We start from the raw sequence: 287379 nt of genomic DNA on the forward strand, positions 1-287379 counted from the left end.
CAACAAAAAAACAGATTCTGGTATGGGCACAGCCAAGTACATCAAAACGTTCAACAAAAAAAACACAGGCTCAAAGCCATTCAAAAATGAACTAATAATTCCAGGTCTTTTTAACTACTTTAGAAAACCAACACAAATACCAATAACTATACAGCTCTAATATTACCAAGAACACAAAGGCTATTCAAACCGACAAGCGTTATACAAGCACTACACTGACAATAAGGTTTGAGGAGAAAGTCACAACACCGAGGTGAACCGACCATTGGCAAGGCACAGCTCACCCCGCGTGTCGGAAATCCTGGGCCTTAAATATAGGAAATGCTGAGGTGTAGTCAGCTGATTGGACAGGATGTTCCTAATTTTGGCAATGTTGTGCAGGTGAAAGAATGCAGTTCTAGAGATTTGTTTTATGTGTGAGTTAAAGGACATGTCCTGGTCAAAAATAACTCCAAGGTTTTTCACAGTGGTGCTGGAGGCCGGGGCTATGCCATCTAGAGTAGCTATAATTTTAGAAAAGTTACTTTGAGATTTTTTGGCCCAAATACAATGACTTCTGTTTTCTCTAAGTTTAAAAGTAAGAAGTTACTGACCCAATCACATCTTTTAACAACTCCCCTTTTGGGTTCTGTGTGAGCGTGCAGCGTCAGTGTGTATCTGTCAAAATATGTAATATATATAAGTATGTAGTGGGTTGGTCTGGGCCAAAATGCCAGGACCGATTTTTTTGTCCTGTCCTGTCTGGGAATTGTTCTCTTACAAAAATGAAGTTTATACAAGTATGCTATTAATATACTTCTTTTAAGTTTAAAATAAGATAGAATAGTTTACTTTATAGGTACTTATCAGAAATGTGCTAAACAAAATCTACCCAACTATAATTAGCTTACATAGCAAAGTATACAAAAAAATGTAAGTATATTCGGCCTGTACTTGGCTTATAGTGACAAGCAGGGGTGGTTCTAGACCCTTTTCAGTGGGGCCTGTGTCATTTCAGCCCCCCTAAAACGATCACCTATCAAAATTTATTGAAAGCATAATTTTTACTTAAAATAAAAATGACAATAACTAAGAAATGCAGGAAATATCGATTAAAAAAAAGTTTTTTTTAAAAATTATTTTTAATTTTGCTTTTTGCTATGCTTCGCATGCAGGATAGCCCTTCCTTAGAAGTTTAAGAGCTTGTGTTGTATGTCAGCCAGAGGTGGGAGATGATGAGACGTCTTGAGACGCGTAGGTGGTTTGGTGGTTGAAATCCTAGAACCGCCCCTGGTGACAAGTCTAAAGAAGTATCTAAGTGTACTTGGTCTATACCTGCGCTTAATTTTTTGATTGAAAGCATTCTTGCGTTATACATTTAAGTATTTGTTTTGTAGTTTCAAGTGGAATAGCGAAGGTCTAACTAGTACAGTACCTGTAAATTTAATTAAGCCAGCCTTAGGGGGTTGGACTGGTGAAATTTCGCAACAATAGTGGCAAACTGTGATTGACCACTATTTTTCTTTGAGTTTACATTTGGTCATGTTCCTTTTGTTGTGTGTTTGTAGAAGTCTGTGCTTATTTCATCCCATGTTGTAGGTAATTAGTCTTGTCCAGTTATTTTTACCTGCACCCAAAGTGTAAACACTGTTGCGATACATGTCCTGCACTTTTGAGCTTACTATGGCCTTTTCAAAATAAAAGGAAGCTATTGAAAGGATAAAGTTGTCACGCCTGTATGGGATATAGTAGTTGCATTGCAAAGTCCAACTTAGAGGACAATTAGCTGTGTACTCAAAAGTTGACTATTCTTATAGTGAAAGAAGTATACTGAAAGTATACATTTATAAGCTAAACAGGGAATGAGTTATGTAACTAGCAACCTAACTATATACATGTTTATTTGCAGTATATATACAATATACTTTCAGAAACAAAAAAGTAGACACAAGCATATAATTAGTACCAACAAGTTCAATACATAAAGTTGCAGTAAATTATTTAACTGTGTACTTAAAGTTTACTTTTACTACACATAACTCAAGTTTTGAGGTAGTACACTTAGGAGTGTACTACTACTAAGATATTAGAATACTTATATATAAAATATAATTGGGAACTATACTTAAGTTCACTAAATAAATGTTAAACATATTTATTGTTTAGTAAGGGTTGTCATATATGGTTACCAAGGACAACAAGCATCAATCATTGTAAGGGATGGCATGCATGCTGCCTGTCTGTTGTGTGTTTTCACATTGGCATTGCATCTCATGAATTGCTGCTATGTCTTTCTACTCAATTTGCCAGATAATGGCTAACTCATTTGGCCATCTAGTATGATTGCCCACCCTTTTCTTTACATAAGTGGTAATTGTCTACCCTTTTCTTTTTAACACTTTAAATTACTATTAACTTTCAGTCTCCACAATGCCCAATGCTCTCATGAGAGGAATTAGCATAATATGGGACAGTGGCATTACTTCCGGGTTAGTTGAAAATTGCATAAATACACATATGTGACTTCTGCTGAAAATGTTAACATTACAAATACACACAATTGCATTTTAGAATTCAAAGATATTAATACTAATCCAACATTTAGACTAAAAACCTCACATACACAGGGAGTAAATTCCTTTTCCTGCCATAGTTTAATATGAAGTGTCCCTTTTATCCCTGTTGTGCATCTATGCAGTTGTAACTGGATAATAAAGTAAAACTATTGCAATATTATGGAAACAAAACAACAAAAGATGTGAGTTGTTGTACTATAACATGTACAGGACATCATCAAGTACTTACAGTGACAGTTTAAGTATAATTTGGTTTTGTGAAACACCATTTTAGACACTGCATTAAACAATTTAAAAGATAAAAAAGATAAATGTAGCATTTTACACAGAGATCCACAAGTATGAACTTGATACTTCCGTTATATACAATTTTACCAGAGAAAAAGACCATGTCACACTTCACATTAAAACACACATTGGTATTGTAACATGCAGTAATTCTGTATTAACTTTACTGGTTTATTATAATTATATACAATATCTTCTGTACAAAAACAGGCTGACATTGTGATTCCTCAAACACTGAAGAAAACACACAAGATCAACTGGATCATGAGATCATGCAGGTTATGTCTAACCAACCAATATCAATAAGATTAGGCCCACTTAATAATTTCCTATCACTTGGACGGTTGTCTCTGATCATTTGCAAAAGAAAGCATCTCAGTTCAAAGAAACCAAACCAGTAGTACAAACTGGCTATACTTTATTGTCAGTACTTCTAGCTATTATTATGAGCATGGTTATACTATGGTTACAATAGGCCTTAACATTTCTTTCACTATCATAGGCATGAAGTAGCTACAGAAATTTAGTGTTGTGGGGCTCTAAATAAAATAAAGCCCCTCAAAATAAAGTCAAATAAGCCAATATGATTAATAACAATCAAACCAGACTCCACCCAAAATATGAAAAAAAATTAAATAAAATATTTTCTATATATAGCCACCTTAAGGATGCAAAGGGAACTCTGTTTAACAAGCTACTGTTTTAATCTTTAATTTCAAAACACAGCATCTGAAATTTTATCAATAAACCTGTAATAATAATAATAATAAAGACTGTTTAGTAATGGTGTCCTTTAGTTGTTTGTAGCCATCTTTGCTTTAATGTGGTTGATTTTGACCGGGAGCAGCCCAACCATCTCCTTACTCAGCTCCAGCTCTGCCTCCACTGCAGTTGCTGCCTCAGGATGGACCTCACAATACTCCACCACGTATCTAGACAACAGATGAGGGAAAGTGAGCAACACAGTAGTTGAAAACATGTAGAGTATGTCCTCATTTCCATTCTGTCATCAACCAAATGTTTTCTGCTCAACCAACTGCATTTGTCTCTCATTCTATTTTTACCATGCTCTTTAGGGAGATCAACCTGTAGAGGTCATCCTATGGAATACTCCTGTTCAGGGCAAGACCTTTAATATGCTAGGCTGCAACAATTCCTCAAGGAAATCAAGGAATTTGATTACAAAAAATCCTCAAAGCAAATTCTTCGCCTTAAGGATTTGTTTAATTTCTATCACTTGTGTTATCAGACCTGCTCCACCTAGGGATCACTGTTCCACACAGACCACAGTCACTGTCACACAATGCATTTCAGTATCGAAAGTTGGCGCTCTAGCAGAGAGCAACACTGTCTGTAAAAGGCAGAAAATGTCCAAAGTTTGGGATCATTACAAACTTAAAAAAGATGACAAGGTGCAATGCGTGTATTGTATAGTAGAGACCTACAGGTTGAGTCATGGCAACTGGACTTCTAGTTTTTAGGACGAAACGTTTCACCACTCATCCGAGTGGCTTCCTCAGTCTTAGAGAAAGCTAGTATGGAACTTCCTTTATCTTTGTAAAGTATAATTGGCGTACCACAAACAGCACCTTGTCAATGCTTCAACATCTGAACAGAAAGCATTCAGTTGTGAACCAGAACGGCTCACCCAGTGGAACCAACACAACACATTTCAAGGTAACCTGTCGTTTCTGTCATGCATTACACAATAGTATTATTGTTTAAAAATGCAAGTCTGTTTTATCTGATTATTGGAGTAATCGCTGAAATATTCAGTAGAATACTCAAATAATCAATAGCTGCAGCTGCAGCCCTACCATAAATTAACATATATTAAAGCACCATACTTGTAGTTTTCCAGAGATTTGCTGAGGTTTTCCAGCTGAGCTAAGGGTGAAAAAGTGATCAGCCGGCTGTGTAACCGGCCCACTCTAAAGTGGGCCACCAAAGCTGGTCTGAGCACCTCCTCCTCAAGGTGCTCTGGAAACTTCCCCTCTGGGAAACACAGGGAGTCCAGGAACATCTGGAAGTACCTGAAAAAGAGAAGATTTCAAATCATCCAGAGCGAATCGTGAGATGTGCAGACCAATACATAAATACTCCAAACATAAATGTATACTCACTTGGCAGAGGCAGAGCAGAGATAGTTAAATTTCTTAATTGTGTGGTTATCTAGAGACTGTGTATCTGTTTGTCTGTTGGCCAGTGCCAGTTTTAGATCTGTCATTTCCATGAAGGTCTCAGCCAATTCAAACATCAACTGTCTGCGGATCAGTAGGTAGTACTTGGCATTCAAATCTTTAAAGAAACAAAATGAGACAAGGTCAGATTTTATAACCTTACATGGACAGTTATTTTATTTCAACATTTTTTATTGCACTAAATCTAATGAAAATATAAAAGAAAATTGCAACTCAAGAACAAATTTAATTCGGTACCATTACAGATTGGCTCTATCATGTCAACTCTTCTTTTGTGCATTTTGCAGCGTCGCTCCAGATCCTCTTCAAAGAAAGCAAGGGTCTTGAACAGGGCACTGTGATCCTGCAAGATCTCTATGTGGTCTGTCACATATCCATCTATCTGAAAGTACTCCTTGGCCTAAAAGGATGAGTGAGAATAAAAGATTCACTACAGACATTATCTGTTAATAGTACTGCAGCCTCTCTGCATACAACACTCAATACTGTGGCCCCTCTGAAATAGAAGGTAGTGAACCAGAGGAGGGTAACTCCATGGTACAATTCATACATCTCCACCTTAAAGCAGGCATCATGAAAGCTGGAAAGGAAGTGGCGTTCCACAAACTCACAAGAATTTTATCTAGCTTGGAAAAACAGGCTAATAACATATAACAGAACAAAATAAGAACAATCCCAGGTTTCCTTTCAGCACAGTAGGCACGCTGAGAAAGTCACAGCTCTGTTGAGCCTAGTAGCTCTCAGCAGTGATGACTGAGCGTCTTTAAAAATAAAATAAATGTGTGATGTGATAAAATTCACCAGATCCTTCTTGCAGCTGCCACAAATGAATCTTCTACTACAGCAGCTCTTGAATCATTTCTAAGACCGCAGTTATGTTTAGACTGCTTCTTTCCCATAGATGTCCGAACTACCCTCTACAGCCGCTTCCTCTAAATCATCAACATGTCTGTTAGACCCAAAGACGACCTGCATTAATCAACTCATCTTTATTAAACCTTCATCAATTCATCTCTAGTAACAGGGTATGTAAGATTGTAGTAATCATACTATCAAGCTATAACTCAAACAGCCTAGTCTGAATTCAGGAGTCTTAGCTAATTATAGACCAGTATCCAACCTTCTGTTTATTTCTAAAATCCTTCAAAAAGCTGTTCCAAAGCAGCTATGTGAACCACTTACACAGGAATTAACTATTTGAAGATTTTCAATCAGGATTTAGAGCACATCATAATATGCAAACAGCACTATTAAAAAAAACAAACATCTTATCGCCAAACATCTTAGCCTCAGGCAATGGACTTGTCTGTGTACTTGTCCTGCTAGATCTTAGTCTCCAATTTGAAACTTTCATGCACAAAAAAGTGCTATTTAGTTCCACAGGTTTCTGTGCTAGGACTGATTCTCTTAAACATGCTTCCCTTAAGCACTGTTATTACGAAGAAGTGTATTAATTACTTTTGCTATGCGGATGACACTTGGATATATGAAACCTGATGAAACCAAACAGTTACAGAGTCTTCAAGAACACCTAAAATGCCTGGACAACCAGTGACTTTCTAATTTCAGAAAAAAAATAAGTTACTGTATTTGGGACTGAAAACCTCAGAAACGTACTTGGGATGCATAGGCCCTTTTCTATTCTGGTTACTTAGCCAGTTACTTTTTTGTCTTAAGGAATGTAGCCTCAATGGCTTTTCTGTTGTTTGGTAAAGAAGCTAGATCACCAACCCAGAGATATCTAGCATGTGGTTCCTAACAGTGACCATTCCTCACCATTTCCAGCTCTCTTCTTTCAGCGGGAGTCATTTCCTTTCCCCCTAGTTGTCAGTTTCCACAGCAGCAACCTCCACATTTGGGCACACACGGACAAGCACCAATACTGTCCCATTTCCACCTCTCCAGGAAGTCTCTGTTCACGTGCTGGACTCCCAGAACTGTACATCAGCTTATTCAGGAGTTTGAGACAGAGAAGGATTCTTACAGGTGAGCTCCTCTTACTTCACTGTTGCAGTCCTCATTGAGTGAGCAAAGTGAGTCCTGGACATATGGACAGGTAAAGTAACGTCTTCAAAGAGATCAGGAGCTGAAAGTCTTTTATAGTGAATTACAAAATGCATCCAGGCACTGTTGAGCTAACTCGGGTGAAAGTTTATTGAAGAACTCCTCTTGAGCTTCTGCCCCCACCTCACACTGAACCAGGTTCAGTCCTTTTCTGGGGCATGCTGCTTTTATCTCCAGCATTTGGACCCAGATAATAGTGGTGTTCTTGGACCGGCTGGTCCCACATTCTACATTTCTGCTCAGGTAAGTAGCTTTGCAGAGAGCGCTATCATCATGGATCTCAAGGTGCACCCAGCCTCTTTACAACATAATTTCTCTCTGCAGGTTTTAATGCTTTAAATTTCTTACAGAAATACAGCTTACTTTTATGTTTGTTATCCCCACAGACGACACAACTTGCTGGGCAACTGTGACTACTGCTGGATTTAGTAGCTCTGGTTCAGGTGGGCCTTGGTTTAGATCTAATTTTGTTTCTGATGGGTTCATCCTCCCTTAATTGTTCCAGCTACTCATTTATAATGTCCTGTCCTTTCAGGAATCCAAGGGATCCAAGGAGTTTATCAAAGTGGTTCTATGATTCCATCTCATTCCTCTTATTAGTAGCGTAAACCAGCCATTACTTTAATGCCTCAGGGAGTTTACTTTCAATTGACTTCATCGAAATTCATATCACCAAGGTCATTTAAATCCTGGAAGGCTTTTTTAATTAGGGCTGTACAATTAATTGAAATTTGATTTTAATTTAGATTTCGTGTGTCAATGATCACAAAAACTATGTAATCGAGAAAAAACGATTATTATGTTTCTCAAGTTATTTGGCCTGCGTTCTCAATGACACGCATGTGCACTTTTGCCCCTTCGGACGCCTGAACTCTCAGCCTATACTTTCGGCGAAACAAGTCGATATGTCATATCTGGTGGCATTTAAAAATCAGTGGAAGATGGCGGAAAGAGAACAGCCACAGAAGTCTTTGGTCAACAAAAGAGGTAGAAGCAATTCGGTTGTTTGGAAACAGTTTGGATTCGAAGAAGCGGACGTGGATCAAAAACATTATGTGCAAGATTTGCTAGGGAGAATTCATTGTTTTGTTCAATAAGTGCAACATATTTCCAAAGTCAATGAGTAATCGTGATTTCAATAATGACCAAAATAATCATGATTAGGATGTTTTCCATAATTGAGCAGCCCTATTTTTAATTGCTTGAATCAATTCCAAAATCTTTTGTTGGCTGATGACTTCTAACAGGTGGCATCTTCTGTAACTCTTCCACAATTTCAAGAGCAATAGCGGCTTGGTTGCCAAAGCGATTCTCCAAAACTGATTATTTCCTCTGATGTATTGTAAGTAGCCAGATGAAGGTCTCATTGTCCTATCAGGGTTATCCAGCAGCTTCTTGCCTCTGGAGAAGTTCACCACTTGATTAATTTAATTGTTGGCATCATATAGCTGCTGGTTGCCACGGTTACTCTCTCAGCATCTTCTTTTATTTTTGCCTGAATCGAAGCAGCTTTCTGTAGCAAATATAAATGTATACATGTATTGAACATGAATGTGTTTTTTATGCCCGGTTTATGAATTATGAATTCCATAAAACATCTTAATAATTTCAGGGCAACAGATCCTTTGATGGCGGATCATACATGATTGTGTTTTTGAGAAAACAGCGTTTATGCATGGTTAGTAAAAAACTACAATTTTTAAGTCACTGAAATAAGGCCATAAAACACATACACAACATTGGTTCACAAGACCTTTGAGAACTGGGTCTTGTGGCCTAGAGTTTTTGCTTCAAAACGATATGAAAATCATCTTGCTCATTCACAGAAAACAATATAATGATTTCAATTTTTTAAGACATTTTTTTTGTAGAAAGGGCATATGCAAGAAGGTGTGCCCCTGATCATGAATAACCATGTGATTCACCTGAGAAGACAAAGGTCCGCATAATGAGCTGCATAAATGAGCCTTTCAGTCAGGAATGTGGCTGAGAGGGAATTACTCCAATGCACTGCAATGCAGATGCAAACGTTCGTCTGAGTCGAGCTGAGTCGCGTTCCATCCAAAATGCTTCTTTACCCACGTAGCGTGTCATCATCCAAACGCAAGCAAATTCTATGATGACGCTTGACATTTTATGCCATTTCTTGGGGGCGTGTACATAATTACCTGGCTCACCTCATATTATTTACATACAGTACCCATAAGGGGTCTAAACATCAATCAGTATTAAACCAAGGGTTAGAATGTGAACATATTTAAACGTTACATCAACACCTCATGACTATAAAAGATGCTAAGTAAAACCAACTAATGTTCCAGAACGTCATCAGACGCACGGTTACTATAGGCACATGCTATAAGAAATAGTGCTGCTAAGGTTAACCTCAACAAATAGTAGAGACAAAGTCCGCCATTAAAAGTTAGTGGAGGCCAAGAACTCATCGGCTGCCCCTTCAGAGATTGCGAGTATCCGATTCTGCACATTGAACTACATGGGAGTTTAGTTCAAAATATTCAAGCCTGTAGCATTTATTCCCAGCTAGCACTGTGACAAGTGCTGTAGTGTCAGCTTCCGGTACTGAAACAATACTAAGTCCGGTGCACCATTTTAACAGCCATGGGCGTGATCAACTGATTGCTCATGAGTTCCACCTGACAGACACAATGGGTAGCTTGCCACAACAGTATGTGCATTGTACATACCTGTGTGACATAATTCTGTCCCACCAAAAATACAGCTCTGGCCTCAGTGAAGTCCAATGGGAACGAACAGCACACCTAAAAACATAAAGCAGTTTGATTTATCCTAACATTACATATTTGAAGAAGACATCCTCTGATGGTATAGTAATCTTAGTTCTTAATTTTTTGCCAGATTTGTCCTTATTAGGCTTTTGATATATGATCTTTTTACACTAAAAATGGCATTAGAATGCACTCTTATGATGCATTGTGAATTAAATCCTTCTACTAGGAGATGGTGGTGATTTTAATTACAATTAAAATTATAATTAACAATTAGCAATAAAACATAACAATGAGATAATAATTAATATGGTAAATGAACTTGTAATTATATAGTGCTTTTCTATGGACTCAAGCACACTCAAAGCACTTTACAGTATTTGCCCATTCAAAGACACACACAAGAGCAATGCAACAAGCAGCACAAGTAGTGTTAAATAGTATATATACACCTTCTCTTCCAGGCTAGCAATGGCATCAAAGGTGTCCTCAGAGCCAAACATAAGAGTGCTCTTCTTACATTTCTCTTCCTCCTCCTCATTATGTGTTCTCGCTCTCTTCAGCTCTTCTTGACGATCAGTATCCAGTTCCCCAATGTTGTCCTGGTCACAAACAGGTACAAGCACTTTTTAAAACACAAGATAATTATGCACATCTAAGCTCAGATACACACAAGCACATAGAAATGTACACAAAACTTAGCTAGTTAAAAACACATAAAAACAACACAAATATGTTGAGCAAACATGCACATGATTTAAGCACCATCTTTGGTGCAAGTTCTTTTTTTTCCTTTGGTTGTTGACATTTTTTAGGTGGTGCTCTTTCCAGTAAGTCACTTTTCATATGAATCAAAAGCAAGTCATAAGTTCAAATATTTTTAAAAAACAGCCACAGGCATACATGCACAACCATGTACTACCTCTAGGAGCTTCTTAGCATCCTGCAGAAGGTTGAGACAATACTTAATCCAGCATCTTGCAATCTCTGCTCCCTTTTGTCTGAGCTGTTCCCAGTGCTCATTCTCTGTCTCACCTGGGTCACAGAGAAGAAGAAAAATATGTTAAAATATGCAATGGGGGGGACTTCCGGTTGGCCACCGAATAGAGTAGACGGTGATTCGGGTGCTCCGATGCACAAGATACCTACACTCAACTTTACCACGCAGGATTCGTAAACCCATTTCAGTTTGTTAATCATAACATATTTTCAATCGCAGACTCTTTCTCTCTGCGCTTAAAATGGCTTTAAGAAGTACTAAATCTACCAAGAAGGACGACGCCGCACCCGGGCCTACAGTCGAGGCCATCTCTCAATTGTTAAGAAAGTCACTGCGAGGCTCTGGTGGCTGAATTTAAGTCGTCATTCAGTCTTTTAGAGTCAAAACTTGACCAAATACAGTCTAAAGTGGAGGATCATGGTCAATGCTTGCCTTTGAACCACACTGCTGAACAGAAAGAAAAAGTGGCTTCGGTCCGTAGAAGACGTGCGGAAATTCATCAACGCCTTACCGAAGAATGTGGAGTGAACAACATTCGCTTTTGTCAGGAAAGTACTCTTGCTAACTTTGAAATGCAATATTGCACTTTACTAGCACCGGCGAAGAGCATCGTATGCTGAGCGCACATTGTTCCACCTGTTCTTTTACTCTATATCTATTTCTGTTGTACCTAACAACAGCGCTAGCCCCTTAAGCTATTACAACGTTGTTATTACATTAAAGACTAACCGCGTCCGCGGAGGGTTTGACCTAACTCTACCTGATTGTACAGTATCCCTGCACCGAGTATAGGTAGTGTTTACTGTATATATTTCACAAATTATCTGCATCGGAACTGAAGGTGGTGAATGGACAGGAAGACTTTGTTTGGGGTTTATGTTGGTGTGGAAGAGCTTGCTGCTGTGTTCTCTATGCAGCTTTCTTGATGGGACAAAGGGTTGGGGGGAAGGGGAGGGTGGTGTTTTCTCTGTAGCAAGCGCTGGGTTAGATTTTTGTTCTCAAACTTTATTGACAATGCACATCTTCTTTCTCTTTTTTTATTTTTTCAGTAGGGCTGACACTTGGCATTATAAAATCATACATACACTAATTTTCAGGGAGGATGGCTAATCGCCTTAACTTTATAAGCTGGAATGTCAAGGGACTAAACCATCCTGTGAAAAGGAGGAAGGTATTTTTGCATATTAAACAGTTAAAATTCTCAATAGCATTTCTACAAGAAACACACATCTGAAGCTCTGATAACTCGCTTTTTATTACACTGGGGTGGACAACAATACCATTCTACAATTCAGGCAAAAGCCAGGGGGGGTCTCAATCATCATACTCTCTCATATTAGGAGGAGATTTCAATTGTTGTATGGATCCATCACTTGACAGATCCTCTCCATACCCAGCTAATATGAGCAAATCTGCCATGCTAATCCAGTCCTATCTCTCCACTTACTTACTAAGGACAGAGTATTCTTTTTTTCATCTGTCCATCATACTTTTTCTAGGATTGATCGTTTTTCCATAGATAAACTGCTGATCCCATTTGATTCCTCCTGTGAATATCAGAGTATTGTTTTATCAGACCACGCCCCACTTGTTCTTTCTATTTCTATAGCCCCTCCCGATCTCCCTCAGACAAGTAAACATCGGCAATTTAATTCTACCCTTCTAGCTGATGAGGGATTTATCAACTTTATGGAGGAGCAGATAGCTTTATTTATTTTATATAAAAGATGTGTAGAGTTGCAAACCAAATTTGATCTAATTTCAACACGTAGTCGAACATCAGTTGTTGAGGTGCAGCAGCCAATTTTATATTCATGGTGACAAATCTGGGAAACTACTAGCGAATCAATTAAGACGTTTTAGAGCGCAGCAACACATAACCAACATTAAAATGGAGGATGGTACTATCACAACAGGTTTCTCAAACATAAATGACGTATTTAGAAATTACTTTTCCCAGCTCTACATCTCCGAATATCTAGAGGATGATGGCTTTGTTGAGGATTTTCTAGCCAAAATTGATATTCCAGCACTTATCCGATTTTAGATTAAGATTAGAAGCACCCATCTCACAAGAAGAAATAATATTAGCCATCTCATCTCTGCAAACTGGAAAATCCCCAGGCCCTGACGGGTTCCCCACAGAATTCTTTAAATCATTCTCTTCGCTCCTTGCACCCCAACTTGCTCTGGTTCTGACTGACTCCTTTGAGCAGGGAAAACTTCCCATATCTTTTAATGAGGCTCACATTACTCTTTTAGCTAAGAAGGATAAAGATCCAACAGAGTGTTCCTCATACAGACCAATCTCTCTTTTGAATGTGGATACAAAAATCCTTGCTAAGGTATTGGTGGGTAGGTTAGAGAATGTCATACCCTCAATTATATCAGAGGACCAAACAGGCTTTCTTAAAAATCGTCATTCTTACTTTAATATCAGATGTCTTATGAATATCATGTACCCATCATCGGAGGATGCCCCAGAGTGCATTCTTTCTCTGGACGCAGAAAGGGCCTTCGATCGTGTTGAATGGAAATACCTTTTTAAAATCCTAGAAAAATTTAATTTTGGACCAAATTTTATTACTTGGGTGAAACTATTATATTCTAATCCTATCGCTTCAATTTTGACTAACTCCCAGCAGTCTCAACCGTTCAGCCTCAATCGGGGAACCTGTCAAGGGTGCCCTCTCAGCCCACTGTTCTTTAATCTTGCCCTAGAGCCTCTAGCAATTGCATTCCGTAGTTCTAGGGATAAATCGGGGATCTGGAGACAGGGAACAGAACACAAGTCTCTCTCTATGCAGATGATCTTTTACTTTTCGTATCTAATCCAACCACCTCTATACCTCCCTTACTGTCTTTGCTTAGTAAATTCAGCTATTTCTCAGGTTACAAACTGAACTTGCATAAAAGCGAATTTCTTCCACTAGGCAGGGAGATGCCAGATATTCACAACCTCCCTTTCAAATTAGTGAGAAAACAGATCACTTATCTTGGTATCACAGTTACAAAGGGTCATAAACACCTTTTTTAAAGAAAATTTTATTCGATTACTGAACCATACAAAAAAGGATCTTGAGAGATGGTCATCTTTATCCATGCCATTGGTGGGCAGAATCAATGCCATTAAAATGAACATTCTCCCCAGGTTGCTATACCTCTTTCAGGCTATACCTGTTTTTATTCCAAAATCCTTTTTCAATACACTAGACTCAACCACATCATCATACCTCTGGAAAGGTAAACGCCCTCAATTGAGCAAGGACTTCTTCAAAGATCTAAAAAAGATGGCAGAATGGCTCTACCCAATTTCAGACTATACTTCTGGGCAGCAAACTTTCACGCTCTCATTTTTAGGCTTATTTTCATAAACGACCAGCCTGACCATCTTGGGTTGCTATGGAGATAAACCCTGTTAACACTCTCTCTGTCTCTGCACTTTTTGGATCCTCACTTCACTTCCCTTCCCTTCACCTTACTAGAAGCAATCAACAATCCAGTTGTCAAACACACCCTGAGAGTGTGGGCTCAGTTCAGGATATGCTGCGGTCTCCTGGGCTTTTGTCTTTCTTCTCCAATTGTCTTTAACCCTATTTTTCCACCCTCTTTGCATGATAGTGCATTTCAAGGGTGGCACAACAAAGGTATAAACTTATGTAAAGACCTTTTTGTTGATGGTAAGTTTGTATTCTTTTAAGCAGCTTCCGAAAGTTTTAACCTGACAAATACACTTTTTCAGATATCTCTGAATAAGACATTTTATCAGTTCTTCAATACCAGCTTTCCCTGAGGCATCTGACACAACCATCATTGATACCCTCCTCGGCCTGTCCCCCAAGGGTAAAGGTTTAATATCCACTATATATGAGAAGTTAATGAGCACAAACCCAATCAGCCTCATCAAGATCAAAACGGCTTGGTAAGGGGATTTAAATGTGACGCTCTCAGATGATTCATGGAATGAAATCCTCAAACCTGTCAACTCCACCTCTTTGTGTGCACTCCTTAATGCAATTTAAAGTTGTACACAGGGCCCACTATTTAAAAGTTAAGCTCTCACAGTTTTATCCGGAGGTCGATCCCACGTGTGATAAATGTAAATGTGGAGAAGTCTCTCTTATCCACATGTAATGGGGTCCTGCCCTGAGCCTTAGAAATTTTGGGGATGATTTGATTTGAGGGATGTCTTCCAAACTCTCTCACATATTTTAAACTACACACTTGAGCCAAACCCATTGACTGCAATTTTTGGCATTATTGGAACGGAAGATAATTGTTCATCATCAGCCAAGCATTCATTTGTGTCTTTTAAAAATATTTGGAATTAAAAAATATGCAATGAGAACCGGAAGGAACGATACACACAAAAAATTAAATGAGGACAAGGAAGGAGTCAAAAAGTAAGGGAAGACATAACTAAGGATGGGAAGCAGCACAACTACAGCAATAAATTGTGCTCTCTCTAGTTAGTGTGCTTATTTTGAAATGGATAAAAGCTTTAATTTGCAATTCAATTTAATTAAATTCAATTTATTTGCCTAATACCAAATCACAATACAATCATCTCAAGGCACTTTACAAAAAGAACAAAAGCCAAATCCCTTATGAGCAACCACTTGGGAACAGTGGAGGAAAAACCTCCAGCAGAATCTGGCTCAATTTGGGCAGCCATTTGCCTCGACAGATACTTACTTTCCTGTGCTGCTGGCTCACAAGGTACCTCTCCTGCCAAGCCTGATATGACAGTAGCTGCTGAGAGGCAATGTCTACCTTCCATATATCGGCCCTAAAAATTACACACACCCCTTATTATTTATGCAGAAAACAAGTGAACACCAAGACCAGATCTTCAAATATAAATGATTATTACAAATAAAATGTTTGACCTGTTGTTAAAATTGAGTACAAATAAACTTAAATTTACAAGTATTAAAAAAAAAAACTTGTTTCCTGTAAGTCAAAATAGATTTAAAATATTGGGTAATAATAATCATAATCATTAGACATTTAGTTTTTAATCTCTCTAAATGAATTTCATCCCCACCTTAGTGATGTAATACTGTGACAGTGTTGCAGCATTCAGGGCCCACTCCATTGGACTGAACTGATTTAACTGTAACTGTCTCTGCAGGGTACAGTGACAGTAGGTGGCAGCACGCTCAGTTTGACCTGGAAGACAGAATACCAGTTACTAATAGTATAATGATCATGAAATGAAGTGTATTAATGTAACACAGTTTCAGTATATTCACCTAGATAAACATGAATCCAATTCAGAAGCATATTTTATAAATCTGCTGCAAAAATCAGCAAATAATGATGAAACATTCATATTACTCCATGTTATAAAAAAGTGACCGTTAATAGAATGAAAATTGATATATAGGTGCAAAGAAGTAATGGCACTGTTTCCAGTTTCCTGGTTCTGTATCCTTCTCCTCATAAAATAGTCCTGAAATGTGACCTGATATTCACCAAAGTCACAAATATAAACAAAAAAATTCAGTTTATTTGTGTAGCACCAAATAACACAATCATCTCAAGGCACTTTACATAGAAACCAAACTAATCCCTAATGAGCAAGCACTTACAGACTGTGGAGAATAAAAAGAACAGCAACAAACACTGTACAGGTTGGTAGGACCAATAACCACACATTAGCACCAGGGACATATATGATAATGGAGCTATATATTGCTGATGTGAGCTTGGATAAATGTGTGATAGATGTGAGGGGGGAGGAGAAGAGAGCAGAGAGAGGAGCTTGCGGAATGGTGAGAAGTCTTTATGGCGTTCAAGCCTTTAGCAGCCGGGATTCTAACCTTAAAAGTAGAAATGGTGTTTGCCTTTTGAACCCTCTGCTTCCCATTCTTCCTTTGGAAACTCTAAAAACCACAAGTACACCTGCATTCCGACAGCAAGGTGCTCTATTTGGATAGTGTGGTACTATGATGTTTTTAAGGTATGTAGCAGCCTGATCATGAGGGTTTGTTATTTTAGGAGAATTAATTTAAAGTCCATTATGGATTTCTGTGTGAGCCAATGAATAGAAGCTAATGTAGGAAAAATATGATCTTTCTTGCTAGTTCCTGTCAAAACTCTGACTGCAGCAAATGGACACTTTTAATGGAGTTACTGGAACATCTTAATAATGAGTTACAGTAAGCTAGCCTTGAAGTAAATGCATGGACTAGTTTTTCTGCATCATTTTCAGACAAGATGTTCCATTTTGGCAATATTGCACAACTGAAAGAAGACGGTTCTAGAGATTTGATTTATGTGTAAATGCAACCAATATAACTATATAATAATAATAATAATAATCCTTCTCATAATAATAAAGATCCTTCTGACTTTTTGGGTTTTAAGCAGGAGGTGTCAGAAACGTTAACACAGGGATAACTGGCTTGTGGCGGCCAAGCATGCGTCGTCGCTTTTTGATCTTTCGATGTTGGCTCTTCCTATCATTGTGAAGCAGAATTCACCAAGTGTTGGATTGTTCACCCACTAATAGGGAACGTGAGCTGGGTTTAAACCATCGTGAGACAGGTTAGTTTTACCCTAGTGATGATGTGCTGTTGCAATAGTAATCCTAGTAAAAATCGGTGGGTCAACACCGACTATACTTGCTGTTATATACTGACAACCAAAATATTGTAACACATTTTTATCTGAATTCTCTGCATTTTTAACCTCTCTCTATACACTCTCTCCTAACGTTATCTTACTTGGTGATTTTAACATTCATGTGAATGACACTGTAAATCAGCTCTCAAAGGACTTAATGTCATGCCTTGATGGCTTTGGCTTACAACAATTCATTAATTTTCCGACTCACTCAAAGGGCCACAACCTGGATCTTGTCTGTTGCTCAGGTGTTACACCTTCTCACTGTGTTGCATCTGAGTTGCCTATATCAGACCATAAATTAATCTCATTCATTAATGTTCCACTATCTCCTCGGCAGCACTCAATTTCCTTTAGGAACATAAATCCACATCCACCCATGATGACCTGGTATCTTACTACAACTCTGAGCTACAGACCCTCCTGGATATTATTGCACCTCTAAAAACCCAAACTGTCTCCTTTGTTCACTCTGCACCCTGGTTTACCCCAGAGCTTCATCAGCTCAAATGCGGAGGCCGTCGCCTGGAGCGCCCATACAAAAGAACTGGACTTACTGTACACAGAGAAATGCACAACGTGCATGTGCTCCTCTGTAAAATCGCATTGACTTCAGCTAAAGCTGCTCACTATAATAACCTGCTTGCATCTGGCGAAGGGAACAAAAAAGTCTTGTTCTCCACTATGAACAGTTTTCCGAAACCATCTGACACACTTCCACCCCACCTGTGTTGCACTGCTCATTGTGATGCTTTAATGTCAAAATCAATAAAATTCATCAACAGCTAGCCTATTCATCAAATAACCCATGCAGCTCGCCTCAGTCTATCTGCTGGCCAGTCTCGTAATCTTTTCTCCTCTTTTAAACTCGTCACCGAATCTGAAATTTCAGAATTTATTAACCCTCTGGGGTCTGAGGGGGTTTTGGGGGCCCTGGACAAATTTCGACATGTCCTGACATTTGTGCTTTTTTCAGTGTCTTTTAAACATATTAATGTCTAAAGTCTGATAACACTGTAATCAGCACAAAATTGGCTACAATAATATGTGAGCAGCAAGTTTATACATTATTGTGTTTTTGAGAAAACACTGTTTATCCATGGTTAGTGCAAAACTACAATTTTTTACTCACTGAAATAAGACCATAAAACACATACAGAACATTGGTTCACAAGACTTTGGAGACCTGCATGTTGTAGGCTAAAGTGTTTACTTCAGAGTGCTGTGAATGTCATCTTGTTCACACATTCACAGAAAACAATACACTGATTTAAATTTTCTAAGACACTTTTTGTCGAGAAAGGCCATATGAAAGAAGGTGTGTCTTAGGATTAATAGTCATGTGATTTACCTGAGAAGACAAAAGACGCACTCAACGACCAGACAAAGACGCGCATAATGAGCCTTTCAGTCAATGTAGATGGGAGGGGATTAGTGCAGCACAATACAAAGCAATGAGGAGCCAAACGATCCTCATTTGAGTTAAAATCAGTGTTTTTACTCTGAGGACAAACTAAACTATTTGTCTCTGTGTGGAATATAAGAAGCGCTTCTTCACGTCCGTAACGCGCCATCATCCAAACGCGCAGAAAAAGTGAGTAAATTCTATGATGAAGTTTGACATTTTATGTCATTTCTCGGGGGTGTGCACACATTTACCTGGTTCACCTGAGATTATTTACATGCAACATATACAGTGGGTACGGAAAGTATTCAGACCCCTTTAAATTTTTCACTCTTTGTGTCATTGCAGCTATTTGCCAAAATCAAAAAAGTTCATTTTATTTCTCATTAATGTACACTCAGCACCCCATCTTGACAGAAAAAAACAGAAATGTAGAAATTTTTGCAAATTTATTAAAAAAGAAAAACTGAAATATCACATGGTCATAAGTATTCAGACCCTGTGCTCAGTATTGAGTAGAAGCACCATTTTGAGCTAGTACAGCCATGAGTCTTCTTGGGAATGATGCAACAAGTGTTTCACACCTGGATTTGGGATCCTCTGCCATTCTTCCTTGCAGATCCTCTCCAGTTCTGTCAGGTTGGATGGTGAACGTTGGTGGACAGCCATTTTCAGGTCTCTCCAGAGATGCTCAATTGGGTTTAGGTCAGGGCTCTGGCTGGGCCAGTCAAGAACGGTCACAGAGTTGTTCCGAAGCCACTCCTTTGTTATTTTAGCTGTGTGCTTAGGGTCATTGTCCTGTTGAAAGGTGAACCTTCGGCCCAGTCTGAGGTCCTGAGCACTCTGGAAGAGGTTTTCTTCCAGGATATCTCTGTACTTGGCCACATTCATCTTTCCTTCAGTTGCAACCAGTCGTCCTGTCCCTGAAGCTGAAAAACACCCCCACAACATGATGCTCCCACCACCATGTTTCACTGTAGGGATTGTATTGGGCAGGTGATGAGCAGTGCCTGGTTTTCTCCACACATACCGCTTAGAATTAACGCCAAAAAGTTCAATCTTGGTCTCATCAGACCAGAGATCAGACTTATTTCTCATAGTCTGGGAGTCCTTCATGTGTTTTTTGGCAAACTCTATGCAGGCTTTCATGTGTCTTGCACTGAGGAGAGGCTTCCGTCGGGCCACTCTGCCATAACTCCCCGACTGGTGGAGGGCTGCAGTGATAGTTGACTTTGTGGAACTTTCTCCCATCTCCCTACTGCATCTCTGGAGCTCAGCCACAGTGATCTTTGGGTTCTTCTTTACCTCTCTCACCAAGGCTCTTCCCCCACGATTGCTCAGTTTGGCTGGACGGCCAGGTCTGGGAAGAGTTCAGGTCGTCCCAAACTTTCTCCATTTGAGGATTATGGAGGCCACTGTGCTCTTAGGAACCTTGAGTGCTGCAGAAATTCTTTTGTAACCTTGGCCAGATCTGTGCCTTGCCACAATTCTGTCTCTGAGCTCCTTGGGCAGTTCCTTCGACCTCATGACTCTCATTTGCTCTGACATGCACTGTGAGTTGTAAGGTCTTATATAGACAGGTGTGTGCCTTTCCTAATCCTAGTCCAATCAGTTTAATTAAACAGAGCTGGACTCCAATGAAGGAGCAGAACCATCTCAAGGAGAATCAGAAGAAATGGACAGCATGTGAGTTAAATATGAGTGTCACTGCAAAGGGTCTGAATACTTATGACCATGTGATATTTTAGTTTTTCTTTTTTAATAAATTTGCAAAAATTTCTACATTTCTGGTTTTTTCTGTCAAGATGGGGGTCTGAATACTTTCCATACCCACTGTACATGCTCTGGTCACCTCCCGTATTGATTACTGCAATTCTCTTCTAACTGGCCTACCACAAAAACTCCTACATAAACTCCAACTTATTCAGAACTTGGCTGCCCGTATCATAACCCAAATTCCCTTAATGCACCACATTACCCCCACCCTCCAACAACTTCACTGGCTCCCTATTAAATACCGTATAGAGTTTAAAATTCTCCTCCTCACATTTAAAGCACTTCATAATCTCGCTCCCCCTTACCTATTGGATCTCGTTCAGTTCTACACCCCCTCACGCAATTTTCCCGCTTGACCACCATGAGTTCTAGAGCCTTCGGATGTATTGCTCCACATCGCTGGAATTCTCTCCCGGAAATAATCCGTAACATAGATTCTCCAACTAAATTCACATCTCACCTTAAGACTAATTATTTAGAACCGCTTATCCCACATGATGTAAGGCTGCACTGAAATCTCCACTCAAGTTATCAGGTATCTTAAATTATGACTCAGTTTTTGTTTTATTAATATTGCTCAATGTTATCTTTATAAAAGTTATTTTGTTTTATCTTTTATCTGGAAGGCAACCTTGGGTGACCAGAAAGGAGCCTATATAAATAAAATGCATTATTATTATTATTTTTATTTGGCGCTATACAAATAGAACCAAATGGAACTGAATTGAATTGAAAGCATTACCTCAACCTCTCAGTTCTGCAGCACAATGAGATGAGCCTCCCACTGCAGCTGCTACTGTGTTTAGTTATTGTCCATTATAACAAGCATATCTGCTGCTCCACTGTAGTTCTTAAGAGTGTCCAGCCCCCTGCCTAGCACAAAACTGGCCTTTTCACCAGTTTGTCCAGTCGCTTACAGTTCCTGTTTGTAATGCCATTCCCCCAACAGACAGCAGCATAGAACAGTGTACATTACATGACAGTGTGGTAGAACATGCACAGCATGTCACTGCAGACATTGTAGGAACCAAGCTGTCTCAAAAAGAGGAGGCGCTCTGCCCTGGCAGATCACTCCAGTTTTTCATCCAATACCACCCCAAGGTACTTGAAGGTCTGCACAGTCAATCTCCAGTCTGACTTGCATGGTGCTTTTGATCTCCTAAAATCAACCACCACGTCGTTAGTCTTGGTGGTGTTCAGAAGATAGCTCTTTTTGTTCCAGACAGTGAAGGTCTCCACTAGGTCCCTGTACTCCCCCTCCTGACCACTGCACACACATGCCACAACAGCCGTATCATCAGAATATTTCTGTATGTGGCAGGACTCTGAGTCAGAAGGTCTTTAATGCCACTGGTGATTGATGGTTTATTGTTAGGATAGCACCATACTGTCTTAACTGGGAGTACTGTCTCTCTACAGAAATTACTGTAGTCAGTGATAATGTTGACTCTCCAGTCCAAGTCATTGTTCATTTCCTGCCCCTCCAGCAGTACATCCGTTTGTGCACTTAAAGGAGTCTCTCAGTGAATCCCTTGCCTCTAGTGACTATTTCCTGAAAGAACTGGTGGTAACAGGAACCTTCTGCTTAGCTTCTGGTGGAAGAGGTACAGCCCTGTAAGCTTCTTTCACATTAGCATAGAACAGATCTAAATGTCCTTTTTCCATGTGTTGGACAGTCCACATACTGTACAAAGTCAGTCAGACAGGAGGACAGAGAGACAAATGAATGAATGCCTCAGGGTGCTGGGTCTGTATCCTAGCAATGGCATCATGGATGACATCACACACTGTTGCAGGCACTGCCTTCAGTGGAATGTAAACAATGGCAACTATGTTTGAAATCTCCCTTGGTGCGTAGTATGGGCGGACACCAACTGAGATCCTTTCAATTTCTGGACAACAGACCCTCTTTTCACAGTCACATTTTGGGGGTTAACCCATTTGTGGTTGAAAAACAGGATAATTCCCCCACCTTTCGTCCTTCCGCTGGTCCTTGAGTCCTGTCCTGATATACCTGAAACCATGTATATCCACACGAGTCTGGTATGTGTCATTCAACCAGGACTCAGAAAGACATAAAAAAATAATTGTTTTTCCATGCAACTCACTAGGATAATGTCTAGCAATTTTATGCACGTCACTTAATAAGGCTTAATACACCACTTACTTTTGCTTTAAATGTGAAGTGACTTTTCCAATGTAATAAAAATGTAATATCTGTACAAATGTGATTACACATAAAAATTTCCATATTCTTTTGTAAAAATCTGACTAATCAAAACCATAATTATTCAAATACAGTGCCTAGCACTTCATTGGATGTTTTATCCTTAATTGATTTTATGAATAAATCATGGTCAATGTAATATATTAAAAAAAAAAGAATACCAAAAGAACCTCATGACAAATGGCAAAGTGAAAACAGTTTTCTACAGAATAATGCCACTCAAGAATATGTAATGAGAAATAAGTGATGGGGGCAGCACAGTTAGTGCAGTTACCTCACAGCAAGAAGGTTCCTGGTTTAAAACCCAGCAACATGTGGAGTTTTCATGTTCTCCCTGTTCTCTCATAAATATTCAAGTCAGTAATTTTGTAGATGAACTTTTGGCTGCAATTACAGCACTGAGTCTATGTCGATAGGTCTCAATCAAGCAATTCTCTCACTGCAATTTTAGTCTATTCTTCTTTGCAAAATTGCTCAATCTCTGTCAGGTTGCACTGGGATCAGATGTGAACAGCCCTTTTCAAGTCCAGCTACAGATTCTCTATTAGGCCAAGGTCTTGGCTTTGACTCTGTCACTCCAAAACATTCAAGTTGTTGTTTATAAACAATTTCTGTGTAGCTTTTGCTGTATGCTTTGGGTCATTGTCTTGCTGGAAAATAAATCTTCTCCAAAGCTGTGGTTATCTTGCAGACTGAATAAGATTACTCTTCAGGATTTTCCTGTATTTTGTCACATTCATTTTACCCTCTACCTTTACAAGCCTTCCAAGGTCGGCTGCCGATAAACACCCCCACAGCATATGTTTGTGTCCGCCAAACATAGCGTCTTGTCTCATGGCCAAAAAACACCATTTTTGTCTCATCAGACCAAAGAACTGTCTTCTTCCGACATGCCTTTTGATGAGCTCTAGTTGAGATTTAATATGAATTTTCTTCAACAGTGGATTTCTCTTTGCCACTCTACCCGAAAGCTTTGACTGGTGAAGAAAGTGGGCAACAGTTGTTGCATGCAGTATCTCCCATTTCAGCTGCAAAAGCTGTACAGTAGTAGCCATTAAAAGTGTTGCTCTGTTGTGGGAAGTTACCACTTTCACCAAGACTGTTCGTCATTTGATCGCAGCAAGTTACGTATATGTCATGAAAGCATGATTTACACATGACTGACTCTGTTGTGTAAACTGAAATGACTGAGGTAGGTATAAAAGACTGCTGTTACCTATGTCCTGGGTCAATCGGTACTGGCCCGTTCTGCAGAACGAATGCTCTGCTTGTGACTCTGCTGCTTTGTTTATCAAACTTGCCATCCTATAGCCTAAGTTATGCCTCCTAGTTATTTTTTGCCACGACAGTGCGCACTACAAATAGCGATTCCTCCCTGCGGGTTCAGAAGCTTTCATCCTAAGGAGCCCGGCTACTGATCCGGCCCAGGAAACAAAAGTACAGACAAATTGTACAACGACGAAGCAGCAGAAACACAGACAGACCTGTAATGTTACGGTAAGAAAGAGCTCTAACTCCATATGTGGTTGAGTAGTTGACGAGACGTCGTCTTAGTAGAGACCATTGTGTTATTGATTACTGTTGTATGCAGCGCAATGAAATAGCCTGAGTCATATGAGGAAAGACAGCACCAGAGAACAGATATTAGAGTATGGGTTTAGTACTGGGTACTAAGAGAGAAGTAAATGCCTAGCAAGGGCCCAATCTACCAACTCAATTGTCATCGTTATGTGAAGAAATGAGAAAAAAGTACAATGGAAGCTGTTAAAAACTGACTGTATGGTGGGAGCTGTAATTTCCTGTGGAGGGTAGTCTGAGTAGTCGACAATTAGTGCAAGATAAACTTGAAAACAAGGAAAAAGAGAGTGCAAAGAGACATGTCTTTGTCCAAAAGAGATAGAAAGTAACACAAAGTGATCCAAGCTCACTGGAAAGTGTATTGCATGTGGAAAGAAGAATGTCATGTGAGGGAGAGTAAAATGATTAAAAGACAGCAGTATGCTGAAGTATGAAAGACAGTGGTATGTAGAAATATGAAAGACAGCAGTAAGTTGAAGTATGAAAGACAGCAGCATGTTGAAATATGAAAAACAGTGGTAGGTAGAAAATAAGGAAATGGAAGTAATACATATGACATGTCTATTGGACAAAGACTGCTGCTGTTGCCTCAGTTTTACTCTCCCCTACCCAGAAAGAACTATTTACAGGAGATACTCCACATATCGCACTGGCAAAGCCTTCTGACTAGTGTTGGAAAGACCTGAGCCACTGGTTGCAAAGCTTGCTGTTCCTCAAGGATTTTCAACCAACAGCATCAGATTCTAGGACAGAAGGAAGGGTGATGTACATCATATACAATTTTACATCAGTTGTACAAGTTTGTCGAACAGTTGAGCTCATTAATAGCCATAACACTGCAGCCTTTACCATCACAGAAACTAGTTTACCACCAGAGCTTGAGCAAATTCCAAAATCTCTCTGGAAAGCCCACACACATGATGTAGGCCTTGTGAAAAATGCAGAGCCTCTGATTTTACAACAGGAAGCCATTGATGGTATAAAGCCTGTTTTTAATTTTTGTTAAAAGCTGCCATAATAATTCCATGCAAGAATTCTCCAGTGCGCACTCCCATTTTTCTAGTTAAAAAGGTGAGAGACCAAGATCAACCAACTGAAGGGCGCTTTATACAAGAATAGAATGTACAAAGCAGTGAATGCAGCCCCCGAACGCCAGAAGTAAATAATACTCAAACCATCTTTTATCTGGTACCACCAATTTGACTCAGCTCATTTTTCAGAAGTAGATTTGGCCAATGCTTTCTTTTCTGTGCCTGCAGACATGGACACCCAGTACTGGTTTACCTTTTCATTCGAAGGAAAAATTTACGCCTGGGCCAGATGTCCCCAAGGTCACTATGAAAGTTTTAGTTTCTTTCATCAGACTCTCATTAGAAACCTTCAAGGCCTTTATTTACCTGCCGGATCAGCACTGCTACAGTATGTAGATGATTTGCTGATTTGTAGTCCATCTGAAGAAGCATATGAAATTGATACAGTGCACCTGTTAAAACATCTTGCAGAAAATGATAGCTTTATGTCTTTCCAAATTGCAGTTTGTACAACAAAACGTGATATATCTGGGTCACATCATCACCCCAGTTGCCCATTGCTGAATTCGAGATGTTCCTAATCCAATTACTAAAAAAAACAAATGAGTTTTCTTGGCATGACATAATTTTGCCGGCAGTGGATTCCAAATTACTCGCTGCGTGAAACTCCCATCTGCTATGATGCATGGTAAACAACTCTCTGCACATGACAAAATCATATGGACTCATGAAGGAGGAAATGCCTTTCTTGATCTAAAAGCAGCACTCTCTGTAGCTCCCCCACTGGGTCTGCCTAATCCTAACCTAGGGTAAACTATGACCTGTTGCTTAATTTTCGTCAAAGCTGGATCCAATTGCAACAGGCCTTCCTCTGTGTCTGAGAGCTGCTGCTGCAGCAGAGAAAGCCATTCTAGCATTATGCAATTTTGTAATTCTGATCTGACATTGATGTTTCCCATGCTGTTGCACACATATTGAACACACAGAAAACTGCACACCTGTCAACACTAGTGATGTCCCGAGCTAAGTGCAAAGATCGTGATCAGAACCGATCAGCACATTTTTAAGCTTTATGCTGATCCTTTACGTCAGCTGTCACGGATGTTGGAAAAGAAGAGCGTGTGTTGTGGTTGAAATAAGATGATAAAATACCTGCAGTATGGCAGTATTTCAAATTGGAAGATGACAGCAGTCATTTTATTTATTTTGGTTTTATGTTCAAGTTAAACTGCTACACCACTTTTAAGTGGAATTGAGATTCTGTTGTTCATGTTTAGCACAAGGCTCTAATTTTACCAGAAAGCTCAATTGCTATGTTGTTAAAGTAATAAGGAAAAAATAAAATATACAGTATCTCACAGAAGTGAGTACACTCCTCACATTTTTGCAAATAATTTATTATATCTTTTCATGTGACAAAACTGAAGAAATGACACATTGCTACAATGTGAAGTAGTGAGTGTACAGCTTGTATAACAGTGTTATAAGAGTGTCACTGTACTCACTTTTGTTGCCAGCGGTTCAGACATTAATGGCTGTGTGTTGAGTTATTTTGAGGGGACAGCAAATTTATACTGTTATACAAGCTGTACACTCACTACTTTACATTTGTTAAGTTATGTTTTAACAGGAGGGGCAAACACTTTTTCACACAGGGCCATGTAGTTTTGGATTTTGCTTTCCTTAATAATAAAAACCTTCATTTAAAAACTGCATGTGTTTACTTGTGTTATCTTTGACTAACATTTAAATTTGTTTGATGATCTGAAACATTAAAGTGTGACAAACATGCAAAAAAAAATAAGAAATCAGGGACGGGGCCATCACTTTTTCACAGCACTGTATGTTAATACCCACTGGTACACCAGGGGTTTTTCAAAATATGCAGCTGAGCACTGCAGAAGATGCATAATCTGTGCAGCACATAATGCCTCCATTAAAATGCCAATGCAAATCCACCCCCCACCTGATGGCCCTTTTCAACTCTGTCTTTGGACAAAGCAGCTCTGTCTAGCCCTGCAGATACCACACTGCATGATCTCAAACCAGGTGACTACGTGCTCATCAAGGACCACGGCAGGAAACGCTGGAAGCAGAGACGATTCACCGGACCACATCAGATGCTACTGAATTTGAATATGGCAGTAAAAGTGGAGGGACATGCTTTGTGGGTCAAGCCACTGTAAGAGGATTCCAACACCGGACAACAACCCCCACCCACCCAGACGTACCCCAACTGGACAAGGAAACAGCTGCTATGGAAGACGATCAACAAGGCACAGACAATCAAATTTCTCACCTGAATTGTTCACCTCGGTGAGGGGGGAGAATCGCTGATTGAGCAGGGCCCGCACTTCAAGCTCCAATAAATGTCAAGAAAGGTGAATACATAAAGGTGACAAAGGCGATATCTGGTGGGTACTTCCTTCTTCTGAACAGTGCAGATGCTTTTCTGCTTGCTCCTGCTTCTGCCAGCTTTACTTTGCTTGTATCCCTTTTAATTTTTATCCAATGATTTTATAAGACATGTTTTAACATTATTTTACCCTCTTTTAACTGGACTTGAAATTTTACTGAGGATTTTACCTTTGCTTTTAACAACTAATCTGACCTATTGAGCGACTACAGCCATGGATCGTTTAGATCGTGAGACTCGAACCTGATCAACCTCGTCAACATTGTGCCAAAACTGCTGTATATATCTTCAGGAAATCACAAATGAAGATTCTTGCTCTGGAATCTGAAAAAAGATTCACGACATGCTCCTGTTCAGACTCAGCGGTAAGAAGGCAAAACCTACTAATCAATAATAAGTGCTATGTTGCCCAAAATGCTACTCTGAACCTGGACGATACAGTGTCTTTCCAAAAACTTTCAAAAGTGGGAATTGATCAAAATGAAGCCACCTGGCATAAACTTGGTGCCAAGCCAAAGCATCAAAGAATTAGAATGAAGAATGCTGGCATATGGAGCATATTTAGCATCATCAAACATACAGCTCAGTAACAGGTTTCAACCACTGTCTGATCTCAACTCTATTGAGCAAGAAATGTTTGCTGTGACTGCGAAACAAGCACAAAAAAGTAATGACTTTAAAAATGGGAGCCATAGAACTAGTCAGAGACAAAAAATCTGTACCACAGGTGACGGACAGAGATATCCTGCTGCTTGGAGATGTTGCTATCAGTGACATAAACAGCAGAATTATTACATGCAGCTACCCAAGTGCCATGGTCACTGATATAGTAGCACTACAGTGGACCATGTGATCCTGATATAAATTTTATAGAACTGGATAGGCATCTCTGGTACTGCCCTTAACCCTCTGGGGTCGACGAACATGCCGGCGCGTTTTGACGCATCTTCTGATAACACCGAAACAAACTTAAATTACTCCGTCAATTCTGATCGTACAGATAAAAGAAATATATCATTCAAATCTGTAAAGGGTCTAGTTTTAGTCATAATAACAACAAAACGCTGTGCTTCTATTAAATAAAGAAAGCCGACAGGGTGCGCTCTCGGTCTTTTCTGTCTCTGTCATTTCTCTTCACAGACACGTAGTCAAGTCAAAAACAAATCATCACTTTTTATTTAATACGTATGTTTTCTCCTGTCTCACCTCATTACAGGTAATGCCATCCCCACCTTGTACTCTGTTCACTGTTCACATGTAAATAATCTCAGGTGAACCAGGTAAATATGTGTACGCCCCCGTGAAATGACATAAAACGTCAAACTTCATCAAAGAATTTACTCACTTTTTCTGCGCGTTTGGATGATGGCACGTTACACACGTGAAGAAGCACTTCTTATATTCCACACAGAGACAAATAGTTTAGTTTGTCCTCAGAGTAAAAACACTGATTTTAACTCAAATGACGAACGTTTGGCTCCGCATTGTTTTGTATTGTGCTGCACTAATCCCCTCTCAGCTACATTGACTGAAAGGCTCATTATGCGCGCCTTTGTCTGGTCGTTCAGTGCGTCTTTTGTCTTCTCAGGTAAATCACATGACTATTCATCCTGAGACACCCTTCTTGCATATGGCCTTTATGGACAAAAAGTGTCTTAGAAAATTTAAAACAGTGTATTGTTTACTGTGAATGAATGAACAAGATGACTTTCACATCATTGTGAAGTAAACACTTTTGGCAACAACATGCAGGTCTCCAAAGTCTTGTGAACCAATGTTCTGTATGTGTTTTATGGTCTTATTTCTGTGACTAAAAAATTTTAGTTTTTCACTAACCATGCATAAACAGTGTTTTCTCAAAAACACAACCATGTATAAACTTGCTGCTCACAATTATTGTAGCCCATTTTGAGCTGATTACAGTGTTATCAGACTTTAGCAATTAATTTTTTTAAAAGACAAATGTCAGGGCATGTCAAAATTTGTCCAGGGCCCCTTAGACGCCAGAGGGTTATCAATTGGGTTTTTTGTTTATGCTTTTTTTTTTGTTTGTTTATCCCAAGTTTAGATTTTCTTAATTCATTCTCAGATTCTTCTGTTGGCTTTTTTGCATTGATTATTTCAAGTTGTTTTATTTTTTATTCCAGTTCTGTCTCCTTTTGAGATTCTATTTTCTTTTTGTACATTGTGAGATTAACCAGCCTTTCCTGTTTCCCAGTGCAGGGAGGGAGATGACTTTGGAGAATCATTGAATTCTAGAAAGGTCCTCAAGATCACAGTTTTCACTGTCTACATGTTTTTCACTGAAAACTACACAATAGTATAATCATAGAAGCAAGTGCAAATAAGGTTCAACATATTAGGCTATTGGTTATAATGATATAACTGATTAGCATACACTTCTATCAATTTGATTCAAACAACATCAGACTCACCAAGGTTTCTATAGACCTGAGCCAGGTAATACATGGTATGGGTGTAGGCCAACTCAAACCTAGTAGGTACAGAAAAAAGGGAAACGGAAGAAGTCATACATAGAGAGCCCAAAAATAGACTTAAAACAACTTTAACACAAACAAGTAAATCTGCATATGTAAATGTATGGGCCATGTTAGAATTTATATACCTCTTGGTCCTTTCCTGGTGTGTCAGCAGGTTCTCCTCAGTAGTAAAGTACTCTGTCATATCAGTAGGGGGAGTCCCATCCTGAAAAAAGGAGCAACAACCCTGGGTGCTGATGAAAAGAATTTCAGGACTCACAAAAAGTCACTAGCCCGACGTCCTGGGGATGTTGTGTCTTCTACTCTGGCTACCAAAATTTATCCCCACGCTGCCCATCGGACTATCAGATAGCCATTCGAGCTACCAGATTTTGGCCCAACTAATTTCTGATCTCAGACATGTTGGATCCACAGTGTTATAATCCTGCTGCAAAAAAAAATTTCTCCTCAGTTTTATTTTTGAGTTCTGGTGTTGACATATTTACAGCAAGACACACACACCCTTCTGCATATAAAATTGCTGCCTTCTGTTTGTCACATGAAAATAGAAATCCAAATATAATGTAGCAAGTGGCTAGTTTCAAGTTAACAGCCATAGAGAAGACCATCCTTACCTCCTTCATATAACATTGGTAGATGGATTCTGCTGTTTCCAGGAATTCCTGAGCAGTCTCGGTCTCATCCCGCCCTGCCCAAAGGATGCCCAACTGGTTCTGATTACACAAACACCCATTACATTAGCAGTATTAAGCAATCAGTATGGTTATGGGTATGAGGGTATGTTGGCGTAAGTAGACCATCTAAGAAAGTCATTCACACAATTTCAGTACATTCTGATATTGAATTTTAAAATAAAGGTAGATGTATGTAAAGTACAGTATAGACTGTCTGTAAGAAAACATATACAGCGGTAACCTAAATAATTTAGTATTAATAAATATCCCTGCATTAATTTTATTCTACACAGCCAAAGCATGTACACAAATGTTAGAATGTAAAACAGAAAAACACAGATACACTGAACACACAGCACAATACTGTACAACACAGTAACTCTTGTATTGTTGTAGCTTTTGTGTCTTGTTTTTGTTTTCAGGACAGAATCAGTCATCTTGCAAGTGTCAGTAAAAATGGTCTTAGTAGCAATAATTCTGAATTCATCAATGATCAGTTTGCTATGTTCAAGGAAGCAGTTTTAAGCAGCCTGTTATTACAAAAAAATCTTTTAACAGATTCCCCACTACAGCATTGTTTTATCAGCATTAACAGTGTCATTCCTTGTTTAATGATCTTTATTGCGTATTCACGCACAGCACGAGATTACCCCCGTTCCTTCAAATTCTGCTTCAAAGAACAACGCAACTGAGAGAGTAGCTATTATGTTACATATAGTAGCGTGTTTATTTTGTAGCTTATTTTTTTCGCCATAACCTCTGTCTGCAGACTAAAAAAAATATGGCAATGGTCATTTTCTGTAGAGCACTATATAAACCCATATCCCAGCTTACACCATTTCTACTTAACTTGTGACATGGGTTGTAGAGTAAATCACAGTACAGGGTAAATCAAGATTTATGTCACTAACCACGTCGGCATACGGAAATAAGAGAAATGAAAATTTAAGTGAAAAATATTAAACTACTACATAAAATGTATTGATATCCTAAAAAACATTAATTAAACACCGAAAATACTGTGTGCGCCACCACCAAGTTTTGTTTGCATATACCGTTTCTACGCTTGGCGGTGCTCGCGTTTGGTGTCACTCAGAGGGCTAAGTTTACGTTATGCATTATTTTGTTTTTTTGGAATCAGTGCAAAACAAACATACTAACATACGTCACCTTATGGATCCAATTTATGACGTAAGCCAGGGTATGGCTGTAGTTTCATCATGCATCAAATATGATTGTGCAATGTAATACAATTTCTAAGCACAATTTGGATATGTGTTAATGCTTATGCACTATATAAGTATATTTTTTCATTTTATTTGTATTATGCATATTCTAATTACCTGGGTTCTTTCTTTTTTCTTTTTACCCATTATGCATCAACCTCCTCTCTGTAGCAAAGTTACTAAATACCTTGGAAAAACCACTGTGTGTAAAGTGTGAAAGCAGATATTTAATAATTAAGTTACATATTGCGTGTGCGATATGTGTACTGCTGTCATTTGTGACTCTTCATCACTGTTTCTGTTCTGTTGCCTGTAAAAATAATGAAGAGAGAATAAAACTTAAAAATTAACCCCAGCTGTACTGGCCAAGCAAGATTTGGGCTGGAATCAAACTTGTGCTGTTGATGTGACAGTACTACGCTCAGTACCTCCACCATCCTCTAAAGTAGGCTATAAAATAGTAATTTGGGAGAGTCGATTTAAAATAATACAAATGATCAAATGACGAGCTTTTTGGCATACAGGCCATACTGGGGAAAAAGAGATTAAGTTCCGTGCTAACATTAGTTTCAAATAAGATATATTGGCTCACTGAGCTGAAATGAGCTTCCTTTCACAGGGTGGCCGGGCTCTCTCTTATAGATAGGTTAAGGAGCTTAGCCACCTGGGAGGAGCTCGGAATAGAGCCACTGCTCCTCCACATCAAGAGGAGCCAGCTGAGGTGGCTCGGGCATCTGTTCTGGATGCCTGCTGGGTACCTCCCTGGGCTTGACTCTGTCTTTCAAATTAACTGCTCCTCTGTGTCAAGGCATGCTGGAGTTTAACAATGTATTAATTAGAGATGCTGAACCGATATTCATATCGGGTATCGGCTTTATTGAAGAGTAGAATTCTAGATCAGGTATTGGTGACAAAGGGTCCAATCCCTGGAGCGATATTTCACAATAGTTATGTGGACTGCACAGCATTTGACATCACGCACGATCAACATGCTCTGCCTCTGACACAAGCTACTACTCCTACTACTGCCTCTACTCCACAGCTGCTGCTGTAACGAGCAGCTAACAGCATGGAACGAGCCAAAGGATCATCTATTTGGAAATATTTTACAACAGCTTTGCCAACAAGCTCAACAGCCAGTTTTAATATCTGTCAAGTAAAAGCTCCACGGGGTGGTCATAAAAATTCTAATTATAACACAACATCTTCAGCATCTCCAAAGATGTCACTCCAAAGATCATGTGGAGTTCCTCAAGCTGAAAAAACAAAAAGTAGATAGTACGAAGCAGCTACCTTTAGCAGAGACGATAAAAGAAGTGAGAAATTTTCCACCAGACGACAAAAGCGGTGAACAGGTAATGAAATTCATTGTTTTGGAAGGGTAATCGCTGCCTGTCATTAGTGACAAGGGCTTCTGACTCCTAATGAAACTGCAGGAACCACAACCCGAAATCGTAAAACAAAAGTATTTATCCGACTCGACTCTGCCTGAACTGAACAGGAAAACGTGCAAACACATATCAGAAGAGATAAAAGATCTAAAAGCGACGAATATCTGGGGCTCCGACATGTCGCTTTTAACAGTACACTGGTTAGACATGAATTATGCGCCATACCGTACGATGGTAAAGGCAATAAACTTCAGTGGGGTTATACTGCTGACAATGACCTGCCTAGAACACTCACAGCAAACCAGTGGGCGTTGCTTGAGAAAACGATTACCTATCCTGAAGCATTTGAGGAGTTTACTAGGAAGGTGAGCTTGGCCAACTTCTCTGCAGCTGAGTGTCACTGTAATTAAAAGTCTGCTCTTTTTTAATTTAGTACTGGATCGGTATTCGGTATCTACCGATATTAAATCCCACATATCGGAATCGGGTATCGAAGGGGGAAAAGGCGGATCGGAGCATCCTGGGATAGCTGAGTTGCAACTGCACTTTAGTCATAATCTATTACATATTTGAAAACTATTTTCACTGCACTTCACTTTATCTTAATGTTAGGTATAGCAAAATTCCTGTTTGTAAATATACAGACAAACAAAAAAGTGGAAGTGTAAACTGACAGCTATCTTATTAGGGTCAAGCTAACGGACAGTAGCCTTGGCATTAAGCTAACGTTACCCTGACATGGATAAACAGCGACACATTCTCAGGCGAGACCCTGCATCTTTCCAGCAGTTTAATGCAGTTCATCAGATGCTCCTGTCCGGCTGACAGCTCTTCCGTGTCGATGTGGTTCACTCCCAGATAGTACTCCACAGCCCCGAGTTTAGCGGCCTGCAGCCCAGCAGGCGAGTCGCCACTGAAGCCCTGACTAAACCCATCCTCTCTCTGCCCGTCTATCGCCTGCTCTGTCGGTCGCTGGTCGCCGCTCTCTCCGCCATTTTCCTCTTCGGTAGCTTCAAAATTCTTAAGAGAGCAGTAAATCTCTTTGAGGAGCTCCCTTGCCTTGTATCTAGAGCGGAATGGGTCACTTTCAGGGTCTTTTCGTGACTCTATTTCTACCAGATTTTGGGCGTTGATAAATTTTTCACAAATAGCTCTCCACTCATCACTGCACACGATCGCCATATTGATAGTCTACTTCGTCGTTCAGCTGTACAGCCGGCCTCTTTTGTTGACTACTGCCATCTGCTGGAGGTCATTAGTCGCCTCTTTCAATGACAACCTCTGACATTTTTGTCCTAAACAGACATTGGGTTTTTGTTCTTGAAAAATAAATGAGTATTTAGTATTTTAGTATTTAAACCCAAATCTAATTGAAGAAGAATCTATGATGATAAGTGGACGAATCTGTTTTGTGGGGTCATTCCCCATCTCCCATATGGATGAACTGCACTGGCATTCGACCCCCTGTCAGGCAGACACCATCTGTCATTTTTATGGCTTATATTTCTAACACTTCTAAATTTTGGTTAAGAGTGAACAATCCCAGATTTCAATAGTATACAACTGTTTTAGAAGTGACCCTTTCTAAATGTTAATGTAAATCGAGAGGATTAAGTTATGACTAGAAATGTCCAAACTAAGTAAAACATTAACTTTACTCATATTTCGTATGCGTTTGTCTCTGGATACAGACCTGGTTCTTCCAGGTCTTGCTCTCTCTCCATCCTCCTCTTTCCCTCTTTGCACTGACAATCACATGCAAACATATTATAATCAAGTAGAAAATACTCTTTAAATAAATAAAGCAAACACAGTTGGCCTATTTATTGGTTAAATAAATACAAGAAGTTGAGGAGAAATTATATTTAAAAACACACTGTTTATGTAATGTTAGTAGCCTACTTCTTTCACAATACCTCAAAATATCAGTCAGCTGCAATAAATTTGGGCAAGTAGGGTGCTTATGGCATTAGTAACTACATGTTTCTATCTATCATCCAAAAAGGATGACAGCATAGGGATGACATGCACTAGGGTTATATTAGCCTACTATAGGCTGTCTTAATGGCTCACCTGAACCTGTTTTCTTCTAAATAAATACATAAATAAATAAACGTATGTCCATCTGTGGGGAGAAAAGAAATTTCGAATGGGTCTGAGTATGTTTTTACAATATTTCAATACACTATCCATACATGTAGGTTACTGTTTATAGACTAATACTGTCAAAATAACATGGTGAAGCCAATTGAGTTCTTTCACTCGCTCTTTTTTTTCTTTGCTTCCTTGTACAAAACTCTCTTTGGTTTCTTCGCCGACTCTGCCATGGAGTTGGTTTTGAGAATTCCATATTAGATCGTTCCCTCTTAGTCGCATTCTTCCGCTGACAGCAAGATGGTGGTGGTGGTGATGGTGAGGGGTGTGGGAGGACTGAGTGATCCTACCTGATCACAAAAGTTACAAAGTGCTGTGCTGTGCTGCGAACCCGCTCACGTTGCAGCGGCGGTAGAATTCGTCCGGTTGAGTTGTTCTACCAGTGAAATAATTTTAGGCACAGTACTTTAAGGTCGAAAATCTAAATAGTGTTCCTTTAATCTATAGACAAACGAAATGGCAATACTTACAAACCATGTGCTCATATTTCAGATACATGAAATTGGATGAGCATCAAATATTACTAACATTATCAGCAATATAGCCCACCTTAAAACTCGATGTAGGCTAACAATAGTCAGTAAACTACTGTAACCCAGTCTGCAAAAATAGACTAGGCTATTAATCAATAAACCATTTACATGTCCACATTTGTACTTCCTTTACATTTCAGTTATTATGCCTACCTTCACATTTTATTGATGAAAAATCATCATCAGCCCTCAGTTCCAATTCTTTCAAATTTACTCAGTTACAAGCACAGACTGAAAATTTCAATTTTGAACAGTCACGTGCTCCAACATCCACCAACACACATCCAACTCCTGGATGTAATCTAATCTATTTCATTGGTCCATTTGAACCTAAAATAGTTTATTCTATCTCTAAAAAACAAGTCCACATTATCTAAGGTTTTATGACTACACGACTTCACAAAATCATGATAACCACTTTATCTTTTAGGGGTGCTGGCTGAGATTTAGGGGAGCTTTAGCCTAATGTTAGAGAAATTCAAATGTTTACCCTCTTGTAACCTGATCCACCTTGCTTTAGTATAACTGAAACACTGAATAGGGCCTATTGTGTATTGTGGAAATATAATTGTTGCTCTCAGTGAGCACAGTTTGCTCTAACCTTGATAAGAGCCCAAATGTCTTTCTGTGAGAAATCACCTCCCTTTTGTGTTACCATGAAAACTGATGTGTTGGGCTGCAAGCAGCCAGTGACCCTCATGCTGTACCAAGGTGCTGTGTGACTGTTACTCCTTGCAAGTAAAACTTCTATATAATCTCACCGAAGTTCATCCTCTGAGTCTATTTGTTAAAGAATTTACCTAACACCTAACCAGCCTAAACTCACCACTCTATGATTGGCAACATCATGCTGCTGGGGTGTTTTTCAGCGGCAGGGACTGGGAGACTGGTCAGGGTTGAGGGAAAGCTTAATAGAGCAAAGTACAGATATCCTCAATGAAAACCTGTTCCCCAGCACTCAGGACCTCAGACTGGGCCGAAGGTTCACCTTCCAACAACCCTAAGCACACAGTAAAGATAACACAGGAGTGGCTTAGGAACAACTCTGTGAATATCCTAGAATGGCTCAGCCAGAGCCCTGACTTGAACCCTGTTGAACATCTCTGGAAAGATCCTAAAATTCCTATCCACCAATATTCTCTATCCAACCTGACCAAGCTTGAGAGGATTTGTAAAGGAGAATGGCAGAAAATTCCCCAGTGCAGGTGTGCAGAGACTGGAGGCTGTAATTGCTGCCAACAGTACTTCAACTAAGTACTGAGTAAAGGGTGTGAATAGTTATGTAAATATGATATTTAAGTTATTCCTTTTAAAAAAATCTTCCTGAACTGTGTACAAGTTGGTTATAGCCAATGTATTTTAACAAACCCAGAGAATCAAATAATCAGGGGAAAAATAAAGTGAATCATATAATGACAATGAATCTAATATCGAATTTGACATAAAAACACACAGCGTCTTTGGTCAGCACCGACAGAAACAGACTGTCTCGGCCTACTTACACAGATTTACAATGTGGGTAGCTTCATCAAATACAAAGATCTATGCATTTATTATGTATGATTTAAACATTTCCTTGAATAATAACTTTTATATAATATCCTGTTTCAGTGCACAACACATGGAAAGTTCAGCTATCTCTGCAATAAGGTAAATGAATGTATGCATATTTAGCCAGTAATAATTTGCAAAAATTGACCTCAGGCTTTGTTCTCTATAAAATATCATTAATATTTAAATTACTGAGCAGGATAGAAAGTAATACAAATATTAATACTAAAGATCTAACATAAGATGATGATGGTGAATAATAAAGATTAAGTCTCATCAAACACTGGATTCAGTTTACACAGCCTCTAACTTGCAGGTTCGTTATTTAATTGTACATTCAGCCACATTATATTTTTGTGTCATGATGAATGTGGAACTAAAAGAGCAGTTGACCTTACTTCTTACAGTAAAGCATTTATTTTTTTGTTTTTTCAGTTGATGCATTAAAAAGTGATTAAAACTTGATGAGGATGATCAAGTTATAAATTGCCCAAGTGCCAGTTTCTCAATAACTAGATAAATTATTAAAAGTTGTGAGGTCCAGGTTTAGGGGTTCAGTTAGCAAAGCAGCATGGCACCACTCTGCAGGAAACGTTCAGCCTCTGTTTCACTCTGCTACTAAGATCCCATCTTCTTCTCCATGCTTAAATGAAAGATAAATAGAATTAAATGCCTGATCTAGAGTGAAGCGATAATTTTCAGTTATTTTCAGCCTGGCTCTTAGTTTCCTAAATTTCACCTTGATGTTCCTTGCTAAGCGTGGATCACTTTAATTTTCATTCCCATGTCCAAAATGTATCTGGGAGCAAATTCAACAGTGATTGGTGGCAAAATAAGAGACAGGCTTAAAATAACTGAGAACACACATTATGTTTGGAGAACATTTGTTGAGATCACAAATGACAGAGAATATGCAAGAATGGAAGTAAATCACATATAAATCTACTTTAAACACAATCTTCACAATAAAGCAAATGGTGTAAATATTAGCATAATAGGACAGCTAACATTAGTGACTTGCAAGGAAATCAGGCAGTGTAATAACAAACTGGATAAAATTTGATAAAAAAGACTACACAATTGCTTACTTGTATTTGATGAGACGACTTCCCTGAATTAGCTGTGCTGTCTCATTAGTCAGATGGCAAGCAAACAGTAGCCAATTGCGTGGCTGCACTTTATAGGCGAACCTCATGAAGAGCAGAGAATAGCAGCACAGAGCTGTAAGTTATGAGGAAACACAGACAATAGTTATGTTTTTTATTACTTACTCTCACAGCAGTCTTCTTTTAGACTATTTAATTATGACACTTGTTACTACTGTTCAGAAGGTAAATATAACAGTGTTTTCTTTAGGATACAAAAATAAAGCTTCTGAATAGGAGGTTTTACTTTCTTATTCCACACAGAAATGATAGGGGTACTGTGTGTCATGCATTGGTACATCTGTGTTTGTCAGTATATGTGTGACTTACCAAAGGTCATCCGACCACTGATAATCTCAGGGCTCTTCTTCATATCAGTGATGGCAGCTATGGGTAGACCCCAGTTTGCTACAGGACCCCAGAAATGCTGTACAGACAGAGACAAACTGACAAGTATAGTTTGGACCACAGAGATTTGAAAATGATGCAACTACATAAATATCAGTACACCTAGTATTGGGTTAATCAGTATGATCAGAAAGAAAAAATAAAACAGCAGACAAAATGAGAAGAGATAAAGGTATGTTCTGACTGAGGATGAGGACTTACAGTGCTGTCGAAGTTTTTTTCAGTTATTTTCAGGGCCACATAGGAGAGAAAAAAAAATACAGATATGAGCCAACTACAACCTAAAATAGGTCACAGGCCATTTTCAGAAAATTCATACATGACAAAAGGAAAAAGTAAAATTTAAAGAATTCAGAACCCAAGATGAGTATTTCAGATTGCTTTGTCTCCACTTCACTACATAATGAATTACATATGATTTTAGACTCCAGATGAAAATGTTAAACTGTCAACCATAACACTCATCAGAAGTAGCTATAAAACGTGACTACACTGTGGTGAGTATACAAAGACCATCAGGGCACATGGACACATTAACCAGACTGACTACAGTTTCAAACCACAATCCAGTTCAATACTGGTGTCAGGGAAAAAACAATTAATACTGTTTAATTATAGGGTATTTCTATGGCAAACGTCAATATAAGCCCTCCCAAATAGTTCACCTAGTTAGAAAACATACAAATAAGTACATCAAGAGTGTGCTGCATTTACAGTAAACCTCCTATACTGGAATAACAAGTCCAGTAGGACTACAAACGCACAAAGCACAACTGTCCTTGAAAACTAGCAAGACAATTGTGCTAAAGCTGAAGACAATAATACACAGATTGCAGAAAATAGTAACATAACTTTGTTAAAACGTTATCTAGATCATGACAGCAAGTTCAGCTAAAAAATTAGCTTATTATCTAACGTTAGATATCAGCTAAACTGAAGCTAGTCACTTGACAGCCAACTAGCTAGATTCATATGCCTGCTAACAGAGAAATCTAGGTTAGTAATTTCCAATACATACCTCATCAAATAATCTCTGAATTCTTTACTCTTCAAGTGGTCAATAGCTTTCCGAGCAATTGTCCCTGCCATGATTTAATGTTGGGCTGGTGCCTGTTTTAGAACACTCTCGGTGTCTCAAAGGGTGACACAAAACCCAGCTCAGAGGACGACTGTCTTCTTCTTCGTCGTCGTCGTCTATTACGTTTATTGGCGGTTGGCAAACTAAGTTAAGGTGCATTACCGCCAACTACCGGGCTGGAGTGTGGAGTATGGCCTGAGGGAATACTTAAGTGGAGTGAATAATTACATACATACCGACGTACACATCTGTACTGCATGAATAAATATAGACACTAATTAAATTCGAGTGAAAAACCCTGTGTCTTTGAGATATTCCTTAGGAATTTCCCTTACATCCCACATTTTATTAAACAAGTCCAATCTTTTATATCGTGACAGAGCTAAAAATTGAGTTTTTGGATTTTTGGATAGTTACTTTTCTACTTACGCAATGTTCTGATGATAAGTTGTATTTGTGCAAACAACTTCACCAATAAGTCTGACTCTGCCTTATCTTTATCATTAACTGCATAGTGTCATTAGTGTCAGGAATTCTGTTATTTATACAGTGGGTACGGAAAGTATTCAGACCCCTTTAAATTTTTCACTCTTTGTGTCATTGCAGCCATTTGCCAAAATCAAAAAAGTTCATTTTATTTCTCATTAATGTACACTCAGCACCCCATCTTGACAGAAAAAAACAGAAATGTAGAAATTTTTGCAAATTTATTAAAAAAGAAAAACTGAAATATCACATGGTCATAAGTATTCAGACCCTTTGCAGTGACACTCATATTTAACTCACATGCTGTCCATTTCTTCTGATCCTCCTTTTGATGGTTCTGCTCCTTCATTGGAGTCCAGCTGTGTTTAATTAGTTTTTAATTAAACTGATTGGACTTGATTAGGAAAGGCACACACCTGTCTATATAAGACCTTACAGCTCACAGTGCATGTCAGAGCAAATGAGAATCATGAGGTCGAAGGAACTGCCCAATGAGCTCAGAGACAGAATTGTGGCAAGGCACAGATATGGCCAAGGTTACAAAAGAATTTCTGCAGCACTCAAGGTTCCTTAGAGCACAGTGGCCTCCATAATCCTCAAATGGAAAAAGTTTGGGACACCAGAACTCTTCCTAGACCTGGCCGTCCAGCCAAACTGAGCAATCGTGGGAGAAGAGCCTTGATGAGAGAGGTAAAGAAGAACCCAAAGATCACTGTGGCTAAGCTCCTGAGATGCAGTAGGGAGATGGGAGAAAGTTCCACAAAGTCAACTATCACTGCAGCCCTCCACCAGTCGGGGCTTTATAGCAGAGTGGCCCGATGGAAGCTTCTCCTCAGTGCAAGACACATGAAAACCCTCATAGAGTTTGCCAAAAAACACATGAAGGACTCCCAGACCATGAGAAATAAGATTCTCTGGTCTGATGAGACCAAGATTGAACTTTTTGGCGTTAATTCTAAGCGGTATGTGTGGAGAAAACCAGGCACTGCTCATCACCTGCCCAATACAATCCCTACAGTGAAACATGGTGGTGGGAGCATCATGTTGTGGGGGTGTTTTTCAGCTTCAGGGACAGGACGACTGGTTGCAATTGAAGTAAAGATGAATGTGGCCAAGTACAGAGATATCCTGGAAGAAAACCTCTTCCAGAGTGCTCAGGACCTCAGACTGGGCCGAAGGTTCACCTTTCAACAGGACAATGACCCTAAGCACACAGCTAAAATAACAAAGGAGTGGTTTCGGAACAACTCTGTGACCGTTCTTGACTGGCCCAGCCAGAGCCCTGACCTAAACCCAATTGAGCATCTCTGGAGAGACCTGAAAATGGCTGTCCACCAACGTTCACCATCCAACCTGACAGAACTGGAGAGGATCTGCAAGGAAGAATGGCAGAGGATCCCCAAATCCAGGTGTGAAAAACTTGTTGCATCATTCCCAAGAAGACTCATGGCTGTACTAGCTCAAAAGGGTGCTTCTACTCAATACTGAGCACAGGGTCTGAATACTTATGACCATGTGATATTTCAGTTTTTCTTTTTTAATAAATTTGCAAAAATTTCTACATTTCTGTTTTTTTTCTGTCAAGATGGGGTGCTGAGTGTACATTGAGAAATAAAATGAACTTTTTTGATTTTGGCAAATGGCTGCAATGACACAAAGAGTGAAAAATTTAAAGGGGTCTGAATACTTTCCGTACCCACTGTACATGTTTGCATTTTATTGAGTAAGTGTATTAAATGGTCTGTTGATCTTTTTAACATTTAGATGTAATAAGTATTGTAATCTTGGGGAAATTCATTTGTCTCTGTTCTTTTTCCCTGCCTTGTGTGTCATTCTAAGAAATTGGATTGTAGCTGGCTTTGTTGTGAACTCTTAACTAGTAAAACTTAAATCACAGCTAAGTTGTGGGCCTTTTCCATGGCTCGGCCACATTCTGGCATTGTTGGCAGGATTCTGGCACACACTGGCAGGTTAATTTGAGTTTGAGAGTAGGGACATCGGGGGGATTCACTGGACTTGAACTCTCCCTTGCTTCAGCCATGGCTAATGAGCTTCAGAAGTTGAGGGATTTGGTTCAGCAGCTGCAGGCCGAAAAGGAAGAGTTGCTTCAGTGACAAGCAGCAACAAACCTTCCTGTTGTGGACACAGGAGCAGGTTTTGACAGTCTGGTTGGTTCTCAGCACCCTGCCCCTAATAATTTTCCTTCTGTTGAAAGCTTGTTGTATATCCTCAAAGTGTCCGACTTTAAGGGAAACATCAAGGATTTCTGTAGAAGACTGGGTTGAAGAAATAAGGGTGACACTGAGAACAAGACATCGGAAACCTGTTGAACAAGCTTATTTTATTTATGATCCTTTGGAGGGGGAAGTCAAAGATGAAATTAGGTCTAGATCTAGAGCAGAAAGAGATAGATTCTAAGAAAATTCTAGACATCTTGCATGAGCTGTATTGTTGTTCAAGATCCTATATTTCCTCTTTTTTTTCCTAGAAAACAACAAGAAAAGTAATTGCAAGAATTTTCCAATGCTTTATGTTGTCTGAAGTGAATGATGACACACAAGTTTCCGTGAGTACTTGCTGGGTCCACACTGTACGGTATGGACAGATAACAATCCCCTGACTCACTTGAGTACAACCAAACTAGGACCCACAGAATAGCACTGGGTGGCTGAGCTGTCAGTTTTTGATTACACAGTTCAGGACAGGCCTGGACGCAGTAACCAAAATGCAGATGCAATGTCGAGGCAACATCCACTCTGGGACACACCTGAAGTGGGATCGATTTGCCCAGAGACGTCAGTGCTGGGTACTGTGAAACAAGCTGCTACTGTCGGTCCAGTATCTCAGCTTGGTACTTTCTGTTCCACCTACCAATTCCAATCTGTTTTCATTTAATTTATTACAAGGATTATAGAAATGAATAACTCTCACATTAGTGTTTTCAATCCAAATTTAAAATTCAAACTACTATGGCACCATATTTATCATTAATATCAACAATGCCATAATTTAATCCCTTTTAAATAAATGTAGCAACTCCACCACCATTTCTCATGTCTCTGTCACTCCTAATTATTGCACATCCTGCATAACCACATCTCCTGAACACATATAATCAATCATTTTTACTACATTGATGGCTTCAGCATAGGTCAAACCTCAGTTTTAATACACTGTACTTCTGCAGCTTTCAAACTACCATCACAGCCTTTGAAAGCTGAAATATGTTCCTCTTTACAGTTGCAACACCTGCAGCTACATGTCCAACTCTTTCATATCTGAAGCACCTTAGTGGTGGGGGGATGAACCTCATAATTAAAGTGTCCTAGAAAGGCCATCATCACTCAAATGTGAATGCGTCATGTAACAAAATTTATATGCGCAATTTGGATACAATATTTACATGTACTATAGTATATATTTTTTATTTTATTTGTATTTTGTATATTCCAATTACCTTGGCTGTTACTTTTTTTTTACCCATTATATGTCAGCCTCCTTTCTGTAACAAAGTAATTTAATGCAGATATTTAACAATAATGACTTTTTCTGTTCTGTTGTCTGTGTAACAACAATTCATGAAGTATGTAAGATGTAATGAAAGTAAAAGCACCACTCCATGATAGCAATATTTTACTGCAAAAAAAAAAGCAAGTTGTGCTCAGGGGGTCAACAATACTACAGGCATTGTATGGTGTAAATGCACAGCATTGCTTTTTAATGGGTTTTTTCTTAGGAATGTGTAGTACCACCTTCTTACAGTTTGTGATCACATTAATGCTGCACATGTGTTTTTGCATCTAAACATTTTACAAACACATGCACACTTAAACGAAACTCATATATACCTAATATTTCTTTTACAAGTTATAGTACGTGTGCCTGTTTTTGTTCATTTCTAGCTAGCATTCACTGATTCTGGCTGGTCTTGTTTTAGTGTTGGAGATATTCAATAATGATATTACACCATTGTGCTAAACACGAATGGCTGCCATGTGGCTATGTGACTGTTAAGAGACAAATAAGACTTACTGCCAGGACAAAATTCAGACTGCAATCAAACATAAACTAGGGTTATCAAACATAAACTATGGTTTTCATGATGCTACGCTTTGTACCCTCACTATTTCATTTCAATTCAATTCAATTCAATTTTATTTGTATAGCGCCAAATCACAATACAAATCATCTCAAGGCACTTTACAAAAACAAAAAAACCCAACAAATCCCTTATGAGCAAGCACTTGGTGATAGTGGAGAGGAAAAACTCCCTTTAATGTAAGAAAAAACCTCCAGAAAAACTGGGCTCAGTTTGGGCAGCCATCTGCCTCAACAGGTTGGGATGAGTGGATAGAGGAGAGAGAAAAGAACAGCAACAATTAACAACAAATAGACACTGCAGGTTGATGGGGCCAGTAACTGCACATCAGTGATATACAACTCCAGGACCGGGGACACCTACAGAGTGGTACAGAGAGAGGGAGAGAGGAGAGCTTGGTTATATGTATTTGTGTGTGTGTGTGTGTGTGTGTGTGTGTGTGTATGTCCAGTTCAGCTCAGTTCTCTGTTGAGAAGCCTGATTGCCTGAGGGAAGAAACTGTTTAACAGTCTGGTTGTGCGGGTCCGAATTCTTCGGTACCTCTTTCCGAGTGGCAGAAGGGTGAAGAGTGTGTGTGAGGGGTGTGTGGGATCACCCACAATGCTGTTAGCTTTGCGGATGCAGTGTGTGGAGTAAATGTCTGTGATAGAGGGAAGAGAGACGCCGATGATATTCTCTGCTGTCCTCACTATACGCTGAAGGGTCTTGCGGTCTGAGATGGTGCAATTCCCAAACTAGGCAGTGATGCAGCTGCTCATGATGCTCTCAATGGTCCCTCTGTAGAAGATGGACAGGATGGGAGGTGGAAGATGAGCCTTCCTCAGCCTTCACAGGAAGTAGAGACTCTGCTGGGCTTTCCTGGTGATGGAGCTGGTGTTGAGTGACCAGGTCAGATCCTCCGCCAAGTGAACACCAAGGAATTTGGTGCTCTAGACGATCTCCACAATAAACCCATCGATGTTCAGTGGAGAATGGTCACTCTTTGCTCTTCTGAAGTCAACAACCATCTCTTTGGTCTTGTCAATGTTCAGAGACAGGTTATTGACTTTACACCTGGCTGCTAGTTGTTGCACCTTGTCTCTATACGCTGACTTGTCATTCTTGCTCATGAGGGGCCCCCCATGTTCGTGTCATCGGTGAACTTGATGATATGATTAGAGCTGTGCATTGCTACACAGTCATGAGTCAGCAGAGTGAACAGCAGTGGACTGAGCACACAGCCCTGAGGAGCTCCAGTGTTCAATGTGGTGGTGCTGGAGATGCTGTTCCCGATCCGGACTGACTGGGGTCTTCCAGTCAGGAAATCCAGGATCCAATTGCAGTGGGAGGTGTCGATGCCTAGCAGACTCAGCTTCTTGATCAGGTGCTGAGGAATGATCGTGTTGAATGCTGAACTGAAGTTAATGAACAGCATTCGTAGGTAAGTGTCTTTATTGTCCAGGTGTGTGAGGGCCAGATGGAGGGTTGTGCTGATCGTCTGTGGAGTGATTTGGACGATACGCAAACTGCACGGGGTCAAGTGAAGGTGGCAGCAGGTTCTTAATGTGCCTCATGACGAGCCTCTCAAAGCACTTCATGATGATGAGTGTGAGTGCGACGGGACGGTAGTCATTGAGTCAGGACACTGGAGACTTCTTCTGCATGGGGATGATGGTGGTTGACTTTAGGCACGTTGGGACGACGGCGCTGCTCAAGGAGATGTTGAAGATGTCTGTGAAGACATCTGCTAGCTGTTCTGCACACTCCCTGAGCACTCTGCCAGGAATGTTGTCTGGTCCAGCAGCTTTCCGTGGGTTAACTCTGCATAGTGTTTTCCTCACGTCAGCCGTGGTGATACAGAGCACCTCGTCCTCTGAAGAAAGGATGGTCTTCCTCGCTGTCACGTTGTTACGTGCCTCAAACCAGGCATAGAAGCTGTTCAGCACATCTGGAAGGGAGGCATCACTGTCACAGGCAGGTGGTGCCGGCCTATAGTTGATGATGGACTGCATGCTTTGCCACATGTGCCGAGTGTCGCCGCTGCTCTGGAAGTAGCTGTGGATTTTCTGGGAGTGTGCGCGCTTTGCCTCTACAATGGCTCGAGACAGTTTAGCCTGTGATATTCTTAGGGAGTCCTTATCTCCAGCTGTGAAGGCAGAGTCTCTGGATCTTAGCAGCGCACACACCTTTGCAGTCATCCACGGCTTGGTTGGAGCGTATGGTGATGGACTTGGAGACGGTCACATCAACAATGCACTTCCCAATGTAGCCGGACACTGATGCCGTGTACTCCACCAAGTCAACAGAGTTGCCGTTGGTTGCAGCCTCCCTAAACATGTCCCAGTCAGTGCATTCAAAATAGTCCTGAAGAGCAGACATGGCTCCTGCTGGCCAGGTTTTAGCCTGTTTCAGAACCGGTTTAGAGCGTCTGACAAGTGGTCTGTATGCTGGAATCAACATAACAGAGATGTGGTCTGAGTAGCCGAGGTGGCGGCGGGGCTCTGCATGTTTGTGTAAACAACATCCAGGATTCTGCAGCTCGCAAATAGCTCTGTACAGCTCACACAGAGCCTCCTTAGCATTAGCACTAGGTGGAATGTACACTCCAACAGTGAAAGTGGTGGTGAATTCCTGGGCTAAATAAAAAGGTCTGCATCTAACAGACACAAACTCCACTAGCGATGAACAGTAACTAGAAACAAACACAGAGTCCTTACACCATTCCGTGTTGATGTAAACACACACACCACCACTGCGAGTCTTTCCGCACAGAGCTACATTTCTGTGCATTTTATACGCTTGTGCTCCACATTTGGCACACTGGTTCCCAGCCGTTCTATTCAATTCAATTTCAATTCAATTTTATTTGTATAGCGCCAAATCACAATACAAATCATCTCAAGGCACTTTACAAAAACTAAAACTAAAAACCCAACAATTCCCTTATGAGCAAGCATTTGGCGACAGTGGAGAGGAAAAACTCCCTTTAACGGAAGAAAAAACCTCCAGCAGAACCAAGAGCACAAGGTTAGTAACATTCAATGGTGGAATATACATGAGGTGGGAGGAGAGAAGAGAGGGGAGGGGAAGGGGAAGGGGGGGTTAGGGTAGGGGAGCTCAGTGCACCGATGGTCCTCGGGCAGTCTAGGCCTATAGAGCTGGTTCCATAGGAGAGGAGCTTGATAACTACAGGCTCTGCCTCCCATTCTGCTTTTGGAAACTCTGGGAACCACAAGTAGACCTGCACTCTGAGAGCGAAGTGGTTTATTGGGATAATATGGTACTATGAGGTTTTTGAGGTATGAAGGAGCTTGATTATGAAGGGATTTGTATGTGAGAAGAAGGATTTTAAATTCTATTCTATATTTTACAGGGAGCCAATGAAGAGAAGCCAATATAGGAGAAATATGATCTCTGCTGCTAGTTCCTGTCAGGACTCTGGCTGCGGCATTCTGGATTAATTGGAGGCTTTTTATGGAGATATTGGGACATCCAGATAGTAATGAGTTACAGTAATCTAGCCTAGAGGTAACAAATGCATGGTGCTGTGGGCACAAGACACAGTGCCTCTGCTTTCTGGAGTGCCCTGGCTGTGGTTCCTCCTTCTCTTCATCCTCCTCCTGACCAAGCCTGACCCTAGGCTTGTAGGACCAGGCCGCCTGCAGTCGGTCTTCTGGGCAAATGATGACAGCTCTGTCAACCTGCTCCAAGTCACCACCTAAAGCAGTAGGCACTCAGCTGGGGTCCACAGAGGTGAACAGGACATAGGCATTATAGTATGATATGTCCATCATGTGGTAGAGCAGGCACATGGGCCACTTGTGTGTCTGCTGACGGCAGGAGTAGGTGCCACAAACCTATAAAAGAAAAAGGAATGATTAGATGACATGAATACACTTATACACATCCTTCTTATTATTTTGATAAATACAAAAATACAGAATAAAATTAAGCAAATAGTCTGTGGGTATATCAGACAATCATAAATAATGGTTAACAGTAAATAAATTGGCAAATAATTGATGTATAATTGTGCTTACCTTGTTTAGGTGGTCCACAGCCCCTTTGCAAGAACCTCCTCTGTTTTCAGGCTTCTCTTCATGGCTGTCTGCTGGACAAATGGCCAACCAGACAAGGCTACAAAGTATTATTTCAGATTTCAAAGATGCCCCTGCATAAACATGCTATACCACACACCCAATAGGAGAGAGGAGGATCTTTTATAAACAGAGTCCAGTTGGCTGTTGATGACTCGAATTTCACACACACATACAGTGGGTACGGAAAGTATTCAGACCCCTTTAAATTTTTCACTCTTTGTGTCATTGCAGCCATTTGCCAAAATCAAAAAAGTTCATTTTATTTCTCATTAATGTACACTCAGCACCCCATCTTGACAGAAAAAAAACTGAAATGTAGAAATTTTTGCAAATTTATTAAAAAAGAAAAACTGAAATATCACATGGTCATAAGTATTCAGACCCTTTGCAGTGACACTCATATTTAACTCACATGCTGTCCATTTCTTCTGATCCTCCTTGAGATGGTTCTGCTCCTTCATTGGAGTCCAGCTGTGTTTAATTAAACTGATTGGACTTGATTAGGAAAGGCACACACCTGTCTATATAAGACCTTACAGCTCACAGTGCATGTCAGAGCAAATGAGAATCATGAGGTCGAAGGAACTGCCCAAGGAGCTCAGAGACAGAATTGTGGCAAGGCACAGATCTGGCCAAGGTTACAAAAGAATTTCTGCAGCACTCAAGGTTCCTAAGAGCACAGTGGCCTCCATAATACTCAATGGAAAAAGTTTGGGACTACCAGAACTCTTCCTAGACCTGGCTGTCCAGCCAAACTGAGCAATAGTGGGAGAAGAGCCTTGGTGAGAGAGGTAAAGAAGAACCCAAAGATCACTGTGGCTGAGCTCCAGAGATGCAGTAGGGAGATGGGAGAAAGTTCCACAAAGTCAACTATCACTGCAGCCCTCCACCAGTCGGGGCTTTATGGCAGAGTGGCCCGATGGAAGCCTCTCCTCAGTGCAAGACACATGAAAGCCCGCATAGAGTTTGCCAAAAAACACATGAAGGACTCCCAGACTATGAGAAATAAGATTCTCTGGTCTGATGAGACCAAGATTGAACTCTTTGGCGTTAATTCTAAGCGGTATGTGTGGAGAAAACCAGGCACTGCTCATCACTTGCCCAATACAATCCCTACAGTGAAACATGGTGGTGGGAGCGTCATGTTGTGGGGGTGTTTTTCAGCTGCAGGGACAGGACGACTGGTTGCAATTGAAGTAAAGATGAATGTGGCCAAGTACAGAGATATCCTGGAAGAAAACCTCTTCCAGAGTGCTCAGGACCTCAGACTGGGCCGAAGGTTCACCTTTCAACAGGACAATGACCCTAAGCACACAGCTAAAATAACAAAGGAGTGGTTTCGGAACAACTCTGTGACCGTTCTTGACTGGCCCAGCCAGAGCCCTGACCTAAACCCAATTGAGCATCTCTGGAGAGACCTGAAAATGGCTGTCCACCAACGTTCACCATCCAACCTGACAGAACTGGAGAGGATCTGCAAGGAAGAATGGCAGAGGATCCCCAAATCCAGGTGTGAAAAACTTGTTGCATCATTCCCAAGAAGACTCATGGCTGTACTAGCTCAAAAGGGTGCTTCTACTCAATACTGAGCACAGGGTCTGAATACTTATGACCATGTGATATTTCAGTTTTTCTTTTTTAATAAATTTGCAAAAATTTCTACATTTCGATTTTTTTCTGTCAAGATGGGGTGCTGAGTGTACATTAATGAGAAATAAAATGAACTTTTTTTGATTTTGGCAAATGGCTGCAATGACACAAAGAGTGAAAAATTTAAAGGGGTCTGAATACTTTCCGTACCCACTGTACACACATACACAGGCAAAATATATTCTCAACCACATTCTCACCATTTTTTTTTTCATTTTTTTATGTCATGCATTGTCATGCATTTTGGAAAGTAAGAGAACCAGGCCTCCATTAAAACATTATGTGATGAAGGCTCTGCTGCCCCTGGTGGCTTGTGGGGGTCCTTACCCCTAAAACCTGTTTTTCCAGTATTTTGAAGGTAGAGGCTTAGATTTATTAGGTATCCATGGGGAAAGCAATATTATATGTCAGGATTACAGCATATCAAAAATATGTGGTTATAATGGGAGTCAATGGGACCAAATCGGTCACGAGGGTAAAGAATGTAGGCATATGCAAATCTCCTATTCTATACACCTTACAATAGAGGGAGTAATGAAACTTAAAAAAATGATAAAAAACAAATCCTGGCCAAGTTTCATACAATTAGCCTTTGAACTGACCGATATATTGAGAATTTAAAAAAAATTAAAAGCGAAATGTACACGTTTGGTTCCCAAGATGCCTCGAGGGCTAAGTACATTTCAGACCCTGGATTTTCTTACTTTTACTCGAGTAAAAGAGTTGAGTCAGTAGCCTACTTCTACTTGTCTTTTTCTTTCAAGTATCTGTACTTCTACTTATGTAGCCTATAGAATGTGAGTACTTTTGCCACCTCTATGTAAATGGTCTTACTTGCTTTACTTGTAAAGCGCTTTATGAAAGCGCTTTTACACACAACAGCCACCAGAGGCAACTTTAGGACGGGTGTTTTGCCCAAGGACACTTGGACTAGTGAAGATAGTGATCAAACCACCAACGCTTTGGTTCAGGGCCGAACTGCGCTACCTCCTAAACCACAGCCGCCCTGCCCCATAGAAACTGTTTCACATGTAATTATGAAATATAAGATATATAATCAACAAAGACTACAGTAAGAATTTAGGAAGGCAGGGGTTCATTAACTTAATTCAAATTCAGTACTGGTAATACCAAGCGGTTTGGGCTCGAACAGGATTAATGGGAAGATTCTGAATCACACCCCGAAGCAGAAGGAGGCGGTAATGCTGTTAAATTCCTGCATGCCGGTTGCCAACGGTCGTTGAAGAAGAAGGAGAACGAAGAAGAAGAAGTGTACTGGTGATTCATGTGTTTTGTTGTGACAGATTTGATAAACTCTTCCTGTGCAGTTAAAAACGCAGCCTATTTATCTGATAAACAGATACGCTCCGCTCATATGTCCATTGGTAAACACATGTCTTCAATGAAGGTCGTGCTGGGTTTCCTGGAGGAGGCGGAGCCGTGGCGGCTTCGGTCCCCGCAGTTCCCTAGTAAAGTCGGGGGGAAGCCGGCGTGGCTCAGCCAGAGAGGCCTGCCCTCCCTGCCCGGGCTGGAGTGTGAGAAATGCCGCCTTCCAATGGCTTTTTTGCTGCAGGTTAGTCAACGAAACGCAGGTTCTCTCTCTCTCTCTTTATTTACATTGCCCCTGTGGGGGGTCTTTTTCTCATTCAAGTCATCTATCAGAGGCCTGGGAGGTTGAGGGTCCTGTACAGTATCTTAGCTGTTCCTAGCACTGCACACTTCTGGACATGTCACATGTTGTTCCTGGGATCTGATGGAGCCACTCTTCCAGTTTGGGGGTCACGGCCCCAAGTGAAGACCACGGGGACTACTGTTGCCTTCACCTTCCATATCTTTTCTAGACTTTTACCTCTGTGGCCCCCCACCCAACGCAAAACTTTGTTTGTACTTCGTTTGTGCTGGTTTGTGCCGAGGAAAGTTTCGTTTGTGCTGCTTCGGTTTTTAAAATATTAGATATTACATTTTAGGCGATGCCGCCACCAGCCCCCCTATTTTTTTCCCTAATTCTTGAATGAATAAATGAATCAAAAGGGGGAAAGCATGTGAAAACACTGTGTAATATAGCTAGTATTGTGGTCCGTGCCACTCAGACCACAGAACAGTGCCTCTCATGTATCTATTGCTAATTTACATGTTAAACTTACATAATAAAATGCATTTATCCAATACTTTCTGACGTGCTCGTGAATAAACACGGATACCTAAGTAAGACTCGATCTGATTATCTCTTGCATTTGGGGTATCTGCTTACTTCTGTGAGCTAAAGAGCTACACTGTTCCATATAGAACATTCTCTCTCCTTGTGGTTCACATACAACGCGTCAGGAATTGGAATAAATAAATAGATTAAGATTAAAAAAAAAACATAAAGACTTTCCGAACATATAGACTTGAATGCATGCTATATTTTATTTTTGGACTGTCCGCAAAATACTGCTTAGTGTGACATCGTATTGTGATTTTAATACAATGACATGCATTTATATAGATGCCACAAACCACCAGGACCACAAATAGCATGGCACGGACCTCAAATCCTTGAGAGCGACCAGACCCTTGGTAGACACGGACCAGACAGGCCATACTGCTGCCACTCAGACCACAAAACAGCGCCCCTAGAGATGGTCTCTGTAATGGTCCGTGCCACCGACAGGACAGACCACACTTTTGGCTACAACCCCCTGCTGTCGTTTGTGCTGGTCAAAGTTTCGTTTGTGCAGCTTTTTATTTTGCTTTTATTTAGCATTTTATTTTGGGTTACTCACTTATTCACTTTCTTACCAAATTGTTTGATTGTAGTGATGTTTTAATAGAACAACTCTTTATCAATGTTTTTTGTAGTCGTTGTGGTGTTTATTAAAAGCAGCTCAATATTCTTCTGTCGGCCTCACTGTTGCCAACTCGTCAGTGAGGAAAGTAGCTATTGGCTATCCTAAAAGTCGCCAGGAGTCGTTAAATGACGTCATCTCATAATTTGCATAATGTCCATGGCACATGCATGTAATTGTGATGGAAGCTTTTGCCAACTTCAGAAATGGAAAGTAAGAGACAATTGTGATTCTTTATAAGAAATAAGGGACACTCAAAATATTTGTACTGTGCCATATACTGTAGGATGACCTGCAGTTAATAGGTTCTCAGAAATAATTACATTTGTCTTCCTTAACCTATTTATCTACATACTCTAAAAAAAACAGGTGCACATGAAGTTGGGTCACAGTCGGGACGCAGAGTCCTGCTGTGACTGCAGCTGGGAGGGATTGCTGCGAGAGGACTGGGACTGTGAGTGATTTGGGACAGGGGAGGGGCCGGCGGTTGCACCTAATGCGGCAAGTTGAGAAGTGTAAGAACATAGACACATCAGTGTCTCCAAAAGTCCCCAGTAACACCAGAAAAAGTCACCAGATTTGTCGCTAGTCATTTTTTTAAAAATGTGTCGCTAGAGGGGTCTGAATACTCGCTAAATATAGCGACAAAGTCGCTAAGTTGGAAACACTCACTTTGTCTCACTTAAAATGGTTTTGTGCGAGAGCGCTGTCAAGTCGTAGCTTTATGTAACTTAAGCGCTTTTGTTCCCACCTGATTGACCTTATTTACCAGGAGTTTCATCTAATACCCTTCACTCCCACCACGAGGTGACACTTCTCTTCAAGATGCTCTTGTGAAAATTGAGTTAGTAGAGGAAAAGTAGTTCCACCCATCCATCCATCTTCTTCCGCTTATCCGTGGCCGGGTCGCGGGGGCAGTAGCCGAATCAGGGATACCCAGACTTCCTTCTCCCTGGAAACTTCCTCCAGCTCTTCCGGGAGGACACCGAGGCGTTCCCAGGCCAGCCGGGAGACATAGTCCCTCCAGCGTGTCCTGGGTCTTCCCCGGGGCCTCCTCCCTGTGGGACATGCCCAGAACACCTCCCCAGGGAGGCGCCCAGGAGGCATCCGAAACGGATGCCCGAGCCACCTCAACTGACTCCTCTCGATGTGGAGGAGCAGCGGCTCTACTCCGAGCTCCTCCCGGGTGACCGAGCTCCTCACCCTATCACTAAGGGAGCGCCCGGCCACCCTGCGGAGGAAGCTTATTTCAGCCGCTTGTATCCGCGATCTTGTCCTTTCGGTCATGACCCAAAGCTCATGACCATAGGTTAGGGTAGGAATGTAGATTGACCTGTAAATCGAGAGCTTCGCCTTCGGCTTAGCTCCTTCTTCACCACTTGATAAAGTTATAAACTCAAATTTCTGGCCAATGTGAGTACAATGTTTTAACAGTGTCAGTTCACAATTTAAACCATGATAACCATAAATTAATTGCGTTTTTTGTAGTAAAACTGTTGTACAAATGGTAATGAATATGCCAAATAATAAAAACGATACTTGGTTACTACACTTACTATACTAAAACAGTGGTTAATTTTTGTAAGGGTAACTTCAAGAACAACGTTACAGTATTCAAGTGAGCTAAGATTGCCAATGTTTACTGAACAAAAAACACACTGCTAATACTTATATCACTAAACTCATTGCTAATACTTACAGTATCTCACAGAAGTGAGTACACCCGTCACATTTTTGTAAATAATTTATATCTTTTCATGTGACAACACTGAAGAAATGACACTTTGCTACAATGTAAAGTAGTGAGTGTACAGCTTGTATAACAGTATAAATTTGCTGTCCCCTCAAAATAACTCAACACATAGCCATTAATGTCTAAACCGCTGGCAACAAAAGTGATTACACCCCTAAGTGAAAATGTCCAAATTGGGCCCAAAGTGTCAATATTTTGTGTCAGCACCATTATTTTCCAGCACTGCCATAACCCTCTTGGGCATGGAGTTCACCAGAGCTTCACAGGTTGCCACTGGAATCCTCTTCCACTCCTCCATGAAGACATCACAGAGCTGGTGGGTGTTAGAGACCTTGCACTCCTGCACCTTCCGTTTGAGCATACCCCACAGATGCTCAATAGGGTTTAGGTCTGGAGACATGCTTGCCCAGTCCATCACCTTTACCCACAGCTTCTTTAGCAAGGCAGTGGTCATCTTGGAGGTGTGTTTGGGGTCATTATCATGCTGGAATACTGCCCTGTGGCTCAGTCTCCGAAGGGAGGGGATCATGCTCTGCTTCAGTATGTCACAGTACATGTTTGCATTCATGGTTCCCTTAATGAACTGTAGCTCCCCAGTGCCGGCAGCACTCATGCAGCCCCAGACCATGACACTCCCACCACCATGCTTGACTGTAGGTAAGACACACTTTTCTTTGTACTCCTCAACTGGTTGCCGCCAGACACGCTTGACACCATCTGAACCAAATAAGTTTATCTCAGTTTCATCAGACCACAGGACATTCCAGTAATCTATGTCTTTAGTCTGCTTGTCTTCAGCAAACTGTTTGCGGGCTTTCTTGTGCATCATCTTTAGAGGAGGCTTCCTTCTGGGACGACAGCCATGCAGACCAATTTGATGCAGTGTGCGGCGTATGGTCTGAGCACTGATAGGCTGACCCCCCCACCCCTTGAACCTCTGCAGCAATGCTGATAGCACTCATACATCTATTTCCCAAAGACAACCTCTGGATATGACGCTGAGCACGTGCACTCAACTTCTTTGGTCGACCATGGCGAGGCCTGTTCTGAGTGGAACCTGTCCTGTTAAACTGCTGTATGGTCTTGGCCACCGTGCTGCAACTCAGTTTCTGGATCTTGGCAATCTTCTTATAGCCTAGGCCATCTTTATGTAGAGTAACAATTCTTTTTTTCACATCCTCTGAGAGTTCTTTGCCATGAGGTGCCATGTTGAACTTCCAGTGACCAGTATGAGAAAGCAATAACAAACAATTTACAAAAATGTGAGGGGTGTACTCACTTCTGTGAGATACTGTATATCACTAGCAATTAAATGCTAATTACAGTTGCACATATGACCCATGTTAGTCTTTAGAATAATGTTGTGCATTTAGGGATCAACATTACTGTATTGTTAGTAATATAAGATATAACATATTATTACTATATTGTCCTTATATTTGGATCAATACAGTAATACAGGTTTATGCTATAAATGACATTTTTGGAGTCAGGATTTTTTTAAGTGGGTAATTATGTTTTGCTTATGCCAGATGCCCAAGAAACCAGCAGTCAACAGTGATTCCGTTTTCACAGTCCTATGTTCATCAAACGAGGCCATTGTCAAAAATGGCAACATAGTTACTCCTAATCAAAACATCTGGACAGAGCTTAGTAAGCAACTAGAGAACAAGATCACCGCAAAGGCTCTATACACCTTTGTTAAATTAAACAGACATAACATCTGGACTGCTTTAGGGTTTACTCATGAAACTGATAAAAGTTTTGAAACAAGTGGCAGTAGTGATGACACTGATTTTGAGCCAGGGTCCCTTTCTCCCAGACCAAAAAATTGCTGGACTTTTGATCTTGAAGTTCCATTTCAGAAATGGATTGAATTTATGCCTGAAACAGTTAAATAAAAAAAGATCTCTAAAACACAAAAAAGGAATACACAATTTTTAAGCCTGGCATCTGGGTGCATGTGATAAATCATCATTTGGCAAGAAGTGAAAAGCCCCTGCACATTTGCCTTTAAAAGAGCCAAGGTCTATCCATCAGCCACAGAGAGATACATAGAAATCAAAGGCAAGTGTAAGGAGTGTCATGGCCACATTCACATAAAATGTGACAGAGAGCCTGAAATGAACAGCACAATGGTGCTAAAGTGTTTCATGAAAAACACAGATGACTCCCTGCACACTGGCTGTTCCAGGCGTCTGATATCTGGTAACTTTCATGTGCAGATATCCAAAGAACTGTGTGAGGGTAGAATGGAACCCCATATATGGAGGGCAAGTAACAAGGAAAATACCATTTGTTTGTACTTCTCTTGCTGTACTGCAGGCTTCTGGCATTGCTCAACTTCAGACCACAGTGGCCTTAACCTTACGGAGTCCCCCTGCCTCTGTCCAACCCAAAGTCCATCACAGTGTCCCTCTGCATTCAAGACAGACTCTACATCAGGAGAATAGCTCTCACAGTTTACGGTCTGGGAGAACTTCTGTGAATTGACACTGACCTAGGAAGTAACTCCATAGAATTTCTGTTGAGTGAATTTCCCTCCAATCTGATGCTCCAGGGACAGAGATTTACTTTAAGGGCAGTCATCGCTTTCAAAAGAGGCTTAACCCAGGCTAGTCTTGGACATTATGTAGCCTACTGCAGGAGGTTTCCATGTGTATGGGAGATGTTGAGTGATGAGTGACAGGAGTGTCCGGAAAAAAAAACAAAATATGCCCACATGCAGTGTTATACACAAAAGATTGATTGCACTGTTTAAATTTAATCTCACAAGTATTTTGTTGTAAGCCACACACCCTTGTTTTCCTTCTCTTGTTTGGAGAAGTTGTTTCTGCTCTTCTGGAAGTCAGGCTTGATGGAGTTTGCGCTTAAGTCTATTATTCTGTGTGGCACTTTTGGTTTGAAGGCTTGTCAGTGTTTTTAAGTTTAAGTTTTTAAAGGTCCGTTATTTGTGTTAATGGATGTTCGATAGTACACTCTAATTCAGTTTCACAAGTAAAATAGTTTTGGCTTAATTCATTGAGCCATGAGTTTCTACGTACAAACATGCATATAATACACATACAAAGCGACTTCGCGGCGGTCTTTTCTAGCTCTTATTTTAGCCCTTGGTGTTTGTCCAATTTCTCATGTTCCTTCTTTCTGATGTTGGCGTCACTTGGGATTACTACATCTACTGTTCTCTTGTTTGTCCACCACTACTATGTCCGGTCAGTTAGCCATGCCTCCCTTTTGCCTGTGGGTTTCCAAGGTACTTGTTGCTGTCCTCAACATCCACTATGTTGCCTTCTCGTAGTACAATCTCCTTCTGTCTCCCGTTATCTGTCAGTGGTCATAATGTTATGGCTGATCATTGTGTATATATACTAGGACTGTCAAAATTAACATGTTAATAACTCATTAACGCAAACTCATTTTAACAGCACTAATTTTATTAACGCGTGATTAACACAGCGCGCATTTCCCGTGGCCTAGGCTGTAATAGGAGAAAACAAAAATGCAGCTATAGACAGTAAGGAGTGCAGCAGCAAACAGAAATGGAGAAAGAAAAAAGGTCTTCTAAGCTGTAAACTCATTTACAAAACGATGTCTGTTGGTTCTGTCGACAAGACAAAAGTTGTCCGCGTTTATTGTCAGTGTGAATTAAGTTGGCTCGTCTGTTTGAGCAGCTGTCTCAGTGCAACGAAAGAGAAATAATAGGAACTTGTGTTTTTTCTATGTTCTTTTTTCCATGTGTTTAATAGACATGAACAAGTTCTTTGAAAAACATTTCTACCATCTTTGAAACATGTCTATGTTCTTTATGCTGTATGTTTAGGCTGGTTTCATACATTTGCATAAAGCATCCATGTTTGTCCATGCCCATGTTGATTAGAGTATTAAAAACCTGAAAAGTATTAATTTAAGGTACATTAAGAACAAAAAAAATGTTCAATTAAGTTGCGATTAATCACGAGTTAAGTCATGACAATCATGCGATTAATTGTGATTAAATATTTTAATCGATCGACAGCCCTAAGTTAGTAATGTTACAGTTTTTTGGGTTGTGTGAAGACCAGTTCAGACCAAATCACACCTAAAGCATTGCTAAAGGATAATACATTTTTACGTTTTATGTTTCTTTTACATACATTTCTAAAGAACTTTTGGACCAATGTGAACATTCATGTAAGAACAGAGATTTCATCGTCTGACTCTTTATGGAGTCTAGAGATTATTAGGTAAAACTCTGCCATGAAATAATAAGTTAACCCCTAAAAGTGCACTCATTTATTGTTACACTGAATTTAATACAGCCTTGAACACATTGAGTTAACTTGTTTATACTCATCTACAAGCCCAGCCTTATGCTCATCTAAATTGCTCCAGATTAGTTCTAGAGTAGAGTGTCTAATTACCTTTTCCATCTCTGTTTCAGGTGTATGCACCAATATCTACTCAGGACACATGTTTCCACAGAACACTTTTTCTGTTCTGCTGCAAAACACCTGAGTGCTACACATGCAACGACAGCCGCTGTATGAAAGGTACTAATTGTTGCTTTTTCATTTGTCATCTTTGTTGTTACATGTAAGTAGAATAAAATGTTCAGGCTTCATTAAATTGCAACAGAATTTTTTCTGTATTATTTGACAAGTTGCAGACCAAACATAGTGTGTTACAGTTAATATTGCTAGCGGATTACTTAATATATAATTGTTTTCTTTAGACAAGATTCAATAAATTTTTGTCAAGTTTATGACATTTTTTTTCTTTTCCTTTCAGTTTTCAGAAGTCAGCTTCCCAGGAGGAATGATTTTTATCTTTATGATCCTCCATCAGGTTTGTGCATTAGCCAGGATGTCAGAATAAAAAATTGTAGCTCATTATCACCTCACAGTGTGAAATGTTGAAGATGCAAATGTTTTTCCCCTCTGAACAGAAGTAGTATAGTGCTGAGAACTTTCTGCTACACATGCTGCACTCCACCATATGGTAGCTTTGAACCTATTAACAAATGTTACTACATGTTTGACCTCCATATATATGTGGGAATGACAAAATTTACCAAATACTTTTGGGTTTTTTTTTCATTTGTATATTTGTTTTTGTCAGTTGTGATGTTATGTTATTGGTATTTTACAATGCACTTGCATTACTTGACCCAGTTCATGGGTTAAGAAATGTCTGTTACAGCAGAGTTTCATTCTGGGAGCACATGTTTTTGTTTTGTTTTTTTTTTTCAAAAGATGAACTCCCCACCATACCTGAACAGGACTCAAGTGTGTTGCCCGTCTCTAAAGTTAAACTATGTTGGGTGTGTGGTTGCCCTGGTAACAAAACCTGCTCTCGCTGTCACACTGTGACCTACTGTGGAAAACATCACCAGACCCTCCACTGGAAATACACACACAAGAAGGAATGTTGCAGCCAAGGTGTGTGTTTGTGTCTTTCACTTGATAAAAAATGAATGGGGACATATCCCTTCCCTACTGTGGAGCATTCAAGTCAAGGGTGGACACTGAGTCCTTGCTTGTTTTCCAACTATTCCTGCCCTACCACTTTTGATTACCTGGAAGATACTATCTTGAATGAGGGTGGAGTTAGGGAAGACAAACTGAATTGGTACCTTCTGGCTTCTGATTGGCTGAACATACTCAGGTATCAGCTGTGGATAGGGCAGGCATAGTTGGAATAAATGCAGGACAGTGGCCCTCAAGGAACATGGGTTTCTCACCCCTGGTTTAGGAACTCTGACTGGGGTTGCAGAATATGCACCAATTAAGATTTCAGTTTTGGTAGTTACTGCCACAACAAAGATGTAATTTCACTTTTATTTGATTAATTTCCCTCTTTATAGAAGCATCCATTGTCACCTCTCCCTTCCTCTTCCCTGAGTTTGAGTTGGTCACTGAACCTGAGGAGGAAGAGGAGAACAGGGAAGACAAAAGGGAGGCTGACAAAAGAGAGGGAGACAGCACACAAAAGGGTGTAGATTATCCCTCCTTAACAGACAGTAAGTTTTAAATTATGACATGCACAACACTCATAAAATAATTTTTAGTATTATAAAGAAACATAAAATGAGCCCGGTTCTTCTGGAGGTTTTTTCTTCCGTTAAAGGGAGTTTTTCCTCTCCACTGTCGCCAAGTGTTTGCTCATAAGGGAATTGTTGGGTTTTTAGTTTTAGTTTTTGTAAAGTGCCTTGAGATGATTTGTATTGTGATTTGACGCTATACAAATAAAATTGAATTGAAATTGAATTGAATAAAATATGCAAGATTTACTTGCCAGCTGTTTATCTGTTCTGTTCACGTGTGCATCAGTCGTGTAGTACTCTGTCATTGGTTAAGTATTCTTTCATCACTGTGTCTTTCAAAATCATTTCTGTTCCTTATTCAGCCCTGGCAGAGACGGACCTGGAGGAGATGGCACTGCATGAGACGGAAGACAACAAATTGTTCCAGTGGTTTAAAAAGAAGATTGCACCAGAACCACACCAGGTTTAAAAAAACCTTTAATCACAGTTATGTTTTGTTCCTTAAAAAAAAAAACAACACTGAATCACAAAGATCTACATCGATGTTTTCTGTGTGCTCATCTCAACAAAATTTGTTAGGTGGTGCGTTACAGCCGAGGCGGCTCTCCCTTGTGGGTCTCTTCTCAGCACATCCCTTCAGATAAGGGCATCCCCCCATGTAACTGTGGTGCCAAAAGGACTTTTGAGTTTCAGGTTAGTCACTATTTGGTAAATGCTGAGGAATCTGAAGAGATTTGCTTTATTTTTGTCTTTTATGTTTAGATGTTTTCTTTTTCTTCTTCTTCCAACTTCTTTAATCCCCACCTTTTACTGAAGTGTAGGCACGTTCCATTCTATGACAAACCAAAAGCTGCAGGTGTGCATTATCAGACAGTTTTGAATTTAAACACTAGACCAGCGTTTTGGTAAGGTGTAAGGGAATCAACACTTTTAGCCAAATCTGTTTGTGGCTGTTTTGTTTTGTGTTGTGATTGTGTGCCTCCACACACAGGTAATAGTCCAGCTGTTGAATGGTGAGATTATCTGCTGCAGCCCAATACATGTAATAACCATGTGTCTCTGTAGGTGATGCCCCAGCTGTTAAACAGTTTATGCGTGGACTCGACAGGAGCCAGTATTGACTGGGGGACGCTGGCTGTCTATACCTGTGCTGCTAGCTGTAACTATGATGACCATTACAGCCCTGAGTTCATCTGGAAACAAGACTTCAGTTCAGATAAACAAACACACTGAACATTCACATCTGCCTGATGCACATCTGACAACTCAGGCTGAGCAGTCGGAAAACTGGTTTTATTCTGAAGGGAGAAATAACTCGTTTTTATATGCAACATTGATGTAAAAAACACTGTTAATCAAGTTCATCAAGGCAAATGAAAATGTTTTTCGATTTCAGATATTTACTGCCTGGATTTCAAGCAGATTTATTTTTTTAATGTATTATTTTGTATATGTGTGATCTGTGATTTCATTAAAAGTTCTGATATTCAAACAGGATTTCACACTTAGGGGTTTAGGTTTTCTACCACTTTTGAAATAATAATAAATTGAAACAATATGTTTTGGGTGTGCAGTTACAAGAAAAAGTAATGACACGGTTTGTAATTTCATGTTTTCGTATATAAATTGGTCATGAAGCGTATTGGTATGAAATCTGATCTTCACCAAAGTCACAAATATCTACAAATATTTCTATTCTGGTTAAATACAAATAGTTATTTTCTTTCATGTCTTCATTCAACAAACCTATTAAACACACAAAGTGATGGTAGAAAAATTAATGGTCTATACCAGGGGTATTCAACTAAAATTTAAAGAGGTCCAGTTAGAGAACATTTCTTGAAGCAAAGGTCCGGAAGATTATAATGTCTAACTAGTTAGAGTGATATGTATTTAAGTAGCCTAGTAGTTTTATCAACATCTGCATGTAATCAATATCTGACTGTCAAATCAAATGAATTCAGTACAATTCAAAAACTTTCTGACAATATTTATTGTCATGTAACGCACAACTGAACATATCTGTATGGCTGTAGATATGTATAATGTTCTCTCATTAACTAAGTTCTCTCTCTTTCTCCGTTTCATTTTACAGTTTCTCTCCTTTTGTTTTCTACATGTATCGCTCTTTCTTTTTCTTTGTACTGTCTTTTCATGCAGTGTTGCCAACTCGTCAGTAAGGAAAGTAGCTATTGGTTGTCCTAAAAGTCGCTAGAAGTCGCTGAATGACGTCATCGCGTAATTTGCATAATGTCCATGGCTCATGCTGTAATTGTGATGGACGCCTTTGCCAACTTCAGAAATGGAAAGTAAGAGACAATTGTGATTCTTTATAAGAAATAAGGGACAGAATAAGGGACACTCAAAATATTTGTACTGTGCCATATAACGTAGCATGACGGCCTGCAGTTAATAAGTTCTCAGAAATAAATACATTTGCCTTGCTGTAAATGACTGAGGCTGTTTGAGTCAAATGCAGTGATTTATTTTAGACAAAGAACATTTTACTTTTTTTAATATAATTTTTTTATTATGCCATGCATCAGTGCAGATCACGCACATACATGATCGCACGCAGTCGGGACGCGGGGGCGTGAACATTTCCTGCTGTGACTGCAGCTGGGAGGGAGGGACTGCTGCGAGATTGACTGGGCCGTCTGTGAACGCTTTGGGATGGGGGAGGGGCCCGCGGCTGCAGCTGATTTGCCGTCTTACTGCGGCAAATTGAGAAGTGTAAGAACGGTGCAGTACAGACACATCAGTCTCCAAATGTCTCCAGTAACACCAGAAAAAGTCGCCAGATTTGTCGCTAGTCGCTTTTTAAAAAAAAATGTGTCGCTAGAGGGGTCTGAATACTCGCTAAATATAGCGACAAAGTCGCTAAGTTGGCAACACTGTTTTCATGTGTAACTTGCCTCTAGCGCTGTTTACACTGTAGAGTCGTAATGTTTACTGCCTGGGATGCACAGACTTGATTGGCTGAGTCGTATCACGTGGAATGGCTCAACTCGCATGCAATTGGTCTGTGCGTTTCCACTACTGTAAAGTCTAAAAAAGCTGCGCCGGTGGAAATAGAAGCGCCCCGTTAGGTTTTAAATCACAATCTTCTGTTTTGGCTGTAGGTCCGGGTCCGTATGGGGCGGCTTCTGGGTCCGCACCCGGACCGCGGTCCGCCTGTTAGTGACCTATGGTCTATACACACCAGATGTTAGGAACTTTGGAGTCCAATCAATGAAATCCAGAATAGAGGTGTGGTTTGGAACTACCTTGACTTATGAAAACCCTCAAACAGTGTCAGTGTGCTATTTAAAAGCAGCATTAGCTGATGTGAGCCATGCCTCACAAAAAAGAGATCTCAAAAGACCTATGATCACGAGTTGTTGATTTGCATGTAGCTGGAAAGGATTGCAGAGTAATCTCAAAGACTTCAGATATTAATCAGACCACAGTTGGACATATTGTCTGTAAATAGAGACAATTTGGTCCTGTGGCTTCTCTCCATAGAAGTGGGCACACAGCCATGATCCCTATAAAGGCACAACACAGAATGCTAAATGAGGTAAACAAAGAACCCTACAGCAACAGCTAAAGACTTACAGGATTCATTGGAGATGGTAAACATATATGTTCATAGGACAACCCTACACAAAACACTGAATGGACATGGTACCCATGGCAGGACACCACAGAGAAAGCCATTGTTCTCTCAATAAAAACATAGCAGCACATCTGACGTTTGCCAAAGACCACCTTGACACTCCGCACTACTGGGAAAATATCTTGTGGACAGACTAAATGAAGGCAGAACAGTTTGGGAAGGTCACTACGTATGGAGTATAAAGAGAACCATGTACCAACATAAAAACATCCAACAGTGAAGTACAGTGGAGGGAGCATCATGATTTGAGGTTGTTTTGCTGCCTCTGGACTTGAAGGGGAACATTAATCCTCAAGTTTATCAAGATATCCCACAGAATAATGTCAGGATGGCTGTCCACAAACTGAAGCTCAAGAAGCTGGGTGATGCAGCAGGACAATGACCCTAAATATCAAAATATTATCTACTACAAAATGGCCTCATTGATACAATATCCACCTTTTGGAGTGGCCTAGTGAGAGCCCAGACCTCAACCCAACAGAGATGCTGTGGAATGACCTCAAAGAGTTGTTCACAGCAGACGTCCTAAGAAAGTGGTTGAGCTGATGCGGTTCTGTAAGAATGGTCCAAAATGTTGTGCAGGTCTTAACAATCATTTCTTGATAGTGCAACCAGCTGGTAAAAGATTTAGTACATTTTCTATCATCACTTTATATGTTTATTGGGTGTGTTGAATAAAGACATAAAAAATGACTATTATAGCAGCTTAGAAATAATCTGTTGATATTTGTGACTTTGATCAAGATCAGATCACATTTCATAACCAATTCGAAAAAAAAACAGGAAATTGCAAACAGTGCCATTATTTTTTCTTGCAACTGTACTTTTGACCTATGAGGTTGTGTAATATTAATTTTCAGTGCTACTGCTACTACTGTTCAAAGTTGGGCCTGGTCATCATCAAAAATAAGTATGAGCTTGTGCCTTACTACAGTACTAGGTAGAATTTTTATGTTTTCCCGGTATCAGCGTGGTGAAAGCTTAATTGGTGGAAATGTGAAGGCTGCCACTAATTTAGCAAAATGTCACTTAAAGAGAGTGCAAATTTTTTTTAAACAGCAAAACACATGACACTGATAAACACTATGGCAAAACGTAAAAGTAGCATGTACAGTAGCAAGTATTGAACAGTTCTCAGCCAGTAAAATTGACCAAATGTTAGGTACAGCACATTCTATATTTTCAACCATAACCAGTAGCTTGCCTATGCTGCATGTCCTTTTTAAACAGTTGTGTACTGAGTATCAGTTATCTCACTGTGTTCATTGAACAACAAAGTCAATATGTACACATTTATTAATGCACACTGCAGAACATTTACAATTTCAGATGAAGCAAAATTGCATTCAGATGTGATGGGGCATCCTGGTCTTCTGCCTGGCTGAATCCCTTACCTCTTAGCCTTTTTCTACCATTTTGATGTTCATTATAGATACACAGATAATGAAAATGACTATAATAAAATGTTAACCAAATGAACTGTTAATACAAGATTTCAAATTCGTAATTCGTTAATTTTAGTGTCTCAGATATATGCAGCTGAACTCATCTGACACAAACAGAAGTGCATATAATTTAAACATCAAATATGTGTCAAATGAATAAAAAGCAGAGACAAGACAAATTTGCCTACTGCCCAAAATAATCCCTCTGGACAAAAAAAACAAAAAAACATGGCCTTATATTTTCTTTTAGTGCCACTGAATTTAAGCTGCAGAACTTTTCAAGGTTGGACTCACTGATTACAGTGGAAATACAAAATATATATGTATATATAAATTCAACCATTAAAACACTTCTTCCTGTTTGTAGAGAAAATTATTTTTAGACTGACTCCAACAGTACAAATATGTCAGGCCTGTAATTCAAGTAACACAAACACTGAAAACCTAAAAAAAATTCAGTGATTTTAGCTTTTGTCAAAATTTAAATTTAAGAACATCCAAAATCACTTACTCCTTAGATGGGCCTATACACATGTAATGTCACACTTAAGCTGAACACTGATCTAACTGTTTTAAATATAAAAGATAAAACTCTGAAAAAGCAGACTGATTCAGTTTGGGGTTTCCACTTTCTTGCACTGAAAATTTCAGCAAATTAATTTGGGTTTGACAGACCCAAACATATCTTTATACAACCTGGAGACTGAGCAGAGAATTAATTAAAAAAAGCAACATACAAAACAAATTAAAACTGCTTAAAATAAAAACAGCAACAGTCCCAGTGAAACTGTCTCTCTAATAACCTGCAATTTTTACATTTTCTTACAGTCTTATGTACAATCAGGGATGTGACCAGGACAACAAAAGCCAAACCCAGGAAGTCTCAGGAAGCCAGACCCCGGAGGATAAACTAAGTGAAGTGACTAAACCACATCCCAGAGCAACAACCCCAGCTCTTACAACAGTCTACTTGCAAAGGTTTCTTCTTGATTAAAAAAATCTGAGTAAAAAGAGATGGGGATAGCATGAAAGAATGAACCACAGGTTCTACGTGGTTTTGCGGAAGCCTTTCAGGATAGGGTAGATGTTTTCAAATGCTTCGTAGATTTCTGCTCTCACCTTGGCACCTTAAAACAAACATAAATATCAATTACATTGAGTTCCAATGTAAAAAGACCAGTGAAGAAGTGCGTTAATCAACTCAGACTTCAGGGTTAAGTTCAGAGTTTGTTGAACTGCTCTCTACTCTAAAAAGTTTATCATCTTAGGAGCACCCTAAGGTCTAAGATGCTTTGTGAATAATGTATCTTTAACAGATTTAGTCTTTACTGTAAGGGAAATTCTTAGAAAACATGATTTTAAGAATTTTATTTGAATGTTGTTACTAGGAGAAACTATTCTGACTAAAAACTTTCTGAATACAGCTCCAGATTTTTATTTCTTTTATTTTAGCTGATCAACTCAAGCAAAAATCTGGACACCAATTTCTTAGATTTGTTTTTTTAAGGCACTGCAACCAAAACATACTGAGTGGGTCATTTGTTGAAAGTAAATTACACTTTCTAAAGCACTTCAAACCCAGATGGGCATTATAGCATTGCGACTCTTGTTACTTATCAGCTGACATATTCAACACTAGTACTATACTTCCATAAACTTATCCTGCTGCTTCTAGTACAGTAAATAATGAGTGAACTAGAGAGATGAGAGCTAGCAGAGAGGAGCTAGTCTTACCTGTGAGTACAACTTTCCCAGAAACGAAGATGAGCAAGACAATTCTGGGTTTGATCATTCTGTAAATCAGTCCTGGAAACAGCTCTGGCTCATAGCTGCAACAGACAAGTCACTTTATTTTAGTCATTAACAGAACTAGAACTAGTTTAATTAATGAAAAAGGATGTCAAGTTTAGAAACACCAAGCAAGTCTTCCTGATTTACATTTGCATATTGTCTGTACAGAATATCTACAGGTACAAAAAGTTATAAATAAGACCTTTATGACCTTTTTAATATGACTTCAAATGAAATTTAAGAGCCAACTTTCCAAGTAAACACACCGACATCAGTTCAAAATAGTAAAGTAGGGTAAGTAAGGTAGGATTTAGAACATTGTCTTTAATGTGAAAAGAAAACAAAAATATTACTATTATATTAAGTCATAAATGAATATTTCAATAATCTTAGGAACTGTTGTTTTCAAAGAAAAAGTCAAAACAAATATAGAATTTGTTGAATCTAGGGCTGCAACAAACAACCATTTTAATAATTGATGAATTCCTCGATTATGTTTTTGATTAATCAGATTTTTACAAAAGAATAGAGTATGTTTTCAAAGTTTTATTGTCAAAACCTTAACTTTAAATGAGATTGCTACATATCTAAAAAGTTAAAGCAACATTGAATTATATTTTATGTGTGACGAAATTTTAAAAAAAAAAAAAACCTGCTTGTCCACCAACAACATCTGCAAACAAAATAAAAGAGTGGCCTGGGACAGAGTCAGCTCTGGTGTGAACTCAACTGTGTCAGCCATAAACTCTACAAATCAACTGGATTTTCTCCCCAGACTGGACTGTAGATTTCCTTTTCCTCTGAGCTCTTTGTAAACACAGCACTTTAAATGCAACAGTGAACACATGCCCAGTATAGACACAAACTCAAATCTGGTACGTGCATCAAATGAATATTAACCAAACACATATCACGTGCCTGACGAATGAGGTTGAAAACACTAGCCGTGTATCCAAAGGGTTATTTTAACCGAAGCAGCAAATATTTTGGCTGGACCAGCTACCAGCCATGTGCTGGTAGCTATTAAAAAGCAGAAATCACCATAGCTTTTAGCTGCATGGGACATAAACAGAATTTACCTGCTAAACTGTTGATGTGTAAGGACTAATCCCTCCAGCCGAATAGGGAACTTCACATCACAGCTGCCCACCATGTTCTGAATCTTGAAGTCCAGAAATTTGGCAGGAAAGCCAAGCTTCTGTACCACACGAGCATACTTTCTGGCTGCTAGCCTCGATTGCTCCTCACTGAATGAAGGTGAGTCGATGGCAGCCAGATTACATGCAAAAATGAAGAAAATTGGACAAAGAGGATAGGTTAGGATAGCAGATGTCTTTTATCCTATACTACTGGCAAAATTTACTGTTCCCATTAAACATACTGATGTGAAAATGTGACTTTTCACTATAATATGATATCCTGACCTCTTGGCTCCGGTGCAGACCATCTTCCCAGAGCTGAAAATGAGGGCGGTGGTCCTGGGTTCTCGTATTCTCATGATGACTGCAGCAAAACGCTACCAGAAAATACAAGAACATGGATGATTATCATTAAAGCAGTGCTCCCCAATAATTGTAGCAATATGGGTTGGCCAGCCTCAAAATTTGTATTTGGGCCTAAAAAACCTCAGAAATAGCTTTTCTAACAACATAGCTACTTTAGATGGCATAGCCCTGGCCTCCAGCACTACTGTGAAAAACCTTGGAGTTATTTTTGACCAGGACATGTCCTTTAACTCACACATGAAACAAATCTCTAGAACTGCCTTCTATCACTTGCGCAACATTGCCAAAATTAAGAACATCTTGTCTCAAAATGATGCAGAAAAACTAGTCCATGCATTTGTTACTTCAAGGCTAGATTACTATAATTCATTACTATCTGGATGTCCCAGTAACTCCATAAAAAGCCTCCAGTTAATCCAGAATGCTACAGCCAGAGTCCTGACAGGAACTAGCAAGAGAGATCATATTTCTCCTATATTAGCTTCTTTTCATTGGCTCCCTGTAAAGTCCAGAATAGAATTTAAGCTCAGATGAATGATTCACCTGCAATGGAGAAAAAAGGTCTATATTCTTCACACAAATGGAATTAGAAACTCGTATGAGAAACAACAACAAAAAAAAACTTGAACTTTTCAATTTTTTGTTTTTCCATCAGATAGAAATGGATAGAAATTTCAAACCTGTTGAGATAAAAAAAAATGTTTTACATTGCTCTATAACAAATGCTGAAAAGTAATTACAATTTTTTAAAATCTAATCTTCCAATTTGTTACATTGAAAAAAAAAAAAAATTAACTGATACACAGACCTTATGTGGTCCTGAACACATGAACACATTTTTTGGAAGAAAAGCAACACAGCTGCAACCAAAAAGGAGACGGAATTGGTGCTCGAGAAAATTCCTGCTCAAGTTCAAAAACACAATTACAATCATGCATAGTCCATTCATTTAACATTTACCCTACTTTGTTTCTCTTAACAGTAGGCTACAGATTAAGTGGTGGGATGAAGGGGCGTCTCCTCATCTCTCAGGTTGTATGAATGAGACACTCATGCCAAACTTTGTTTCAGCTGCATTATCATTTCATACTTTATTAACTACACTTTGAAGTCTGCAGTATAGCTCTTTCTTTTGGGTGGCATTTTCACTTGTGTTATATTATACTAAGAGTTGTAGTTTAACATGAGCATAAGCATTGTTACTTTTTTGACACTACAATATTATCTTTGAATGACTCAAGAGTGCCATCTAACGCTAGTGACTACTCACCAAAATTACTGTAAATATACACATATACGTCGCTTCACTATGTAAGTCACACTACAAGCCAGAGGAGTAAAAAAAAAAGAAAAAGTGTAAATTATACTAATAAGGTAACTGATATTTTGTTTTTATTCTCGACATTTCAACTGCACAGCCTATAGATTTTATTCAGAACTGAGGAAAAATCCACACTGTACATGTAAGGAGAGATCTCTATCCTGACACTGACTGACTGATCATAAAACAGTCATATTCAAATTCTAGAATTTGAACACTGAGCCAACCCTTAGTTATGGTGCTTTAGGCTTAGACTGCCTGAGGACTTCACATCATGCACCAAGCTCCTGTCTCCTCTCCTCACATATATATGCCACTTAACTTTGTGTCTTGTCTCTCCCCTAGTTTGTATCCTATCTCTCTCGGTACCTTGTGCAGGTATCCCATGTCCTGTAGCTGTATATTGCTGATGTGCAGTTACTGGCCCCACCAACCTGCACTGTGATTTTGTTGTTTATTGTTCATGTTCTTTATCTCTCCTCTATCAACTCACCACATTCGGTCGAGGCAGATGGCTGCCCAAACTGACCCTGGTGTGGCGTTTCTGCTGGAGGTTACTTCTGTTAAAGGGAGTTTTTCAACTAAACAGTCGCTAAGGGCTCATAAGGTATTTGTTGGGTTTCTATGCAAATTGCCATGACATAGAAGTCATAGTCACTTGTATGTTTAAGGCCCACCAGTAAGCAGCATAAAAAATAATCACACTGCTAAGCAACAAAGAACTAGTACACATTATTGTGTGGCTGCCTCACCTTTGGGTTGTATTCTGCGTTCCTGGCCCTCAGGGCAATCGTCTTCAGGTCCAGTTTACAGCCCAAGTTAACAGTAGACACAATGTTTCTGAGAGTAGAGGGAATTAAAAAGAAAACTGAGTAAAATGGAAAACTTTTTTTTTTGGTAGGTTCTATTTCGAAGGGAAACAAATTGGCAATGCAGTTCATTTTTGCACACCCAAAAAAACACAAAAAACAAATTCAGAGCAGAACCAACACCCAGGCAACCTGATGTAGACTCTGAAATGTCAGTTATATTTATGCTTTAGGGTGGAGGAGTGGTCAGCAGTGTCACCACACAACAAGAAGGTTCTGGGTTTGAATTGACCCTGGCACCTTTCTGTGTGGAGCTTGCATGTTCTCCCTGGCTTTCAACTTACAGTCCAAAGATATGCAGAGTGGGGTTAGGATAGCTCTAAATTCCCATAGGTGTGAATGTGGGTGGTTGATTGTCTCCGTGTTATTCCTGTGATGGACTGTCAATATTTTTGAGAATGTCAAAAGAGGCCATAAAAAACAGGAGCAAATTATGTTAGTCACATTGGTAAGTTAATAGTTAAAAAGATCATGTCATAAAAGATCAAGTTCAATTAGATCCCCATAATTTCCTTGTCAACTCAGATGATAAAAAAAAAGTTTGCTTGTCTCAAAATAAATCACACTCTTTTGACTTGTTGTAGTTATGTTCTTTATCCCATTCGCTAATACCTAACCCCTCGCTCTTTATATAATTTACACAATTCCACACACCTGTCAGTGAGGTGCTTGACCAAGTTGGACGTGTTGGCTCTGTTTGTATAGATTTGAAACAGGAGACAGGATTTGCATGTCCATGGACTTGCCTGGCTGTTAACTACATAAGCAAAATAATGCCAAATTTAACTTTGTGTGTCTGTTTTGGGAATTTGCAGCCATTCCTCATTTTTACAGTGAAAGCTCCCTGTAACTTACAACGAGGAGCATGAGAATAATAATCAAAAAAGTTAACACAGTTAACACACCCACTCTGACTGGAGCGATGTAGAGCGTTGCCCACACACAGCTATACCTGCTGTCGGAGAGCAATGTAACAATATAGGGCTTTTATTAAAACGGTCATTCAAGTACTGATACTTATAAAATGAGGTATAGTGCTGCTTTAAATGGAAGGGCATTGCAAAACCTTTCTAGTATTGGTATACCATGCAACAGAAACAGGCACCATAGGCAGAAATGTAGCTGCAGAGTTTGTTTGTTGTAGTTTTTTTTACTTTTTGAACAAAGGTTTTTTAGTTTTTGTAAAGTGCCTTGAGATGATTTGTATTGTGATTTGGCACTATACAAATAAAATTGAATTGAATTGAACACTACCTACAATCCTAAATGATAAGAAGTAAATGATGGATGGGTGGATTCATGTTTTAGTTCATCTTGAATGCTATTTTGGAACTTGGAATACCTAGCAGCAAAGTAAACTTAAATAGTAACTGGTAACTGTGTATTAGCTGGACAATCTTCAAGAGCGGAAGACACAATAGGCCTAAAATGATACTCTGGCAATTATTTTCACTGGATATGAAACATACTGAAGCTGTGGTACTATTCCAGAGCTCTCTGAGGCTGGTGTAGCTGGTGTGATAGGGGTCATGGGAGTCAGCGGGGTGTTGTAGAGTGGCGTGTTCCCTGGTAGTGCTGTGGTGGTTGAGCCTGTTACTGTCTGGGAATGGAAAAGCTGAGGTGTTTGTCCCGATGTCCCTGGAAGGCCTGAAGAGCAAATAAAGTTTTTTTTTTCTTATAAAATGAACTGTTGATAAATGTCTGCTATATTTAAGATGTGAAAGATAAATATTTAATTTAATTTACCAGAATAAATTAGTAAAATGATGAGATTATTATTTAACATGGTTGGGAAAGTAAGAGATGGAATATGACAGTAGTTTGTGATGTACCTGTGTTTGTCTGCTGTGTCTGTTGTTGCTGCTGTTGTCTCTGCTGTTCTTCCAGTATAGACAGACTGTTGGTGTTCTGGACTGGCTGGGGTGTCAGGCCTGAGCCATATGGCATCATGGGACTGAAGATTGGCATGCCTGGGGTCATGGCACCCTGGACAAGAAGACACTCTCAGAAAACATAACACTGGGATCAAGCAGTATAGGGTCCTGACTAAAAGGTTAATTAAAATTTTCAAATCTCTAGGTACAATCCCAGAATTAGTTTTTAGTAGCAATGCAATAACCTGGTGCAAACTGTATAGTCACTGGAACTTCAGAACACCTTGCCATCAAGGCATGGAGCCATGTCTTGGTTATATTTGCACTTCACCTCAAAGATGGGTGCCATGCTGGAGAGTGGGTGAGTTTATTTTCAAATGCCCTTATCTTAAGTTCCTAAAAGCTCCCTTACCTGAGGAGAAGCTAGTCCTTGAAAGGCGGGTATACTGTTGTTCTGATCCATATTTTCAGTTCTGTAAGTACTGCACTGTAGTTCACTGCCACGCAAGAGGAGACAGTAACAATGGCTAGATAACTTTGCACAGCAGATGCCTCAAAGCTGTGCCCAGGGTCAATACTGCAGCCGAAAACACAAACCACAGTGGAAGCACTCTTCTAGACAGTTCTCTTTAAGGCAGCGCCTGAAAATAACAGAACCACGGTTTACTTTAACAAACACCGTATTATTTAATTATTTAATACCCTGTTGCACGAATAACCTCAAGCCTCGAGTTAAGCTGTGGTGGCGCGAACACAATCACAACTTACAAATCAGCACATTTAATGTTAGCTTTAATTGCAGAGCTATGTAACGTTAGTTTATCTCGTTAGCTTTACCTTATTCTATCCCCAGTTCATTGTCTGTTATTTAAAAGATTAAGAACACAGTGCACGTGTGACAGACGTAACTATACCTTTTGGTCTTCCAGCAGAATATGAACTACCGCTGAACGAGCAGCAACGCACCAGCTAGCTGAAGCTGCAAAGCTAACGTTAGCTACGCTGGTTAACATGGATTCGCTTTGTAGCCACAGTGAAAGCGGTTGTTGACATGCTAAAAAGTTAAAATAACATAAAATTATTCAAAATCAAATGACACTTGCCAGCGTACCACAGCAGATTACTGCTCAAGTCACAATATCAAGGTTCAGCACAGCACACAATCCAAACTATTCAAATTCAGATTCGTAACATCCTCGGTAGCCTACAGCGCATGCTCCCGGAAGTAGAGCCTCCATTTCCTGCTGCGTCACAATTCACCGCGGATAGAAGAAAGATGGCGTCGCTGAGTGACAAATCAGTTTGGGACGAAGTGGAGGATGGAATCGGTGAAGAAGTGTTAAAAATGTCCACGGAGGAGATAGTTCAACGAACTCGCCTCCTCGACAGCGAGATAAAGATCATGAAGAGTGAAGTGCTGAGGGTCACCCACGAGCTGCAGGCTATGAAGGATAAAATCAAAGAAAACACGGAAAAGATAAAGGTGAACAAAACCCTGCCGTATCTGGTGTCTAACGTGATAGAGCTGCTGGATGTGGACCCGAACGACCAGGAGGAGGATGGGGCTAATGTGGACCTGGATTCTCAGAGAAAAGGAAAGTGCGCCGTCATTAAGACCTCCACTCGACAGACCTACTTCCTGCCGGTGATCGGACTGGTGGACGCCGAGAAGCTGAAGCCTGGAGACCTGGTGGGTGTCAACAAAGATTCTTACTTGATCCTGGAGACCTTACCCACTGAGTACGACTCCAGAGTCAAGGCCATGGAGGTGGATGAGCGCCCCACAGAGCAATACAGTGACATAGGAGGCCTGGATAAGCAGATCCAAGAGCTGGTAGAGGCTATAGTACTGCCTATGAACCACAAGGAGAAGTTTGAAAATCTGGGCATCCAGCCACCAAAAGGGGTCCTGATGTATGGACCACCTGGCACTGGGAAGACCCTCCTGGCGAGGGCCTGTGCTGCTCAGACCAAGGCCACCTTTCTGAAGCTGGCAGGTCCACAACTGGTCCAGATGTTTATTGGAGATGGAGCCAAACTGGTGAGAGACGCCTTTGCCCTGGCCAAAGAGAAAGCCCCATCAATCATCTTCATCGATGAGCTGGACGCCATCGGAACAAAAAGGTTTGACAGTGAGAAAGCAGGAGACAGAGAGGTACAGAGGACCATGCTGGAGCTGCTCAACCAACTGGATGGGTTTCAGCCGAACATGCAGGTCAAGGTAAAGATGACGCTGACAAAACTATTTCACATGGTATATGCACACAGGTTATATAAAGTACAGATTATGTACTCTGGTTGTCTAGTTGCTGTTCATCATAATCAGACGGCATTATCAGTATATCAGAAATAATACTACCAAGATCATTTTCCAATTTGTGCATAACTATAATGCAATATAAAGAACCATTAAAAGAAAATGTATTACATATACTAGGACATATCAATGACCAAACAATCAAAAAATATGTAATCTGTTACAATATCTTTTAATATATAATCCTGTTGTGATAAACAAGTGATGATTTTTCCTAAGTTTAACTTTACCATAACATCAGAATTGGACACATGATTGTACAGAATTCAGAGGGGGAGGAATTCTCAGTTTTTCCATACTATATATGAAATTGTAAAGTGGTATTTAAGTAGATATATAACCTTAATATATTTACTCTCTTAAAAGAAGTTAATCCATTGACTTTCAAATCTTCTTTCCCATCTTCTAATTATTCAAAATGGCATCTGCCATTATGTTACAGTGTAATGACAATTTAACTACAGTACAGTATATCTTTTAGGTGATTGCTGCCACCAACAGAGTGGACATCCTGGACCCTGCACTGCTGCGTTCAGGTCGTCTTGACAGGAAGATTGAGTTCCCCATGCCAAATGAAGAGGCCAGAGCTCGCATCATGCAGATTCATTCCCGCAAGATGAATGTGAGTCCGGATGTCAACTACGAGGAGCTGGCCCGCTGCACAGACGACTTCAATGGAGCCCAGTGCAAAGCTGTGTGTGTGGAGGCAGGTATGATTGCACTGCGTCGTGGAGCCACAGAGCTGAACCATGAGGATTACATGGAGGGAATCCTGGAGGTCCAAGCCAAAAAGAAGGCTAACCTTCAATATTACGCCTGAGGACATGGCCTGTGTCTGTGTGTAAAAGAATCTTTGATTATTAAAACAGTTTTTGGCTAAATGCTTGTAATGGCTGCAGATTAACTTGTGTTAATAAAAACAAAGAAACTGTCATAATGAGGTGTTGCTTCCTCCTGCTGAACACTTAGGGTGGCGTATATGTTTGAACATATTTTCCTGGTTTCAGCTGATGCAGATTCTTATAGCTGCTATGAATTTACTTATTTTAAAAGGTAAAATAAGATATCCAAACATACACTTACAAGTATCTTAATTATATATAAAAAAAAACACAACAAAATTCTTGGTACCCTTCTATTAAGGAAAGAAAAGCCCGCAATGGTCACTGAAATAACTTGAAACTGACAAAAGTAATAATAAATAACTAATGATACTGGCCTGAACAAATATGATGGTACACCGAGAAAAGATTGAAATAATTTGACCAGAGGGACATGTTAAACTAAAGTGTGTCCTGTAATTAGTATCACAGGTGTCTTCAAATTTGTAATCAGCCAATCTGCTACCCTATTAAAGGGTGAAAGGTAGTCACTGTGCTGTTTGGTAGTGATTGGCAAGTGAAGCCTCATGAAGCACTGAGGCTTTCCTGACAATTGTGCCGAAAAAGATTCAAAGCTTCGAGACTTCAGCGACGGTGACATCTGGTGGACAACTGAAGCCATAGCAACCTCTAAAGAGCACGACTGAAGCATTGGCACTGTTTCAATCCCTGACAGCAATAAAAGTTCAGACCTCTTGAAATCAAAATGATCCCAAACTTTAGAACGTCGCTTATTGGTGGGACTCGCCATGAAACTAGCCAAAATACTCTCACTCTCCCTCTCCAAATCCTGAAGCAGAATGATGCATCTTATATAGCTGGTATGGCACCAAACCACTCAAATCTGTCAAACCTGTCAAGCTGTCATTGCCTCAGAATGCATTGAAACGCCATGAGCCAATGACACATACTGAAAGACTATGAGCCAATGAAAAGCTTTGAAACATTTTGAAGCTTCGAACGTCATCAGTCACGTGACACTGGTGTTTTGATACAAGCTCCGACACAATGTTTCGGATCACTCCGCTTCAGGAAGAGTGACACAAGCTCCGAAGCCTCGGTATCATTTGCCCATCACTACTGTTTGGTATCATGGTGCATATGGACCACAGAAAGCTAAGGAGAGTTGTCTCAGGAGATTAAAAAGAAAATTATAGAGAAGCATAGTAAAGGTAAAGCCTATAAGACCATCTCCAAGCAGCTTGATGTTTCTCAGAATACAGTTGTACTTATTATTCAGCAGTTTAAGGTCTGCACGACTGTAGCCAATCTCCCTGGATGTGGCTGCAAGAGGAAAAATGATGAGAAATTGAAGTGACAGATAATATAAATGGTAACCAAAGAGCTCAGAACAACTTCCAAAGTGAGATTAAAGGTGAACTCCAAGGTCAAGGTACATCAGTGTCAGACTGTACCATCTGTCACTGTTTGAGTCAAAGTGGCCTTAATGGAAGATGACTGAGGAGGACTCCACTGTTGAAAGCAAATCATAAAAAAGCAAGACTGGAATTTGCCAAAGTGCACATTAACACCCACAGAGCTCCTGGGAGACTGTCCTTTAGACAGATGAGACAAAACTAGTGCTTTTTGGCAAGTCATATCAGCTCTATGTTCACAGATGCAAATGTGATGCCTAGATTTTTACTTCCATAAGCAACTGATTTTCCATTTTTGAACAAAAGGAACTTAATATTGACTTAGATACTTACTATCTAGTTTTTTAAATGTCTATAGCAGGGGTATTCAACTAAAAATTAAAGAGGTCCAGTTAGAGAAAATTTCTTGAAGCAAAGGTCCAGAAGATCATAATGTCTAACTAGTTAGTGTGATATGTATTTAAGTAGCCTAGTAGTTTTATCAACATCTGCATGTAATCAATATCTGACTGTCAAATCAAATGAATTCAGTACAATTCAAAAACTTTCTGACAATATTTATTGTCATGTAACGCACAACTGAACATGTCTGTATGGCTGTAGATATGTATAATGTTCTCTCATTAACTAAGTTCTCTCTCTTTCTCCGTTTCATTTTACAGTTTCTCTCCCTTTGTTTTCTACATGTATCGCTGTCGTTTTTTTTCTTTGTACTGTCTTTTCATGCAGTGTTGCCAACTCGTCAGTAAGGAAAGTAGCTATTGGCTGTCCTAAAAGTCGCTAGAAGTCGCTGAAAGATGTCATCGCGTAATTTGCATAATGTCCATGGCACATGCTGTAATTGTGATGGACGCCTTTGCCAACTTCAGAAATGGAAAGTAAGAGACAATTGTGATTCTTTATAAGAAATAAGGGACAGAATAAGGGACACTCAAAATATTTGTACTGTGCCATATAATGTAGCATGACGGCCTGCAGTTAATAAGTTCTCAGAAATAAATACATTTGCCTTGCTGTAAATGACTGAGGCTGTTTGAGTCAAATGCAGTGATTTATTTTAGACAAAGAACATTTTACTTTTTTTAATATAATTTTTTTATTATGCCATGCATCAGTGCAGATCACGCACATACATGATCGCACGCAGTCGGGACGCGGAGGCGTGAGCATTTCCTGCTGTGACTGCAGCTGGGAGGGAGGGACTGCTGCGAGATTGACTGGGCCGTCTGTGAAGGCTTTGGGACGGGGGAGGGGCCCGCGGCTGCAGCTGATTTGCCGTCTTACTGCGGCAAATTGAGAAGTGTAAGAACGGTGCAGTACAGACACATCAGAGTCTCCAAATGTCTCCAGTAACACCAGAAAAAGTCGCCAGATTTGTCGCTAGTCGCTTCTTTAAAAAAAAAAGTGTCGCTAGAGGGGTCTGAATACTCGCTAAATATAGCGACAAAGTCGCTAAGTTGGCAACACTGTTTTCATGTGTAACTTGCCTCTAGCGCTGTTTACACTGTAGAGTCGTAATGTTTACTGCCTGGGATGCACAGACTTGATTGGCTGAGTGGTATCACGTGGAATGGCTCAACTCGCATGCAATTGGTCTGTGCGTTTCCACTACTGTAAAGTCTAAAAAAGCTGCGCCGGTGGAAATAGAAGCGCCCCGTTAGGTTTTAAATCACAATCTTCTGTTTTGGCTGTAGGTCCGGGTCCGTATGGGGCGGCTTCTGGGTCCGCACCCGGACCGCGGTCCGCCTGTTAGTGAATTATGGTCTATAGTCTCTATAACTAACCACAAAAGATTTTGCTCTTTCAATATATTTTTATGTATTTTAAATGTTTTTATATTTTAACAGATGCCACTTTGCAACAAGGAAAGGTGTGCATGTTTCTGTGCAAAGATATGGGCAGATCCTGCTGCTAGAGAGGAGAAACTAGAGAAGAGAACAGAAATTTACCATTGTGACAGTCCTCACCATCTTGACCATTTCAACACCTCACTACATTAGCCATCTCAACACTCCTTACAGCAGTGTTCTTCTTCAACATCTGATAAGGCTTCAAGCCTTGATTTGCAAGATTTAAATTTTATCTCTAAATCAGTACAATTTTATAAACACTTTTTTGAAGTTTGACCGAATAACACCCAAATCTGTGACACACGATACCACGTATGGAAAAGGTGAAATTAACTTAAGTTGAGGAGAATGTTTTAAACTTACCTCCAACTTGAGTGGTCTTTAGGGACTTCTGATTAATGTGATCACATGTCACATACAGTATCTAAACCAATGAGACTATAGCTCAAAATGGCCTTTGTTATGTTAGATACTGTTGATGTTTTTAAAAGGTCTATCATGTAAATACTTTTACAGGCTTATCTCAAGACTGTAAAAAATATGCGAAAGAAAAAACTGAATGAGTTTTAATAATCTTTATCATTTTATCAGCAGTTGTCTTCACTGACTTTAAGTGAGGACTGTTTTACTTAAGGACTGAATCTAAACTTATAAGTATAATCATTTTGTTTTGTAAGATGGAGGTCAATGTTATAAAATTGTTAGCAAATGTTATAAAGTGAATAAAAGGTTGACATTTTTGTATCTTTTGTGTTGTTCAGAATTATATTCATTCAATATCAGATTTATGTATATTTATGTTATTGATAGATTTATGTAGTGCATATTGCAATTGCACTACATCATTTGGTAAAACAGTGTCATACAGTGAAAAGTAAAACATTGAAATTTCTGGAAAATGTATAAAATATTGCATTTATTGACATAATGAAAATAAAGAAGGAAACCTAAGACATTCTGAAGTTTTATATGATTTCAAAGCATTTTTCAAAGGTTTGGAACAAATATTGACAGATGACGTTGATTAACCTTAAAAGCCAAAATATTCACTATTTGTAGTTAAAGTGTGGAAATTCTGCAAGTGGCTATAAATTACTTGTAAATCAACACTTGTATTTTACATTATTTACAATTGTATAATTGACATTAAATTTAGTATCATATGGAAAATAGCTCTGTTTTGCCAAATGACATTTTCAAGAAATGCATACCATTAAATGCATTAAAATGCCTATTATTTTATATTTTTATACTGAAATGAAAAATATACATGTGGATGTACACAGGAAATGATGAAACTGACTTGCTGTTTCATTTGTATTTTTTTGCCATTTTGAAATTCTAAAATGTCACTGACCCAAAAATGAAGCATACAAAGAAAAGAACACTGCACATACTGTGAAACATGGAGTAAAACATAGAGGAGGCTCGGTTATGTTCTGGGGCTTCTTTGCATTATCTGGCACATGGTGTCTTGAATCTGTGCAGGGAACAATTAAATGAAACACGTAGTCCACTGAAGGCACCCTTCAAAACCTGAGACAGCTGTGACCCAGTCAGCAGTTTGCTCACAAGGAGTGGGCCAAAATACCTGTCAACAGGTGCAGAAGTCTCAATGAGAGTTACAGAAATTGCTTCAAATGGTTGTGCAACAAAATATTAAGGGTGCCATAAATTTCATCCAGGCCAGTTACATTAGTTTGTTTTTTAAAATACTTCTGTTGAACCTCAATTCAAAAGCAATGTCCGATTTTCATTAGTTAATTTTCAGTAATTTTTTCTTTATTACTTTTGTTTCAAGTTATTTCAGTGACCACTGTAGATTTTACCCCCCCCCAAATAAATAGTTAATTACTTAATTACTTTATGAATTACTATTAATCAATACAATTTAAATAATCTCAAATTTAATAACTGCTGTAGCAACTGAATTTCCCCTTGGCGATTAATAAAGTACTTCTTCTTATTCTTCTTCTAAAGTAGTTGATATTTTGAGTTAAATTTCAGAAAGGAAGTATATTATCACTGAAATTCAGAGTAAGTTTACCTTTAAAATGTAACTATAATGTAAATGGCAACATGAAAATCAGACTCACCTCTTACCATCTCCCAAGAATCACCAGCCAGAAAAGATGTCAGTCATAGGGTGGGCTACAAATGACAACATAATTCAAACTATATTTACATAATAAACCTACTAAATAAACCAAATTTCTTGCCCCGGTCCCAGGCCTGGGATCAAAATTGTATTTCCAGATTTATTAAAAAAGATCGAATTATCACAGCGACAACAGTTTCTTAATGTTTAACAAGAGTACAAATATTGGAAAAACACTAGTTCTTACCTTTACTGTCGTGTTACATCATACATGTACTGAAACATCATAGTGCATCCATGTTTTAGTCCGAAAGACATATTATCCCTGAGTAAATCCATAAAACCATCGTCCTCCTCATAAAAAGTTTTAATCCGGTTCGTTTTACGGTTGATTTCGTCGTTTATTCAATAAAGATTGACATGGCAAGCTTCTGTGAAGCACATAATCCCTCAATCATATTTGGTCGATACGTTTTACAGGGTAAGTAAACATGAAACCAATAGGAATCAACACTGAGAGCAAATCCCAGGCAGGGGGAGAGGACAACTTCTAATGAACAAATATTTCATATTTTACAGCGTGAAATAATAAACTGGGAAGCTTTTCCTTTAAACGACACCAAGGTCATCAATATAACCCTTAAAATGTAAAGACAACAGCTAGTTTAATTTGGGTCTGCATTGTTCGGCCTTGTCCAGAAAAAGGGGCGGGGTAACTAACAAAAACCACAAGACAACTCAATCCACCCTGCCTGATTTTATCCGGAGGCTTCTCCTTAAATCTGTCTAGTTCTAGTCATAATGATGTAACCCATCCATGACTGTAGTTATGTTAAATACATGAGGAATATTTAAAAAAAAAAAAAAACAGTACCTCAAAACTAAACAGCAATGCTGCAATTTGCTAATTCAACGTGTATCTTGTGCATTTTACTATATTATTACAATGCCACCCGGTCTATTTTAATGAACCCAAAAACTAACTCATTTGACGTCGGAAATAATGTTCAGTTTCTTTCCTCTTTGCTTATAAGGGTAAAGTGAATTGTGCCATATGCCACACGCAGCAGACATAGGTTTAGCTGAAATGGATTGTACAATAAACACAAGCGGCAGACTTTTCAGTTCTTTGCATTTATTAAGAATGTAAAAGTATAGCATAATGATGAGTCCAAACAGAGGCAGAATTTAGGCAAAACATTTTCCTATATTAGGAGCGTCGATCTAGAACCAAAAAATGAAGGGAGCAATTGTGGAAACCAGAAGAGCATACACTTGAAATGAATGTCAAGAATGATACATCTTAAAAAGATTTTGCTTCCTAGTAAAACCCTGATTTAAGGGAACTGTACGTATAAGGGCCAAACCAGTGATGCAAATGTGAAAAGAAAAGAAAAAGAAGAATGCAAAGGCAAATGGAAACATCATTTCTCTTCAGTCCTTCCTCAGTGGTATAGTCTCCTCTTTAATGCCCTCTTTTGTGATGACACAGATTCGAAGGGCATCTCCAGTATAGACATCTCTCTCTGCAGCTGAGATGAAGACATCTTTGACCAGCTGAACTGCCTTGTCCTGAGTCAGAGGGACATGTTGCACACCCTCCATATTCTTAAAACCAATCTGGTGGTGGAATATGTTGAAAACTGAGTTAGACATGAATTTAACATATCCACCATAAAGAAACTTGACAGCAACATTGCACATTTGTTGCATGCAAATTATCTACCTGGTTGTCAAGTAGTGGCTGTAGCATGGCACTTGCTGATCCTCCAGCCTTGTAGGTGTCTCTCTGGTAGGAACCCACTGGGTCAAAGCTGTACACTGCTCCCTTGCCTACATTATAAATATTAATAATAAAAAACGTCCAATTATTTGAAAATTATGCAAGGCCCACACCACCCACAAACACCTGATGCACTGACAAAGCATAAGGCTATTCACTTGCGCTGCAACTACGCAGCTCACATGCATTATCATCATACAGTCTATTTAGAAGTCCTGTGACCGTTTTTCATCATGGGACTGTATACTCCAGCTGAACAAATGCCATCAAACTTTCAAAACCCTTCCCCTATATGAAGTTTATGGGTACTATATCTTTTGCCAACATCTTTGAGATGAGGGCCATTGTTTGCTTTGCACAGTGATGACCAAACTTACTTCAGGTGTCAGTGCTCACGAAGTGACTGCAGATCGCATCCAGCTATATGACGGATGCCTCTCCTTCAAATGGCTGTGCAGAACTGTTGCGATATAACTTAACCTGGCCTTAGGTTTTTTACTTGTTTCTGCTGTTTGTATTTGGTGCTGTAGTAAAATGCTATACTGACGCTGTTAATGTGTTATTTCCAGTTACTGGTAAAAGCAAATAAAGCAAAACTGTGGCTCTTTGTTTTTAAAGCCAAAATCATAGTTGCATGAACCATTATTTTTTTAAATTTAATGATTATTCAAATATTCAAACATCATTGCCCATCCCTACATTCTAAATTCTATATGACACACAACAGACTAGGTTCTCAAAGTGTAATTATGTGCTAAACACACACAGGCCAATCAAAACGATCAAGAAGGAAAATAAATAAATCACAACACATTAGTTTTATCTTAGTAGGTGAACATACCGTCCTCATCGAGTCCTCCAATAATGTTGTAGACGTAGTAGGGAAAGAATCTCCTGCTGTATAGGATGGTGGACAACATGGCAGCAATGGCTCCACTGGTCATCGTCTTATTGTTTGAGTGTTTGTACATCTGAGAGAGCAAACAGATCATTAGCTAAACTGTTAGTAACAATAAAGTGACTTGTCACATCAACTTTAGGTCTTAGATGGGTGCAGAATGGAAGTCAGTACACCTAAAGAGAAGTAACTAAGATCACATCGTTGTTAATTATCTAGTGCTTGTGCAAGAGCAACGAGACCTCACAGAAAAATATCTGTTATGTATAGATAATGGACACAGCATAATTCAAACTGAAAAAGAAAAATGCAACTGTTAAGACTGTTTGACGTCTGTTGCTCCCTGGAGACTGTTTCCGGGTAAGTGAATCACGTCCTATTGCAAGCGTGTTGTGATGTATAGTTCATCTACAGAGTAGCAACAGACTAGCTTTTGTCTGACACACCTAAAAATTAACTAAACTCTAAACAATTCATTAACCGCTACAATTCAATTCAATTTTATTTGTATAGCGCCAAATCACAACACAAATCATCTCAAGGCACTTTATAAAAACTAAAAACCCAACAAATCCCTTATGAGCAAGCACTTGGCGACAGTGGAGAGGAAAAACTCCCTTTAACGGAAGAAAAAACCTCCAGCAGAACCGGGCTCAGTTTGGGCGGCCATCTGCCTCGACCGGTTGGGGTGAGTGGATAGAGGAGAGAGAAAAGAACAGCAACAATAAACAACAAATAGATACTCCAGGCTGACAAAAAGTCACAGCTCTGTTGAGCCCAGTGTTCCCTTAGCTCTCAGCAGTGATGACTTTATGAGTTTCTTTACAAATAAAATCACAACTATTACATAAAATTCAGCAGATGCTTCCTATACCTGCTATAAATTAATCTTCTACTACAGTAGCTCTTGAATCATCTGTAAGACCTCAGTTATGCTGAGACTGCTTCTCTCCCATAGATCTCTCTGAATTTACATCAGTAGTTGCTTCATCTAAATCATTGTCTCTCTTAGATCCCATCTCAACTAGACTACTTATAGACACCCTCCCATTAATTAACTCATCTTTATTAGACTTGGTAAATGTATCTCTAGTATCAGGCTATGTACCACAGTCCTTTAAGACTGCAGTAATCAAACCCTTATTTCAAAAAGCCTAGTCTTGATCCAGGAGTCTTGGCTAATTATAGACCAATACCCAACCTACCATTTATTTCTAAAATCCTAGAAAAAGCTGTTGCTAAGCAAACTATTAGACCACTTACACAGGAATGAACTATTTGAAGATTTTCAATCAGGATTTAGAGCACATCAAAGTACAGCAACAGCACTGTTAAAAGTCACTAACGATCTTCTCTTAGCCTCAGTGAATGGACTTGTTTCTGTACTTGTCCTCCTAGACCTTAGTGCTGCATTCGACACTATTGACCACAACATCTTATTACAGAGATTGGAGCAAGTGACTGGTATCAGAGGAACAGCATTAAAATGTTTCCAATCCTATTTATCAGACAGATTCCAGTTCATCCAGATCCATGATGAACTGTCCACACACACAAAAGTTAGTTATGGAGTTCCACGGGGTTCTGTGCTAGGACCAATTCTGTTCACCTTGTACATGCTTCCTTTAGGTCATTGTCATGTCAATGTCATTAGGAAGCACTCTATTAATTACTACTGCTATGCAGATGGCACTCAGCTGTATCTATCTATGAAACCTGTTAACACAAACCAGTTAACCAGACTTCAAGCGTGTAACTGGCATAAAGGCCTGGATGACCAGTAACTTTCTACTTTTAAATTCAGAGAAAACAGAAGTTACTGTATTTGAACCTAAAAACCTCAGAAATAGCTTTTCTAACAATGTAGCTACTTTAGATGGCATAGCCCTGGCCTCCAGGACTACCGTGAAAAACCTTGGAGTTATTCTTGACCAGGACATGTCCTTTAACTCACACATAAAACAAATCTCTAGAACTGTAACTGCCTCCAGTTAATCCAGAATGCTGCAGCCAGAGTCCTGACAGGAACTAGCAAGAGAGATCATATTTCTCCTATATTAGCTTCTCTTCATTGGCTGCCTGTAAAGTCCAGAATACAATTTAAAATCCTTCTTCTCACATACAAATCCCTTCATCATCAAGCTCTGTCATACCTTAAAGAGCTCATAGTACCATATTATCCTAATAGAGCAGGTAACCCTGAACCATCCCCCCCCCCCCCCACATGTATATTCCACCACTGAATGTCACTAACTTTGTGCTCTCCCTCTCTCTCTGTACCTAATGCTCATTGGCTCCCTGTAAAATATAGAATAGAATTTAAAATCCTTCTCACATACAAATCCCTTCATGATCAAGCTCCTTCATACCTTAAAGACCTCATAGTACCATATTATCCCAATAGACCACTTCGCTCACAGAGTGCAGGTCTACCTGTGGTTCCCAGAGATTCCAAAAGCAGAATGGGACTCAGACAACATAAGTGTGTCTTGGATCAACAGACTCCACTGGAGTACAAGCAGGGACAGGACAGTAAGCAGAGTCAGAACTGGAAAATGTTTTTACGATGAGACTAAACACAGTGAAACCAAAAGGCAGCAAAAGCCCACCTTTAGTCTGGCATCAATGATTTTAGTCAGTGTCAGGCAGTCACCATGAAAACCGCTGCATCCAATGACAGTTGTGTCTGTCCTGAAAGGGAAAGACAAAGCACAACTACTAGTGAGTCAGAGCAGCTAGTCTAGATGTATGTAATAATCAAATTTATTTTATCTCCCGATACCTGAGGACCAGGAAATATTAAAACTTCGCTAATCATAGAAAATCAATTCCCATCCAATGACGATTACTTTTAATATAGTTTAATGCAACTTTTCATCAAACTACCACTGGACTAGTTCATTAATATGGGTAAGAGAACTCTTTAAAAAAGACTAAGAGATGATGAGATCGTGTCTTACTGCTGTTCATCGACACCACAGGTAAATGACTGCACACTTACAGCTTGTAGCATTTCGGCGAGTCCCGGCTGTGGATTGAATAGCCCTCACTGAGCCTGGTGTCTGAGGCTACGATGGCGAAATCTTCCCCGGCAACAGCTAATACAGTCCTGAATAAATTACACAAAAACTCTTCATCTTTTAAACCACCGCACGAAACATGAAAACGGTGCTAACAGAAGCTAAGCCTCGAAACTGAAACTACCTAAATTACTCTTTCGTTTTAATTTTGTGGTATATAATACTTATTTGTACATGAATGTACAACAAGGGTATCTTTGACAAACTCTTCATTCAGTAATATTTATTAGCTTTCAGTTCGCATAACGTTGTTAGAGTTAAGTTGGTTAGCTCCTTAGCATAGTTCAGCGTAGTAGGCTGTAAACGTTAACTCGCTAGCAAACTACTTTTGACACTACTAGCTAAGTAGTGTCAAAAGGTGGTTGGAAATAACACTTACCCTCCATTGAAAGCGTATGGTGAGAATCGGTGCTCTACTGGACCCATATAATGATATTCTTTCATCTTCCCAGTGTCTGCAAAGGTCGGAGCTGAAAGCATCTTTGCTACAGAAAGCTAACGTTTAAGATTCAATCAGGTAAACTCGCTGTATCACCGCAATATGGCAGGCTCTTCTTCTACTATCACTTCTCCTGCATGTTCCTATGATATCTGTAAAAGCGCCCCCCAGTGGATAAACTTTATATGGAGAACCCAATGAGTTCTAAAGTCTTAATACTTGCTCCTAGTTTTCTATTATAATACACTAATCATTTTGGGGATTTTGTTTTGACTCTTGATCTGACAATACGTTCATCAGTACATTTAATGACCAATAAAGGCTCAGATGTAGCCAGTCTAAAAATGACATGCAGGCAGTATGCTGGTACATTTTCAGTGCACTTCGTTTTTGCTCCTTTATGAGAACAGTTTCAGATCTTCAAACAATAAATTATCATTTGAAAGATCATTGACTTAAACGTACTTTATACATTTATAAACAATTAAATGTCAGCAACCCATTAATGCATCCTATCAGTTTTACATAAGAAAATTGACTTTTTTGACTCAATGTAAAATTGTCACGTAACTTTTCTTGCTCCTGCTGCCTATCACAAGTGTATAAAAATATTATTAGAATAAACACATATAATACATTATTAAAATAATTTGGCTTCCTTTTAACATGGCACTCAAATTACAGGCAAATGTAATTTTTTTTAAAGTAACTTTTATTTAAAAAAAAAACATTCATTACAAATTCAGTGATTATGACATAATCAACAAAATCTTAATCAATCTGCAATACAAAATAGACAAAAATAATATAAAACAAAACAAACAAACAAAAAAAACGTTTTTAAGCAGATGGCTGGAAATTCGAGTTTTTACAGTTTCATTATGAGAGGTTCCATGGGAGAGAGGTCTACTACAGCCAATGTCTATTACATTTCATTACACAGGATCATAAGCAACATGTGTCATTATTTAAGACAGGACTATCTGCTCTTTAAATAAAAGCGTATTAAAATACAAATTGTAGTTTATAAGATACAAAAAGTTCGGAATTATTTTGAAAGAAGCTGAATTACACCAGTTCTTGTTCACCCTGCTTGTTTAAGTATCACAGGATCTAAAGCACCATTTGTTCAACTGGACAAGCTTGTCAGCCAAAACCTGCAGAAACATTATGAAACTACATGATTCACTGGTATAATGAAATAGAAACAAATTAATATTGATGATTATCAATTTGCAGGTCACAGGATCTAGTGTAGTATATTTAGATGCATTTGATTTTCCATTTAATTGTTCACATAAGTCATAATTCATTTAGTTAATTCAGTTTTTAAGATGAGAGAATAGAGCTGCCATGCTACAACTAAAACCTAAACTGGATTTGTGAGCTAATACATGATTTAAATTTCACTTAAAAAGGAAAATAAAAACACAAAAATAATGTTTCTCAACTGGTTAGGTTTGCCTAAGTGAAGCCATCAAAACTCACAGAGGAAATAGTAACACATTTCTTCTCAGGTGTTTGCCTGTGCATATTAAGACCTGTCAATAAAGACTGAGTAGATATTATTACTGTATTCAATGAAGGATAAACCTTTTAGTTTTAAATCCCTTTTTGGGAACGCATCTGCGATAAATGATCTGGCCACATTTTTAGAGCTTCAGCAAATGACATATTACATTTGACAGTGGATTTGCTATTGATCATTTTTGAGCTGATTTGGATTTCTTAGGTGTTTTGTTTCCTCCTTTTTTCTTGAAGGTGGTGAAATCCTTATCACATACTTCACATACCCAAAGGCCTGAGGAGTCAGAGAGTGAATTAATAATGATGAGAGACAAAATCATACAAAGCTAACTGTGAAAAAGCAGGCAAACTAAAATAACTGTAATGACACTTTTGTATTTACAAGTCTGGTTTTCTTTCTTTTGTTGTGTTATTTAGTCACCAATTGATGCCAATCACAAGTGTAACTGACATCAAGCTACTGGTTGTGTATCTGTTGGTATGTATATCCAGTCACTCACCATTAGGTATGGTTTCCATGCCAATGCAGAATGTGTGGTATCCTCTGTCGCATTTGTCACAGAACATCATCTCATCCTCGTGGTGGGGCTGCTGGCAGACAGTGCATGTTTTACATTCCATGCACTGCCAACGGTATGTCTGGATCACACGCACAAGTTCCTCGCTCATGTCCAAGCAAGATGGGTGGCCTAAAATTTATGGACATGGAGGGACATGCACAGAAGCGAGTGAGACAAAGGACAGATGCAATACATGCACACAGACACAAACAAAACACAAAGACACAGAAAAGACATAATGTGAACAGGCCTGCCTATATGCCCACCTATCTATATGCATGCACACATAAATACATTGTCATGGTATTTCACTAAGGGATTTATACACCATAGCTTTTCTTAGTATGTTTATGGAATTTACCATGTACAAAAGTTTCAATATATTCTTTGACTGGCTAGCATTTGCTGTATGCTTTGTTTCTATTTGGTTATTATTATTTCAAGTTATATTAGGAATTATGCACATTACCAGAAATCACACAAGTTTTACTGTTTAAATGTAAACACAATACAATACTAGAAACACTTGCTTTGAAAATATAAAGTGCTGTGCTCATAAACAATGAAATGATTCTGAGTGGTGGCAGAGTAGATGGATAAATATTTCCTTTGACCAGCAATAGAGATAATTTGTCAGACACTGAAGATGTGGGATTAGTTAAAGTTGTATAAAGGATTCAACATTTCCATCATCAGAGGTAAACACAAATTTCGATTGCAACTATACAATTGCACAAAAATAAAAACAAATAGCAATAGCAGTGATTAGGTTCTGCCACAAAACTGTCACAAATATTGGAGATTGTTGAAGTACAAGGATAACAATAAGTCAAACTGTCCTTTAAAATTAAGTGTATGAACTTACCACTGTTATCACATTGGGAGCAGTGAATGAGAGCCTCTGGTTTGCCTTTCTTGTTGGCCTCTTTACCCTTCTGGCAAATGCCACATATAGCATTGGGAATGACCTTAGGCTGCAAGGGCAGAATAATGCTATAAAACCAATTACACATGGGTATTTGTAGTCATGGAGAACAGTGGTTCAACAGATTTTTAATACTTAGAGACCTCTAACAGAACCAATTGCAAGCATGTAGTATCTGAAAACTAGAGCAAAATTATTATAACTGGTCAAGACATGGGTAGAACAGAATGATTTTAAGGATCCTGCAGTGGTGTTTTTTTAAGCAAAAACCCTATATCTTCCGTTAATTATCATGCAAAAACACTATTTAAACATCTCTCAATTGTAAACTTGAATCAATGTGCTGCCAAACATAAGCACCACTTCTGCCTCCTACATGAGTTTGCAAACCTTGTTTACACTCTTGAACTGTGCTATATAAATATGGGCATCTGTTTAACATACTGTAACCCCGAGTTTAAAAAAAAAAGACAGGACAGAATAACAGCAAGAGCAGGATAAGGAGGCTTGGGGACATTTAAATCTGGATGTCACGTGAACAAGAACAATTATTTACTTTTCATGCCTTGATACAAAGCAATTGTATTAAAGAAAACAGAATTAGGTCACCAACCAAAATATATATTAATTTCAAACTTATGTATAGAAAAACAGACACAGTTATAACAGTGTAACTAAAATTACTATGATTAAAAAAGATCTGTGCAGCAGTATTTATATGGAAGACAATGAAATATACATTAAAATGAGTTTTTCAGTGTTATTTATAGGCATTTGCAAAGCAAATGTTTTCTGATTAATGTGCATTATGCTCAGTGCCTCAAAATATAGTAAGACACCTTTCATTTAATTGTCCTCGTGACAGGAAGTTGACTGATTGGACTAATTAGCCAAAGGTTAAAATATAGGTCAATAGAGGACACAGTTTGACAATACTGACTAGAGAGACTAGAAACAAAGCACAAACTAAACTAAAACAGCAACAGGAGAGCTATGGAAAATAAGGAAAGATCTGCATGTTTGTGCACACTTTCATTCACTTACTGTATGTTCATGCATTTCACCAAAAGTTCTCTTTTTTCATTCAAGATTATTGTAGTCATTAGTAAAACGTGTTGTGGGCATATAAAATGCTTCCATTGCTAGCAGTGTCCAACTAATAGGTCAGTCCAATAAATCTGCTTAATGCTAAATCTTATTCCAAACATCTACAAAAAAAAAAAAAAGTAATTCATGAATCCAGCAACCTTATATATGTTTTATTCTAAATACCTAAATATTGACAAAAATACTGTATACTTTCAAGCATGTTTGCTTTTACATAATCTGGCAGCTTTTATGGCATTATACTGTTTTAAATGTTGTATATAGTTTTGCACACAGAGGCAACCACACAGAGGGACAACTGGAAACTTTAACCTTAATCACTACCTGATCTCCTCTTACCTTAGATTCTTGGCTTTACTACTAGCATCCAGGATTCAAGGATTCATTGGCAAAAATTAATGACAGTATTTATAATAATATATAATAACTATTATTATTATCATTATTAATAGTGCAGTATAGATCTAAATGTATTAAAAATGTAACATGTATCACATCTGAACAAAACACTGCTTGTAGAGGCAATCAGTTATTCAATCTAATTTCAACTTTGGTATCCATAATTAATTTTTATTCTTTTTGTGAAATACCACACTATTCAAGCTTTAGAGAGTTTTCAGCCATAACCACTGTCAATGGTAGCCAGATCAGAGCGAAGTAACGTTAATCAGCTAGCAATTTGCAATGACTATAAGTTTTGCTGTCATAGGTAGTGTCTTTTGCAGAGACATAGAAGTTATTAGAATTCATCTGTTGGGATTTTAACTTAAGGGGCAAAAGTATATGAAAGATCTACCACTGGAAAGGGGACTAGCATATTTCGTCTCCACTGGCTCCGCTGATTTACCAGAGTTACAAACATATGGATCATACTTTACTTCTATTTAGTGCACCTGAATGTCATCACACCCACCCTTCCTTTTGTGCTGATCCCAAAATTATACAGTACAGGGATATTACATTACTTATTATATTAAATTAAATTATTAAATTCTGGCTACCAACATGCCCTGTCTGTATGTTCAAACACAAAAGCAAAGTGATCTGACGAATAAAGGTCAACTCAAAGTTAGGATAAATCAAAGACACTGGTAAATGATAAACAGATAAACACTAGAAAAGGACCATGTCCACACCACAAAACTGAGCTGAACTAAAATGGACTTACCCATGTCCCTAATAGTCTCAATAATGCTAATATACCAGCATATATTAGGTCTGTTTTTGCAAGGTTTGTGTGAGGACTGCAAAAATGTACAAATACTAAAGCTCATAGCATAGTGTTATAGGGGTAGTATTGTGAAATAATACAATTTATATAGGGCCTTGAAAAATTAGAAGAAATTCAAAACATTTGTTTAAAATTACTGAGTTAAAGATCAGTATGTACTTATGTGGAGCTTGTCCTGTACCATTCACATCCAGGCAGACAGCATGAAGACCACTTTAGCTTAGCCCAGCAACAGTGTGAACAAGGTCAGTTAGTCCTCATGTCTCCAAGATGACAGTATAAGGACAGGTAATGTCCATGTCTGACACTTATTAACAGTACATCACATGGTTTATAAACAGTATACTATTATACCAATACAGACTTTAAACATTAGGGTTAAGTGCATTCTTCACTTCATATATAAATGTTAAAATTCTCTAATGTTATACACTTACTACTTTAAAAGCAACCACAAAATGTATGTGGTTTATATTTTCTCTACTTTCCTATATCAGAGAGAAAGAACTCAAAAATGAAAAAGGAAAACGAGCAGCCAAAACATCCACTTACTTGTCCTAGAAGTATCTTTTTTGACAAGTGAAGAGAGAAGAGGTATATTGAAGACATTTTATATTAAAATTTTTTGAAAGTTCAAAACTGTCTTCTGTTAAAAAAAAACAAAACACAAAAAATATTGAAAGTGCAATGAAAAATAAAGAAGTGTACTGTTGCTTTAAAGTGTTCTTATTGCTCAGTCTGACATGAAGAGAAAAAGTAACAAGTTTCAATCATAAAAACAAAAACTGAAGACAGGGCCCCCAGTCTGTGTCTGTATGTGTGTCTATATGGGCCAGGTTGTCCCAGCTTAAATGCTTGACAAACTGTCGAAGCCGGACAACAAAAGTAAAGAAAGGGAGGGTGGTGGGATGGATGGGGAAAGGGAGTTGTGGTAGTAGTAGAAATAGAAGGAGGGGGAAGAAAAGTGTTGCTGCTGCTGTTGAAGAAGAGTTCAGGTGGTTTTGTCCTCTACCTTGTACCCTGGGGTGGCTTTGTGGGAGGCTGAATGCCGCTGGCTGCCATCTTTGCCTGGCATGGATGTCCTATCTTTGGCCTTGGACTTGTGACCTGGTCCACCTTCCTGGCTGTCCACGTCTGATGTATTGCCTGAAGAACTGTCCTGTGAAGTCACAGAAGAGGAAGGGAGAAGGATTGCAAGACAGAGGTTTTAAGAATTATGAAGACCACTGTATTTCCATGAAGAAATATAATACTCCTTCATTTAACATCTGCACTACTAATACAGCATTATCTTATACAGATTCCAATGGCTACTATAGTAGTTGTGCACAGCATAATGTCTTACAGATGAATTCTTGTTCTTTTTGTCATCCTTGCCATCCTCTGCGTCATCTGAGTCAGGCTCTGAGTCCAATCCAGGAAGCTCTGGATCCAGTGGAGGCTCAAACAAAGCTGTGTTCAGTGGCAGGTATCTCAGCTCATTGGGAGAGTACCTGTTATGTACAACAAAAAAATCTTTCAAGGAAACAAGTAATAAAGCCTGAGAGCCTATTCAGAAGACACATGGCCATACCTTTTGACTTACAAAATGGTAATCATAAGATGTTAGGAGTTGATTACCTTAAACTGTAGGGCAAAGCATTGTTCTAGGTGTGTAACATACCTTTTATAGTAGTCTTGGAACTGTCCTGGTATAAGAGCCACAGGGTAGGGACCTGTCCTGGTCAGCTCTGGGGCCAGCACCTTGAATCTGCCTTGAGGGACCTGAATAATCTGGGAAAACATATGAACCACAACACAATTCAGACATTTGGAATCTCTTATCAAGCATTATCAATGCTACATCATGAGCTCTTCAACAGATAGGGCTGGTCATTTTGATTTTTTCTTTGTGTACTTTGTTAGCTTTTTGCTCTGTGCTGGAGACCACTATTGTGCAAAAACCATTAAAACAGACTCAGTTCAATTTATGTTTATTTATAGCAACAAATCAAAATAAAAAAAATCATCTCAAGGCACTTTGCACAAAAACCCAAGAAAGAGAGAGGACAGACAGAACAACTACAGGACAGAGAAGGTACAAGAGAGAAGGAAGTTAGTGACATTAAATGGTGGAATTCAAATGTGATGGGAAGGGGAGGGGAGGGGCGGGGAGAAGAGAGGGGAGAAGAGAAGAGGAGAGAAGAGAAGAGGAGAGAGGAGAAGAGAAGAGAAGAGATTGAGTGAGACAAAGTGCTCACCTGGTGACATATTTCTTCCTCACAAGATATGTGGACCCTTAGAATTTACAGTTCTGGTTGTTCAGTACCCCATGCTTTCTGTGATAAAGAAATATGTCACCTGGTGCAGCAGTGTGGCTCACTGCTGTGTTTTTAATAGTTTTGTAGACCAGTAAGTGAAACCACATTCTGGATTCACAAACATTATGATGACTACACCACATTCACTGTTTGTAGTCTCTAGGCGTGATTTGTAAATTAATTAAAACATAGACAATCACTGCCTTTGGCAAAACCCATTAACTGTATCCCAGATTGGACTTACATGTGTCTGAAGGTCAAAATAAGCTCTCCTCTCTTCCATACGCTCCCTGTTGAAATTACTGTTGAATTCTGCAGCTTTTTTTGCTGCCTTCTTAATATACTCAGGAACCTTACTGGCTTCCACCTTCTGAGGGTTCTGCTGCTGCATTTGCTATGATAGGACAGACAATGTGATATAGGTATATATGTGCTGAATTGTCATTTAAGGAATTACTGTAAAATATAATCAAACCTTTTACACTGGTTAATGCAATAAAAAGTTGTTTAGAGATGACTGATGGTTGATGTCATTAAGACACAACAAAAGTGAACACAAAAAAATCTATTTCTAGTTGGCAGAAGAAATATATTTAAAAAAACAAAAACAAACAGAATATATGTAATTACCAAAAAAATAGATTTAAGTTTGTTTGAGCTGCTCTAAGATCCTTAGGCAGATTATTCCAATGGCTTGGGGTATTAAAACTAAAGCTTACATCACCAAAAGTGTTTGTCCTGCACTCCTGAACTTGTGCCAGATGACCTGGGAGATGTGCCAGTTCATAGATTGAAAAAACAAAAATGGCAGTACAAGTAGGCTGGTGCAAAACTATTTAGTGCTTTAAAAATGAGCAAAATAATTGTAAAATCAACAAGGAAACCATCAGGAAACCAATGTAATGATATTATATCAGCCTCACGTTTTATAGGATATTTCTGATGTTTTTGTACTTACAGAGTATTCTTTGGCTATTCTCTGCCGCTCTCTCTCCTGCAGTATGACTGAATACTCAGAGTGTTTGGTGGGATACTCCTTAATCATCAGATCTATCACCTCATCACTCCGCAGAGCTGTGAGACCTGAAAGGCACTTACACAATCAGATTCTACTCAAAGCACGTAACTCGAACAAAGTTCCTGACAAAATGAAATGACTGGTTCCTACCCAGAGTGCACTGTGTCTCAGTGATGACATTTTGTTCACGCAGGTATAGTTTCTCTTTGTGGGACAAGTCTCTCCTCTCCATATCTACAGAGAAACAAAAAAAAAATTCATTACTGGTCTGGGAACGTCTTCTGATCAGTCTTTTTATTAATGTCAAAGAGTGTGTTATGAGAAGAATATAATTACAGCAGTATGACAGCAGATGAAACATGACTACAGAGGCATAGCTACTAATAATGAGACCAATCCACCCTTTCAAAATGGCTGTACTTAAATACTAATAATAAATGACCAAGATTATTAATAGAATGGACGTTGGTAAATCTACACAGTACAAAGTAAGATTTACATATTAAATAGGAATATATCATAGTGTTAAAATATGCAACAATTTATGTCAATATCATACACAGTCTACAGCTATTAAATAAAATGATAATTTGGAATCATCAGATAGGGCACTGTGTGGACAGCTGTCACGAGTTCTTACCAGGGTACTTCCTCTTGAAGGATGTGACTCCCAGATACTCGCTGACCTGCTCCTGCAGCATGTAATACTCTCCTGTGTCGTCTGGTGGCCACTTGTATTCTGTCAGGTTCTCTGCTGGGAAATATGTCGGGCTAGAAGAGGAGGGAGGAGATAGAAAATGGGAGAGGGCAGGGGGGCAACTTAGCTTTAATCGAAGTTCATACTACTAATACTGTCCATTAACATTATACTAAACCACTTGCATTGTAATTCAGTTAAGTTCAGTTCAATATTGTCAGTATTTAATATTTGTATGCAGTGTTCATTGCTGGAAAATGTTTGACATCGCCACACATTGTTTCATGCCAAGCACCAATCCAACCCACCCAAGCTCTTGACTGGAAGTGTCACAGCTTCGAGAGCTGTCCCCTGAACCCATTCTTCGTCGTTTTGGAGGCTGGCTGCCATCATTGGACTCCTCTTCTATTGCATCCTCCTGCAGAGAAACAAAAAAGTCAACTTATATTTCTAATAATGATTTAATGGGGCAGCACAGTGGATTAGTACTCTGCACTGTTTCCTCACAGCAAGAAGGTCCTGGGTTCATAAAAGTTCTTTCTGTGTGGAGTTTGCATATTCTCCCCATGCTTGTGTGGGTTTTCTCTGAGTACTCTGGTTTCCTCCCACAGTCCAAAAACATGCATGTTAGGTTGATTGGGGACTCTAAATTGCCCATAGGAGTGAATGTGAGTGTGTGATGGCCCTGTGATGGACTGGTGACCTATCCAGAGTGTACCCCTGCTTTTCACCTGCTCCAGCAGATCCCAGCAGATGAATGAATGAATGAATGATATAGCACATAAAAAAAAAACTGCATACATGCTGGCATTTCTAGTTTTTTCATTTGAAAATATGATGGATTGTCTATCAAAATACTATTGCAGTTCTCCATGATTAGATAAAGGAGAGAAAAGAACAGCAACAATAAACAAACAGCCTGACAGCTCCTTTAACCAAAAATCTTCAGGCCAAAAGAAAAGCAATGTCATGTCAACAACATACATTTATTCGATCCTTCAAGTTACCGCATCTGTTGTTTGAATGGTGTGATTAGTTACAGATTACCTAGTTAGCTAAATACAGAGCAGAACAGAAGGCACGCTAAAAATGCATTTCTTCCTCATTATAAAATTGAATCACAATGTTTCTGTTCTGTTTCTGACTTATGAATATTTCAAAAACCACCCAGGCCCCTACTTTTAAACGCAACAGGGAAATGCAAAACAGCTCTAACAGGCTAACTAATCAGGTATAACAAAGAAAAAAATGCTAATGTGGTCAACAACCGTAATTGGCGTTAATTCATGGAGGGAGTTAACGTTAGTCGTTAGACAACCAGCTAACACCAGCTGTTAAACAAGCAAACAACCCCTCAACGCCTTGGTTTTGGTTTGTACGTTAATTTAACAAATGTCACCTTTAAGGATTGTGCTCCAGGTGTAGCAGGGTTGCTATCGCAGGACGGTCTGACAGGGACCACAGCAGCCATTTTTTTCGCTACATAAAGCCTGACACTATACTAGCGTTAGCTCACTAGCCGTTTCTTCGTTTTCTTTTAACGTCCGCTTTTACATAACCGCCATCTTCTGGGCTGGAGTATAGCTGGGTAGTGACGTATGGGCCAGGCTCCGCCATAGCTAGGTGCCGTTACAGGGTCCGCCATGTTGGTGGGCAAGTTGAGCTTCCGAATCATCTAGGTCATATGTATGAGGGCAAGAGAAAAATCATCATAACAGGCGATTTTCTAGCTGTTTGGTTTATTATTTAGCCCGGAGATGTCCTGGAAATAAAAGATGTTTAAGATACATTACAATTTTGGATCTTTATTTAAAAACACGAAGGACTAACCATTTGTAGATTGAAACTATAGATTTCTTTAACGTTGTAACGTCCCTCAAAGAACAGGCTACGACGGTAAATCAGTTTATCAACCGCTTTAATGGCGAATAGTACACATGCTACAGTGGGCCGTAGTCAACGCAAAAAAAAAACAAAACAGAAAAGTAGCATGATTGTTACAGGCTGCCAAATCAAAGAGCTCTCCCGCTCTAACTGCGGTAACTACAAACAAAAACAAAACAAAATATAGCCGCAAGCGGCGATGATCGGCCCTCGCCTCGAGCGGACCGCCTCCCCCGGCGCGGCGCCCCCGCGAGCGAACCGCGTCCCCCAGCGAGCCGCGTCCACGAAGGAACCGCCTCCCCCAGCGAACGGCCTCCCCGAACGAAACGCCTCCCCCGGCCCGCCGCCCCCGCGAGCGACCCGCGGCCGAAGCCGAGCTCAAACCGCGCAGCCGACCTGAAACAGCAGCAGTTGAAAGCACAGTTGCACATTTCCAGACGTACCGAGACACAGAGGTGAGGTGTGTGGGATTTTAACCGCTGCAGAGGTCACATCAGTGATACAGGCACATACAAACACACATTCAAACTTGATTGCCCTTACAAAGGCAGCCTATTGTGACTTTGATCGGTCACGTGGGTTCAGGCCTGCGGGGAGTGTAATTGATTCAAATGTGACAACACAGCATCAGAGCCCGTCTCCTGAGCCTGGGTTTGTCAGAGGTTTTCTTCCGTTAAAGGGAGTTTTTCCTCTACTTTGCCAAGAGGTTTTCTTCCGTTAAAGGGAGTTTTTCCTCTACTTTGCCAAGAGGTTTTCTTCCGTTAAAGGGAGTTTTTCCTGTACTTTGTCAGAGGTTTTCTTCCATTAAAGGGAGTTTTTCCTCTACACCAATAGTCAGTGCTCAAGGAATGAATTGGTTACTTTAGTTTCTGTATTTTGTACATAATGAAGTTGACTTAATGAAATAGTTGAAATTGTTGTGGACTCTGTCATTTACAGTGTTTTTCTTTGTCTTGTTGAGGCATATAGTGCCCATCTCCTGAGCCTGGGTTTCTCAGAGATCTTCTTCTGTAAAAGGGAGTTTTTCCTCTACACCAGTAGTCTCTGCTGAAGGAATAAATGAGTTACTTTTGTTTCTGTATTTTGTACATAATAAAGTTGAGTTAGTGAAACAGTTGAACTTGTTGTGGAGTCTGTCATTTTTAACATGAAATCATTTTGATATTTTACAATGTTGCATATTGGCCGTATTGCCTTCTACTGTGTCACTTTAAGTCACAGGATGCAGAGGCCACAGTTCAGATGAAAAAGTGAAATTTTTCACCTCATCACAGTGAAAAGAGTCTTGTCTCTTATAAAACCACAAGATTTATTTAATACCAAGACCAAACTGTGATTCTGAGTGGCCAATGGCTGATTTCAGAAGGCATGGGTCCGATTGGCTTTTATGATTAGGATGCCCTAAAGGATGTCTGTGCCAAATTTGGTCCATTTCTGACAAAGTAAGTGGAAGTACACAACATGTGCATCTTTTGGTTTAAAACTCCCTTTGCTTTTATGATTAGGATGCCCTAAAGGATGTCTGTGCCAAATTTGGTCCATTTCTGACAAAGTAAGTGGAAGTACACAACATGTGCATCTTTTGGTTTAAAACTCCCTTTGCTTTTATGATTAGGATGCCCTAAAGGATGTCTGTGCCAAATTTGGTCCATTTCTGACAAAGTAAGTGGAAGTACACAACATGTGCATCTTTTGGTTTAAAACTCCCTTTGCTTTTATGATTAGGATGCCCTAAAGGATGTCTGTGCCAAATTTGGTCCATTTCTGACAAAGTAAGTGGAAGTACACAACATGTGCATCTTTTGGTTTAAAACTCCCTTTGAAAAGCAATGCTGGATGTCACAGAAAGAATGTGGTACATAGAGCTCTGCTGCCATCTTTTGGCAAAACCGAGGACGTGCTCCCAAACAACACTCAAGTCAAAAGTCTGTTGTTCAAAACAGTGAAACCGCTGCACAGAAACTTACAGTTAAACAGTTGTAAACACACACTTCCAGATGTCCTGAGACACAAAAACACACTGACACACATATTAAGACATTAACAGAATAATCCCAAGGCCACAGTACAAATGAAAAGCTCACATGTCACAACATCACAGTGAAAAGAGTATTGTCTCTCAGAAAACACAAGATTTATTCAATGCCAAGGTCAAACTGTGGATCCAGTCACCTCACTGGGAGCCTTTTAAGTGAGAGGACAATTTGCACCCGGAAAGGTGAGGTGTGTGGGATTTTAACCACTTCAGAGGTCACGTCTCTGCGGCCACAGTGATACAGGCACATACAGACACACATACAGACACACAGAAATGCAGGACGGCAGCAGTCTCCTGGAAAGGTGAGGTGTGTGTGGGATTTTCACTGCTGCAAAGGTCACATCTCTGTGGCCACAGTGATACAGGCACATACAGACACACATTCAAACTTGAAGGCCCTTACAAAGGCAGCGCCACTGCCGCTGTGACTTTGATCGGTCATGTGGGTTCAGGCCTGCGGGGAGTGTAATTGAGTCAAATGTGACAACACAGCAGCTGCAGATCTTGCTGCAGTATTTGCATCTTTAAGTGTAAAACACCCTTAGGAAATGAATGGTGGGTGTGTGTCATCTCCAAGGCAAGAGCGTGGAAAATAGAGCATGGCTCTCATTGGCTTTTTTGCTCAGAATGGCCTAAAGGATTTGTGTGCAAACTGTGGTCCATTTTTGACAAACTAAATGTGTATTTCTCAATACAAATTTCTGCAAATATTCACATTGTTATATAGGGGGCGCTATAGGGCCTACAGTGATTTTGTTCAATCACCTGGACTCAGGCCCCCGGGGTCTACAATTCATCAATTGGTCCGATTCCAATCCGACCATGCGTGTGAGAGTTATTACAAGTTGAAGAACTGGTGGCGAGCCAAAAACCTGGGCCAACTTGCAGCGCCCGCCAAAGGAAAACCGTAATACTTATTCAAAGAATTTGGATAACTTTTGCAGCCCCATGGGTCTAGGTGACGCCGGCCAAAGATGAGCTCGATCGGTCAAACGCCCAAGGAGGAGTTCGAAAGAATACGAGGTGAGCAAAATCATCGAACTCAATGACCTCCAGATAAACCCCCAGCTGGTGGACTTCCTGTCGGTCACACGACCTGGACACAATAAGCTTTTTTGCTTGGCCTTACATGAGGAAGAGATCTGCCAAAGCTGGTGACTGTACGATGAAAAAAGTGTCACATGACCTCCCATAGGCCCAATGTATTTTGACCTTTGTCGGGGGCGGTGAAGAGCCATTCTTTTGAGTCTGTTTATGAAACCCATAAAATATCAAATTTTTACACGATTCTGAGGGGCCTGCAAATTTTGGTGAGTTTTCACACACGTTCAGGGGGTCAAATTTGAGGGAGTTGCGGAACGTGAAGAATAATAACGAACAAAAAAAAAAAAAAAAAAAAGAAAAATCCTAACAATTTCCAGGCCCACGGCCACCTGCCAATCATAACATATACATTTTCTGAAAGGTCTAACGCCCAGTAACGTCATGGTGGGGTGTGGGGAGACGGTAGATGAAGCCAGAAACCGCCACCCCTGCTTATTCGTCCCTTGCCTGTCGAGCGATTATAATAGTCCCTGCGCTGGGACCTCGGTCCTTGCTCGGGCCTAAATATAGCTGCAAGGGGCGATGAACGGCCCTTGCCTCGAGCGATTAGCCGCCGGCCCCGAGTTCGAACCGCGTCGCTGGCCGCTTCACCGGGAGCCCTTCCAATGACAGCAGGATTCCGAGCCGGGAAGCTGAGGTGGGGGGATTTTTTCAGGTTAATGTGCGTTTAAGAGACAGACAGTGAAACATTTTAGATTTCCATGGTAACCAGAGCAGTAGTTGTAAACACAGACGCACATTTACAGATGAAATGAGAGACAAAAACACACTGACACACATATTAAGACATTAACAAACATTGGCGCAATGTATTTTCACTTTTGTCGGGGTCGCTGAAGAGTCATTCTTTTGAGGTCGTTTATGAAACTAAAATTTTCACACATTCTGACACATTATTTTATCTGGGCAACTTTTTGGTGAGTTTTCACATGTTCAGGGGGTCACATTTGAGGTCATTTCGGTGAAAAATAATAATGCGGGGGGGGTGAGAATTATCCTAATGATTTCCAGGCCCACGCCCACCTGGCAACCACATCACATACATTTCCCGAAAGGTCTCATGCATCGCCACATCACGGTGGGGTGTGGGTCAACGCTAGACGCTGCCTGAAGCCGCCTCACCCTGCTTATTCTTCCCTTGCACATTGAGCAATTGTAATAGTACCTGAGCCTTCACCTTCGGTGGGTGCTCGGGCCTAAATATTCCCATAGCATGTTCATGGACATTATGGAAAACTTACTACTGTAACAGTCGGATTAATTAACTCGACTATAATTACTTGCAATACTGTCATTCTCCAACTACCGAAGAATTTCTGTCCCTGGTAGAAATAACACAAACAAAAACACATTTTTCATTTATTTTTGACACACCTGTTTGACTGGTGTCAAGTAGATGTGAACAGAGATGAACATACAAAAATTAAATGATAGATCAGGTATTTTTATTATATAAATATGGTTTTGTATTTTTACTAGATTTCCTTTGTCCCTGGGCCAGATTTTGGACATTCAGTCCCTCATAATATTGAGTTCAGTTTTGATCTAATAGTAACTTTATGGGCAAATTCCTTATTTTAATGAAATGTGTAATCTGTTTGTATGATATTTTAGTATTTTATGTATTTTTCATAAAAAGAACACCTGTCCCTTGGGTCACTGTCATTTCCGCAACACACCACAAAATGCAACTTTAGGGGTTTTTTTTAAAACGTTAACTTACAACCACAGCAACTGTTATGTGACAGGAGAGCACATAGCAAGAGAGCAGTTTCCCTTCCTCCAAGGGAAACAAAAATACCATGGTAAATTTTTTGCAAAACGAGAGTAGGTTTATTGGTCGTCATTTTCAAACAGCTCATATTTCCTTTGAATGTACAAATAAATAGAAAAACAGCATTTCATATTGTGCATTTTGAATATATTTAATGCTAACTCTAAAACAGAGATTAGCATGCTAATATATCATGAGATTTAAAAAAAAATGTTACACACGCATTTCCACAACAGTCATTTCCATCACTTTGTTTGTGATGGAAAAGATGTGTTGTGATGGAAATGACAAAGCCACTGTTATAAATGTATTTCATTTGGATTATATCATTTAAAATACTGTGTATTCACTTAAATAGTTATACAACACACTTCATCAACAAATTCATATTGTGTATACACTTAAACAACAAGAATAGAATGGATACTTAAATGTGGACCATCTGTTCTTTTGATGGCATGCAAAACCATGGCCAAGAGATCAAGAGCTTTCAGAGAAAGGATTAAATCAGATCCACTTAAATACCAAGTGTTTCTCAGAAAGTACCCGAAAAAAAGAAAAAGGTGTCAAATCTGTAGCAGAATTGTCACACAGTGAGAAAAGAAAAGTTAGAAGATAATGGCAAACTTATCAACAAAACATGCAACTACTGTGAAGCTTGAAGATGCTTTACGGAAGGTGGAAAAATACAAGCAAGGATGTGACTGACAAGAAGAAAATGGAAATGGCCAGATTTCCCCAGAGCTCAAAACCAAATAAATGATGAAGCAAAGAACAAAAGAATTAAGGAGAACTCTCCTGTTTCAGAACACAATTATTTCACAATACATATAATCTCAACGCACTTTACAAAAACAAATAATATAAAATAATTTAAATAATATGTCATTTAGTCATTTTAGTCCAACATTCAGAGCAAAGCATAATTTCCATCACACCCCAAAATAAGGTGTTTTTCAAATAAAATTAGCTACTAACATAACCCATGTTTTCAAAACATTTAATGAAATTTCACACGTTTTGTCCACCATTCTCCTCTCTGCCACAGCCTCCAGACTGTCCAGTTCCAGTCCAACAACAGATTTTGCCTTCCTGATCAACTTGTTTAGTCTGTTGGCCTCACCAGCCTTGATGCCACCTCCCCAGCACACAACTGCAAATAACAGTGCATTCGCTACTACAGACTGATAGAACACCTTTAATAGCTAGTTGCACACGCCCAGTCTACTGAGGAAGAACAGTCTGCCCTGTCCTTTCTTGAAGAGTACATCTGTATTGTTTGACCAGTCCAGTTTGTTGTTAATTTGGACTCCAAGGTATCTGTAGGAGTCCACAATCTCTACTTTGTCTCCAAGGATGGAGACAGGGACTGGGTCTTCCTGCCAAGTCCACCACCAGTTCTCTGGTTTTCTTGATATTGAGCAGTATGTTGTTACACCAATCAACAAAGCTTTTTATCAAGTGTCTGTATTCCTCATCATTATCATTATTGATGCATCCAATGATTGAAGAGTCATCAGAGAACTTCTGGAGGTGACAGGTTCCTGAGTTATAGTGGAAGTCTGAGGTGTAGAGTGTAAACAGGAATGGTGCCAGTACAGTTCCTTGGGGTGCACCGGTGCCGCTCATCACCACATCAGATATGCAGCCATCTAGGCGAACAAACTGTGGCCGCCCAGTGAGGTAGTCTTTGATCCACTCCACCATGTCTGCAGGAACTTCCATATCCTGCATCTTTGCACTTAGCAGGTGGGGCTGAATAGTGCTGAAAGCACTTGAAAAGTCAAAAAACATGACTCTCACAGTGTTGCCCTGCCTCTCCAGATGGGAGTATGCTCTGTGCATTAATTCAATTTCAATTTCAATTTTATTTGTATAGCACCAAATCACAATACAAATCATCTCAAGGCACTTTACAAAAACTAAAACTAAAAACCCAACAATTCCCTTATGAGCAAGCACTTGGCGACAGTGGAGAGGAAAAAACTCCCTTTAACGGAAGAAAAAACCTCCAGCAGAACCGGGCTCAGTTTGGGCGGCCATCTGCCTCGACCGGTTGGGGTGAGTCGATAGAGGAAAGAGAAAAGAACAGCAACAATAAACAACAAATAGACACTGAAGGTTGGTGTGGCCAGTAACTGCACCTCAGCGATATATAGCTCCAGGACCAGGGACAACTGCAGAAGGTTTTAAGTCTAGCCTTAAAAGTATAGAGAGTGTCTGCCTCCTGAACCCAGGCTGGGAGCTGGTTCCATAGGAGAGGAGCTTGATAACTAAAGGCTCTGCCTCCCATTCTGCTTTTGGAAACTCTGGGAACCACAAGTAGACCTGCACTCTGAGAGCGAAGTGGTCGATTGGGATAATATGGTACTATGAGGTCTTTAAGGTATGAAGGAGCTTGATTATGAAGGGATTTGTATGTGAGAAGAAGGATTTTAAATTCTATTCTATATTTTACAGGGAGCCAATGAAGAGAAGCCAATATAGGAGAAATATGATCTCTCCTGCTAGTTCCTGTCAGGACTCTGGCTGCGGCATTCTGGATTAATTGGAGGCTTTTTATGGAGATATTGGGACATCCAGATAGTAATGAGTTACAGTAATCTAGCCTTGAGGTACCAAATGCATGGACTAGTTTTTCTGCATCATTTAGAGACAGGATGTTCCTAATTTTGGAAATGTTGCGCAGGTGAAAGAATGCAGTTCTAGAGATTTGTTTTATGTGTGAGTTAAAGGACATGTCCTGGTCAAAAATAACTCCAAGGTTTTTTACAGTAGTGCTAGAGGCCAGGGTTATGCCATCTAGAGTAGCTATTATTTGAGAAAAGTTATTTCTGAGATTTTTTGGCCCAAATATAATGACTTCTGTTTTCTCCGAGTTTAAAAGTAAAAAGTTACTGGTCATCCAGGCCTTTATGTCAGTTAGACAGGCTTGAAGTCTGGTTAACTGGTTTGTGTTAACAGGTTTAATAGATAGATATAACTGAGTGTCATCTGCATAGCAGTGGTAATTAATAGAGTGCTTCCTAATGACATATCCTAAAGGAAGCATGTACAGGGTGAACAGAATCGGTCCTAGCATGGAGCCTTGTGGAACTCCATAACTAACTTTTGTTCGTGTGGAAGGTTCATCATGGACATGAACAAACTGGAATCTGTCCGATAAATAGGATTGGAACCACTTTAACGCTGTTCCTCTGATACCAATCGCATGCTCCAGTCTCTGTAATAAGATGTTGTGGTCAATGGTGTCGAATGCTGCACTAAGGTCTAGGAGGACAAGTATTGAAACAAGTCCATTATCTGAGGCTAAGAGAAGATCGTTGGTAACTTTCAACAGTGCTGTTTCTGTACTATGATGTGCTCTAAATCCTGATTGAAAATCTTCAAATAGTTCATTCCTGTGTAAGTGGTCTGATAGCTGCTTAACAACAGCTTTTTCTAGGATTTTAGAAATAAATGGCGGGTTGGATATTGGTCTATAATTAGCCAAGACTCCTGGATCAAGACTAGGCTTTTTGAGTAAAGGTTTGAAGCAACTACTGATGTAAATTCAGAGAGATCTATGGGAGAGAAGCAGTCTCAGCATAACTGAGGTCTTACAGATGATTCAAGAGCTACTGAAGTAGAAGATTCATTTATTGCAGGTATAGGAAGCATCTGCTGAATTTTATCTCTAATAGTTGTGATTTTATTTGTAAAGAAACTCATAAATTCATCACTGCTGAGAGCTAAGGGAACACTGGGCTCAACAGAGCTGTGACTTAAGAAGATGATGGCATCTTCCACTCCGATGTGTTCCTGATATGCAAACTGCAGGGGGTCCAGAAATTCAGACATTTGAGACCGCAGGTGTTGCAGGACCAGTCTCTCAAACACTTTCATGACATGAGATGTTAGCGCTACTGGTCTGAAGTCACTAAGGGTACTGGGACGGCCTCTTTTTGGTAATGGGACAATACAGGAAGTTTTCCATAACTTAGGCACCTTTTTGAGCCTCAGAGAGAGGTTGAAGAGTTTCTGAAAAACCTCTGCAAGCTGTCCAGCACACACCTTAAGTACTCGGTACTGTACTGAAGTACTGATCTCATCTGGTCCTTTTGCTTTGTTGGTCTTTAGTTTAGCTAGTTCCTTCCTCACCTGTTCTGTGGCAAAGGCTGGGCCTGTGTATTGTGTTGTTGAGTCAGATGGTGAGGGCAGGGGAGGAGGTATTGGAGGTGAGGTATACTTCAATGTTGTATGGCTGCTGATAGAGGAGATGGCATCAGTGGGCAATGGGGAGGCAGCATTGGCAGAGGGATGGTGTGTGAGGACACTGGGTCAGAGTAAGAAGCAGAGGTGGTGTCAAATCTATTAAAGAACAGGTTAAGTTCATTACCAAACTTTGAGTCTCCTTCCACAGCAGTGTGTGACTTCTTATGGCCAGTCATTATTTTCATCCCATTCCACACATCTTTGATATTATTCTGTCTCAACTTGTGTCTCAACTACTCTGTCTCTATAGAGCTGCTTTGCCTCCCTCAGCTTCCTCTTGAGTTCCTTCTGCGCAGCTCGGCGTTCTTCCTTGTCTCTTGCCATGAACACACTCTTCTTCTTGTTGAGGAGGCCTTTAATGTCCTTATTTATCCATGGCTTATTATTGGGGAAACAACAAACTTTTGGATGGAACAACATTGTCCTCACAGAATGTAATCTGTGATGCAGTGAGAGATGCCTTCGATGTTCTCACCATGAGCATCCATGAAAAGGTCCCAGTTTGTAACCCTGAAGCACTCCTGCAGGGCCTGCTCAACATCCTTTGACCAAACCCTCACATACCTCTTGGTAGCAGACTGTTTTCTTACTACGGGCTTGTATGTTGGTACTAGATATATTAAGTTGTGGTCTGATCCACCAAGTGGGGGGAGGGCTGAAGAGCTGTATGCCTCCTTCACATTGGCATAAAGGAGATCAAGAATCTTATTTTCTCGTGTTGTACAGTCAACATACTGTTTGAAGTTGGTCAGAGTTCCTGAAATACTGACATGGTTAAAATCCCCATTAATTAGTATAAGGGCCGGTCTGGAGACCAGCGACAACTGTGTGGATAATGTCATATGCACTCTGTGCTGCAGCTGATGGAGGAATGTAAACAGTCACAACAATGTTGTGTGAAAACTCACGGGGCAGGGAGTATGGCCTCAGTCCAACCACCAACAGCTCAATGTCTGGAGTGCAGTCCTTCACTGTTACATGTCCAGGGTTGCACCATTTGGCGTTAACAAAAACAGCAAGACCACCTCCTCTTTTCTTGCCACTCTGTTTGCCTCTGTCCGCTCGCACTAGTGAGAACCCAGGCAGTTCAAGCGAGCTGTCCGGCATATTTTTATTCAGCCAGGTCTTGGTGAAGCAAAGTGTTAGAGAAATTAAAATGTTTACCCTCCTGTGACCTGATCCACCTTACTTTAGTATAACTGAAACACTTCTGAATAGGGCCTATTGTGTATTGTGGAAATATAATTGTTGCTCTCCGTGAGCACAGTTTGCTCTAACCTTGACTATTTGATAAGGGCCCAGATGTCTTTCTGTGAGAAATCCCCTCCCTTTTGTATTTCCATGAAAACTGATGTGTTAGGCTGCAAGCAACCAGTGATCCTCCTGCTGTACCAAGGTGCTGTGTGACTGTTACTCCTTGCAAGTAAAACTTCTATATAATCTTACCGAAGTTCGTCCTCTGAGTCTATTTGTTAAAGAATTTACCTAACACAAAGCAAGCTACACTCTCTGTACTCTCGCTGGCTGCTAGCTAAAGCAGAAAGTTCATCCACTTTGTTGCAGAGTGACCTCATATTTCCCATAATTTTTGATGAGTGATAGTGATACTTGCAATAAGTGCAAGGTTCTGCTAGCTTTGGAGGTGAGGATCACTGATTTGGAATCGGGGCGCCACACCTTTGAACAAAAGCCAGCTAGCCTAGCCCATTAGCAGGTGTGGAGCCACCGACCTCTGGGTCTGTTTGCTGTCCGAGAGCTGCTCTTAATCTCACCATAACTTTCACCATATTTTAGCAAATGGAATGATTTTTGGTGACAAACCTTAATTTGACATAAATTTTGGAAATATGATTTAGACTTAGCCTGGGTGGCGGTCCGACGGAAACATACTCCTAAGCAGAAGCCCACGGCTCATCACCTGCCTGTCTCTAACCGATTTTCCCCACTCAGCGACACACCTGCTGACTTACCGACTGATTACTGGCAATTCCATAGTCAGAAATGTGAAGCTAGAGACACCAGCAACCATGGTCAAATGCATTCCTGGGGCCAGAGCGGGTGACATAGAGTCAAATTTGAAGCTGCTGGCTAAGGCTACTCGTAAATATAAAATTGTTATTCACGTCGGCAGCAATGACACCCGATTACGCCATTGGAGATCAACAAAATTAATGTTGAGTCAATGTGTAATTTTGCCGAAACAATGTTGGACGCTGTAGTTTTCTGTGGACCCCTCCCCAGTCCAGCGCTGACCAGCAATGACATGTTTAGCTGCATGTCGTCGTTCTGCCGCTGGCTGTCTAGGTGGTGTCCAGCAAACGATGTGGGTTTCATAGACAATTGGGCCACTTTCTGGGGAAACCCCAGTTTGGTAGCGAGGGACATCATCCATCCCACTTTGGGACAAAAATTAAGACTACTCCTCTTACTGAACAGAAAACAGTAAATGATGTGATAACATCATCAAATTGACTTACTCTGTCTCACTGAAAACTGGCTGCAGGAGGATGAATATGTCAGTCTGAATGAATCAACCCCCCTCAAAAATTGTCATGTTCCTCGAAGCACAGGTTGAGGTGGAGGAGTAGCGGCAATCTTCCACTCAAATTTATTATTAAACTAATCTTCGGAACAATTATAACTCATTTGAGAGCCTCACTCTTACCCTCTCACATCCAAACTGGAAAACACAACCACCAGTCCTACTTGTTATTGTGTACCTTACACTTACTCAGAGTTTTTAACTGATTTTCCAGACTTCCTGTCTGATTTAGTGCTTAGTTGAGATAAAGTCACTAGTGGGAGATGTTAACATTCATGTAGATGTTGAAAATAAAATATTGGTCTCAGCACTGCATTTAATTCAAGTGGGGCTGTAGCCTCACTGTGTGAAACCCTTTATACTGTGGCCCCTCTGAAAAAGAAGTTCAGAGGGGCCACAGAAGAGGAGATTAGCTCAATGATACAGTTCACGTATCTGTACCTTAAAGCAGACATCACAAAGGCTGGAATGGAAGTGGCGAAGAATTTTATCTAGCCTGGAAAAACATAAAGAGCTCTCCATGAAGCCAGAACTGCATATTCATCAGTAATAGTGCAAAAATAAGAACAATCCCAGGTTTCTTTTCAGCACTGTAGCTAGGCAGACAAAAAAGTCACATCTCTGTTGAGTCCAGTGTTCTCTTAGCAGTGGTGACTTTATAACTTTCTTTACAAATAAAATCCTAATTATTAGAGATAAAATTCAGATGCTTCCTATAGGTGCCATAAATGAATGTTCTACTACAGTAGTTCTTGAATCAACTGTAAGACCTCAGTTATGCTTAGACGGCTTCTCTCCTAGACTACTTAAAGACACCCTGACATTAGTTGGCTCATCTCTATTAGACTTGGTAAATTTATCTCTAGTATCAGGCTATGTACTACAGGCTTTTAAGACTGCAGTAATTGAACCCCTACTGCAAAAAGCCTAGTTTTGATCCAGGAGTCTTGGCTAATTATAGACCAATAGCCAACCTACCATTTATTTCTAAAATCATTGAAAAAGCTGTTGCTATTAGACCACTTACACAGAGATGAACTATTTGAAGATTTCCAATCAGGATTTAGAGCACATCATAGTACAGAAACGGCACTGTTGAAAGTTACCAACGATCTTCTCTTAGCCTCAGATAATGGACTTGTCCTTCTAGGCCTTAGTGCTGCATTTGACACTATTGACCACAGCATCTTATTACAGAGAATGGGGCATGTGATTGGTATCAGGAACAGCATTAAAATGTTTCCAAAAACCTCAGAAATAGCTTTTCTAAAATTGTAGCTACTTTAGATTGCATAGCCCTGGCCTCTAGTACTACTGTGAAAAACCATGGAGTTATTTTTGAGTAGGACATGTCTTTTAACTCACACATAAAACAAATCTCTAGAACTGCCTTCTTTCACTTGTGCAACACTGCCAAAATTAGGAACATCCTGTCTCAAAATGATGCAGAAAAACTAGTCCATGCATTTGTTACCTCAAGGCTAAATTACTGTAATTCATTACTATCTGGATGTCCCAGTATCTCCATAAAAAGCCTCCTGTCAGGATTCGGGAAACTATGGCATAAAGTTCGGACCAACAGATGCGCCCACACTGGTACTTGATACGAGGCTTTATTTACAAAAACCAAAACTACAAATTAGGAGGGAAACGGTCTAGGTCGGAAGCACAAGGACATGAGACATAAACATGACATCAGGAACCAGGGCACGAGGTATACATGAAAACATGAACAGAGGACAAGGGCACAAGGAGACACAGTCGGAGGGATCCGGGTCACACACACTTATTAAGGGAGACGCACCAGATCAACACACACCGACACAAGAACATGAAAGATTAGGAAGGGAGCATGAAGGGTCTAGACCACAAGACACAAGGACATGAACAGGGAGTCAAGGCTTGAGGGAATCTGGGTCACACACACACACAAATTGGGGAGACGCACCAGATCACACAAACACTTGCACATGAGAGACAAGGAACGGGGCATGAAGGTCTAAACCACAGGGGACATCGACATGAGCAGGGAATCAAGACTAGAGAGGATCTGGGTCACACACACACATTTGGGAGACGCACCAGATCACACAAACATTAGAACAAGAGAGACGGGGGTCGGAACATGAAACACAGGGACAAGAAACATGACCGGAGGCAGAACACACATAAAGAGGAGACAGGAGGAGGAATCAGGACATAGACCAAAAGAGACAAATACTTAACTTAATTCCGAGAAACAAAAGGCAGTCCATAAACCAAACAAGACTAACGAGAACTCAAACACTGTCTCGGCAGTACATGAAATCATACGTAGCAGTTCGTTGCAGATCCTATTGCAGGTTCTATGGCCGCTGCTATGGCAGGTTCTAGGGCAGCTTCTCTGGCAGCTTGTAAAGCAGCTGGTAAGGCAGACAACCCGGCAATAAGACAAGGGACAAAACAAGGTATATAAAGCCGGGGAGCAAAACTAGGCACAGGTGAAAACACTCAAGCAAATTAGACTACATAAAGAAACAGAATTCATCCACAACCAGTTCCTGTCAGGATCCTTTCAAAATAAAACACAGGAAGTACATAGAACATGGATCCTGACACCTCCAGTTAATCCAGAATGCTGCAGCCAGAGTCCTGACAGGAACTAGCAAGAGAGATCATATTTCTCCTATATTAGCTTCTCTTCATTGGCTGCCTGTAAAGTCCAGAATACAATTTAAAATCCTTCTTCTCACATACAAATCCCTTCATCATCAAGCTCCTTCATACCTTAAAGACCTCATAGTACCATATTATCCTAATAGAGCAGGTAACCCTGAACCATCCCTTAGTTATGCTGCTATAGGCCTAGACTGCCTGAAGACTCTCCATCGATGCACTCAGCTCCCCTACTCTACCCTAACTCTTTCCTCCTCTCCCTTCCCTTCCCTTCCTTTCCCCTCCTCTCCTCCCCCCTCACATGTATATTCCACCACTGAATGTCACTAACTTTGTGCTCTCTCTCTCTCTCCCCCAGTTTGTGTTCTGTCCCTCTCTCTCTCTGTACCTAATGCTCTCTGTACCTGGTACTGGAGCTGTATATCGCTGAGGTGCAATTACTGGCCACACCAACCTGCAGTGTCTATTTGTTGTTTAATGTTGCTGTTCTTTTCTCTCTCCTCTATCCACTCATCCCAACCGGCCGAGGCAGTGGCCACCCAAACTGAGCCTGGTTCTGCTGGAATTTTCTTCTGTTAAAGGGACTTTTCCTCTCCACTGTCGCCAAGTGCTTGCTCATAAGGGAATTGTTGGGTTTTTAGTTTTAGTTTTTGTAAAGTGCCTTGAGATGATTTGTATTGTGATTTGGTGCTATACAAATAAAATTGAAATTGAAATTGAATTAATGCACAGAGCATACTCCCATCTGGAGAGGCAGGGCAACACTGTGAGAGTCATGTTTTTTGACTTTTCAAGTGCTTTCAGCACTATTCAGCCCCACCTGCTAAGTGCAAAGATGCAGGATATGGAAGTTCCTGCAGACATGGTGGAGTGGATCAAAGACTACCTCACTGGGCGGCCACAGTTTGTTCGCCTAGATGGCTGCATATCTGATGTGGTGATGAGCGGCACCGGTGCACCCCAAGGAACTGTACTGGCACCATTCCTGTTTACACTCTATACCTCAGACTTCCACTATAACTCAGGAACCTGTCACCTCCAGAAGTTCTCTGATGACTCTTCAATCATTGGATGCATCAATAATGATAATGATGAGGAATACAGACACTTGATAAAAAGCTTTGTTGATTGGTGTAACAACATACTGCTCAATATCAAGAAAACCAGAGAACTGGTGGTGGACTTGGCAGGAAGACCCAGTCCCTGTCTCCATCCTTGGAGACAAAGTAGAGATTGTGGACTCCTACAGATACCTTGGAGTCCAAATTAACAACAAACTGGACTGGTCAAACAATACAGATGTACTCTTCAAGAAAGGACAGGGCAGACTGTTCTTCCTCAGTAGACTGGGCGTGTGCAACTAGCTATTAAAGGTGTTCTATCAGTCTGTAGTAGCGAATGCACTGTTATTTGCAGTTGTGTGCTGGGGAGGTGGCATCAAGGCTGGTGAGGCCAACAGACTAAACAAGTTGATCAGGAAGGCAAAATCTGTTGTTGGACTGGAACTGGACAGTCTGGAGGCTGTGGCAGAGAGGAGAATGGTGGACAAAACGTGTGAAATTTCATTAAATGTTTTGAAAACATGGGTTATGTTAGTAGCTAATTTTATTTGAAAAACACCTTATTTTGGGGTGTGATGGAAATTATGCTTTGCTCTGAATGTTGGACTAAAATGACTAAATGACATATTATTTAAATTATTTTATATTATTTAAATTATTTCATTTCAACCACCAACCGAAAGTATTTTTACATATGATGTTTCATATGGTTAAATGTTTGGTTTGTGAAACTGCCTGTAACCATTAAAACAGGCTTCCACAGAAAGAAATCGACATATGTCACAGGTAAATGTTGCAGATAATCAGACTGACCTCCATCTACAAGCTACGACTGAAGAATGCACACCCTACTTTGGCCGCTATTATGATTATTCAGTTTCCATTTCCTCAAAAATGCAAATTTTACAAATACATACCTTTGTACTACTACAGGTACGCATGCAGTGTCTATTTTCTAACTGGAGCATTACATTTAACAGGCTGAGTGCTCCCGCTGGCCATTATCAGTCTCCAGGCAGACACACTCTTCAGCACAACAGCCCTGACAACTGTAGCTGGCCAGTAAAAATAAAGTGCATTAACAGTCACTCAAAAATTACCGGCCAATGAAGACACAGTCCTGTAACACCCGCCCCCATGAGGCTTTTGTGCCAGAACTGAAACTGAAAAAATGGAAAATTGAAACTAAAAAATAGAAAATTGAAACTGAAAAAATGAGATTTGAAACTCAAAAAAATACTTATTTATTTTTCAGTGTCCTCATTTCTGTTCAGTTCTTATGTCTCATTCCATAGATGTAGTATGTCCGAATTCCATTCATACTACCCTTATTCATACTATATTGAATATACTTTTTTAAGGGTCCAGAAGTATGTACTAACTCATATGTAGCGCCTATTAGAAAGTATGCAATTTTGGATACATCCATTAACTTCTATTGAAAAATCAGCACAAAGTACTAAATCGCTGTTGCCACAGTAATCGCTGTAACGTCATCGTCTTAGTTTTAAAACACTCTTACTATTCCTAATTATTTTTATGTTGATATTTGCCCAGTAACATAAGATATTAAGGTAAATAAAAAATGGCGACTGAATTGGCTTCATTCTCACGGTGTGTAGCGCTATTGGTGACACTAGCACACTGTATAGGTCCACTCCCTAACACCATCAATAGTGAAGAACGTAGACCTTTTTTCCCCCATTGCCATGGTCAATCGTTTTATCTGTTCTCCATTGATGATGACTTTTTATAGTCCTTGTGCATGTCATTAACCAATTCAGAGATTACTTAATTATCTCCTTTTTTTTTTAACCACAACAGAAGAACTGCTGCTGGAGGCTATGTCATATTCTCATCCACTTTGGACAACTTTAAATCTCTTTGCCTTCCCTTAACTTGATACAACTAATCAACAGCCTAATCAACAGCCCAACTTGCCCAAATCTTGAGAATTATATATATATATATATACATGTATATATATATATATATATCTCTTGAGAATTCTTCTCTTTTGGATTTATTTTTAACAAATACTCCTCACAAATATTCAGATATTGGTAATTTTTCTAATGACATGAGTGACTACTGTGTCATTGCAACAGTCAGACAAGCCAAACTCCCTAAGCCAAGACCAAGGCTGTTGAATTAGCTTGATGCTTTCATAACTATTATAAATAAGCATGCTCCTTTTCTTAAATTTAGCGTGAAAGGTCGGAACAATCCTTAGTTTTTGCCTGGAGCTTTCCAGTCTGCAGAAAGACACAGATGTTGCCTGGGCTAAGGCCAGAAAATCTAAGTCTCAAGTGGATTGGCTGACTTTTAGACCGCTCTCAAATTGTTTTTCTTCTAAGCCAAGTCTGACTTTGATTTATCCAAAATCACTAATAATCTAAATGATCCTAAGAAATTTTGGAAAACATTTAAGCCTTCATATGGGGATTCAATTATGAATGAGCTGTCAGCCAGCATCGTGGAAGAAGTATAACTGATAAATTAATGATTCTTAGTTGTTTTATTGAACATTTTATTTCTTCAGGTTCTCTGTTTCATCAAGTCTCACATCAAACAAAAGAGTATGAGCCCTATTTGTCTTCAATAATTACAGGCTGATTTCTAAATTATGTATCCTAGCTAAAGGTCTCAAGAGGTTTCTGAATAACTCAGACTTTCTAGATGCGAATGGTATTCTGTCACATCATCAGTCTGGCTTTAGAAAGCAACATAGTACAATAACTGCCACTATTAAGCTTGTAGATGACATTATTAAGGCACGTGACTGCAAAAAACATTGTGCAGCTCTATTTATACTTTTTTATTTATGACTTTTCAAAAGCCTTTTACAGTTGACCATGTTATTTTGTTGAATAAACTTTTTAATGTTGGCTTATCCAACCATGCTGTCAGTTGATTTTCTAATTACTTGACAGCTAGAACTCAGTGTGTCCACTTTGCAGGGGTTTTTTTCCATCCGTTCTTCCTATATCAAAAGGTGTCTCCTAGGGTTCTATACTAGGGCCGCTACGTTTCTTTATATATGTAAACAATATGTGCAACAATCTTCCAAATGCTGCTTTTCATTTTTACCATTTCAAGGTGAACCCATTCTTTTCCAGGATTCCCTGAAGCACTTACAACTTGCAAATTTCCTACACTTTCTTTCTACACTATCTTTGACTAATATTTAAATTTCTTTGATGATCTGAAACAAAGTGTGACAAACATGCAAAAAAATAAGAAATTAGGAAGGGGGCCAACACTTTTTCACACCACTGTAGGTGTGGTTTGTACATTTTGCACATCTTTGATGTGTTCCCACAGGTTTTTTAGGGGCACTTAGTACAGCTTTGCAATCTGGACATGGGAAACAGTCACTTCTGGACTTAAATTTGGTTGTGGTGTCATCAGCAACATCATCATCTGCTTTAAGTTCCGGAGCATCTGTTTCTGTAAAAAGAAGTAAATATTACTACATATAATTAAAAATATTTTAGATAGATTTAATTTAATTTAAATGTTGCAGATTTCCATATGAATATAATTTTAAATCAACAATATACAATTTAGGACATAATTTCACAAATAAAGGGATTGTCTAAAATGGCATACTACAGGGAAAGTATGTATCCTACACCTATACAGTTGCCTTACTGCAGATTCAATTGTAGATTGATATCATATACATTAAATACACAGCACATATACAGTGCTTTCAGAAAGTATTCAAACCCCCTTAACTTTTTCAATTATTATGTTGCAGATAAATGAGATTGAGAATTAGATGATTTTAAACAATTGTGTCAGGCTGCAACATAAAACTGAAAAAAGTTACGAGGGTCTGAATACTTGCTGGATGCACTGTATCCAAAAAAAAAAAAAAAAAAAGTACAACGAACACAAGTAGTACCATACATATTTTTTTTGTGCTATTTTTACCTCTGTTAGGCCGTAATTCAATTCAGTCTGTGCTACGTTTCAATAAAACTAAAAATATATATTATACACAACTTCATGAGTATCAAAGTGGAGTCATAGCTAGACTCATGTACTAAGTATTATTACCATATAGGTTTAAATATGAGTAGGGGAGACCAGGGATGACAGTAACACTTTTTGTTTGAGTGTCAGTAATTTAGTGGCTGTTCATGCTAGATCTCTCAAGCATCTTTTGTCTACTACAAATAAAACTCACTTGAACTATACAATCACAGATTATGTGAGTTAAAGAGTTTCGTTGTTACTCCCTAGCCCACTACTGGGGTGAGTTGTAACACTAACTGGGGATAGATGTAACAGGGAAATTTATACGTTGACAGACAAATGTCTACTACCTCCCTTTTGTGTCCTATGTTCATTCAATAAAGACTTTTAGCACTGCTTTGTAGTCACAAGGAAGCAGATGAAAAGTCAGGGAGACACTAATTATATTATGTATGCCATCCTGCCAGCATGATTTACATGTGAGTGACTGATGTGTAAATTAATGCTGTTCAACTGATACAAGAGCTGATCATTTTCTGTGCTCGTGGTCAATCGGTGTTGACCCGTCCTGCAGGCCGTATGTTCTGTTGTGATTCTGCTGCTTTGCCCGTTGCCTTGTCTCTTAAATTTGCCATCCTTTGACCTGAGATTTGCCTCCAAGTATTTTTTCCACGACAGTAACAAAATTGTGTGTGTAGTGTATTTCCTTTGGAACTTTAAACTATGTGTGTCAGTGTGTGTGTCTGTATAGTATATTCATTTTGGAACTTTAAACTTAATACTAATATTTCTGTGTGTGTCAGTGTGTGTGTGTGTGTGTGGGTGTATTTATGTTGGAAATTTAATCTTAACACTAACAACTAAAATTTGCCGGGTTGGGAGATCTGAAGGTGCGTTTTCCATTTATTACTTAACACTTGGCCGTCATCTTTTACAACACTGTACTTTTATAATACTGTAAAACATGACGGCCAAGTGTTTAAAAAATAATAAATGTAAAACGTACTGTAATGCCCTGCTAAATTCACAGCCAGCAGACGTTCTTTTGTCACTTTGCTTTATTAATTTTTTAGTCAGAACAGGTAACAGGCTACTGTTTCAGCCGTAGCCACGCTAACTCCTCTCACCGAACAGCTCTCTCTCACCCTCCCTCTCTTCCCTCCACACACACTTCTCTCCTCTAGCGCACCCTACCGACTCCCCAAAGAACACCCTGAACAAGACAACAACCTATAGCAGGGGTATTCAACTAAAATTTAAAGAGGTCCAGTTAGAGAAAATTTCTTGAAGCAAAGGTCCGGAAGATCATAATGTCTAACTAGTTAGTGTGATATGTATTTAAGTAGCCTAGTAGTTTTATCAACATCTGCATGTAATCAATATCTGACTGTCAAATCAAATGAATTCAGTACAATTCAAAAACTTTCTGACAATATTTATTGTCATGTAACGCACAACTGAACATGTCTGTATGGCTGTAGATATGTATAATGTTCTCTCATTAACTAAGTTCTCTCTCTTTCTCCGTTTCATTTTACAGTTTCTCTCCCTTTGTTTTCTACATGTATCGCTGTCTTTCTTTTTCTTTGTACTGTCTTTTCATGCAGTGTTGCCAACTCGTCAGTAAGGAAAGTAGCTATTGGTTGTCCTAAAAGTCGCTAGAAGTCGCTGAAAGATGTCATCACGTAATTTGCATAATGTCCATGGCACATGCTGTAATTGTGATGGACGCCTTTGCCAACTTCAGAAATGGAAAGTAAGAGACAATTGTGATTCTTTATAAGAAATAAGGGACAGAATAAGGGACACTCAAAATATTTGTACTGTGCCATATAATGTAGCATGACGGCCTGCAGTTAATAAGTTCTCAGAAATAAATACATTTGCCTTGCTGTAAATGACTGAGGCTGTTTGAGTCAAATGCAGTGATTTATTTTAGGCAAAGAACATTTTACTTTTTTTTAATTTAATTTTTTTATTATGCCATGCATCAGTGCAGATCACGCACATACATGATCGCACGCAGTCGGGACGCGGAGGCGTGAGCATTTCCTGCTGTGACTGCAGCTGGGAGGGAGGGACTGCTGCGAGATTGACTGGGCCGTCTGTGAAGGCTTTGGGACGGGGGAGGGGCCCGCGGCTGCAGCTGATTTGCCGTCTTACTGCGGCAAATTGAGAAGTGTAAGAACGGTGCAGTACAGACACATCAGAGTCTCCAAATGTCTCCAGTAACACCAGAAAAAGTCGCCAGATTTGTCGCTAGTCGCTTCTTTAAAAAAAAAAAGTGTCGCTAGAGGGGTCTGAATACTCGCTAAATATAGCGACAAAGTCGCTAAGTTGGCAACACTGTTTTCATGTGTAACTTGCCTCTAGCGCTGTTTACACTGTAGAGTCGTAATGTTTACTGCCTGGGATGCACAGACTTGATTGGCTGAGTGGTATCACGTGGAATGGCTCAACTCGCATGCAATTGGTCTGTGCGTTTCCACTACTGTAAAGTCTAAAAAAGCTGCGCCGGTGGAAATAGAAGCGCCCCGTTAGGTTTTAAAATCGCAATCTTCTGTTTTGGCTGTAGGTCCGGGTCCGTATGGGGCGGCTTCTGGGTCCGCACCCGGACCGCGGTCCGCCTGTTAGTGACCTATGATTTAAAGGCTCAGGAAACCTTTGTAGGTGTTTTGAGTTCATTGTTAATTGTTTTGAGTGTGACATCATGTCTCCAATATTGAACTTTTCCACAATATTCTAATTTTGTGAGATACAGAATTTGGGGTTTTCAACCACTGTAAGTTAAAAGAATCAAAATGAAAAGAAATAAATACTTGAAATATATCAGTATGAGTGTAATGAATATATAATATATGAGTTTCACTTTTTGAATTGAATTACTGACATAAATCAACTTTTTGATGATATTCTAATTTATTGAGATGCACCTGTATAGCTGTCGTAAGAGCGTCAAAACACTGTTATCTGTTAAACAGCGGCACCTGCGGGAGATTTAAGACGTCATTATTCTCGGCCCGTTGGTGTGGCTTTTATTTTGAAATTGCAAACCACGTACGGGAAGTCGGAGGAAAAATCAGTTGGAATCCGCGGAAATCGCCATCAGGACTATTTTTCTTTTACTAGCCACCCAGTTGCTAGTTTCTATTTCTGTCTTCCTTTTTTTTAGCTATCGAAACGCCACACTGGCGATGTCGGAGTCATACGGTAAGGAAGTTGTTTGGACAAGCAGCCATAATTAGCATTTTACCGTAGTCAGTGGGATGAGGCAGGTGTTCAGAGAGAGCTTTTCTCGTCGATAATAGATGTCTGACAGGCTAACTGAGCCGTTGGTAAAGGCTGCTGACCTTAAACATTTCATGTCATCGTAAATAAATCAACTGAGCTTATACGGCAGGCTTTATCGTGACCATGCAGACCAGATGTGTCGATTTTATAAGCTCACAAAGCCACACAGAGGTTAGCAGAATAGACATGAAGCTGTGACCTGTGGGTGATGGCGTTAGCATGGATATGTAACTCAGCGGTATCATTTAGACACAATACAAGGAACGAAGGGGACACCCAATAAAGTGCTAACCTTAACAGGTCTGTGAGTGACTTCTTGTAGGTTTCAGTTTCTCGGATTCCTACTGTACAGTATCACCACCAGCCAAATATGTGTTTGATTTCAGAGCTGGAAGCATTCGAATCCTTTACTTGAGCAAAGGAAGCACTTATATATTGTGGAAATACTCATACATATTGCATTCAAATCCTGCTTAAGCAAAAATGTCAGTAAATGCACTTAAAGTATCAAACCTAAAAGTACTTTTTATGGAGACAATTGTGCAGCTGAATGTTAAAAATCATATGGAATTACCTGCTTTAATATGTATGTTGAACTTTATTACTGTATTTGTTTAATACTTGACCAACTTGAAATGCTTTATAGACTGTTGATCAATTAATATGTAGCATTGCTTCATTCTACACAATCTCATATGTTTGAAGTTTTCACTGGAGAGGAAGGGGAAGAAAATTGTAACATGAAAAGTAACTGGCACTTACAGCTGTCACACATTACTTAACTTTATCATAGCGACACTCTTTCTACAATATATATTGATATCAGTGCCAGTGTGATAATGCTGTCCAGTGCCTGTATTGGGCTGGCTGTAGTTTTGCCTAACCTCTCTGTGTTGGGTGTATACACCAATATTTCTGTGTTCTCACCTCAGATTTCCTTTTTAAATTCCTGGTGATTGGGAATGCTGGAACAGGAAAATCATGTCTTCTGCACCAGTTCATAGAGAAGAGATGTAAGTCAGAGACTTTGAAAACATCACTTATTATTTAGTGTTAACAGACAGTTGTGCTGACCTCTAATGTGTGTGTGATGTTGTCTAAGGTCATAGGATACATAAAACTACTCCAAATTAGTATAGTTCATCAAACACACATTCAAATTGTGTCATAATTCATACTGTGTTGTAGTTGTGTGAAGTAAGACAACAGTGTATCTGATAATAATATGATATTAATGATAAAAGAATTCATGTTCTTAATTTATTTTCCAGTTAAAGATGAATCCAACCACACAATTGGAGTGGAGTTTGGCTCTAAGATCATCGGTGTGGTCAACAAAATGGTCAAACTGCAGATTTGGGACACTGCAGGGCAAGAAAGGTTCAGGTAGAGGATATCCCCAACATAAATATACAATTTGAATTTCCAGTTGTCAAACATAGGCCTTAATGCTCATCATGAACTTGGAATGGAAGCTAAACAAATCTCTTTCCCCAAAGTTGTCTGCTATATTTTGGGGCTACCTTCATGGTTGTATTTTATAGGCACATGAAGATTTGCTGCATATTATGTTGGTTATTTCAGTGGTTGCAGACTGAGGAGTGGACATCTTTCAGGGAATACACTGGCGATGGGGGGTGAAAGTGTTTTGTGGGGCCAACGATAGGAAAAGATTGGAAACTGCTGGGTTAATCCAACTCGTATGCCCTCAGGTGACAGTAAAGTATCAAATAATGCCTATGATACTATTTATCTGTGTGCGTGGCAGGTCTGTGACCAGAAGTTACTACAGAGGAGCAGCAGGAGCCCTGCTGGTCTATGATATCACCAGGTAAAACATATGACATTGATTCCCCTCTTTTTACACCAATAGTAAATTCTCGCATTTCTCAAACATCTTTGTCTCTGTACACGCAAGTCGAGAGACATATAACGCCTTGACCACATGGTTAAGTGATGCGAGGATGCTGGCCAGTCAAAACATAGTCATCATCCTGTGTGGAAACAAGAAGGACTTGGACAGTGACAGAGAAGTTACATTCCTGGAGGCTTCTCGCTTCGCTCAGGAGAATGGTAGGTCATTTTGAGAGCAAGTATGACTGATTGTTTTTCTCTTCACAAACCTTAATGCATTGATTTCACCTAGACCTATTGTTAGCGAAAGGACATCATTTATTTTGGAATGTGATTAGCAATTTCAATTTTCAATTTCAGAAGGGAGGGAGAATAGGAAAGAGGAACTCAGTGTATGATTGGAAGTCCTCAGACAATCTAAACCTATAGCAGCATAACTAAGAGATCGTTCAGGGTCACCTGAGCTAGCCCTGACTATAAACTTTGTCCAAAAGGAATGTTTTAAGTCTAGCCTTAAAAATAGAGAGGTTGTCTGGCTCCTGAACCCAAACTGTGAGCTGGTTCCACAGGAATGGAGCTTGATAGCTAAAGGATCTGCCTCCCCTTCTACTTTTGGAAACTCTGTTATGGCATTACATCAATGTCATAATTAGAGTGCGCAAAAACACAGGGTGAAAAATACAGACCTGTACTTTTTAACAGTTTGAGTGAGTGCAAATATTGCACTTGCCAGTGCAGATATGAAGCTTGCAAACACAAATGTGAAATTCATGCACACAGAAAGAAGAGCTTCCCGTACTTTTATCATAATATCATGCTCAAACTGTGTTTTTCGCTTTTTCCCTTGCCATTTGATAGTTGCCTTTGCCAGCTAAGTGGATTTCCCTCGGCTGTTCTGTGTGCTTGGCTGACATTTTTATGTGCAACAAAACATGAAGGGCAGTTTTGACAATTTGAGGGTGGGATCATGGATGTTTCTGTAAGTAAATGCTATTGGTTGTTTTTTTGTTGACTGTGCATGCAATGATTGACAACTTCTCCAGAAGTCCAAGATGGCAGACAAGGACGAATGAATGTAGGTCTAATATGCTCTGTACTTTATCTATATTATGGTGAAGTTATTTATTAGCCAAACAGTATTTCTTCTACAGGTGTGTAAGATATGGCAATTTTATATGATAATGATAATGTTTTCACCACCTCTGATGTAGACATTAGCTAATGATGTGACATTTGATTAGCTAAACTGGATAAAAAGTTGTTGACAGGCAAATTATAATATGTACATGATGCTGAAAATATAACAATCACATAGTAGTTAATGACACTGTGCAGTTGAGCGCAAACTTTAATCAGAAAAGCTCAAGGGCAACTATTAAATGGAGATAGGTTTAAAAAAAAACATTTGAGGAGGAAAAAACAGTTTGAGCATGATATTACAGGGTGTCCGCGGATCCTTAAAAAGTCTTAAATTCCATATTATAAAACTAAGGCCTTAATTAGCATTAAAATGTCTTAAATTCGCGTTTCAAAGGTCTTAAAATGAAATCTAACCGACCCCATAAAGAAGATTTTATTTTCATCTTGAAATCAATTTGAAAGCCTTTCGCGTATTTGTTACGCAGAACGAAATAGGCGGAACCAACTAAAATACGCGTTTGAGGGGAGTTCATTTAACACATGCTTTCCGGCAGCTGCGTGAACTGCGGGAAAGTTTCAGCATTAGTCTTTTGCCATGGGTAAATGTAAATTTAATGACAATTGGTTACAAAACCCTAATTTTGCGCCGTGGTTAAGTCCAGTTAGTGGCAACGTGTTCGAGGTCCGGTGCAGGCTGTGCAAAAAAATGTAAAACTCGGAACAATGGGTATGAAAGCTTTGGAGACCCACATGCGGTGTGAATAAGACAAAGCGGCTGCGGAAACCTGTCGGAAACACCTGGCATTTTATTTTTGTTTTACGCAATAAATCCAAAGGTGTGTAAACAGTTTATATCAATAAACAGTGTGTTATGGTAATTGGTTGTATTGTGGGATGTTGTATTTTATTTCTACAAAATTGGTCTTAAATTTCATTCAGCGTGGTATTAAAAAGGTCTTAAAAAGTCTTAAATCTAGCTCTTAGAAACCTGCAGATACCCGGTATTATGATAAACATGCAAACAGTTCTTCTTTGTGTGCAAATTTCACATCTGTGCTTGCAAGCTTCACATTTGTGCTCGCAAGTGGGAGATTTGTGCTTGCGTAGGTCTATATTTTCCCACCCTGTGTTTTTGCGGGCTCTAGCTTTGACATTGATGTAACCCCATACTTTGAACTACAAGTAGACCTGCACTCTGAGAGCAAAGTGCTCTGTTGCTTACTATGAGGTCTTTAAAGTATGAAGGAGCTAGCTTGATCATGAAGTATGTGAGGAGAAGGATTTTAAATTCTAGATTTTACAGGGAGCGAATGAATAGAAGCTAATATAAGAGAAATATGTTCTCTCTTGCTAGTTCCTGTCAGAACTCTGGCTAACATCTTTATCCAGGCCAGTTTTTTTTTTAAATGCTTCTGTTGAACCACAATTCAAAAACAATGTCTGATTTTCATTAGTTAATTTTCAGTAATTTTTTTATTTATAATGACTTTTGTCAGTTTCAAGTTATTTCAGTGACCATTGTGGGTTTTTTTTAATGGAAGGCTACCAACAGTTTTGTCCATGTGTGTATATTATTAAATAACCTATTTCTGAGTTTTTAGGTCCAAATACTATAACTTCAGTTTACTCTGAATTTAGAAGTAGAAAATTATTGCTTGGTAATTGCTTTTAAAGTGTAGCATACATGTGTTTGGTGTTCTAATAATCCAGATGTGGCTAAAAGTGGTGGTACCCTTCTGTTCCATGTTCAGGGAGATTGGCAATAGCTCATTGGACCTTCAACTTCTTAATGATCTCAGCGGCTGTGGTTCCAGAGTATAAAGCTTTGTGGAGATGATCCATTTATTACTTTCACTTATATCCTCAGACAACTCTTCTTTTCTTGTGTCCATATTCACTGAGGGATAATACCTAATAATAATACCAGAACAGCACAGTGAAGACTTTTCTCCATTTAACCATGCAGAATGACTGATTATAAGACTGAAGACACCTATCATACAAATTGAAAACAACAATGTCCTTGAAATATCACTACTGTCCAATTACTTGTCACCACTCCTTGGGCTACCAATTATTCTTTTTGGGCCACTTCAGAGAATTATTGTAGAATAAGTAAGAATTTAGCTTTTTTTCACAGCTCTTATGTTTTATTCTATGACAAGCCAGAGGCTACAGGTATTCAGTGCCACTTTTATTTTAATTCTTTGAGGAATGAACAAAGCATTGTTTCAATAAAATAGATAATATAAACATATGTGATATGAAACCATTAATGTGCGTGTTGCAGAGCTAATGTTTCTGGAGACCAGTGCCCTAACTGGGGAGAACGTTGAGGAGGCTTTTGTCCAGTGTGCTCGAAAAATCCTTAACAAGATAGAATCAGGTAAGCTCTCTGACCTTTGCCCATATAGTAATTGTAAGCCCTGACTCTAAATCCCTCCTTATACTAACAAGATCAACAAGGCAGGGGTAAGCATGACTCCAGCAGTTAAAAATCAGAAAGAAAGCATATCACCATCACCTACAAGCCCCAAACCCCAATCTTCATCTAGCTAGCTAGGATTGTTCCAGCAACGCCTCAACAAGACTAACAGCAATACTATGATTTAAAGAGAGTAGAAACTGGTGGCAGACCACATAAGTTCACTAGTGTAGGGTTACAAAGGATATGCAGTAGGGGGAAGATGGGGTGTAGCTGTAATTTATTTTTACTTATAAATTTATAGTTTTCCAGTTATTTTTGGTTTAATTATATGTTTTTATACCATGATATGACTAGCTATTAGAGTGCTATACTGCAGTTAAGTGTGTTATTAATAACTTCTGTCTCTTCACTGATATCACTGATTGTTTTTTTTTTTGTTTTTGTTTTTTTTGTTTCAGGAGAGCTGGATCCTGAGAGGATGGGATCAGGAATCCAGTATGGTGACGCTGCATTAAGACAGCTCCGTTCTCCTCGTCGTACTCAGCCACAAGGCACCCAAGAGTGTGGTTGCTAGTGGGCATGCCCTGTAACGTACACAGAAATGTGAACTGTGTGCGCGCACGTGCGTGTGCGCATGCGCGCTCACACGCCTTACAAGATTACTTTCACAAACCTTTGCAGTCTGAATTCAGATTTAGAGCAGGTTTTAGAGAACATTTTTTATGTCATAAATACGTTAATTATTTTACTGTGCTCTTAAATGATATGGCTGATGATATTTTATACTGCAGATGTTAACAAATCCGTTTAAAGTGTTTGTTTTTAATTTTTAACAAATACTGATCAATTACGTGATAAATAGTCAGTTTTATGGGTTAGTTTCGGCTGTTGTTTTGGCTCGCTTGTGAATATTTAATACGACGGTACAGTGATTGTGCAACAGACCACAAATCAGCTGTGTCCATGTTTATAATGAAGAAATGTTTAACTTAGTATAGTACTGTGGTTCACTGATATATTTAGTACTTTTTGGACACCAATGAAGGTGTATGGCACCGAGCAATATCAGGCTTTGGCTACACATTTTCTCTTTCTCTGGCTGCACACAATCCCAAAGCAGTACATTTCCAGCCACATTAACAGTAGCAAAGGAAGGGTTTACTAATTCTTTGCAGCCTTCAAATCTGTTGGAAACTTCAAACACTTTGGAACCTTCAGAACCATTGGAAACTTAAGACCTCTTCAGATCTTGAGACACATAGACCCTTTAGAACATTTGGAACCTTCCAAATCTTCAGACCCTTTGGAACTGTCCAAACCTTCAGATGCATGAGAATCTTCAGACCCTTTGGAAGCTTCAAATCCTTTCAAACCATCTGCACCTTCAGACCCTTTGGAACCTTTAGGCTTTTTGGAACCATCCTCATCTTCAGACCCTTATAACCTTAAGACCCTTTGGAACATCCACACATCTTCAGAATCCCTTCATACTTTCAGATCCTTGTGTGTGGTGCATGTTGTCATGGGTGCATCTCCAGAGAAAAGACATTGCAGCCACACCCCTTGCTGAACAAATCCCAGACACCAACCATCTCCAGCAACCTGCTCCACTATTGGACCAAACCCTCCTCAGCCTTCCAAGCAGGATGTGAAGTACTGTCATGTAACTTCACTCTCTCTCCTACCTCTCTACTCATTTACCCTCACACCTGCTTACCTTGCAATTTAGTTCTTTTTGTCTTCTCACTATTTCCATCCACCTGCCATCATCACTGCTTAAGGGATTAGTTGATATTTTATGAGATTAGCTTTTTTGAGATATAACCTGTTAATTGTTTAGTTTTTATTTTGGCAGAGACTAACTTTAAATTTCTAAATTTTAGAGTGAACCAAGCTAACATTGCCATACTTTGCACGCACACAGAGTAAAGATTTTCTCATCGAATTCTTCGGAAAACACATTTCCTAAATTTTTGACCTGCTTATTTATCTGTATATGTATTTAACCAGTACTTCTACTGTTTCTCTTTCTTCAGCCACTGGTTCTGACTGCCTGTTAATTTCCTCATCATACATTTTTGCATTCCCTATTTACCTATTTCACTCCTTTCACTCCATATAACCTTTCTCTTGCAGTAAAGTGCCCCCTGGTGACACAGCTAACAAATTACACTTAATTGCTTTACTCACCCTCATGCCCTCCACCCTCAGGTCTCTTGCATTGTTTGCATCCCATCATCCCTCTTTTACCTTCCTACGCTCTTGCTTTCTTCTCTTTACACAACTCTATATGCTTTCTGTTCTTGTATACTCTCCAGCATGTTACAGACTGTACAGTGTATATAGAGACACATGCATGTTTTTGCACCAGAATATCAGAGTATTTCAATATGAAGTGATATTACATGTATATTACAACAGATATCATATCCAGCAACTCTTTCATGCTCCACTGTATTACTGTCATGTTAAGTTTGTAAACATTTGTAAACAGTATACATGAGCAGGACTATTTGCATTTATGTGTATTTGTAAATGGGGAAAGGTTGGTGTGAGTTACATTATGAGCTAATTGAGCTTATTGATGTGGAAATATAGTGTTTTATCATTGTTTAAGCTCAAAGATTAGAAAAGAGAACAAATACAGACTGAAATGTTCTCATGTTACAGTTCTTACCACAGAGAATTATCCGCCCTGTCTTCTAAGCAATTTGGAATGCAAAACTTACATCATTTAATTCACAGTTGGCCTTTTAACGTTCAGTGTTGAAAGGATTCTAGTTATACTAAATGATTGATGTCTTTCAGTAATACAGTCAGTTAGATGTTATATGTTGCCTTTTTACATGGATACTTAGCTACAGCTGTGGGGCAATACTAACTGAATGCATTTCAGATTTTAGCAATGCTATAAAAGAAAACAAATCTGATTTATGCTTGATCCCCCCACACCCCACCCCAAAGATACTTTATCTGTCTTGTTTTAAACTTTAGAAAGGTTCAGCGACATAAGCTTTTCTACAATTTGGGGTTTTGATTTAGAGGGATGTGCTGCATAGGTGTATTGAGGTGTATTTATTTTTACATTTTTGACCCTCAACAATTCTGCATTAAACTTTACAATTCAGCACACTTCAAACTCTAGCAATATCTCACATTAGAATACAAAATGTTTCATGTGATGGTTACCATCTTCTGTTTGTTAGCAATTCCATATTTATATTTCTTTTGTCATAATGAATATCATGGATTTTTAATTTATTGTGTATGATAAAAGCATATGTTTTTAAAATTAAAAACTACTACAAATCTTTGAAAGGTAGATTTTTTTTTTCTTGCCATCACCAGATGAGAAAATGTCAAAGCAGAAATTGAGTTTAAGACACATTTGTGAAAATGACTATTACTAATGCTAAATATTTGTTCTTTAAAGAGACTTGATTTAAAGTTCTGAACATAATGTGGTACAAACAAGACAGGAAAGACAGACAGGTGGAAGTTTTTAATTAAAAGCTTTTGCACCACCACCTCAACAGATGTCTTCTAAATCAAATTGTGAGCATACATTGTTTATTGTAAACAGGAAATTATACAGGATTATACAATTTTACTATATTGTAGTTGTTAATCCTTTATATCATCAGTAAATTAAATGGATAACATTGTACTAGTTATGTGTCGTGGGGACAATCAGAAGCTCGTGAATTTATGAATTTATTAATTCTGAGGTCTTTTTTTCACTAAAACCAGGCTTCACTTTGAAAGTTGTGGTGATTTTTTTGGTTATCTCTTTTTGATTATCCCTGATTTTGGAGTGTGATTATCATCTAGGATGACACTATCATGGTCTAAAGAAATATTTAGGCTTGGTGGATCAACTATAAAATTTGGTCTCTTTAAAAAATGAAATAAATTAGAACTTACCAGTCTTCTTGGTCCTACTTTTAGATTGTCAAACTCACCACATGTAAAAAAAAAACACCAGCTCAAATGCAGTTATTCAAAATAACAATATTGCACAAAATATATCTGTTCTCTGACCTACACTGAAGCATAGTTTAAAGCACTACAAACAGTCATTATAAAAGAAAATCAAGTACTACAATACTGAAATAAGAGTTGCAACAGAAAAACAAAAAATGTTTTAAATGTTAAATGCCTGAATGTACAATTCACAAAGACAACCAAATACTGTATACAGAAATTCAGAAGATGAAAGCCTAAACGTTTGCAATGTATTCTGTACACAAATTATTTAGGAAAGATGATAATCAAAATGCTGTTTGTTTTGGTCATATTTCAGAGTGGTTTTAACTGGTAATTGGTGAACTAGCTATATGTATTCTTTATTAAGAGCAATGATAATCAGAGGTCATTTATGCCATTATGCCCATTTGTATTTTGATTTTATCTACATTCTATAACAATGATGACAAAGAAACTCAGCTAGGTCTGTTGATTATTATGTGGTATAAAGAACCTAAAGTAGCTGTCACTTTTTATGTTACATTTTTCTTGTCTAAAATAATCACACAACAAATGTATGTAAGACTGCAGTATCCACAGGACCACAGACGGACTGTTCAGAGTCATCCCAATGGCATTAAATCACAAACATCTATTTTCATTCTGTGTTAGCACCAGGTTAATTGATAGCTGTGCACACACCTTAACACAACTACAGAACAAACCACTAAAAAATAAAAAATTCTAACTGATGCACTTGCCTTCTCTTTGTGCAGCCCAGCTGCACACTATCAACAAAAGATCTCAATGACAGCATGCTGACATGACATGTGACCATGAGTGTGAGTGTGTGTGGTTGTTTGTCTTTGTGTGTCTATATGTGGCCCTGTGATGGACTGGTGACCTGTCCAGGGTCACCAGTCCATCACAGGGGCCAAGAGAGCTGGGATATGCTCCAGCAGATCCCCGTGACTCTGGTTAAGGAACAAACAGGTATAGATAATGGATGCATGGATGGATGTTCTGAATGTGGTTCAGAATCATGGCTTCCCTGCAGTTACAGTTAAATCCACCTAAATAAATCCACCTTTAGCACCCCCTAGTGGCAAATGTAAATGAGACTTTTCATGCCTGCTCAAAGTGACTTCCTGAATAAACTCAGAATAAGTGGTATCATAGTATTGTATTGTATCAAGCTTGATCAAGTGTAGATGAAATATGGATAATAGAGAGTTTTTTTAAAAGTGTTTGGAAAACTTGTGAAAAATCATACTGTACAGTCATACTGTAGTGGACCATAACAATTGGAAAATGTTTCATAATTTAAAAAAAAGCCAAGGAAAAAAGATTTTTGTTCCATGCCTTATAGTTCATAAATTATTAACCAAAATGCAAATTAAAAAATATCTGTAAACTTGCCACATGATGGCACTGTGAAGGAAATGTTTCTGTGGTGTGTGGGGAGTGCCAAAGGGAAGACTTCGATATCTTTAACAGGTTTTGAGATATTTTAAAAAACTAATTTCAAAATATTCTTCCATGATTTGTATAGGATCTGTACACCAGATCCAAAAGTCATAGCACACCATTTCCAGCACGAAATGCAGGTAACAAGCTTGAATTTGGTGCATGTGGGTTAAAAACTGTGGGAGTAGTAGCACTAAAATTTTGTGAAAAAATAATAAAGTCATAGTATAACAATATAGAAAATGCAGCTGCCAGATCACAGAGAAGTAAGAGTGACTCATAATCTATCTAAACCAGTTTGGATCAATACAGAACCTTAACACAATTTACAGAAACTGATAATTCTACAATAACCACATCTTTTTTTAAAAATCAATAGGTGTTAACATCCTTCATAGATATATTTTTTGTATCTATGTTGCTATTTTGATCAGCGTTCTCAGCACAAGAAAATACTGATCCACACAGAAAGCTATATAAATTTGATTTGATTAAACAAATCAACAATTTTTGTACATTAGTATATAATATGTGATGTATTGTCCAATCATATTTCACATTTTTTATGTTTTTTTTAAAGTAGGAACATGATTGAATGTATACCCCTATGTGAGTCCATGTATAAAAATATGGACAGAATATGGTATTATATACAGTAGCTGTGTTTAAAGGGACCACATCAAAGTATGGCTAAAAAGACTATTTTAGACATACAAATGAATTATAGATTTATACTACCTTAAAATAATTGAATTCAATAGTCTCATTATAGTATACAATAATATACAGTGTGTGTCTTATCGTGATCGTGCAGAGAAGCAGCGCATGTACTCAGTAAGCCAAGGGTTAAACTCAGGTTGAAGCAGCTTCCTTGCCTTGTCCAGAACAGCAGACTTGGCTCTCTGCTGTTTGGTTTTCTGGGTCTGGATGTGACGCTCCACCTCCCGCCTGGTCTTAGCACGTAGAGCCGACTCATGGATCTACCAGGAAAAAAACCCCAACTGTTAGCTCCTGTTGACATATGTGCTCAGTCACAACACAGATTGCTGGACATAAATTTACAGAACAACACACATGGCAAAATTACCTCATTAGTTGAAGAAGCAGGGCCTACATTATGTGTTTTTCTTCCAGCAATGTCTGCATCCCTCTCTCCTGAACCATACAGGGCAAAGGGATGTCTGCTCTCCTTATCCTCCTTGGGCTGCCGTGATGATAAAGGCCTTACTCGCTGGGAACGCCAAGCTTGTTTTGAGGATTTGGAGGGTTTACTCTGCTGTGGTTGTGGTCCTCCAGTGTTTATCTCTAGACATAGAAAGGACAACAGTTTAAAGAAGCACCAACATACTAAGAATGGCTCAAAGGCTGTTTTAACTCTTCAAGAATGAATTTTCCCTGATAATTAGTAAAAATTAGTAAATTATCATTTGATATACAGTGAGTATATCATCTGCAAGAAACCGTGTTGTGTCAATGTGTATGAATCATTATATGACATTCTGAACATATATGAAGGTAGAAAAAAATTAAATGACTGAAAACAGTATTTGTATGCATTGAATGAACAGAGCAATTTGTTTTTATCATATTTTAACTACAATCCTATATAGTAAGAAAGCAGTTTGTCAAACTTTTGCAAGTCCTACCCTAAAATGTTCTCTGTTAGTGCTAAATATTGTGGTACTGAAAAAAATATTTGAGTTCTGATTTGTCAATACCTAGTAGGGATATAAACAAAAATTTAGCTGGCAAATCACTGTTTGAAAAACAACCATGAACAGGGAACATCCAAAGACTGAATAAATTCTCCCAAAAAATATTATGTTGAAGTCAAATATGACATTTAAACTCTGACTTCATAAGGTAATATTGAACAACACAATATTTTTCTACTGTGACTCACTTTGGTCTTGTTCTGTGTAAGGAATTGTTGACCATTTACTGGGCTGGCTGCTGCTGGCTTGCTGTTCCTCTCTCTTTACCTCTGGTACACTGGTCAGTCTGACAGTATTAAGCTGTATGCCTGGGGAGTACAGTAGAGTAATATGCAAATATCAATGTGTTGTAAAGTATTTTCTTTCATAAAATACAGCTCATGATTACCATGATCTGTTGACTTCTGAAGAGACGCTTTCTCCTCCTTCTCCTCCTCCCCTTGAAAGGGAACCTTGTGTACAGATCCATCGGTTCTGGTCTGCTGCTCCTGCTGTGTGTCCATTCTCACTCCCTCACACTCCTCTAGCTCAGCCTCAGACCGTTGTTTCCTACCGGTAGGTGTGGTACTTCTTCCTCCAGAATCTGAGTCAGAGTCAGAGCCACTCCAAAACCAGGGTTTGTGTGTGTGCTCCAGCATCCTGCGGGTCAGCCTGTACTTCAGCATCTCCTCGTAACACTTATTGTAAGTCTCCCACTTGGGGTCTGTGAATTTCTTCATGTACTCCGACCGGATCCTCTTTGTCACCATCTCGCTCTTTTCAAAACTGTTATAATTGCGCCAATAATCCAATCTAAAATTGGCATCAGAAGTCAGTAAACACACGCATAAGAGGTCTATGATATGTGTATCGCAAAAATATTCTGTTAAAAGCCCAAAACAAACATCCAAACTAACCCACACTAGCTACCCAGCTCTTTGAGTTGGTCAACACACATTTAAACCATATCGTGAAGCTTCTCCCAAGCTAAAAAACCGCTCAGTTTCCCCTCTGCCCGGATAGGTTCGCCTCCCCGGAATGCGATAGAACATGGAAGCGTATCTCGACAAAAGAAATAATTTTAATTATGTAAATTCAATTTTGTAAAAAAAAAGCGAAAATCAGTTCGCCTGGTGAAATGCTAACGAAAATTTTTGAACGTGATGACGTCAGACGCTAACTAGAAACGTGATTACATAACTACAATCGTCTCCTCTAATTGGCTCCACAGATTTAAAGGACTTGAATACTTCAAATGAAAGGTCAGCCTCAGTCTACGTATGAAAACACCGCAGGACTTACAGCCTGTACACTTACAAATTATTACAGTATCATTTATGTATTCTTATTAAAAAGCGCGTTTGACCTTTCAAAGCTTTGAAGTTAGCTTATATAGGATTGCCAATTTGAACTGAATCATATAAACTGTTACACAGTAAACGAGTATCTGTGTGGTTGATAAGACTGATCCTTATTACCCCCGCAAGGGGGTAATCTGTTATTTCTAGATGTTTGTCACATGGTCCCACTGAGCATCGATAATAGTCTGTCAGCGCGCACCGTCCACTGAAACAAAATTCTCATTGACAATAGACCTACAGCGAGAAATTCTGGTCTTAAGAATCTAATTTTGTGCACAGTAAATATATTTACACTGGGGTAAGGTTTCACGGAAGCAGTGCAGAACAGATGGCGTTCACATATGCTGCATCTCTTAGCTCCGCCTGCGTGAGGACGTTTTTAAAACGTTCAGACCGGTATGTCACGCATGCAGTGAGAGCTGTTATTAAATATTTGGCTGCTAATTTCGATAAGATGGAAAAGCAAAATAAAAGCTCTGCTCTCTTCTCTTCTCTTCTCTTTTCACTTACTGGGTGGCCTATGACTTTTAAATTAGGGTTTAATTGCGCCCAAGTTTATAAACTGTTAACATATTCTGGTACACCTTGCTATGTGTGGGCCTACCTGTAGGGGAGAGACTAATAAAATACATGTTTATTACAGGTGACGTAACAGGCCAATTATGTGACAAGCGCATAGCTTGTGCGCTCCTTTGTGGTTTTAGCAGAGTCTAGCCAATAGGTTACCCGTTTAACCCGTTGAGCTTCTTTGGTAGTGCCCACTGCCACGGTTTTGTCTAAAGATGGTCTGAGGGATGGGGCGGCAACGCCTATGGGCGTTCATGGCAAGCAGCTCAACGGGATTCAGAGCCAGGTGTCGGGTGTCCCACGGTTAATGATACCTTCAGTCTAAAGCGGATCTGCTGCTGTGTAGGCACATTCCTGGCAAGTCAAACTCTGACTCTTGGAGCTTTAAAGCGTCGCCTTTCAGCACCCCTGTCACCTCGCAGTCCTCAGCCAGAATGGACTGATGGGACAGAGAGAGATACATTTTCTTTCCCCAATTCAGCCATATACGGGGAGCCATGCCAACAACGTTGCAGTGACGTATTAAGATTTATTATGTATTATGATGTAATTATCTTATAATAGCCTACATCCTTGCACCGCGGCCCCAAACTTCCCCTTGCTCCTGATCAACTGATTGAACTCATTAGTGAGTCAGTTAAACTTCTCCCCGTTTTAATTGATGGTTTATTTATTTATGTTTCCCCAGTTCTTGCTGGAATTCTAATTTTAAAATAAGAATGTAGCCTATTTGCAAATGAAGGGAAATTGAAGGTTGAATGACATCTTTCGAATGCTAGAAATAACCAAAGGGTTTTTATCCTCTCTTACTCCTGTCACTCTAATGGAAAAACAAGGTCAGGGTCAAAAATACCAAATAATGGACTTTAATAAATTATTAATATGTATATACACTTACATTCACATGTGTTGGGCAACATGTTGTTATTTTTATTAGGGTGGATGCATGGTTCAATGGTGGTATTTTCACAGCCTTTCTCCGGGCAACACACACAACAGACAGCTATAAAATATGCACATTTTAAAAGGATAAAAAAATGCATATGAATGTCAACAGCGCAGATAGACAGTCCACTGACAGCAGTGTTGTTGTGCCGCAGAAGTTTCTCCTCCTCGCCTGATCTCCAGATAGCTGGTGGTGAAATTGATGGAGAAGGTGGAGAAGTTGGAGAATTTAGAAGCACTTCCTGTGGACAATGCTGGGTCCAGCCTCGTCGTACTCCTGCTTGGAGATCCACATCTGCTGGAAGGTGGACAGAGAAGCCAGGATAGAGCCACCGATCCAGACGGAGTACTTCCTCTCGGGGGGAGCAATAATCTGGAGGAGGAGAAAGTAGATTCCTTAAGTGCCAGTGATCAATACTGACTATTACATTACATTTGTTTAATGTTTGTCTGAATTTGTTAATTTATACATAAAACATTTAAATTTTGACATAAGATTGTAATTTCTAATAATAGAGTAAATTTAAGTACCTTGATCTTCATGGTGCTGGGGGCCAGGGCAGTGATCTCTTTCTGCATACGGTCAGCAATACCAGGGTACATGGTGGTACCACCAGAAAGCACATTGTTGGCGTACAGATCCTTACGGATATCAATGTCGCACTTCATGATGCTGTTGTAGGCGGTCTCGTGAATACCAGCAGACTCCATACCTGGTCAGGTGATAGGGGCAATTAGTAAAAGTGTAGTCGGTATTGCCAACATGCCTCCAAATTTCAAATGTTGGCAGTTTAAGGAGAAATATAAAATTAGGTAGCTACCAATGAAGGAAGGCTGGAAGAGGGTCTCAGGGCAACGGAACCTCTCGTTACCAATGGTGATGACCTGACCGTCGGGAAGCTCGTAGCTCTTCTCCAGGGAGGAGGAGGAGGCAGCGGTGGCCATCTCGTTCTCGAAGTCCAGAGCCACATAGCACAGCTTCTCCTTGATGTCACGCACGATCTCACGCTCGGCTGTAGGGGGCAAGTCGACAAATTACCCTTCAGAGTGCCAACGGAAGGACTGACATGTCTGAACCTGAGAAATCTAGAGTTTGCTTTACTTAACCACACTGCTACATCCATTTGGACCTACGATTAAGCATTTACAAAGCTATGTCTAATTTTCAGTCAGGCATAGCGGACACAAGCTGTTATGATTATAATTTGCTCAAAATTCTAATGTAGGCTATTGTCTCCTGCTCAAATTAGCTATGTCTGCCTAAAAAATGGTCTTTGAGTGTTTATTTCTTTTTGGGTAGGGGATTATTGGAGCAGACCTATATAGTTCCTTACCGGTGGTCACAAACGAGTAGCCACGCTCAGTCAGGATTTTCATCAGGTAGTCGGTCAGATCGCGACCAGCCAAGTCCAGACGCATGATGGCGTGGGGCAGGGCGTAACCCTCATAGACTGGCACGTTGTGGGTCACACCATCACCAGCATCCAGCACAATACCTAGAGCGAATCAAAAATACAATTAGTTAAAATCAACAGGTTTGTGCATAAAACTGTGGCTAAAGTAGGTGTTTTAAGGGGAATTCACTAGCAGAAAATATTCCCACAATGTCTGGTCAACACGTCTAAAAAGGTTTGTGTAAAAAGGCTTCAGTGAGAAAATCCTATTGATCGCTGAGTATTCGTCGCCTTTGTTTTATGAATTATGTGAATTTTATGAATACGGTTTGCCAAATGCATGTTTTTCTTCAATAAGCAAGACTGTCTCCGCATGTTATGTCTGTTAAAAGCTTTGACTGTCTTGAATGGCAGCTGCTTGCTGTCAGTCTTACCGGTGGTACGGCCGGAAGCGTACAGGGACAGCACAGCCTGGATGGCCACATACATGGCGGGGACATTGAAGGTCTCAAACATGATCTGGGTCATCTTTTCTCTGTTGGCCTTGGGGTTGAGGGGAGCCTCGGTGAGCAGGGTTGGGTGCTCCTCGGGGGCCACTCTCAGCTCGTTGTAGAAGGTGTGGTGCCAGATTTTCTCCATATCGTCCCAGTTGGTGATGATGCCGTGCTCAATGGGGTACTTCAGAGTCAGAATACCCCTCTTGCTCTGGGCCTCGTCGCCAACATAGGAATCCTTCTGACCCATACCGACCATGACACCCTAAAGGGAGGAGAGAGGGCAGGATATTGGAAAGTTTAGCCGGGGACCTCAAATAATCCACAGAGGATTATGTGCTTCTTTTAGTTACTTTGAAGTCTTTGGAAAGGCATGATGAACATCGAGCCAAGTGCGCTGCCAACAGAGGCAGACGGACTACAATTTTGTGACTAATTTAGTTTCAAAGAGCTAAGGGCCACATTGCTTCAGGTAGAATATGCCAAAATTACCTGGCTAAAACTGATTAAGCCATTCAACAATAAATTCTCCTGAGCGTTGCAGAAATACTAAATTCTCCCTTTAAAAAAACCTAAAATTTCAATAGGCCTATTGGCAGATTAATGTATCTAGCCTACCTGTAAAATGTTAAAGTTATTGCTTTAAAATGACTCCAAATATAATGTCTCTATATTAGACAATCAACTGGCTGAGCGCTAACGATTACCGTAATGGCCACTTAATGTTTCCTTTTAGATATTTTTGTTCACCGTTTACCTGATGACGGGGGCGGCCGACGATGGAGGGGAACACGGCCCTGGGGGCATCGTCTCCGGCGAAGCCAGCCTTTACCAGGCCGGAGCCGTTGTCGCACACAAGAGCGGTAGTCTCATCGTCGTCACACATGTTGGCTTCTGTTAGAGAGGGGGGGGGGGGGGGAAGCAGCTCGGTTCACCAAACATAATCCACATAATGATGGAGACTGAATGGGTCAAAAATAACTGGTTCACCCTTGTGTGTCTTGTAAGCCCACACTATAGGGTTTTACCTAGAGACTAAAAGTAATTGCAACATTTACTCTAGCATGCACACGATCAGGTCTATAACTTGCTCTTAACGTATCCATGCCTACGTATGGCGTAAAAATGCTATAAAATTATAAAAATCACATACCATAAGTGAATCATATGTGACATAATAGTTTTTCTTTGGGCTGAAATTTTACAAGCCTCTACCAAGATCTATTTTTATATCATTCTAGGTTGGCGAGAATAAAACTATGCAATTTCTTGAGCTTAATAAAGGATCTAAAATGTACTAAAATTTATTTGGCAATTGGTCATTGCAGCGTCACTTTGATTATTTGTTACACATCTAAAGACTGTGAATCAGATGAGTCTATCAGCCGATCTACTGTAGACTATTTGCTTTGTCTGTTTATCTATCCACAATATCCTGAGCTGATACTTCAAATAAGAGATGCTCCTGTCCTGTCCTCCACTGTACTTCTATGACCACAGTCAGTCCGCTGTCTTTTCTCAGGTCACAGTTGTCAACAGACTTTTTCTACAGCTTAGTAGTCTACTGTGGATCTGCCGGTATGTACGTGTTCAAGCCTAACCTCTGCTCTAGTGGAGTTCTAGTACATCTAGTCTGGTGTACGAGTCTGGATGAGTGGCTTCAGGGTTTGCAAGATCTTACCTTAGGAGTGTGTCTGCGGCTCGGAGAGAACGACCCAACCAGTGCTGCTGCTGAACCAGCTACGGTCCTTCCTGCTGCCCCTTCACTTTATATACCCGTCCTCCACCATTCACAAACCTCAGCATTGGCCCACATCCCGGCCTTCTGCCATATTAGGTTGCTGACAGGCTGTGGATGAGGAGTGGGTGAGGGGGTACAGCAAAGAGGCGCGCCTCCCGCATTGAAGGAAGGAACTCCATCCATCGTATTTCAGAAGGGTATCAGAAGTGACATTGCGCGCCGCCGATGAGGAGAGAGCGCGCGCCATATATGGATCTGTGGCTTTGACCTCCCATCGAGGCTCACGGTCCCACCTCGAGGGCCGTAAAAGGATCGCCAGGGCCACTGGGGGTTTCTAGGGGAGACAACAGTTGCTACCAAGCAGGGTTATAGATTTGCTGCTGGTACATCTTATCCAGCCTTAAAATGGGAAAATGCTGCTCTCATCTGAACAGATTTAGGCTGCAGTGAGAGCCTAAACTGCTGCCAACCAGGACCAGTGTTGCAGCTCTGACAGTGCCGATTAAAATTTCATTCACATCATGTTGATCAATTACTTATAACACAGTAATTTCATAAGAGCAGAGGAGGAACAGTTTGTGTCTAAATAATAATTTGTCCTTCACAATTCAAGTCATGTCAATAATAATAATGAATAAATTAAGAAAATATATAGACCATTTATAACTAACTGCATTAGCAAAACTTAAGCCTGAGTGATTGCAGTCTGGACAAAGTTCAGCCTGACATAAAGTCAAGACCCCTAGAAATATTTTTACATTTTCACATTGGAAGTGTATATTCCGCTCTTCAGCCTTCTACGCATGTACACCATGTTATAATAAAGATTTTCCAAGATTGATGAGAACTCAAAATTACAGGTTGTCTGTCAGTGTTAAGCAATTATCTTTCTTAAATATGTTACAGTTACATTAGAATTGAAAATCTGCCTCTGCAGACCACATGGTCTAATATCTACAGTACAATATCTAATAACTGTCATATTGAATAAATAAGGAGAGAACCACAGAAACAGCCAAGAGCTGAAATCTTATCTGTAGGGGTTACTCTGCTCTGCCACTGGAGCCACTGGATTAATTATAACTCTAATGGAGGAGGGGAGCTGGCTTATGTGTGCATGTGACAAATGGAGAAAGAAATACAGTACATGCACACTGAGACCAGAGGGAGTGGAAAGTGAGGTACCAAGGAGTTTGTAATAAACTCAAATGAAGACAAGAAGAGCAGAGGAACAGAGACATGTGTAAAGGTGGTACAAAAAATGAGAGATAGACACAATTATTATGCATAGTTATCTTGTAATGAGACACAATTCTCTATGGAATTATGCATTTGTAAAGACACCTGGGAACACATTTCTGAAAACTGCAAAAATACTGCAAATATACTGAAAAAAACCCCAAGAAAACACACACACACACACACAAAAAGAAAGACAAACATGAACTGGCATTTGTAAATTCATGAAACACATACATGATCACAAATATTCATTCTGAAAACATAGAATGGGTTATGTATTTGCATTTGACTACAAAGTGTTAAAGTGTCTACAATAAAGCAGATTAAAATGATCAGAAAAAAGTTAACACATCCTTGACTGTCATTATAGGAGCATCGGAAAGCTTCAGATATGTATATCAGATTCATGGAAAGTGACTTTTGGAAGAGAAAAATTAAAGTTTTGTTGCACTGGAAACAATTTTAAGACAAGACTTTTTTAATCCCTGAGCAGAAATTAAGTTGTTACAGCAGCAGTACAAAATAGTGCAACAAAGGCCATCCAGAAAAATATTCAGGATATATATATATGTATAAGGCATAGGACATGTACAGTTGTGCAAACTACTACAATATGAAATTATAAATATCATATTTAACAGCATTCCTTAATACATCTAGAAAACAAGAAGAAGAGGGAGGGAAATCTTGACAAGTGCAAATGGGTAAAGTGTCTTTGGGTGCAGACAGAAACTAGTGAAAGTGTGCATGAAGGAGTGTGTGTGTGTGTTTGTGGGAGGAGGGTAGGGAGTGCAGAGGCTGCAGAGCAAAGTTGAGTTTTATGCACTTGTGAGCCATTTTGGATCTGAGGGCCTGTAAAATGCCTAAAATGAAAATGGGGTGGCAGATGTTGGGGAGTGAAAGAAGGAGGGAGGAGGTGAGAGGAGGTCAGAGGGGCTGAGAGTCAAGAAAATCTCCTGAAGAGTCCACTCGTCGTAGAGGGAGCAAGAAACAGTAAGGTGGAGGAGAATGTGTAGCAGGTGGAAGAAAAGATAAGTTTAGTGTGTCAGAAGATATTTAAGTAAGCCAGTTGAAGGAGAGACAGATACCTGTGTACTTTGCTACCCATTTACTTAGATTTCTTTTTCAGTCAGCACTGTCAGTCAGAACTTTCATGAGAACAGCACAGAGGGTGAGAGTGTTAGAGAAAGTATAAGAATAGCACAAGCGTTGGCATTCAATAGCTGGAACCAATTCTGCAGCTGAGGGTCCTACCTTTTAAATTTGGCATTGCGCTCAGTGACTGGGGGTTCTGGGGTGCATGTACAGTAGATGTATTTAAAAGAAAAAACAGACTAGAGTCTTGTTGGAAATTGTAATTAGTTTTCTACCTCAACTGTTACAGAGAAAGTCTGAGGATATTGTAAATGGGCAGGTAAAATACTAAAAGGACTCTTACCTTTTCTCAGGTGTTTTCAAAAAGAATCAGAAATTTATATGTACACTGAAACTGTTTCTGCTGAAAGAGACTTGTAAAACTGTTAATGTAATATTTAATAAGTAGCACCAATTTTGTGATTTGTTCTCTCAGGTTTGTAGGATACATTCTTTATCACGTTTAGTCTATTTTGTTGCTTCCTGTGCTGCTTTCTAATGCTCCTCTAGAGGATAAACAGGATGCACTGGAAGGTGTTAGACAAGTATGTCCAGGGCTGCACACATCTTGTCTAAAGACAACCCAAACATCTTTTTAATTAAGTTGTAATATAAAGTTTTTTCTGTTTGATGACTGGCAGGAAGTATAAGGGGTGGACAGTGTTGACCTACAGCAAGCTGGGGCCATGGCCACAGATCAGCACGAATATTGGGGAAATTTATTTTTTAAAGTGTTGGCATGTTCAATATTATCCAATTTCAACCACAAGGGACTGAAGACAATGTCCTTTAGTATTTCCAAACTTGGAAATATGACAGGTTGCTTATCATGATATCGACCTTTCTTTCATATAGGCTGATAAGCAAACAGATCATCTTGCTGTGGAAGGTCAAAATGGATAAAGACCCTCTTTTCTTGTAGTTCCTCAAATTGCCCAGGGCCGATACAAAGAAAAGCGAGGGGAGTTGCAGCACGTGGAGCTGAAATTGGAAACGCATGTTGGGTTGGGTAGCACCTGGTCAACTGCTTGAGCCAGCTGAGCTGTCCTCTGCAGGACACCAGCACGACTGTCTGTCTCTGCTGAAGGGGGCAACCCAGCACAAATTTTAAGAAGAATGTCACTTTATTGAAGAATTAAAAAATGATTGGGAAAATGACCTCAACTCAACCCCCTAAACCCTTACAGAATCTGTTTTCAGAATGTCAGTTTGTTTCATTTCAGTAGTGTTCCTGTGCTATTTTGAAATGACTTTTCTGTCATATCAAATATACAACTGAATATGATTTTAAACACCTAGTAGATGTACATTTTATTAAACCCTTATCCTGTCCCTCACAATCACTGTGCACTTATAAGGGAGGGCAAATCAATTAATTGAATTCATTTACTGAATTGTGCAGAGTCTCTTTAGACAAGTTAACCACACAGTCACCGCAACGTATGGACAGCTGAGTACACATTGCTCTAAGATTTATTTTGGTATCATGGCTTGCACAGTGCATTAACACTTCTGAGCCTGGATGTAATATGAAGCTACAGCACCACCTACTGGCAGCCTGACACCACATGGAAACAGGAGTGAGTGAAGCTTTTTGTTTGTGCACATGCGGTTATTCACTCGCCCACCTGTTTTAGTAGCTAATTTAAAAGTGACAGCATAATCACTCTTTTAAAAATGAAATAAAATGTTATATTATTCTATTGAAATTACCCTGTAGATTTTACATCGATTTTGGTTATCCAGCCCTGAAACAGTTTCTTAAAAAACAAAAACAACAAAAAGAACCCATATTTTATGACATCTAAATATATTCAGATTTACAACAAGTGTACAGCATGTCTCTGAAAAGACTAAACATCCACATAAAAACTATTCTTATTTCACTTATTGATAACTATATATCTATATCTACATATTGTCTAATTATTTTCACATAGAGTAGCAATCTCGCTGACACAAACATTAAAATTCTAGCATACACCAGTACTCAATGCAGGAGATAAAACAATGAAGCCCCCAGTGGTTTTTTGTGATTCGTAATTAGGCCCTGTATGAACTGACAATCTTTCAGCAGCTGTTACAGCGCGGCACATTGGCAAATGTCATTAACTAAAACTTTTCAGTTTAATGGAAAAAGCTTGGTACTATTACCAGTATCTCTGCACTGTAGACTACATACACATCTGTAAGTGTGATGTTTAAGGCATCATTTGAAGTAAAATGTACTTAAAAAATGAAGATGTGAAATAAAACAATAAAAATAAAGAAAATAAAAGAAAATTATCCATAGTCATCTTGTAATGAAAATGTTAACTGGTATGCAGTCTACACACTGTAACAAATATATCCATCCATCCATTATCTATACCTGCTTATTCCTATAATTAGGGTCATGGGGATCTGCTGGAGCCTATCCCAGCTCTCTTTGTATGAAAGGCAGGGTTACACCCTGGACAGGTCACCAGTCCATCACAGGGCATAACAAATATATAAAAACCTAATTTAAATTAATAGAACCATTCGCAGTTTTAGAACAACAAATCTAATCTAAAATCAGTTAAAGGTTAAATCTTAAGGTATCTGCACAAAAACAACAAAAGGAATCCTCTGATTTACTCAAAATGCTTTAGACTGTCCCTGAGCAGTGAAGTGGACATTTACAAGTCAAATATTTGGTGCTGCTCTTCAAGTGAGCTGTAATATTTAGCTGGCTCAATGTTAAACATGTAGCTGTTTACATTAAATTATGCTGACCAAGTGAACATTCTGTAGACACCGACTAGTGAGCAGAACATGGTGGCAACAACATGTCACACGCTGACAGACAGTGAAAAACTGTTGTAAACATGCTTAAATGACACTATTTTGCCAGAATTGATAGATTAGAGATTCAGTAAAATTATGATCTGATTGCTTTTTGAAGACAAAAAAAGATAAAGGAACAAGGGATCTCAGATTGACAAAGGTGAACACAGACCACCTCTATTGTCTTATGTCTCCTTCCTCTACATGTGCAACAGAACATCTACTAGGAAAGAGCCAGTTCACAAGGCCTTAATCAACTTTACAATGCAGTTTTCCTTTAGTTTGACATATAAAGGTGATCATGTTTTAGAGTTAAGGGTATGTCAGTTAAATCCTAAACCTAAATTTCATCTTAAGAGGTGTAGCACCACAGGTTTGACTTTGACTATCAGTAATATTTTCCACAACAAATGTGCAGGCATTAATCAAAATATGAAGTGTTCAGTCCTATTTTTCAGCAGCTTTATGAAGCTGCTTCAATTGGCTTAAAAATGCTCTGCATGTTTGTAGTAACACAGATAAATACAGGAACAAATACATATTCTGCAGTGCTTTATACATCACACTGGGCTGGTTTAGGTTACTTATAAAAATCATAAAGTGATTAAAAAATAGTGTGATGTAGATTTGGGATCACATGTTGGCCTTGAGCCTCCACTGTCAAGAGTGTCTGTCCTCATACCATCTATTTTTTTCTCTTAGGCTGTCATTCTGTCTTCCTTCTTGAGGTAGGATTAGATTGAAAAAAAAAAACAAAACAAAACAAAAATAAAAAAAAACACATAAGCATCTCCAGTAATTCAATGATCCACGTGTCAAAACAGCTATTCCAGTGAGGCTACATACTTTTTTCAGTAGTTAGACAGAAAAAAGGTCACAGCTTTTATGTTTCTCAGTGACTTTCCCATCTCTTCTCTAGCCACTGTGCATTTTTAGTCCTCCCTTGAAATTTCTTTAACTTTTATCAAGCTCTCCTCCATTCCAGGTAAATTCTATTCATATTTCCCCTCCCCCTCTGTCCTCTTAACATAAGGGGATATTCCAATGCATTCTGGAGCCAAGAGTTTTATTTTCCCAGCCCCTGACCTCATCTCCAGAATATCATCCACTCATCTTCACCCCTGCTCTCTCAGCTCAGGGCCCGTTTCTGTTCTTCCTGTAGAAATGCTTGTTTCTCCATCAGTTTCCTGAACAGTCCTTTCCTGTTGCTCAGCAGCTCTGTGTGTTGACCACATTCAGCTACATGACGCTGATCCAGAACAGCCACAGCGTTTGCATTCTGGATGGTGGACAGACGATGAGCAATGATTATAACGGTCCTCCCTGTTGATTAGATTATGGGCAGGGCAGAATAAGGACAAAAGAGTAAAAAAACAAAAACAAACAAAAAAAACCCCCCAGCAAACTACACCAAAGTATATTTGGATCATCCATGAAAGACAGAGAGATCTACCTTCCATCAAACGCTCTAGTGCCTCCTGGACCAGGAACTCATTCTCAGTGTCCAGTGCGCTGAAGAGAAATGGTTGCTTAGGAATTTTTAAAGATTTGTCTCTAACCAGCACAATGAAGACCAGGTTAAACAAGCAGGGCCAAAAGTCTAAATTTTGAACAGATTTACACAGTTGCGCCAAGCAGGAAAGTCCCTTTAAAAATAAAGTGTCAAAAGTAAAAGTACTGTAGGTAAAGACCTCTTACTAAGTGATTCTTTTGAAATTCTTTATAATCAAATACATTCTCTCTCACCTGGTAGCCTCATCTAAAAGCAGGATTTTAGGATTCTGTGGAGAGAAAACACTAATAGGATTATTTACACACAAACAGGTTTCACAAGAAAATGAGTACAGACCCAGGTTCCACTTGTCATTTAAAAGGTGCATTAACTAAAACATACTCTGCCTGATAAATAGCACAGGATAGAATGTTTCTGTGCTGCTCTACCCCTCTCCGTGGCACTTATTCACGGGCCTATTGTTGTTATTCAAGCTTTTCTACCCTTTATTTGAAAAAAGACCATAAATCAGCCCTGCATGCCAGCTAGTGAAAGTTGTAAGACTTTAGAACTGTGAGCAGTCTATTCCAACAGGTAGCTATGGAGGATCTCTCTGCAGCTAAAATCCTGAAACTGTGATTGCAAGAAAAAAATAGGTTCGATACATTCCTTTGTGTAGGCTGTCTTTTGTACAGCTATCCATAATTCCATTGTAGTTAGAAAGCAGGATGGGATAGCAAAAGGCAAAGACAGTGTTTTTGTGAGTTTGAGTCTCATTAAGCCCTGCAGTAGTTTAAAAGAAATTCTTTAAAGTTAGTTTTGTGCTTCATTAAATTATTAGAGAACGAGAACCAATAACGTGAACACTCAGTTGACTCACTGTGTGACCAGTTTAATGGAAATCAAATGTTATATGGGTCAGTAGTACTGGCGTACTTACCTTGAGCAGAGCTCTGGCTATGGCTATCCTCTGCTTCTGACCACCTGAGAAACACACAAACACACAACCTAACGTCATTATATTTACATGCACACACTGCACGCAAGGACTACTGTGCATGTCTACTGTTTCTATGGATGCTTAGTGTGTATTTTACAGCATAACCAGGTACAAAAAGACATACTGCATTCAAGTTTAAATTTTGTAATAAATAATACAATAAAAATAATTACATTTATATATTGTATAACAATGACTGTAAAGTAAAACCTTTGTGAAATACACCAAACACGAATTGCAGATGAACTAGTAAACAAAAAACTACTGTAGAACCGAACAGTTAATAAGATATTGTGTTTTGTGTTGTGTTTATAATCCTGTGTTCCTCACCTGACAGCAACACTCCTTTCTCCCCCACAATGGTGTCAAAGCCCTCAGGAAAAGCCTGGATAAAATCGTAGGCGTTGGCCACTGTGGCAGCCCTGTAGATGTCCTCTGTGGTCACAGTGTCTGGGTCCACTGCACCATATGCTATATTATCTCTTATAGAGCATGAAAACAACACAGGCTCCTGGGAGAGAGGACAGGGTGAGTGAAAAAAAAGACAGATATAATTAATTTTTTTTTAAGTACCTGCAATAAATAGAAAGGCACATCATGTATTTTCTGCCTTATCTGTGGTATCATAAACAAGATAAGCATGAATATCTTACCTGGCTGACAGTTCCAATGTGACTCCTGAGCCAGTAGGGATTTAGGTCCCTGATGTCATGACCATCTATAGTGATGACACCTGGCAAGGGAACATAAAAAACAATTACGATCTCATACTTTCTAGTTTCTGGTCGTCAGATTTTTTAGTCTAATGACTGAACAGTTTTTAACGTATCTGCTTAAAAGAGACAAAAAGGACAAGCTTACCATTATCAGGGTCATACAGCCTGAGCAACAGTGAGACCAGGGTGGACTTTCCAGATCCGCTGGATCCTACCACAGCCATGACAGTGCCAGCCGGGACTAGCAGACTGAGGTTCTGGAAAATATTAACTTCCTTACGGGTCGGGTAGGCAAAAGAGACATCACAGAACTCTAGCTGGCCCTTAATCTGGTCTGGTTGAAGCACTAGGCCTTCTGTAGAGAGGCAGAGCAAGCAGGACAGAACAATAGAGGATTTTTTTCTTTACTGTGGATTAATTTTAATATTTACTAATATTAACAATTGTTAACACAAATTTGAAAGAAGACGGCTTACTAATGACTTCAATTTGGCAATGCCATATAAAATCTTCTCAATTTTAGAGAAAGCAGTGAATCCAAGATTCTGATGGCAAATATGCATCCAGTAGGGGTGGCTGTGACTCAGGAGGTAGAGCAGGTTGACCATGAGCTAGAGGGTTGGTGGTTTGATCGTCCACAAGTCGAAGTGTCCTTGGGCAAAACAATAAACCCCAAAGTCCCCCCAGTGGCTGTTCTGGGCAGTATGAATGTGTGAGCGAGAATGGACAAATGTAGTGTAAAAGCGCTTTGAGTACACTTGAGTGTAGAAAAGCGCTATATAAATATAAGACCATTTACCAGTTACACAGAGGCAAAGTTAAGACAATACATGTGGACTCCCCACTGTCCACTTTTCAATTTTATAAATATTTTTACAATTCTATTTCAAATATTGTTTTCTCGAAAGATAAACAGGTCTAAGATGTTAACAATGAGCTTAAAAGACAAATCTCTTCTCCTCTAGTTTGTGCTCTCTCCCTCTCACTCTGTTCTCTCTCTGTATCTTCTGCAGGTGTCCCTGGTCCTGGAGCTGTATATCGCTGATGTGCAGTTACTGGTCCCACCAACCTTCAGTGTCTATTTGTTGTTTATTGTTGCTATTCTTTTCTCTCTCCTCTATCCACTCACCCTAACCGGTTGAGGCAGATGGCCACCCAAACTGAGCCTGGTTCTGCTGGAGGTTTTTTCTTCCGTTAAAGGGAGTTTTTCCTCTCCACTGTCGCCAAGTGCTTTGCTCATAAGGGATTTGTTGGGTTTTTTGTTTTTGTAAAGTGCCTTGAGATTATATGTATTGTGATTTGGCACGATGCAAATAAAATTGAATCAAACTGAATTGAATTAAAATCTGGTTGGTCTCTGATGTGACTGTGCATGTGTGTGTACTGACCATTTAGGGGAAGCTCAGGCTTTCTATCCAGCAATTCCCACAGCCTGGCTCCTGCTCCAAAACCCTTCATAAGCTCAGAATAGAATGAACTCAGACCTATGCATAAAACAGAAAAACACCATGCTATTAGCAATCCCACAGATACGGCATGGTACGAGATTTATGTAACAGAAATGTGCACATGCAGGCATGTTACCTGCAACACTGATGCCCACCCAGAAGGTGTACATGAGGAATGATGAGAGCTCTCCCACTGTCATGTGCTGGCTGGCCATCAGAAGACCTCCCTTGTAGAGCACTGACAGGATCATGATGTTACCACTAAGCCCAGTCTGAAACACCCACACACACTCTAAGTTATTTGATTAGTACAACATCTGGCACTTCTAGTCCTTGACATAACACTGATGACAGCAATTACAGCCTGGACAGCTGCTGAATACTGTTGATCCTTGCAACCAGTCTCTCTTAAAAGCGTGCACTTACAGCTCCAAAGAAACCAGCTCTTAGAACAGCTTCCTTCTTGGCCAGGCTGAGGACCTTGTCTGACTTCTGTGTGTATGTGTTGACCTCTGACAGCTCTTTACCAAAGGACCTTACTGTCCGCATGTTGCTGATACGTTCCTCTGCCAACTAAACACACACAGTTTTATTAGTACCTTATCTACTGGAAATTATAAGATCAACATAGCAAATTTACTTGTTCCACAAATTTGACCACCACCAAGTTACCATGGGCAGATACACACAAAACTACAGTATAGAGAGAAACACTAATATAAACTGCTATTTACCACAATATTTACCTCATAAAATGTTTTTTATTTCCTGCACCAAAATATGATTATAAAAATATTTAGATATAAAAATAGATATGATACACAAAGTTGAAATCATTTAACTCCTACACATATTTCAAATAACTCACAAACTAATTCTGAACTATTTGATCTATGCATTTCTATACCTGTGTGGCTTCTGCAAGTGCATCTTGTGTGTGTTTGGAGTTGGAGCGAAGGTATCTGCCATAGATTACAGCAAGACCGGCCACAGGAGGAACAATCAGCAAAACAAAGCTCGCCAAACTGGGAGAAACATAGAACTAGAAGAGGAAAAAAGGAAATAACAAAAAACAGTGACTCATCAAAATGAAAAATCAGAAAAGAAAGGGAGGACAGATACAGGATACAGGTCACACCAAATGGCTGTATTAAGTAATTACAGTAATTATTTCCATTCATTTCTTCTAATGTATAATACATCAAGAATTAATGTTACTTCCTCCCACGGAAAACAAATTTTCATGAGCATTTGCACTTTTATATTTTGAAGAATGTGATATGTGTCACAGAGACCAAAAAGTGGATGTTGCTGTTAAAATTCAGAAGGTCTTACAGGCCCACAACAAGAATAGATCAGTCAGAAAAAGACAAAAACTACATCAAACACATTCTGAAACAGAAGACCTGGAATTGGTCAACAGTTATGCTACTTTTTTTGACTCTTACTACAAAGATTAATACCTAAAAGAGAGGCTATAGCAACTGGGCTCAGTTGTTCAAAAAGTGTACCTTGGATCCGAATGACTCCAATTTTTAATCCCATATTTTGCCTTTCAGGATTAGGTAATCTGTATCACTGTTGTGCCAGTTTTTTAAAGCAACATTGGATAGGATCAGCCTTCCAAATAACCAGAGCTCAAAATTGAACAACAATTCTCATTGGATGCAACTATGTATGTAAAGAACAATACATAGTTACTTGTATCATTAGCTCAGGCCAGTAAATGTGAGTGCTGACCTTGACTCCTGTACAGATGTGCCAGGGGGATACATGTTATGATTCATTCATTGCTTTTAAAAGTCAGGTCAGTGCCACAAAAACATAATATTGGGTTTGATCAAAGTAACAGACAGATTTTGGAGGAGCTCACTATTTCTGTGGGCAAAAGGGCATTGAATGTGTCCTTAATTTGCAATACTTTCTGAAAATATTTGATCTCACATTATAAATGATGTCCATTGATTCTTCATTCAACTTGTCTTGGCAAACCACAGAAGAACAAGCTGTGGGACATACTCACCATCATACTGACACCAGCAACTGCCTGGGCAACAGCTCTCAGCCCATCTGACAGATTGTCCGTGACTGAACGGCCAACCACCGCTGTGTCGTTGGAGAGGCGGTTAACAAGCTCACCAGTCCTGTTCCTGTCAAAAAAGGCCACATCTTGTCTAAGGATGGAGATGAAAACTGAGACACGGAGATTACGAACAATCTGTTGACCTGAAGAAGGAAGACATTAGAGAAAAAAAAGATAGTGTTGATACATCAATCATCAAAAAATTCATAATCCAGTGTTTATTTTTGTCTAATTCCCTCCTTGTCTCACCTGAGGTCTGCATGAGGTAGACTCTGGCAGCATTGGCTGCTCCACCACACAGAAACACTCCGGTCAGCATGACACACAATGATGACAGGGAGGCTGTCATCGTCTCTATGTCTGTTCCAGTGGTGTAAATTGTGTCAATCACTTTACCCAAAAGGAATGGAGCTGACATGGTTACTGCACTGGAGACAGTTAGGAAGCCTACAGCAGCTGGAATCCATAAAGAAACAGGCACATAAAACACATGAAACAAAGCAAAAGATAAACTGAAAAAATGATTGGGGAAAGTAAAACCCAGAGTGACATTTTACAGAAGAATGTCTTTAATTTCAATGAAGGAAGGTGTCATACAGCAAGCCCTGATGAACTGAGACTGTATTTCAAACCTGAAAATTACTTTAACAGAGTTCTCCAAATAAACACCAAAAAGAACTGAGCGCAACTGAGCAGTCTTAGCCAGGTATTGAATAGAAATTGACTAAATGTAGGAATATTGCAGTCTGGGAAAACCTGGCTCCAAACCTGTCTCCATTCGAAGCAAATTATACTGGAATTCACAAACACTGAGGGAACAAAAGGAAAGTAATCTTTAAAGCACTACAGTATCCACATATGTCGGGATGTATACAATAAAATGGCCTTTTGCGAATGATGAAATGGCTTCACACAAAATCCACAAAATTACAAACTAACCAAATGGGAGACCCATTCCTATTATTACCAGTATGTAAAATCCAATATCACAGATTGTTTACTGTCTTGGGAAACACCTAAAGGCTGGTTCAACAAGTGTGGATGGGCAGGTCTGTTGTTAATGACAACACTATGATGATGCAAGGGACCTCAATGTCCCGTAGAAAACAGACAGAGTTTACCTGCCAGTCTCCATCTCTCCGGGTAAGCAAGTTGCAGAATCCTTTTAACATCCTCTGGAGGGACCGAGGTCGTTGTTTGGCCTCTCGCCTTGTCTGTCTGGGTCTTCAGGGATCCGGCAGACTCAGGTGAAGAGCTGGCAAAAGCAACAGGTGTGTGCGTGACTGTCCAGCTGGAGGTGTGTGACCCAAACATAGAGAGCCCTCTCAGTAGGCTGCAGTGCGTGACCGAGCTGAAGGGCCTCGGTGAGGAGGGAAGGAAGGCAGGGTGGACTGACAATTTGACGCCGGTCGATTGTTCTTTTCTCCGGGGCACAGCTGACAGGAGCAGCCGCCGCCGCTCCAACCATAACATCCTGAGCTGTGCTGGCTTGAGCTTGGACAAATGCACTGCGGGAGTGCACTTTGACATGCGAATTAAAAACCTCATCGTTCCCAGTTGTCACTTAACGTAGACCAGATACTAGCTAACGGTAAACCTGACAAAAAGTAAAAGACAGAATCACTGTTTCTTTAAGTCAGAGAAACATTCCGCCTCCAGCCGTTGAGTCAACATGCCGTCTCCGTCAGATGTGGAGCTTCTTGTCCCTTAATTGTGGGATTTTGACCGTTACTGGTAGTTTTATCTGCGCCTGACAGTCGCTCTCACCCAGTTTATCTTATCACTGAGCAGCTACCAACACCCCGCCTGTCACTGTCATATGTCGCCAAATGTCTGGACTGCAGGTAGGCTATCACCAAACCCACCGTGAGAAATACACCCGATTTTCATGTAAAGCGATTAAAAAGAATAAAACAGTAAAGATGACCCCTACTTTGGTTCTCATGTAGCTACTCAACACTACTCTCTTTCCTTCTGCTCGACACCGGGGACTTCAACGCAATGGCTGCTGGTCATACAAGGAAACATCTCCAGGCATAACCAAGCAAACACAAATGCTTTGTGGATAACGTTTAAATATTCAAAAATAAAATATATAATCAATCTTGTACACAAAGAACTAAAGGTTAATGTTTTTTTATTTTAGTTCAAACCACACGCAGCTATGGTCACATTAGGTACTACACACATTTTTTTCGATAGTGACGTTTTCTTATTTATAATTGTTTTTGAATTAGTTACATTAACATTAATCATATGAAAGGCTACTTTAAATGGCATTTATATTTGCGTTGTAATGAGTGAAGGCGACATTTTTGACTACTCGTGGAGTCAACCGGTGGCAGATCCTTAAGATCAACTCTTGATTGCTTCGGACTATTCCACAGGGTGAAAGTTGAAAGTTCGTTGAAATCTGAAAACAGGAGACACGTGCAGGTTGAAAACTTGTAAGTTTAATGTGAGCTTTACAAAATTGCATGTAACTATCATTGAATGACTACAACTGAATATCAGTGACATTTTTCCATTAAGACGAGTAGCAGCCCGAGTATTAACGTTAACTAGCTTATTTTGACGTTAGCAGCAACGTGTTTTCCAGCTAGTCGTCGTTAGCTTAAGTTAACGTTAAAGCATACCAGTTTTAACTTCGTGTATACACATAGGAGCATGAGCAACGCTTAAAAGTCAGAAGTTCATTACATATACGTGATGTTAACTGTTACTGCTGTGAACCTGGTATGGGAAGTAACATTAACAGTTCAGCAGTAATGTTAACATTAGTAGAGGATGATCTGAGTTAATTTACATATATGTCCATATCTTAATAACGCAGTTTTCCTTGATTCGTAAGAATCATTTTTTATTCAAAGACACTTCCTTGTGATAAACCACTGTTAAAGTAAGGTAATATTTATCACCACTCCCTTTAAAGAATATTTAGATTTCCTGTGTGATCTTATCACGTTTTCTCAGCTGCAGCGATGGCTGCCATCTACTCTGGCATCCATCTGAAGCTGAAAAGTCCTCAGACTCCGTGGGAGGATAAGTTGAAACTGGCACGTTTTGCCTGGATCTCTTCTCACTGCCTGCTGCCCAACAAAGAACAGGTAGCAGCTGATGTTGTGTTACACTCTGCTTGTATCATAAAATGATGACAATATGTTTTATGTGCTGTACCATGGGTGTATGCTTCTGTTGTAACAAGACTTGTGTAGTTGTTCAGTGTAGCAGATGGCTACACTACCTCTTCTTTTGTGGTGAATAAGATTAATTTTAAAACCTAATCCAAGAATGTATAGTCTGTGAATATAATGGCTATTTGAATTGTGCTAATTCATAAAGTGTCATCTTTTTTACTTGTTAATAAGTCCTGTGGTTGCTTTCCTTCTGCCCTTCATTTTAGTGTATGAAATATTCAGTATCTGTTCTGGCACAGTTCAGGAAACTGTTTCTCTAAAAAGGAACATATTAATCTTTTTGTATATCTTTCCTGACTCCTTGCCACTACAGGTGCTGTTAGACTGGTGCACCCATGCTCTGACAGGATGGTACAGTCAGAAGGTGGAGTTTTCTCACAGTGTGTTGGAAGGCCTGTGGTGCTACATTGATGATATGCTTCACAGCCAGAAGCTGCACTCACTTTCCAAGCAGGGCAAGAGCATCAGCCTGAGGCTCAGCATGGCCCAGGTACATCAAAAATACCAAAATCAGGCTAGAATAAAAGTCATGTAAAAAATGTGTTTTTTCTGTGATTGTCCACTTCAACTATGCACATCCATAGTTTAAAAAGAGGGTGTATTGCTTGATACATAACCTTTATGCACTTCACTGATGGCATGTTTTTCTGCCTCTAGCTGCTACTTGACTGTATCCAGGAGTGTGCACATGGCTCTATGTCACTGGTGTGTGGACCCACCATACTCAGTGTGTGTGAGGGGATTCTTTCTTCTCCTGTGCTCTCAACTGTCTTCACCACCAAGTATGAGCTCATGGCTGATCTGCTAGCCAAGCTCTGCTCTCTGACCTGTTGTCATCTACAGCAGCTGTCGCTTACGGAAGTCCTAATGACAGACTCTGTCACATGTCTAGATGAGGTCACATCTAAGTGTCTTCAAACTGAACCTGCTGCCAGTTTGGATCCTTTGCACACCCCACCAGGTCATCCAGAGATGGATATTAATAAGTCCCCTTTTAGACCAAAGGAAAACCCTCATTCATCTAATTTGTTTGAAGTTTTGCTTCAGGTGTTGTCATGCTATTTGTCTGTTCAGCGACAGCAAGCCAACCCAAACAGAGTCTTTACTGTAGTAACCAACCAACTCATCCAGCCATTAGTACTGCTTAGGCAAATGCTAACATCTGGAGAATTTGTAATATCTCACACACATCTGCGTCTCAATCAGCATATGTGCGGAGACATCCGCATCAAGATAGACTCCATCCTTCAGTCAGCTCTCTTCCCACCGGAGCACCTGATCTCTTACAAAGAGGAACTCCTCCCATCTAAAGAGGATTCTGGGAAATGTGGCCCTGGACAGGCAAAGGGTCCCTTGAAGCCAGTCAGTGCCATACTTTCCAGATTGAGCACTGAGGATTATTGTGAACTTCCCCTACGCTACTCTGTGAAGTCCAACACATTGTCTTTGCTGTTTAATTTTTTTTTGGAAAGTTATCGAAAAAGAAGAGGAGATAGTGAGGAAGATCTTAGGATGCTGTGTTTCTGTTTTCTCATCAGATTGGTCCCAGCTTTGGATCTAGGTGTTGATGGACACTCACTCTCCTCTGTTAAAGCAGACCAACCAGTTTCAGTGTCCCCTGGGCAAAGGTTTCCCGCAGCTTCTCTTTGTTCCCCAGAGAACTGGAGTCTAGCCCTGCTGGCATTGGAGTCCCTGCTTAGCCAGGCTCTGTTAGCTGATATTTATAATGTAGCAACAGACAGGCTAGTCCACCAAGAAGTCCAACTACACTTTTACAGAACCCTGGGGCAAATGCTGTTTAACCAGGCCCAGCCGAGGTAACAAACCACTGCTCTTGATGTGCTTCTCATTGTCTGTTAAAATCTTTACATCTACATGATTTTTTTTTTATTAACAGCCGTTAACAGTTGTTAATGTTAAAACTTTTGTTTTTCAGCATCCCAGCCTGGTACCAGTGTTTGACTGTATTGTTGAGTCTCAACCATCTGATTCTTGAACCAGACCTGGGCCTACTTTTATCTTCAGCCTGGGTTAATTCTAAATGCATGGAAGCAGAAGTGCAGCAGTCCAGACAGGTCTTGACTTTATCAGTCTATCTGAACTTTTACTGTGTATAGCTTAAGCTAAGTTTTTTTTCTTTTTTAAATATATATAATTGTCTTTAAAAGAGGTAATGTTAACCCAGAGATGTTTTATTCTAACAGCTCATGGTATGCAGCCTGCTCCAGACTTATACTAAAGTCCGTCAGCTCCCTCGCCTCTTCTCTGAGCTAGTGTCTGTGACCTGTCAGTCATCTCTGGATGAACTCCAACCTCCTCTGCTGTCTGAAGGGGTCACTGCCTCTCTAAGGTCTTGTCTTCTGGAAGCACCCCCATCGCAGGGCCTAGAAATCTGCTCATTAGTGTTGCAGAGCGTCAGGAGATACATAATGTCCAACCTAGTAGAGGATGAAAGAGAGCCAGAGGTGATGGAGATTGATGGAGGAGGGGATGATGAAAAACAGAAAGAAGAAGCTAAGGTTGACCAGAAAAGAGAAGATGCATCTCTGAAGCTTTTCTCCATCAGCCATCTCCTTCATGCTGTTTTATTCAGTCTGAAGACCCTGGACAATGCGTCTCCTCTTCCCTTGATCAGGCAGAGTCGAGGCTTAATGGAGGAGATGCAACAGTTAGTCAAGGAGTTATTGCAGCTGTTGTCAGCAGAAAAGAGTATAAAAACCTCCAAAACGGGCAAAAAGAATTTGGACCACAGGGAGTCAGAGAAGGTCTCAGAGACTACAATGGGAGCACTGTGGGTACAGAAGATTCAGGAGGCTGCTCTTCTTCTCATGTACACCTGGGTTGAAGTAGACACATGTTTTGATATCAACTGTAGTAAATACAAATCTCATGATTCAGCCCACATAAGAGCTGCAAGTGAGGCTGAAGATGAAGACATATCTAATGCTGCAGTCCTAACCCACATAGAGAAAATTTTATTTGGTGACATTTCAACAGCACACCTTTGTCCCACACCCTACTGCAGTCCCATGAGCCGTTTGCTGCTAAAACTCCTCACTTTGCAACAGATGAAGAAAGTTTTGTTATGCACCACCTTACTCAGTGAATCCAGTGATGCAGTGCAATTAAAAAGGGCAGCACAGTTTATTTTAGCTAAATGTGAGCTTGAGGTGCCTCTAGATGATGAGCAGATGTGGGATGGGCAGATAGGCAACGTGGGTGCCAACTCCTACTTTGTAGCACACTGGCATCTTGTTTTAACCAATTTACCTTTGATTGCTCCCTACCTGAACAGAGAAGATGTGGATTGCATAGCAAATGTTCTTGTCAGTTCACTCCTCAGCAGACAGACAAATGGAGGAAAGGACAAGCGACCCAGCTGTCTGTCTGTCTCCCTCATATCTTTACAGCTTCTTCAAAGCCCAATTCTTACTGAGTTGCCTTCACTTTTCTCTGGCACAGTTTGTTCCCTCACAAATCGGATTAAGAGGTGTCTTGTTGCAGCACATCCACCCAGTGTTGGTCCTATGCTTCTGAAGCTTCAGGAGAAACGACCTGGTCCCAGTCAGTCCTTGCTCACACAGGAGGATGACAAGACTCTAGTGGAGCATATACTGGCATCCTCTAAGACTGGAGAAGTGTTTGTGGTGCTCACTAATACACAGAACAAGGAACTAGTGAACCTACTCCAAGTCTTAACAAACCTAAACCCAGATGCAATGAGTTCTGATGATCTTGCCTCCATTTTCCTCCTCCTCCTCTTTACACTGACTTCCACCTCCAGTCAGTCAGAGCAGGTGGTCGTGGCTTGTCCTGATTCAGGGAGTGATGCTGTATTGGTGCTTAAACTACTCAAGATTTTGACATGTCTGCTGGAAGGTAAAAACTTCCAAAGTGTTTTGAAGCTTATTCATGGTGGCACTCTACTACAGGCTGCCATGTCCTCTCTCCTCTGGCATAGCAGCAATGGGAGATTTGGAGCCAAGTGCTGTCCTGATTGGTTGGATGTAATCAAAGCCATGCAGGGCTTCATCACGTCTTTGGTTCAGTTAATTATAATCAGAAAAAGTAGTGTTCGACTCAACCTGGACCAGTTTTGTTCCTTTCTTACCAGTAAGGAAATAAGAAACAAATCCAGGAGTAAATCAGATCCAGGTGCATCCATTTTGTCTGTTCATCTTGTACTGGCTTCACTGACTGCTTTTGCCCAGGCGATAACCTCTAATCTGGGTAGGAGTAAAGCCATGGATCAAACCTTGACACAAATGCTCACAAGAGTGACTGCTTCCCTGGGACCAGCTGTTGAGTCTGTTCTAAAGCCACAGACTCTCAGTGAGGTGGTCATCCAACCAGCTAGCATGCTTGGTCAAGCCTTTTTGGTAGAAGTTGTTCGTGTCATGCTGCGGTGTGAACTGTCCTCACTGTCAATAGAGGGTGAGAAGAAGCACACTCTGAACCACATGACCCTCTATCAGGGTTTCTACCGGCAGATCCTCAGAGAAATTAACTTTACTGGCAGGCCCATGGACTTCCTGTTGTCATCTCTCCATTTCCTGTCTGCTTTCTACAAAGCAGTAGAGAGGACAAGAGCAGAGATGGAGAGTGAGTCAGGAGAGAAGAGAGGAAAGGAGTTGGATGAGCTGTACATGCAGATACTTCAAAATGTGCACAGACTTCTAACAGGTACATATTAAAGACAAACATATCCACTGAGCAAGCATTGAATGTTATCCTCTTGTTAATTGCATCTGCAATTACGTATTAGATTGATCTTAAATTTGACATCGGGTCAGGTTTATATGTATAAATAATGACAAAACAAAATTATAAACATTACATTAAAGGCCAGAAATTTGTACTGCATTATACTTTGATGTTGTTCTAAACGTATACTTTGCCTTCAGCTCCTTGGCTGTCTCCAAATGATATTAGTAAGCTGGAGTCTGCTGTGCAGGAGCTGCTGTGCCAGCTCCTGGAAAAAAGTACTACAGGTCGGTTCAGCCTGTTGCTTCTAATGATCAGACAAGGCCTGGACAGAGCAAAGCTGAGGGTTGGAAACTACAGGGTGAGGGTCAGATCATTTTTTATAACATATAGAATTATGCTGAAGATCCAAGAAGCTCTGTCGTGTAGAGGTGTCTGATTATTACAATGTTTTATATTCTTCTTTGTTTTTCATAGCAAGTAATTTACTTTAATATAAAATATCTGGCAAACCAACTGTTATCTCTCTTTGCCTCTTGTTTTGTTCTCCAGGAGGAGCTGTCTGCAGTAACCATCATCAAGCTACTATCCTGTTGTCAGTTGCCTGAGCCCTGCTCTAAAGTCCTATGGCTCATTGCACCACAGATTATATCTGCTATGGTGGTAAGGAAAACACTCACTCAAATTCAAACACAGGTGCTGGTGTGTGATTTTGATTTGTCCAGAACACCCTAACAAAGAAATAAAATATGTAGTTCAAAATGACTGAATAGTAGGGGTGGATGTATTCGTCCTGAACCGTCACGGTACAGGCATCACAGTCCGGTTCATGTACTCCGACGACAAATACAGTCAGTCACAGGCGCTCAGAAGGGGGCATGCGTGATAATACAACGCTAACTGGAACGCCAACAGGAAAAAGCAAAAGAAGAGCTCTGCTACACACCAATCCAAAATAAGAATGGCAGGTTCAGACAGCGCACAAGAGCTCGAAGACCCGCCTGCTTGTTTTAAATCCGTATTGTGGGAAAGTTTCGGGTTTCCTGTGAAGTACGGCAGTAAAGGAGAGCGAGTTGTAGATAGGACGATGACGGTGTGATGGCGTTGTAATGGAGCTGTACGGTACGTGAGTAGAAATGCGACCAATATGCTAACAGATATCAGACAACATCATTCTTATTTATTTTGAAGCATTTTCATTAAAAGAGATTTCGGTTTTAAAGTTTATTGAATCTTAAATTTAATCCACATATGTTTTTCTGTTATTTTAGGAGAGGGTTGGGCTTAATGTTTAAAAGTTTAATGTATAATCAACTAATTAAAAAAAGTTTTATTTTTCATTATTCTATTTGTTTTGTACTTTGATACATTGACTTCCGTGCACAGTTCCAAAAGGACAAATAAGTTGCAATGTTGTGGGATGGTACCATGCTGGGAGTATTTTACATTATGTTCAGAAATAATTGCGGAGCAGACAGAGGCCACAGTAATCTGACAGAGGCCACAGCAATCTGTTTAACCATACTATGTATACACACACACAATGGATTTTAATATCCTAACCCTATTATTACTTACACACGCACTGCCCATATGCCATCTGTCTGGTCTGTTGATTTTGTATTTCTTCCCCCTTTTCCTTTTAGGGCTGACTCTTTTGAAAGACTTCAGTCATCAAAATGTAATTGTTGTAAAATATAAAAGTACTAGAAATTATCTATAGATAATTTTTTTTTCAGAAAGAGGTAGCGCTTGATACATATTTGGGCAAAATCCAAGAAACGGTTTATTATAATTAGGCTTTTCACAGAAAACGTTTTTGACTTGTCACAGGTGGAAATAGTAAAATGAAGGATGGCTGACTTCCATTTAGTGGCATCAATTTCAGGCCCCTGATATTGTTCATGCTGGATCACTGTCTTACTGATCACACAGGACTAGACCAGAGTCATCCATTGTCAGTAACACCTGTGACTTTCCCATTATGACAGTTCAAAAAGTCTGCTGTGCAAAAGTCCTTTGGTTATGACAGTTTTCTCACATTCCTATTTCATTTTGTATAAAATCCTTTTAAAAACTTTAATAACACTTGAAGAAAATCCCTAACATGCCTTGTGTGTCTGCATTTGCAGCTGTATTCTTTCATTGGTGTGTCTAAATGTATAGTGGTGTGAAAAAGTGTTGACCCCCTTCCTGATTTCATATTTTTTTGCATGTTTGTCACACTTTGTTTCAGATTATCAAACAAATTTAAATATTAGTCAAAGATAACACAAGCAAACACATCATGCAGTTTTTAAATGAAGGTTTTTTATTAAGGGAAAACAAAATCCAAAACTACATGGTCCTGTGTGAAAAAGTGTTTGCCTCCCCCCTGTTAAAACATAACTGGTTTATCACACCTGAGTTCAATTCCTCTAGCCACACCCAGGCCTGATTACTACCACACCTGTTCGCAATCAAGAAATCACTTAAATAGGACCTGCCTGACAAAGTGAAGTAGACCAAAAGATCCTCAAAAGTTAGACATCATGCTGAGATCCAGAGAAATTCAAAAACAAATGAGAAAGAAAGTAATTGAGATCTATCAGTCTGGAAAATATATAAAGCCATTTCTAAAGCTTTGGGACTGCAGCGAACTACAGTGAGAGCCATTATCTACAAATGGCGAAAACATGGAACAGTGGAGAACCTTCCCAGGAGTAGCCGGCCGACCAAAATGGTTTGCGTAGCAGCTGCTGAGCAAATAGAACATAATGGTTCGTCTCAGTTTTGCCAGAAAACATCTTGATGATTCTCAGCACTGCAAAAATGAGTGGGCCAAAATTCCTCCACAGCGCTGTAACAGACTCATTGCAAGTTATCACAAATGCTTGATTGCAGTTGTTGCTGCTAAGGGTGGCCCAACCAGTTATTAGGGTTAGGGGGCAAACACTCTTTCACACAGGGCCATGTAGTTTTGGATTTTGTTTTCCCTTGATAATAAAAACCTTCATTTAAAAACTGCATGATGTGTTTACTTGTTATCTTTGACTAATATTTAAATTAGTTTGATGATTGAAATGATGATTATGACTGAAACAAAGTGTGACAAACATGCAATAAAATCAGGAACTCTGTATTTGTCTCCCTAACTTTGTGTGTGTTGTCTTTCTCTGTGTTACAGTTCTTGGTACGATCATCCAGTCAGGACACCTCTCTGACCCTTCCCTTTACTGTCCCTACAGTGATGGCAATCACCTCACTGTTGCGCCAGGGAGAGGGGCTCATCACCAATCCTCATCATGTTATCTTGGTCCTTGGAGCGCTGCAGGAGGTGCCCCTTGACCACTTGTCTCAAATTGTTTACGAGTCAGCGTTCCTGTGTGTTCATGAGACACTGTTTGCCATCATCCAGTGTTATCCTCAGGTAGGTGGAGTCAGAGCTGTGGATGTTGGAGCAGTAAGATAAATATTGTCCAATTGATTGGTCTAGTAGAGAGATTTAAGATAATGTTTAATCCCAAAATTTGGGAGTGGTCTGTGAAGTCTGTTTTCCTATAGATATGTTTTCCCTTACCTTATCCTGACCCTAACCTTTGCATACTCCTGAGTTGTGATGTTTACCTATTTAATAAATTTGATTAGAAAATAATCAAATCAAAAAAAAAGAAAGGAAGGAAAATAAAAACCACAAATATAAATAGTATACAGTGGTGTGAAAAAGTGTTGGCCCCCTTCCTGATTTCTTATTTTTTTGCATGTTTGTCACACTTTGTTTCAGATCATCAAACTAATTTAAATATTAGTCAAAGATAACACAAGTAAACACATGCAGTTTTTATTATTAAGGGAAAACAAAATCCAAAACTACATGGCCCTGTGTGAAAAAGTTTTTGCCCCCTAACCATAATAACTGGTTGGGCCACCCTTAGCAGCAACAACTGCAATTAAGCGTTTGCGATAACTTGCAATGAGTCTGTTACAGTGCTGAAAATAAGAAATCAGGAAGGGGGCCAACACTTTATCACTCCACTGTATATGCAAACATTATGTGTGTGAAATAAATTCTAACCCCAAGGAGTAAAAAAAGTGAGGGAGTGTATTACAGTGTGTAAGATTTACAGAGGACAAAGAATTAAGGTGTATTGTACATTGTGAGATACACATTATATATGCAAACATGTTCTTGTATGTCAAACGTGCTCAGAAACATTAAGTTCTTTCTTGTATAAATGATATTAATTTTTATCTTATCTAGATCTGGTCTGGTACAATTAATTGAAGTAGCTGTGTTTAAATGCCTTTATCTGTAATAAAGAACCCAAGATAAGGATCATATAAGATTACAAATAAGCAGTGATATTCACTCAGCTAGAACAGTCTTTTAAGAAAGTTGTACACATAAATGAATAATACATAAATCTAGTTTTTAATATATCAGGAAAGCAAAAATGTAATTGACAATATGGTTTTAATAGTGGAAATCATAATAACTAATTTTATCATAACTTTTGATACTGGACTGGATGATATAAATGATGGAAGTAACATTCCTTTTATATCCAGTTTTTTTTTTTTTTGTTGTTGAGTTTTTGTTTCCACACTCTCCCACTTATGAAGCCAAACCTATGCTCTCAGGTAATGGTTATTGTTTGTAGGTCAAATCTGATGGTTTGTATCCATGTACGTTAAACTCTGCTGCTGATCCCACAGGATACCCCAGAGGAATGCTTTAAACCAAAGGATATCACAGCTGACCAGGGTTGTGGTGCAGCTGCATAAAAACCTTACAATGTCTTAATTTTCAGCTTTTATTAAAAGCATTTGCATTACACCCAGACATTTAGAGAAGAACATCAACTTACACTGGCATGCAGTGTAAGTTGGCATGGAGTCGGTTTAAATTGATTGAAACCAACCACAGATGGTGACATTACCCATCTCTCTATCTTCATCCCTCTCTCTGTCCACGGAAGACCTTGAGCAGAGATGGAGTTATATACAGAAATGCAAACATAGCCCATTTTCACCTCAGTCCTTTACTGAACTGTGAGTTTATGGCTCAAGCAATGATGTACTGTGAAGACAACTATAGTCTGCAGTGTTATGACAGTCAAACATTATGTATTTTTTTCAGTTTACTTACATAGTACCAAATCACAATCCAATAATCTCAAGGTACTTTACATAGAAACCCAACAAATCCCTTGTGAGCAAGCACTTGGCGACAGTAGAGAGGAAAAGCTCCCTGTAAACGAAGAAACCTTCACTAGAAACTGACTCAGATTGCAATATGCAGCTCCAGGACCAGGGGTACCTGTAAAAGGTATAGCCAGAGAGAGAGCCAAAGTACAGGAGAGAGAAGGCATAAAGTTTATGACATTCAGTGGTGGCTTACACATGTAAGGGGAGAGGAGAGGCGAGAGAGAAGAGGACAGAGGAGCTTAGTGCGTGATAGGAAGTCCTCAGGCAGTCTAGGCCTACAGTCTATAACTAAGGGGTGGTTCAGGGTAACCTGAGCCAGCCCTAAATATAAATTTTGTCAAAAAGTAAAGTTTTAAGTCTAACCTTAAAAGTATAAAGGGTGTCTGTCTCCTGAACCTAGACTGGGAGCTGGTTCCATAGGAGAAGAGCTTGATAGCTAAAGGCTCTTCCTCCCATTCTACTTTTGGAAACTCTGGGAACCACAAGTAGACCTGCACTCTGAGAGTGAAGTGCTGTTTTGGGATGATATAGTACTATGAAGTCCTCAAGGTATGAAGGTGCTTGATCATGAAGGGTTTTGTATGTGAGGCAGAAGGATTTTAAATTCTATTCAATATTTTATGGGGAGCCAATGAAGAGAAGCTAATATAGGAGAAATATGATCTCTCTTGCTAGTTCCTGTCAGAACTCTGGCTGCAACATTCTGGATTAACTGGAGGTATTTTATGGCATTACTGGCATATTCTGGTAATAATGACTTACAGTAATCTAGCCTTGAAGTAACAAATGCCTGGACTAGTTTTTCTGCATCATTAACTTGTAAGGTTTTATCTGCCTCATGATCTGATAAATGCACATGTTGTATGGCATATGCTCTGTGTTTCTTCAGGTGACACTAAAGGCAGCTCCATCGTTCTTAAATGTCTTCTACCGTCTGGTGGCATCTCTAATGCAGGAGGGTCAGCAGAGAGGAGTCAGTAATACAGGTAACATATATAAGCTTGGACAAGTGGACTTGATGATATTAGAAATTTGTAAAAATTTATATTGGTTTGGAGAGAGACATTTTAATTTTGTCTGTTAGTAATTGGTTAACTCTTTGTGGTATAAGGGGGTTTTGGGGCCCTGGACAAATTTTGACATGCCCTGACATTTGTGCTTTTTTTCAGTATCTTTTAAACATATTAATGGCTAAAGTCTGATAACACTGTAATCAGCACAAACTGGGCTACAATAATATGTGAGCAGCAAGTTTATACATGATTGTGTTTTTGAGAAAACAGTGTTTATGCATGGTTAGTGAAAAACTACAATTTTTTACTCACTGAAATAACACCATAAAACAAACACAGAACATTGGTTCACAAGACTTTGGGGAACTGGATGTTGTTGCCAAAAGTGTTTACTTCACAATGATGTGAAAGTCATCTTGTTCACTCATTTACAGTAAACAATACACTGATTTAAGTTTTCTAAGACACTTTTTGTCCAGAAAGGCCATATGCAAGAAGGTGTCACAGGATGAATAGTCATGTGATTTATCTGAGAAGACAAAAGATGCACTCAACGACCAGACAAAGACACGCCTAATGAGCCTTTCAGTCAATGTAGCTGAGAGGGGATTAGTGCAGCACAATACAAAACAATGAGGAGCCAAACGTTCGTCATTTGAGTTAAAATCAGTGTTTTTACTCTGAGGACAAACTAAACTGTTTGTCTCTGTATAAGGAGTGCTTCTTTGCGTGCATAACACGCCATCATCCAAATGCGCAGAAAAAGTGAGTAAATTCTGTGATGAAGTTTGACGTTTTATGTCATTTCTCGGGGGCGTGCACATAATTACCTGGTTCACCTGAGATTATTTACATGTGAACAGAGTACAAGGTGGGATCGCATTACCTGTAATGAGGAGAGACAGGAGGAAGCATTCTTCTCCTTACATTCATACGGATTAAATAAAAAGTGATGATTTGTTTTCGACTTGAATTGTTTCATTTAAAAGAAATCATTTCAAGCTTTTTAGTCATATGTTTCTTATTTTTATGAGGCAAGTATTTGCTGAGATTCTGGTTGTTTTATTTACATGTCTGTGAAGAGAAAAGAAAGACAGCGCACCCTGTCGGCTTTCTTTATTTAATAAAAACACAGCGTTTTGTTGTTATTATGATGGTATACAACTAAAACTAGACCCTTGACAGATTTGAATGATATATTGCTTTATCTGTACGATCAGAATTGACGCATAGGTGAGAGTAGTAATGTAGATTGACCGGTAAATCAAGAGCTTTGCCTTTCGGCTCAGCTCCTTCTTCACCTCAACGGACCGGTACATCGACCGCATTGCTGCTGCTGTGGATGCACCGATCCATCTGTCAATCTCACGCTCTGCCCTTCCCTCACTTGTGAATAAGTTCCCAAGATACTTAAACTCCTCCCCCTGAGGCAGGATCTCTCCCCTGACCTGGAGATGGCAAGCCACCTTTTTCTGGCTGAGGACCATGGCCTCGGACTTGGAGGTGCCGATTCTCATCCCGGCCGCTTCACACATGGTTGAAAACCGCCCAAGTGCACGCTGAAGGTCCTGGCTCGATGGAGCCAAAAGGACATCATCATCTGCAAAAAGCAGAGATGAAATCCTCTCATCCCCAAACTGGACTACCCCTGGCCCCTAGCTGCACCTAGAAATTGTCCATAAAAATAATGAACAAAACCGATGACAAAGGGCAGCCCTGCCAGAGTCCAGCATGCACTGAGAACAGGTCTGACTTACTACCGACAACGTGAACCAAGCTCCTGCTCTGTTTGTACAGAGACTGGATAGCCCTTAGCAAAGGGCCCTGGACCCCATACTCCTGGAGCACCTCCCATAGGATGTTACGAGGGACATGGTTGAATGCCTTCTCCAAGTCCATAAAACACGTGAACTGGTTGGGAAACTTCCATGAACCCTCGAGCACCCTGAAGAGGGTATAGAGCTGGTCCAGTGTTCCACGACCGGGATGAAAACCGCCAGATTCTTCTCTGCAGCACTTTGGTATAGATTTTCCCAGGGAGGCTAAAGAGTGTGAGCCCTCTATAGTTAGAACACACCCTCTGGTCCCCCCTTCTTAAAAAGAGGGACCACCACCCTGGTCTGCCAATCCAGGGGTACTGTCCCCAATCACCACGCAGTGTTGCAGAGGCATGTCAGCCATGACAGCCCAACAACATCTAGAGACTTGAGATACTCAGGGTGGAGCTCGTCCACCCCCTGTGCCTTGCCACTGAGGAGCTGCCGAACTACCTTGCTGACTTCATCTTGGGTGATGGGTGGATCAGCCTCCCACTCCTCAGCCTTTACTTCCTCTATGGAAGGTGTGTTGGCGGGGTTGAGGAGATCCTCGAAGTATTCCTTCCACCGTCCAACAATATCCCCAGTCAAGGTCAGCAGCTCCCCACCTCCACTGTAAACAGTGTTGGCAGAGCACTGCTTCCCCCTCCTGCGGCGCTGGACGGTTTACCAGAATTTGATTGAGGCCAACCGATAGTCCTCCTCTATGGCCTCACTAAACTCCTCCATACCTGAGTTTTTGCCTCAGCCTTCAGCTTGAGGGCATCCGTTACCTCCGGTGTTCACCACTGGGTTCGGGGATTGCCCCCACGACAGGCACCAGAGACCTTACAACCACTGGTTCCAGCTGCTGCGTCAATAACGAAGGTGGAGAACATGGTCCATTTGGACTCAATGCCAAACTTTCTTGGGATCTGGTTGAAGCTCTCTTGGAGGTGTGATTTGAAGACCTCTCTGACAGAGTGTTTGGCCAAACATTCCCAACAGACCCTCACAATACGTTTAGGTCTGCCGAGTCTGTCATGCTTCATCCTCCGCCAGCGGATCCAACTCACCACCATGTGGTGATCAGTTGACAGCTCGGTTTAACCCCTTTGGGGAAAGCAGGTGTTTGGGGATTTTTATTCAAAATACCGTGTAAAAAGCTGTGGGTTGAGGAAGCAACAAGTACAGTGAACCCTATTCATCTGTTATTCCAAACATTTTAAAGAGAATTGTCAGTAAATTACATGCATATTCAATTGTCATGAAATGTAACAAAAAGTAAAACAGTTTAGTAACAAAGTGTACTGTGCCAATTTGCCGTGCTATATTAAAATTTAAAGTGAAAATTTAATTATCCAATCCCTTGCCTGCCACCGGGCTAGGCAATACCCCAATGATATAAAAGCACTGTTAGCTATTTCTGATATTTCCTTGACAATAGTACCCTCTCAAAAATAGAAAATTGTTTTGAAAGGAAGTGTCATTAACATGAATTCGTTCTTTAGTGTACATCTACTATTATCTGCTGACATCTGTGCAGAAATGTTTACTTATAAACCATAAAAGCTATTATTCAAATGCCAGTCACACTGCTGTATAAACATGTTATACAAATATTTATGATTTTTGATGTGTTTATTCTTTGCTGCATTTAAATTTTATTCTTTGTTATTCTTCTAACCAAATTCATGGCTGTTTTTAAGGTACGGACAGTGATGTGTATCTTCAGTGTGCCAGGTTGATAGAGAGAATGTACTCTCACATTGCTGCCACAGCTGAGAGCTTCACCACACTGTCAGCCTTCATGGTGGCTCAGTATGTCACAGAGCTGCAGAAGGTAAACGCATGCACACACACACACATTTTGAATGCTCACTGTTTCGTTTTTTTGCCAGTACTAGCATTGAAAAATTATTCTTTCTGGCCATTATACAAATTTGGGTATGCCAGCATACACACAGCCACATGCAGTCACACTAGCATGCAAAGTCAACAAAGTTCCTCATCCAAACCCAGCTGTTATCCCTTGTGATTTTCTACAGCTATGAATCACACACTTAGACAAAATTATACACGAGTCAGTAGGGTCTCAACTGATACTCTGATCCAGCCTATTTTGTCTGGTGGCACATGTTGAGCTGATGAGACTCCTCAGAGAAATTGAGATACTAATGCTCAGATGCAGAGATGGGAAGCGCTTCCATCGGCCAGATTGTAAATGTTTCCAAATCTAAGCAAACAAGTCCAGGATTACTGTAACTCCATGAGCTGGAATGAAGCTTTAGGCTGGATGTTCCCTCAGAGCAGTGAGTCATGTCTGGTTTGTGAATGGTGCTCCTCTTTGCTGCCAGACTGTATTTAACTTGACTCAGCCATTTCCAGTACAGCAAGAGGAACAAATGAGTGTACCTTCGCATCCAGACATAGACAAAGAGAGACAGATAAATGGACAGATGAAGATAGACACAGGCCACAAATAATAGTGTGGAAGAGCAATTCTTTGAGATCTTTGAGTTCTAAAATTGGATTTATATTGTGTTTTTGGATTGTGAGGTTTTCAAAGAGATGGCCATCGTTGTAAGTCAGATGTAATTTACAGTGCATTCAGTATTCAGATGCACTTTGGTTTTTTCCATTTTGTTATGTTGCAGCCTGATATTAGTGAGTCCTTCTTATGCTTTTTTGCAAACGCCAAGCGGGTGTTTTGCACTGAGGAGAGGATTCTGTCTAGCCTCTCTGCCATAAAACCCAGATCGGTGGAGGGCTGTAGTGATGGTTGTCCTCCTGGAAATCCTCCTGGTCCCATCTCCACACAGGATCTCTGGAGCTCAGTCAGAGTGACTGTTGGGTTCTTGGTCACCTCTCTTACTAAGGCCCTTCTCCAATGATTGCTCAGTTTGGCTGGGTGACCAGCTCTTGGAAGAGTCCTTGTTGTACCAGACATCTTCAATTTGAGTGTTATGGGGGCCACTCTGTTACGGGGAACCTTTGTTTGAAGCCTTCCACAGCTCTGTGCCTATCAACAAGCCTGTTTCTGAGCTCTGCAGGCATTTCCTTTGACCTCATGGCATGGTTTTTGCTCTGATATGCATTGCCAGCTGTGAGGCCTTCTATAGAGGTGCGTGCCTTTCTACATCATCAATTTAATTTACCACAGTTGGACTCCAATCAAGGTGTAGAAATATCTCAACAATGATCAAGAGAAATGGGAGATATAATACTTATGTAAATGTGATATTTGTTTTTCCTTTTTAATAAATTTATAGAATTTCCAAAATTCTGTTTTTACTTTGTCATTATGTGGCACTGAGTGTAGATTGAGAAAAAAATATTTAAACAATTGTAGTATCAGGCTGCAACATAACAAAATTGAAAAAGTGATGAGCATCTGAATACTGTCTGAATGCACTGTTGGTGTGTGTCAAAACTATCACGAAAGGCTTCCAGTCTAGACTGAAATCTGCATCAGCCAGGCGTTATTAGAGAAGTTTTTTTTTAGGCACTTAACAGTACTACTTCCATAGTCCACCTAACAAAACTATTCAGGCTAGGGTTAAACTGAAACCAACCTGGAGGAAAACCAGTTTCCCGTTAGACTGAAGAAGCCACTGGGATGAGTGGTGAAACGTTTCGAGTCCAGTTACCATGACGCAGTTTCTAGAGAGCCAGCCATGGGAAAAGCTCTCAGCAGTTACAAATGGGAAACAGTGGCTGCCAGAGCGAAGAGGTGGTGTTCTTTTACACACAGAGAGTAGGAAAAGTAGGAGCAAAAACCAGGATTAACATGGGTTTGGCTATTTGAAACAGAGAGCTTTAATAGCAGCTGAAATACATTTCTTTCAGATGTGTCATTTTTTCCTTCTGGATGTGTCAATATCTTCAAGCTGAAGTTTTTGTCTTGTGATGGTGTTCACCAATTGTTTTTTGTGGGTGTGCATGAGTGTGGCTTGTAGTATTGCCTAGCTGTCTAAATACACCTCTTTGCTTCGGCTGTACAGGTCTATCAGATCAGAGTCCGATCTGGGTCCAGATTTGGGATTGTTTCAGATCTGAACCTAGGCACAGTTTAAAATGATTCTGTCTCTTTAATTGCAATTTATTTCAGTGCAACAGGAGAAAAACAAGATGACTAAGCTATAAAATATTTTGTATGCTAAATACAATGTCAAACCAATAGATTGAGAGTGAAGTAGAATGCTCGCATTATATCACATACAGAAAGCTAAAAGTAGAGACAAAAATATGTTTTAATGTATTATAATTTGTGTTTTTTCAGGATAGATTATGTTACCTGTTCTGCTAAGAAAGATCAAATGATCAGGTAAAAGTGCATGTGTGGAAAGGGAAAAGGAGAGCTGACTGGTAGTTGAAAGTATAATCACATTGAGAGAACAAAGATATGGTCTATGAAAAAGATATGAACATAGACCTCAAATTCATCTACTTTGCTTTTTGCCATATTTTGTATTCCTGTCTTTTCTCCTATTTTTTCCTTTTTCATAGCTACCCTGTTATTTGCCTCTGCAGGTTACTCTACGACCAGATGTGAAGCTGCATCTAACTGAAGGGATCTATCAGATTCTGGATCTGTGCATGGAGCAGGATATCAAATTTCTGATGGCTAGACTGCAGATAGGAGTTAGAGAAGTGTTTGATGAACTGTACAGCAGCTACACCCACTACCACAAAGCGCAGAGGCAAGGAGAGGACAAGTACACTGTTTGAACCATCACAACTACTCCTGGAGAGATTCACAATTTTAGATTCACAAATGATTAAATTCACATGCATTTTTCTTAGTATAGAATATCTATGGTTTATGTGTCATTTCTGCCTTTGAATACAGTGCAACAGCTTATGGATACCAGGAGTGTAAAAATAATTCTTACAGTAGAAGTAACTCACAGAAGAACTGACTTTGCTCCTCAGACAGACATCACAGGCGTTAAAAACAAAATTGCAATGTATGATATTACTGTTTAATATTTGTTGTCTGCACCCTAACCTAACATCTGGAAGAACAGTAGCTGTTCACATACAGCCACTGTGATGGGTAATGTTAGGGGCTGATCACTGAACTGCTTCCTAATCAGAATTACATTTCACTATAACCACAGCAAATCACGTGAAATTGTGTGTCTATAATTTAAAGAAACTCATTAAATCATCACTTTACTAAATTTTTGAATAATTGTACTTAGTGTGAATGTATGAATTGTACTTTATATTTTTATTACTGTCAACCAAAACCAGTGAACCATAACATAGATTATTTAACACAGTGATTTAAATGGTTACTGCATGAAATAAATAAGTTTTGATTTGTTGAAACTAAAAACTAGAAGTCTTCTAACATTTATATAATATTTAGTACTACTAATCTTTAGAAGCATTTTGTACGCTTAATTGTGGGCTGTAGAGAAATCAGAGAAATACAATGTAAAACTATTAAAATAAATAACATGGACTGGTGGCCATTAATTCTGCATGAACAATACATCCTTTCTCATATCATGGCAATAATGGATATGATTAGACTAGCAGATAATGTCTGCAGAAAACTGGTTTATCTCAAGAGCTTAGTAAGATTATTGCTTACTGCTGACTAATCATGGTCAGTGTGACACTTGCATGACTGAACAATTCAAGCTCTCTGAATTGAAATATTTGCACTGAAATATTTCATATTTTAGACTCATCAGTCCACATTCCACCACAGTAGTTATTTCAATGTAATATGCTAACTAAATATACACATGTATGCTGTATATGCTTGTACATGTTACTTTAGCGTGTATCTGAAATTAACAACTGTATAGATTTATGCTACTTTAAGGGCCCTGGAGACATTTTCTGCACCAGCTTATCATAAACAACAGGCTTCTACATAAATGTATTTTTTTAAATAAATGCAGTTTGGCTTATTACATATGAGATTTTTTTCTGCATTTTTTGTTTTGTTTATGGTTGAGAAGAAGGTAGTATAGTTCTGTGCACAAATTCTGATTTAACATCTATATATTGTATATTCACAAGTATCAATACAATCTGATCAAACTACACCCACACAGTCATGATGAAGCAGATTAATGGAGTTTTCAACTGTTAGACCTTAAATAAATATAATTGAACAATACTTTTTTTCTGAAAACTTTGATTGTTGCATTTGTAGTAATGACTTGATGTAGAAATATTCAAAGACAATCCATAACCTAAATCCAGGAATTCAAAAAGAACGTCAATGTAGGCTAATGTTCAAAACAGTAAATTAAAAATTAACAGAAATTAGCAATGACTGCAATGTCCACGTTCTAGACAAATATATTTAAGTGGAAGGGTCCCTGTTTTCCACACATATGAGACAGTTTTAGATTTTCTACCAGCATGGCAGTATATGTATGTCATAATTTGCCATTCATAGCTAAAGACATGAATCTAAACTAAAGACAGACCCAGATGCAACTGTGGTTTTACCTAACATGGAGAACATGAAGTGGTGTAGTCAGTTATAACTGTCATTATAGTCCATCCATTCATCCATCCATCCATCCATCCATACCTGCTTATCACTATTTTAGTGTCACAGGGATCTGCTGGAGCCTATCCCAGCTCTCTTCAGGTGAAAGGCAGGAGTACACCCTGAACAGGTCACCAGTCCATCACAGGGCCACATAGAGACAAACAACCTCACACACTCACATTCACTACTATGGGCAATTTAGAATCACCAATCAACCTGACAGATGGGTTTTTGGACTGTGGGAGGAACCCAGAGTACCCTGAGAAAACCTGCATAAGCAGGGGGAGAACATGGAAACTGCACAGAAAGGCCCCTGTTGGGTTTCAAAACCAGGAACCTTCTTGCTGTGAGGCAATGGCGCCACACGCTAATCCACTGTGCTTCCCATCAATACAGTCGTTATTGATTAATAGTTTATTTTCCATAATTTTCTTGATTAATAATTTAAACTATGATAATCTAACCCACCAGTACTGCAGAAATTCCTCCTTTGTAAAATAATAATGTTCAGTTTGTGTTTTAAAACTGTTTCAGAACTAGTGATTCAATTGCTTGATCATTTTGGGGGCTGCAGTTTCTGTAGCTGTTGAAATGTAGGCTACTGTGTTACCCTTAATGGTGTTTTTGTAATTTAGCCTACTCTCATTAATATAAATTGCGTGACCAAATTAATAAATTCCAGTTGGTATAAAACAATACAGTTAAAAAGCAGCACAACCTACAGCCGCTAAAATGGCCTTACAGTTAAATCATTTCCTCTACAAAACATGATCACCTTCGCTAGACAACTGTAGGACTATTCGATTAGACTGCATTTCTTTCAACTAGGTGCACCAAATAAATTGTGAACTGATTGTAGATCAGTTGAAAAAATAAAATGCAACACGTCAAACTATGTGAGGGACAGAACGAGAAATTCTTGCACTTATATTATTGTCTCAGGTGTTTTCACTAGAATAAGGGTGCAACATGGACCACATGACTGTGATCGAGGAAAACAGGGAAAAGGAAAAAGAAACAAGGAAATGAAGGGAAAGGAAAATTAGTTACAGGAAATGAATGAAAAAGAAAAGAAAGGAAAAGAAAAGAAAAGGAAGGGGGAATTAAGGTAAGTGGAAGGAAATCGAAGGGACATTAAACTAAATATATTCTAGGCCCTACACGTTGTGTGTGGTTTTTTGTGTTGGTTCACGTCATGTTAGAGCAGAACCAAAGAAAATAATTCTACTTTTTTTCTCCTTTCACCCGGATTACAGCGTCATTGGCGCCCCTACCGTCCCTTCGAAACAATTGCAGCGCTACAGAGCTACAAATAACACGGTGAGATCCTGCGTCCGGTCCTACAGCCACATACCTAAAATATTACAACAATCAGTTCCTGCAGGGATCGTTTTAACACCCCTCATTTCGGCTGTAGCACGGACCTGCACAGCACTACACGGCACGGTTCGACTCGCTTCTGCCGCCACGGCCCTCCTCCTCCTCTAGGGCTTTGTGAGCCGGTGTTTGATTGGATTAGAGTCGGCTCGCCTTTGCCCTTTCACCCCGCTGATGTTGGCTGGTGCTTCCTGCTCCCTTAGCTCCCCTGACCGACTGACGAAGCCTGCCGAATCCGTAGAGCGAAGCGCCCAGCACGGACACAGCAGACCGGCACGAGCCGCTTAAAGCCAGAGCCGAACCGACCCACGAAGCCTCGAGGCAGGCGGACGTAAAAAAGAGGCAGCCATGCGGAGAAAATCGAGGATATTGTTGTGTTTTGCGGTGCTTTGGGTGCTGGGGATAGCCTACTACTTCTACTCGGGGACGGCGTTGAGTCGAAAGGTAGGATTTCCGTTCCTCGACTGCTTTTTCTGGCTACACGGTGCATCTCCTTCTCCGTGTCCGTGTGGATGTCCGGTCCCCGTGCAGATGAAGCCGTGTGGTTTGACTCTGTTGTTGTGCTTTTCTTCCGTTCGGGGGCTCTGTTTACAGCTGTACCGATGCTATGAGGAATCTGATGAAGGGCCTGCTAGTGTCAGTGGGCAGGCATTAATTTGGTGGTGATGAGTGGGGGTATGGGCAGCATGGTGGCCGGTTCGAGGGCACAGACCTCCCGCTGCGCCGGCGATTGCCTTTCCGTGATAGTGGTAGCCAAGCACGGCCACACCGTGCAGTTTGTCAACTTGTTAATATGAACGCAAGCTCAAGAAAAAAGCGTGCAGTGCGAATATTTTGAATATCAGGCTGCTGGCCTGGCTCAAAGAGCCGGGGGGTTTAGCCCATAGAGCACGTCAGCATAAGCTGATGCAGCAGCCATCAGCAAGTATAACACCGGGGCATGTGATGTCATGCTGTCAGTTGTGGGTTTAAAAGATGGCTTTAAACGTTTTCTGCTGTGACAGCAACCTTCAGCTTAGCTTCGCTGACCACATTGCCTGCTGTTTGAAAGTTTCTTAGGTCATGTTATACACACAATTTGCGGCTTTTCCTTTCAATAAATAATGAAACGTTATTATTTGGCCTGATTGCACATAAGAAGATGTCACATGACTCTAAGAAATTGATGGATCAATCAATAATGAAAATAATTAACTGAAGCCGTAACACCTGTAGTGCAGCACAGCTGCACAAACTGCAGTGTTGAAAATACATTGACTCATACAGTGATACAGTTGAATCAAGAGCTCTCTGAAACACTGAACAAAAACTGATCATCACCTTCATAAAATAGGCTCCACTGCAGTGGTATATTGTTTTTATTTTAGCTTTAATGTACAAAATAACCTGGGAACTATGTGTCATTTCTTTGACAAAACAACACTAATATGTGTTAGAGTTCCTGTTGTGTGTCATGTAATGTACAGCAGCGCATTAAACTAACAGGTCTTCATGGCCACACTACATTGAGGTGCTCGACCCATGCTCCTTACTTGTTTTCCAGCTATCTCTGCCCTACCCACAGGTGGTTACCTGGATCAGATAGGTTCAGCTAATTAGAAGCTGGAGGGGCAGGGATAGTTTGAAAAACATGCTGGACAGTGGGCATCTAGGACTGGTGTTAGTTACCCCAGCACTACTGGATACTAGGAGCATCAGTAATAGTAGCAGAAGTAGCAGTATAGCAATAATGGCAGCAGAGGGTAAGAGGTGAAAATGAAATACCAGGCCTGTAATGCAGTAGTATGCTATGTACGAAATGTAAGTAAAACATAGTACCTTTATACATGTCTATATTTTGTGTGTGTGTTTGTGTCTGAGCTAATCCAGGCCAGTATATCTTGCTGTTTACATGCATGAAATGCTCTGCGTGAGTGTTTGAGCACACAGTACACTCTATTACCTGTTTAGTGTTTGTGTGTGTGAATGCCCTGTGTGTGTTCCACCTGTCTTTTGTCCTGTCTCTTTGTGTTTGCTTTGCACCAGTCAGAGCGGTCATTTACTTTTCCATTTAGATGATAGCTCTGTGTAGGGGTGGGGGTGTTAGAGGTTGAAAGTGCCTCTCCAATTAAACCAACTTTCTCTAGAGATAGATTTTGGTCATCATTAATATGGAGCCTGGATGAGCAGCTGCACCTGCCTGGTGTCTCTACACACAGGGCAACTGAATCTGTTTAAGCAAAGGGTGATGCTGCACAGGTAGAGGGTTGTTTGGCATCACGCCTTCATCCACTTTGGAAGACCCGAGGCATTTAATAATTTCTTTCTGTTATACCAAAACAGAATTTATCAATGGAGCTTACGCTTTAATCTTGAATTTATTAGGGCTGCAGATAACAATTATGTGCAGCTAATCAGAATAAAATATTAAAATGAATAACTTAGTCTATAAAATGCAAAGAATGAAGTTCAGAGTGATGTCTTCATACTGATAGTTTTATTTGACACATTTCACAGGCAATATCAAATGTTGGAGGAAAAAAGCAAATCTTCATATTTGAGAACCAGAGATTATGTGGAAGATTGTCATAGACAGTTTGTTAGTGTTTCCCTAGTGTTCCTTTTTTACTTTCCATATATTTTCCTGTCTTGGCAACAGAGAGGTGAATTGGAAAGGCTGTCAGTTTAATTATGACAGTGTTGGACTGCTTGCAAATATGGACACATCCTCCCTACTGGAAGTTATGTTTGAAGAGTGATTCACAAGTGTGTACGTTCATTCATTCGTCAGTCAGTCAGTTCAGTCATTAGTCAGTCATGAGATAATCTCTGTGTACTGTTTATGGGTGGTCGTTAGATTATAAACTCAAAAATGTCCAACTGACAAACAGCAGATATTTATATGCAGCTGACTCTTTACACATAATACTTTATCCAACTTTACACCTTTAACAAATCCATGTTATGTCATTGCTCACAAGCACTGTGTAGACTTCAGGGTCCAACAGTGAGAGTAGGTCTCTCACTGTCATGGCAGCCAATTCAAATGCACACTTTGAATCTGAAGGACAGTGTCTCAGCACGTGCACACACTGACGCATGCAATACTGTATCTCCTAAGATCATAGCAATTACTAAGGAGTGTTTGAATTATTGTCAGCTGAAACATATCTCATTTGGAAGAAAGTCCTTCATGTTGCAATCTGTATGCCAATTTAAAGACCCTTTTGAACACTGTCTTGGTGCTGTGAGCTATGACAGAGTCAAAAATGAATGTTGCTTTTTCTCACAAATTATTTGCCGGTCCAGTAATAAAACAAATGAAATGTCACCATGTGTCTGCAGAGGTCAAAAGCAAATCTTTGTATACAACTTCCTCATTACTTTAATCATAGCATTTGGGCTGTGTTGGCAGGGCAGTTTGCCTTTCTCTTTATTACTGTAGTGACACTGAGTCACTAGCATTTCTCAGGTTTACTGCCCTGAATAACGGACTTGCAATGTAAAATGTGTTCTGTGTGGTTTACCTACCCATCAACAATGTACAACCTCATGAGGTGATTCCATTCTAGAAATATTTATAACTTCAGTATCATGTTTTAAGTCTTTGCATCCAAGATTCACTGGTTCTTATGAAGCCATTAATATTTTCAGCCTCCTGTCATCTGTTGCAAATTTGAAATACTCTTCTGTGTTTTTACAAGGAAAAGTGTGAAAAACATACTTCCTTGATGTGATTACATAATGCAATCATATGGAGTGAAAGTGAATTTCTTCTCTTTTGTACATGTTAAGTATGCAGAATAACAGGACACTTTGGAAGACACCAGCCACTGACCTCAGTACAAACGCATGTAAGTGCACTGTTGCACACAGGAGGATAGTATTGCACACATGAGCCTCCAGGCTCACCACAATGCTCTATTAAAGTCTTCTATGTTTGACAGGCTATAGAGTTTTTTTTTTGGTGAGTTTTCTTTTTAGAGTCATATCATGTACATATGTCTGTATCTCCAGTTAAATGTGTGCGACATGTTTATTCTAAAAAAATGTATATTAGCGTAAATGTAGTGTTAGTCTTTTAATTAAAGGTAAGTGCAGGATTTTTTAGATTGGTCGTTAAACAGTACTGATGTGCCTGTGTGTATATGAGAATAGGCTACGCCTCACTATTCGAGCCATCTCAATTGCTCTCCTTTTGACCTTCCGATCCCCTTGTTTTGTTCCTGTGTCTTTTACACCTTATAACACTTAAAACATGTTTGTGTCTGCATTTGTCTAATGTGTTCTGAACAAAACAGGTGACGGGCAAAAGTGTTCCATAGTTTTACCCCAGAGACATTGTGAAAGCCATCAAAATGAACATACAATTTACAAAGCAGAGAGTGGTACATGTATATGGAGCCGATTTCTCATGGGATGTTTTCCACAGTTCGAGAGCTGCTGTGAGAGAAGCGCAACTGTGACATCACCAGCTGAACTAACAACAGCTGAGTGCAAATAATTTCATAGTATGTGCTGTTATTTATCATTCAACCAAACTAATGTTCCATGGCAATGTAAGGTGATGTTGCTTGAAAGGTCACAATGATTACATTACACTCAGCACCTCCCCTTTAATTTAACAGTGACATTTGTCTGTTATTTAGAAACCAATGTATGCAAAGATATCTTCCACATATAAACAGAGAATGGATCTCTTCCATGCCATGCAATGCCAGTTTCTTCCTCAAATTCAACTGTCTTTCGTACTGCATTTCTAATTTACTGGCAGGTTCACACAACTATTAGAAAATATCCCTTTGCCATAGCTGGGCAAAAAACCCTGGTGAAACAAAAATGAGGACATTTGTTTTAAGTTGACTGTGACATTAAAAAATGCTGACTTGATTTAAATGATGCAAAAGCTGAAGCTTTTTAGGAACCTCAGACATTTTTGCTCTGTGCTATGCTTTTTGTCCCCAATGTCCTTAAGCTTATGAACAACTGGGGGCATATCCTTTAAAATTCACTTGGAGAAAGAATAGGGGGAAGGAGAAGAAATTATGTTGTAGCCACACTAATGCCAGATCCATTAGAGAATACATTTGCCCACTGCTGATAAGAAGCTCTGACCCAAAGGTGAATCACAGTACTGGGCTCCAAGTGTGTGGTTCTTAGCCAGAGGTTTGAATTAGTTTCTAGTTGGTGGCACAAGATTGAGAAGTGGGTTCAATGCTTTTATTTCACCAAACTGAAGAGAGGAGAGGGGCACAGATCAATCATGTTAGAGTTTATAACACTGACCGATATGTAACTGGAGGTGAACATTACAGTCTCTTTTATCTGCAGCTCAAGGTGCTCAGTTTCTGCCAGTCTGTGCATGTCTCATTGTGCATTTATCAATACATATGTATCTCATTGTAGACTGTGTGAGTTCATTGGCACTGTGGCTCCCTGGGTACTGAATCTTTTTCATTAATGCTGTTTTTTTGTTGTTGTTGTTGTTTTTTTAAAGTATTGGCTGCATATGTTTCTTTTAAGCAATGATCCCTTCTGTCAGACAAGTTTGTGAGCATAAACAAGCACCAAAGAAGAAGTTGTGTCACTGTTGTTTTTTGTAAGGATTTATTTTCTGAGGGGGTAGTTAAATGAAAACCTTCTTTTGAGCCATGAAAGAGCTGCCCAACTGTATAGTTAGGGATCCCAGGAGAGAGAGTGTTGTTCAGACACAGCAGTTCCACTAATTTGTGTGCGTGTATCTCTGTGCATGTGCATGTGTGTTTGCACATGTCCCTGTGCCTTGCTCAAAGGACAAATGACAGTACATATAGGAAAATCTGCTTCTCCAGAGGGTGACATCCAGGTTCAGTGGGCACATTGAACCAGTTTTTCATACTACCATAGCACCCTTGCTAGTCGCGGAACAAGACAGATTCTATGAAAATGAAGGTTTGATTGCGAAAAGAAAAAGAACGTCTGTTGTATAGAGTTATTTTTGCTGTAATAGCTGTGATGCTGCATCTAAAGACCTCAGGTAGCCATGTCATTTTTTTTTTTCAAAACCACCATTTCTGCAAATTTTAGAACAGTTTTTAGTGATGTTGTTGAACTAAATTTGGTTTAAATTGTGAGGTGTTTCTGTTATTTAGCCTGACCTTATTGATATAAATGGGATGCACAGTCAGTATAACACAACAGCAGCACCACAAACTACCGCCTACAGATCGATAATGTGATTGACCTAGCATATATATTAAACATGATCACCTTCTTGAAGAAGGATTTATTTCAGGACTGTTGTATTAGAATGCATTAGTTTCAACTTGGTGTCCCTACTAAACTGCCACCTCATCAGATGGTGAGGACTCCGCCAGCAACATGGAGGTGTCTTACGGCACACTATCAAGTACAGCATGTAGCAGTGGCGGATCTAGAAATTTTTACATAGGGTGGCAAAAGGTTTTGGTAGGGTGGCGTAAAAAGGTGATATACGTGGACCCTGATACACAGTAAAAGTACATACTAAATATAACCAAAAATTAAGGCTGTCCAGATTTTTTAAATCTTGGACAAAAGGAACAAAACGTGTGGGGAATGATCCGGGGTGGGTGGCAAAACGTACATAAAGGGGACAGCCTGCGGGCAACTCATGAAACTAGCATTAGTTTAATTAGCTAACTGCAGCTGATAAAATCTGCCAGTGATGAAAATTTTCTCTGCCTGAAAGCAATGAGTCATTGTTTCCCATGGTAAATCACTATTATCACTGTAAATGGCAATGTTCCAGGAAAGAATATCAATAAATAAGGGGGCAGTGTTTACCCAGTGGTCAATTACACCTCTTACCCTCTGATAGGAATGATGATTAAAAATATAAAGAAAGAACAACGAGTCAGAGGAAAGACATGGTAGATTAAAAGGGTGACTGGATCCAAAACAGGAGAATGGTGAATTGATACAGGTTTGGCAGCTTTTTTTCATGCCAGCTAAGCTAGTCCTGATCTGTCAGCTGATCTGTTAGTAGCATAAAGTTTCACTATATGCTGTGTTTTTCTGTGTTTAGGCCTGTTTTTCCATTGTCTTTCTTATATCTACCCATCTTGGTCATTGGTAGTTTTCCTTGCTATTAAAAATAATAGCATGTGGCCTTTGTGCATGACCTCTAAACTGGATTATTTTCTTCTTATGATGAGTTTCTTCCCTGGCAAATGACAACCGTTCACAGAAAAGTTGAAGGAGATATGAATATCAATTGTTCATATGATCAGCTGAGACAAAAGCTTTTCAAAGATCTCTTTTTATTCAAACAGCAAGAGAATACAGAGCACCCCCTTTTATGAAAACTGCCCTTATATCTACAAAACCTCAGGCCAGCAATCATCTGGTTCCTTTTATCAGGCTAACTATTGAAATAGGTCTGATATGGCACACAACTGGTCCTGGTGATTTGCCTGTGCCCTACTTGTGGCAAGGACATTCAAATCACTAAATAAATGTCAAGTGATTACACAATTGCAACAACCACACGGGTAAAGATGTCGGTGCACTCCCAGTGACTGATACTGGGCAATGTTAATGCTATAATGGCACTGATACACCCTGTTTTTTTCTATAGATGGAATTATGAAAACGGTGCACATTGTTTTTGAGAATAAATTAGAAAGGCCAGGGACTCCACATTTTTTGCAATTTCTGTGCAGCAACCCACTTAATAGCGTTTATCAGGATTTATATTTTGAGTATGATTTGTATATTCACCCACTGACAGATAATGACAGTTTGCATCAGCGGTCCACTCTGTACTGAATATTTTAGTGCATCATGTATCCTTTTTTCTCCAAAAAGGACACAGACTGTTTTGATGCTCTATCTGCTCAGCTCTCAGCTGTTTGCTGCTGCTAACTTACAAAACAAATATAACAAAGAGTGAGTTGAGGTACTTGCAGGCAGGCATCCTGACCAGCCCCCTCCTGAGACATTCACTGATGTGTGTGAATCTGTCACTGCATCAGCCTCAACCTTCAAGTCAGATGCAGATTTACACAATTTTTTGTCACTTTTCTGAATTGGACAGAAATCAATAAATATAATGGAAAATCAAGACAAATAGTAAATAATTGCAATTATACAAGTTATTTGTTATGTCATAACCTGATTTCTCAAACATTTAATTTTCACTTATAATTAATTTGTTAATTATTTGTTAATTTGTCAAATTAATTAACATCAAGTGATGTAAATGTGCTCACTTTCATCTGCAGACGCTAGGCAAGTTGATGCTAAATATTAAACAAACAAAAGCTGCACAGCAAATTCCCTTTTGTGTTGAAACTCAGCAGCCAAAGTAAATGACATTTAAAATTAAAGAAATAATGTCTGGCTGGTGGTGGGTAGATGGATTAATTTACACTACTTTAGAGGTAATTGGTAATTTCTCCCCCTGAATCATAACATGGCTATTCATGAATAGCCATAGCCATTTCCTCAGGTTTCCTCAGAAAAAACACTCATCGCACTGTCAACGCTGACTATTTGTAATATACTTTGCAGATGTAGTTTTTTTTCCTTGGTTTGAAATGTGTAATTTGTATTGTCTCGCCACTATTTAATCATCGCAGCACCAGTTACACCCTTAAGGTCTCCACAAACTTGGCACAACTTTGCATCTTAGTTGTATTAATAGTCTTTTGGTTGTGCTATCAGGCTGTTAGAATGAATAAGCAAGGTTTTCTTTCTTGCCATGTCGTTTTCCACTGAAGAGTTTGCAGGTATAACCGGTTTCTCTGCTAACAGCAATCTCAAAAGACTAAAATGCAATGCAGTGATAAGACAGATTGTGATTTAGGTATGAGTAACTCAGTTTTCCTCAGCTGGAACAACTGTCACTTTTACTGCTGTTGTTAGGTTCTCAGAAAAGCTGCCCAGAGGTTTCATAAAAGATCTGTAGGAAATGTAGAAAATAAGTAACTGCAGGAAATAAATGCAAAAAAGCATGCCAATTACGCCAGTTGAAAATGAAATAATACCTTAAATGAGTGATAAATGTAAGCCCTACATCTCCAAATATGACATGATCCTACTTCACTGGCTTTTCATGACACCTCTGTGCTTGTAACCCTGAGCTGAGCACAGAGACGCTCATTAAAAAGTCCAAAATCCACAGTAGTTTGGAATATTATTGCCCAATACTAGTAAAGAAGAAGCTTGTAAAATCTTAGCAATATGTTGAAATGAGCTTCAGGAAACAGAAGTGCTGACTACTTGGCTGTACCAACTTTAACTACACATTATTAACATAAGGGAGAATCAAAGTGAATTAGCGTTAGGACTTCTCTTTGTGTTTCAGACTGGCTTGTGTTTATATACCAACTTATAAAGTATTTGGCAACACAGAAAAGTTTTTTCCACTCATCCTTCCAGGTGACTATATCTGACAAATAAATAAATAAATCTGTAAAATGCAGCATGAATAGAAACCTCCCCAGAAAATCATATAATTTACAAAAAAAAGCCCCTTTAGAAAGAAACTAGTCTGTTTTGCACAGACTGCTTTTGTGTGGTGCATTCCTATGGTGACAGAAACAGTTAAGTGAAATTAGACACTTGAATTTACAGATTTAACATTATGGAAAAATATGCGTGTTATTGCTTTAAATTAACATAAATTAAGTCCAAACTTCCTACAGGCAGAAGTTTATATGTAATAATGTCTGCTGAATGCCAGACCAATGCTGCTGCCCTAGGAATACAGAGTGTGTGCCTTTTGCACTTGTTTGAGTTCATGTGCAGTGATTTATAGCAGAAGATTCTTTGTTACTCCACATAAATGCTGAGGATAAATCAGGAATATTGAAGCTGGCTGCAAACAATTTGTAGCTTAGTGACAGATTTCAGGCTGAACTTACACTACTCACAAAAAGTTAGGGATATCTGACTTTCAGGTGAAATTTCAGAATGCACCGAAAATGCACTATAACCTTTACAGCTGAACTTAATTTGACCTTCTCTAAACTTTGGAATGCACATGTCCAACTGTTCAATGTTTCAGTACTTATTGCATAACATGCTGTTCTCTAACAAGGTGATTAACCACAAAAATCACAACAAGTGTCTGATCCATGACCATTGACCACTAAATGTTCTGGTTCAATGACAGTTCGTATTTAAACAGTCCTCTTCATCATGCTGTTCACATTTTGACATCATGAGACCAAGACGACACCTAACAATTGACAAGTTATTGAGACATTGACATTTTTTGTTGTGGTATACCCACCACTGTTGATAGCTTTTGTTTCAATAAATTGTTTGAGATGAAGAAATTACCATTGCATACTTCTTCTTAAATGCCCTACTTTCATGAAATAATATCACTGTAGTATGAACTTTTTACATTTTCCATAAATTTCACCTGAATTTCGAATATCCCTAACTTTTTGGGAGTAGTGTATGTGCTGTAATGGCATCTACAACTGAGAGGTGTAAATGCATTAATTTACTGTAAGCTAAGTGTAAGAAATGAAGTTGCTGGGTTGAGCATAAGCTGCATAATATAAAATTATGTACAGTTTATAATATATAAAGTGTATATTATAAGTCAAGAGTGCTGCCCTTTATTCTGTAAATGTCTGTTTTTCTCTACACATGTAAAAATGTCTGCATAGATTGTCACTGTTTAGCAATGCTTGTTCCCTTGACGTAGGCCATATTTCCTTCTGATGATGCATCTGTCCAACAGACCATGTGGCAGTGCACTCATTTCCTTTGTTTGCCCCCACCTTCTTGTTACCGTTTACATTTCCTTTCTTCAGGAAAGGAATTGAGCACCAGAAAAAGCAAATAATCAGGTCACTCTGGGAGACATGTAATTAAAAGGCAATATTCCTGTCATGTGCAAATTCACCAGAAGCAGGCCTTTGACTCACGTTAGGGCCCTAACCCACAGTTTTAGAAACTACACATTTAAAAAGAGTAACAGAATATCTTGAGCTCTAAAGCCAGTGCTGCTTCATGCCTTTTTCTGTTCTTCTCTGTCTTTCTGCCTTAAAAAGTAGGTTTGATTTATCTGTGCTTTCAGTTTGGTGGGTGTGGAGCTAAAGTGATTGTGTCAGACCTCATCACAGTAGGCTTAGAATAGCTACCACCATAGCTTGGGTTGATCTGAAATCTGTTCTTCCACATCCTCTCTCCTGTATGTTATGTTCTTAAGTCTAACTTCATGACAACACCAAGCCTGCTGCCAACATACAGTTAACTGATGCAGGTATGGCTAAGTGGTGCCAATATTTGGGAAGGAACCAGACTACTGTTTTTTTGGATGGTACACTGGTCTTTAGACTGCCGTGTTTTATTAGAACACTAGAGTCAACAGAGAATGTGAGGTTCTCACAAGTCAGAGTTCACTGTCCCACCCTGCTTGTGAGCAAATGGCCATCACTGTGTAACCACAGCAGCACAAGGTTCTGCAGCCACAAACAACACACAGAGATGGCTGTGTGCACAGCTCAAGTCAGCTGACTGATTACAATGTATGAACACAGCTAAATAAAATTCTACTTTGAAAGCTGTAATGGCAGGATTGAGATAAATTGAAGCACTGGAGAATTTGTATTCTGGCCGGACTGAAGTCTGTTTTTGTTGTTGGCAGATTACTGAGCTTTCACACTCCACTATTCACAGTTCTCACATTACCAAAAGCAACAGCATGCTAGAGATGAATTCAGATTTACCATAGTTACTCCTGTTGATCACTGCACTGTATACTCCCTGTGACTTTGTCAAGTGGAAAAACTAAATTGGTGGCTGAGCTTCATGACAAGTGCAGATTATGAACTTTTCCTTTCCACAGTGATCAATTGTTGTGTTAATGTGTCCTGAACCACCTTCACTCAGTCTAGATTGATTCTATTTAGAAATGACCATAGATAAGAGAAACAGGGCGTTAGCGTTAGCCCAACGAACACAGAAAGAAACATCTGTGACTACTTGTAGGTGAAGGTGTTAAAAGGGGCTACTGATCAAAGCCATGTTAAAACTGGGATTAGTTGAAGCACTGAACTGGTGCCCTGTAATGGTCATAAATCACCCTGTGCAAACATGCAGATGTAAATTTCTCTTCTTGTATTTTGAATTTTGCTTATTTCAGTCAGCAGTATTATTGAATAACTTTCAGCCCAAATTTCTCAATAGCTCAAATTTTGCAAAAAAAAAAAAAAAAAAAAGAACATGACCCGAGAATACATAAAATGTGTTTGAATATAACAATAAAGCTGGCCATGGCTTAACATTTATGATAGCTGGATTTAGTTGTGAATAACACACCCTGAAACCAAAGCACACACCTCAACAGTAAGGCCAGTACATCAAAAAAGCTTGATAAAGTTCTGTAAGATGTCACCGTCTTGTTCCTGAAACTGCTGTTCAAAACCCAAAATGACACTTGAACCTTTCCTTGAGAGATGCATGAGGAGAGTAGCAATGTGTTTCAGAGGGCCTGTATTTTATTACAGAACAAAATCCCTTTGTGCACCAAGAATATTACAGAACAAGAGTTAGTGTGTTTCATTAGCTTTCAATAAAAGTCTGGCATCTGCTCCCCTTCTGTAAATTCAGCTTGATGAACATGTTTGTGAATGTTAACAGAACACAAGCCGAGATGGTGTGGTAATTCTGGTGTGTTGACTAAAAAGCTGCACACTGAGACCAGATGTATACACGAAAATAATGGTTTTGCCACACTGTACACATAAACTAGCTTTTACCACAGAAAAGTGTGACATGTGAGTATGCTTGTGGATATTATGCACTGTGCTCATTCTCATCAGTGCTACTGTTTTCAGAGTTCCTACAGTTTTGTAATGTCATCTCTGGCTCTAGATCAATATGTGACAGAAATGAAAGATGTGGGTGTGTACCAGACAGAAGGGTTTAATGAAATAGATTTTTTTGAAGTTGCATCATGGGAATTGTAGGTGTTGTTTTTTGTAGCTTAATCTACAGTATATTAAGAATTATTGGGCTGCTTTTACATAAACATTTTCTCCTGACATAGAGGGGTGTATACTGGTTTGTAAAACAGACAGGATTATACTGCTCTGGAAAGTTTTCCCCGTGGCAACATATTTTGTCTTTTTTCCTGACAAGATAATCTGCAGAAATACAGCATTCACAATACAAAGTGATCCATCAGGAAAGTGCACTTGTATATATTTGCAAACCCAATACTTTACTGGACAGTGCTGGTCCCTGGACTTCTGTTGAAATGAATGAGAAGAGCCATATCTTCACATAGAGTGTGAACTTTGATGAATGTGTCTGAAGTCACAGTATCTCAGTCTATGTTGATTTTCCTTTAACCATTCTTTTTTTCCCCAAACCTTTCTCATTTCAAATTTATTAAAGTGCAGCCTTAAATGCTCTGAGCACCACATTTATGTGTATATTACTGTGGTTTAGTAAGTGTGGTATAATGGAAGGACTTAACAAAATCTTAACAATGACTACCTCTACTGTAAATTCATCCAAATCCTGCTCCAGCAATTTCAAGTCAGGGGACTCAGTAGGTTGAGTTATTACATGCTTGGAACAAGCTATGTTCACCATGGGCAGACAACTGCAGATTCTGACTGAGAATATGGTTGGGCATGTCCTTGAAAGGAGGCTCTGTGTAGTTGTCAGAGCTCGGGTACAGGAGTAGCAGTGCAGATCCTGTCCTGGCTGTGAAACTGTGGACCTTGCAAGGTTATTGGCAGGGTCATAGGAGTTAGCCAATTCAGTCTGTTTTGTGAATGGCTTTGTCCCTTAGGGAGTTTTGTTGGGGGCTTCTGTGAGACTACCAAGGGTGTTGTTATCAGCCATCCAAACCTTATATAACCAGTTTGAAAGTTAAGTCTGCATTATTGGAAGGATGTGGACATTTAAAGGAACTTGGAGTAGAGTTGCTGCTCCTTTGCATCGAAAGGAAGCTTAAATGGTTTGTCAACTTAATCAGCAAGCGACTATTTATCTCTGGGAATGCAGAAATACACCATTCATGATACAACGTAATGCTGCCACAGGAGCTTAAGAAAATGCTGGGGAGAAGGGTGTTTGGTCTACCTGGCGTAGCCTGCTGGCACTGTAACCTGATTCTGCATAAGTGGCAGAAAATGGATGGATAGATGTTGTCAGTTTTTGACTCTCTTGAGTGCCACTCAGCTATATACAGAAAGGATCATCTGGAAATTAAGGTGAAGGCTGAAACACCACATAGTTTGACATACTACTAAGGTTTCTGGGGTTGCCTGCCATGTCCCATCACTCAGCTTTTTCATCCCTGCCCTTGTGTTTCTCACCCTCACAGATCTCAGTGCTTTTGTCACCAATTGTGAATCAACTTCATTTCCATTTCCAACAATCCTAGGCTGTCAGGGGAGGGTGAGCTAGCTGTTATTTACAGAAAGATTTTAAAACATATTCCCATTATTGGCAGTAATTTTACTCCTTTTGAACATCCTGTTTTTATTATACTTTCTAGAGTCTCTGAAGGTTTTTGTAATCTCTACATCTCAGATGCCAAATGCAACCACAAGGGGGCACAATCCAGTGTCTTCATGTGCCGGTCCCAAGTCCGGGTAAATGCAGAGGGTTGTGTCAGGAAGGGCATCTGACGTAAAATGTAAGGGTGCCAGTGGAAATTGGACTACTGTTAGTCGAAGAAGGAGAGGAGGAAGGCGTGTATGTAGGCAAAGAGAGAAGAGGAGGGGCAGGAGTGTAGGACTTAGAGTAGGGATTTTGAATGTAGGAACTTTGTCAGGGAAAACTAGAGAGTTGGCTGATATGATGGAGAGAAGAAAGGTGGATATCTTGTGTATTCAGGAGACCAGGTGGAAAGGTAGCAAGGCTTATAGATTACGAGCAGGGTTCAAACTATTTTATCATGGTGTGAATGGAAAGAGGAATGGAGTAGGAGTTATCCTGAAGGAGGATTTTGCTAGGAATGTTCTGGAGGTGACAAGAGTGTCAGAAAGGTTGATGAGTCTGAAGCTGGAAGTTGAAGGTGTGATGTTGAATGTTGTCAGTGGTTATGCCCCACAGGTAGGATGTGAGTTAGAAGAGAAGGAGAAATTCTGGAGGGAGATGGTTGAGGTGATTCAGGGTATCCCTAGTGGTGAGAGAGTGGTGATTGGGGCAGACTTCAACGGACATGTTGGTGTGGGAAACAGAGGTGACGAGGAAGTGATGGGTAAGTTTGGTATGCAGGACAGGAATGCAGAAGGACAGATGGTGGTAGACTTCGCAAAACGAATGGAAATGGCTGTAGTGAACACATTTTTCCAGAAAAGGGAGGAGTATAGGGTGACATACAAGAGTGGAGGCAGGAGCATACAAGTTGATTACATCTTGTGCAGATGTTACAACCAACTGCAAAGTAGTGTTTGGGGAGAGTGTAGCCAGACAGCATAGGATGGTGGTGTGTAGGATGACTCTGGTGATGAGGAAGATGAAGAGGACAGGGGCAGAGCAGAGGACCAAGTGGTGGAAGTTGAAAAAGGAAGAGTGTTGTGTGGCACTGGTTGGTTTGGTGAGCAGCAATATGGTTTCATGCCAAGAAAGAGTACCACAGATGCAAAATTTGCTTTGAGAATGCTGATGGAGAAGTACAGAGAAGGCCAGAAGGAGCTGCATCATGTCTTTGTAGATTTGGAAAAAGCGTATGACAGGGTGCAGAGAGAGGAGCTGTGGTTTTGTATGAGGAAGTCTGGAGTGGCAGAGAAGTATGTTCGAGTGATGCAGGACATGTATAAGAAATGTAAGACAGTGGTGAGGTGTGCTGTAGGGGTGTCAGAGGAGTTCAAGGTGGAGGTGGGACTGCACCAAGGATCGGCTTTGAGCCCCTTCTTGTTTGCTGTGGTGATGGACAGTGTTATTGTAATTCGATTATTCGTTCGTGTTTGTTGAGAGTGGAAGAGGTTTGGAGGAAAACTCCACAATCGTGTTACGCTCCGGCAACCCCTAGGCTGGGGCGTAACATAGATTGTGGAGTTTTCCTCCAAACCTCTTCCACTCTCAACAAACACGAACGAATAATCGAATTACAATTAACAAGAATATTTATTCTGTCAAAATACAGAATAAAATACAGAATGTACAAAACAAACAAAACGCTAATTTAGCCTTACTCAAACAAAAACGCTCCGTGAGCCCTACGATATCAAACAAACGAAAATCAATAACAGAAACGCTACAATAGCCCTACGATCTCAATCAAACAAAAGATCAAATAACGAAAACGCTAAACAGCCCTATAATAGCTAATCAAAAGAAATAACACAAAATCACAGGTCGCTAGCCTGGAAACTCCTAAAACAAACAGGAGAAAACAAAACAAACGTAACCTAAGAATCTAAATATTTCTAATCTAAACAACGAAAATCCTATCAATACTAAATCCTCTAATCGAAACAAAAACCTAATCTCTAACTAACTAATTTACGCGATCGAAATCTCTATCAAAATAGCTGGGAATGGCAAAGGTGGGAGAATAGCTCTCTCGAACAGCAGTCCGTGGGCTTCTTATAGTCCTTCCGGGAAGTGTTGGACCAATCCCGGAAGTCCAATCCACGGTCCTCGAGTCCACGCCCACTCCAGCATCCGATACACACACACACATACACACACACTCGAAATGGGGAGGGGAGAGCCAACAACACACAACCACACACACAATGACCCCTAGGGTCATAACAACAGGCTGACAGATGAGGTTAGACAGGAATCTCCGTGGACCATGATGTTTGCAGATGACATTGTCATCTGTAGTGAGAGCAGGGAGCAGGTGGAGGAAAATCTAGAGAGGAGGAGGTTTGCTCTGGAAAGAGAGGAATGAAGGTTATCCGCAGTAAAACAGAGTACATGTGTGTAAATGAGAGGGACTCAAGTAGAACAGTGAGGTTACAGGGAGTAGAGGTGAATAAGGTGGAGTATTTTAAGTACCTAGTGTCAACAGTCCAGAGGAACGGAGAGTGTGGAAAAGAAGTGAAGAGATGTGTGCAAGCAGGTTGGAACAGGTGGAGGAAAGTGTCAGGTGTGATGTGTGACAAAAGAGTGTCAGCAAGAATAAAAGGAAAGGTGTACAAGACAGTGGTGAGACCAGCAATGTTGTATGGTTTTAGACGATGGCACTGAGAAAAAGACTGGAAGCAGAGCTGGAGGTAGCAGAGCTGAAGATGTTGAGGTTCTCTCTGGGAGTGACGAGGATGGATAGGATCAGGAATGAGTGCATTAGAGGGGCAGCTCATGTTAGATATTTTGGGGAAGAATCCAGATTGAGATGGTTTGGACATGTTCAGAGGAGGTACAGTGAATACATTGGTAAAAGGATGCTGAGATTAGAGCTGCCAGGAAGGAGGCCTAGAGGAAGACCAAAGAGGAGGTTCTTGGATGTAGTGAAGGAGGACATAAGGATAGTTGATGTGGGGGATACAGAGGATAGGGTTAAATGGAAGCAGATGATTCGCTGTGGCGACCCCTGAAGGGAGCAGCTGAAAGGAAAAGAAGATCTCAGATGCCAAACAACGCTTTTATCTGAACTTGCTGAGCTATTATCTAATTATATGTCAAAGTATCATTTTAGGTGATTTTATATATATTTTAGTTGATTTTTATATATATATATATATATATTTATGTATTTAACGATATAAATACATACAGTGGTGTGAAAAGGTGTTGGCCCCCTTCCTGATTTCCTGATTCCTGTTTGTCACACTTTGTTTCTGATCATCAAACAAATTTAAATATTAGTCAAAGATAACACAAGTAAACACATCATGCAGTTTTTAAATGAAGGTTTTTATTATTAAGGGAAAACAAAATCCAAAACTACATGGCACTGTGTGAAAAAGTGTTTGCCCCTTAAACTTCATAACTGGTTGGGCCACCCTTAGCAGCAACAACTGCAATCAAGCATTTGCGATAACTTGCAATGAGTCTGTCACAGTGCTGTGGAGGAATTTTGGCCCACTTATCTTTGCAGAATTGTTGTAATTCAAAAATATTGGAGGGTCCTGAAGCAGCAAAACAGCCCCAGACCATCACACTTACCACCACCATATTTTACCATTGGTATGATGTTCTTTTGTCTTGTCAGTCCACGGAGTATTTTCCCAAAAGTCTTGGGGATCATCAAGATGTTTTCTGGCAAAACTGAGACGAGCCTTTATGTTCTTTTTGTTCAGCAGCGATTTTCGTCTTGGAACTCTGCCATGCAGACCATTTTTGCCCAGTCTCTTTCTTATGGTGGAGTGATGAACAGTGACCTTAACTGAGGCAAGTGAGGCCTGCAGTTCTTTGGATGTTGTTGTGGGGTCTTTTGTGACCTCTTGGATGCGTCGTCGCTGTGCTCTTGGGGTAATTTTGGTCGGCCGGCCACTCCTGGGAAGGTTCTGCACTGTTCCATGTTTTTGCCATTTGTAGATAATGGCTCTCACTGTGGTTCGCTGCAGTCCCAAAGAAATGGCTTTATAACCTTTTCCAGCCTGATAGATCTCAGTTACTTTGTTTCTCATTTGTTTTTGAATTTCTTTGGATCTCAGCATGATGTCTAACTTTTGAGGATCTTTTGGTTTACTTCACTTTGTCAGGCAGGTCCTATTTAAGTGATTTCTTGATTGCGAACAGGTCTGGCAGTAATCAGGCCTGGATGTGGCCTAGAGGAATTGAACTCGAGTGTGATAAACCACCGTTAAGTTATGTTTTAACAGGGGGGCAACCACTTTTTCACACAGGACCATGTAGTTTTGGATTTTGTTTTCCCTTAATAATAAAAACCTTCGTTTAAAAACTGCATGATGTGTTTGCTTGTGTTATCTTTGACTAATATTTAAATTTGTTTGATGATCTGAAACATGAAAGTGTGACAAACATGAAAAAAATAAGAAATCAGGAGGGGGGACAACACTTTTTCACACCACTGTATATGTTATTTTAAATTATTATTACTATTTATTTGTTTGGTTGTTCTATTCCTGTGCTGGTCTTCCCAGTACCAGTCAAAGCACTTGCACTGTAAATTTTTGTTTTAAAAGGTACTATAAACAAAAGTGTTTATAAATATTATGGCTGACAATCCATTAAAATATTTAATCATGATTAATCACATGATTGTCACGAGTTAACTTGAGTGATTAATCTCAAGTCAATCGCACATTTTTATCTGTTCTAAATGTACCTTAAATCAATACTTCAAATTTAATACTCTAATCAACATGGGCATGGTCAAACATGGATGCTTTATGCAAATGTATGTTTATTATTAGTGAAATTACCCTAACATAAAGAACAAAGACCGTGGTGTGGGCTTGTTAAGACCGTTCTTCAAAGAACTTGTTCATATCTATTAAACACATGGGAAAAAAAAGAACATAGAAAAAACACAAGTTCTCATTATTTCTCTTTCTTTGCACTGACCCAGTTGCTCAAACAAACAAGCCTGTTTACATTTTCAGTTGACAGGGCAGCTTGCTTTTTCTGAACAACATGCCCTGACAGTGAGAACAATCTTTCACAAGGTATGGATGTGGCAGGTGTTGCTAAGTATCTGGCAGACATCGTTTTGTAAATGAATTTACCATTCAGAAGACCTTTTTGTTTTTCCATTTCTGTTTACTGCTAAACCCAACTTTTCTGTGTGGAGCTTGCATGTTCTCCCCGTTTCTCTGAACTTCGGTTTTCTCCCACAGTCCAAAAACAATGAACTTCCCATTTGCCACAGTTCCTCATGAACTGGGTGGGCAGAATTCTCCGGTATGGAGTTGATGCCACCTCCCCAGCACACAACTGCAATGAAAAATGCACTCGCTACTACAGACTGATAGGAATAAGTGGGTATAGATGATGGATGGATGGATGCTTGCTGCTGCACTCTTTACTGTCTATGGCTGCATTTTCAATTTCTCCCGCTACGAGCTAAGCCACGGGTCAAACAGGAAATGCATGCTGCGTTAATAAAATTAGTGCAGTTAAAATGTGTTTGCGTTAACATGTTAAATTTGACAGCCCTAAAAAATATTTAATCTCTTACCGGATTTATATATTGTACTAGCAAGAGAGATCATATTTCTCCTATATTGGCTTCTCTTCATTGGCTCCCTGTAAAATATAGAATAGAATTTAAAATCCTTCTTCTCACATACAAATCCCTTCATAATCAAGCTCCTTCATACCTTAAAGACCTCATAGTACCATATTATCCCAATAGAGCACTTCGCTCTCAGAGTGCAGGTCTACTTGTGGTTCCCAGAGTTTCCAAAAGCAGACTGGGAGGGAGAGCCTTTAGTTATCAAGCTCCTCTCCTGTGGAACCAGCTCTATAGGCCTAGACTGCCCGAGGACCATCGGTGCACTGAGCTCCCCTACCCTAACCCCCCCCCCCTCCCTTCCCTTCCCCTCCCCTCTCTTCTCTCCTCCCACCTCATGTATATTCCACCATTGAATGTCACTAACCCACTAACCTTGTGCTCTCTCTCCCCCCCTAGTTTGTGCTCTCTCCCTCTCTCTCTGTTTCTCTCTGTACCTTCTGCAGGTGTCCCTTGTCCTGGAGCTGTATATCGCTGATGTGCAGTTACTGGTCCCACCAACCTGCAGTGTCTATTTGTTGTTTATCGTTGCTGTTCTTTTCTCTCTGCTCTATCCACTCACCCCAACCGGTCGAGGCAGATGGCCGCCCCAAACTGAGCCCGGTTCTGCTGGAGGTTTTTTCTTCCGTTAAAGGGAGTTTTTCCTCTCCACTGTTGCCAAGTGCTTGCTCATAAGGGAATTGTTGGGTTTTAAGTTTTAGTTTTTGTAAAGTGCCTTGAGATGATTTGTATTGTGATTTGGCGCTATACAAATAAAATTGAATTGAATTGAATTGAATTGAATTACCGTATTTTTCCGTCTGTCCGTCTGTCTGTCTGTCTGTTCGTCTGTCCGTCCGTCTGTCTGTCTGTCCGCCTGTCTGTCTGTCTCAGGCAGTCTAGGCCTGTAGCAGCATAACTAAGGGATGGTTCAGGGTCACCTGAGCCGGCCCTAACTATAAGCTTTATCAAAGGAAAGGTTTTAAGTCTAACCCAATAACTGTAAAAAGGGTAGACATAGCAAGCACACTTCTAAGTTTGAAGCCATATAGGAATTAGCTGCTGGCTCCAACAAGTCCTGGCTCCCCTTGACTTCCACTGAAAAATCAGTGCCAATTACTAAGTCGTCTTTGTCTGAACACACTCGTAATCCTAATTTTTTTTTATGTTGATATTTGCTCCACAGCACAAGATATTAAGGTAATTAACTAGCTTGATAGGTAATTAATTAATCAATTAATTAAGTAATAGAAACTCTCAGCTTGATGGATACTGAAATTCTTCATTCCCTCCACCACCACAGTCTCTTTTGTTTTTGCATTTAATTAATCTTAAATGGTTGTTCCCTTCAAAAGGCCCAGTCAGGCTCATCCTGAGGACAAGACGGTGGTGGGGTTGACCTTCCATGGGCCCACAACCTGCAAAAGGGACCATATGGGGCCAGTGCAATGTGGTTTGGGCAACGGTCAAAGGCGGGTGCCTCAGTGGCCCAACCCTTGAATGGCTGAGCTGCTCGGTTGACAGATACCGACTAATATTTATTCAGGTTTACTCCATGTATATCCTGGGTTCTGGAACCAACCCCTAGATAAAAGGCTGGACTCAGTACACTGAGTCCACATCCACTGTGGAGTTGCCCAAGATAAGGGATAACAGGCAGGTGTGGGCTTGTTATTAGCCCCCCAGCTTAGTCAGTGCATGTTGGAGTTTACACTGGTGAATGAGAGCGTTCTATCCCTTCACCTTTGGGTTCGGGATTGGGCTCTCACTATCATTTGTGCTTATGCACCCAAAGAGGTTCAGGGATTGATGATGCTCACGTGTGCAACGACTGTGAGACCAGTTGAGAGGTGTGATTGGGAGGAATGGCCTCTCTGATCTGAACCCGAGTGGTGTCCTGTTAATGGTCTTTTGTGCTGGTCACGGTTTATCCATAGCAAACACCATGTTCGAACATAAGGGTGTCCATAAATGCACATGGCACCAGGACTCCCTAGGTTGGAGGTCAATGATCGACTTTGTAGTCATTTCATCTGACCTCTGGCTGTATGTTCTGGACACTCAGGTGAAAAGAGGGTCTGAGCTGTCAACTGATCACCACCTGGTGGTGAGTTGAAACCGATGGCGGGGGAGGAAGCTGTAGATACCTGGCAGGCCCAAATGCATGTGAGGGTGTGATGGGGAATGTCTGGCAAGAGGTCTTCAACTCCCACCTCAGACAGAACTTTTCACACATCCTGAAGGAGGCTGGGGACATTGAGCCCGAATGGACTATGTTCCGTGCCTCCATTGCCGAAGTGGCTGAACGGAGCTGCGGCCATAAGTCCCTTAAGTCTGGCGCAGCAACATTCTTTGAACCTGTTGCTGGATACCAGAAGTAAATGCTGTCAGGCTGAAGAAACAGTCCTACTGAGCTTGGCTGGCTTGTGGGACTCATGAGGCAGCTGATGGGTATCAGCATGCTAAGCGGCACATGGCGAGGGTGGTTGCAGAAGCAAAACCTTGGTTGTGCGAGGGCTTTCGCGGTTGCAAAAGCAAAAACCTGGTTGTAGGAAGAGCTTGGTGAGGCCATGGAGCAGGAGTTTCAAGATTCTGGCAAACCATCGCCCATCGCTTTTCCTGAAGTCACTGAGGCAGTCGAACTGCACAGTGGCAAGGTGGCAGGGGTGGATGAGGTCCCCCCTGGGTTCCTCAAGGGCCTGAATGCGGGTCTGTCCTGGCTGACACGCCTCTGCAGTATCGCATGGAGGTTGGGGACAGTGCCTTTGGAGTGGCAAACCGGGGTGGTGATCTGTCTTCTTAAGAATGGGGATTGGAGGGTGTGTTCCAATTATAGGGGGATTACACTCCTCAGTCGCCCTGGGAAAGTCTACACCAGTTACTGGAGAGGAGAATTCAGCTGATATCTGAACCTCTGATTCAGGAGGAACACTGGACCAGCTCTATACTCTCGCAGGGTCCTTGAGGGGTCATGGGAATTTGCCCAACCAGTCCACTTGGAGAAGGCATTTGACCATGTCCCTCAGGGAATCCTGTGGGAGTTGCTCCGGATGTATGGGGTCCAAGACCCGCTGTTGCAGGCTGTCCGGTCTCTGTACAACCAGAGTGTGAGTCTGGTTCACATTGTCGGTGTTAAGTCACACTTGTTTCTGGTGCATGTTGAACTCTGCCAGGGCTTTGTTTAGACTGCTAATATCTAAGCGGAAAAGAAGGGATGGATTTATGGATAAATGATTGTTTCAAAATTTTGGTGTCTGTTTATGCTATGTAAAGTTGCTCTCATTTAAAAAAAAAAAAATATCTCAGAAGCAGAGCCACAGTGCCAGAGCTAAGTAAAATGCAATAAAAGACTAAGAAATATTCATTAATATTATTTTTATTAGAGTTCACCAAGGAGCTGATGTGTTATTCATAATCATATCTGATGTTTATGTTCTTCCTGACCTAGTATAGTCTGACACTGGACACAGTGTTCTCAAGGATGTTAGTGAGGAGTATCTGTGACAAAGCTTCCTTTGGACACTAGGTGTGAGGAAGGGACAAGAATAAGAGAGCACGCCCAGGATGGAGGGTTAACTGTCGAATGAGAATATAGAGTTTTAGAATATAGATTTATTAGGGAATCACTTTGTAGAACAATAGGGAAGTACAGACTTAATTATCTGATTATGTGAATGATTATTTACATTTACTTTGCATGTCTGTATAAGTAGCGGCCTCAGCCTAATAGGAGCTGAGCAACAGGGGGAAAATAATTCAAATGTGTATTTTGTAAAAACAGCTGGGGTACAGTAGATTTGGCATATGTACAGTCTTCTAACCTTTGCTAAATGACTTTGGTGTGATGTTTGCTTCTAGGCAGCAGGTGGAGAGAGAACTTGATTCAGATGCAGCCCAGGAACTAAAGATAATTATTTTTTGTGTGTGGTCTGACTTGAAGTTTCTGGAAAAATATATGTGTGTGCATCTTTGCAAGTGTTTTTCTGTGTGTAGGATGCAGATGGGGTTTTGGGACCACAGCCAGCACACATAATTGCTCCATTGAGCTGTCTCATACCCCTGAGTGTCTCACACTCTCAAGTGTACACACCACACACACACACACCCTGGTGAGAGACTTTTTCCTCTGTGCAGCCTGAATTCTCAAGAGAGTGAAGACGAGGGGGCTTGAAGACCTGTTGATTTTTCAAACAGTTCCCTATTTTTATTGTTCCGTCCTTCTGTCTTGCCTCTTTCTCTTGTACAGAGGTTTTATTATGGAATCCCATTTTTTTAAAGCTAGAGGAAGTCTAATTAACTGCTTTATGTGTTGCAAGCAGAGCAGACATCCCCATCATCAGGGTAGTGTGTGTTTGTGTGACTGTCACTTCTCAATAATACATTCTTTAATGTACCGTTTTAAAATATATTAAGTATTAGTTAATCCCTGTAAAGAGGATTGTAAAATAAGCATTTGAAGTTCTGGCGAAAGTGAACAAAAGCAAACCAAAATTGATGTGTCTGGATTTAGAATTATGAATAGTACTAGATTGACTGGAATAATCATTAAAGTTATTATAATAGGTAATATTATTCAAATGCTGATAAATGAACATTTCCACAGTGCTGTAATACTGTTAAATTTTTAAATACTTAGCGTTGCGTTCTCTTCCTGCCGGAGTTCACTGTGTAATGTCTGAACTGTGAGGCTACTGTCGTAAAAACATATGTAACTTCTCATATATGTAACTTCTCTTGACTATGAACTAAAATTCAGTTAATAGACAAAAATTTGCATTGACAAAGAAACAGGACGAAAAAGAAGAGGAAGAAGGATAAGACTGATCAATTGTGGTAGCATATAGAGAGGAGATATGCCACCACATGACAAAGATCTGCAGACACACAAGTTCAGGAGGAGAGAAATGAAATGCATTGAAGTGAAATAAAGTTAGGGGAAATTTGAAAGCAGATGTGTTCCCAGTCATATGTCATTTGACGGTTTTATTTGCTGCCAGCAAGTTCAACATTGTATTGCTGGAAATCTTAGCTGGGACTTATAACAAATGACCATAAATGCCACCAGAACCCTCCATCTTCCTGTGTAACAACATCCCAGTTGCAGCTGGTTTTATGACTTTTCAGCAACAAGCTTCTTTCACTCTTTTCATCCATTTATGTTGAAGTACTGCCAAAAAATACTGTGTGTGTGTGTGTGTGTGTGTGTGTGTGTGTGTGTGTGTGTGTATGCGCGCATGTGTGTAGGAGGGGAGAGGGCTCTAAATTTTCTTCACCTTGATAAGCAATGTGCAGTGTGATCCTGGTAGGACATCATCACCACAGGAGCTGCAGTCAGGGATGTTAACATAGTCACACCATGAGCTCACGCAGTCTCACAGTCTTGTGCAGATAAAGATGTCATATGCAAAATATATGCTGTGTATCCAGTTTTATTTTTCCTTGCTATTTTAATACGGGGATGTGGATATTGTACTGGAGACAGAGGTTGTGTTCATCTTGTATTCATCTTCCAGCGAAAAACAACTCACCTTTTTTTTTTTTTTTTTCTTTTTTGGTGGAGCTACTGATACATGTCCTGGGTGGACAGTAAAAGGGGAAAGCAGGGATAGAGGGGGATGCTGATGTTGCACATGCACTGTACTTGCGTATATGTTTTGTGATTAAAATGGGATGCACATTGTTGCATGGTGAAATGACCTGACAACTCTTCAATAGATTTGAATGAAATTTAATGTGCAGATTTATGTTTGCTGCTAAATTATGGAAAACATTGTCATGATTATTTTTGTCAGTATTAAAATCATGATCATTTAACACAATTACTCATTTACTGTGGAAACGTGTTGCATTTATTGAAGTTTGAAAAAACACCTTCAGGTGATTAGATAGAGAAGTGGCATTACTTAGGGATGTATAAACCACCATCTAGAGAATCTTGTATATGTTTTTATCCACGTCAGATTCCTCGAATCCAAACTGTTCACAGAAATTGAAATTGGTTCTACTTTTTTTCTGATCAAATGCTACTGCTGCCGCACTCATGGTATAGGTTGAGTGAGTTTGCTCCATTGAGCTGTCTCATGCCCCTGAGTGTCTCACACTCTCAAGTGTACACACCACACACACACACACACACCCTGGTGAGAGAGGTCATTGCACAACTCCAGTGGATATGTCAGGATAATTGTACTTTTGACAGTTAGTGCCATCATCAGGTCACTTTAAGTTGTCCAATGCAATTGGTTATGACCAAATACAGTACTTGCTATTTAGTGGCATTCCCATCAGCCTCAGCTGTACTGCATATTAGAACATATTAAAGCAGTAAATATTATTCCACCTAAATATCATCTTGCTAACATACTTACACATCTGATTTTAAGCATGTTAAATTATTGATATTAGCATTTAATTTAAACCATCACTATATTTGAGCATGCTAGCATGGCTGTAGACCAGCAGATGTGTAATAACCAAATATAGAGTGAGTTTACACTCTATATTTGACCGTCTGGAGAAGTCTGGAGAAGTAAAAAGCAGACGATGATAAAGTAGTTGTTTGTACTTTACATTAAGAAGATATAGTTATGAATGGGTATAAATAAAATAATAATAAGCATTAATATTTTATACTCAGCCATAACTGTATTTCAGTGTTTCAAAAATACTTTGCTATTAATGTAACTTAATGCTACATTTATATTTAGATTTAAGCCTTTTAACTAAAGTGATCAGTAGAGATAAAAGACGGTAAAAAGAAAAAAGGGGAAGTCTGTTTTTTTGGTAGATGTGTCTTTGAGTAAAGTGAATGGAAAATAGGAGACATGACTCAGAAGGCATCATATGTAATTGTTAAAAAGATTAGTTTTCCAAGCACTGTAATGGCACATGGCCAGTGATTGTCCTGAGTTGTGAGAGAAAGTTTTGATGTTTATCTGACCTGGCATTTAAAATGATGGTAAAGTAAAAGAATGGAGGTAACATTTTGTTTTGAAACCACTCTCTTGTGTATCCACTAAGATTTGATTCACTCTGGAGCACTTTAAACCCCGGTGGGAATGTTTCAGTTTGCACTCCTCATGGAGGTCAAAGGTCAGGCTCAGTCACAGAACACCATGTCTGGAGCTGATCTGGATTCAGTATGTTGCTTATGGAAATTTCAGCAGGATAGATGCTGTCTGTCACAGGGACATGAATTTGAGCCATTTAAAAGAGATTTTCTCTAACCACCAACTGCCCTTACTGCTGTACAACAGCCTGTACGTAACTAGAACGTAACTTTTTTTAACATGGTAAAAAAGTTCTGATTGATGCGAGGTTCATTGTGCAGCCCATTGTACAAGACAACAAGCCCATAAAGAACTCACTAGAGTTTATGAAAAACTATTTTCAGAGGCAAGAATAACCAGGACTCCTGCATCAGATGCTCTGACCCCCACAGAGCCCCTGTGTCAGCAGTGTGGTGTTAGTCTCAATCTGCTACAGAAAAACTGCAACAGCTTCTCCAGGGTGCTGCAAAATACCAGGAGAAACTGTGTGCAGGTCACACCAAAGAGAACTACTGCTGGTTTACCAATTATTCAGTTAGTTGAAATTAATCCAAATTGCAGTGCCATAGTAGCATATTGAGCAATTGAGCCCAGCTGACAGCCTCTCTCTCCCCCTAGTTTTCTTTGTTAATTGAACTGTCATATAAAAGCAACAAATGACAAAAAAAAAAAAAAAATCAATATTGAAAGTAATAGACATAGCAGTGTAACACAAGGCACAGTAAGAAATCATTATTTCAGTATAAACTGTGTTTCTCCTATGTTCCTCCTATCCCTGCTGCTGGTGATGCCTGATGTCCTGCATCTTATTGTTGTCTCTTGGATGGATTTTGTGATGAATTAGGCCTACAACTACAATCAGATCATTGCCACAGCTTGTTGTATCAGACACAAGGTTAAATCTGTCAAATCAAAACCATTTTAGACTTCTGCATAAATATGTTGCAGTTGAGGTTCCAACATGTATTTTACTGCAAATTGATGTTTTCATGTACTGTGATGAATAATGTGTATTGTATATGTGTGTGTCCACGCATGTCATTCGTATACTTCAGATGACAGGTTTGGTCCTTCTGGGCATGCATGATGCCACTGTACAAATCTGTGTAGAGATGTCCTGCCATTCTTCACAGATGGTCCTTTTCAGCTGCTCTTTACAGAGTAAAAACTCTTCATAGTGGTCACACTTGAAAGTCACAATGGTAGTCCTAGTCAGGTCTACGCCAAACATGCTGAAACCACACAATTAGGCTTACTTTGAAATTGGATGCGTACTCACTCATATTGCATTGAGGTTTGGGGCCTATATGACGCGAGCAAAGCGACAAGTGAATGACATGCGGTAGAGTAGAGAGGCTAGTGAATGACTGTTGTAAAAGCATGAGAATACACGGTGTTCTAATTTTGTGCATATTTTTCAGCAGAATAAAGAGCAAAAGCCAGTTTTGCCAGATTTGCGGACTTGGGACTGGCACTGAGAAACGAGTCATGCATAAAACCCGCACCATTGCAGATAAACAGCTGTGATTGGCCCAGCTCATTTGAAGCTGGAGGAAAGGACTCCCTAAGGCAGGGGGTCTAGACCCACATTGCTGAGAAAGTGCGTGGGTCTGGCTGGCCAGGCTAGTTTTATTGTATGCTGAATGTTTTCGGAAAACTAGAATTATTGTGTGTGCGTGCGTGTGTGTGTTTCTATGGTGTTGTTGATGTACCATTGCCTCCTATGTGAGGTAATCTGTCAGTGAACATGATCAGATTACCGCAGATTATATTTACACTATTAGATACTTGTCCAGGACTAGATAAAACACATTCTTTCGCACACAACCTGATAACTGCTTTATATGTGCTGGACTGACACACTGATGCATGTGAGCTGCTAAACCCCTTCATATACAATTATGAGCTGACACTTGTTGACACACACGCTTGTACTGATCTGTTGGGGGCTTAAAGTCCATCTGACTCGCAGAGAAGCAGGTCTGAGAGCTCTTTTTTAAGTTTGGTATTTGCTCCTAAGCAAAAACAATTACTGAAAAATAAACTAAAAATAAAAATTTTTCTTGTTAATTTTGAAATGTGCAAGAATGTACTATTTGGCCTTTTACTAAATTGAATTTAAATATCTGTTGAATATCATGTGGAGCAGAAGAACTAAGATGCAGTACTTTCAGTTCTGCTTGTAGTGTTTACTTGAATGAACCACAGTATCATTCAGTACAGTCTCTTTTGTGTACAGCATGTAACTGGAGATAAATGCACACCATAGTGACATGGACACCCACAAGAGCTTTAGGTGGCTCAAACCAGGAAAACAAAGCAACAGCTACAGGTCAAAAAATCCTAATAATGCAGTTTAAACAAGAGAAAATGATAAACCAAAAAAGGACAAAATTGTATCTACAATTGCATTACAATGTTATGGCACTGTTTGCAATTTCCTTGTTTTCTGCATAAATTGGTCATAAAATGTGATCTAATCTTCACTAAAGTCACAAATATCAATATTTATTCACCTGACATGCAAAGTGATGGTGGGAAAAGTAATGGTGCAGTACCACCAGGCTTCTGATGCCATTAAATATCAACTGGAGTCAGGTGATAGCAACCTTGGAGCCCAAATCAATGAAACAAGAATGGAAGTGTGGTTTAGAACTACCTTCACTTATAAAAACACTCAAACAAAAGTACAAACAGTCTTGGGCAAGAGTGAGCACTCTTACATTAGCAGTAACAAGTTTGATGTAACAAGACAGAAGGGAAAGACATAAATGACAGATGTACAATTGTACAACTTAAACAAGCCAAATATAATGTCTTATTTAATGTGCTTTAAAAGTGTTGGTGTGACCTTCAGATAGCACCAGACAGCCTTAGCAATAATTAGAGGAGATGTGGATAAAGGCTGAGGCCATTTACACAGGTTTTTAACTGAGGTCATTCATCTGAGTTAAAAATGGCATATGTTGTCTTCTTACCCTTTTAAATTCTGTTTCAGTCAGCCATTTATTGATAAACCACAAAATCCTTAAAGCATTGCTTGTTTTCATGATATCCTGTGCAATCTGTCATGGACTGCAATTCCCACAAATCTCAGGGAGATTTGGACAGGAAGCAGGCAGCACAGATACAGCTGGGGTATTTCCCTTTTTTCTTTACTTTTTTTATGGTTTATTCTAAACCTTATTTTTCTTGATTGCTTGCTCCATACAATAATCTCCCATTCCATCATCAATTTCTCTTCTCAGTTATCTTATTAAAAAGTTTGGTAAACTGATGAATTTCTTCAGTTAAAGCAGGTAAATGTGGAACCTAAAATTTTGCAGGCATGAAATGAACATTTGGCATTTCCAAGCACAGCGGGGAAATGACCTGATCTGTTCTTGATGCGTGTGTTGAGGGTTTACAAGCAAACCACAATAATCAGATTTTCAATTCTGAAATGGAAATTGACATATTAACATTTTCAACACATTAAAATGTTTAAATATCTGTGGAGCAAAGAAAAAAGTAGATGTAATGTATTTCCTATAAAAACTATAACTCTCAGCACTCTCTAGTAAACTAGTATTGTATAATTGTCAACAGGCTGTCAGAAATATTCTTTTTTTGTTTGTTTGTATGTTTGTTTTTTTCTCCTATTTGCTCGTCTGTCAGTGAAATAGTCTTTCTTTAAACTAGCTGTAAATGGAGAGCAGTTGTTCAAACTACCAAATCAATCAGAATCCTTTTGGTAGACTGTCAGCAAGTTGGAGTTTTACAGAACAGAGTGAATTTAGTGTGTTGAGCTACCACTGTGCATGATGATATTGAGACTTGTCTTAAATGGTTCACATTTAACTATCATGCTGACTATTAGAATTGATGTAATGCATATTTAAGGCACTTTAGCCTCAATGAAAAGTCAAATGATAAAAGCGTGATTATTTTGATAGGCCTTTCCTGTCATGATTGTCTTTTGTCCTTCCACGGCTGCTGGCATTTTCCATAAAGTGCTGCAGGATCTAGTTGGACTTGTAACCAAAAAGTTGCAGGTTTTAGTCTCAAGATCGGTAGGAATTGTCGGTGGGGGGAGTGAATGTGAGACCCTTGACCAAGGCACCAAACTCCCAACTGCTCCCTGGGGCCGCAGCATTGGCTGCCCACTGCTCTGATTGTGTATTCACGGTGTGTGTATGTTCACTGCTGTGTGTGTGCACTTTGGATGAGTTAAATGCAGAGCACAAATTCTGAATATGGGTCACCATACTTGGCCCCATGTCACTTCACATTTCATTTCACATAAACAGTCAAGACAAGTCAAGCACAGAAAAAAAAGATAAGTTAATAAAACCATAGAATATGTGGATTAAAACAAAAGGATGAAAAAGAAATGGGTATTAAGAGTTTCAAAAATATCAGTGGAGTGAATAATAATATAATAATATTTGTATTCAGTCATCAATGGAGCGAGACTAATGCTGGGGAGATCTGGTCTCTCGTCTCACTGCTCTATCTCGCTACTGTATTCTGAAGCGGCTGCAGACAAGAAAAAGCTGGCAGACTGATTGCTACGTAAAGTTTCAATAATTGAGGTGAGACGAGATAAAGGCCTGTATTGTAATCTATATAGAGCTTTAAGGCACAGATCCGGTGGTCATCCCGATGTCTTTGTGTGCTTGCATGTGATACTTTCACTTTTTACATGCAGCTGGTTCTGTAGTGGGGATGAGCTGTGGAGTGTGGGACACCAGGAGACGTGGATGACACTCAGAACAGATGCAAAATTTTACCAACTTACTTTGAAGTAAAAAGCAGATTTCAGTCTCTGTCGTTACCTAAGGGTCATGTTACAGGTGTGTTATAGTACAAAATAAGATAAAATCACACTTCTCTGAAAGATCTATACATGTTGTGAGTTTACTCACGGCATGCTAACTGATTCTCAAAAGCAGTAATACACACAGAGATCAAAGAGGCAAAGATGATCTTCAGTTCATAATCTCCACTTGATCAGCTCTAACAATTGCTCAAAATGCAGAATTACTTCATTTTTTTTTTTTTTTAGAGGTGACCATAAAATGTCAGCCTGAGAGCCTTTTCTACAAAATAACCCAATAAAGCAGAAACCAAAACCCATTTTGCAGCTTTACCTGAGAATGTGTCCTATTTTCTTTCAGAACCTGTCAAACTGTATTTCTGCAAGGAGTACACTGCCACCTTTGGTTTTCACTTGTACACAATTGTACTATCTAATGCACACAGTCAATTCTCATTATTTTATATAGGATGTTGTTTTAGTAGAGGTTTATTGTGTGTTAGAATTATCTCATTTAAGTCAGTGTTGTTTTAGAACACAGATGCTATAGAGGAATGTGAAGTCTGGAAAAGAGTAAAAACAACAATAGTTATTTTGCTACTAGAAATACAAAGGCATTAAACGCAGTGTTTGAAAATCCCTTTTCTATCCTTTAGCAGATTTCTATGGCAAAGAAATCATCATCGTTATCATTGGTTGCCCTGAGACAGTGAAGAAAACAGATCAATAAAGCTTTTTGGAGAAGCTGAAGGTGAAAGGGACTTACAGCACAAATAAGAGGGCTGGACAATAGTTTGCTAAAGTCAAGGCCAGCAGTGGCCAAGGCCAGTAATTGCTGTGTCTCCAGGTGTATTGATCCTCTGGGTTTTAATGATAATATTAAGATGGACACAAGGAGGGATGGCTTAGTCATCTGTTAATTTGTTTAAATGGTGAGAGCATGAATGCACTGATGAACTCAGTAAGGACGAAATCGCTGATGTACCCGATGAAAGGATCAGATGAGACATATGGATGACTGGTTGAGACCCCTAAATCACTGTGCACAACTCTGGTTGTAGCCTGTGATTCAAATGGTCCCTGATGCAAAGTAAAATAGCCTGTTGCAAGCTGAGGAAGACTAAAGTACCAGATAAGTGAGTTGATGGTGATGGAATGTGTACAAACTGATTTATTTATTACATGGTTTGCTGTAAAAGACAGCATTAATTGTTTAGAATCTTTGAATTATGTGATTATGTTTTATGGAGATTCTCTTGTCTAAATGGGCTTAGTAAATCATCTCATGTTTCAACTTAGTGAAGTTAAACTGTGCATCTGCACTAAAGTGTGTGTGCCTATTTGTTTTGTGTCTTTCAGGACGATTGGGGCTCCAGTGACTTGTCCAGCAGGAGCAAAGCTCACAGCTCTGACGACAAGGCTCACAGCTTAGAGACTCTGCCACCAGGTAGTAAACTCCTGTGTTCGTTATGCACCACCAGGCCCTGCATCTACACATGTGGATAAAACTGTTGGAACCCTTCCATTAAAGAAAGAAAAACCCACAATGGCCACTGAAATAACTTGAACCTGACGAAAGTAAAAACCCAACAAAACTAGTGAAACAAGCCTGGACAAAAACGATGATACCCCTGGATAACACCGAAAATAATTTGAACATAGGGACATGTTAAACTAAAGTGAGTCCTGTAATTAGCATCACAGGTGTTTTCAAACTTGTAATCAGTCAGCCTGTCTTGAAAGGATGAAAAGCAGTCACTGTATAAACAAGCATGTTCAAGGTAAAGGCTATAAGACCATCTCCAAGCAGCTTGATGTTCCTGTGACTACAGTTGCACACATTATTCAGAAGTTTAAGGTTCATGGGACTGTAGCCAACTTCCCTGGACATGGCTGCAAGAGGTAAAAATGATGACAACTTGAAGAGATGGATAATACAAATGGTAACCAGAGAGCCCAGAACAACTTCCAAAGAGATTAGAGGTGAACTCCAAGGTCAAGGTACATTAGTGTCAGATCGCACCATCTATCGCTGTTTGATCCAAAGTGAACTTAATGGAAGATGGCTGAGGAGGACTCCACTGTCGAAAGCAAATCATCAAAAGGAAAGACTGGAATTTGCCAAAATGCATATTAACAAGCCACAAAGCTTCTGGGAGAATGTCCTTTGGACACATGAGACAAAAACTGGAGCTTTTTGGCAAATCACATCAGCTAAAAATGATCACAGACACAAAAATGAAGCATACAAAGAAAAGAACACTGTACCTACTGTGAAACATGGATTAGGCTTGGTTATGTCCTGGGGCTGCTTTATTGCATCTGGAACAGGGTGTCTGGAATCTGTGCAGGGTACAATGAAATCTCAAGCAATATGTGCTACAGTGTCAGAAAGCTTGGTCTCAGGCACAGGTCATGGGTCCTCCAAAAGGATAATGACCCCAAACACAGAGCTAAAAACACCTAGGAATTGCTAAGAACAAAACAATTGACTATTCTTAAGTTGTCTTATATGAGCCCTGATCTAAATTCCATTGAACATCTGTGGAAAGAGCTAAAACATGCAGTCTGGAGAAGGCACCTTTCAGCCTGAGACAGCTGGAGCAATATGCTTACAAGAAGTGGGCCAAAATATCTGTTGACAGGTGCAGAAGTCTCAATGAGAGTTACAGAAATTGCTTGCTTGCAGTGATTGCCTCAAAAGGTTGTGCAACAAAATATTAAGGGGACCATCATTTTTGTCCAGGCAAGTTTCACTAGTTTTTTTGGGTTTTTTTGCAGCAACTTGAAGCATTTTCTTTTTAAATGTTTCCGTTGTATGGCGTTATATTTATTGCCTCTATCCTGAGCACGCAGTGGGAGATTTTGAGCATGGAAAAATTTAGTTTTGCAAGCACATAAATTATTTTTCGGAAAGAAAATATATTCAAGCAAAAAAAATTGTTTGAGCAAGCAAAAATATATTCTGTGCACAATAAATGTGTATGCATGCTATTATCCATATGAATGTGCAATAACAAACGCTCTCACTCCCTCTTTCTCTCGCTCGCTCAACCTCTCCTCCAGCGCTCGGGTTTGTTCTTTACGCTCGCTCAGCTTAGCACACAGTGTTACAAATGTGCCACAAAATCAACCAATCAGAGAACTGGAGAAAATTCATTCTCATTGGCTGTTTAGTCTCCAATTAGATCGAATATAGAAGTATTATGGTATGATCAAAGTAGATGTCCATGCTCGAGACAACCAGCTGATTTAAGCAACAGACCTTATTGCATTTCTTAAGGGAACCTGGCTAAACAAACAAAATATGATTTTTTTTTTTTCTTTTTCATTTTCTTTCTTTTCGTTTATTAAATGATGGTAGATAACTCTGGTTCACACTCCAACACAGTAGGTGGCGGGAATGCATCTTTAACGCTGAGTGCCACCCATCATAAAATCAAAAGAAGAAGAAGCTTGGCCGACTTACTTCAGTGGAGTTGTTTGACCTCAACTAGTTAAAACACATTTGTCAGTATTTCTTTATTATTGACTCATAGTGCCTTGTTAGTTTTCTGTACTGTAGTGCTACGACGTAGTGTTGCTTTGTTTGGATTAGCTTCACTTGAGATATTAGTTTTAGTTGTGTGTCTAACAAAAGTTAGTCACTCTTCCTTCTCTAGGCACTTCTGGGCACAAAACAAGGAAAAGTTGATGGAACAATTTTTTAGAGTACAATATCCAAGTTACAGTAATATAGAATGGAGAAAAGCAGCACATGTCAAGAGATTTCCAGAAAATGTTGCAGCAGATAAAAATAACCAGTCAGCAGCATTGGGTGAAAACAGCTCTGTGATGAGAGGTCAACTGGGAGGCAACCAATGGACCACACCACTCACCGGTTTGGACACAGAGGGTCTAAAGCAAAGCAGAGCAGCAAACCACAAGCTGGTCTTGATCATTTGCTAAAGTCAAATCAGTTTTGTTTATATGGACCAATACCTCAAATAACAAATTTGCCTCAAGGACCTTCACAGTCTGCACAGCTGATCCTAGGATAAAAAAAAAAAACTCCCTCAAAAAAAACAAACACAAAAAAAAAAAAAAAAACAGGAAAACAATTAAAAGAAATAAGAGCAACAGAAGGAAGGATACTGCTTCCAGGATAGACAAAATACTGTAGTGGATTTTCAGTATGAACAATCAGAATGATATTTATAAATTTTAATCATATGACATATATGATCTAGGAGGATATCTAACAACTGTCACAAAACAGACCTGGGCCCCACAGCCTCCTCTGCCCCATGCAGTTCTGGAAACAAGTCTGACTATACAGACACAAGAGGACTATTATACATCTGGGAGAAGAAAATGACCAGAGAGTTTTGGAAAAATGTCAACTAATAATAACTAAGTAATCCTAGTAAGAAAGTGGACAGTCAATCAGCTGTCAGTGGCTCAGCATACAAAGTAAACAGGGGTAAAGAGCACTCACAAAGTGCAAAGTTGGTTCATTAATTACTTGCTGCCACTAAACACAGATATCAGCAAGGACATCACAGACCCTGACACATGCAGCAGTGCCTTCGAGACACTGGTATATAGTCTCAGATCATCGCAAGCTTCAGCTAATTAGTACGCCAGACACGTTCGCACGCTGTCAGGGTAGACACACACATACACACACTTGCAGTTCTCTCCTCTTCATCAGGCTCTGCTTCTCTCTGTGTCTGTCGCTGCCTGTCATGCACACACTCATCTATATTGAGAGATAGTGTAATCTCACACTGCCATATGCTCAACACAAATCATTAGCATGGGAGCTGCACCCAGCTAATTAGTTGCATTATTATTCGTGTGTGTCTGTATCTCAGTAGTCAGTGATAAACTGTGAAATTAAATATGACAACTTTCTCTGTTTAGTGTGCAATGATCTCAGTAATCTGGTCAGACAGCATGCTTTGAGTGTTTGTCTTTCTGAACTTATATTTTAGACTGCAGGGAATTCATATAGGTATGTTAAAATTTATGTCAGAATTTGTTACTGACTGGCAGTGCATAATAAGTGTTCTTTTTGTATATTGTACTTTGGCCTGGTTAAAGTGTACGGTGTTGGTCTGCTGAATTCTGTTCTGCATACTGTATTTTCATCATAAATTTCATGTCAGCTTTCCTCAGTGCCATGTTGCAGCCTTGTCAAGCAGCAACTTGAAGCAGTGAGGATTTATTCCTGTCAGTTGCAACGGATTCTTGCATCAGCCAGGCTGCTGCCTTCTTTTCATATTCCCACTGATGTATAATCTTATTCATTCCTAAGTCACATTTTCAGACTTTGTGATGAGGTAAACATTGTCTGTGGTACTGGCTTTTAATTTTGTATATACTGCATTAAGAATATGTTTCCTGGAGTAAACCTGGAGTTACAATTTGTTCTCTCATGTATCTAAAACAAAATTATTAATTACTAATAGTCTAAAAATAAGTTGAATCATATTTGCAACCTGTCATCTTGGTTTTGCGTGTGTGCGTGCATGCATATGTATGTTCAGGTAAAGTGCGCTGGCAGGATTTTGACCAGGATCTGTACGTTGGAGCCACAGTAGTGCGACCAGGCCAGGATCCGTATGCCAGGAACAAGTTCAACCAGGTGGAGAGTGACAAACTTCGTATGGACCGAGCCGTGCCAGATACGAGACATGACCAGTATGTATCTCTGCTATTACTCAGAAAGTCTGTGTCATTAACACATGCACACAATTGATGCAGTTGTAAACACTGTCCCTCCAAACGTTTTTTGCGGCCTTTGTGATTGCAGGAGTTGTGTGTATGCATACTGTTCTTTACTTTCTATTTGACTAATTACTATCAGACTGGATAAGATCTCTTGGAAACTCCTTGTATTTTGTCTTTCTGATGAAACCAGAATGTAGCAGCAAAATCGATACACTGTTTGTTGTCTGCTCTGTTCAGAAAATGAACCCCTGGTAATGGCTGTCAATTGTTCTTCTTGTTAAATGCATGATGACACAAAAAAAAATCCATCCATCTATCCGTTATCTATACCTGCTTATTCCTAACCAGGGTCATCTCCTGGAGCCTCAAAAATAAATCATGATACAATATTATGTCATTATGTTTTAATAAGCTTGATTCTTATGCTTGCCAGATTTTCTTGTTGTTCTCCTAATTATGCCACAGCTCCTGATGTCACCCATTTTTCGTGTCAATCTGCACTGATTTCTTTAATAATCAGAATCATGTTTATTGGCCAGGTTTGTGCACACAAACAAGGAAATTGACTCCAGTTCTCTAAGCTCTCATTGTAATGACTCAACCCACTCTGCAGAAAGACAAGATTATGGAACAATTCAGTAACTGTTTTTGTAGTAGTCGGTATTTGCAAATTACTGCTCATGATTGTGTGCTGTTTTCAGTTTAATGTGAAGCATTTTTGAAGCACCGCTGGCTTGCTTTTAAAGTGTATTTAACAAACACAATAACTTCTAAATCTTCCTGTGACACAAATAAATGAAACTGCTTTTATCACTGCCATCTTACAACAGTGGGATTCTTTGAGTTAGTAGTTTTATTCCAGCAATACATGATTCACAGTATGTTATTCAGACATTTTTTATATTTTAATATATCGACCTAACCCAGACAGCTCAATCTGCATTTTCATTGTCTGTTTACTTCAGTTGCTGTGAATCGTTTTTATTTTTTCTTTCTGCATTTACAATCCATGCAGTGTGTGATTCCATTTTGCAGCTTGACTTGTACATTCAGCTGGGTTTGTGTGTAGGAATGTTTTTGCATTTGTACAAGTGTAAGCATTTAAATTTATCACTTTGTCTTTTTTATTCATAATTTTTATTGATTCTTGTGTATGTGTAGTTGCAGACATAAACAATGGAAATCAGACCTACCATCCTCCAGCGTTGTCATCACCTTCCACAATGAAGCTCGTTCTGCTCTGCTGCGGACAGTGGTCAGGTAGGTGAATTGTCTGTATATTGTCCATATACACACACACATACACACACACACACACACACACATACACACAAATTCTAGTTTGATTTGTAGGTTAAGGTTCTTTCTTTTTTTAAAAATACTTTTATCCTATAAATATCTGTCTCTCTCTCTCTCTCTCTCTCTCTCTCTCAGTGTCTTAAAAAAAAGCCCTCCTCACTTGGTAAAAGAAATCATTCTGGTTGATGACTACAGTGATAACTGTGAGTAATGCAAGTAAATACATTATATAAGTAATGTAATAATGTATATTTATTAATAGCACTGTATAAATGAAAATGCAGTGTGTGTCTTCTCTGTATGGCACGTGCTTTGTGTGTGTTTTAGCGGAGGACGGAGCATTACTGGGGAAGATTGAGAAAGTGCGTGTGTTGAGAAATGATCGCAGAGAAGGTAATTAGACACTAAGAAGCAAGTTTTGTATTTTTATCCTGCATGGGATAAAACTGTTCACTTTTGCAGTCTGGCTGGTTGTTGATTATGGTTTTTTTTCTGTTCTCACCAGGACTAATGCGTTCAAGGGTTCGTGGTGCAGATGCAGCTACAGCACCAGTCCTCACCTTTCTGGACTCTCACTGTGAATGTAATGATCACTGGCTTGAGCCACTCCTGGAGAGAGTGGCTGAGGTACAGTCACACCTTCATGCATTAATACCTGTATATTATCATATGTATGTACAAAGTCCAAACAGATTAATCATTTTTGTATTGTGATTGTAAGACACACATAAAGATTGGTGTGGCTCAAAGATTAAATCTAAAAGTCAACTCTGTAAAGCAGCTAAACAAAGTTGCCCAATGTCTTTGAAAAATAACAGTAAGGGGGAAAATACAGTTCATGTTGACAGTCCTCAACTGTGTATATTTTAATATAAAAGCATTGTTGCATCATTGTCAGTTATTTGAAATCAATATAATTTTAATTTCTGAGGTTTATTCACTCGCCATCAGCCATGGAGGAACACTTTACAGTTGAGAAACAAATGGCTGTTGACCTTCTGTAACTGCTTTAGATGGATATCACCTAACCTAAATTTATCATGTCCACAAATAGAAAAACAACACCAGCCCCAGCATCAAAAAAGCAAATTTTGGTATCAGAGTAATTGACCTTGCTTTTCTTTGCTTTAGTTTAACTTCAAAATAATAAATCATTCTGTACAGAAAAGAAGGAAGAAAAATGCCTCAGACCAAAATTTATAAATTTGCTCATTACGTGGAAGCTTGTTTATGCTGTTGTCTTTTTGACCACTTTAGCAATGCTTTCTCTAAACCACTGTATGATGTGGCTACTGTGGTTTTCAGCTGTTTCATTTTATATAAAGAGACAGAACTGCGTTTGCTTCCAGTTTTACTTTACCATGAACTAAATATAGAATACAAATACATTCATGTTTAGAGAACTGTTTACTTCTGCTGTCAAATTCCACAAAGCATGGTGAAATAGTCATCTGCTTTGCTTAATTTGGGTTTTAATTTAACAAGACTTCTAGTAAATATTTATTAATGAGTCTTTTCCTGTTATTGCCTTTCTGAGTTTGTCTGCAAATAAATGGTTTTAAATTATTTTGGACTCTTCATGCTTCTTAGGATAAGACCAGAGTTGTTTCTCCTATTATTGATGTCATTAACATGGACAACTTCCAGTATGTGGGAGCCTCGGCTGATCTGAAAGGAGGTAATGTACCAAAATAGAGTGGTACATGGACACACACACGCACACACGTGTGGATCAGTGAGCTTGGCAACAAGCCTGCATTTTAGTTACATTTTTAGAAACCCCAAAAATGTATATATGATGTTGTAGTAGCACTGCTACTATCTGTTGTTTTGGCATCCAGTGCTTTATTTCATACAGTTTTCATTTAAGGCTGCTAGGTTTTATGTCTCACATGCAAGATGCACACTTTTTTTTAATACACTCAACATGTATTTAGTTTAAATGTGTCTTCCAGAGTGCATTAATTGCATAATTCTCATAATGGTGTGGTTCTTTTTTTCCCGTCTGTTTATGTGCATAGGTTTTGATTGGAATTTGGTGTTTAAATGGGACTACATGACTCTGGAACAGAGACGAGCCAGGCAAGGCAATCCCATCGCTCCCATAAAGTAAGACAGATACACACATTTGTTCATCCAACACATCCACACAACAGCTCTTTCCTTACAAGTTGCCACCAACTACTATTCTTACAGTCTTTCTTGCCCCATCTGCCTGCCTCCTCCTTTCTGTGCCCCTACAGGACTCCTATGATAGCAGGAGGTCTATTTGTCATGGATAAGGAATACTTTGAGCAGCTGGGGAAGTATGACATGATGATGGATGTATGGGGAGGAGAAAACCTTGGTGAGTGCTGTAGCAGCACAAATGCAAATTTAGTAAAGTCACAGTGGAGTCACAGTCAAGCTGTAATTTCTTTCCATCATAAATGCTGTGCTTTAGACTTGAAAAACCACACATTCCTGCTCATATATAAAATCTTGCTCTGCCATGAAAGATCTTAACCATGATCTTAACTCATGACATCATCTTGGTTTTCATGTCAAGAACATGATAAAAAACAAAATTTTTCACTAATATCATGGTCTGATCTGTGTAAAAGCATCTTCTACTAGGGTGCAGTTCATCTTCGAAAATGCTGTTTCTAAAATGAGTGAAAATAACTAAACAGAATAGCAGTACTGTAGTGGTCTAATAAAAGCTGGGTCCCCCTGTTGTTTTTTTCCAAATTCAGCTGTAAAATTGTGAAGAACCAGAAGCTGATAGAATGATTTGTGCGTAAACAGTGTGATTAATCAGAACTGATCCCAATGCAGACAATGTCGTGGAAGGGGCCTGAATCTGAAAGCATTTAGTGGGTGCAGACAAAATTACTTTCACACTGCTTATAATAATTAACTCTTGAAGTAGTTTTTTAGAACAAGTGTGGAAAAGTGTGTTTAACCTTTTTGTGTGTGTGTGTGTTTTAGAGATCTCATTTCGTGTGTGGCAGTGTGGTGGCAGTTTGGAGATCATCCCTTGCAGCAGAGTTGGCCACGTCTTCAGAAAGCAACATCCATACACCTTCCCTGGGGGTAGTGGGACTGTGTTTGCAAGGTACAATATGCATACATAGGCTGACACTGTAAAACATTCAGTAACCACCAAGGCGCCAAAGATCATTTGCTCCTTTACTCACGCACAGCTGTTAAGGTTAAATGATGTTTTGACCTAGGCTCCACAGTGGGTGTAGTGGGTCTCTAGCCAGTTCTACAATACCTTCAGATTGAACTAATATAGTTTTAAACTACTTCTAACTTTTACATTCAGTCAAGCAAAAAGTAACCTTTGGCAGCTTGATCCAGCATTATGTCTGCTTAAACATTAGCCACTGCTTATATTGTGCAATTGTCCATTACATGAGCAGAAAAAGTGTGTGCTTTTACAGTTCTATAACAACTGGGCATACTCCGTCTGCTGAGAAAGTCTGTGAGATATGATTGAAAGCCTCAGAACAGTTACTCAAATGGAAAAGTTCATTCAAAAATTAATCAAATTATTGTGATATCCATAACATCCAATGGTACCTAATCTACTGTCAAATGTGTAATGTGTTGATCAGCCCTAGTAACCATTACAGCATTTCTTCTTGGAGAGATTAATTGTAATTATGATGTCTTCTTATTTTTATATGGGTTTTAATCCTCCCTACATCTCTCTTCAGCCACCACCTTTTTCTAATTTTTTTGTTTGGGGTATTGTTGTGCAAATTATTTTTTTGTGGCAGTAGTTTAATTGATGCACATACATTATTAAGTGCTAGCTCTGTGAATAAAACCAGATAATTAAAACCAAGCACCAACAGTTAAAAACCAATTATAAAAAGTTATTGTCTTCAGATTTTGAAAGAATACTCTAATTAAATTCTCACAGCATGTCAAATGTGACAAAATAATCAGTGAACATTAGTAATATGGGGATAATACATCCAAAGATATGCAGTCTCCTCGTTCAATTAACCACCCCTAGAAATCAGCCCAACAAACTCTGTCTTGTTGAAGAACATATAGGCAGAGCAGCAAACAGTTATATAGGGGCTGCACTTTCCTTCATCCTCCCAGTGATATAAATAACACAGGGAACAAACAAGAAGTGTCATATGTAATCAGCCCATCACTGTCTTCAGCTGGTCTATGAAAACTGTGATTCTAAAATCTATATATCTAGGACATATGTGCAAATGCAGTCGTTAAATTGTGGTATAAAGCACCTTCGGAGCAAAATGGAAAGACTCCAGTGGAAATGAATGCATGTCAAATGAATGAACAATAGATCAATTTTTTGTGTGTGACTTTAAAGTCATAGATACAAGATCTGTACCTGTCAAGAACAGAGTGACCATAAAACCATAAAACCTTGAAAGGGGGCACATATTGTCTTGATTTTGAAAATTTCTGTTCTAAAAAGCACAATATAATCAAGTTGAGTTCCACTCCGCATGAAGGAGGGGTATTCCTTGAAGCATGTTTAACAAACTCTGAACTTAACCCTAAACTCTGAGTTGATTAACCCAGAGATGGAAAAAACTGAGTTTTCAGTTCCAGAACAGTTGATCAGAGTTAGTTCATTCAACTCTGAGTTTAAATATACCTAACTTTCAATTCAATTCAATTCAATTTTATTTGTATAGCGCCAAATCACAATACAAATCATCTCAAGGCACTTTACAAAAACTAAAACTAAAAACCCAACAATTCCCTTATGAGCAAGCACTTGGCGACAGTGGAGAGGAAAAAACTCCCTTTAACGGAAGAAAAAAACCTCCAGCAGAACCGGGCTCAGTTTGGGCGGCCATCTGCCTCGACCGGTTGGGGTGAGTGGATAGAGCAGAGAGAAAAGAACAGCAACAATAAACAACAAATAGACACTGCAAGTTGGTGGGGCCAGTAACTGCACATCAGCGATAAACAGCTCCAGGACCAGGGACACCTGCAGAAGGTACAGAGAGAGAGAGAGAGAGAGAGAGGGAGGGAGAGAGCACAAACTAGGGGAGAGAGAGAGCACAAGGTTAGTAACATTCAATGGTGGAATATACATGAGGTCGGAGAGAAGGGGGAGGGGGGGGCGGGTAGGGTAGGGGAGCTCAGTGCACCAATGGTCCTCGGGCAGTCTAGGCCTATAGCAGCATAACTAACTAAGGGATGGTTCAGGGTTGCCTGAAGCCAGCCCTAACTATATGCTTTGTCAAAGAGGAAGGTTTTAAGTCTAGCCTTAAAAGTACAGAGAGTGTCTGCCTCCTGAACCCAGGCTGAGAGCTGGTTCCACAGGAGAGGAGCTTGATAGCTAAAGGCTCTGCCTCCCATTCTGCTTTTGAGAACTCTGGGAACCACAAGTAGGCCTGCACTCTGAGAGCGAAGTGGTCTATTGGGATAATATGGTACTATGAGGTCTTTAAGGTATGAAGGAGCTTGATTATGAAGGGATTTGTATGTGAGAAGAAGGATTTTAAATTCTATTCTATATTTTACAGGGAGCCAATGAAGAGAAGCCAATATAGGAGAAATATGATCTCTCTTGCTAGTTCCTGTCAGGACTCTGGCTGCGGCATTCTGGATTAATTGGAGGCTTTTTATTAAGATATTAGGACATCCAGATAGTAATGAGTTACAGTAATCTAGCCTTGAGGAAACAAACGCATGGACTAGTTTTTCTGCATCATTTTGAGACAGGGTGTTCCTAATTTTGGAAATGTTGCGCAGGTGAAAGAATGCAGTTCTAGAAATTTGTTTTATGTGTGAGTTAAAGGACATGTCCTGGTCAAAAATAACTCCAAGGTTTTTTACAGTAGTGCTGGAGGCCAGGGCTATGCCATCTAGAGTAGCTATAATTTTAGAAAAGTTATTTCTGAGATTTTTAGGCCCAAATATAATGACTTCTGTTTTCTCCGAGTTTAAAAGTAAAAAGTTACTGGTCATCCAAGCCTTTATGTCAGTTAGACAGGCTTGAAGTCTGGTTAACTGAGTGTCATCCGCATAGCAGTGGTAATTAATAGAGTGCTTCCTAATGATATATCCTAAAGGAAGCATGTACAGGGTGAACAGAATCGGTCCTAGCACAGAACCTTGTGGAACTCCATAACTAACTTTTGTTCGTGTGGAAGGTTCATCATGGACATGAACAAACTGGAATCTGTCCGATAAATAGGATTGGAACCACTTTAACGCTGTTCCTCTGATACCAATCACATGCTCCAGTCTCTGTAATAAGATGTTGTGGTCAATGGTGTCGAATGCTGCACTAAGGTCTAGGAGGACAAGTATCGAAACAAGTCCATTATCTGAGGCTAAGAGAAGATCGTTGGTAACTTTCAACAGTGCTGTTTCTGTACTATGATGTGCTCTAAATCCTGATTGGAAATCTTCAAATAGTTCATTCCTGTGTAAGTGGTCTGATAGCTGCTTAGCAACAGCTTTTTCTAGGATTTTAGAAATAAATGGCAGGTTGGATATTGGTCTATAATTAGCCAAGACACCTGGATCAAGACTAGGCTTTTTGAGTAAAGGTTTGATTACTGCAGTCTTAAAGGCCTGTGGTACGTAGCCTGATATTAGAGATAAATTTACCAAGTCCAATAAAGATGAGTTCATTAATGGCAGGGTGCCTTTAAGCAGTCTAGTCGGGATGGGGTCCAAGAGACACGTTGATGATTTCGATGAAGCAACTACTGATGTAAATTCAGAGAGATCTATAGGAGAGAAGCAGTCTAAACATAACTGAGGTCCTACAGATGATTCAAGAGCTACTGTAGTAAAAGATTCATTTATTGCAGGTATAGGAAGCATCTGCTGAATTTTATCTCTAATAGTTGTGATTTTATTTGTAAAGAAACTCATAAATTCATCACTGCTGAGAGCTAAGGGAACACTGGGCTCAACGGAGCTGTGACTTTTTGTCAGCCTGGCTACAGTGCTGAAAAGAAACCTGGGATTGTTCTTATTTTCCTCGATTAGTGATGAATAGTATGCAGTTCTGGCTTTACGGAGAGCTTTTTTATATGTTAGTAGACTGTTTTTCCAGGCTAGAAAAATTTCCTCTAAGTTTGTGGAACGCCACTTCCTTTCCAGCCTTCGTGATGCCTGCTTTAAGGTACGAACATGTAAATTATACCATGGGGCTAGTCTTCTCTGAATCACTAACTTCTTTTTCAGAGGGGCTACAGAATCAAGCGTTTCATGCAGTGAGGTTACAGCGCTGTCAACAACATGATCAATTTGGTAGGGAGTAGGATTAAGGCAGCTGCCCTCCATTATGTTTATACTTGGCATAGATGTAAATAAAGATGGAATCATTTTCTTAAATTTATTAACAGCGTTGTCAGATAAACATCTGCTGTAGTGGAATTTTCTTCCAGACGCTGCATGATCCATCATTTTAAATTCGAAAGTTATTAAAGAATGATCTGACAAAACAGGATTTGGGGGGAAAATTATTAGATGTTCAATTTCGATGCCATAGGTCAGAACAAGATCAAGGGTGTGATTAAAACAGTGGGTGGGTTTATTAACGTTTTGAATGAAACCAATTGAATCTAATATAGAATTAAATGCAATGCTGAGGCTGTTATTTTCAACATCTACATGAATGTTAAAATCTCCCACTATAATGACTTTATCTGATCTAAGCACTAAATCAGACAGGAAGTCAGGGAATTCAGTTAAAAACTCTGAGTAAGGAACAGGTGGACGGTACAAAATGACAAGTAGAACTGGTTTTTGTGTTTTCCAGTTTGTATGTGAGAGACTAAGAGTGAGGCTCTCAAATGAGTTATAACTGTTCTGAGGATGAAAGTTTAATAATAAGTTTGACTGGAAGATTGCAGCTACTCCTCCACCTCGACCTGTGCTTCGAGGAACATGATAATTTTTATGACTGAGGGGGGTTGATTCATTCAGACTGACATATTCATCCTGCTGTAACCAGGTTTCAGTAAGATAAAGTAGGTCAATTTGGTGATCAGTTATCAAATCATTTACTAACAGAGATTTAGAAGAAAGGGACCTAATATTTAATAATCCACATTTGACAGTTCTGTTTTTCTGTTCAATAAGAGGAGTGGTCTTAATTTTTACTAAGTTTTTATGAATAACTCCTCTTCTGTTAACTTCTGATTTGTTTGATTTATATGTTCGAGGGGCAGACACAGTCTCTATGTGGTTTGAAGGGGGCGGCGGCTCTAAGGAAACTGCAGAGAAGCGTTTTAGACTGAGTCTCTGCATCCCGGTCCCCACCCTGGATTGTCAGGCTTTAGGTCGGAAACTCGGCCAAATTCCTAGAGATGAGAGCTGCACCATTCAAAGTGGGATGGATGCCATCTCTCGCTATCAGACCGGGTTTTCCCCAGAAAGTGGCCCAATTGTCTATGAAGCCCACATCGTTTGCTGGACACCACCTAGACAGCCAGCGACGGAACGAAGACATGCGGCTAAACATGTCATCGCTGGTCAGATTGGGGAGGGGTCCAGAGAAAACTACGGAGTCCGACATTAATTTAGCAAAGTTACACACCGACTCAACATTAATTTTAGTGACCTCCGATTGGCGTAATCGGGTGTCATTGCTGCCGACGTGAATAACAATTTTCCCATATTTCCGATTAGCCTTAGCCAGCAGCTTCAGATTTGACTCGATGTCGCCCGCTCTGGCCCCAGGAATACATTTGACTATGGTCGCTGGTGTCTCTATTTTCACGTTCCTGACTATGGAATCGCCAATTATCAGAGTTGGTTTCTCAGCGGGTGTGTCGCTGAGCGGGGAAAATCTATTAGAAACGTGAACAGGCAGGTGATGAGCCGTGGGCTTCTGCTTAGGAGTATGTTTCCTTCGGACCGTCACCCAGGCTAATTCTCCGGGCTGCTCCGGAGCTGCCCTTGGACCGCTAACAGACCCTGAGCTCGGTGGCTCCACACCAGCTAACGGGGCTAGGCTAGCTGGCTTTTGTTCGAAGGTGCGGAGCCGCGCTTCCAAATCAGTGATCCTCGCCTCCAAGGCTAACAGAACCTTACACTTAATACAGGTATCATTATCGCTAAAGGAGGCAGAGGAATAACTAAACATGTGGCACACCGAGCAAGAAAGAGAGAGAGAGGGAGAGGCCATGTTAGCAAGCTAACTAGCTAGCTAAGCTAACCGGTAGGCCAACGAGCGCTAAGTCAGGAAATAGCAACAAACACCGGTCAAAACAGAAAGGTACCCGACCAGCACCGGAATGCAGCAGCCAGTGAACCGTTCAAAGTCTAGCCGGTTCCCAGGTGTGCCAAACCACAGCTAGTCTGCCGCCAGTCTGCAGACGAACCACACAACACACACAACACGACACGCCTGCAAGACAAAAGTGATTCGCTTACCCGGATGTTCAGCTACTCACCTCAGAACTCTAACTTTGAGTTAACGTCCACGAGAACTATAAAAAGCCATCATCAATAGAGCTCAGATACAACAATTTGCAATGGGGGGGGTCTACATTCTTCACACAATTTAAATCAGAAGTTTTTATAGGAAACAAAAAATATTATTTTGATTTTTCTTTTTCCATTGAATATTTCATGGATAAAAAAATGGAACAATTAATATTGTGCGTCCGCCATGAGCTGAAGAGGAAGTTAAAGCAGGCTAAGGAGGACTGCAAAAACAAAATAGAGGAAAATCTCCAGCACAACATCATCAGAGAGGTGTGGAGGAGAATTAACAACTTTGCTTGCTACAAAAAAAGAACAACCAGGCACCAGTGGGTAATGTGGACAGAGCCACTGAACTCAAGTTCTTCAACAGATTAGACACTGCCACAAAAGTTCCAGCCTGTCCAGCCATAACCCCTCATTCTTCCTCAGTGTCTCATGTCTTCATTTCCTCCTCCTTGCCCTCTACCTGTGTGCATTTCCACCACTGCAGCAATGTCCCCTGGGTGAGGCTGCAGTTACAAAGACTGTGCTGCAGGTAAGGCAGCTGGTCCAGATGGTGTATGTCCAAGGTTGCGTAAGGACTGTGCTTGCCCAACTGTGTGAGCCTCTACAGAGGATCTTCAATTCTACAATTGGGCAGGGTCCCGGCTCTGTGGAAAACATCTTGCATTATTCCAATACACAAAGTAAAGTGTCCAGTTGAACTAAATGATTACAGGCCGATGGCTCTCACTTCCGCCTACTAAGACTCGATGTTAAACATGCAATAGATCCCCGGCAGTTTGCTTACAAAGAACACACTGGTGTGGATGGTGTGGTCCTCTACATGCTTCACCGTGTATTGTCACATCTGGGAGAACCTGCCAGTTATGTGAGGATTATGTTTGTAGAGATGGGAAAACTGTAAGCATTGGTGTAAGAAAAGCCTAAAGGAGTTTAAAGAGTTAAAATTATTTGTGACTGATAAAAACAGGCACCGCACCCCACAATTTTAGTTTATATAATTATGGGCTTAATTGCACATTATACTCATTATGGCTCTTAAGGGCTGAGCGCTATTCCATCACAGATTCCTAGAGGGCACCTATCGCTGTGAGTGGTTTAGGGTAATTGGAGCTCATATAGAGGAATAAATCCCCATTGAACAGCAGTTCAACGTGTGTGTGCTTCCTCTACTCTTTATCACAGGTTAGTAAATGGCTTAAATCGAATGTACATCACAAACAGTTTAAGTTGTTAATAAAGACATAGATGAGCATCAAAATGAGTGTAACAGGTTTTATGAGGTTTTTGTGGTAAAAGAGAATTCTATGTGTAAGCTTCTTTAACACATTGGTACAACGTAATGGAGCTACAGAAGAAAGTGATTGAAGGGCAGAGGACAGACTGTATGATGGTGGTGTAGACCAGCAGCTCCAGTGGCAGGTTAAACTTCCTGAGCTGCCGCAGGAAGTACTGTCTGTGTTGGGCCTTCTTCTGAATGTGGTGTAGATATGGGAGGTGCACAATATGTGGAAATTGTGGATCAAAGAAACCTGAAGGCTTTCACAGTAGACACTGTGGTGCTGAGGATGGTGAGAGGGGGGCTTTTCCTGAAGTCCACTATCATCTCCACAGTCTTGAGCGGGTTCAACTCCAGATGGTTCTGACTGCACTAGTGGACCAGCTGTTTTACTTCCCACATGTATGCAGACTCATCATTGTCCTGGATCAGACCAGTGACTGCGGTGTGATCTGCATACTTTAGGGGGCTTCACAAAGGGGTCTCCTGAGATGCAGTCGTTAGTGTAGTGGGAGAAGAGCATTGGGGAGAGAGCACATCCCTCGGGGGCACCAGTGCTGATGTTTTGGGTCTTCGATGTGATGCTCCCCAGCCTCACCTGCTTGCTACTGTCAGTCAGGAAGCTGGTGATCCACTGACAGGTGGAGGTGGGCACTGTGAGCTGGGTGAGCTTCTGGTGGTGGATTTCAGGCTTGAAATCCACAATCCTCGCGTACATCCCTGAGGAGTCGAGGTGATGCAGGATATAGTGCAGTCCCGTGTTGACAGCATCATCTACCGACTTGTTTGCCAGGTAGCCGAACTGCAGGGGTGTGTGAAGTCCCTCAGGTGGCTCAACACCAGTCTTACAAAGGATTTTATGATCACAGGTGTCAGGGCGATAGGCCTATAGTCATTTAATTCTGATTGCAAGGTGGGGACTGGAATGATTGTAGTTCGTTTGAAGCAAGAGGGCACTTCCCACAGCTCCAGAGATCGGTTGAAGATCCGTTTGAAGATGGGTGCCAGCTTGTCAGCACAGACTCTCAGGCAGGCGGGGGACACACCGTCAGGGTCTGGGTTTTGGTTCTCATATCGGACGCAGTCGGGCGTCACGCATGTGACTCTTCCAGTGCCATCACTCCCTGCCCACTTGGTGGCCTGCAGTCTGTTAACGTCACGTTTTAGTATCAACTTAGCTTGCTTGGAACCTCGGCCGAGCAAAAAAAAAAAAGTACCTGCTACCAGATACTATCCCTTAATGGAAAACCAAAAAGACCAAAAGACCAGTCGAGTCAAGTCAAACCGAGTAGTGCTAGTGGAAAAGCCCCAATACATCCTCTTCACAGATCTTCTAGTGCAGGTAGGGGGTCTGGGTGGAGGGGGGTGGGGATTTCAGGCAGTCCATTCACGTGGGTGAGAGGTGTGAACCTATATTTCAAATCTGCAATAGAAGCTGTTCAGGTCATCTGCTAGTCTAAGGTTTTCCTCAGGGTGACAGGATGGTCTCCTGTAATTGCTGATGTGCTGTAGATGTCTCCAAACTGACGCAGAGTCTCTAGCTGAGAAGGCATACTTGAACAGGGCCCTGCCCCCACTTCTGTAGGCCTGTTCTATGGCCTGGTGCAGTTTCCTGAGGTTGGGTGTGAACCATGGTTTATTGTTGCTGTATGCACACATGCTCTCACAGAAATTGATTTAAGATGTCAGTGTCAGTGAGTTCTTTGAGATCGGTCGCTGCAGCTTCAAAACCCTCAAATCAGTGCAATCAAAGCAGGCCTCTAACTCCTGCTTAGAGATTTTAACTTCTGCTTGTAGGTTGGGATGAGGTGAAGCAGAGAGTGATCACAGAGACCTAAAGCAGCATGGGGGAGCGGAGCGATAAGCGTCCTTTAAAACTGTGTAACAGTGCAGTTTATCATGAGGGTCTCCAAGTGAGGACTGCATGATTGTTTCAATACTGTGACATCTGTACACCAACCTTCATTAACGTAGAAGCACATTTCACCTTCCTTCGTTTTCTCTGAGTGCTCAGTGCACGGGTCGTCTGGAATCCTGGCAGCCGTAGTGTGCTGTCTGCTGTCCGATAGGTGTTCACTGAGCCAGATTTCAGTGAAACAGAGATTGGCGAATCTGCCAAAGTCTGTGTTTTTGGTGTTGAGAAGCAACAGCTCGTTCATCCTGTCTGCCAGACAGTGGACATTCACCAGGTGTATAGACGGGAGTGGAGTGTACAACTTTCGCTCTTTGAATTTGATGAGTGCTCCTGTGTGCTTCCCTCAGTCTCCTGCGAACTGCATGAAGAGCAGCTGCGCTTCTGACCAAAATCGCTGTTAAAGGCTCACTGGGTCAATGAAAACCAGGGGAAAAGTATTCAGCTAAGACTGTCTGATGCTCAGAAGTTTCTCTCTGGTATAGGTGATTAGAGAGGTGCAGCAGAAAAAAGGAAAAACATACACTGTACTAGAGAGTGAAGGACTGTGGCTGCCCTCAGCAGCGCCATCTTGCTTATGTAATGTTTATAATGTCTGGATGGATTTATGGATTTTTAATATCACAAACAGTCTTCACATCCCTTGAAGGCAGATCAATCAGTTAGTACATGTGTAATACTATCAGTCTTTAATCTGAGTGGGAGTTCTCTGATTCAGTGAAGAGTTTATTGTGTGATATAAAGATAAATGATGACAGTATGTATTTTAAAGATTTACAAAGAAGGGAAAACGGGGGCAATTGGATGAATTAATGAATTAAAATGTTAAAATTGGTGGTATAAACAGTAGGTGATTTTAAAGTGATGGATAAAGGAATTTTGAAATCAATTTCTGTTTGGATTTGTGTGTGAGGTCGAAACAGCAGTTTAGGAGAAAGGTAAGCTAACTGGTACCTAAGGAGACCAGCTGAGATGCTAAGACCAACTGCCTTCTGGCCATCGAGTTGCCAGGAGTTGCGTCGGCATTCATCAGAAGTCTTTTGGCTGCAGGCCTAGGGTGTCCATTTCTTGCCGAGTTGCTCTCTTTGTCTGGTCGCTGACCGTTGGTTCTGCTGGATTATTCCGTGGAGCACAGCTGATGTTGCCGTTGAGTCATACTCAAATTCTGGGGTTGAGCTTTCTAGACTTTTGTTTTCTGCTGCTTTGGGCGGCAAATTCTTCTTATTGTTCAGTCATCATGGTGCAAAGTCACTGGTCTGAGCACTGTGTGATGTCATTTATCCTCAGAGCGGTGTCAACCTGATTTTTAAGACTAATAAATCAGTGTTTCCTAAAAGGGAAATAATATTTTCACTTTTTCCGCCAAGAACGTTTCAAACGCATACATTTTTAGTTCACTTGATTGTGTTTTCATGACACGCATAAAAAGTCACACTGGTACGTGAATTAGCCACAAGCATGAGTACCAGATAAACAATAATACAGCTTATACCTAACAACCGTAGTCTGGCAGTGATGCTTTCAATAGGTTGCCTTACATATGTTACATATTTAGCAATAGAAGCAGAATTACAACAGGACCAATCAATGTAACACCAAATATGTATGTCTGAATATAAATAAATATGTAAATATGTCAGTCTGAATGAATCAACCCCCCTCAGTCATAAAAATTATCATGTTCCTCAAAGCACAGGTCGAGGTGGAGGAGTAGCTACAATCTTCCACTCAAACTTATTATTAAACTTTCATCCTCAGAACAATTTTAACTCATTTGAGAGCCTCACTCTTAGTCTCTCACATCCAAACTGGAAAACACAAAAACCAGTTCTACTTGTCACTGTGTACCGTCCACCTGTCCCTTACTCAGAGTTTTTAAGTGAATTCCCTGACTTCCTGTCTGATTTAGTGCTTAGATCAGATAAAGTTATTATAGTGGGAGATTTTAACATTCATGTAGATGTTGAAAATAACGGCCTCAGCATTGCATTTAATTCTATATTAGATTCAATTGGTTTCATTCAAAATGTTAATAAACCCACCCACTGTTTCAATCACACCCTTGATCTTGTTCTGACCTATGGCATCGAAATTGAACATCTAATAGTTTTTCCCCCAAATCCTGTTTTGTCAGATCATTCTTTAATAACTTTTGAATTTAAAATGATGGATCATGCAGCGTTTGGAAGAAAATTCCACTACAGCAGATGTTTATCCAACAACGCTGTTAATAAATTTAAGAAAATGATTCCATCTTTATTTACATCTATGCCAAGTATAAACAGTGGAGGGCAGCTGCTTCAATCCCACTCCCTACCAAATTGATCATGTTGTTGACAGCGCTGTAACCTCACTGCGTGAAATGCTTGATTCTGTAGCCCCTCTGAAAAAGAAGTTAGTGAATCAGAGAAGACTAGCCCCATGGTATAATTTACATATTCGTACCTTAAAGCAGGCATCACGAAGGCTGGAAAGGAAGTGGCGTTCCACAAACTTAGAGGAAATTTTTCTAGCCCTGAAAAACAGTCTACTAACATATAAAAAAGCTCTCCGTAAAGCCAGAACTGCATACTATTCATCACTAATAGAGGAAAATAAGAACAATCCCAGGTTTCTTTTCAGCACTGTAGCCAGGCTGACAAAAAGTCACAACTCTGTTGAGCCCAGTGTTCCCTTAGCTCTCAGCAGTGATGAATTTATGAGTTTCTTTACAAATAAAATCACAACTATTAGAGATAAAATTCAGCAGATGCTTCCTATACCTGCAATAAATGAATCTTCTACTACAGTAGCTCTTGAATCATCTGTAGGACCTCATTTATGTTTAGACTGCTTCTCTCCCATAGATGTCTCTGAATTTACATCAGTAGTTGTTTCATCGAAATTATCAACGTGTCTCTTAGACCCCATCCCGACTAGACTGCTTAAAGGCACCCTGCCATTAATGAACTCATCTTTATTGGACTTGGTAAATTTATCTCTAGTATCAGGCTACGTACCACAGGCCTTTAAGACTGCAGTAATCAAACCTTTACTCAAAAAGCCTAGTCTTGATCCAGGAGTCTTGGCTAATTATAGACCAATATCCAACCTGCCATTTATTTCTAAAATCCTAGAAAAAGCTGTTGCTAAGCAGCTATCAGACCACTTACACAGGAATGAACTATTTGAAGATTTTCAATCAGGATTTAGAGCACATCATAGTACAGAAACAGCACTGTTGAAAGTTACCAACGATCTTCTCTTAGCCTCAGATAATGGACTTGTTTCAATACTTGTCCTCCTAGACCTTAGTGCAGCATTCGACACCATTGACCACAACATCTTATTACAGAGACTGGAGCATGTGATTGGTATTAGAGGAACAGCGTTAAAGTGGTTCCAATCCTATTTATCAGACAGATTCCAGTTTGTTCATGTCCATGATGAACCTTCCACACGAACAAAAGTTAGTTATGGAGTTCCACAAGGCTCCGTGCTAGGACCGATTCTGTTCACCCTGTACATGCTTCCTTTAGGATATGTCATTAGGAAGCACTCTATTAATTACCACTGCTATGCAGATGACACTCAGTTATATCTATCTATTAAACCTGTTAACACAAACCAGTTAACCAGACTTCAAGCCTGTCTAACTGACATAAAAGCCTGGATGACCAGTAACTTTTTACTTTTAAACTCGGAGAAAACACAAGTCATTATATTTGGGCCAAAAAATCTCAGAAATAACTTTTCTCAAATTACAGCTACTCTAGATGGCATAACCCTGGCCTCTAGCACTACTGTAAAAAACCTTGGAGTTATTTTTGACCAGGACATGTCCTTTAACTCACACATAAAACAAATCTCTAGAACTGCATTCTTTCACCTGCGCAACATTTCCAAAATTAGGAACATCCTGTCTCAAAATGATGCAGAAAAACTAGTCCATGCATTTGTTACCTCAAGGCTAGATTACTGTAACTCATTACTATCTGGATGTCCCAATATCTCCGTAAAAAGCCTCCCGTTAATCCAGAATGCCGCAGCCAGAGTCCTGACAGGAACTAGCAAGAGAGATCATATTTCTCCTATATTGGCTTCTCTTCATTGGCTCCCTGTAAAATATAGAATAGAATTTAAAATCCTTCTTCTCACATACAAATCCCTTCATAATCAAGCTCCTTCATACCTTAAAGACCTCATAGTACCATATTATCCCAATAGACCACTTCGCTCTCAGAGTGCAGGTCTACTTGTGGTTCCCAGAGTTTCCAAAAGCAGAATGGGAGGCAGAGCCTTTAGTTATCAAGCTCCTCTCCTATGGAACCAGCTCTATAGGCCTAGACCCCCCCCCCCCTTCCCTTCCCTTCCCCTCCCCTCTCTTCTCTCCTCCCACCTCATGTATATTCCACCATTGAATGTCACTAACCCACTAACCTTGTGCTCTCTCTCTCCCCTAGTTTGTGCTCTCTCCCTCTCTCTCTGTTCTCTCTGTACCTTCTGCAGGTGTCCCTTGTCCTGGAGCTGTATATCGCTGATGTGCAGTTACTGGTCCCACCAACCTGCAGTGTCTATTTGTTGTTTATTGTTGCTGTTCTTTTCTCTCTGCTCTATCCACTCACCCCAACCGGTCGAGGCAGATGGCCGCCCAAACTGAGCCCGGTTCTGCTGGAGGTTTTTTCTTCCGTTAAAGGGAGTTTTTCCTCTCCACTGTTGCCAAGTGCTTGCTCATAAGGGAATTGTTGGGTTTTTAGTTTTAGTTTTTGTAAAGTGCCTTGAGATGATTTGTATTGTGATTTGGCGCTATACAAATAAAATTGAATTGAATTGAAATAATTTTTTAGCTTGTGTCTGGAAAGAGTCCAGGAAAGGGTTCTCTTAGTTACAGTAGATGTATTAACTCTGCAGAGTCTGTTCATGATCAAAGATAGTCTAAAATGCAGTGTCTGTTTGAGATGGCAGTGTCATCTCTTGCTGTTGTATCCACAGGTCATTTTTCCATGGGTTATCCATTTCAGAACAATAAATACCACAGCAGTAAATCTCAGGTGGCCCTTTGATTTAATCAGTCTTGGAATGTAAAAATATACTTGAGGAGATCATTTGATAATAACCCTGCCTTGGGTGCACTGCACACACACAACAATGCCCAGTGGAGATGTCTGGGTATAGCTGCCATGCAACACGTACAGTGGGTACGGAAAGTATTCAGACCCCTTTAAATTTTTCACTCTTTGTGTCATTGCAGCCATTTGCCAAAATCAAAAAAGTTCATTTTATTTCTCATTAATGTACACTCAGCACCCCATCTTGACAGAAAAAACCAGAAATGTAGAAATTTTTGCAAATTTATTAAAAAAGAAAAACTGAAATATCACATGGTCATAAGTATTCAGACCCTTTGCAGTGACAATCATATTTAACTCACACTCTGTCCATTTCTACTGATCCTCCTTGAGATGGTTCTGCTCCTTCATTGGAGTCCAGCTGTGTTTAATTAAACTGATTGGACTTGATTAGGAAAGGCACACACCTGTCTATATAAGACCTTACAGCTCACAGTGCATGTCAGAGCAAATGAGAATCATGAGGTCGAAGGAACCGCCCAAGGAGCTCAGAGACAGAATTGTGGCAAGGCACAGATCTGGCCAAGGTTACAAAAGAATTTCTGCAGCACTCAAGGTTCCTCAGAGCACAGTGGCCTCCATAATCCTCAAATGGAATAAAGTTTGGGACGACCAGAACTCTTCCTAGACCTGGCCGTCCAGTCAAACTGAGCAATCGTGGGAGAAGAGTCTTAGTGATAGAGGTAGAGAAGAACCCAAAGATCACTGTGGTTGAGCTCCAGAGATGCAGTAGGGAGATGGGAGAAAGTTCCACAAAGTCAACTATCACTGCAGCCCTCCACCAGTCGGGGCTTTATGGCAGAGTGGCCCGACGGAAGCCTTTCCTCAGTGCAAGACACATGAAAGCCCGCATAGAGTTTGCCAAAAAACACATGAAGGACTCCCAGACTATGAGAAATAAGATTCTCTGGTCTGATGAGACCAAGACTGAACTTTTTGGCGTTAATTCTAAGCGGTATGTGTGGAGAAAACCAGGCACTGCTCATCACCTGCCCAATACAATCCCTACAGTGAAACATGGTGGTGGGAGCATCATGTTGTGGGGGTGTTTTTCAGCTGCAGGGACAGGACAACTGGTTGCAATTGAAGGAAAGATGAATGCGGCCAAGTACAGAGATATCCTGGAAGAAAACCTCTTCCCGAGTGCTCAGGACCTCAGACTTGGCCAAAGGTTCACCTTTCAACAGGACAATGACCCTAAGCACACAGCTAAAATAACAAAGGAGTGGCTTCAGAACAACTCTGTGACCGTTCTTGACTGGCCCAGCCAGAGTCCTGACCTAAACGGCAGAATGGCAGAGGATCCCCAAATCCAGGTGTGAGACACTTGTTGCATCATTCCCAAGAAGACTCATGGCTGTACTAGCTCAAAAGGGTGCTTCTACTCAATACTGAGCACAGGGTCTGAATCCTTATGACCATGTGATATTTCAGTTTTTCTTTTTTAATAAATTTTCAAAAATTTCTACATTTCTGGTTTTTTCTGTCAAGATGGGGTGTTGAGTGTACATTAATGAGAAATAAAATGAACTTTTTTGATTTTGGCAAATGGCTGCAATGACACAAAGAGTGAAAAATGTAAAGGGGTCTGAATACTTTCCGTACCCACTGTATATCCTTTTTCCTACTTATTTCTCCTCTGTCCTTCACCCTCCCACATTTTGTTTTTTCTTCCCCTTTTTCAGGAACACAAGGAGAGCAGCAGAGGTGTGGATGGATGAGTTTAAAAACTTCTACTATGCTGCTGTCCCTTCTGCAAGAAATGTCCCCTATGGAAAGTAAGCACTGTTAAGTGTAACCTTAGGTTCAACAAAATAATGTGGCTAAATAAAAAAGTTGCATGGGTAAACTAACTGGTCTGACCCCTTAGCATGTCAGCTGTCAAAGAAATCAGTAACCCTTTTTACTGAAGTGACATAAGGCCATTAATGTGGCATTAAACAGGGCAAAACCTCAAACTCTAACCCTGATCTAAACCGATCAAAGCAGTGTCAGACAGCAGTAGATTTAACCATGTGGATCAGTCCAACACTTACATTACAATGAAACAGGTCAATAGCTATTGGATGGCTTGTGGCATTTCGTACCCATCAGTTTAATCTGCTTGTTTTGTACTAGTTAGCATTTATTAGCATACTAAAAAGCTAAATTGGTGAGCATGGTAAACATTATACATACAGTACTTAACATGTTAGCAATGCATTGTTATTATGTTTGCATGCAGCTGTACTTGATAGTTCAGAGGTTGTACTTGAACTACACCATTAGGAAGAGGAAAGCTATTTTACACTGGCTAAATTACACTGGATAACTCTGCTTATTAATGTAATATAATTGCATTATTGTCCTTTTACTTTCTGTGATTTCTGTTACTGTTTTCACTTTATCTGCATACCAGATTACACCAACTTCACATAACAGTGTAAAATTCTTTTCACATTAATACAGTATATCTAGACATTCCTATTTTTCCCAAAAGATGCGGCCTCAGACAGGTCCTTTTACAGAATAAATGAACAGAGCTGTAATAATTCAATCAAACTACAGAAACATATTGGTATCAAAAGTGATCAACACTTTAATCCACTCGGTCTGTCTTAGTATCCAGAGTCGTTTGGAAATGAAGAAGAGATTAGGCTGTAAGTCATTCAAATGGTACCTGGAGAATGTCTACCCTGAACTGAGGTGAGAAAATTTTTTGTAATATGATTGAATAAATTCTATGCTATGATAAATAATGTTATAGACATTAACTACATTTAGGAACTTGTGTGATCTCCTTTGTGTTGGGCTCTAATGTTTTTCACTTAGACTCTCAGACTATAGTGACACTAACTAATAGCCATTATTCCTGTATTATGATTCAAACACATTATTACTTTTTGGCAGGTTTGGGATTTGTCACATCAATGACATTAATAATGTATAAATTCAAGAGATAAATTGACATAGAAACATAAAAAAATTATATAATTATGGTGATCAAGAGGTTGTAGTACAGTCTTACGTTTCCCTTTACACTTTTATAGAGCTATATATGGTTTAACAATGCTTTGTTTGTTTTAGGGTCCCAGATCACCAGGATATAGCGTTTGGAGCCTTGCAGCAGGGGGGAAACTGTCTGGACACTCTGGGACATTTTGCTGATGGAGTGGTGGGCGTCTATGAATGCCACAACGCTGGGGGAAACCAGGTAGCATTATCGCGATGACACATGCTGGTCAGCTTGTCAAATCTTGTCTCTAGAAACATCTGTGTGGTAGGTTGTGTCACTTGTGGTGACGGCACTGGTATTACGTTAAAGGGTTCATCTATTTTAGGTGTGACCTTTTTTTTTTTATCAACATTGTAGTAACTTAAATGTATTAGGGCTGTCAAAATTACCGCGTTAATAACGCGTTAAGGCAAACTCATTTTAACGGCACTAATTTTATTAATGCGCGATTAACGGAGCGCGCATTTGCCGTGGCCTTGCCCGTAGTAGGCGAAATCGAAAATGCAGCCATTGACAGTAAAGAGTGTAGCAGCAAACAGGAATTGAGAAAGAAAAGGGTATTCTGAACGTTAAATTCATTTACAAAACGATGTCTGCAGATATTTAGCAACACCTTAGCAACGCATCCATACCTTGTCAAAGATTGCTTTCACTGTCAGGGGCATGTTCGGAAAAAACGAGACGCCCTCACATCTGAAAATGTAAACAAGCTTGTCTGTTTGAGCAACTGGGTCAGTGCAAAGAAAGAGAAATAATGGGAACTTGCTATGCTCTTTTTCCATGTGTTTAATAGGCATGAACAAGTTCTTTGAAAAACATATCAACCGCCATTGAAACATGTCTTATGTTCTTTATGCTGTATGTTTAGGGAGGTTTCACTAATAATAAACATACATTTGCATTCCCATGTTGATTAGAGTATTAAAAACTTGAAAAGTATTAATTTAAGGTACATTTAGAACAGATAAAAATGTTTGATTAAGTTGCGATGAATTACGAGTTAACTATATGAAAATCGATTGACAGCCCTAAAATGTATTCAAACAATCGTCAAGTAAATTTGAATAGAAATCTGGTGTTGTACCAACCTGCAGTAAGCACTGAATATGACATTGTCAGCATATGCACTGAAGTCTCAAATTACATACAGAATATTTGTACATATTTGTGCCTGCCTGTGTGTGTGTGCATGCATGTGTGTGCATGTGCGCGCATCTGTGGCTATAAGCCTGTACCAGTTTGTGTCTGCAATTTGTCAGAAGGTTTATTCTGGAGATAAAATGATAGCTGATGTTTTTTAAAAACAGCACATCTTACATTTTTAGACCATTGGCTTCACGGATCTGTTTTAGCCCAGTCATTTTGCACAACATGCAACATACAAAGTTTTTCATTTTTAAAACCATTTCATGGTTGGCTTGAAATTAGCTGCAGCTTTGACTAACAAAGACAAACACACATGCAAGGTGTAATGATAGGATTTTTTTAATCATGTCCATCAGCCCCACCACTATTATCAGATGTTACTGCTGTTTGTTAGATCAGAGCAGCACAAACTGTACTAGAACAATAATGTTCCCTTTTATTTGTTTATGTGAAAAAGGAGAATGGTCTTGCGCTTAATGTAAGACCCACTTGATCCACTAATCTGATTCAAACATATTTAGACTGGTATTTGAGAGGCCCAAGCTAAGACCAGTTCTTTGTTCGTTGGAATTGAGAGTGGGCTTTTTTGTTCAAAAAAAAAAAAAAAATCTCCATTCTTTGAATGTAAAGTAGACAAACAAAAATTCAGATGCACATTTTTCTTGGCTGTTGTCGTTTATTTACAAAAGCATTGTGTAGAACATTCTAGTATATGAGCATGCTAATTTTGAATGTATTCATACTATTAGTTTTGCTTGTATATATTTTTTTGAAGGAATGGGCCCTGACCAAGGATAAATCAGTTAAACACATGGATTTGTGTCTGACTGTGGTGGACAGAACAGCTGGCTCCCTCATCAGACTACAAGGCTGTCGAGAAAATGACAGCAGACAGGTAATGACTGAGTCTGGTTAGCACCTTCACTCTTGTCTGTAGATAGCGATAGGACACTCCTGTAGTAAAGACATTTGTAACTTTTCTGCTCTGCACCTGTTTTGTATGAGTTGTTATATTGTCATTGCCTCCTTGCCAGAAATGGGAGCAGATTGAATCCAACTCAAAGCTTCGTCATGTGGGCAGTAACCTCTGTCTAGACAGCCGCAGTGCCAGGATGGGTGGACTCACCGTGGAGGTGTGCAGCCCCAGCCTCAATCAACAGTGGAAGTTCACCCTCAATTTACAGTCATAGGGGGTGCTGTAGATCCCTGGAAGAGTTGGATATTGGATAGAGACAACAACAGGCTTTGAGACATGGATAAGATCCTCCTCCTCCTCGGAGGGGCAGCCAGTCATGTCTGCACCTCTCTCCCCCACCACACCCCTGTAAAAAAACAACAAAAAAAACAAAAACAAACTATGAGCCACGCCCACTGGGGGAGGTGCTTGTAGATCATAATGGGGTAATCAGGAATATGACTGGTTTGGATGGATGGATGGATGGTGACAGTGAGGATTACAACAAAGATGAAGAAGCAATGAAGAGGATCTTCCTTCAAACTACATACCTCAGTGTATTTTTCATTGATGGTTCCAGAGGAAAATGAAAACTGGATTCTGTTCTTTAACTCTCTTCAGTGCTGATGAAATAGAGCTCTGAATTTTTACTTTGTAATTATTTTATTTTATTCATATTTTTTATTTTTTACTGTTAACTCTTTGTGAGGTTTGCAGGAGCCTTTTATTTTGTTCTTGTAAGAATCTGATGTTTGATGAGGCTCCTCTACAGCGCTCTCTCCCTCTCCCTCTCCCTCTCCTTCTCCCTCTCTTTCTCTGTCTCGGTTGGTTTTCCACAGCAAACTGGAGCCTGGAATGGCAGATAGAGGCTTCAGGTTGTGGTGAGTAGGTGTGGTGAGGTTAGGGTCTGGCTTTTGGTGGTGTGATGGGAGGAAATGGACTCTATTCTTTGAACTTTTCCTCCTTTTACTCATAGTGGTTTATAGGATCACCAGAGAAAAGTTGTGTGTACTGTACTGATTGTGTTTTGCATAAGGGAAAGGGTTCTACAATGGTTTGGATGGAGGTGCAGTTCCTGATGTGTCTTGACACCCAGCTTGTGGATTTACTTCTTGTCTTCAGACTGTGGCACTGGCTGCTACAGCATCTTCACTTCTACACCATTATGTCTCTAAAGAAAATACACAGAAAAAAAAAACATTACGTGTCTTTTTGTTTACTTTTGTCAAAAACGGAACCAAATTACGCTGCTTTCTAACTGCTCCATCTGCAGTGGTTATACATTTAATTTTTCCTGCACCGATAATTTCCTTTACATTCGTCTGTGTTGCCATTAGAGGGTTACTGTCTAATAATCAAGCTTCTTTAGAATTAACAGATTTCATCTTTAAAGTGATTACAGCAAGGTTTAAAATGTGACCAAGAGGAGGTGTTTTACACATTAGCTGACAACAATGACAAGACAAGATTGTTTATCCACTTTGAACACAGGAAAATACCCAGTGCCCATAAACTTATAAACAGACTTTTTGTTGACCAAGACTTTACTTATTCTAGTTTGTGAACAGATGCCATGCAGAGGTAATAGTTTCAGACATTCTGACTGTAGTCACAATGTATGAAATGTGCATGTGCATCTTAAAAGCTCCTTCTAGGTGCATTTATTAGTAACAAATTGTTACAGTTACACTCAGTAGTGTTTTAACATATTAACACATTTTTTCATTAAATAAACCATCTGTTCAGAAACTACAATAAACAAGGTTTTACTGTTTGTCCTCACTCTGTTTCTGCTGAAGGTGAGCAGATTTTTCTAATTGCACAAGCAGAACTGCTCATCTTGAAATAAGTACAGATTTTCATTCACAAGCTCAAACACAGTGCTTTTCAGTGTATTGATACTTTGGTGTCACCAAACAGCAGTGCCCTGTTACTTTATAGTTTGGCTATAACCATTTCCATTACATGTATCCATTTGCAAGTTCAATAATCTCTGCTATGAACCTCTGTAGTGTTAGTTGTCAATGAGTAATCATAGTGGATTGTGGAGTTTGGTTTTAATTACATGTAAACCAAACCAAAAGCATTTGGAGCAACATCACATGGCACCTTGAAGTGATAATATGCAAAATATAGTGAAATAGTCAATAAATTCCAATATATTAATAAGAATATTCATCATCATCATCATCAATGTTAAATATCTTTTTATGTTCCTCAGTATTTTTCTCCATTCCTCACATCTTTACTTATAAATATTCCATAGATTTTTCTTGGTTTGTTTTTGTTTTGAGTTTCCAAAAGTAGCACAGCTGGTCATGTTTGCTGTGCTGTATGGTACTACATTTGATACCACATCTTGTTTTCTGTGATTTTCTTCCTTGTTACGTATGTTTGCCTTGTCTTATACACTATGTTCATCCATCTGTAAGCAGAGTGAGTGGAGCTGAGTAGGTCAGCTGAAACTGCGTCTGGGTGAAAAGCCTATCCTATAACTTGTGCTGCATTGAACAGAACCCATGGCTGAGCCTTTTCCAAAGGGATGTCCAGATATGAAAAAAAGCTTTGTGTTTTGATGATGAACATATTCAAGGGCCCAAATCAGATCTAGGGCTTTAATTAGATTTTACACTAATCAGGACTTACTTGTGAGTTTTGTATGCATTTGTCTTTTTTGTTGTCATTGTGTTTCGAAACTGCAAAATTAAGTCAAACATTTTCTGTTTTGTCTTAATACAGAAGTAGAATGTTCTCCTCAGTTGTACATCCAAACAGTCTGCAATCAAACCAAAGGCGTTAAAACAACAAGAAGGCTTACATCAGTAAAGCAAGTGTATAAAGGTGGCAGCCATATAATTTCCTCCTTGCCCACTCCATGCTGCAGTACACATGTTCCCAGTTCTAAGTGGCTAGAGTTGATGTACAATTTTTAAAATTAAAATAAGTGAATATTTACAGATGTTGCAGGAATGGGACAATCCTTTCTTCCATGGAGTATTACAGAGCCTGTAAACATCAACATTATTCATGTGGCAGATGTGACAGCTTGGGTGCTCTGGGTTAAATAGGATGTAGTTTTTTCAATTGCTTTTCCTTAATATTGTCTTTAGGAGTGGGCTGGGCTGGATATACAGATGTTGCACCCTTTTAATTTAGTATCATTCTGATATATAGCTGTGTGGCAGTTCATGTATGTCTTCAAATAATATAGTAGTTGCAGAACTCAAACAGGAACTCCTGATTTTCAAAGCATCTTGTTTTTAGCTGCTTGTAGCAATCTCTATTGCCATTTCTTATGGGTAACATTTGGAGAATTAGCAACTGAAGAAACAAACTTCTGGTGCACAACCAGTTTAAAACATTTTTCTCTTTTTGGTCACATTTCTGACTATAAAAATGATTAATTGAAATCAGCTGTGAAAAGAAAGAACAGCCATGAGAATCAAACTGCACACACCTAAGTGACTCCGGCATTACTGTCCACTACAGTTTGTTTAAAGCCTTTTCTTTTCAACACAGTCTTATTCCTCAATTTAATTTTGTATTATTTTTATGTTATACACTGAGTAAATGACTTAAAGAATTCAGTAGTCCAGCACCTCATTTTGATTTGATGGTTAAATGTTTACATCTTTCGCACAGCGTGCCAAAGTTCTTTCCTGTTTTTGTATGAGAAAGAACAAAAAAAGAGTGAAAGCCTTTGGAAATTCCGAATAAGTTGTAGAAAACCTAAGTGTTGAGTGTACAGTTACCCACTGTATGTTGTGTATTTCATTGTTTTGCAGAGGGAGGATGGTGTTTGGCCGCTTATCTGGTGTAAATTTTACAATGGGGTATAAAGCGGGTATAAATTTGCCTTCTGATTTGGTATTGTGTAATATATTTAACCTTAATATTTGGAAGATGTTTGAGGCAAAACCAACACATCAAAGGAGGAAGAAGATAATTGATCTTGGGGATGTGCATCTTTATAAGCATTAAAAGGAGGCATATAGCTGAACAGCAGTCAGCGTAACAAGGGCTTCTTTACCACTGATTTAGTAGGAAACCCTTCATACTCCCTGTGTCTTAGGGAGTATGAACAGATTCTCAACAGATTCTTTAAAATATGGATTAGAGTTGTGTTTTGTCTTAGAAGAGGGATGTCTTGTCCTCTCATCCCACCTCAAAACCCCTTATAGGATTAACAGAAGCCCTCTGTGATGTATAAAAATCCCTGCTCAGACAAGCTGTTTTGGCCTGTATAAGTTTCTTGATGCTTTGCTATGAATGACTGTAACAGTGTGAGTCATATACTGTAAGTCTCATCAGCTGATAATGACAGATTACAGACATGAAGCAGACAAACCTGATAGGTTAAAAATATGTTCACTAAACACGTGGTTTTAAAATGAGGTGGGGTTATATGGCACGAAGGGTCACACATGTAAAAGTGTATATTTTTGTATATACCTACATCAGCGTGTGTACAGTATGTACATATATACACAGTGTACTCTGCTGCGATTCTTAGGTTTGTTGTCAGATTGTACAGTGCTTCTAACTGTTCCCTGTTTTATAGATACTGCAGAAATTCAACTTTGAATGAGGACAGATGATTAACTTAAATAAATGCATATATATATATATATATATATATATATATATATATATAAATATATAACTGCATTTAACTGTGTGAAGTGTTTTTGGTCTGTTTCAATGGTGCAAGTACATACGTGCATGATAAATACAAAAGCAACCACACAAACATAACATGGCATACTTTATACCTATGCCTGTTTTAATCTGTTGCAGTCCTGAATGTGTACCATTATTTACAATTAGCTCTAAATCATACTGATACTCTTTAATTATTTAATGTTAATGAGGTAGTTAGTAATGTATAGGTGGAATCATCTTTGAATGTTTTCTGCTGTTCTGTCCAAGAACAGATAATGTCAAAACGAAACCTAAATTTGGTATGTATATTATAGCATTACTATTTAGTGTTTTTTATTCATTGTTTTGGTCTGGATCTTAAAGTGTGGGATTGCACTGCCAGCCTTAACTCCAACTATGTTGTGCCACTTTTTGACTTTCATGAATTACAGGAAATGGCATATTAACATATTGTAGGTCTGACATCAACATAAACCAAGGTTTTCATTTCAGAACAGTGCAGATAGTATAACAACAAGAATAATAATAATAATCTTTATTTGTATAGCACCTTTAAAACAGAAGATTAGAAAGCTTTACATACAAACATGGAGCATACAACAATAAAACCAAGCATAACTATGAAATACACACACCCAGTGGACACGAACATAACATGACAAAAAAAACAAGGGCAAGTAAAATGGGTTGAAAAAAGTAAAACTACTTAAGATTACTGCTAAGGTTCTATGAGTACGAAGACATTTAAGTGCAGTGTCCTTGATGTCCACCCAAGACTGGAGACAATTAAATGTCATGATCACCTGTATCAAAAGCTGCACTGAGATTTAAAAGAATTAAAATAGGATATTCTCCTTTGTCATTTGATCAAAGATCATTAGTTATCTTGAGGAGGGCAGTTTCAGTGCTATGTAAAGGTCTAAAACTGGACTGAAATTTCTCAGACGTTGTTTTGACACATAAAAGCTAAAAGCTGGATAGAAATCCCTTTTTCTAAAACTTTGGATAAGATAGTAAAGTTGGAGATTAGTCTAAAATTGTTAATAACAAAAGAATCAGGACTGATCTTTTTTTAATGCAGTTGCACAACAGCATGTTTAAAAAATTGAAGGAAAACAACCACTATAAATAGTTTATTTAAGGACATCACTTTTTGTACTGGGTAATGTTATGTGTTCAAAGTGATAACTGTCTCTAATTTCATAATAATGTTAAGGGACCCACATTAACCCAAATTGTGAAAAACAGCCTCATGTGGCTATATAGTGTACAAAGAACATTAATGTGTGTTTTCCTGTTGAGGTCTGAAAATTTGTCTGTGTGCCAACATATTTTGGCAACTTAATACTTTAAAATTAATTTCTTTTCCAATTAGCAGTTTAGTTAGACCTTGAAGCACCTTGATGCATGCATATGCATTTACCATCAGATTGTGACCTCAAGTTCAAGTGCACTTGGGTTATGCAGCAGAACAATGATCCCAAATACACTAGCAGGTCCATCTCTGAATGGAACAAAACAAAATTAAGGTTTTGGAGTGGCCTAGTCAATGTCCGGAATTTACCTTAAACAGGCTGTTCATGCTCAAAAACCCTCCAATTTGGCTGAATTAAAATAATTCTGCAAAGAAGAGTGACCCAAAATTCCTTCACAGCGACATGAAAGACTCAATGCCAGTTATTGCTTGATTGCAGGTGTTGCCACTCAGAGTGGCACAACCAGTTATTAGGATTAGGGGGCAGTTATTTTTTCACATACGGCCAGGCAGGTTTGGACAGCTTTTTTCCCTTAATTAATGAAATCATCATTTTAAAACTGCATTTTGTATTTACTTGGGTTATCTTTGTGTAAACTTAAAATATGTTTGATTATCTAAATCATTTGTGTCAAATATACAAAAAAAAAAAATTAGGAAGGGGGAAAATACTTTTACATAGCATTTTATTGTACTTAGAATATTTACTTGACTCAAGTAAATTATATCACAGTAATATTCTCCCCCTCAAATGTAGTGGAATACAAGTATCAAGCATCAAAAAATAGAGGGTTATCCTATTTTTTACTCCCTTACAATTATTTGATCATTTTAGTTACCTTTCAGACTCAGGTTAATACAACAGACTATGGCCCAGTCATAAGACTTTAGTTGTCATTGGATTGGAAATTCAAAAGCCACACAGCAGAGCCTGAAGTAATTATAAAATTGTAATCATATATAATTATCTCAAATGTAAGTTTTGCTACTTAATTTTGATGCAAATACGTTTGTACTTTTACTTTAATATTTTGAATGCAGAACTTTTACTTGTAACCGAGAATTTTGACACGTTTTTGTTTTCACCTGTGTAAAAAGTCGGGAGTACTTCTTCCACCACTGCTAACCTCTGGCATGGTGCATCAGAACCTGCAGTAGCTACTGTTTAACTGCAGGGCTATGTTGTCGCCTCTCCAGCAGGGGGCGATAAGCGCCAACTGAGACACACTTTGGACCAGGGTGGAAGAAACTGCCTGGATAGAAGCCGATCAGAGCATTGAGAAGACAGGTGGTGTTCAGTTGTGTGTCTGACTGAAGAGCTGTAAGCACTTAAATTATGAAAAACGAAGGTATAGAGGGTACGGAGAGGTTCCTGAGCCCAGGCAAAGGCAGAGGCCTACGGGCTGTGCGGCACTTCGCTGTGGGGGAGCTGGTGTTCGCCTGCCCTGCCTACTCCTTCGTGTTGACCGTGAATGAGAGGGGAGCGCACTGTGAGCACTGCTTCACCAGGTGACTTCTTACTGCTGAAATAAACACCTCTGTGACAGTTAGCATCGGACTGCAAGCGTATTCGCGTGGTTTGCAATAGAGCAAATTAAGAAATGTGTCTAGCTGAATGCTGTTTATCGTCGTTACCTAGCTAGGTTAGCTGTTAAACCTGTGGACATCTAGTTAAAGTTAGTTAGCTGGTGCAGATTATATGGGTCAATGCGGTAAAGCAGCTCACCTGACTTCGGCAGCTAGCATTTCCGCACATCGGCCTTATTGCTCGGTTTTAAAGCACAAATGAAAAACATTTGCTTTCCTGTAGTTTCTCTGGCCTATAAACATGCTAATCTATAGGTTACTCCTACTTCCAGATAACGCATACAGTTAAAAAAGCCTTTGTTGTCAGCCTTTGCGTAGTATCATACCATAACATTTCTTACAGCTCAAAGGCAGCGTGTTTAAAAATAAGTAAAGTGTCTTAATGATTTCAGTTTCTGCGTTTATTACTGTCAGATTTAAAGTTTCACTTGTAATTAAAAGACAGCTATAACCTAGATTTAAAACATTTGTCAGTAGTTCCTACCGCATGCTTGCAACAGTAACGGTGTAGAAGTGTAATGGTTAGAAAGGCCAGCTTAAATGATTCAGAGAGTACTGACGTGTCAGTGTGGGTAGGCATGCTGTGTGAAAAACATTAAAAAGTGCAACTGCAGTGCACTGGTCCTTTTAAGATTTAGCCTTTTAGTCTGTTTTCTTGTCTTGTTGAGGTCTGATGCACCATGACACACTTTGTCACACACACGTGTATGTATGCATGTCCTGCCCAAGCTGCCTTTTAAATCTGTAGAGCAGTAAAAGGTTAGTGTGCTAATAATAGTTGTTCATGTGTCCCAAGAGAGGGGAAACCAAGGCATGAGAAGGCCAGGGTTGCGTGTGTGCATTTTCTCATATGTGTAGAGAAACACTCTTTAGGAGTGTGTCTCTTTCTCTAATAGTGATATTTTTATTAGCTTTGTTTGTATGAAAATGGACAGACGTATTTGTAGAAATTCAGATGAATTCAAGTTCAACCTGTTCTAATGCATTTGAAACAATTATGATTGAAATTAAAATTTTGAAAGCTAACTTACTTCTGCATGTGTTTGAGCTCAGGTGTTGTCTATCTTTGTATCCCTCAGGGCTAAAACAAACCTGCGTGGTGATCTTATTCACCATCAGTCGAACAATGAATTCTAAAATATCAAAATATTTTGGAATGACAGCTATGTCATTAAAAGATTTTAATTTATTCCACATCAAGCCACTGAAAAGCATCAGCCCCATTTCTTATAACTTAAATTTCACTGTAAGTAATAGGCTGATGTTTTGTGTCTTCATGTCATTACAGGAGAGAAGATCTTTTTAAGTGTGGCAAATGTAAGCAGGCCTACTACTGTAATGTTGACTGTCAGGTAAGCTTTCTGCTTCTGTTGTGCGCTTTCATGGAGGTTTTGTTGTTTTTCTGTCTACAGTGTACAGTATTGTTCAAAATAATAGCAGTACAATGTGACTAACCAGAATAATCCAGGTTTTTAGTATATGTTTTATTGCTACATGGCAAACAAGTTACCAGTAGGTGCAGTAGATTCTCTGAAAACAAACAAGACCCAGCATTCATGATATGCACGCTCTTAAGGCTATGCAATTGGGCAATTAGTTGAAAGGGGTGTGTTCAAAAAAATAGCAGTGTGGCATTCAATCAGTGAGGTCATCAATTTTGTGAAAAAACAGGTGTGAATCAGGTGGCCCCTATTTAAGGATGAAGCCAGCACTTGTTGAACATGCATTTGAAAGCCTGAGGAAAATGGGTTGTTCAAGACATTGTTCAGAAGAACAGCGTACTTTGATTAAAAAGTTGATTGGAGAGGGGAAAACCTATAAAGAGGTGGAAAAAAATTATAGGCTGTTCAGCTAAAATGATCTCCAATGCCTTAAAATGGAGGGCACAACCAGAGAGACGTGGAAGAAAACGGAAGACAACCATCAAAATGGATCGAAGAATAACCAGAATGGCAAAGGCTCAGCCAATGATCAGCTCCAGAATGATCAAAGACAGTCTGGAGTTACCTGTAAGTACTGTGACAGTTAGAAAATGTCTGTGTGAAGCTAATCTATTTTCAAGAATCCCCCGCAAAGTCCCTCTGTTTTTAAAAAAAAAAAAAAAAAAAAAAAGTCATGTGCAGAAGAGGAGAACACATCAACTAGCCTAAAGAGAAATGGATGAACATTTTGTGGACTGATGAGAGTAAAATTGTTTTTTTTGGGTCCAAGGGCCATAGACAGTTTGTGAGACGACCCCCAAACTCTGAATTCAAGCCACAGTACACAGTGAAGACAGTGAAGCATGGTGGTACAAGCATCATGATATGGGCATGTTTCTCCTACTATGGTGTTGGGCCAATTTATCACATACCAGGGATCATGGATCAGTTTGCATATGTCAGAATACTTGAAGAGGTCATGTTGCCTTATGCTGAAGAGGACATGCCCTTGAAATGGTTGTTTCAACAAGACAATGACCCCAAACACACTAGTAAACGAGCAAAGTCTTGGTTCCAAACCAACAAAATTAATGTTACGGAGTGGCCAGCCCAATTCCTGGACCTTAATCCAATCGAGAACTTGTGGGGTGATATCAAAAATGCTTTTTTTGAAGCAAAACCAAGACATGTAAATGAATTGTGGAATGTTGTTAAAGAATCATGGAGTGGAATAACAGCTGAAAGGTGCCACAAGTTGGTTGACTCCATGCCACACAGATGTGAAGCAGTTATAAAAAAATGTGGTCATACAACTAAATATTAGTTTAGTGATTCACAGGATTGCTAAATCCTAGAAACAAAAACATTTGTACAAAATATTTTTGAGTTTTTTTCAAAAAGGCCATTTCAAAGTCATTTGATTATTGTGAGAACTGTACCAATCTAACAGGTGAATTGTTCTGCATTCATGTGTCTTGTGCTAGAAAATCAACACCAGAACCACCACAGAGTAAATTTTAGTGTTCTTGTGACCCAACTTGAGACCTTGGACCATGGACTGAGAAGCACATCAGCAAAGCTTCAGGCCAAGAGAGAGCATTTGCTGCTGTTGCTATGACCATTCATTCTGTCCTCATTCTGCATTTTTCTGTGTGCATCTCTCCAACACAGCCTTCTCTTGTGTTTTATTCTGCCTCCTCAGCAGACTGCAGCATGAAAGAGCACACTTGATACATCCATCCATCCATTATCTATGCCCGCTTATTCTTTTTTTAGGATCACATGAATCTGCTGGAGTCTATCCCAGCTCTCTTTGGGTCAATGGCAGGGGTACACCCTAGACGGGTCACCAGTCCATCACAGGGCCACATATAGACACACAACCACACACACTCACACTCAGTCCTATGTGCAATTTAGAATCATCAATCAACCCTACATACAACATGTATGTAGGGTTGATTTGGACTTTGGGAGGAAACCGAGTACCTCTATACAAAAAGGTCCCTGTCAGGTTTCGAACCAGCAAACTTCTTGCTGTAAGGCAACAGTGCTAACCACTAATCCACCATGCTGCCTGGCTTGATTCCATAGTTTGGTAAAACATCTAGATGTCTAAGGATCTAAGCCTCCTTTGGGGTAAACATTGTCACTGCCCTTTTGTTTTTTTTTTAAATAGAGTCTAACAGTGTTCAGCGACCAGTAAAACCTATTGTCCAGGTGTACACCTACGGTAGATACTTATAGACTGACACCACTTCAGTGTCTGCACCACAGATGTTGACTGGAGAAGGAGGGGGCTAGGTAGTACCATTTCCTACTACAATTTTAGTGGTGTTCAGTAAGAGGCAGTTGGAAGGATTTTATCAGACCCATGTGCTCTTTTGCCTGTGCATTCCTGATACATGCAACAATTACAGTATCATCAGAATACTTCTGAATGTGGCAGCACTCTGCTCTGTACAGGAATAGAGCCAAAACAGTTCCCTGTGGAGTCCCTGTGCTGCTTACAATTGTACCAGAGATGCAGTTCCCCAGCCTGACAAACTGTGGCCTTTCCCCACAGTAATATCCATAGGTGATTGAGTAAAATAGAACAGTAGTTGTTAAAAATATATTAAATGGGCAAATTTCTAGTCTTTGCTGCCAGCAATTCTAGAACATTTGCATTTATGTCGTAATAATAAAGTAATTTATATTGCACTGTTAATTCCATTTTCTTTGTCACCTTCTTGATTTCTATCTTTTCACAATTTATTCTGTTCATATACTGTAGTAACAGTGAACTGTCATTGGTCTGAAGTCATTTGTTGTTTCTGTCTTCTTCTTTGTGTTTGTATATGTGTACAGAGAGGTGATTGGCCTATGCATAAGCTAGAGTGTGTAGCCATGTGTGCCTATGGAGAAAACTGGTGTCCATCAGAAACTGTCAGACTGGTGGTCAGGATTATCATGAAACAGGTAAAATTATAAGTAGGAGAAGACAGCTTTTAGCCTTTAGAAAAATTTTATATGACAGAAAGAAAATGTGGTATAATTACAGAATATCTGAAATAAACAGAACTGATGTGAAGGCATAAAAAAATGCATACAAATCTTAGAAAGCACAGATTGAACATTATGTTTGTGTTAAAGTAAACAAAACAATACCTATGATGTTTTTCTCAGTAGACATTATGTTGACCTTAACTTACTGCTATAAAAAAGTGCTTGGAAAGTTCAAATGATCAATTTGTAATGGTAAGCATAATAACTGAAGTTTGAGCAGAACCACAGAGGTCTGATGCTGCAAAGTTTAGAGCCTTAGAGGATGAGGATTCAATTTAAAAAACCTTTTGAGCTGACCGCATTATATGAGGTAAACTAATTATGAGCCACTGTAACTAGACTCAGCTGAGTTTCATTTGTGTATGTATTCATGAGTAGTATTGTGGCTGTTATGTCTTTGCTATTCATTTTTTCCATGTGAGTCAGTTCAGAATAGTGATATATTCAGACTTTTCGCTTTAGCCAGATAAAACATGCTGTGAGGCATTGAGCAAAATAATTATCATTTTCAGTTGTAAGCTTGCACCCTTCAAATGAAAGTATTGGTCTTGGTTAAAATTCCTGAAGCTATTGATTTGGCCATTTACTTATGCTTGGAAGCTGTGGCATTGTTTTATGTTTTAATGACTTTTCAAAATCCTCAAAAGATTAAAATATGTTAACATTTTATTACACTTTGATGGTGATCATGTGTCTTTTATGTTGCAGAGAGTCACACTAGAGCGCACCCCTTCAGAAAGACTTCTACTACTTAGCGAGTTTGAATCACGTATGTGTGTTTAGTTACATATCTACATTTTTAGTTTTGTGTCTGTGTGTGCGTGCGTGCCAGTCTCCCACACAGAGAGAGGGATCGTCTTCTCATGGTAGCATGTCTATATATATACACACCGCTGTAGCTTCCAGTCATGGTTCTGTCTCTTTCATTCACTCTTTGTCTACATAGCACTGGGACTTAAATCCCAAGCTTCTGGTTGCTGTAATTTCATATTCCTTATTTATTAACATATACACTGCAAAAGCAATTGCATAAGCAGTAAAGATTATTCCTTAATTGATTAGCAGACAAGAAATTAAAGGTTCTTTCCCCTCTTTCCAACCTGTGATTTTTCAAATTGTATAAAATGAAACCCAGGTGAAACTGTTGTAGGTAGTCTTTCTCTATGGAAACTGATAAAACTGTCTCTGTATGTATGTATGTATGTGTTTTGGCACACAATTGTGTTCCACCTCGGCACCCACAAAGTGTTTTTTCTGCTCTGTTTGATATTACTTTAATCATCAGAGAATTGTCATAGAATTAGGCTTTGCACCTGTCTCTTAAGCTCACAAAGCAAATCAGGTGCCAGTTGCTGGCTGCTGCCGCTAGTCTGTGTTGATTTGTGGAACTGACAGTGACATGTGGCCTATAGCAGCGGTATTGTCTCTTAGTAACATTGAGCTGTTCTTAAATAGAGCTATGTGATAGATCATTAATGTAGTGGTAAAAACTAAATATACTGGATGAATAGTCAACTTTATGCTTTGTTTTTTATCAATTACTTAATTCGTTGTCTTGTAATTTCTGATTCTCACTAAAATCAATATTAACACTCCAGTATTGCTGGTAGATAATCATGTGCCCCTGTCTCAGTGATGTGTAGCAGCATTGTGTTGCCTCACGTTCTGATCATTCCTTTTTGATACTGTCCCTTTATGATCTTTTTCACATTTTTTTGCCATCTCTGTCCCTTTTTGTGCCTCACTTATTCTTTTTCTGTCTGTACTCCATTGCCTCTGCCAGATTTAGATAAGATGGACAATGAGAAGGAGGAGATGAACCAGGCAGACATGGCAGCGTTGCATCACTTCTACTCCAGACACATCAGTGATCTCCCTGATGAACAGGCTCTCACTGAGCTTTTTGCACAGGTGAAATTGGATGACTTTGATTTCAACTCTGAAGAAACACTATAGGAAGTTATCAGGTGAAATATATGTATTGGGGAGTTTGTTTTTTTTTTGTTGTTTTTTTTTTGTTTTGTTTTTATTATCACAGGGGGGTTAATTTTTTTGGGTAGTTTATTTAGAGTCATACTCTTTAGGGGTTTTCTGTAGAACTGGGGAGACAACAGTGTGGCATGTTTACCTTTCTTATTATAATAGTAATATCAAACTTCCTTGTCCAGGGCTCACTCATCACCATTGTCCTCAGTATAATGCTTAAAAGTCTTTTCATGGGTTTGGAGGTATTGCTGCAGTATACCTTTCCAACTTTCTGCACCACTAGCTACCACCTAAAAAAAATTATGATTATTTCTAGTCATACAGATGCTGCTTCCATGTTTATTAGCTTTTTTGAGCAATAAGACTGATAGTTGGTGCTGTGCTACTACAAGCATCCAGAGTCAGTCCCAGGATATGAGATTAAAGAGTACATCATTATAAGGAGGGAACCTGTTTGGACTAAGGCAGCTGCCACCTGGTGTTAACTTTTTTGAGTTGTTGAGTTGAACCCTGGATCTGTGTCACCCTCCTTTGCTGGTCCTGTGTGTTTGCATATTTCAGCTGTTCAGTTTGATCTCTGAGTTTTTAGCTTCTTATCTTAAGACTGACTTATGTTACATTTAACCTCCATTGCTGGATTTCCACCCTCTCATTGGAGGTGGTCTGTACCACGGGGCTGTGCGTACTTTAATTCGCTGAGAATTTCTGGACGTGGAGGAGGAGTAGCGACTGTGTTTAGGACAAGTTTTAACTGTAAGCAGTTAGCAGCTGATTTCTACTCCAGTTTTGAACTGAACATATTGGAACTGAAGAACTCTTCTCCGGTATTATGCGTGATATACAGACCACCTAAATAAAATAAGAACTTTATCAGTGATTTTTTTTCAGACTTATTGGCTGGGATTATGTCTAAATATGATAAGGTTCTTATTGTTGGAGATTTTAATATTCACATCTGTTGTCCTAACAAACCTCTAGTTAGTGACTATTTAAATCTTATTGATTCTTTTAACTTGGTTCAGTTTGTGTCAGGTCCTACACAAGAGCAGGGACACACATTAGATCTTGTTTTATCCTGTGGGCTTCCAGTTGTTAATATGGAGATATGTGATGTGCTGTTTTCTGATCATATACCTGTTGTGTTTCAGACCCCGCTCCCCTTTCAAACTGTTAAACAGTGTGTACCTGCACGGTGCTGTCGTTTTAATTCTTCTACTGCTGTACAATTCTGTGCTGCTTTTAATAATACTCCTGAGTTATTTTTAGATGCTTCTAACTGTTTTAATGTTGAGGGGTTAACATCTTTATGTAACGTAACCTGCCGCAATATCCTGGATAGTGTCGCACCTTTCAGAACCTTGCGCTCTAAATCTAAACTTGCACCTTGGATAAATAACATCACTTGTGCTGCCAGGTGTGAGTGTAGGAGAGCTGAGCGCAAGTGGAAGAAAGACAAGTTACATGTATCTTTTGAAATTGTGAAGAACAGCCTGTTTATCAGAGAACTGTAAAAGCTGAGAAGACAAAATATCTCTCAGCCATTATTTTAAACAACTGTACAAGACCTCATGTTCTTTTTAGCACTATTAATGCTGTTCTCAATCCCTCACAGCCTACATGTCCAGTTGAGTCCCCTGAAAGGTGTGAATTATTTTTACATTTTTTTTGTGGATAGGATTAAAAATATTAGAGCACTTATATCACCTCCATCTTGTGGTCCATCCATTAGTGCTACATGCTCTGCTGCTTTTAACCAGTTTGAGCCTGTTTCACTTTCCTTTTTAGATGAGATTATAGGCCATATGAAATGTTCATCCTTTCCTACTGATGTTATCCCTCCTCAAATTTTTTTTTACAGAGATCTTTCATACAATTGGACCAGTGGTTCAGGAAATTTTAAATGTCAGTCTGACCACTGGTGTTGTGCTTGAGACCCTTAAGCATGCTGTGGTGCAACCATTAATCAAAAAACCTAACCTGGATCCCTCGATTCTGTCTAACTTCAGACCAATATTTAAGTTACCGTTTCTTTCAAAAGTACTGGAGAAAATTCTCTGTACAGCTCCAGTTTTACTTAGATGCACATGGCATGCTTGAGGTGTTCCAGTCTGGTTTTAAAGCTCTCCACAGCATTAAATCCACCCTCTTAAAAGTTTTCAATGACCTCTTAATAACTACTGACTCAGTGAATTTTGCCATTCTTCTGCTTTTAGATGTCACAGCTGCATTTGATACTGTAGATCATTCCATTCTCATATATCGTCTGCAACACAGTGTGGGGATTTCTGGTTCTGCCCTGGATATGTTCATTATCTTACCTGACGGACAGAAGTTTTTCTGTTGGTCTTGGTAACACTGTATCCTCATCAGCAGTCCTCACATGCAGGGTCCCACAAGGGTCTATTCTTGGGCCTTTATTATTTTTACTTTACCTTCTGCCATTGGGATCCATTATTAGGAAGCATAGAATGCCTTTTCACTGTTTTGCAGATGATATTCAAATCTATCTTCCTTTGAAACAGAGGGATACAAACACTTTAACACCACTTTTGGAATGCCTGGAGGATGTCAAAGCATGGATGGCGGTAAATTTTCTGAGTCTTAATGAGACTTAAACTGAAGTGCTGGTATTTGGACCTAGTGGAGCCTGTGTTGACCCTTTCCCAGAGATGTGTTCCCTTAAATTTTATGTAAAACCAACTGCTAGAAACCTGGGTGTTTTATTGGACAGTGATTTTAAACTGGATAAGCAAATTAACTCTTGTCAAAGCTAGCTTTTTTTTCAGCTCTGGCTCTTGTCCAAGGTCAAGCCATTTTTAACAAGAAAAGATCTTGAAAAGGTTATACACGCTTTTATTTCAAGCCGGCTTGATTATTGTAAGGCCTCGATTGCAAGGTTGCAACTGGTCCAAAATGCTGCTGCACGGTTTTTAATGGGAACACGTAAACGGGAACACATAACTCCTGTCTTAGCGTCCTTATGCTGGCTCCCTGTGCAGTTCAGGGTCAAATTTAAAGTATTGTTAATGGCCTACAAAGCCCTGAATAATTTAGCACCTCAATACATTTCTGACCTTTTAAAGCCATATAGTCCAGCACGGTCTCTCAGGTCTGGCGAGCAGCTTTTACTTACAGTACTTAAATCTAGAAGAGTCAGGGCGGGGGATCACGCCTTTTCAGTAGCAGCCCCTAAACTTTGGAACGAGTTGCCCCTGTACATCAAGCAGGCCCCAATTCTTCCTATTTTTAAATCTCACCTTAAGACCTTTTTATACACATTGGCATTTAATACTGAGTGATGAGGTATTCTTCTCCATGTTTTTATTATTTTATTATTATTGTCTGTTTCTATGTCTGCAGCTATTTTAGAATTGTACAGCACTTTGGTCAACTAAGTTGTGTTAAATGTGCTTTAAAAATAAATTTGACTTTGACTTTTGACTTTGATAGCTACTGTCTTACTGTCCCAAGACAGTAGAGGAGAAGTTGATTCAAAATGTATTATCATATTCCTTACCATTATGGTTCTGTCAATGCCTGATTGTCTTTTTCTCTTCCTCTGTCCCCCCTTTTCCTCCTTTTTCTGTCTCTCCAGGTCAATTGTAATGGCTTTACCATAGAGGATGAGGAGCTCTCCCATTTGGGATCAGCTGTTTTTCCTGAGTAGGTAGTTCATGTCAGCACATCATTATTCTTCAGCAGTGCATCCAATTGTCAGTTTAGTTACTGTGCTATTAAAAGGCAGTATTTGCAGCATGTTAGGAAATGTAATTATAATAATCTCTTCCTTCTTCCCTCCATATTTGTCCTTTTTATCCCTCCCAGTGCCACCTTTTTTTCCTCACTGCTCCAATTTGGGCAATTCAGTCTGTTTACAGTATAGCCCAGCTGCTTCTGATATGCTGAATATTTTTTTAATGAGTGTAATAGACATATGAACTTTCATGTATTCTCATCAGCTTAAAGCTGCTCAATTGGATGGTTTTATCCATCCATTCCTGATAGTTCACAATAATTATTTATTTAACCTTTTGTACTTCTTTTATCTTTTTTTTTTTTTCCTCAGTGTAGCACTGATGAATCACTGCTGCAGTCCAAATGTCATTGTGACCTATAAAGGCACAGTGGCTGAGGTCAGAGCTGTTAAAGAGATAAACCCTGGAGAGGAGGTAACCAAGCAAGGCAACAAAGATGCTTTTGTGTGACATCAATGTTAACAGTTACACAGTTACAGAAATGCACATTTAGTGTTTATTTCAACTGATGCAAAATGTCATTTTTCAATAATTTCATAACTCTCACTCTCCCTCTTTCTCTGTAGATCTTTAACAGTTACATAGACCTGCTCTATCCAACAGAGGACAGGAAAGAGAGGTTGTTAGAATCCTACTTCTTCACATGCCAGTGTGCTGAGTGTACCTCAAAGTCTAAGGTACTGTTTACACTTTGTAAAACTCATATCTGATCAAAATTAGTAAGAAATTCAAACACAGTTTGGGAAATTGTGCAGTTCTTTTATTTTGTAATTTTTACTGTAATCATTTGAAGCTTTATTTTGGCTATCAATCAATCAGTTAGTCAATTTATTTATAGAGCACTTTTAAAAAAAAAAAACAGTATGTTGACCAATGTGCTGTCGATAAATAAAGTAAATAGTAAGGTTACAGAAAGACAAAATGTAGACAAATTACATAAAACAATCACATTCAGCAATAAAATAAATTCTAATCTAGATTGAACAGTCATGAGAAAAGATATGTATGAGTTTTAAAAACAGAGAATTCTCAAGAAGCTCTGAGCAGTAATGGAAGATAATTCCAAAAGCCTTGGGGCAACTGTCGTAAAAGCCCAGTTACCCCACTGTTTATATCCAGACCTGGGTATTTCAATTAAAAACTGGTTGAAAGACCTCAGATTCCTATCTGGAGCCAGATCAACAGTTCAGACAGAGAGGAGTGAGTCAGTCCACTTAGCACATAAAAACATATCTTAAATGAATTATTTAAAAAAAAAAAAAAACAGTAGCCAGTCAAACTTGATCAAAACCAGTGATTTTCTTAGAAACCATTTTGGAGTGTTAATAAGTTAATAAGGAGGTGAATTGCAGTATTCTGAATTGTTTTGAGGTGAGTTGGTGAAGCCTTATGTATTCCACTAAACAAGGCATTACAGTAAATGGTCTTAAACTGGTATAGCGCTTTTCTACACTCAAAGCACTTTTACACTATTTGTCCATTCACCCATTTACACACAACCACTCATGTACTCATACACTGATGGAACAGCCACTAGGGGCAGCTTGGAGTTCAGTGTCTTGACCAAAGGATATTTCAACATGTGGACTAGTGAAACCAAGGATTGAACCACTAACTCTACAGTCCAGTTCACCAGCTCCACAGCCACATAAATAGTGCAAAAGTATAAATTTCCATATATCTGTTTCCAGATCTGAGCATGATAAAAGATTAAAAAATGATTAACTTGTCTATAAAATTTCACCTCACAATTAAATAGCACTCCAAGATTCCTCAAGAAATTTGCTAGCTGAAGTTTTGTTGTCTCTGAATACAAAACTTTTTTGTTTCATTTTCATTTAGGTATAGATAGATACTTTATTCATCCCCATGGGGGAAATTCAGATTGTCCTGCAGCTCTTATATTAATTTTAACATAGAGATTTCACTATGAAATTTGAAATATAATTAACAGATAAAGGCACTCAGTTAATAACATTTATAGCATAACTAACATATCAACAATTACTATTAAACAGTCTAATGGCTGTGGGGACAAAGCATCTCCTCAACCTCTCAGTTCTGCAGTGCAGTGAGATGAGCCTCCCACTGCAGCTGATACTGTTTAGTTAGTATATTGTATAGGGGATGTTTATTATTGTTCAATATAGAAAGCAGCTTCCTCCACATCTGCTGCTCCACCACAGTTCTGAGAGGGTCCAGCCCCCTGCCTAGCACAGAACTGGCCTTTTTCACCAGTTTGTCCAGGCGCCTACAGTCTCTGTCCGTAATGCCACTCCTCCAACAGACAGTAGCATAGAACAGTGTACTTGCCCATGATAGTGTGGTAGAACATGCACAGCATGTCACTGCAGACACTGTACAAACTGAGTCGTCTCAAGAAGAAGAGGTGGCTCTGCCTTTTTCTGTACACTGCATCCACATTGGCAGACCATTCCAGTTTTTCGTCCAGTACCACCCCCAGGTACTTGAAGTTCTGTACAGTCTGTATATCCTGTCCATCAATGCAGACTGACTGGCATGGTGCTTTTGATCTCCTAAAATCCACCACCAGCTCCTTAGTCTTGGTAGTGTTCAGGAGAAGATAGTTCTTTTTGCTCCAGTCAGTGAAGGCCTCCACTAGGTCCCTGTACTCCCCCTCCTGTCACACATGCCACAGCAGTCGTATCATCAGAATACTCTGAAGGTGGCAAGACGCTGAGTTATACCTAAAGTCCGATGTGTAGACCGTGAACAGAAAAGGAGCAAGAACAGTTCCCTGTGGAGCCCCAGTGCTGCATTCCAGTGTCCCAGAAACACATCTCCCCAGCCTAACATACTGCGGTCTGGATGTCAAATAGTCCGTAATCCATGACGTCAGGGAGGGGGCCACCCCCATACATAAAAGCTTGTGTCTCAGTATGGGAGGCTGTATAGTATTGAAAGCACTGGGGAAGTCAAAGAACATAATCCTCACATATGAACCAGGCACATCCAGATAGACATATGCCCAGTACAGCATGTAAAGCACCGCATCTTCCACTCCCATGTGTTTCTGATAGGCAAACTGAAGGGCATCAAGACCCTCCTCAACCCGTAGCCTCATGCAATGGACAAGGAGCCGCTTCAAGGTCTTCATGATATGGGATGTCAAAGCCACCAGTCTATAGTCATTTAGCTCTACTGGCAGCCCTGTTTTGGGCACTGGTATTAGCCAAGAAGTCTTCCACAGTACCAGGAATCTTTCCACCCGAAGACTCATATTAAAGAGCCTCTGAAGAGGAACAGCTTGTTGCCCAGCACAGTCCTTTCAGAAGCCTTGGAGATACTCCAGGTTGTAACAGAGGGATAGTGGAGGAAGAGGGAGCAGCCATACAGGTGGAGATGGAGGTAGCAGTCATAGAGGATAAGGTATAGTAAGGAGCTGCAGAGGTGGGGGTGGTGGGAGCATCTGCCACGTTGGAGAGCGAGGGAGCGTAAGAAGTTTGTTGACAATCCTAATGTCCTTCCTGCAGTCCAGAAATGACTGCAGAGTACAGGTGTCAACCTCTGGTCCCTGATAGCCACTGTGCAGCTTGTTTTCAAATTACTCCTACCCTACCTACTGTTGATTACCTCGAATAGGTGTCTTCATCCAATCAGAAGCTGCAAGGGTAGGCATAGTTGGAAAACATACAGGACAGTGGCTTTCAGGGACGAGAGTTTGACAACCCTGCTGTAGACGATTTTCCCCTTCCTGCTATATTTGTTTATAATAGATCACTGAGGGAAAATATAAACTGTGGGGAAACTGTAGAGGATGGGGAGTTCCCAGTATGTATTGCAGAGGCTCTATAGGACAGATATGATCTAAACCATTTAAGGGCCTTTCCTTTGTTACCAACCTGCCTACTAGGATGCGATAGTATTATTTTGTGGGTGACTGTACGAAATGCTGCTGTGAGATCAAGGAAAGATTAAGAACCATATCTCGCTTTGACATTACATTACATTTAGGATATGTTACTGTAAAACCATTTCTTGTCTTCCCATTTGTTGCTAGGACAAAGCAAAAATTGAAATCAGGAAGCTGAGTTCACCACCAGAGCCAGAGGAAATCCGATCCATGGTCCATTATGCCAAGAATGTTATTGAGGAGTTCAGGAGAGCCAAACACTACAAGAATATCCTTTTTTGGTTATTATTGTATTTTGCCAACCCCCAGCTCCCTTTTCATTCCCCCTTTTTTTTTTTTCTCTGATGGAGAAATGTTCCTTCTGAGTTTGTCAAATTGGCTTCTCACTCTTTGGATCAATAACAATATTTTTCCTCATACTTTTTCTCTATGGCTTGTATCATTATTACTTAACTCTGTGACACACCCCACAGAGCTTCTGGAGATGTGTGAGCTCAGCCTGGAAAAGATGGGGGCTATATTTGCAGAGACCAATGTCTACATGCTGCACATGATGTATCAAGCCATGGGTGTTTGCCTCTACATGCAGGACTGGGATGGAGCTATGACCTATGGAGAGAAGATCATTCAGCCCTATAGGTAAATTGAGCTGTGAGGAAGCTCAAACAGTTTTCAATAGATTGGTCTGTTGTAAAGCATTACAGAAAGATTAATTATAGATTATCTTATGTTTCCTTTTGCATTCACACCCTATATACAGTATATAACTTATATAAATTATGTTCTCTCTGCAGAGTACATTATCCAGCCTTTTCTCTGAATGTGGCATCTATGTATCTGAAACTGGGACGTCTTTATTTGGGGCTGGAGAAGAAGACACAAGGAGTAAAAGCTCTGAAGAAGGTTAATATATTGACAGTGGTATATTGATATATTGCAAATTGAAGGCTGCCATGTTAAGGGTGTCTCTGGTTTGAAAACTTTTGTTTTACTTTTCCAGGCATTGGCTATCATGGAGGTGGCTCATGGGAAAGATCACCATTATGTGGCAGAGGTCAAACGTGAAATCGAAGAGCAAAAGTAAAGAAGATGAAGCAGGAGGATCAAAGGAATAAAGAGAAACACTCAAGTGATGAATACCAACAAATACAACACCTGGCATGCATCTTATACCTCTGTTTTTCAAACTTTTATGATGTCCACTCTTGTTTTTCCTGCCTCTCTTTAGGCAGAGTTTCTGTTTTCATGTCATGGTGTAGATAGTCAGATAGTTGTCAACAGACTTTCTAATTCTGTTGATTCTTGTTTAAACTGTGAGAAAAATGATAACTTATCATGCAACGGAGAAGAGAATGCAAAGAACCTTCACTGAATGAATAACCAACTGTTTAAATGACCTGCCCTATACTGGTTTTGGAAAGCCATAAAAGGGTTGCATGTTTTGTGTATGTTGTTTGTATCTGTATTTTATTTTTTGTGTATGAGGCTTGCTGACCAAAAGGGTCTCATGTTTAATTCACAAGGAGAACCAGCTATATTATAATTGTCTGTTTACAGTGCATTCTTAAACAAGGCTGCTGATCTGAGATCAGTTAGGTTGCAGTGAAGACATCGGTACTATAACCCAACCAATGATCCTGGATCAGAGTCCCTTTGCTCTCAGGAAAAAAGGCACAACATTGTAGCTTTTGTTGCCTTTTGTGAAGAGATAGCATTATTGTACCTTTTTGTTTTCTTAGAAGCGTAATGAATGCAGATTTGGAAACTATTAATGTGCAGCATGACAGGATTAAACATGCAGTAGTTGGAGTATGATCATCTGCAGAATATAAATTATAGTCAAAACTAATGAATGAATTACTTCTTAACCCTTTCATGCATAGTGCTCACTACAGTGGACAGCTATCTAAAAGCTGTTTTCTTGTAAGTGCATGGATTGAGATTGTGTAGTTGCATATCACCCACTACGGTGGACACTAGTGTGTCATCCAATATTTTGTGACCTAATGGCCACTCATTGTGAGTGTGACAAAAGTTGACAAATGGAAAGCCAGAAACCCTCAGTAGCTTTGGAGTAGGAGTGATTTTGCTTTGCACTCAAATATATAAACACATAAGTAGCTTTCACATATATATTTTTCTGTTTTGTGAAGTTGTTTCTTAAATTAGAAACTAAACACATTTAGGCCACCTGAGTGGACATGTGATGAACTCCTTGAAAAAGGCATGTTCAAAAAAAAAGTTTTTTTTTTAATTTTCAAGCGTAAGAGAGTAATACAAGCACTGAGAAAAAATTCTGACTATAGCTTTAATTACTCATACAGGAAAGGGTTAAAAAGGGAAATTATTCTCTCTTTAGCCTCTACTTAATTACTTAGTTAATTTTTTTGCACTAAACTAGGCTGAGATTATCTGAATTCCATAATATACAGTGTAGGGCGGCTTTGTGGTTTGATTATTAACACAACTGACTCACAGCAAGAAGGTTTCTCATTTGAAACCTGGCAGGGGCCTTTCTGTGTGGAGTTTGCATGGGTTTTCTCTGGGTACTATGGCTTCCTCCCACAGTCCAAAAACATGTATGTCAGGTTGATTGGTGATCCTAAATTGCCCATAAGAGTGAATGTGAGCATGTGTGGTTGTTCATCTCCGTGTGGCCCTGTGATGGACTGTTGACCTGTCCAGAGTGTACCCTTGCCTTTCACCCAAAGAGAGCTGGGATAGGCTCCAGCAGATCCCGGTGACCCTAAATAGAAATAAGTAGGTAATTGATGGATGGACATACAGTGTAGCAACTATTGTATCAACTATTCTTAAAGAAACAGTGTCTTCAGCAAGAATGTGTACTCAAAATCCACATTACATTGTTATAGTTTTTTTTTTAAATTGTGTTGACAACATAATTTATATATATTTGCCCAACTCTGAAATAATGAGTAAAATAAGTTGTCTATACAGTGGGTATGGAAAGTATTCAGACCCCTTTACATTTTTCACTGTGTCATTGCAGCCATTTGCCAAAATCAAAAAAGTTAATTTTATTTCTCATTAATGTACACTCGGCACCCCATCTTGACAGAAAAAAACAGAAATGTAGAAATTTTTGCAAATTTATTAAAGAAAAACTGAAATATCACATGTTCATAAGTATTCAAACCTTTACTCAAAAAGCCTAGTCTTGATCCAGGTGTCTTGGCTAATTATAGACCAATATCCAACCTGCCATTTATTTCTAAAATCCTAGAAAAAGCTGTTGCTAAGCAGCTATCAGACCACTTACACAGGAATGAACTATTTGAAGATTTCCAATCAGGATTTAGAGCACATCATAGTACAGAAACAGCACTGTTGAAAGTTACCAACGATCTTCTCTTAGCCTCAGATAATGGACTTGTTTCGATACTTGTCCTCCTAGACCTTAGTGCAGCATTCGACACCATTGACCACAACATCTTATTACAGAGACTGGAGCATGTGATTGGTATCAGAGGAACAGCGTTAAAGTGGTTCCAATCCTATTTATCGGACAGATTCCAGTTTGTTCATGTCCATGATGAACCTTCCACACGAACAAAAGTTAGTTATGGAGTTCCACAAGGTTCTGTGCTAGGACCGATTCTGTTCACCCTGTACATGCTTCCTTTAGGATATATCATTAGGAAGCACTCTATTAATTACCACTGCTATGCGGATGACACTCAGTTATATCAATCTATTAAACCTGTTAACACAAACCAGTTAACCAGACTTCAAGCCTGTCTAACTGACATAAAGGCTTGGATGACCAGTAACTTTTTACTTTTAAACTCGGAGAAAACAGAAGTCATTATATTTGGGCCTAAAAATCTCAGAAATAACTTTTCTAAAATTATAGCTACTCTAGATGGCATAGCCCTGGCCTCCAGCACTACTGTAAAAAACCTTGGAGTTATTTTTGACCAGGACATGTCCTTTAACTCACACATAAAACAAATTTCTAGAACTGCATTCTTTCACCTGCGCAACATTTCCAAAATTAGGAACATCCTGTCTCAAAATGATGCAGAAAAACTAGTCCATGCGTTTGTTTCCTCAAGGCTAGATTACTGTAACTCATTACTATCTGGATGTCCTAATATCTTAATAAAAAGCCTCCAATTAATCCAGAATGCCGCAGCCAGAGTCCTGACAGGAACTAGCAAGAGAGATCATATTTCTCCTATATTGGCTTCTCTTCATTGGCTCCCTGTAAAATATAGAATAGAATTTAAAATCCTTCTTCTCACATACAAATCCCTTCATAATCAAGCTCCTTCATACCTTAAAGACCTCATAGTACCATATTATCCCAATAGACCACTTCGCTCTCAGAGTGCAGGCCTACTTGTGGTTCCCAGAGTTCTCAAAAGCAGAATGGGAGGCAGAGCCTTTAGCTATCAAGCTCCTCTCCTGTGGAACCAGCTCTCAGCCTGGGTTCAGGAGGCAGACACTCTCTGTACTTTTAAGGCTAGACTTAAAACCTTCCTCTTTGACAAAGCATATAGTTAGGGCTGGCTTCAGGCAACCCTGAACCATCCCTTAGTTAGTTATGCTGCTATAGGCCTAGACTGCCCGAGGACCATCGGTGCACTGAGCTCCCCTACCCTAACCGCCTCCCCCCCTTTCCCTTCCCCTCCCCTCCCCTCTCTTCTCTCCTCCCACCTCATGTATATTCCACCATTGAATGTTACTAACCTTGTGCTCTCTCTCTCCCCTAGTTTGTGCTCTCTTCCTCTCTCTCTGTTCTCTCTCTGTACCTTCTGCAGGGGTTCCTGGTCCTGGAGCTGTATATCGCTGATGTGCAGTTACTGGTCCCACCAACCTGCAGTGTCTATTTGTTGTTTATTGTTGCTGTTCTTTTCTCTCTGCTCTATCCACTCACCCCAACCGGTCGAGGCAGATGGCCGCCCAAACTGAGCCCGGTTCTGCTGGAGGTTTTTTCTTCCGTTAAAGGGAGTTTTTCCTCTCCACTGTTGCCAAGTGCTTGCTCATAAGGGAATTGTTGGGTTTTTAGTTTTAGTTTCTGTAAAGTGCCTTGAGATGATTTGTATTGTGATTTGGCGCTATACAAATAAAATTGAATTGAATTGAATTGAATTGATGGAGAAGTACAGAGAAGGCCAGAAGGAGCTGCATCGTGTCTTTGTAGATTTGGAAAAAGTGTATGACAGGGTGCAGAGAGAGGAGCTGTGGTTTTGTATGAGGAAGTCTGGAGTGGCAGAGAAGTATGTTCGAGTGGTGCAGGCCATGTATAAGAACTGTAAGACAGTGGGGTCACTGTGTAAAAGAAATTGTTCCATGTTTTGGCATCCCTGAACATTTGCACAGTGACAATGATTCAAACTTTGTGAATGAAGTCATAACAAAAATGGCTGAGGCCTTGCAAATCACTTTGAAAAATTATTGTGCATATCATCCATAGTCTACAGGATCTGTTGAAGGAACTAATGGGACAATAAAATCTAAATTGAAAAAAGCAATGGCGAAAAAATTAAATTGGGTGAAGTGTCTCCCTTTAGTAACTCTAAGTATGCACATTCCTAAAAGTAGTAAAGGATTGTTCCCTTTTGATATGGTGTTTGGAAAGCTTTATGCTATTCAGGCATTGAAACCATTTGCATGCGCAGATGAGGAAAGAAAAACTGCTTGGGCAGAATATATGGCTCAGCTGCCAGGACAAATGAATGCTCTCAAAAGTGTCTCTCCTCAGGGTCCCAGGGACACCTTGAACACCACTAGTGAAATCTGGGAAGTGGGTACTAGTTTATCAAGAGGAAGCACTCACACAACCAAGTGTACTGGTTCATGGATCCACGTGATTCACTATAAGAAGTTACACTTTGAACTTTCATATCACCTGGGTGCACCTAAAGGAGACATCTGACTGCATTTTCTTTGTTTCAATTAAAAAAGAGAATTTATCCAAAAGAATGCATAACTAAAGTTTGAAACCTAGGCCCTTTCTGCATGTCCCTGCATGTGTTATTTTTTAAGTCCAGCTTCCAGTCCAATGAAATACAATTTGGAATTAAATGGTGACTGTAAATTGCCTATATTTGGGAATGTGAGTGTGGGTGTGAAAGACTGATGATCTGTCCAGGGTGTACCAGGCCTTTTGCTCAATGTCAGCAGGGATTGACTCCAGGCCCCCTGGAACCCTGGATGTTTCAGAATAAGCAGTAGATAATGGATGAATGATGAATGGAGTTATTTGTTGAAATACTCTGCCAATTTGTTTTATTGATCCATCTGTTTGCATTTCCTGATCATATTTATACCAAGGTCAGCAGACCTATATATAAGCTCAAATAAGATAAAAAAGGGGCCTTTGACCTTTGAAAATCCGCTACCATTTCCTTTGTCTAATTTTTGTGACTCAAATTATTGAAATTATATATAGAGAAAATATATATACCTGAAGTAAATATTTTCTTACACATTAGATTTATGTTTTTAATATTTATTATTCTTATATATTATTTAGATTCAGTACAATTTTGCACGCGCTTCATAAGCTTGTTGTCTCACCCTAAAGTTTAAATGATCATACTCAAAAAGAAAGCATTTTAGAAATTGCACCATTCATTGAGGCAGTAACAGAAGTAAACCAATCAGGTGTTTAGAGTGAGTGACGTCATACAAGCTAGCCAATGGGGACGACGCTGAGTGTCCCGTGTTTACTGGTGGAATTTGAAATTTGTAACGACTCGAGTACAAAGAGTGTTTCTGCTTGTGGTTCATATAGGAACGTCGCGCCAGAAGTAAGTATTTTTTTTTGTTGTTGTTGTTGTTTTTACCATTGATCAATCCTTAAGTTAACGTTGTTGAATTTCAGTTCTAACACATGTTCTAATCTCTAGCCTGATAGAGCTTTGTTTAACGAAAAATACCGTTGCTCTGCGGTGGTACAAGATAGGTTAATCTAGGTTATCATTAACTAAAGTCAACATTTACGCTAACGTTAGCGGTAACTGTTACGTTGCTGTTATACTGATAACATTTTTTCTAAAGAACATCCACTGATATTGCAACAAACACGCAAGTATTTAACGTTTAGTGTTATTGTAATTTTCTTGTCAGCGGTCTGTAACAATAGCGTAAACACTGTACAAATGTAATCTACACAATTTATGTACATTTAGTTAATTAATATATCTAATATTAGAGTAACAGGCAATTACTTTTAATTTTAACGTGACATACTACTGAAAGTTACTTCATTTACTGTATTGGCCTTCATTGTGTTTGTAAAGTAGTCTTTGTGTTTTCCCCCCATTAAATAAATTGACGTGTTTTTAGTCAGGTTAAACCATGAGCTGGGCGGTAGAGGAATGGAAAGATGGACTTCCTGGGAAGGCGCTACAGAAGATCCATGAGTTGGAGGTCCAGCTGGATAAATTGAAGAAGGAAAGGACCCAGAAACAGTTTCAGCTGGACTCCTTAGAGGCTGCCCTGCAAAAGCAGAAACAAAAGGCCAGTGCTCAGTGTTAATGGATCAATGGATTGCGATGTGTAGATAATAGGAGTTGGAACGTTTACAGATTTTTGTGCAGCACTGAGGATGACTGGATTTGATGAAGTTTAACTTGTAGCTTGTTGTATATCTTAATAGGAGTGGAATATGGATACCTGATGCTTCTTCAGGTTGACTTGTGCGATCTGCAAAACTGAACTATGTACACTCTTGTTAATGGTTTTGTAAATGATTTTTGCAGACGTTTTATTGCACTTCCTCTGGTGGTCATTGCACAGTCAACTTGTGGTATATTTATTTGAAATATAGTTTCAATTGTATGTCCTAAGGAACGATCTAGATATCACACACCCTCACATAGTATGGATAATATCATTTCTTCTCCATAATGTGAGCTCACACAGCTTAGTCTCAATAACAGTAGCCACACTGACTTCACCTGCTGTCAGTAGTGCCTGAAACATCATCAGGACGTGTCCAGGGTTCATGCTTATGAACTGCATTTGCATCGTGCATGTATTTATATACATGATCCCACCCCTAAATAAATAAATAAAATAAATTAGCCGTACTACCCCTGGTAGATAACAGTTGTCCCATTAGCCTGAAAGGTATAGAAAACTGGAAAGGAAGAGATTTTAATAAAATTAGAAAAATACATTTATAAATGATTTGCTTCTCTTTTTCTAGGTGGACAGTGAACGTACTGAGATCTCAGCTTTGAAAAGAGAGAACCAGTCTTTAGTGGAGTCATGTGACTCTCTGGAGAAAGCCCGTCAAAAATCTGTCCATGACCTTGGAGTAAAAGAGCAACAGGTCAGTTATTGACACAAGCTAGCCAATGAAAAAAAAAATCAGTGTGTCTGTCTTAAGTTTGCCAGAGAGCTCCTTGGCGCTTCATAGCAGTACAGAAACAATTTTATTGGATTGATTTAATCGATTAAATCAGATCAGCACCGTCTGGTGTCTGTTTTAAAAATGGCACTGCATGAAGACATCATCCCAACTGAGAATAAGGGTGGCGTATTATGGGGCTGACTCTACAGCTGTCAAGTGGGAAAACTAATCACAAACACATTTTGCTTTGATGACAAATAAGGAAAATGAGGCCCAGAATATATGTATCTGTTATTTAATATGCATTTTTAATTTAATGTTATCCTAACTGAATGCTGTTCTTGAATCTAGGTGAGCTATCTGGAGGGTCAGCTTAGTTCCTGCAGAAAGACCATAGAACTTCTGGAGCAGGAACTCAAGAAGTGAGTTCACTTGTGTTTCTGTTGATATATTCAATTCAGTTCTGTTTTATTTGTATACCGCCAAATCACAACTGAATTATCTCAAGGCACTTTACAAAAAAACAGTTTTAAGCTTGGGTATAGAGAGGTTTGATTTCTAAATGTAGCTCTTGTGACATGGTGGTTTGTCAAGTGTTGCTAAAATTACTACAGAAATCTTAAATCTGACTCTTGAATGTCACTCTTGCTGTTGTTGTTTTTTTCATCTGCTCAGATACAAAAATGAACTGGATCGTTCTCAACCTACTGGGTCTTCCTCCATGTCATCCTCCTCCTTTGAACTTCAGCCCTACCCTACTCCACAGAAAAGTTTCTCTACACCAGTTGTTGTTCCAGCCTACAGACGGCAGGGTAGTGTTTTAAATTTCATGTTGTAAATTCCTGTTTTTTTCAAACTCAGCTGTTTGGTTTCTATCTATATGATCTCATACCAGGCTTTGTCTTTTAATTTTTGTATGTCTGTAAACACATATTATTGTAAATATTAGTGCCATTATTGTTGCTATTGTATTTGAGAGTTTGTAACTCTGGAGGAGTTTTTCAGTTTTCTCTGATGGTAAATTGTGTATGTGTCCAATAGATAATAGACTAGAGGAACTTCAGGAAAAATGCAGCCAGGAGATAGAAGAAAGAAAAAGACTTGACAGTGAACTCAAAGTCTTGCAGGTCAAAGTGAGTACATTACTTTTGTTCATTATGTCTATTTTAATAATCTATTAATTGGTCAGTTACGTTTTTTTTTAATCAGACCTTTACAGAAGAATATTAGGAAATTAGGCAGCACGGTCTCAGAACAAGAAGTTTCCTGGTTCAAAACCCAGCAGGGGCTTTTCTGTGTGGAGTTTGCTTGCGTGGGTTTTCTCCAGGTACTCTGGTTCCTCCCACAGTCTAAAAACATGCATGTCAGGTTGATTGGTGATTCTAAATTGCCCATAGGAATGAGTGTGAGCATGTGTGGTTGTTTATCTATATGTGGCCTTGCAATGGACTGGTGACCTGTCCAGGGTGCACCTTACTGAAATGAGCAGCTCTATTTTTTTGTAGTTGGTGATGTTAACTTGTCTCTTGTCTTCTAGCTGTTGAATCAGTCATCAGTCAGTAACAGCCACAAAGACATTGCTGCCCGCCAAGCTGGATCATCCATATTCCCATGGCAACAGCAAGACCAAGCCCACAGCCGCCAATCTCGGGATATATTAGAAACGCCTCTGGAGAAGGAGAGAACATCCCAGTGGGATGCTCATGAGGAGACTCCTATCATAGCCAGACAGAAAATGAGCTGTTCCAGAGCAGTGCAGAGTCCTAGTGGATCCTCCCAACAGATGGAGCAATTAAAGACCAGCCAAGGTGGACTGTTTGTGATATTTCTGAAGTTAATATCTTTCTTTATGTCTCTTCTGTATTTGGGTTAGTTTGACTTTTGCCTTATGATTATGTCCCACAACAGGGTTTTAATTTTTACCATTTCTTTTTTTTCTTATATATATCAGAGCTGCGGGGCCATGTGTCAGAACTTGAAAGGAATCTGTCCAATCAGGAGAAGAAAATCTGTAGTCAGGCCTCTAAGCTCCAAGAACTACAAACCCAACTGAACCAGGCCCGCAAAGAACTGACTGAAAGGGACAGAGACCTGGCCAAGACCAGCCATGAACTGAGTCAGGCCAGAGACAGTCACCAGCAGGTCGAGGCCAAGGTAGGCTTCAATGAGCATTACATAGAGCCTCGAGATTATGTTTGTATTATCCCTACCTGGTTATGTAATCTAGAGTAGGAGAGATGGGTAAAAAGCTAAGGAAAGATATGAATGTTGCACAAAAACTAAAATGTTACTGTTGATTGTTTTTAGTGTTCATCACTTGAGAAGAAGCTGAGACAAGTCACAGAGGAAATGAGCTGTCAGAGGCACAATGCTGAGAGCTTTAGACGGTCCCTGGAGCAGAAGCTCAAGGACCAAGAGAGAGACAGTCAGAAGGTACAAGAACGTGGAGTCAGACCTTGTTTAGACCTTAATGTTTTTAAGGTTATCAGACACTGTACATTTTTTTTGTGTGGTTTAATCCAAATGTTTTGTACATGTTATATTCTGTATAGGAGCTTTCTGAACTGCAGAATTCCTACCTGGTTTTGGAACAGCAACTGAACCAGACCAGAACCAAGTTAACACAAGAGATCCAACAGTCAAAAAAAGACTACAGTGTACTACAGGCTAACATGGAGAAGGTAACTTTGTAACATCTTAGCGAAGGATAAATACAGATAATTAATATTTAACTTTTCTTTCCTCTCTTTATATTATTTCTTATTTCACGTTCAACTTGGATGACATGTCAGTGAACCTTCCATTTTTGAGGGTGACCCATTTCTTTGCTCCCCAACGATGAAAAGGGGAAAATATTTTGGCATGTTTTGAAATTTTAGTGGCTTGGTGTTTAATAGTCCCACATTTCACCCCAAACACCAGTTATGTGAATCACTTTAGTGGAAGTTAACTATAATTCATAATGCTTGGTGACTTTGTTGTTTGCTGTTTCTGTAATCCATTTTACTGTTGATTTTAGTTTATTTTGTAGGATATAAAAATTCAAGATTATGGTATAGTGCCTCACAAAAGTTTTCAACCCCTTTGCCTTTTTCCTATTTTGTTACCTGGAATTGAAATGGATTGATTTACAAATTATTTATATTTGATTTACACAACCTGCTTACAACTTTTGAGATGCAAAATATTTTTTATTGTTCAAAAAGAAAAAAAGAAATCCTGCGTGTTCACACCCTCAAAGTTAATACTTTGTAGAGCCACCTTTTGCAGCAATTCCAGCTGCAAGGCTCTTTGGGTATGTCTCTGTGAGCTTAGCACATCTAGCCACTGGGATATTTGCCCATTCCTTCCAGGCAAAACTGCTCCAGTTCGTTCAAGTTGGATGGGTTCTGCTTGTGTACAGCAGTCTTTAAGTCAGACCACAAATTGTATATTGGATTGAGGTCGGGCTTTGATTGATTTTGATTCATGTTCAACGTGTCCTCCACTGGTAGTACACCAACACTCCACAATTATGAGCTTGCTGAAATTTCAATCAATTGCTGTTTTATACTTTAGTTGAGCTTGAAAGAAGGTCAACCTGAAACCACTAACCTGTGTTCACACTACAAAAAATGTCTGGAAATCTATAACTACAGTAATTAACACATTTAAATGTTTTCCCCTAAACCAATTCAGTGTTGCTTTAGCAGTGTGCTTAGGGTCATTGTCCTGCTGGAAGGTGAAACTCCTTCCCAGTCTGAACTCTCGAGCAGGCTGAAACAGGTTTTCTTCAAGAATTGCCTTGTATTTAGCACCATCCATCACTCCATTAATTCTGACCAGTTTCTCCAGTACCTGCTGATGGAAATACATCCCCATAGCACTGTACTACCACCACCATGCTTTACTGTGTGGTGTTCTGGGGGTGATAATGTTGGTCTTTTGGATGTTTCTCTAGTTAATGCCCTACTTGTCCAATCTGTGAGTTTTGGTGATGTTGCAGACTCTGGGGCTTTTCAGAGTATGTATGTATGTATGTATGTATGCTGAGAAGATGTGACACTTAGACTGCAGACAAGTGCTCTTTCAGAGTTTTATAGCAAAGGGGGTGAATATAAATGCATACACTAATTAAGTAATTAATTCATTATCTATACCCGCTTATTCCTATTTAGGATCACAGGGATCTGCTGGAGCCTATCACAGCTCTCTTTGGGTGAAAGGCAGGGCTATACCCTGGGCAGGTCGCCAGTCCATCACAGGGCCACACATAGAGAAACAACCACTCACACTCACTCCTATGGGCAAAATATGCTCTTGTTTTTCAGTTCATGTTTCGATCATTTATTTATCTCTTCCCTCGTTCCTTCTTTAGATTAACTTCCAGAAGAGTCAGATAGAAAAGGAGCTGGAAGAGCAGAAACAGAAATTGCTGAGGTTGGAGCAGAGCCTCCAGGCCTCCCAGAACAAAGAGCAGGACCTTCGCAAGAAAATGGAGGTGAGTTACCTTTATTAGAGTGGCCTTTTACTATAACTGCAAAATGATACCTTGCTAGCTACGCGTGAATAGCCATATGTGCACATCTGAAACAGTGTCAGAATTGCCACATAATATCATTTTGACCAATTGACTAAAATGTAAAGTTTTAAGCATATTTATATATCTCAACATTATAAACATAACTTTTTTTTTTTTTTTTTTTTTTTCTTCATGTCACTGTCTTTTTCTTTCATGGTTCTTCATCCCTCTAGGAGTTGCAGAAAGAGAAGAACAGTGTGACAGTCCATCTGGACCAGAGCAGCAGGCATTTGTCTTGGCTCGAGGATGAAAAGAAGAATGCAGACCAGAGTCTCGAGTTGTCAGCCCGAGAGCTGGAAAACTTGAAGAAGACACTTTGTGATGCTGAGGCCAAAAATGAGCAGTAAAGACATTTTTACTGTACAAATAATATGAAATGGTAAGGAGATTTTTTATGTAATGCATTTGACTTGGTTTTAATCATGATAAATATACTTCATATTGTAGATCTCATAATGAACTGCAGAAACAGAAGCAAGAGACAAAGAGGCTGACCAACAGGTTGACAGTCATAGAGAAGGAGAGTAAAGAGCTGAAATCCAACCTCACTGCAAGTCAGAATGAGTGTAACACACTGAAACAGGAACACCATGCTCTGCTGGAGTGGAAGAAAGAGAAAGATACCTTGATTGATAAAACTGAAGCTGTGCAAAAGGAGCTCACTGACAAACTTAGCAACTTGGAGAACAGGCTCACCTCACTAAACAAGGCTAATTGTGAAATTGAGGTAAGATACAATGGTTTTCTTATATAAAATTATTCTTAAGGAGAGGTATATCACAGGTATATTCTTATGGAGATTGATTAAGCCTTTGTAGTAAACGGTTCTGAATTCGAATCAGCTTTATTGGCACAATTTATGAAAAGCCATTTACTGTGAACATCATTTGGCATTGCCAAGTGCTTTTATCCATCCTCATAATGTTTATGAAAATAACTTGATATTATGCTATCAGGGATTGAAAATAAAATTTACTCCAAGCCAAATCCAACCAATATGAACAGTAGTTTTTAAATATATATATACGATGGACCCTGAATACATTTCCTTCCACTGTTACAGAAGCAGCTCATGCTTGTAGAGGCAGACAAGGCCAGTCTCTCTGCTCAAATTGATTCCTTGAAGGGGGAACTCCTCAACAAGATCACAGAGTTGGAAGAGAAAAACCACCAGTACAAGGAGCTGCAGTCTCATCTTTCTGAGGCTGGACAAAAGCATGCCAGGGACCTGGAGAATGTTGGTGTGCAAGTGGCACAGCTTGAAACTCAGGTGGTTTGTTGTACTGTTGCCTGTGTACACTTTTCAATTAATTTTATGACCCCATTGTACAAGAGGTTTAATGGTCTTACTCCTTGCAAATTGTGCAAGCATGCATAAAGGGCGTCTAGTAAAGTAACAGATATTGACACTGTACACAACTGGAGATACCCACTGAACATGGAATCTCAGTCTTGTGTTAGGCACCATCACGTAATATACACATATTTCATGTTCAAGTGTTTTCTTATTTTTATATATTGAATGTAATTTTAAAACAAGACTGATATAGTTACTTAGATTAGTCTGTTGGATAGCCAGTAACACATCTGATTAAGCAATTAGACATAAATTGTCATCCATAGTAATTGATCTCATTTCTAATAGTAAGTAGCCAGTATTGTATGTACATATAAAATTTTTCTGTAAGGGTGAATCCACCGCTATATGCAATCACAGTAGTATTTCTTATATTAAAATCTGATTATTATCTGTAAAGTTTGTTTTACCAGACAGGCAGGAGAAAAGTCATAAAGCACGTTATTATATATATTTTTTTAATTTAGATGCCTAGTTACAGCTACTAAAATGATAAATACTGTGCTTGCTTAATTTTTCATATCTCTGGGATGTTTGATGTGCCAGCCCAAATTTGGGTATAAAAACGTAAATGAATTTAATATTCGTCATTCCTGTTCAAAATTGTGAATCTAATACATGACAACAGAATTTTTAAACAATTTTTTTTGACAGGTTCCTAAAATATGTTGTATCAATATGTTTTCTCTTTTTACCTGAACAGGTCAAAGATCTAATGTTGCAGCTGCAAAAGGAAATTACTCGGGCAGAGCAGGCTGAGAAGACGAACACGGAGCTACAGGATGAGCACCAGGCAGTCTGTGCCCTGGTCTGCTCCAAAGACCACCTTGTAGAGCTGCACCAGGCTGAGATCAGCCAGCTGAAAGAGAGCCTCGCACAGGCAATTAACCACCAGGAGCAATATTCTAGGTGGAAGTTTTATTTGTAATTTAGTTTATAACTCTTTTCCAACTCAACAGCCTTGTAATAGGCCTTTCTTTTTGTGAGGCTGTGTCTGACAGGTGTTAATTGTGTGCAACTTCACTGTGCAAGAGGTTAATGATAATGGCCACAGCAAAAAACTGATCTTAGTTTCGTAATACCTTACACTATGTAGCCATTATTTCCTTTGGGCTGCAAAGAAATGAAGTTTGCTTTTGACATGCATATTTTCCATCTTTTGTATTTAAATCAACCAGGTTGGCACAGGAGAGGGCAGCCCTGCTGAAGCAGTGTGAGGAGAGTGCTTTAGCAAAGGCTGAAGAAACACAGCAGATGAAGCTCAAGTTGGAGGCAGCGCAGCAAGAGCTGCTGCTCACCAAAAACCAGGTCTGCTTTAATTATTAATTTCTTGAACATTATGTTTCAATGTTTTACAACTGTTGTCTTCAAAGGCACAAAATACATATTTACATTTTTTTGTGTATTTATACATCAAGTATACCAAACTTAATTATATTCTTGTTCTGTATCTTATTAATATCCTCCAGCATGTACAGATAAACCACCTTCTGGAACAGATATCTTTCTTAGAATCAAAGTTAGCTGCGAACAAAGACGCTATGGAGAAGCTTCCAATCTTGACAAATGAACTGGAAGTGGTCAACCAGTCCCATGCTGACCTTAAAAAGTCTCTAGAAGATCTTGAGAAGAATCATTTCTTCACTATTGAAATCAAGTCCAACCTGGAAAACAACCTGAATGAGAAAAGCAAACATATTTCTGCCTTGGAAAAAACAGTCAAAGATCTCACAGAGGAGAAGAATAAAGAGTTGAAGAGTCATGCTTTGGAAATTGAAAATTTACTACAGAAAGAGAAAAGCCTTCAAGAGCAGCTTGAAGCTGCCAAGCAATCAATGGCTGCTGCAAAAGCAGAGTTAAGTACTCGTCGAGAGGAGATCAAGACCATGAAGACAACACTAGCTGCTGCTTCACATGGCTTGGAAGAGAGAGACAGCACCATAAAACGTCTAAAGGAGAAGCTGAATAAAGCAGAGACAGAGCAGGCCAAGACCTCACGTCTCCTGAAGGAGAAGATAGTTGCCATTAACAAAATCGAGGTTGGTTACATATTAGCTATGCTTCAATGAAAATAGTACTTTGTTATCCTTGCCTGGCTCAGGCTATTGTAACAAATGGTAGACTAGAAGAGATGATCTTTAAATAAAGTGCAATCAGTCAGTGTTTTCGTAATTTATTCATTTGATTACTTACCTGAAGGTTCAGCTAGAGATGCTGCAAATGGACCTGGAGGACAATGAAACCACAATGAACTCGTTTGACATTCAAGTGGAGGAGCTGAAGGCAACTATAGAGTCACTAGAAACCCAGCTTGCTCAGAACCAGATCCAGATGTCTAACATGAAGGCCAACCTGGAGGACAGCAAAGTCCAGGTAGAGCCACTGTGTTGCACAAGTCTGTTCAAAGCTATTCTGCAACTGGTCTTATTATTCCGAAAACTTAATTTTCACACTACTGTATGCCCTCAAAGTCTCAATTTTTGTCATTACTGCCTGATTTATCCAATTGTCTCAAATTTATCAGCTTTAGCAGCTTCTGTTCTCATTTGACTACATCAAAATTTTCCAGGTCTCTGTCTTGGAAGCCCGATTAGAGGAGATCCAGACCCATAACTCCGTACTGGAGGCTCAGTATGTCACAGCTAAGGAGGAATTATTTGAGAGGAGCTGTGAAATAACTCGTCTGGAAGAAGACATAGTCAAACGAAACCAGCTGGAGGAGAGCGTTGCTATATTAGAATCTAAACTCCGTCAGATCACTGAGGAAAACATCAAGTTAGAGACAACTCTCAAACAGATTACTGACAATCACAACCAGCTATTGCAGGAGAAAAACAACCTTGAAATTAATTTGGGACAGGTAACAGATATCAAAGAGCAAATAGAAAATGAAATTGTTCAAGTGAATGCAGATAAAAAACAGCTGAAAGCTGGCCTAGATAAACTGTGTGAGGAAAACAAACAGCTGCAGACCAACATTAAGCAGTTAAATGAGGAAAAGCAGCAAACCAAAACAGAGTTTGATCAAGTAACTGCTAAAAAAAACAAAGCAGAGTCAACTCTTTGTCACGTCATTGAGGAGAAGACCCTGCTCGAGGTTACCCTCAGTCTGATGAACATGGAAAAAATTGAGTTTGAGTCTAAACTTGGCAAATTAACTTCTGAGAAAAATGACTTGGTTAGTAACTTGAAACAGTTAGGTAATGAAATGCTTCAGGTAGAAATTAAATACAATCAGCTGACACAAGACAATATCAAACTACAATCTGTTGTGGATCAAGTAACTGAAGAGAAGCTGCAGTTACAAGAAAGGATTGGCAGTTATAAAGATGAGGTAGCTTCACTTAAAGACGAGAATGAATGTATCCAGCGCTCACTCCAGTCCTCAGAGCAGGAGCATCAAAAGCTGAAGCATCTAGAGATGAAAGACAAGCAGAGTGAAGAGAAGAGCAGAAATAGGTAAAGTACAGCTTTATCTGTGTTCTGCTTTGGAGTTTATATGACGTCTTATGATTAATTTAATGAATATGCATGCTAATTTATGTTTGTTTGTTTTTTTGTTTTTAAACTGGTAATGTGAGCTAGCTTTTCTGTGTTTTTGCATTGCAGGGCTGAACTGTTAGAGGTAGAACAGGCTGAACTGCATCAGAAACTGGCAGGCTTGAGTGTGTTCGAGCAGCAGTACAGTTCACTGCTGGAGCAGGTGGGCCAACAGCACAGCTTCATCCAGATCCCACTCTCAGAATCACAGGAAACCCAGAAACCAGAAAAGAAAAGCTGCCATGTAGAGTCACAGGAGGCAAAAATTAGTGGTGAGTGTGAACCACAGTGTTTCGTGTTAGCAAATCTTTTATATGTAGCAATGATGCTGCTCTAATACTCTTAACATATTGATGTGCAGCACAAGAGATTGATTTTGAGCCAACATTTGATGAAAGTAAGAACCAGCTGACCCCTATGGTGTGTGAACCTTCCCAGCAGTCTGATGAGGCTTTCAGGTACAATGACTTCTGTATTAAACGCAAAGACCCAATAATAATAATAAAATAAAAAATAATATGACAATTAAAACATTCATTAATAATAATAATTGTATTATTATTAATGAATGCTTTATGAATATTACTTTTAAAACATGGGGGCCATCTTACAGCATGTGTTTTGTTTTATTATGTGATAAGTAAATCTAGTCTCACTCTACCCTGGCAGTGAGACAGAGATGGTTGTCAGGGAGGATGTGAACCAAGATCAGTTGGAGGGAGGAGATGCATGTGTGGTTGATATAGGGGAAATGGAAATGAAGAATAATGAGAAGGAACAGCTATACCATCAGCAGCAACCAGTAGATCAGGTAGAAAACACAGTTATTACAACAATGCATTTGTCTTTGCTTTTTCTGTGTGTTTATGAGTGTGAGAGATTGTTTTTAACATTTTATTTTATCTGCTTTCTTTCAGCTTTTTGCAGACAGGAGTAGTCCTGGAGATGTTTTTGAAAACAAACCTGTCTGTGACGTATATTTACCCATGTCCTCCTTGAGTGAGCCCGAAGAGTTAACATCTGGTGGTGAGGAATAAACCCTTCCATTCATTAATTATGAAAGATAAGATTTTATCACTCTTTGGGCATGAAAAGACAAAATGAACAATGAAATGTGTTTACAATTTTGTTACGTATGTGTTTATATATTTTTAACAAATTGTAACACTGTTGATAGGGATGCAAAATCACTCTTACTCCTAAGCTACTCAGCCTTTCTGGCTTTCCATTGAACATCTTGGTTTTGAAATTTTTTTTTTTTTCTACAGTGGCTAACCAGTGGGTCCCAGAGTGGGATCAACTAGCGTCCACTGTAGTGGATGATATGCAACTAAACAATCAGAACCCATGCACATACAAGAAAACTGTTTTTAAAAGCAACTGAAAAAAGCACAAATGTCAGGGCATGTCAAAATTTAGACCCCAGAGGGTTAAAGAACTATCCACTGAAGTGATATAATTATATATAATTTTGTGTTTTCTTGAGCTTGTTTCACACCGAGTTCCTGTCTATTAATGACAGAGTCATCCCTGGTGCAAGGTGATCTCCCACTCTACAAGGAAATGATCTCAGAACAAGACAATGAACTCCAGCCCATGCACTCAGATGCTGACCTTCTGAACTTCCACCTTGCACTGAGAAAGGAGTTGATGTCTGAAATGGAAGTCCAAGTTCAAAACTTGGAGAAGAAACTCCTTGCAGCAGAAGAGGAGTCACGTGGCGCAGCACATAAACTGAACATAGCTGTGGTGGAGAAGAATAATCTAGCTGATCAGGTTGGGTGAAGAAGCTGCATGAAGCCAGTGTAACAATGACATTTATCAATTCTTATTGCTGATACTAATGATGTATGCTCATATTTAGTTGGCTCAGCTGTCGGAGGAGAGGGAGACATTAACCATACAGCTACAAACAGCTAAATGCCAGCTGGCTGATGTTATGGAGGAGCAAGAAGCAATGGAGATGACCAAAAGTAAACAGTTTAAACATTAAGTATTTCTTAAGATTATTTAAAATGTATTTTAAAGTACAGCCTGAAAGAAGGTACTAAATACTTGATGTGTGTGGTTATAAATACCTCTAAGCAAAGTGCAACAATTGCATTTACACTTGTAAGAGCAACTTAAATTTGATGGCTTGAAGGGTTGTACTATGTTGTCAAATATACACATTGCTCTGATGTTGTCTTTGAATTTGAAGGTGGGTGGAATGAGAGGTTTCTACAGCAGGAGAGTGAGTTGAAGAGGGTTCGCTCTGAGAAAGCTAATCTGGAGCAGCACATACTGGGCATGGAGTCTGAACTAGAGATCCTGCAGGAGGAGAGGATCAGGCTGAAGGGTGAGATGGAAACTCAGAGGAGGACCTGTTCAGGCATGGAGCACAAGATAGAAACACTCATGACTGAGGTGAAGACTCCATCAAAAGCCAGTAAACTTTTGTATTGAGAAAACAATTCATTTAAAGCATTACACGGATACCACTTAGTGCGGTGTAGCTATTCTAAATGCTGTTATTTTTTTTCAGACAAGCAAGTTACAATCTGAGCTTGTGTTCTGCACTGAGGAGCGAGACGACCTGAATCAGTCTTTGGGCCAATGGAGAGAGAAAGTTCACAGTCTTGAGAAGATAAACCTTGACACCAGAAACCTAATTTCTGTCCTGGAGGATGACATCAGAGTGGGGAAAATGAAGTATGAAGCTCTGCAAAGTAACATGGAGAAACTGAAGACCGAAAGGCAACAGGTACGTGCTTTACACGAAAGATTAACTGACAGCAAGTTTAAGTCGGGGGTCTGGGACCTGAGAGGGGACTACACAAATCACGTTAAGGGATTCAGATGGGATTTTCCAGTTATCATCACTCTTTAATTAAGATGATTTAAATTACTCTGGATTATTTATCTTTGAAGGTCTTTGCTGCTCCAGGTTAACAACAAGATAAAATTAATCCTAGTGGTTTATCTGTTAGTTCAACTGTCAGTTAGAAATGTTTATTAGTCATTCCATGGTCTTCCTGAATTATCATTATTACTATTGTACTGTTCTCTTTATATGTTTTGCTTTCCTAGCGTGTAATATAAATAAACAGCAAGCCAAACTCTGTTCAGGAGCCAGGATATGAGCGCCTTGCTCCTTTAATAGTCCAATGTGTAGTTTACACAGTCAAACTTTGCGGCCATTGAACCGAGTAAAACTGTAAATGAAATAAAAGAAATATAGAAAATTATCAAACTATAACAAACTTATCAGTTTAACAAGTAAAATGTATACAGATACATGGCTAACTCAGAAGCAAGTTAGGAGCATTCTCAATGCAGGGCACAAGCACAATTTGTGATCGGCAATCACGAATATCATTGATTACATCACCTTTAAACTGAACATACTCTTCTGTTTAAATGAACTTACAGCCAATGCTTTCGACAGGGTTTAGAAGAAGGATTAATTTAAATGCGTACCAAACATCACACGGCTTGCTGCGTTACAAGCTTTCTGCTTCCGAGTTCGCTGCTTTCCGTCAAAATAAGAGTCCTCACATAAGAACTTACACAATAACGGCAGGAAAAAATAAACTTATACAGAACATTGAAGTATCACAAAAATATAATATTGGCAAATGCAAATGTCTATCATAAATTGTACACAGCCTCTGACAGAGGCATAACATCTATCAAGCCTAGTGTTGTAAAGGTAGTGTTTATGAAGACTGATGTTCATATTGCTGTCAGAGGTTTGATGAATACAAATATTATTACAGTTGTTGAGAGAAACAGAATGGCTGAGGTAGTTGCAAAGGCAGCTTCAACTCAAACTAAGGCTGCAACAAATTACTGTTTTAATAATTGACATCAGTTATGTTTTTGATGAATCAGTCAAACTTTTTCAATTTTTAAAGAAATCTGTTTTCAACATTGACTATGAACCTTAAATAATGAGTTTGCTACACGTGTAGGGTAGTAAAAAAATAAAATAAACTTAACTTAATTATTCTTATAGTGGCCATATTCCCATTTTTACTTATAAGCTTATGTTTCACGAGTTCATACTGTATGTCTGAATAAGAAGCTGTTGCTCAATTGGTGAGAAGTATGCCCCATGACTCTGCATTTTTGCATCAGTAATTCTGCGATCGATCCTTTGTTTTAATTACGAATGCTATAAACGTGCGCTCATCCTAACTACTGTATCTACACCTGACTTGAGATAGCTGTGCCTGCTCATCCTGGCTTAGCAAATGTGAAACAGATTGAACCAGGATGTACTTATTCAAATAGGTCAAGCTGTCCTTTTTTCAGTTATCCTGGGTTTCTTTATTCTACTTTTGTAAATACCCCTCTGGTTAGAGATGGGCTCGATCAGATCCTTTATCAGTATCAGGTTCAATATTGACATTTGCTCATTGGGTACTGGATGAACAGGGCCAATCAGTATTTCATTCCACATCTTGCACTGGACTATGCACCCACCATAACCTAACCTAATGTAACATAGCATGAGACGTGTCACCAATCCACGTGCCACATCTTACCATAAACCTACAGGAACTTCAGTCTGTAACACGAGTGAGCAAATAATATTAGCTATGGGACTGACTAAAGGGTTATATTTGGAGATATTTTAGTCTGGAAACAGTGAAAGGTAAGTCATAATGTGTGTAAAGCCAGCGTGGCGATGAGTGGAGGTACAGTTGCGTCGTACAATAACTTTACACCAAATTACTCAAGTACCTGCTGCTGGTACAAATGTACCAGGAGTTCATGCTAACCAACCGACACCACCAGGCAGCAGACTCTTGCTGAGACTTTGCAGAAACTCATTAAAAAGGCCAACTAAATATAATCAATAGGAAAACACTGTCTGTAGTAGAAAATCTCATTTTTTGCAGCCTGTTAGAGTGCTTAGAGGTCAGTTACAATCTGCCAGCCAAAAAATATATGTCAGAGACTGTTGTATCCGAACAATACGACTACAGGGTGTCCGCGGATCCTTAAAAAGTCTTAAATTCCATATTATAAAACGAAGGCCTTAATTAGCATTAAAATGTCTTAAATTCGCGTATCAAAGGTCTTAAAATGAAATCTTACTGACCCCATAAAGAAGATTTTATTTTCATCTTGAAATCAATTTGAAAGCCTTTCGCGTATTTGTTACGCAGAACGAAATAGGCGGAACCAACTAAAATACGCGTTTGAGGGGAGTTCATTGAACACATGCTTTCCGGCAGCTGCGTGAACTGCGGGAAAGTTTCAGCATTAGTCTTTTGCCATGGGTAAATGTAAATTTAATGACAATTGGTTACCCTAATTTTTGCCGTGGTTAAGTCCAGTTAGTGGCAACGTGTTCGAGGTCCGGTGCAGGCTGTGCAAATAAATGTAAAACTCGGAACAATGGGTATGAAAGCTTTGGAGACCCACATGTGGTGTGAATAACACAAAGCGGCTGCGGAAACCTGTCGGAAAACACCTGGCATTTTATTTTTGTTTTAATAAATCAAACGGTGTGTAAACAGTTTATATCAATAAACAGTGTGTTATGGTAATTGGTTGTATTGTGGGATGTTTTATTTTATTTCTACAAAATTGGTCTTAAATTTCATTCAGCGTGGTATTAAAAAGGTCTTAAAAAGTCTTAAATCTAGCTCTTAGAAACCTGCAGATACCCTGGACTATGTGTTAGCAAGAAGATGTTAGTACAGAATACAATACTTTAATAAGAAGTAGTGTGTGGTTTATTTCACCCTCACAAGCACAATAACAATAATAATAAAACTAAGTTGTATGAGAATTTGTATCAGTATGGGCAGTTGTGGATTGGAACTGAAAAAATGTGGCTCTGCCCATCTCTACTAGTTGCATGCCAGATTATAGGCCAAAGTAGCAAAAAGTGATATTAGATTGAGTAAATCCATGTGTACTAAATGTCCCACATCTCGGTTTCTTTTTTGTTTTTCCCTGTTTTTCCTAATACTGACTCTTTTTCTTTCATAAAAGCTGTTGAACCAGATTGAGGTCCTGGAGCAGGCAGTTTCTCAACAGAGTGGAGAAAGACAGCAGCTTATTTTTCATATTAACCAGATCAAAGAAGACCACACCTCTGCCAATCAAAACACAGAGTCCATGTTCAGCAAGATTCAGGTAAGGGGAAGTTTTGATACACAGCATGTTATTGTTTGTTGTTATTGTTGCACAGTACCTGACAGCACAAATGATTAATTATGTGTATTATGTGACTGTGTATTGGAACAAAAGCCTGAAAATATTTGTGTATTTGAGTCAGTGTTAAATGTCTGTGCACGGATGGAGTAAGTTTTGTGTGTGCAGAGGTTATAAAGTGTTTTTTACAATCTTTGAGCCACAAATGTATGCTAGGTTTAAGTGCTGTTGAAAAGCTCACTTCATGTGTAATTTAATTTTTCCAAAAGGATTAAATAGCTATGACTAGACATTAATGACCATAGTTATAATTAACAGTAAGGCAACAAGACTATTATAAACATTTCATCTAAACCTAAAATCTGTTAAATCTCATGTGCTTAAATTAATATCAAAAAGACATTTTGGCAAGGGGGGTAAAGAAACAACAAATTTGTCAGACAGCAAAAATGTTCTAACACTTCTGCTTGTTTCCCCAAGGCTTTAGAGGGAGAAGTGACTCGTCTTTCACAGTCTTTGGAGTCCTCTCTTCTCGAAAAGGTAGAGATTGCCTCTCGTCTGAACTCCACACAAGATGAGGTCCAGCAGATGAGAAGTGGTATTGAAAAGCTCCAGGTCCGCATTGAGTCAGATGAGAGGAAGAAAAAGAAGATGGGAGAGCTGCTCAGAGGTTACTCTAACTTTCCTTTGAAATTATATGACCTCTTTGAGTTTTATGAAAAGTTTGCTTGAATGCGACTCTGTACTTCTGTAGCTGCCCACAGAAAGTCTGACGCACTGCAGGATTGCATTGATGCCTTGGGACGAGAGAAGGAAGATATGGAACAGAGTCTAGAGGAAGCTGTTTTACAGGTATTCTGTTGCAAACATTTAAAGTATGTCTTACATTAACCCTCTGGGATCTGAGGGGGTTTTTGGGGCCTGGACAAATTTTGACATGCCCTGACATTTGTGCTTTTTTCAGTGTTTAAATGTATTAATGTCTAAAGTCTAATAACACTGTAATCAGCACAAAATTAGCTACAATAATATGTGAGCAGCAAGTTTATACAGTATTGTGTTTTTGAGAAAAAAGTGGTTATGCATGGTTAGTGAAAAACTACAATTTTTTACTCACTGAAATAAGACCATAAAACACAAACAGAACATTGGTTCACAAGACTTTGGAGACCTGCATGTTGTAGGCTAAAGTGTTTACTTCAGAGTGCTGTGAATGTCATCTTGTTCACACATTCACAGTAAACAATACACTGATTTAAATTTTCTAAGACACTTTTTGTCCAGAAAGGCCATATGCAAGAGGGTGTGCCTGAGGATGAATAGTCATGTGATTTACCTGAGAACACAAAAGACACACTGAACGACCAGACAAAGACGCGCATAATGAGCCTTTCAGTCAATGTAGATGGGACGGATTAGTGCAGCACAATACAACACAATGAGGAGCCAAACGATCCTCATTTGAGTTAAAATCAGTGTTTTTACTCTGAGGACAAGCTAAACTATTTGTCTCTGTGTGGAATACAATTAGCGCTTCATCACGTGCGTAATGCGCCATCATCCAAACATGCCGAAAAAGTGAGTAAATTCTATGATGAAGTTTGATATTTTGTCATTTCTCGGGGGTGTGCACATATTTACCTGGTTCACCTGAGATTATTTACATGTGAACAGTGGACAGTGTATAAGGCGGGACCGCATTACCTGTAATGAGGTGAGACAGGAAAAAACGGACTTCTCCTTACGTTCATACGGATTAAATAAAAAGTGATGATTTGTTTTTGACTTGAATTGTTTCACTCAAAAGAAAACATTTCAAGCTTTCTAGCCATATAATTCTTATTTTTAGGAGCCAAGTATTCGCTGAGATTCTGGTTGTTTTATTTACGCGTCTGTGAAGAGAAATGGCAGAGACAGAAAAGTCCGAGAGCGCACCCTGTCGGCTTTCTTTATTTAAAAAAAGCACAAGGTTTTGTTTTTATTATGATGGTATACCACTAAAACTAGACCCTTTACAGATTTGAATGATGTACTTCTTTTATCTGTACGATCAGAATTGACAGAGTAATTTCAGTTTGTTTCGGCCTTATCAGAAAAAGATGCGTCAAAACGCGCCGGCGCGTGCGTCGACCCCAGAGGGTTAAGACTGCAATTGCCAGGAAGAATCATGAGGCAGTGTGATCCCCCCAAAGGTTAAATATGGTTCACACTATATTAAATGCACGTTATGTCATTGCATACAGGCTGAGGGAGTAAAAGCTGTGTTGGAGGAGCAAAAGAGAAAGGTACTTCTACATAATTTGTGTTTGATAACCTGTCTTTGTAGTTGTTCTGCTTTGTGAATCATGTCAATTTAGAGATATAATTATCAGATTTTTTTCTTCTTTTTCCTTTACTTCTTTTGCTGTCACTTTTTCCACATTGTCTCCTCTGTTCTTGTCTTATTTTCTCCTGCTGTCTCTTTTCGACACCACCTCCCAACTCTTAGGTGGAGGAGGAGAAGAGAGAGCTCAGTGAGAAGCTTTCCGAGCTCTCTGCTGAGCTGGACAACCTGAGATCAGAGAAAGAATGCCTAGAGCGGGAGATGGAAACAAAAACCAACGAGATAGTGGAACTGAAGGCTGCCAAGGAGGAGCTGGAAAGAGGATTGGAGGAGGCAGATCAGAGACGAGTAAAATCTCTCTCTCTTAT

The 287379-nt window shown here is 39.6% G+C and overlaps 15 protein-coding genes and 1 long non-coding RNA gene across 25 annotated transcripts in view; 8 read left to right on the top strand and 8 right to left on the bottom strand.

Annotated features, from left to right (window-relative positions):
• Positions 1 to 1859: 1859 nt before the first annotated feature.
• On the bottom strand, positions 1860 to 34914 carry kifbp (kinesin family binding protein). The gene is made up of 13 exons (XM_026293018.1): positions 34443 to 34914; positions 31034 to 31132; positions 30545 to 30624; positions 30354 to 30412; positions 15903 to 16027; positions 15551 to 15644; positions 10778 to 10890; positions 10308 to 10457; positions 9814 to 9888; positions 5282 to 5444; positions 4967 to 5141; positions 4691 to 4876; positions 1860 to 3775 (listed from the first exon to the last, which is right to left on the bottom strand). Exons 1-13 carry the CDS (start codon positions 34890 to 34892, stop codon positions 3637 to 3639), a joined length of 1908 nt encoding a protein of 635 aa, XP_026148803.1. The 5' UTR covers positions 34893 to 34914; the 3' UTR covers positions 1860 to 3636.
• A 2879-nt stretch (positions 34915 to 37793) lies between these two features.
• On the bottom strand, positions 37794 to 40700 carry LOC113122839 (mitochondrial pyruvate carrier 1-like). The gene is made up of 5 exons (XM_026294459.2): positions 40520 to 40700; positions 39703 to 39706; positions 39424 to 39520; positions 39037 to 39169; positions 37794 to 38591 (listed from the first exon to the last, which is right to left on the bottom strand). Exons 1-5 carry the CDS (start codon positions 40588 to 40590, stop codon positions 38567 to 38569), a joined length of 330 nt encoding a protein of 109 aa, XP_026150244.1. The 5' UTR covers positions 40591 to 40700; the 3' UTR covers positions 37794 to 38566.
• Positions 40701 to 52134: 11434 nt separating this feature from the next.
• Positions 52135 to 62993, top strand: pdcd2 (programmed cell death 2). Of its 2 annotated transcripts, none has more exons than XM_026293003.1 (8): positions 52135 to 52466; positions 59895 to 60003; positions 60242 to 60298; positions 60703 to 60891; positions 61317 to 61472; positions 61859 to 61959; positions 62076 to 62189; positions 62562 to 62993. In XM_026293003.1, exons 1-8 carry the CDS (start codon positions 52179 to 52181, stop codon positions 62727 to 62729), a joined length of 1182 nt encoding a protein of 393 aa, XP_026148788.1. In that variant the 5' UTR covers positions 52135 to 52178; the 3' UTR covers positions 62730 to 62993. The 2 variants fall into 2 exon arrangements, with proteins under 2 accessions (XP_026148788.1, XP_026148789.1); XM_026293004.1 differs by having other exon boundaries at positions 60706 to 60891.
• Positions 62994 to 66990: 3997 nt separating this feature from the next.
• Positions 66991 to 75201, bottom strand: tbp (TATA box binding protein). Of its 2 annotated transcripts, none has more exons than XM_026293325.2 (9): positions 75071 to 75201; positions 74372 to 74600; positions 73918 to 74071; positions 73555 to 73732; positions 71969 to 72056; positions 69815 to 69906; positions 69470 to 69637; positions 68334 to 68428; positions 66991 to 67726 (listed from the first exon to the last, which is right to left on the bottom strand). In XM_026293325.2, exons 2-9 carry the CDS (start codon positions 74420 to 74422, stop codon positions 67647 to 67649), a joined length of 906 nt encoding a protein of 301 aa, XP_026149110.1. In that variant the 5' UTR covers positions 74423 to 74600; positions 75071 to 75201; the 3' UTR covers positions 66991 to 67646. The 2 variants fall into 2 exon arrangements, with proteins under 2 accessions (XP_026149110.1, XP_026149109.1); XM_026293324.2 differs by lacking the exon at positions 75071 to 75201 and adding an exon at positions 74874 to 75067.
• On the top strand, positions 75193 to 77210 carry psmc3 (proteasome 26S subunit, ATPase 3). Its single transcript, XM_026293322.1, has 2 exons — positions 75193 to 76180; positions 76758 to 77210. Exons 1-2 carry the CDS (start codon positions 75236 to 75238, stop codon positions 77094 to 77096), a joined length of 1284 nt encoding a protein of 427 aa, XP_026149107.1. The 5' UTR covers positions 75193 to 75235; the 3' UTR covers positions 77097 to 77210.
• A 6386-nt stretch (positions 77211 to 83596) lies between these two features.
• psmb1 (proteasome 20S subunit beta 1) lies at positions 83597 to 88809 on the bottom strand. 2 transcript variants are annotated; one of them, XR_003294842.2, is made up of 7 exons: positions 88622 to 88809; positions 88164 to 88271; positions 87772 to 87853; positions 85106 to 85235; positions 84208 to 84314; positions 83834 to 84101; positions 83597 to 83796 (listed from the first exon to the last, which is right to left on the bottom strand). XR_003294842.2 is itself a non-coding variant. In XM_026293355.2 (6 exons), exons 1-6 carry the CDS (start codon positions 88720 to 88722, stop codon positions 83916 to 83918), a joined length of 714 nt encoding a protein of 237 aa, XP_026149140.1. In that variant the 5' UTR covers positions 88723 to 88809; the 3' UTR covers positions 83597 to 83915. The 2 variants fall into 2 exon arrangements, 1 of the variants encoding a protein (XP_026149140.1); XM_026293355.2 differs by having other exon boundaries at positions 83597 to 84101.
• Positions 88810 to 89585: 776 nt separating this feature from the next.
• Positions 89586 to 100018, bottom strand: phf10 (PHD finger protein 10). Of its 2 annotated transcripts, XM_026293353.2 has the most exons (13): positions 99877 to 100018; positions 99446 to 99721; positions 98355 to 98464; positions 97990 to 98120; positions 97500 to 97583; positions 97290 to 97414; positions 96576 to 96725; positions 95695 to 95804; positions 95377 to 95524; positions 95044 to 95190; positions 91634 to 91742; positions 90709 to 90897; positions 89586 to 90482 (listed from the first exon to the last, which is right to left on the bottom strand). In XM_026293353.2, the coding sequence occupies exons 2-13, from the start codon at positions 99515 to 99517 to the stop codon at positions 90385 to 90387; spliced, it is 1473 nt and encodes a 490-aa protein (XP_026149138.1). In that variant the 5' UTR covers positions 99518 to 99721; positions 99877 to 100018; the 3' UTR covers positions 89586 to 90384. The 2 variants fall into 2 exon arrangements, with proteins under 2 accessions (XP_026149138.1, XP_026149139.1); XM_026293354.2 differs by lacking the exon at positions 96576 to 96725 and having other exon boundaries at positions 99446 to 100003.
• Positions 100019 to 122421: 22403 nt separating this feature from the next.
• Positions 122422 to 131373, top strand: rab4a (RAB4a, member RAS oncogene family). Of its 2 annotated transcripts, none has more exons than XM_026293642.1 (7): positions 122422 to 122552; positions 123566 to 123646; positions 123905 to 124019; positions 124402 to 124464; positions 124552 to 124706; positions 127918 to 128013; positions 128514 to 131373. In XM_026293642.1, exons 1-7 carry the CDS (start codon positions 122537 to 122539, stop codon positions 128627 to 128629), a joined length of 642 nt encoding a protein of 213 aa, XP_026149427.1. In that variant the 5' UTR covers positions 122422 to 122536; the 3' UTR covers positions 128630 to 131373. The 2 variants fall into 2 exon arrangements, with proteins under 2 accessions (XP_026149427.1, XP_026149428.1); XM_026293643.2 differs by lacking the exon at positions 122422 to 122552 and adding an exon at positions 122598 to 122933.
• A 169-nt stretch (positions 131374 to 131542) lies between these two features.
• ccsapb (centriole, cilia and spindle-associated protein b) lies at positions 131543 to 136316 on the bottom strand. Its single transcript, XM_026293641.2, has 4 exons — positions 135592 to 136316; positions 135392 to 135511; positions 134576 to 134793; positions 131543 to 134468 (listed from the first exon to the last, which is right to left on the bottom strand). The coding sequence occupies exons 1-4, from the start codon at positions 135950 to 135952 to the stop codon at positions 134286 to 134288; spliced, it is 882 nt and encodes a 293-aa protein (XP_026149426.1). The 5' UTR covers positions 135953 to 136316; the 3' UTR covers positions 131543 to 134285.
• Positions 136317 to 138017: 1701 nt separating this feature from the next.
• On the bottom strand, positions 138018 to 141782 carry acta1b (actin alpha 1, skeletal muscle b). Its single transcript, XM_026294379.1, has 7 exons — positions 141625 to 141782; positions 140701 to 140837; positions 139884 to 140208; positions 139390 to 139551; positions 138877 to 139068; positions 138587 to 138768; positions 138018 to 138428 (listed from the first exon to the last, which is right to left on the bottom strand). The coding sequence occupies exons 2-7, from the start codon at positions 140827 to 140829 to the stop codon at positions 138285 to 138287; spliced, it is 1134 nt and encodes a 377-aa protein (XP_026150164.1). The 5' UTR covers positions 140830 to 140837; positions 141625 to 141782; the 3' UTR covers positions 138018 to 138284.
• A 1931-nt stretch (positions 141783 to 143713) lies between these two features.
• LOC113122565 (uncharacterized) lies at positions 143714 to 151152 on the top strand. Its single transcript, XR_003294869.2, has 3 exons — positions 143714 to 143919; positions 149698 to 149888; positions 151090 to 151152. It is a non-coding gene; the product is annotated as an uncharacterized LOC113122565 (long non-coding RNA).
• On the bottom strand, positions 145516 to 155609 carry abcb10 (ATP-binding cassette, sub-family B (MDR/TAP), member 10). Of its 2 annotated transcripts, XM_026293993.2 has the most exons (14): positions 154729 to 155609; positions 153857 to 154063; positions 153548 to 153750; positions 152432 to 152566; positions 151951 to 152097; positions 151661 to 151796; positions 151465 to 151560; positions 150222 to 150431; positions 150014 to 150093; positions 149691 to 149871; positions 149301 to 149344; positions 148615 to 148649; positions 148322 to 148380; positions 145516 to 148191 (listed from the first exon to the last, which is right to left on the bottom strand). In XM_026293993.2, exons 1-14 carry the CDS (start codon positions 155153 to 155155, stop codon positions 147998 to 148000), a joined length of 2154 nt encoding a protein of 717 aa, XP_026149778.1. In that variant the 5' UTR covers positions 155156 to 155609; the 3' UTR covers positions 145516 to 147997. The 2 variants fall into 2 exon arrangements, with proteins under 2 accessions (XP_026149778.1, XP_026149777.1); XM_026293992.2 differs by having other exon boundaries at positions 145516 to 148380.
• Positions 155408 to 174977, top strand: urb2 (URB2 ribosome biogenesis homolog). 3 transcript variants are annotated; one of them, XM_026293989.1, is made up of 12 exons: positions 155408 to 155451; positions 156581 to 156714; positions 157118 to 157294; positions 157462 to 158621; positions 158741 to 158879; positions 159009 to 161487; positions 161709 to 161869; positions 162061 to 162171; positions 164675 to 164917; positions 167585 to 167681; positions 171214 to 171347; positions 174038 to 174977. In XM_026293989.1, exons 1-12 carry the CDS (start codon positions 155427 to 155429, stop codon positions 174233 to 174235), a joined length of 5058 nt encoding a protein of 1685 aa, XP_026149774.1. In that variant the 5' UTR covers positions 155408 to 155426; the 3' UTR covers positions 174236 to 174977. The 3 variants fall into 3 exon arrangements, with proteins under 3 accessions (XP_026149774.1, XP_026149776.1, XP_026149775.1); XM_026293990.1 differs by lacking the exon at positions 155408 to 155451 and adding an exon at positions 155995 to 156054; XM_026293991.1 differs by lacking the exons at positions 167585 to 167681; positions 171214 to 171347; positions 174038 to 174977 and having other exon boundaries at positions 164736 to 164868.
• A 2460-nt stretch (positions 174978 to 177437) lies between these two features.
• galnt2 (UDP-N-acetyl-alpha-D-galactosamine:polypeptide N-acetylgalactosaminyltransferase 2) lies at positions 177438 to 242244 on the top strand. The gene is made up of 16 exons (XM_026293506.2): positions 177438 to 177851; positions 210670 to 210757; positions 214842 to 214995; positions 216187 to 216285; positions 216460 to 216527; positions 216652 to 216717; positions 216830 to 216951; positions 217915 to 218002; positions 218346 to 218433; positions 218568 to 218671; positions 219295 to 219421; positions 235750 to 235842; positions 236666 to 236749; positions 237131 to 237257; positions 238981 to 239100; positions 239240 to 242244. Exons 1-16 carry the CDS (start codon positions 177756 to 177758, stop codon positions 239393 to 239395), a joined length of 1680 nt encoding a protein of 559 aa, XP_026149291.1. The 5' UTR covers positions 177438 to 177755; the 3' UTR covers positions 239396 to 242244.
• Positions 242245 to 246300: 4056 nt separating this feature from the next.
• On the top strand, positions 246301 to 262597 carry smyd2a (SET and MYND domain containing 2a). Its single transcript, XM_026294151.1, has 12 exons — positions 246301 to 246586; positions 247953 to 248016; positions 250936 to 251046; positions 251842 to 251902; positions 252917 to 253044; positions 256715 to 256782; positions 257186 to 257288; positions 257441 to 257551; positions 260896 to 261016; positions 261213 to 261387; positions 261543 to 261651; positions 261749 to 262597. Exons 1-12 carry the CDS (start codon positions 246414 to 246416, stop codon positions 261830 to 261832), a joined length of 1308 nt encoding a protein of 435 aa, XP_026149936.1. The 5' UTR covers positions 246301 to 246413; the 3' UTR covers positions 261833 to 262597.
• Positions 262598 to 265893: 3296 nt separating this feature from the next.
• The window catches only part of cenpf (centromere protein F), a 25653-nt gene continuing 4167 nt past the window's right edge, over positions 265894 to 287379 (top strand). Inside the window, exons 1-32 of one of the 2 annotated variants that reach the window (XM_026293392.1) lie at positions 265894 to 267527; positions 268066 to 268239; positions 268931 to 269056; positions 269429 to 269499; positions 269753 to 269889; positions 270119 to 270210; positions 270615 to 270885; positions 271029 to 271231; positions 271385 to 271510; positions 271630 to 271758; positions 273435 to 273557; positions 273812 to 273981; positions 274086 to 274365; positions 274702 to 274908; positions 275699 to 275904; positions 276174 to 276303; positions 276465 to 277034; positions 277195 to 277368; positions 277565 to 278454; positions 278605 to 278807; positions 278897 to 278993; positions 279205 to 279346; positions 279453 to 279561; positions 280058 to 280311; positions 280400 to 280508; positions 280736 to 280941; positions 281060 to 281278; positions 284527 to 284670; positions 285169 to 285358; positions 285443 to 285540; positions 286932 to 286973; positions 287177 to 287379. The exon at positions 287177 to 287379 is cut by the window's right edge and continues 457 nt beyond it. In XM_026293392.1, coding sequence (XP_026149177.1) covers positions 268078 to 268239; positions 268931 to 269056; positions 269429 to 269499; positions 269753 to 269889; positions 270119 to 270210; positions 270615 to 270885; positions 271029 to 271231; positions 271385 to 271510; positions 271630 to 271758; positions 273435 to 273557; positions 273812 to 273981; positions 274086 to 274365; positions 274702 to 274908; positions 275699 to 275904; positions 276174 to 276303; positions 276465 to 277034; positions 277195 to 277368; positions 277565 to 278454; positions 278605 to 278807; positions 278897 to 278993; positions 279205 to 279346; positions 279453 to 279561; positions 280058 to 280311; positions 280400 to 280508; positions 280736 to 280941; positions 281060 to 281278; positions 284527 to 284670; positions 285169 to 285358; positions 285443 to 285540; positions 286932 to 286973; positions 287177 to 287379 — 6083 coding nt within the window. In that variant the 5' untranslated portion in view covers positions 265894 to 267527; positions 268066 to 268077. Of the gene's footprint in view, positions 267528 to 267555; positions 268240 to 268930; positions 269057 to 269428; positions 269500 to 269752; positions 269890 to 270118; positions 270211 to 270614; positions 270886 to 271028; positions 271232 to 271384; positions 271511 to 271629; positions 271759 to 273434; positions 273558 to 273811; positions 273982 to 274085; positions 274366 to 274701; positions 274909 to 275698; positions 275905 to 276173; positions 276304 to 276464; positions 277035 to 277194; positions 277369 to 277564; positions 278455 to 278604; positions 278808 to 278896; positions 278994 to 279204; positions 279347 to 279452; positions 279562 to 280057; positions 280312 to 280399; positions 280509 to 280735; positions 280942 to 281059; positions 281279 to 284526; positions 284671 to 285168; positions 285359 to 285442; positions 285541 to 286931; positions 286974 to 287176 lie in introns of those variants that run through there. The other variant, XM_026293393.1, reaches the window with a different exon arrangement.

The sequence above is a fragment of the Mastacembelus armatus genome, chromosome 3 (genome assembly GCF_900324485.2).
Source record: "Mastacembelus armatus chromosome 3, fMasArm1.2, whole genome shotgun sequence".
Taxonomy (NCBI): Eukaryota; Metazoa; Chordata; class Actinopteri; order Synbranchiformes; family Mastacembelidae; genus Mastacembelus; species Mastacembelus armatus.

Coding starts and splice junctions, on each gene's coding strand:
- kifbp (XM_026293018.1), bottom strand. CDS start 34,892: ATGGCGATCGTGTGCAGTGATGAGTGGAGAGCTATTTGTGAAAAATTT. Junction 30,625..31,033: donor ACCAATGTTATATGAAGGAG/GTAAGGATGGTC, acceptor TCCTTTTTTCAG/GATGGGACTCCCCCTACTGA. Junction 16,028..30,353: donor TCAGGTCTATAGAAACCTTG/GTGAGTCTGATG, acceptor TCTGTCTTCCAG/GTCAAACTGAGCGTGCTGCC.
- LOC113122839 (XM_026294459.2), bottom strand. CDS start 40,590: ATGGCAGGGACAATTGCTCGGAAAGCTATTGACCACTTGAAGAGTAAA. Junction 39,170..39,423: donor CAGTGGTCGGATGACCTTTG/GTAAGTCACACA, acceptor CATAACTTACAG/CTCTGTGCTGCTATTCTCTG. Junction 38,592..39,036: donor AGTCGTCTCATCAAATACAA/GTAAGCAATTGT, acceptor CTTTCATTTAAG/CATGGAGAAGAAGATGGGAT.
- pdcd2 (XM_026293003.1), top strand. CDS start 52,179: ATGTGTTTTGTTGTGACAGATTTGATAAACTCTTCCTGTGCAGTTAAA. Junction 60,004..60,241: donor CGACAGCCGCTGTATGAAAG/GTACTAATTGTT, acceptor TTTTCCTTTCAG/TTTTCAGAAGTCAGCTTCCC. Junction 61,960..62,075: donor TTGCACCAGAACCACACCAG/GTTTAAAAAAAC, acceptor AAAATTTGTTAG/GTGGTGCGTTACAGCCGAGG.
- tbp (XM_026293325.2), bottom strand. CDS start 74,422: ATGGATCAGAACAACAGTATACCCGCCTTTCAAGGACTAGCTTCTCCT. Junction 72,057..73,554: donor GGAATAGTACCACAGCTTCA/GTATGTTTCATA, acceptor CTCTACTCTCAG/AAACATTGTGTCTACTGTTA. Junction 67,727..68,333: donor TGGGAAAGTTGTACTCACAG/GTAAGACTAGCT, acceptor GTTTGTTTTAAG/GTGCCAAGGTGAGAGCAGAA.
- psmc3 (XM_026293322.1), top strand. CDS start 75,236: ATGGCGTCGCTGAGTGACAAATCAGTTTGGGACGAAGTGGAGGATGGA. Junction 76,181..76,757: donor AGCCGAACATGCAGGTCAAG/GTAAAGATGACG, acceptor TATATCTTTTAG/GTGATTGCTGCCACCAACAG.
- psmb1 (XM_026293355.2), bottom strand. CDS start 88,722: ATGCTTTCAGCTCCGACCTTTGCAGACACTGGGAAGATGAAAGAATAT. Junction 84,315..85,105: donor TGGAGGACTCGATGAGGACG/GTATGTTCACCT, acceptor TTTATAATGTAG/GCAAGGGAGCAGTGTACAGC. Junction 84,102..84,207: donor AGCCACTACTTGACAACCAG/GTAGATAATTTG, acceptor TTCCACCACCAG/ATTGGTTTTAAGAATATGGA.
- phf10 (XM_026293353.2), bottom strand. CDS start 99,517: ATGGCTGCTGTGGTCCCTGTCAGACCGTCCTGCGATAGCAACCCTGCT. Junction 95,805..96,575: donor ATTTTGACCTTCAGACACAT/GTAAGTCCAATC, acceptor ATGTTTTCCCAG/ATTATTCAGGTCCCTCAAGG. Junction 95,525..95,694: donor TTCCAAGACTACTATAAAAG/GTATGTTACACA, acceptor TGTACATAACAG/GTACTCTCCCAATGAGCTGA.
- rab4a (XM_026293642.1), top strand. Junction 124,465..124,551: donor CTGGTCTATGATATCACCAG/GTAAAACATATG, acceptor TGTACACGCAAG/TCGAGAGACATATAACGCCT. Junction 128,014..128,513: donor CCTTAACAAGATAGAATCAG/GTAAGCTCTCTG, acceptor TTTTTGTTTCAG/GAGAGCTGGATCCTGAGAGG.
- ccsapb (XM_026293641.2), bottom strand. CDS start 135,952: ATGGTGACAAAGAGGATCCGGTCGGAGTACATGAAGAAATTCACAGAC. Junction 134,794..135,391: donor TTACACAGAACAAGACCAAA/GTGAGTCACAGT, acceptor TTCTATGTCTAG/AGATAAACACTGGAGGACCA. Junction 134,469..134,575: donor CTGCTTCTTCAACTAATGAG/GTAATTTTGCCA, acceptor TTTTCCTGGTAG/ATCCATGAGTCGGCTCTACG.
- acta1b (XM_026294379.1), bottom strand. CDS start 140,829: ATGTGTGACGACGATGAGACTACCGCTCTTGTGTGCGACAACGGCTCC. Junction 140,209..140,700: donor TCGGCCGCCCCCGTCATCAG/GTAAACGGTGAA, acceptor TCCTCCCTTTAG/GGTGTCATGGTCGGTATGGG. Junction 139,069..139,389: donor CTACTCGTTTGTGACCACCG/GTAAGGAACTAT, acceptor TGCCCCCTACAG/CCGAGCGTGAGATCGTGCGT.
- abcb10 (XM_026293992.2), bottom strand. CDS start 155,155: ATGAGGTTTTTAATTCGCATGTCAAAGTGCACTCCCGCAGTGCATTTG. Junction 151,561..151,660: donor GGTGGGCATCAGTGTTGCAG/GTAACATGCCTG, acceptor TTTTATGCATAG/GTCTGAGTTCATTCTATTCT. Junction 149,872..150,013: donor ACATTGGAACTGTCAGCCAG/GTAAGATATTCA, acceptor CCTCTCTCCCAG/GAGCCTGTGTTGTTTTCATG.
- urb2 (XM_026293989.1), top strand. CDS start 155,427: ATGTCGCCAAATGTCTGGACTGCAG. Junction 157,295..157,461: donor TGAGGCTCAGCATGGCCCAG/GTACATCAAAAA, acceptor TTCTGCCTCTAG/CTGCTACTTGACTGTATCCA. Junction 167,682..171,213: donor GAGAGGAGTCAGTAATACAG/GTAACATATATA, acceptor GCTGTTTTTAAG/GTACGGACAGTGATGTGTAT.
- galnt2 (XM_026293506.2), top strand. CDS start 177,756: ATGCGGAGAAAATCGAGGATATTGTTGTGTTTTGCGGTGCTTTGGGTG. Junction 216,286..216,459: donor CTGCTGCGGACAGTGGTCAG/GTAGGTGAATTG, acceptor TCTCTCTCTCAG/TGTCTTAAAAAAAAGCCCTC. Junction 236,750..237,130: donor AATGTCTACCCTGAACTGAG/GTGAGAAAATTT, acceptor TGTTTGTTTTAG/GGTCCCAGATCACCAGGATA.
- smyd2a (XM_026294151.1), top strand. CDS start 246,414: ATGAAAAACGAAGGTATAGAGGGTACGGAGAGGTTCCTGAGCCCAGGC. Junction 246,587..247,952: donor TGTGAGCACTGCTTCACCAG/GTGACTTCTTAC, acceptor ATGTCATTACAG/GAGAGAAGATCTTTTTAAGT. Junction 257,552..260,895: donor AGTGTACCTCAAAGTCTAAG/GTACTGTTTACA, acceptor ATTTGTTGCTAG/GACAAAGCAAAAATTGAAAT.